We start from the raw sequence: 288,358 nt of genomic DNA, 5'->3' as shown, positions 1-288,358 counted from the left end.
AGGTCTTTGTGTCTGCCTTTATAGTTAACACCTACCCATTCTACTGCCACACTTGAACTCTAACAACTGCTAATCAGTTCTCTCTATATATGATTTTATTATGTTGAAAATGTTATGTAAATTGAATCATACTGCATATAACCTTTTGAGTGGTTTTATTCACTAATCATAAAGCCCTCAAACTACCAAGCATGCATTGATAGTTTATTCCTTTTTTTTGCTGAATAGTATTCCCTCTTAGTGATGTCAGATTTTATTTAACCTTTCATCCACTGAAGGACATTTAGGTACTTCCATTTTTTTACTAATACAACTAATATGAATATTTCACATGTAGATTTTTACATGACACATATGTTTCATTTCTCAGGGAACGCCCAAGGATATGAGCAGTCATATAATGAGTGCCTGTTTTATTTTATAAGAAATTGCCAAACAATGTTCCAAAATGGTTGTACCATTTTACATTCCTCTCCAGCAATCTGGAGAGGACCAATTTCGATTTTCATCCATGCTGAATCACCATTTATTGTTATGGAGTTTTGTTTTGTTTTGTTTTGTTTTCAAAGAAGTGCTAATGGTTGTGTAGACTGCTATACAATATTTGCATTTCTCTAATGTTAGACATCTTTTCATATACTATTTGCCATTCATCTTCCCTAATTGTGTTGTTTGCTTATTTTCTAATTGGATTGCTGATTTTTGACTATTAAGCATTTTTTAAATATTGTTTTAAAAATTTTATTATAAAATGTCCCAATTTAGCTATTTGAAAGTGTGCAGTTCAGTGGCTTTAACTACATTCACATTGTTGTGTATTCATCATCATTATCCATCTCCAGAACTTTTTTGTCATCCCAAACAGAAACTACCCAGTACATAATAAGTACTCATTAGCCTTTTCCCCCAGCTCCTAAAAATTGCTATTCTACTTTCTGTGTCTATGTATTTAACTATTAGAATGTATTTGTCCATTGTTTGTTGCTATAACAAACTACCTGAAGCAGGCCACTTTATAAAGAAAAAGATTTGTTTAGCTCAAAGTTTTGGAGGCTGAAAGTATAAGCTGAAGTATTTCTGTTGAGTTTCGCCTCTGGTGAGGACCCTCTTGGTTATATCACACCATGCCAGATAACCTCATAGTGGGAGAGATTATGTGTGGGGGAGATCTCATGACAAGAAAGAAAGCCAGAGATATAGAGGTCAGGACATTCTTATTCTTTGGAACCTAACCCCCTCTGAAAGGCATCATTGATCTTTTCCAATGGTAATGTCTCCAATGACTCAACCACCTTCATCAGGCCACACCTCTTAAAGCTTCCAGAACATCTAAATCATAGTCTGTGTACCTCATATAATTGAAATAATAATATATTTGCCCTTTGTTTCTGGCTTATTTCATTGAGCATAATTTTTTATGTTTCAACCATGTTGTATGTGTATCAGAATTCCATTCCTCTTTTTTGTTAGTTTTTTGAGGGTTTCTTTTGTGATAAAAATTTCTAAAATTAAATTTTTCATCCAACATTTTTAAAAACTAGAAATTACAACCAAAATAAGCTGGAAGAAAAGAAAAACCCTCTTAACATTTACATAGATTCTATTCCAGACTGTTTCCATGATTTTCATTAGAGAATCATTAGAGAATCTCAATGGGATAGAGGGTCTTTATGTGCCAAACAGAAATAAAGGACTTCCCCTGGCTGTTCCGCTTGTTGGTAAGTATTCTCTCCACATCCCTGGCTTCTTAATGAAGAAGGCCAACATTCTCAAACCTGAAAGGATGCCAGTCATTTTGTAGGCATCTCTATTCTGGCACCACACCGCTATGTACCAAGTTTACAGTTGAGTTCCAAGAAGGCCATACAATTTTGAGTTGCAAATCTGTGCTAAGTATATAAGACAATGACTGACAGGAAACTTTTTTTTAATTACAGACTCAATCCATGTGGTTTATTTTTCAGTGGAAGAAGTTAGAAATTAACTCCTTCCCCCGCAAAAAAACCCCAGCAAATAGCAAACAAATTTCCTTGGAAATCACAGTCACATGTAGAGGTCACCCTAAGAAAGAGAAGGGGCAAAACAGTTGCCACGCACGTTCATGAGTTTCATCAAATACTGGATCTATTCAAGGTGAAGAGAAAAGGCAACTTTGAATAAGGAGCATTATATTATATGGGTCATTTACTGTAATCCTTCCTAAGAACACCAGGTTGGAAAAACATTTTCTAAACTAGATTGAGGAAGTGGAATGTGGAATCAATCTATCCTTCTCACCTAAAACTGCCCACTGATTAATGAATTATATATATATATATATATATATATATATAATTCCATACACATTCCCTTCACTCCAACAAAAGAAGAGGAAGAAACAAACAAAAAATTAACATGTCCCAAATTATTCTCCTGGTTAGAACCAGGGAATGGCTTCAACAAACTTGTCTGTTACAAAGTCATCACAAGCATGTTTGCTTTTTTGTATGTGGTGGTGGGTGCTTACCCAGGACTGAACTCAGGGAACTTGACTACTAACTCACATCTCCAGCCCTATTTTGTATTTTATATAGAGACAGGGTCTCACTGAGTTCCTTAGTACCTTATTTTTGCTGAGGATGGCATTGAACTGGCAATCTTCCTTCCTCAGCCTCCTGAGCTGCTGGGATTACAGGCATGCACCAATGTGCCTGGCATGTTTTGCTTTTGAACAACAACAAAAATAGAGTTTAAAAAAATAGAATAAAAACCAGGACTTATCACTTTTCTGACAATACACATTACTCAAAATTAACTAGTATTGGGGAAGGCAGGCATACCTGTGGGCCTTGTCTCACACAAGTGCATGTGGGTAGGTATAGGGCATTTGTATTAAAGCAAAAACAAATTTTAAGTTTAATCTTTACTTTTATTTAAACATTGCTTTTAGTATGATGGTGACATCAGCTGTGCAGAAAGGGCTCTAGAGGGATGTCATAGCAGTACCACCTGTGGCTCTTCTTCAGTTCTGGAGGCTTCAGGGTAGTCAGTATTGTATCATCAAACATACTCTGTAGGCCTTCCTGTGTGAGTGCAGAACACTCCACATAGTTGACAGCCTTCAGATCACTGGGCAGTTTTCAGCAGTCTCTGGAGAGAGAGGCTTATTTGTTCTTGGCAAGTTTCTCAAAAATAGAAGGGTCATCTTTTGTAAGCAAAAAGTGGGTATTTGGACAATGGTGAGTATCTCAGGCAACCACTTTAATTTTACATTTTGAGACCACTGAAAAACAGACAAGAAATATATCTGTTCATGGATAATTCAGCAGTTGTAATCCGTCATAATTCTCTTGCCCTGCACTGTCAAAAAGCCAAAGAATATGTATTTCTCTGCCAATCCTAACTGACTACATAGTTGTGAAAAATAGTTGGTACATATTCAGGAGGAAATTTGTTTGTTGTGTAGGATATCAGGAGGCATGTTTTACCAATGGCACCATAGCCCACAACATCACACTTAATCATCTGTGTTGCAGAAATAGTTTTGTATTTACTTTAAATATTTCAAATTTGATGTTGCCCTCAGCTCCTCCACTGGGCCATTGACAGCACTGTAAAAGGTCTTCTAGCCTGCCAGATAGGGACATACACCTGGCTGTTTCTATGATTTTTGACCACTTTAAATATTTTATATAAATGAAATCAAATAGTATTTGTCCTTTTATGACTTATTTCACTTAGGAAGTCAAGGTAAGTTTATCCATATTATAAGTTATGACAGGATTTCTTTTCAAAGGCTGCATATTTTGTTGTGTATTTGTGTACACTTGTGTATGTGAACATAACCCCCCCATTTTCTTTATTCATTCTTCTTTTAGTAGGCCTTTGTATGAAACAAAGGCTTTTGTGAATAATGCTGCAATATACATGGGTATGCATATAGCTCTTCAAGATCTTTTTTTTTATTCTTTGGATATATACTCCAAAGTGGAGTTGGCAGATCATACACTAATTCTATTTCTAATTTTTCAAGGAGCTTAATGTTTTCCGCAGTGACCATACTATTTACATTTCCACCAACAGTGCACAGTGTTCTATTTTATCTGCATCCTCTGCAACACTAATGTTCTTTTTTTTTAACACTGGCCTTCTGAATGGATGATTTCCATCTCCCAAAGGATTAGTGATGTTGAGAATTGTTTCATGTGCTTCTTAGTCATAGTATATCTTCTTTGGAGAAGTATCTAGTCACATCCTTTGCCCATGTTTGAATTTGGTTGTTTGGGCTTCTTTTGTTTGGTTGTAGGGGTCATTGTATATTCTGTATATTATACTCTTATCAGATATGGTTTGTAAATAGTTTCTCTCATATTGTAAGTTGTCTTTTCAACTTGAAAGGTCCTGGGTTCATTTTCTAGTAAAACACACAAACACACACACACACACACACACACACACACACACATACACGCACACTAAAAATGTTATAATGTGATAAATCTATTTTAATCTTTTTTAACATGGTTTCTTAAATCTGTTCATTCCATTGTTTATAGCCAGTCTTTTAATATGACTCATAGAATTCTACATAATGTGCATCTATACATTTTATATATTGATGGATAGATGCCTAGATTACCTCCAGCTCTCAGCTACCTCAGACAAGATTTTGATGAACCTAGAGGTATCTTTATAGATATATATGATCATTTTCCTGGCAGAGATTGCATATCTGCTACATATGCCATATTCTTATGTTCTTTAACTAAATACTAACAAATTTATTTCTATAATTACTGGAAGGAATTCCAATCTATGTTCCTACTGACCATCAAAGTGGCTTATGATGTGCCCTGGGGCCTACTAACACATTATCCACTAATATCATGGATGTAAAGCAGCAACTAATTCTAATTGTAGTTTTATTACTGATGAATTTGAATACTTATTGATGTTTATTTGTCCTTTTTGGAAAGTTTTCTTTTATATAAAGTATTCATTTGCCTTTATTTTTCTTTCTATTGATAGTTCTTCATTTCCCTTGTTGATTTATAAGGTTCTTTGTATATTCTAGATATTGTCTATTGTCAGTTTTCGATATTTCACGTCTTTCCTCAGCTTGAAACCCACCTGACTTTATCTATAGTTTGTTTTTGTTTCAAAATCTTACCCCACTGCATGTCACAAAGTAAAGCTCTCAAATTATCTTTTACTAACTTTATGAATAACAAGTGCTATAAGTCTTCTAGTAGCAACATCACAAAAGTGGATATTAGTTTGCTGGAATGGCCATACACAGAACCACAAACTGGGTGGCATAAGTGACAAAAATGTATTGTCTCACAATTTGGAAGCAAGTAGTTCAAAATCAGGGTGTTAGCAAGGTTGGCTTCTCCTAAGGGCTGTGAGGGAAAATCTGTTCCAAGCCTCTCTCTTTATTTAAAATGGGATCTTCATGTTCACATGGCATTCTTCCTGTAGTTCACATCATCTTCTTTTTGGGTATGTCTGTGCCCAAATTTCCTCTTATAAAAATACCAGTCAGATTAGATCAGGGTCCACCCTAATGACCATTTTAACTTAATGGCATTTGTGAAGTTCAATTTCCAAATAAAGTCACATTCAGATACACTGGAGGCCAGGATTACAATTATAAATTTCTGGGGAGGGGATCCATTCAAACAAAATGAAAATGTTTAGTTTTGAGAAGTATCTATATGCTACTAATGGCATTCCTTTTTTTATTTTTTATTTTTTTTATTTATATGTGACAGTGGAATGCATTACAATTCTTATTACACATATAGAGCACAAATTTTCATATCTTTGGTTGTATACAATGTATATTCACACCAATTTGTGATGGCATTCTTTTTTAAAACAATTTACAGTCAGGCATGGTGAAGCATGCCTGTAATCCCATGGCTCCAGAGGCTGAGGCAAGAGGATTGCCAGTTGAAAGCCAGCCTCAGCAAATTAGTGAGGCCCAAAGCAAATTAGTGAGACCCTTTCTCAAAAAAAAAGAAAGAAAGAAAGAAAGAAAGAAAGAAAGAAAGAAAGAAAGAAAGAAAGAAAAAGAAATTAAAGAAAGAAAGAAAGTTGACAAATGTTTTTATTGAGATATAAAATATTCCTCCCATACTCCCATTCCCTATCCCACTCTAGATAGGGCAGAAAGATTGAAAGGGAAGGGAGGGGGCATGGGTTATTAGTGATGGTGGAATATGATGATCATTTTTATACAAAGTACATGTATGCAGACATTAATGGATGTGAATATACTGTGTATACAAACAGAGATATGAAAAATTGTACTGTATATATATGTAATAAGAATTATAATGCATTCTGCTGTCATATATAAATTAAAAAAGAGATAAAATATTTATATATTTTTTTATGAATTTAATCTACTCCTAGGTATCTAGCCTATGAAATTATCTAAAACACACAGAAAAGTCATATTATATGATGATATTGGTCATACCATCATTTATAATTATATAAAAGGAAGAAACAGCCTTTATAATTAACAGAAAATATTTACATTGACCAGAATGAAAAAATTATACCTATGACAATATAGTATACAAATGTGAAATCTAGTAAATAAAAAAATAGTTGGATATAAGCCATTTATGAAAATATTACTCTATAAAAATTATTAGAAGGAAATATATGTAATTTGATTTTAAAATATGATTATGGTTTTATAACTTATTATTTTAAAATATAATACTACATTTAAAATATAATATTAATATGTTAATATTAATATAATGGCACCATTTTTAACATAACATAATGAACCTTTGAGTTTTCTAGGTAACTCACCAAACTCATTGGCAAAATGTTCAAAATTACATTTTATATATTAATTTAAAATCATTAATTTATTATTTCTAGCAGTAACATCCAAATACTAACCCTGCTAACCCAAGTAATCTGCTAAAAATCACTTATAGTTCTTTAATCCTTCTTTTATCCTTCAGTAAATCAATAGAAATAGATTATATATTTAAAGAACATATTTTGTGATATCATTGAATTAATTTAGTTTTTCATAAATACAAAACATTTCAACTTACAGATGGGGTATAAATTTTACCTCAAACTTAGTACTCAAATTAAGCAGATATTAACATTTGGTTATATTTTCTTCAGATCTTTCTGGTTTTGTTTGAAAAGAAATAAAACATGTCAGGTATATCCAAAGATTCATCTCTTTTTTCTTTCTTTCCACTCTAGAATTAATGACTATCCTATAATCAGGGTTCACTATTTCCATGTATATTTTTAATGTTTTAGACTTTTGTGTGTATTCAAGTATATGCAAATTATACGTGATCTAATGTGTTGTATATATTCAGTGTACTGTAACATATACACTGTATAAATATTTGATGTATTTCAAATTATACACAAATATATTAGACATAGCCATATACACCAGATAAACATGCATAGCTTCATATATTAGTATTATCTATGTTTTAAGCTTTTACAGAAAAGGTTTTTTATTATACATCTCCTTTTATGACTTGTTTACTCAATCATTTGTCTTGGGTATTTATTTTTGTTCACATAAATCTACTTCTTTAATTTTATATGATGTAGGGTGTTTCCCCATGTATAAATAACATTTAAGGATTTCCCTAGAGTATATTTAGAAAGAAATGTAATTACTGTGCAATTTCAAATCTCTACTTTTTAAGGTATTACCAAGTTGATCTTCAGAATAGTTAACCTGGTTTATTATATTCCTATAAATTATATAAATATTTAAATAAAATATTAATGTTCATTTGCTATATATAATATGTACCAGTTATAGAACATTTGTTTTATACATGTTTTGGGTTTTTTAGGTTTTAATATAACTGCAGGGGTTGATGACAAAACAGGATTTATTTATGGAGGAAATCACTTAAATTGTGGCACAGGGATGGATAAAATGGGAGAAAGTGACAGAGCTAGAAACAGAGGAATCCTAGCCACTCCAAGGTAATGTTTATTTTAAAATGCTTTTGTAATTATGCCCTTTTTAAAAAATTTATTTTTAAAATATATATCATTTAGTTGTAGGTGGACACAATACCTTTATTTTATAGTTATGTGATGCTGAGGATTGAACCCAGTGCCTCAGGCATGCTAGGGGAGCACTCTACCACTTGAGACACAACCCCAGTCCCTATTATGCCCTTTTAATTTACCATTTTAGTTTTTAAAAACACATACTTGTACAATCTTTTACTCTATTATTGATGTATTCTTCATATTAAATCAATGAAAATTTGCCTCTCTTCCTATCTTCTATTTTCTTATTCATCCTTTCTTTCTCCTCCTTATGCAGATATGTTCCTTTTGATATACGTTATATAGCAAAGTTGTCTGTTATTTTTTTTTTTAGAAATTATCAAGGTTTTAGCCTCTGCAAGTACTTCAAAATCACATCTTATGATCTATTATCCCAATGGTTAATATTTCATTGTTCATATTTTTAAAATATGAGCAACCATCAGTTATTCTGTCTTTTATTTTCACTTCATAAAATGGGAATCTTTTTTCTTCCTAGTTCTTTAAATTTTTACCCCAGAATTTGTCTTTTAAGAGTTTTTCTTTTTTTTTATTTCAGAAGCTACCAACAAATAGCTTCTTTTACTGTATTAAGCTGAGAAGCTCTTTTCTTCAAATTTTATCTTCAGTCAGAATTATCAAAAAAGTAATCTTTAAATAGTTGCTACTGGACAAAGGGGTGTAGCTCTCTGGTAGAATACTTCCCTAACTTGGGTGAGGCCTGGTTTCAATCCCCAGCAAAATATATATTTCTTATAAAGTCAGGATTTCTTAGTAGATAGTTGCTTTTATAATGAAATGGTTACACTATTGATCAGAATTTTTTATTGAATACCTTCTTAAAATAGAGCCTAAATGAATCCTAATTAGAGAATAAAATTTACTTTTAATTTTAGAGATGGGTCTGCTGTGGAAATTGTGGGCCTGTGTAAATCTGCCATTCATTGGTTGCTGGAATTATCCAAAATAAAATATTTTTTCTTGTCCTGAAGTTAGAGTAAAAAGACATGGTAAGCTGTTGTTTTATTTACAAAAAAAACTTCCAATACTGTCTGTATTTTTAACTATGTACTCATCATTTGGTGCACTTAGCTAATATTAGAAAACCATAAATTTCAAGAAGAAAGAAAAATCATTAATCTACTCTATGGAAATTGTAGCAAATTTAGTTACTAACAATATGTTTGATAGCAGTTTAAATGGAGGTAAGAAATACAACATAGTTACTGCCTTATTGTGCTTTTATTTTATCTTAGTGTGACTGTGAACAGGTTCTATTTTCATAAACACTTTTGAAATCTTTACATCTTTTTTGAGAAAATTCTGTCCAATTGAAATATTATTTGAGCCACATAAACAATTTAAAATTTTCTAATTCATTTGATAAAAGTAAAAAGAAACAGATGAAATTAATTATGTTTCATTTAAGATAAAGTTTGTGAAATATTATTCAAATTGTAGTCAATATAAAATTATTCCTGAGCTATTTTATATTTTGGGAAGTACTAAGTTTTTGAAATCCAGTAAATGTTTTATATCACTCTCAATTTAGGCTAGCTACATTTTCAAAAAGTGGCCAATTTATTTCTCCCTAGTAAATAAAAAGTAATAAGTGTACTGAATACGACTTTTTGACTCTTATTACAGGTTTGAATTGCTTTAAATGTCTGAAACTGCCATGTCTTTTCATCATTTTCCAGGGAAAGTTGTAACAGTCTCATATGAAGAATGGAACAGAAAAATACAAGACAACTTTGAAAAACTGTTTCATGTTTCAGAAGATCCTTCTGATTCTAATGAAAAGCATCCAAATCTAGTTCACAAACGTGGCATATACAAAGACAGTTATGGAGCTTCAAGTCCTTGGTGTGACTACCAGCTCAGGCCTAATTTTACCATAGCAATGGTTATGGTAAGTGAAGTGTTTGTTACTGTCCAAATTGTAATATAATTTACTTAATGATTTTTTTTATTTTTTATTTTTTACTGTTTTCATTGAACTGCAGAAAGGATATTGCTTACTAGCTAGTTTTATATAGTCTTTTATAATTAAAAAGTCTGCTTATCACCTTTAACATTTACCAATCAGTATCAAAAAATAGAAAACAATGGAAGATGATCAATGAAGAGTTTTCCTGATGTATTTTTCACATCCTTAATACACTTAGAAAATGATATTTGTGCAAGACACTGTGCTTGAATTTTGCTGTTTATGCCAAATCCAGCTGCTTCAATGAGCCCCTGACCCACCCAGTTGTCCTGAAAGCTAAAGATGTCTATATTTCCAGTCATCTGTGCCACAACCAGTGACTCAGCATGCTAGATGGGAAGTTCTGGAGTAGTGAATTACCAGGAATAGCTTAAATTCACATGCTCTTTTCATTGTTGTATTGATAATTAATAAATTATGAATAGGCAAGGATTCTAGAGTCTCTCCTTTTTAAATTCTGCCTAAACTATGCGGGCAATAAAATAGAGGTTTGTGTTACTCCATGCCTGCCTAGCTGTTTCCATTTTGTCAAAAGCATAACTAAACAAGGTATTATAAATTACAGTAGAATGAAAAACACACAGGCACACAGGACAGCTTTGGTTCAATGTGCATTTGATTTTATTAATCATTAACATAAACTGTAGGTCAACCACCAAAATTAATGCAGATTCTCCTCTCCTTCTTCTCTGTATCACAAGTAACTTTACACTGTTCTATATTTTATTATGATCCTAGAAGCAGAAAGTGGGTTCAGATATACCTTAAAGGAAAATCTTGTAAATATTATAAAGAATCAATTACATGAGTTGAAGTGAGTTCTATATTCCTAATAACTATGGCAACTTCCTGTTGATCTAGTACATTTTTGAAAAACACCCACACATTTTCCTAACTTCTAAGGCCTAGAACAGTGCTTCCAAGTTAGCCTCATGGAATTAAATCTGGTTAGGCATCTACTCTTAAATTCTGCCCACACTGTATTTTTAAATAATATTCACTCTTTTCCAAGATGATGGTGTGTATATGTAGGTGGAAACTACTTCTTCTGTGATGTGAAAAAGATGTATATTTGTTTTTGACATTCATTAGGCCCCTGAGCTGTTTACTACAGAAAAAGCATGGAGAGCATTGGAGATCGCAGAAAAAAATTACTTGGTCCCCATGGTATGAAAACTTTACATCCAGAGTAAGTTGGAATCTAAGTATTAAGAATGTTGTTAGTATTATATTTAATCCAAATATATTAACACCAGCTATTAATTTTTCTTACCAATAACATATCCAAAATTTCATTCAGACTGAGTTTTTGAAAGCCTCATTTGTACCTACACTAAGCATCAGTACTCAGAATGCCTCTGTCTTATTCTGTATTCAATAATCAATTAGAGTTTTAGTTTATAAAACTAACGTCATGAATATTTTCTGATGTGCATTTTACTGGTGGTAAATGATTATTATAAACATTAGAAGTTACAGATATACATAAAGAAAAACATAAAATTACTTTAAACCCCTTTATCTAGAAATAAGCATCATTATCATCTGATCTATCTGTGCATTTTTGTATAATTTGGACCATATGTGCATATACCTAGGAGAATTTATGCAAAACATTACATGGGGTCAATCCCCAGCACCACAAAAAGAAAAAAAAATTCATTCCCTTGCTTCCTTTCTTCACCTCAATTCTACTCCTCAAAGGTGGTCATTATTTTCTATATTGTTCCTACTAATAGCTGTTTCCACATTTCTAAAAAAAAGTATATGCTGCTGTTTTATGATATTTTAAGTATTTGGTATTATTCACATATAGTGATGACAGGTGATGATTTAATTCTGTTCTCAATATTAGTCTTCTCCATCCTTTCTTTGTAATTACACTACTCTTTGTACTTATATTCATAAATGATTTCATTTTCATTTTACAGTTGTGTGTTTATGTCATCATGTATTTCTTGTCCTTTACAACTTTGTTTTTTTTCTTGAGTTTCTAACAACCCTTCTGTTTTTCCTTTATGATTTTTCTTTAAAAGTTGATACTTGTTATCAACTTGCTTTCTGTATGAATTGATGACAGAACCTCACCTTTGTAGAATTTTCCTACTTTACTATGTACTCATTTCCATCATGAGATGCAAAAAATTGTATGTTTTATCTTAACTACATTCTGAGATTCTCATGTTTTCAGAGTAGTTAAGAAGCACTGATCAAAACTAAAACACAAAGTTTATTTTTGTGGCCACATCTATCTTACTTAAAAAAATCCTTTGTATTTAAATTAAATCAAGTATACATAGCCCTTGTATTGTCTGTTACAATAATTTTGTAATATTGTTTGCTGAATAAGTATGTTATAAATTTTACATACTATCAGAATATATGTTGAATTGCTATTTGTAGTCTGATAATATGCCAAATATAATTTTAAAATAACTTCATGAAGAAGATTCAAAAACATTTATAATCTATAACCAGTAAAACCTTATCTATAATATTTAGTAATTCAAATTATTATATGGCCATTTCAATTATTATTCATATATTAGAGACCTTTTGAAATACTTGACTTTAAACCAATGGTTAGTGTCAAGCTAACTCCTGGAAGGCAAGATATCTGAATATTTAATATTTTTTATATTAGTCAGTATTTGTTAATCATTCCTAAACACTTTGCTAAAGTCCTCTGGACACATAATATTCTTATTTAAGATTAAATTATGTTTTAATGCTGAGCTTATTCTATGAATTGGAAGATAACATGATTCTTTCTCTTAACATTGCTATTGAAATGTTTTTAATGCTTTCTATGATATTTGAGCTTCTTTTATTTAACTAAAGTTCCAATCATTTTACAGTGATATGGTTTACTGTGGAATATATGACAATGCCTTAGACAATGACAACTTCAATGTTGCTAGAGGTTTCAATTATCACCAAGGACTTGTAATAATTTCATTTTTCTCTGAGTTTTCAGTTATTTTTCAAATAGTTTTAGATATTCACAGTTCTTTTTCTTTCCTTTACTTTTAAATTATCTTTTATCAGGAATGCCTATGGCCTGGTGGATATTTTCTTCATGCAAAGTTATATTTTTCCAAATTGATGGGTCCAGAGTGTAGTGCAAAGACAATGTATTTGGTTAAAAAGGTTCTTTCTCGATATTATGTTCATCTTGAGAGGTAAGTTGTCATGGGCATGTAATGTCTATAACTGGTGTGTCCTCAGTTCATTAGATATTAGGTAAGTTGGGTTTCCTTAGGATTCATTTCTCTGTGCTCTAGGTATCTCAATGAAGCTTGAAACATTTCTTTTTGAACATGGCAGAGTCCATCATGGAAATTTTACCTTCCCTTCTATTACTTTAGTTAGTAAGTTACTTAAAGCTAAGGATTTGATATTGTATGATTTGAACATATGGAATAGTCTTTGATTTTTCAAAACTTAGCTCATATTTTTAGAATGTAGTTAGCAAAGAATAAATACAAAAATCAGGCCTTTTGAACTAGTTGATATATATATATATATATATATATATATATATATATATATATAATTGTTTATACATATATATATAAATATATATATATATAATTGTTTATATATATATATAAACAATTTTCAAAAATGTTCCAATTATAGTTAAAATATTGGAATTGGCCTTTTGACTTATTTCAAAAACAGTTTCTCACCTCCTCTGTCCTAATTATTGGCAGATTAACAGTGTCAGAGTTACATATTTTTCTAAAATGGTATAAATTTCATCAAGTCTATCTTAATTTCTCAAATTCTATATTATGCCTTCATCTTATTGGTCAGACTAATTACGCATAATTGGCATAAATTGTATCACCTCTCTTTCAAGAACTTAAGGGACTGCAATGTATCCAGCAAACATTGCATGAAAATTGGTTTTCGTTAGCTTAAATATACTCACAGAAAGCTCAACTCTGTCATTGCCCTGTACTGTTTCTGGGGGTTTTGTATTTATTTTCTCTTTCTTCCCTTTTGTCTGTTAAAAAAAGTAAGATTATCTGGCATGCATGGGGTCATTCTACTTTTACCTGTCATCTCATCACTTCAGACCTGTTATGAGACCTTGTTCCAGTAATTAATTATCTTCTCTTGGTATTTCACTGTATCTTTCCTACTGAAGCTACAGAGATATCTGTCAGCCCATTCTAAAACAGAATCCCTTCATATAGTTTTTAACTCAAACCTGGTCCTGTCTCTCTTACCAGCCCATGTCCGATTCAGGAGTAACCTCTTTTTTCTTTCTCCATTTTGACCACCCACTTAGTCATTACCACCTTCATCTGGCTTTTGCCCTCACCGATCTGGCAAAGACACTCAACAAGATCTCTCCTAGTGTCCAGACCACATGACTTCCTTTCAGTTCTCTACTTTGAACTGGCTATTGCTTTCCTTTTTTTCATGAAAAACCTGATGGTACCAACAGTATTAGGTTTCCCTTGTTTACATGGTAGAACTAATGGTAATAACAACAAATGATATTCATTGATCACTTAACCCTGTTCTAGGCATTATTCTAAATGTATGTATGTAAAATGACTAATTTAATCCAAACAACTATATAAAATTGCTACTATTACCATCATCATCATCTCCACCACCACCACTTATTACTGTTGTTTTCCACTGTCCACTTACTCACTGTGTGACCATGAGGAAGTTGTTTAACTTCTCTAAAGCTTGGTTTTCTCATCTGTATAGATTGAGTTGTGATCTTTGGAGGTTGGATTGTTTCAAGGACTGATATATTAACATATGTTACATAGACAAGATAATAAGACAGATACGAGCTATCATTAATTATCTTCATTTTATAAACAAAGTTAAGAAGGTGAAGTAATTTGGACAAAGTCAAACAGCAAGTAATCTACTTTAGCTTTTACTAAGATCCAGGTAGTCAGGTCCTCCAGGCTGTGCTCTTAACTGCACTATTAACTCTGTTTACTTTTTCTCTGCCTTTTATTTCCAGCACCTAAATATGCTCATTCTCTAAAAATCCAAGGGATTTTGTTTGTTTGTTTATTTCTTGTTAGTGCTTTTGCTTTGCAATACTTATTTCTGAACTCGGGGCCACACACATGTCTGGCAAGCACTCTACCAGTGAACTACATCCCCTGCCCAGGCAGGCTTTGAACTTTTGATTTTCCTACCATAGCATCCTATGTACCTTGGAATACAGATGTGTATCCTGGTTGCCTCTTGTCCTTTCTAATACAGGTGTTTAGTGCTATATATTTCCCCTTAAGTATCAGTTTACTATATTCCACAAATTCTGATATGTTGTATACTTATTTTCATTTAGTTGAAGTACTTCCTTTTCTTAAAAATTTTTATTTGTTTTTTTTTAGTTTTATATATCAGTAGAATGTATTTTGACATATTATACATACATGGAGTATAACTCCCCATTCTTTTAGTTGTGTATTATGTGGAGTTACACTGGTTGTGTATTCATATATGAACATAGAAAAGGAATGTCTTCTGTCTTTCCTATTTCCACCCTCCTTGACTTGCCTTCATTCCCCTTTGTCTAATCCAATGACTTTCTATTCCCCCACCCCTTATTATGTGTTAGCTTATCAGAGAGAACATTCAGCCTTTGGTTTTTTTGGTCTTCATTTATTTCACTTAGCATAAAATCCATTCATTTATTTCACTTAGCATGAAATCAGCTCAATCAATTTACCTGGTAAATGCATTAATTTCATTCTTCTTTATGGTGAGTAATATTCCATGTGTATATATACCACCTTTTCTTGAAGGGCACCTGGGTTAGTTCCATAGCTTCACTATTGTGGATTGAGCTGCTGTAAACATTGGGGTGGCTGTATCACTGTAGTTTGCTGTTTTTCAGGTCTTTTGGGTATATACAGAGGAGTGGGATAACTGGGTCCAATGGTGGTTCTATTCCAAGTTTGGTTGAAGTACTTTGTTTTCTCCTTCAATTTCATCTTTCACTCATAGGTTATTTAGAAATTCATTATTTAGTTTTCAAATATTCATTAATTTTCCAGAGCCATTTCTATTATTGTTTTTAAAATTGTGTCCATTGTAGTGAAGGAATATACTCTGTGTGACTCAAATCCTTATAAACTTATTAGTAGTTATGATTAAGAGTTTTCTGTCTAGGTAATTCATCTGTTTTCAGTTGCAAAGAATATATATTCTGCAATCCTTAGGTGGAGTGGTCTAGAAATGTCAGTTGGTTTAAGTTGGTTGAAGTTCACATTCCTTAGGGTATTTTCATCTCTTTGTTCTATGAATTACTGACAAAGAACTATTGCAATATCCTGCTGTAATTTTTCTCTGTGCTGTTGTATATGTTTTTGCTCCAGGTGTTTTGAAACACTGTTATTAAGTGTATAAAAATTTATGAAATCACCTTCCTTATCACTGATACTTCTCTGCTACAAGGTCTACTTTGTTTAATATTAATATAGCGCTCCATATTTCTTTTATTTGTGGCAAATGTACATTTTTCCATCCTTATATTTTCAAACTATCTGTGCCTTCTCTGGCTCTGATATCCCCTGAACAGATGTCCTGAGACAAATGCCCTTCCCATATTGACTTACACTCCGTACTAGGCAAACTCTACAGGCAAGTGCCTTCCTTACATCACTTGAATTCAGATTACTCTCAACCACCGCCACACCTGTTGTGACCTCCACCTCCTTCCTTATACCTCTTGAGCACTGACATCTTGCTTTGAAGTACTTGTAATCTATCTTAGTCAGCTTTCTCACTGCTGTGACCAAAAAGACCTGACAAGAACAGCAGAGAGGAGGAAAAATTTATTTGCGGGCTCACTGTTTCAGAGGTCTTAGTCTATAGACAGCTGGCTCTATTCCTTGGGGCTCAACTCCATTCCTTAGGGTTTGAGGTGAGGCTGAATATCAGGGCAAAAGGGTGTGGTGGAGAAAACAGTTCAAGACATCACAGCAGGAAGCAGAGAAAGAGCTCTACTCCTCAAGGACAAAATATATAGCCCAAAGTCACATTCCCAGTGACCAACCTCCTCCAGGTACACCCTCCCTGCCTACAGTTACCATTTAGTCTCTGTCAGGAGATTAATTAACTGTTTGGGTTAAGGCTGTCATAACCCAACCACTTCACCTCTGAATCTTACATTTTCTCACATGAGCTTTTGGAGAACACCTAATCTAAACCATAACACTATCCTTTCCTTCTTTTCTCCTCCTCTCTCTTATTGTAGATACCCCCTTTGTTCTGCCTGCCTAATGAATTTAGGGATGAATTTTTCAGGAAAGGAGACTTCTTTATACTAGTGTGGGTATGTTTCATGTACTAGTGTCCACATTTAATTGTGAGCAGCATAGTTTTATAATATTATAATTTTAGTAAGTTTATAACCTTGTTTTGTTTCATAATATCAGTAGGATTTTGTTATGGCCAGGGCTGCCATAACAAAGCACCACAAACTGAATGACTTCACAGAAGCTGTTAAACAACAGGATATTGTCTCAATTTCTGCAGCCAATAATCTGAAATCAAGGCATGGGCATGGGCAGGGCCATTCTCTCTCTGAAGGCATTAGAGCTGTGAGAGCAAACCTTCAGTCTTCACTGGACATTCCTTTTGTGTGCATGTTGGTGTCCAAATTTCTCCTGTATAAGGATGCCAGTTAGATTAGGGCCCACCTTACCCCAGTATAACCTCATCTTTACTAATCATATCTGCTAATAACTAATCATGAATGTGGAGAATATAGTTCAACCACTTACAGATTACCCAACTATCCAACTTCAGAGATTTGGCATTTCACTCTGAAGTAACTTTAATACTTGGAGACATTTAAATAATTTTTCTATATTTTACATTTCTATTTGATAGATTTTTTTTAAGGAATATAATACCAGGCTAGGGTCATAGCTCAGTGGTAGAGTGCCTGTCTAGTACATGTGAGGCACTGGGTTCATTCCTAATCACTACATAAAAAATAAAAATTAATAAAGTTATATGTTCATATATATATACCTTTATTAACAAATAAATATAATACCTAGCTTCTTTGATAATACCTATCAAAAATATCTCATCTTCATCTCATGAAAATATTTTCCTATTTTAATTATGAAATATTTCCTATGTACAGAAGAATATTTGTAACACAGCTGAGTTCCAATGAAAAATAAGGAAATTAATATATTCTCACAACCCCACTTAAGAAGGAAACATTATGGGCTGGAGTTGTGGATTAGCTGGAAAGTTCTCACTTAGCATGTGCGAGGCCCTGGGTTCAATTCTCAGCACCACATAAAAAAACAAATAGATGTTGTCTATCTACAACTAAAAAAAAACTTAGAAAAAGAAATATTACAGATTTCGGTATTTTCATTTTTTTTGAAATTTACTTCATATTTAAGGATGTATTTTGAAACTAATAATAAATTAGATACAATAATAGTTCTGTGTTCTGCTAGTGAGGCCTAGAACACATTTTTTATGCTTTATTCATGTCTCTTAATTCTGTATAAGTAAGAAGTAATTCTAACTCCTGTATTATAGGGTTACGGTGAGCATTAAATGAGGTAATGTATACAAATTACCAAATATTAGAACATAAGCATATACTATATAAAGTTGTTATTTAGTAAAATGAAAATTGTCATTTTTTCCCAGTGACAATTCCTAGTGTTTATTATTTTATTTAGTTTTACACTTATATCAAGATGACACATGGGGATGTAACTCAAAAGTAGAGTGCTTGCCTAGCATGTATGAGGCCATGGAGTCAATTCCCAGCACCACAAAAACAATAATCACACATACTAACTACATAATTACAATTTGAGTCTTATAACTTATTCTAGAATTATGAAATTAAGCATCAAATAATATTCGTATATTGCCTGGAACGGTGAGGATTTATAATATTTCTAATGGATAAAAGGATCCTTTGTATTTGAAAGTTATAAATCCTAAGGATAGAATAGGGAAAAGGACATCTTTAGGATATTCTGGTTTATTTTGTTACAAGTGATTGTTTCTGTACTAAAAGGCAAAAAACATGAAGTATTAACTATATTGTTAAAATGTGTTAGATTATGTCTCATAAAAAATCCTTTCTCTTTTTCAGATCCCCTTGGAAAGGACTTCCAGAACTGACCAATGAGAATGGCCAGTATTGTCCTTTCAGCTGTGAGACACAAGCCTGGTCAATTGCTGTTATTCTTGAAACACTTTATAGTTTATATTTGGTTCAGATATATTTAACAAATATACAACTTCATTATGCAATGCAAGATCATAATGCAAATGCCTATGTATAAAAATTCAAGTTTTTAAAAAAATTTTCATATAATATTGATGTCCAATTAGGTAAAATTATATAAGCATTGATTTTTTCTTTTTCTTTTTTAATTTATAAAGATAACTTTCAATTTGAATAGAGAAAAATTATGATTACCAACAGAATTTTCTTTTGAGTTCATTAAGTATTCTTCAAGAATAGAAATCCAGAGTAAGAAAAAGAAAACTTATATAATCTTAAATTTCTACAAAAGTGAAAATGGAAAAGTATCTTTAAATTGTGATATATATTCAGGAACAATGCATACTGAATAGGCTGTGGATAATTAACATCCTCACCATGTACTATGACCTTCTTTTTTTTTTTTTTTTTTTTTTTTTTGGTACTGAGAATTGAACTCATGGGCACTGAACCACTGAGCCAGCCCTATGTTTTGTATTTTATTTAGAGACAGGGTCTCCCAGAGTTTCTTAGTACCTCTCTTTTGCTGAAGCTGGCTTTGAACTTGCAATCCTCCTGCCTCAGCCTCCTGAGCTGCTGGGATTACAAGCATGCACAACTGCACTCGACCTACTACTGCCTTCTTAATACTTTATTCAATATATATTTCAGAAGTACTTCATAAATGTAGAATTATCAACATTTCTACCATATATGTTCATAAATGAAGCACAGATGTTCAAACTGTGATTTTAATTTTTCACTGATATATCAATATGTTTTCAAATGTTATGAATGCCAATAGTTTATTAAAGACAACTGACTTGTGCTAATGATGCATAGACTGGGAAAAATACAGAGCATTAAGAAATTTATTTCATTAAATACAGTTTTGTAAAATTAGCCTCAAGCTCAGTTTCCTGTTAAATGAGATGACTTACATTTTCAAAATAGAAATTGTTGGATATATTTATGAGAACTTTCAAGAAGAAAAGAATGTTATATTAATTTCTAAAACTTGATAGCTCTCTCTAGTTTCTGTGCAAAATTCTATTGACAGAGCATAATAAATACTGGTTTCTGTTAATGAAAGCCTACAATGACAAATTCAGTATTGAGAACAATCAATTTTTTTTGTTATTGTTGGTACTGGGGAATCAAACCCAGGACCTCATACATACTAGACAAGCACTCTACCACTGAGCCACATCCCCAGGATGACAACAATATTAATATAATAAAACTATTCAGTAGTTATCTTGAATCCAATAAAATAATTTGAAACATTTTGTTTTAAGATACCTTAAACTTGAAAATGACATAAAAGTAAAAAGGTTTTTAACATTGATAAGAGTTTACATTTTTGCATAGTACTTATTTCCTAGATGGATTTTTTTTTACTATTTTTTCTCAAGAGTAAATGATATATTAAAATTCACTTCACCTAATTTTTAAATTTTATGTTGCTATAGAAAACTTAATGTTATATATGAGGGTGACATTGTATTTCTACAGAGGTTAGAGGCTAAATAGAGAAAAGAACCCTTAACAAGAAAAATCTATGAATATTCACAATAAAAGAGCATAATATAATCTTTTAAAAATGTTACCAAAGGAATAGAAAATCAGACTTCTTGAAAATTAAAACATGATCTCACAAATGGAGTAATTTACATTAGTCCAGAAGAAAAAGACAAGGAAATGTCTTAGACAGGTTTTGAAGGAAAAAAGAACAATACAGATAAGGTAAGGGAACTATAGAGAATATGTATGCTTTCCAAGCAAGTACAAGGCCTAAATTTTTAATTCCCAGGACTACAAAAAACAAATTTATAAATATTTATATGTGTGTTGTGTATGTGCACACACACACACACACACACTCACACACACACACAAACATCACCAAACAAGAGCTTCAAGTACAAATTACAAAGACAGAGGGTGGGTGGGGAAATGGGCAATATAAATCAAGAAAAGTTCAAAGAACTAAAGTGCTCACAACTGACAGAGCTCATGGAGTGGCCAGAATACTACATGAAAATATATCCGCATCAAAGTACATCATTATAAAATCTTATAATAATTGGGGGGCAATATTTATATGAAATATAAAATATTTTTTTCTCTTTTTATTTGACAATAGGTTCAGAATAAAAATTTAACCTGTTGAAGGTATAATTTTAACACTTCACAGATGTCATGTGAAGTAAATTGGGACAGATCTTCTAAATGCCTTCTGTCTTCCAGAGCTGGACACAGTCTTGCCATTTTTGCCTTGTTGCCACAGACTCGATAAATTCCCTTGAAGAGAAAAGAAAAACAGTATGCAAAATTTTAATTTAGTACAAAGGGCTAAATACAGACATCTAAACAGAGTTGATGGATCGACTTTAATTTTTATTAGTATTTAAAAAATAAAAGTTGAAGTCAAATAAATAAACGTTTTCCAAATAAATAGGCACATATCCATACTGCTGAGTTGTTTATCTACGAATAACAGGAGAGATCTGTGGTGCCAGGTATCCCTGACTCAGTTAGGCTAGGTGAGGACACATAGCAACCACCAATCAGCATGAGACAGGGAAAATACCTGGGATACCAGATGACCCTCCCAGTAGTTTATGGTGATTGATAATATGGTGGGAAACCATGTAGTTCAGCACATACTCCCCTCAAAGCAATCAGTTCAAAGGAATCCCCCTCTTGTACTCACCAATCACCCCTACCCAACTTGTTCCCACCAGTGAATGTGCTAATCCTGTTTTAGAGTTGTTTTATGATTTTCTCGTGGCTTGTGATGATTTGCTAAGTGATGCTATGATGTATGTGAAGTTCCTGCCTTCCCCAAAGAGTGTATAAAACCGCTCAAACCCTGGGCTCAGGGCCTCTCAGTGTCAACAATTGCTCTGTGTGCAGAGGACCCAGCTAGCTCACAATAAATGCCTCTTTGCTACTTACATCGATCTCAGTCTCTGGTGGTCTTTTGGGGGTCCAGAACTGGAGCATAACAATAATAAAAGAGCATCAAGCGAAGCCCTGTTACACATTCCCAATCCCTTCTTTTTTGGAGGAACTTGGGATTGAATGCAGGGTTGTTTGATTACTGAGCATATCCCCAGTCCTTTATGTTTTTATTATGAGACAAAGTCTCACTAACTTGCTCAAATTGTCCTTAAGCTTGCAATCCTCCTGCCTCAACTCCAAAGTTGGCGGAATTACAGGTGTGTGACACTGTGTCAACTACAACCACTTTTTTTTTTAAACACCCACCCCAAAATTTTATTCACTAAAAGAAGATAACACAAGTCACTTTTTTTTAAAGAGAGAGAGAGAGAGAATTATTTTTTTTAGAGAACAAGTTTTATTTAAAGGATAGAACAGAAACAAACTTCTCTCATCACAACATCATACATGTATTCTGTAGGAGAGAGAATTTTATATTTATTTTTTTGTTTTGTTTTTGGTGGACACAACATCTTTATTTTATTTTTATATGGTGCTGAGGATCGAACCCAGTGCCCCATGCATGCCAGGTGAGCATGCTACCGCTTGAGCCACATCCCCAGCCACAAGTCACTTTTTTCTTTTTTCTTTTTTTGGCACCAGGTGTGAACCCAGGGAGAGTTAACCAATGAACCATATTTCTAGTAGTTTTCAATTCAGTAAATACAACCTAATGGAAGAGATTGAAGTGTAAGTTAGAAGTGAAAGATGGAGACCAGGCAGAGATATATAAGGGAGTTTATTTTTCAGACTTGACAAGGAAAGGCCATCTCTCTATGGAGAGAGGGCAAAACAGGCTTGAGTTCAGGGTCTTTTATGGAGGAGGCTCAGGAATCAGAGCTAAGTGGGTCCCAATGCTGGTGGTTAAGGGTCAGGTTGGTATGAGGTGGTGGTGAGCCTTTCTCAGAAACACCCTTGGGTGGGAAAGTGAAGCTTTCTCCTGAAATGGCAGCTGTCAGTTAAGAGGGCCATCCAGGTACTCAGCAAGGACCTTATATTCCCTCTTTTATGTTTTTGTTGGGCCCCATAGGGAAGAAGAATGTAGGTCAATCTTCTCTAACTGCTTCCTGCTGGGAAGGGGCAGTGTTTGAATCATTGGGACAATGAGGGAGGTTGAGTTGTGGTGGAATGCTGTCCCAGGTGGCCCAGTTTGGGTGAGAGATTGGTATTCCTTCAGCAGAGGAGAGCTGTGTTTTCCTATGTTCAAGGTCTTGTTGGAGTTGTTTTATCTTGACCTTTACTTACCAGATTGATTGACATATTAGTAGCATTCCTTCTGTAGGTTCAGACAAATCTAACTTTCTTGGCCAAAAAAATGGTCAAGGCCCTTGTATTCTGCAGAGCCACAGCAGCTAAGGAATCAAGCTGGCATTGTATGGCTAGTATGGTTTGCACGAGTTGCTGTAAGTCTCCTGGAAATTGAAATGGTAATCCCTGGTGGTGACACCCCTGGGAGGTGAGTGCAGAGTGAGGGAGGAGGGCAAAAATGAAAAAGGGAAGGATAGCACTCATGGTTCCGCAGTGTTCTTGTGGTCCTCAGAGACAAAAGGAAGATTGGGGGTTCTGGCCTTGGAGAGACACAGAGAGGACTGTTTTAAATGGGGGTTAGAAACTCAATATTGAATGCCCTCAAGGTGGGCCACCAAACAAGTGGTAAGAATGACCTGATAGGGTCCAGTCCATTTTGCAGACAATTCAGAGGAGGAGGCAGGCTTTTTGAGGGTGGTAAAAGTACCAGGTCACCAGGAGACAGAGTAGGAGAAAGAGAAGAGGCAGAATTGACTTTGCCAGAACAACATCCCTGTGTTGCCAAAAGAGGTTCCTAATGTATGCAAGAAGGGGCCAGAAAAGATGAGGAGCAAGGGGTAGTGGAGAATCAAAGGTTTTGAACTGAGCAGGGAGGTGGGCTGTCCATATAGAAGCTCAAAGGGGAGATGTTTAGTGGCTTCTTTGGGAGGGCCTGTGACAGAGGAAGAACCAAGGAAGAAGTTTAGCCCAATGTAAGTGTAATTCAAGGGACTGTAGACAATGAGGGAGGCTCCCTTTACCAAAGTAAAGTCTTTGATGAGGGCAAGAAGTTCAGCCTGCTGATATTGGGAGTGGAGGCTCTTACACAACAGAGGCTAGAGAGAGACTATTGCCTACCCTGTTCTGTGAATTCCCTCCTGAAGGAAGGGGGAGCCATCTTTAAGCCAAGACTCAGAGTGAAGTTGCCAAGGGGAAGGGATGGGGAGGTCTAGAATCTTGGTGCTGGGCCAAGATCTAGGTTAACTTTTGTATCTCAAGAGGAGACTTGTCACTGCCATTTCTAGGGGGTAGACTTGTGAGGAGGAGGGGAGGAGAAGGGTAGAATCACTTCCCCAAGGGAACCAGTGTGTGGATAAAGAAGAAGAGTCCTAGGTGAATGGGAAAAGGTGTGTGGTCATTGTTCTGGCCCTCAGGTCAGGGTCCAAAGCAGCTTAAATCCCCAGAGTGGTGAGAAAAGTTTTTGGAAACAAGTCTGCTCTGCAAAGAGAGGGATAGCATCAGCAAGGAGGGAGAGTAGGTGTTGTGATTGGGCAGAAAATGGAGAAGGTTTTGAGACAGATGTGAACGGGCTCATAGTGTGAGGTGATAGAAAGACTGGGAATGTCCACCTCAGCAGTGGGTCATTGGAAGGCACTGGCCAACATAATAGGAGATGATCCTAAGGTAAGGGTGAGGGTCAGAGGAGCAGCAGGTGAGTCTGCATGGAAGCATCTATGAGGGGAGAAGGAGAGCATAGCCCCCAACTTTGTGAGGATGTCCCTTCCCATAAGGGGAACAGGACACTGTGGAATGACCAAAAAGGAATGAGTAAAAATTAGAGAACCACAAGCACAAACAAGGCTAGGTGACAGTAAGGGTTGGTAGTTGGCCCCCAGAACACCTTGAGAACTGAATATGTAGCCCGGTGTCTAGGAGGTAGGAGACGGGCCTACCTGACATGTGCAGTGTTACCCTGTTTTTCCATGGAGTGATGGTAGTGGTTGGGTGATGGGGACCTGGATCTTTTTAGTCCTCTGCAGCCAGTCCTAAGAGTTGGAAAGGGGAACCCAAAGGGCCAGGTGGCTGGGGAGCCCCCATGTGCTTGGGGAATGCGAACAGCCCAGTGTCCCTCTTGATGACATTTAGGACAAAAATCCAGAAATTATGAGGCTTGGGGCATATACAAGCCCAGTGACCCATCTGACCACATTTAAAACACAGTCTGAGTGGTCCTGAGGGACCATCCCATGGGCTAGTGATACCAGGGACAGATAGCTTGAGTAAGCATTTGATATCTCAGCTTTCAGTTCCTCTCATCTGTCTCACTATACACCTTAAAGGTCACTTCCAGAACCTCAGCTTTGGGATTTAGAAGCCCCTTCTCAAAGCATGTGTCACAAGGAGACAAAATTGCAATGTATGCAGTCCAGGGAGAGAAATAAAGAATGTCCACGTGCTTCTGCCCCTTTCAGTGTTGTATTCACTCAAATTATTAAATACAATTTCACTCTATAGGTTCTTTTTTAAATATTTATTTTTTAGGTGTAGATGGACACAACATCATACCTTTGTTTTTATGTGGTGCTGAGGATTGAACCTGTGTCCCTCCCGTGCTAGGTGAGCGTTCTACAACTGAGCCACAATCCCAGACCTCTATAGGTTCTTAATCAAGAAAATGACAATCCTTAATGCTAGGCACTGCAATAGACATAATAAATTCACAGCAATCAATTCTAGATTAATTTTAAGCACTGCAAACACACTTAATCATGACAGGCTAATGACAGACATTCCCTCTGCATGCTTATTCTTCTCAAGCCAGCTTGCTGAGCCAATCCCCTCAAAACACCCTTTACCTTGTAGGGGAACCAAAGAATGCTTCTCCCTCCCTGTTCTCATGGGTAGGTTTTAGGAGTCTCTGCTGTGTCTCTAACAACTCTCTTCCAATTGTTGTCTTTTCTTTTTAGTACTTATAAGGTTCTTGCTTAGCACCTGGATGGCCGTCTTAATGACAGCTGCCATTTTAAGGAAAACATTTCACTTTCCTGCCCAAGGGCATTTCTGAGAAAGGCTCACCACTCCCTCATACCAACCAAACCCTTAACCACCTGCATTAAGGCCCACCAAAGTCTGATTCCTGAGCTTCCCCCATAAAAGTCCCAGAACTCAAGCCTGTTCTGCCTCTCTCTCCTACAGAGAGATGGCCTTCACTTGTCAAGTCTGAAAAATAAACTCATGTGTATCTCTGTCTGGTCTCCGTCGTCTTTCATTTCTTGCTTATCTGTCTTTCATTCCTTGCTTTCCTTTCACCCTCATACCAGGTTTTCAGTTTATTTTGGAAAAGAATCTTTAAAGACATCAATTTTACATGCCAGTGTATAGGAATTAAAACTATAAAGTATATATACAAATTAAAGAATGCATTTCATTGTGTTCATATGGGCTCTGGTTCTCCTCACAGATAGTCAATTTTCTTCAAATTAAAACTTCCCCCTGGAGTCACATCAATATTGGATTTATTTATTCACTTATTTGTTTATGTACTTTTGTGGTTCTGGGGATGGAACCCAGGTCCTTCCACATGCTAGGCAATTGCTCTGCCACTGAGTTATATCACCAGGCCCTCAGTTAATTTTTATTTTTTTTTAATTTTTTTAAAGAGAGAGCGAGAGAGATAGAGCGATAGAGAGAGAACTTTAATATTTATTTATTTATTTATTTATTTTTTAGTTTTCGGTGGACACAACATCTTTGTTTGTATGTGGTGCTGAGGATCAAACCCGGGCCGCACACATGCCAGGCAAGCGCGCTACCCTTGAGCCACATCCCCAGCCCCTCAGTTAATTTTTATAAGTTCACTCATTTCTGTAGAAAAGCATAGGTTCTGGGTTCCTAGATTGTACAGGTGAAATTGGACAGTGTTCCAGAAGGGGATCTAGACTCTTTTGATGTGGGGACACATGCAGCTCACAGTCCTTATAACAATTCAATGAGTCTGGACACACCAGAATATCTTCAAGTCCCTTTTTGGTCATGAAAACCCTTAAAACAACCAGTGATGACACATCTCATATTGCATATCTCCCTTGCCTTTATTTGATCGTAGAATCCAGCAGCAGAGCAGAATGAATGCCATTCAGAACTTGTCCCCTGCCACACATGCAAGTTAGATGTAGAGCCAGAGGAAAGGAAGTGTCATAAAGAGGGGTGAGGCACACAGATCGCTGTGTGGGTGACAGATGGGCTGGCTGTGTAGGACCTGGACTCTTCTACCTGTTCAAGAGTGAGCTACAGTTTGCTTACACATCCAACTGGATTCTAGTTCACTGTGTATGAAGAAGCCTTCAGGCTCAAATTAGAACACATACACAGGCAACTTTAGGATAACTCAAAAGAAGATTGGGTGGACCTCCTTGGATGGGAAGCTAAGGCTAAGGTTACTGCATAACCCCACCAGCCAGAGTCTTCAGCAGGAATCGTCATTTAGGGGATCTTGGTCTAGTACCAGGCAGCACAGGCAGGGCCACCCATTTTCCCATAGCCACCTCATCCTCTGATCATCTGCTGATTAAAAACCTTGTGTCCCTGAGTAGGAAGAGGTGGGAAGTGTTAGGGGAAAATCTGTCAGTTATGAGCAGCCTTCTCCCCCACCAGAAGGTGGTAATTTATTAAGTTTAGTTTAGAAACATTTGCAAGTGTTATCTACCTATATAATTCTACTATTTTGATGAAACCCAATTTGGATGGTTTCATTGGCCATGACTACATTATTTCAGAAAAGACTTGGTAGCAGGATGACAGGCAAGGTTCTGTAAGGCCCAGAGACCCTATATTATTCTCATTGCCTCCAAAGGCCAAGACGCCAGGTTTGTAGGTCTATGTGGAGACCCACAAGGATGGGTAAGCCTTGAGGGTCTGGGTGGCACTGAGATTGCCTAAAAGGGCCTTTTTGAAATTTTACTGTCTACTTAGAATGTTCCAGGCCTCCTGTGTTCCCCTACATGGATTATGACACAGTGTAGCCACAGATAATGACCTGATTTCCATTTGATGTTTTGAGTTCCTGGTAATGAACTTCATTGATTACCAAGCACTTGGTGGTATTTCTCCATCAGCCCCTGGACTATTCCATTGTCAAAATCAGAAAAGTAGGTAAGACCATCATGGAAGATGTCAGAGGACTAATCTTGAGATTCTGATCATTTCAGACTATTTATTTATGGACCCTCCATGAAACAAAATAGTTTCTTCTTGTGCATGAAGCATATATCCCATTGTAAAAGTCCAGGTCCCTAGTTATGACTATATACAGACATATATGGCTCTATACAGAAGGTCCAACCTTCAGGGGCTTCCTTCCAATGTAGCCCCCATCATCTGATTCCTTTCCCCATCCACACTTCAGGAAGTGTCTGAAATGCTGGGCTCTGAGTTTTCTTCATGATCCCTCTACATGCTGGTTATACATCCAATTGCATAGAGGGCAGCTTTTTTTTTTTATTGTTGGTTGTTCATAACATTACATAGTTCTTATACACACCCAACTAGTCAGCTGTTGAACAGGAACAGTAAATGAGGCCCTGATTGTAGAGAAACATGCAGCCACATTGAGGACATGAGACAGTACGGAAAATAAGGACCTTTGGCTGCCTAAAGTCCTTCAGTATTGCTGTGAGCTCAGCACAGAGTTGGGAACATCTCCTGGGGTTGATGGCACCCTGGGCATCATAGCTCTCCAGAGGGGCAGGGTATAGCTCTAGGCTCAACTGGCTCAGCCTGGCAGTGTGGCACAGCAGGTCCCTGAGGACCGACATGGAGATGTGATTCTGGAAAAAGCACAAGGCCCTGAGCTGGGAGCAGTGGCTCAGGGCAGGCAGGATGGCTTGGAGCTGGGAGTCCACGATCTCACAGGCTTCCAAGTCCAGGCTCTTCAGGGTGGCTGCAACAGTCTCCAGAAGAATTTTGAGGGGCTCCAGACTAAAATTGGTCAGTTTGATGCCTTTTAGATCTAGGTGTCTGAGCTGGCTAGTGTTTGGGCATCGGGAAAGAAAATTCCAGTCTGAATCTGACAGCGGGCAGTTGGTTATTGCGAGGGCCTTCAGGGGCATCTTCAGGTGCCTAAGGAAGAACCAGGCAGTTAGTTCTGAGGAAAAAGATGAATTGGCCCAAACCCAAGGTCACTGTGGCCATATGAGCATGGTTGACATTTTGTAGAATCTGCTCATTCAGGTCACTCCATTTCATCCTGAATTTTCACCACTACTTGTGTGACCAGGTGGGTCCTCCATCTCTATGAATGTCATCCTCAATGACAAGCAGAAAGCCACATATATAGCCACAGGAAGTCAGCAAGAGTCATGTATGAAAGACAAATCCAGGAAAGATGTGGCAAAACACACTGGGGTTAACCCCTGCAGGGCTCACTCCCTGTCCCCTCAGCAAGGTCTTACTCCCTTCTCTTCACTCACAACACCTGAGTCATCAGGGGAGCTCAGACCTGCCTTCCCAGGTGGTTATTAGAAGTGAGCTCCTCTGCTCCCAGATGGAGGACACAGAGCTTCCTTGTTGGACAGGTACAGGTGTGGGGGCTTCCTCTCCTTCAAAGCCCTCACCTCTACCCTGCGTTGTACCCCTGTCGCTGGACAGGCCTCCCAGGGAAGGAACCTCACACCCACATCACTAGCTTCTGTCCCCATCAGCTGGCTTCCCAGTATGGTGGCACTTCCCAGACCATGGACCTGGTTTACCCCTTTTCTCTAACACAGGTTAGGAGATTGAGCTTCAGGATACAATAGAACAGATGATGGGTTATTCACCTTTCAGTGACTTGTTTACCATGAGAGTGTCAGTGGCTGGCACAGTAGGTGCCCTTTCATATTTACTGATACTCCTCTGTAGAGGAAGCTCACCCTCTCACCCCCATCTTACTCACCTCAGCACCTTTTCCAGGTGACCGTTGAGGAGGAGGACAGCATCCACACAGAATGTCTGCAGGCAGTTCATCCTGAGGAACTGCGAGGTGAGCTGGGCAAGTAGCCGCTCCTGCTCCTCTGGGGAGGTGTGGGCAGGTAGGAGGACCTGGGAGACAAGCAGCTTCCTCAGGTTGCTCATCTGACCCATGAAAGGAGCATAAGCAGCCAAGGTGGAGGGCGCCCAGGTGCAGTGCACTTCCACCTTCTGGACAGAGTCCAGCTGCAGCAGTCTCAGGACCTTCCTGGTATGACGGGTGGGTTTCCCAAAGATCTTCAGTGTATTGCAACACAGGTGCAGCCTGTCCCTTCTCTGTTTGACCCACAGGAACAAGTGGGTTAGGAATTCATCCTCAAACCTTTCTGTGAGGCACAAGTCTATGAATATCTTCAAGGGCAGCTTAGCTGCCATTGCTGGACCAAGTTTCAATGTTCGATTCTTCTTAATGTCCTCTGGTGAGCTGGCATCCACTGTCGCTCCAGACCACATCCTCCAGAAGTTCCGTGGAACCATCCGCAAATCCAGCACCTGCAGTTTCCACCTCCTGCAGGGACGACAGCAGAGTCTCAGCCCTGAGGCTCCTTCCTTCACCTCTCAGCTTCTGCTCCCTACTCCACCTCTTTCTTCTGTCTTGCTTTTCTTCATCCACTTCCCTCCACTCCAGCCTAGTGCCCCCACCTGTAGCAGCTGAGTTAGAGGCAGGAGCAGCCTCCTTCATGGGTCACCACAGCTGCCACAAGCACCTCCACATCTGGAAGCCTTTCCCAGATGGGACTCAGCATGGCCAAGGCCTCTCCTTGCTGGCAGCACAGGAAGCCTATGAAGCACACTTCAGCACCCACTCTCCCTGCCTATACCCATCCCTTCCCTGGCACCGAGGGTGCTCCCTTCCAGGCCACCTGGGTCTCCCTCACCTTTGGCAATGCTGCTGGGCAAGCAGCATGTCCAGCCCATCCAGGGCCACTTGAATCATCTCAAGCTGTGGCTTCTTCATCAGGGCACCCAGGGGCAGGCAGGTAAAGGGCCAGGCCTGCACCATTTTCTTCAGGACCTCAGTGTGTCCCCTGCTGAAGGCCTCCACAAAGAGTGGTGGGAAGAGCTCTATAGGCAGGTCCTCCAGATCCAGGACAGCCCTAGACTTGTCGCTCAGCAGGCTGCGCCCTGCCAGCTCCAGCAGCTTGGGTGGGGACTGAATGCTCATCCTTGGGAGTCTGAAAGAAGAAGGATCCTGGAAAATGGTCCAGAGAAAAGGTCATTATTCCATCCATTGCCAGCCACTGGGAAGGGGGTACTGGAGAATCCAAAAACTCACTCCAACCTTAATGGAGGAAAGCCTTTGATTATTATTTTGTCCTTATAAAGTGAGAATTGGTGTGTCATGTGACTTAATGCAGTAGGCTCCTCAGTTTCAATAACTACAGTGGCTCAGAAAGGAGTTGCCCTCACATGGGTGATGTTATTTTTAATTTCAAAAAAATAAATGAGCAATTATAAAGCATGTGCCCATATTATAAAACACTTGGAAATTACAAGGGTGTCTCATGGATATCTATTACACAGGTGAGATTCTGCAACCTTAGGGGGGAGTTGAAGAAAACAAACAGATCAGAACAGAATCTGTGAACTATTGCATGAGATAGTTTGAAGCTTTTTGTTTAATTTATTTAAACAAATTATAAAATTACAAAACTACATAAGCCCTAAAGTATAATTTGGGGGATGAGGTGATATTGGGGATTGAATTCAGGACACTAAATTCACTACCCCAGCCATATTTTGTATTTTAGATGGATACAGGATCTCACTGATTTGTTTAACACCTTGTGCTGCTGTGGGTGGCTTTGAACACTAATTCTCTGGCCTCCTCAAACTCTGGAGTTGTTGAGATTACAGGGGTTTGCCACCACACCCAGCAAAACAGTACAATTTTAAGGGTACACAAAATAAATATTTTTATTATCAGAAAATAGAATTTCAATCAATTAGAATGAAAAAGGATTGCAATCCACTTCCTTGGTTAAGTAATTTTACATTAGTTTCATCTGGAGCTCAGTGGAAGAGCACTTTCCTAGCACATGTGAGGCACTGGGCTTGATCCTCAGTAGCATCATTATTAAATGATGGGCTGGGTACATAACTCTGTTGATAGAGTGCTTGCCTCACATGCACAAGGCCCTGGTTCAATCACCATACCTTCATATAAATAAATGGATAAATAAATAAATTATATTGTCCATATAAACTTTAAAAAATACAATTTATAAAGAGAAAAAGTGAGGGGCATGTGTGCACAAGCCTGTAATCCCAGGGGCTCTGGAGACTGAGACAGGAGGATCATGGGATCAATGTCAGCCTCAGCAAGAGCAGGCGCTAAGCAACTCAGTGAGATCCTGTGTCTAAACAAAGCTCAAAACAGGGCTGGGGATGTGGCTCAGTGGTTGAGTGGCCCTGGGTTCAATAGCCCATATCAAAGAGAGAAAAAAGAAAATTGAAAGTGACATAAAGCAAAGTGGAAATCCTAGTGTTCAAGATAAAGGTAAAACTACACTGAAAGACAAAATCAAAGTTCTAAATTGGTTCATGAGAAAAGACAGGAATAAAATTTTTCCTGAATCTGCACAGGTGAGGTGGGAACAGGGCGGTGTTCAGAGTGGTGTTCAGGGCGATGAGGGACTTACGGAATCTGTCCAGGTATGCAGGGTTCTTGGAGCCTCAGCAGGCCAGGCTGGTTCCCCTTGGGCTCCAGGACTCTTGTGTTTCTCTTCTGGCTCCGCAGAGCCTTTTATGGACCTCTCTGACCACGCCCCTACTTCGGTCTGATTGACTGGCATCCGATCAGAAAGCAGTATCTGATCACGTTCTCCAATCTCCACCCATTTAATCCTGATTGGATTTTCTTCCTCCGGATTAATTGATTGAATCCGATGCTCATGCAGGTGCGCAGAATCAAGGAGAGTGTGAGAGTCAGGGATGCGTCCTTCCATGCACTACACACCATGGACTCAATTTTGTCCATATGTGACCCTCCTATTCCTCCCGTGACAGAGAAAAGCACTGAATCCCTAAGAAAAAACAACACCTGAAAATATTTTTCAAAGGGATCTTTGGCCATATCAAAATTATTTGAAAATTTTTTTTCCGAAAATTCCATAGTAAAAATAGCTTTTTGAAGACAGTGGTGTCATCCACGAAGACCACAGAATGGAAAACATGTTTACAACACTCACACAAGTTACCTTGCAGCAAATCTTGGGACACTCAGAAAGGAAGAGCACACAAGGAGGGTGGAATCAGTCTTCTAGACTTAGGACAAGACTTCTCCTGTTTGTCTGTACTGGGGATTGAACCCATTGGTTCTCTACCACTGAATCACATCACCTGACCTTTTTATTTTTTGCTTTTATTTGGAGATAGGATCTCATTAAATTGCTTAGGACCTCACTAAGTTGCTGAGGCTGGCCTCAAATTTGCCATCCTCCTGCCTCAGTCTCCTGAGTTGCTGTGATTACAGGCATGGGTCACTGTGCCCCATCAGACTAGGAAAAATCTGAAATCCACTGAGGGTGGAAACTGTGGGCAATTTGGGAATTGGAGAGAAAGAGACAGGGTTGGACAGCAGGTGTTCCTGACATCAGGGAGGCCACCAACTGAAGAGTCTTCCTTCAGAATCAGGGACCCCTCAGGGCACATCTCCCAGGCAACCTTTGCTCCAGACAGTTTCCAGGGCCCTTTAGGCTGTGAGAATTTCACAGGCAAAGGAAGATTTGAAGAGCCTGAGTAAAAAGTAATTCAGGAATTGAGGAAGCAGAGACAGAAAGAGATGGAGTGCTTGGATGATGAGCCATGTGAAGGGAGGACTTATAGGGAAGATGTAGAAGGAAGGGTTTGATTGGTGGCAGTTACAGAATTGCATTTCTGCTTTGTTGTTCTGTCTTTGTGTTAGTCAGCTTTTTCATGTTGTCACTAAAAGACCCAACCCCAACACCTACAGAGGAGGAAAAGTTTATCTGGGGGTTCATGGTTTCAGAGGTCTCAATGCACCCACAGCAGATTCCACTCCTTGGGCCCTCACCTCCAAGGTGAGGCTGAACATCATGGCACGAGATTGTGGCAGAGGGAAGGTGCTCACATTATCAGAGAACAGAGAGGGAGATGGCCCCTTGCCAAATACAAAATATGCACACCATATTCACACCCCCAATGATCACCTTCCTGCAGCCACACCCCACCTGCTGCCTCCGGTTATCACTCAGTTAATCCCATTGGGAATTAACTTACTGACAAGATTAAGGCTATAAACTAATCATGTCTCCTCCAAAACCATTGTCTCACAGGTGAACTGTTGGGAGACACAGCATCTAAACCGTGATGGTCTTCTTGGGTATCTTGTTGGAAAATATCCCTAGTCACATCACAGTTGGATACTTACAGTTGAAGTTATCTTTGGTTTCTGTTTAACATAATAAATTACCACAAATGACCCACATTTAATCTCCTATGTGTGCAGTGAAGTAGGGCTAAGGCTATTTCAGAGACCTCATTGCTTTTTAGGATCCACAACATTTGAATTCTAGTCTCTGACTGAATTATAAATTTCTCTGCCATTTTTGTGTGTGTAGCCACCAGAAAGGGTGACTTCATGCCACAGCCCTGCCTTCTCCTACCACCCTTGACTTGGCAGAGGAGGCAGGTAGATGTTACTGTCAACCTAAGTCACAACTGACAGTAGCTCTCCAAAGAACAAATGTAGTCATACATAATAGGGCAGGAATGCAGGATACCTAAAGAAAGATGAGTCAGTGCCCCATCCAGGAGGCAAAGGGAGACAGGGTGTCAAAGGCAGCTTTGAATCAATTATCACTGGCTCCACAGATTCAGTACCAAGGGTGGCCTCAGTTCAAGGACAATGGGTGGCGACTTGCCAGTTGGCCTATTAGAAAACGTGGGGGGTGTGAAGGTTAGGGTGGATTTTATGCACAGCTGAGGTTGGGGCTGACTGGTTTGTGATAGTCTCTGAAATCAGGCAGGGCTGCTCAGGGACCTTCCCTTTGCAGCACCCTGCTTCCACTTCATCAGGATTTGACACAGTTACTGTCTGTTGATTTGAGCACCATTTATGTTCCCTCCTTGAGATGAAGATTTTTTTCTCTGGATGCTTCACATAATGGTTAGGGTTTGATTCTATCTCAGTGCCAGGATGGACTTTTCCTGGTTGGTCCAGACCCCATTGGAGGGAATTAATAGATGACTAGGAATCAATGTTGAAACTTATTGAGCCACATTTGAACAACAAGGTGAGTTTGGAGGGAGTGGCTCTCAGTGTCCCTCCACCAAGAAGTCCCTGTTAAATTCAATTTTGCCTGTTCATTAGGCCTTGGGTATCTCATCTCCAAGCTTTCGCCTTTACTATTATATGAAGAGTTAGACTTTTGCAGAAATTTTATGAGTATAGATGTTCATTTTAAAAAAATATTTAGGTCCTAAATTCATTTGTTTTTTATTTATTTATTTTATTTTTTTGGCACTGAACATTGAACCCAGGAGAGCTTTACCACTGAGCTACATCCTCAGCTTTTTTTCATTTTTATGAATTAATTACTTAGTTAATTAAATTACTCATTTATTCAGCTTAGGTACTAAGGTTTGAATGTAGGGGAACTACACCACTGAGTTATACTCCCAGCCCATTTTTTAATTTTTTTTTTTTTTGAGGCAGGTTCTCACTAAATTTCTGAGACAGGCCTTGAATTTGAGATCCTTCTGCCTTAGCCTGCTAAGTAGATGGTGTTATGGGGAGTTCCTCCAGAAAACACTCTAAGTCTAAATTTCAAATCAAAAAAGATCTTTACTTACCTGACTAGGGACTGTCACCCACCACAGAGACTCAAGCTCTGTGAGAAGAGAGCAGCTTCCTGGTCCATCCAAAGACAATATAAGCACAAATCCACAACTCAGTGACTTGCTTATCCTCATGTAAGCTAGTCAATCATAGAAATTAAGACATTAATAAGTGGGGCCTCTGGGCTATAAGAAAGATCAGAATTTTCCAGCCAGCAAGCCAGCACATTAGCTTTGCAGTTCAGTTGACCACAGTCCTGGGTTAAATCAGGTGCTAGACAGTTGCATCCTGAATTTGGGTGGGGGTCAGCAGGGTGAAAATCTACTTCAAAGTCATGTAGACCCACAATAGAATTCAAACCCAGGATGTAGTTCTCCATGTCAACCACTGCATCTTGAGTAGGGTACAATTTGTGGGGTACAAAGTACAGAAAGGCAATTTTTTAAAATAAGAAAACAGTTTTCATTTCAGTTTCTCAGAAACAGCTCTTGTAACAGTTTTTCATAGGAGGAAGCAAGATGGAATCTCAGGCCTCCCTATGACACTTCTTGCTTTATAATTGTCTTATCTCACTTTTCAAAATTTTATATCCATAATCTATATTTTTTAACTAATCCATAACCTATAACTGACACACTTATTGATTGTATTTATCAGTTCACAGCACAGTAGATGGGATTACAATTGTTCACCACCACATGCTGTTTTGAATTACAATTTTGGAAAGATAGAGCATTTGCCTAGCATGCATGAGGCCCTTGGTTTGATCCCTAGCATCAATAAGTAAAGAAATTAATAAATAGATAGATAGATAGATAGATAGATAGATAGATAGATAGATAGACAGATGAGAGACCTGTTTTCAAGTAAACTTGTTAGAGGTTTTTTTTTTTCTTTTTAATCAATTAAGATTTTAGTTATGTTCAGAAAAAAATCCAAATGATAACTCTTGATTATAAACATTTAGAATAGTCATGGTTCAAAATCTATTGGGAAATTACCTTAAGCAACTATTAACAAGGTGATTTGATTGGCATACATTTTAATATAGTGTCCAGAATTATGTCTAAAAACATGAGTTTTTTTATGAATTTCTGCCATTTTAAAGAAAATATTAATAAAATATCCAAATAAATATAACTTGAAAAAGTTATGTCATATTTGACAGGACTTCCCATCATATCAAATTAGGCTAACTGTGTTAATGTCTCTCTTCTAGAAATCCCTTAAGAAATTATGGAGTTCTCTGGAACATCCCAATGTTAGCTCAAGGTCAAATGACAATGTAGACTTTGATCATAGAGAAGTTAGTCAATAATCTCAAAAGGTTTAAAGCACTTAATGAAACCTGAGGTCCTAGATTATTATAAAAGATAAATCATTTAACCAGTGTGATAAAAGATATTTAAAGCTAATACAGAACGTTATGTCCTATGAAATGATACCTCAACTATTTTTAAAAGAGAGAAAGAGAATTTTGTAATATTTATTTTTTTTTTTTGGTATTCGGTAGACACAACATCTTTATTTATTTTTATGTGGTGCTGAGGATCAAACCCAGCACCCCCGCGAATGCCAGGCGAGCGCATTACCGCTTGAGCCTCATCCCTAACCCATACTTTAACTTTTAACACAAATGACTCAGTTTTTGTTTTCCTAAGTAATCAGAGAACTTGATAAATCAATTTGAACTCTCAAAACTTACTCTCATCTCCTCCAGTACTGAGCATTGAACCAGGAGCACTCTACCACTAAGCTACCTGCCCATTTCTCTTTGTTTTTTTTTTTTTTTTAAACAGGCTTGCCAAAGGCCAAGTCTGGCCTAAATCTTGCCATCCTCCTGCCTCAGGCTCCTGAGAATCTGGAATTACAGGCATGGCCCACCTCACCTGGCTTTAAAGAACTTCTTAGAGTGCAGCTGTTTGAGAGATGTTCAACTGGAATATTCCACGTGGAAGCCATAACTGTTTTTAATTGTCTTCAGAATCATTGCCCACCAATTTCAAAAAGTGCTTGAGAATGAACCATAATAGACTTCTCTGCAGGGCAGAAGAAACGCTCTCCGGGAGTTTCTTTGGAATTTGCAGGTCCCATTCTGTGTTTTATTAATCTCTTGAGAGCCAATGATAAAAATCCTATGATCTTGTTTGGAAAGTTAGGAGTTTGGAAGTATTCGTGTCTGTGTGTGTGTGTGTGTGTGTGTGTGTGTGTGTGTGTGTGTAATGTTGTGGTTTTTGCAGAGTCCTCTTGAAACTCTATTATCAAATGACCAAGCTCAAGGACCTTCTCCTGCAGGGTTCCCTACCCTCCACTTTTGTGAGGTTTTCATACAAATAATTTCATTTTGATTCTGCAGTCCTTCACAATAACATCATCAGCTGGGACACTGTGGCCATAGAATATCCTCAGCCTTTACTTGGTCAGTGTTGGCTGACATGGTCAGTTGTCTGAATCTGATGACAATCACTTGGCATGCATGTGGTTGCTGGACTGTGTGTGTGTGTGTCTTTGTGTGTGTGTGTGTGTGTGTGTGTGTGTGTGTGTGTAGTACTGAAGATTATGTACCTGGGCACTTTACTACTGAGATACACCCCCAACACTTTTTATATTTTTATTTGAGACAAGGTCTGTCTATGTTGCCCAAGCTGGCTTGGAACCTCCAATCCTCTTGCCTCAGCCTCCCAAGTTACTGGGATTATAAGTGTGCACATTGGTCCTGGCCAAAGAGCATTTAAAACCCTGAAGAAATCACATTGCACCAGGGAGCAAGTACCATAAATAAAAGGAAAATAATAGCCTCAGACTGCAAAATTCCTCTGGATGAATGTTATACCGATACTGAGACCCTTAAATAACTCTCAGACCATACTTTGCCATTCCAATTAAGCCTTTATTGCTGGCCAGCAGCAGACACTCTATTCTCTAAAAATGAGATGGTCAGAGTGGTGAACCCCCTTCATTTTTGCCTCATATTTAAGCCAAAAAAAAAAAAAACACAAAGAGGGAGATTAGGGGGTCTAGCCAAGTTAAGCAAGCACACTTAATACGTAAAGAAGAGTAGTGTAGTACAATTTTATTGATGTTTTTATATTAACCAAGTTTTAGATTCTGTAAAGTGGAACAATACTCTAAAATAACAGTTGCTGTTTCAACAGAGGTGTACAAACCTTCATTTGTTGAGTTAGTTGCTCTAGAGAATAAAACTTAACAGACACAATGTAATTAATATTTTAAGAAGTGTTTGTCATTTTAATATGTAAATCAAACTTTGGTTTATATCAGCACATTAATATTTGTTCTTAGGGAATAACCTTGAATACTTTTAACTACTTGTGTTACATATATAAACAACTTATTTATAAAGAAACATTTTAATATTTATCCTTTATTTAAGATGTTTATATTACTTACTTAGAACCTATTGTTTACTGAGATGTATTATAATTAGATTCTACCACATAAAGACTTTCTTACCTGGAAACATGTTTTTTACAAAATATATTTTTATATTTAGAACCTTTAATAATTTTTAATCCATGGATCCCTCTTTTTGGTTTATACCTTAAAATAACCCTTATCAATTTCTGAATTTAAATAAATTAAATTAATCCATTTTAATAAGAGGAAATATATTTACAGTACTCTAATTGAAATGCTGTTGAAACCTCTTTTTTTTTTTTTTTTTTTTTTTTGGTACCAGGTATTGAACTCAGGAGCACTCTACCACTGAGCCATATCCCCAGCCCTGTTTTGTATGTCATTTAGAGACAGGGTCTCACTGAGTTGCCTAGCACCTGCTCTTGTTGAGGCTGGCTTTGATCCCTTGATCCTCCTGTGTCAGTCTCCAGAGCCCCTGAGATTATAGGTGTAAGTTAACAAGCCCAACTTTTATTCATTTGTTTAATTTTTGTTTTTTTAAGGTTTATATGGACAATATAATTTATTTATTTTCTATTTATTTTTTTTGGTGGTATGGTAATTGAACCCAGGGCCTTGTACACACGAGGCAAAAACTCTAATAACAGAGGTATATCCCCAGGTCACTATTTATTAATTTTTATGTGCTGCTGAGGATCAAGTTCAGTTCGAGCCCCAGCCACCTTCTTCACCAAGGAGATTGGATTCCTATTTCATTCTAATTGATTACAATTCTATTTTCTGATGATGGAAATATTTATATTGTGTGCCTATAAATTATACTTTTTTGCCGAGTGTGGTAGCACACACCAATAATCCTGCCAACTCAAGAGGTTGAGGAGGCAAGAGGACTAGAGTTCAAAGCAAGCCTCGGAGCACAAAATGCTACACAAATCAGTAAGACCCTGTCTCCATGTCAAATCCAAAATAGGGTTAGGGAAGTGGCTCAGTGGTTGAGTGTCCTAAATTCAGTTGCCAATATGGGCCCCTAAAAGAGTATACTGTATAACCTATGTGGTTTTGTATTTTATAATTTGTTTAAACAAATAGAACCAAAAGCTTCAAATGATCTCATGAAACAGTTCACAGACTCTGTTCAGATCTTTTTGTTCTCTTCAACATCCCCCTAATTTGGCAGAATCTCACATGTGTAACAGATATCCATGAGACTCTGTTGTAATTTCCAAGTGTTTTATAATATAGCCACATGCTTTATAAATACTCATTTAAAAAAATAAAACTAATGTCACCCATATGAAGACAAGTCCATTTCCATCCATATAGTTGATGAATCTAGGAGCCTATTGTTTAGGTCACATGACACTCCAATTCCCCTTTTAAAAGGACAAAATAATAATCCAAAGCTTTCCCCCATAAGGGTGAGGTGTGTTTATAGACTTCCCAGTACCAACTTCCTAGAGGCTGGCAATGGATGGGATAGTGGCCTTTTCCCTGGACCATTTTCCAGGATCCTTCTTCTTTCAGATTCCCAAGGATGAGCATCCAGTCCCCACCCACTCTGCTGGAGCTGGCAGGGTGCAGCCTGCTGAGCGACAAGTCCAGGGCTGTCCTGGATCTGGAGGACCTGCCCATAGAGCTCTTCCCACCACTCTTTGTGGAGGCCTTCAGCAGGGGACACACTGAGGTCCTGAAGAAAATGGTGAAGGTCTGCCCCTTCACCCGCCTGCCCCTGGGTGCCCTGATGAGGAAGCCACAGCTTGAGATGATTCAAGTGGCCCTGGATGGGCTGGACATGCTGCTTGCCCAGCAGCATTGCCAAAGGTGAGGGAGACCCAGGTGGCCTGGAAGGGAGCACCCTCGGTGCCAGGGAAGGGATGGGTATAGGCAGGGAGAGTGGGTGCTGAAGTGTGCTCCATAGGCTTCCTGTGCTGCCAGCACGGAGAGGCCTTGGCCATGCTGAGTCCCATCTGGGAAAGGCTTCCAGATGTGGAGGTGCTTATGGCAGCTCTGGTTACCCATGAAGGAGGCTGTACCTGCCCCTGCCTCAGTCTGTACAAGTGGGGGCACAAGGCTGGATTGGAGGAAAGTGGATGGAGAAAAGTGAGACAGAAGGAAGAGGTGGAGCAGGGAGCAGCAGCTGAGAGGTGAAGGAAGGAGCCTCAGGGCTGAGACTCTGCTGTCGTCCCTGCAGGAGGTGGAAACTGCAGGTGCTGGATTTTCAGAATATTCACCAGAACTTCTGGAGGATGTGGTCTGGAGCCACAGTGGATGCCTGCTCACCAGAAGACATTAAGAAGAATCGAACATTGAAACTTGGTCCAGCAATGGCAGCTAAGCCACCCTTCAAGGTTTTCATAGACTTGAGCCTCAGAAAAAGACCCCTGGATGAATTCCTGACCCACTTGTTCCTGTGAGTAACACAGAGAAGGGACAGGCTGCACCTGTGTTGCAATACACTGAAGATCTTTGGGAAACCCACCAGCCACACCAGGAAGGTCCTGAGACTGCTGCAGCTGGACTCTGTCCAGAAGGTGGAAGTGCATTGCGCCTGGGCGCCCTCCACCTTGGCTGCTTGTGCTCCTTTCTTGGGCCAGATGAGGAACCTGAGGAAGCTGCTTGTCTCCCAGGTCTATGTGCCTTCCTACACCTCCCAAGAGGAGAGGAGCAGCTGCTTGCCCAGCTCACCTCGCAGTTCCTCAGGATGGACTGCCTGCAGAAGTTCTGTGCAAATGTTGTCTTCCTCCTCGAGGGCCACCTGGAACAGGTGCTGAGGTGAGTAAGGGGGGGTGAGCACCCACTGCAGACCAGTTACAGGAAATTTGCACCTACCAGCCACTGACACTCTCATGGTTAATAAGACACTGGAAGGTAAATAACACATCCTTTTGGTTGCTATTGGATCCTGAAGATAGATCGCATAACGTGTGTTGGAGCATACTCCTAAATGAGGGTCCATAGTCTGGGAAGTGCCACCATGCTAGGAATCCAGTTGGGAGGGACAGGAGCTAGGAATGGGATTGATGTTCCCTCCGTGGGATGCCTGTCCAGCAAAGGTGGTGGAAAGCTGATAGAGAAGAGGGCTTTGAAGATGGAAGCCCCCACACTTACACCCATCAAAAGGGAAGCTCTGTGCTCCCCAGCTGGAGCCTCTATACCCACCTGCAGAAGGCTATTATGAACTCCAGGTAGTGATCCTGGGTGTAAGGGTTAGGAGCAGGGGTGGAAATCTTGCTGAAGATATAGGGTGTGAGCCCCTCAGAGGGTTAACCCCAGTGGATTTTGTTACATCCTGCCCAAATTTGTCCTTCATACATGACTCCCCATGACCTCCTGTGGCCAGACCTGTGACTTTCTGCTTGGCAGTGAGGAGGGGACACAGAGATGTGGACTCATCTGTTCACAGGAGATGTGGTGAAAGGCTCACCCTGACATGGGGTGATGTAAATGACCAGATTCTGCAAAAGGCAGCATCCTAAGTGTGGACCATTGTCAGATCACCAGGGTGACTTTGGGTTTGGGCCAATTTGTCTTCTCCCTCCTTGACATTGCTCCTCAGTACTAACTGTCTGGTTTTTCCTTAGGCACCTGAAGACCCCCCTGGAGACCCTCTCAATAACCAACTGCCCACTGTCAGATTCTGACTGGAATTATCTTTCCCGATATCCAAATGCCAGACAGCTCAGACACCTGGAACTGAGGGGCATCAAACTGACCGATTTCAGTCTGGAGCCCCTCCAAATCCTGCTGGACAGCACTGCAACCACCCTGAACAGCCTGGACCTGGAAGCTTGTGGGATCACTGACTCCCAGCTCCAGGCCCTCTTGCCTGCCCTGAGCCGCTGCTCCCAGCTTGTGATCTTGAGCATCCATGGGAACCGCCTCTCTATGTCAAACCTGAGGGACCTGCTGCTTCACACTGCCAGGCTGAGCCAGTTGAGTGCAGAGCTGTACTCTTCCCCTCTGGAGAGCTATGATGCCTGGGGTACCATCCACCCAGGAGATGTTCCAAACACTGTGCTGAGCTGACAGCAATAGTGAGTTACTTTAGGCAGCCAAACATCCTTGTGTTCTGTACTGTCCCCTGTTGTCGTTGTGGTACAAGTTCATGTATAACCAGAGCCTAATTCACTGCTCCTGTCCAACAGGTTCCTAGTTGGGTGTGTTTCAAAAGCGTACTTCTAGGCAATTGGAGGTATAACCAGGATGTAAGGTCACCTTAGAGGGAACACAGAGCCCACCATTTCAGACATTGCCTGAAGTGTGGATGCGGAAAGGAAAGTACAGCAGGGGCTCCATTGGAGGGAAGCCCCCTGAGGATAGGACCTTCAGGACATGTGTCTTTATAAAGACATACATAGGGACCTGGATTTCTAGAATGCGATTCAGGCTTCATGAGCACAGGAAGATGCTACTTTCTTTCATGGATGGTCCATAAGTAGTCAGCAATGTACAGAATCTCAAGGTTAGACTTCTGACTTCCTCTGCACTGGATTTACCTGGCTTTGTAATGAAACCTTGGGATTCTTTAGGTGCTGATGGAGAAAGAAGGCACTGGGTACTTGGTGAACAATGAGGTTCAGCCCCAGGAAGTCAAGGGATCAAACTGAATCTGGTCATGATGTGTGGCTACTCTGTGGCTTAACACATGCAGGTTCACAAAGGTGGATTGGAACATTCTACGTAGGCATTCAACATGAGCCATTGCAAGAAAACCTCTTCTCAGTGGACCTCAGTGCCACTCAGACATTCCTCATGTGTCTCCATGTAGACCCAGAAATCTCAGGTCCTGGCCTCTGGGTGTGCTGGGCAATGGCATCTGGCATCTGCATAAGACAGGCCCCATTGTCCCATTCCCAGTGCCTGAAGGAGGTGTCCATGCTGTACATTGATCAGAGCCTCTGGGCTTCACCAAACCTTGCCTGTCATCCACCTAGGTAGTCTGTCCACAATTAAACCTGCGGTGCCCCTTGAAGGTATCCGAATTCCCTTTCAGCAAAATAGTAGAATAATATAGGTAGATAACACTTGCAAATATTTCAAAATGAAACTGAATTAATTACAAGCTCTGGTGGGGTGGGGGTTGCACATAACTTCCAGACCTTCCCCTAATACTTCCCTCTGCTGAGGACTGGGCTGATGGGGTTGTGCAGCGACCTTAGCCTTAGTTTTCCATCCAAGGATGAGAACCAGGTCCACTCAGTCTTCATTTGATATATTCTAAAGCTGCCTGTGGATGTGTTTTAATTATGGCTTGAATAATTCTCCACACAGAGTGAACAAGAACCCATTTTAATGTGTAAGCAGACTGCAGCTCACTCGTGGAACTGGTAGCAGAGTCTGGGCCAAGCACAGCCGGCCTCTCTGTCACCCACAAAGTGATCTCTGTGCCTTGATCCCTCTTTATGGCACTTATTTTTCTCGGGATCTAAGTCTAGCTTGCACATGTGGGGCAGGCAGAAGGTCTGAACGGCATTTATTTTGTTGGATTCTAGCATCAAGTAAAGTCAAGGAAGATCTGCATAATGAGATCTGTCATCATGTGTTCTTTTAAGAGTTATCATGACTAAAAAGGGACTTGAAGATATTCTGGTGCCTCCAGACCCCTTGAACACTGGAAGGGTTGTGAGGGCACTTTGTTTTCTCAAATGCCTGGGGATAAAGCACTCACCTCACTTTGAGTTCCTCATCTTTTGACTCTAGGTTGATTTGTGCTGTGGGAGAGCACACAACTGTAGGATGTCATAACAAACAAGACTGGGTTTGTAAGGGTGGTCAGGTCAGGAAGTGGGGACTGGGTTTCACTCCTTGGCCACTGAAAGATGCAAAGTCCTTTGTGCACCTGTATCCAAAGACTCTACAGCCCCTTCTGGAACACTGGCCAACTTCACCTCCACAATCTAGAAACCCAGAACCCAAGCTATTCTAGAGAAATGAGTAACTTCCTCAAAGCTAACTCAGGGAGCTGGGGACATTTCTCAGTGGTGGAGCACTTGCTACCATGTGGAAGGGCCTGGGTTCCATCCAAGACATTACAGAAATAAGTAAACAAATAAATAAATCCAAAAACAATGTGACCACATTGGGAAGGTTTAAGTGGAATAGAGCTGTCTGTTAGAAAGATTCAAAAAGAAAAAAACAGAACCCACATGAAAACAATGGAATTCATTCTTTAATTGGTCTGGACAGGTGGGTCAAATTAATGTCCTGAAAGATTTTCTTCCAAAAACAACTGCAAAAGCAGGCTTGGTGTTGCTCAGCTGTAGTTCCAGCAGATCAGGAGGTGAGGCAGGAGGATGGTGAGTTCAAAGTCAGACTCAGCATTTTAGTGAAGTTGTAAGCAAGTTTGTGAGACCCTGTTTCAAAATCCTACCTGGGGATGGGGCTCACTGGTGTGGCATCCTTGGGTTCACTGCCTGATCCCCAAAACAATAACAATCAAGTATGAAAAGCCAGTTGCAGTGACACATGCCTGGGATCCCAGATACTCCAGAAGCTTTATGATTTTATTCCTTCTCCCAAATTTACTAACTGGGGCATGACCCATTCTTATTTTTCCCAGTCCCTTGAGATGCAATATTGGGCCATTTATTCGAGATCTATTTTCCTCATAAAGCTATTTCTTGCTGAGGACTTTCCAGTTAGAATTGCTTTTGCTGTATCCCCAGGTTTTAATATTTTGTGTGGCTCTTTTCATTGGTCTGCAGGCATTTTACACTTTCTTTTTTTATTTTTATTTATTTTTCTTATTTCTTACATACATGACAATATTTTGATTTCTTCAATGATCCATTGGTTGTTGAGAACATGCTGAAGAATTCCCATTCTTTGTAATTGTCCAGGCGTTCCCCCTGCTATGGATTCCATTCTTATAAAATTTATGGAGTTTTATTTTGAGAATAAATGGAGAATGTGTCCTGTGCTATTGGGAAAGATGTTTGCTCTGCAGTCATTGGGTGGGATGGTCTGTAAATGTCTACTGTGTGTAGAGATGATCTGTCCAGTGCTGAAAAGGGGAGTTGAAGACCCCACTGTTCTTACTGTGTTGTAGTTGACTTCTTTTTTTACATTCCAGTAATGTCTGTTTTGCACATGTGGGTGCTCGGGTGTGGGGCACATGTATGTGTACAATTGCTGTCTCATGATGCTGAATTGACCCCTTTATCATGGTGTGATCACCTTGTCTCTTTTTATTGTGTTGTAATCTGTAGTCTATTTTATCTGTCAGGAGTGTACCCATTCCAGCTCTAGGTTGGTTTTCTTTGTGTGAAATATCTTTTCCATCCCTTTACTGTCACTCTGTGTGTGTCCTGAGGTAAAGTGACTTTCTTGTAGACAGCAGGTAACTGAGTCCATTAAAAAAAGAAAATCTATTCAGTCACTTTACATCTTAAAATTGGGGAGTTTATTCCCTTTACATTTGAGGTTTTATATTAAAAGATACAGAATTATTTCTGACTGGTCTTATTTGTTTTTAGTTTCTTTTTCTGATTTTTCTTTAGATCTTTTTCTCTGTTTTCCTCCCTTACTCTCTAGTCTGTTTCTGTGGGTTGGTGTTTTCTTCTGGGATAAGTTTGGATTTCCTTCTTTGTCATTTGTGAATATGCTGTCATTTTGTTTTGTTTTTTTTTTCCCCCTTTGGGCTTCCTCTGGGATTTAGAACATTTTTACATTTACCAAAGAGCATTCTAAGCTGAACAGAACCTCCCTCTGCTCTGCTACCAGTACTCTGGATTCTGTCTTTTTCCTTGTAACTTGTGCTTTGGTTGCCTTGGTTTCCTTCTCCTGGTTTTGTGCATCCCTTAACCTCTTACTGTGGCCATGCTTAACACTCACCAGTTTGTTTTTAACTTTCCTATTAGTTATTTGAAAGTTTAAATAGCCCTGTTATGTAAGCCAGGCACACTGCTATATGCATGTAATCCCTCAGGAAACTGAGGCAGGGGGATTGCAAATTAAAAGCTATCCTCAGCAACTTAGCAAGTTCCTAAACAACTTAGTGAGACCTTGTCTCAAAATAAAATATAAAAATTGCTGACTTCCCATTAGACCCAACCCATTCAAGAGCCTATACTGTCACCTGTGGCCTACACTGGAAGATATGCTGTGTTCCCTTCCTGCAGAAAGCTGGCTGTGAGATACACCAAGAAACCACACAGCACAGAAACAATTTTGAAATGCAAGGGCAGGCCAGTTCTGAAATCTTAAGAGTGCTGCTTCCACACTGGAAGGAGAGAGTGAGTGTGTTTTTATTTTTCTATGGGGGATACACAAAGGCTTTTCCATAGAATATGATTCACCAAATAAAGCAATGGGTGGGCTGTCCCAGCCCAACAGGTAACACCCAAAGCCAGAGCTACAGAGCAGTCTCTACATCTCCATCACATTCCCCTTCTCTGAACTCTCAAGAACTCTGGTGAGGGAGGCCAACAGGACTCTTCAGGGGTAATAGAATAAGTTAGGAATGGTGCATACACACATATAGAGATAGGTAATATGTGTTAGTTTTTTTTTTATAGCTGAGGTGTAGTTTAGTTGGCCTCTGAATGAAAGCCCTTCCTGTGTCAAGGAATCCCCCCCCCCAACATGGGAGTCTCCAATAAGGCAGGGTCCACTATCAGTTGATAGGAATGAAAAAGTCAAATGTATTTTTCTGCCTCCTGATGTGGTTTGGGGTTAATGCCTAAGGTGTGACCTGTATCCACAATGTGCTATGTCACCTGGCAGCAGGTCCTAATCAGGATATCTGTGGGGGCTCCAAGCTGTGGTCCAGGCTAGCTGTAAGGATGGCCTTAACCTAAAAATGGCCTAAGCCTAAGTATTTCCAGTTGAAAATGAACCTGCAGGTCCACCAGGCACAGCCTCCAGAGCCCTCTAGTATGAATCAGGCACAGCCTGATAAAGACAAGTCTCTGTCCACAACCCAGTGGAAACTCAGAGTGAAGTCATGGTCATTTGCCTTCACCCTGATGGGAGTCAGAGGTGAGAGGTCAGGGCAGAAATTGTCAAACCGTAGGTCGTGACCCAAGAATGTAAGACATCACTAAGAAACACGGTAATAGCTGATAGGGACTGAAATGGTGAGCTGCACTCATGGCCACATGCTGGAGAGCCTGATGAGGCCCTGCACTAATATCCCAACTCTTGTCTTTATCTGCCTGATCCTCTGCATTGTCCTTACTGCTCTCAAACTCTACCGCCACATCTTGACCCTGGTGAGAATGGTGTCTTCCACTTAGTCTCCTCAACCAGTTGTCACATCCAGCCCAGGAGAAGCCTCCATCAGTTCTTGACCTGATCACTGTTTTCTGAGTGAGTGAGCATCTGCTGGACTTCAACCCTTAGACTTGAGACTCTAAACCTGGCACTTGAGCTGAGCATGCAGAGGGAATGTCTGTAATGAGTCTGGCATGATTAAGTGTTTGCTGTGCTCAGAGTTAACTTAGAACTTTTAGTTTTGAATTGATTATGTGTATTGCAGTGCCCAGCATTAAGGAATATGATTTTCTTGATTAAGAACTTATACAATGAAGTTGTATTGAGTGATTTGAGTGAATAAAGCATTGAAAAAAGCATTAGTGTGAGAATATGATTTATTTCTCCCCTCCACTGCAGATGTCACACCTTCGCCCATGCCAACACTAGCCAGGTTCCCTTGGTCCCTGCCCACTTCCACAGCATTGTCCTAACTCTGACAATAATCTTGTGGGCTTTACAACATGCTTACTGTACATTCTCTCTGCTTAAATGTACCTGGGTTAGTTTTTGATACTAGGAACCATGGTTGCCAGTCACAGTGGCACATGCCTGTAATCCCAGTGGATTAGGAGGCTGAGATAGGAAGATCACAGGTTCACAACAACCTCAGCTATGGCAAGGCACTAAGCTCATCATCCCTAAAATATATTCACAATTATGCTGGGTATGTGGCTCAGTGGTCAAGAGCCCCTGAGTTTAATCCCTGGTGCCCACCACAAAACCAATGATTGTTGATGTGTGAAAATATGTAGGGTTCAAGTGACCTAGAGAGTAACAAATAAGTTAAAATTATACTCACTAGCCCAAGGCCAAGTACAGCATTCATTCAGTACCCACAGTGGATTGATTCCAGAACCCCCCCTTTGTATACCAAACTCTGCACATGTTCAAGGGCCAGGTATAAATGATGCACTGTTTGAATATAACCTATGCACATCCTATGGTGTGCTTTAAACCATCTCGAGGTTTTTTATAACATTTAATACAATGGGAACATTATATAGCAGTTTACACTGTGCTGTTTAGAGAATAATGACAAGAAAAAAGACTCTACACATTCAGCACAGATGAACTTATTTTCAACCATGTTCAATCCAAGGTTTATTGAGTCCAAAGGTGCAGACTCTACAGCCTCAGAGCCCAGATGAGAGACTCAATAGCACAGAAGTATGAGCAGAGGCAGAAGCAAACAGAGACGTCAGTTACATAAGATGACCAAAGAATCAGGAAGAGCAGCCTTGAGAATTAGAATCACCACAGCTCTGACATCTGCTTGGTGTTGGCACAAAGAGACCTACACCCCTAGGGACAACAAGGGCATTTCTGAGAAACAAATAAGACTAGCAAAATGCACCTGGTATATTATATTCCGTGCCTAGGTTTCAATAATGAAGGGAATTGTGTCTCTATTAATTTTTCAATGAAACAGTCCAATGTTTCATCTTACCTCAAAGCAATAAGCTTCAGAAATCAGAAACTGAACTAATAGGAAAGGCATAATTGCCCAACATGTTGTATAATTAAACTATTCATTTCCTATAACTTGTATTTACTGAATTTAAAAAAAAATGCTAGACTGTGGCTCAGTGGTTTAGTGTCCTTGTGTTCTACTCCTGGTACCAAAGGGGGAAAATATGAAGATAAAAAGAAAAAGTGACTTGGGTACCTTGTTCTTTTGCTGAATAAAATTTTTGTGGGAAGTTTTAAAAAATGTGGATTGTTGTGTACACAGTTGCACATGCTCTAATTCCACCAACTCAGGAGCTGAGGCAAGAGGATTGCAAGTTCACGGACATCCTGAGTGAGTTAGTGATAACCCCTCTCATTTTAAAAAATAAAATGTACTAGGGATGTGGTTCAGAGTTAAAGTACCCCTGGGTTCTATCCCCAGCTCCTCCATAAAAGGGGGAGTTTGGTATGTGGTTCAGTGTGTAACATGGGTTTGCTTGATGCTTTCACTAAATCCCTTGTGGCTTTGAAACTTACATATTTTTTTTTTCTTTCCTCCAAGTCTTCTCCTTAACTTCCTCCTCCCTGATCTTCTTGTCCCTTATGTTCTCCTTCCTGGTTTCTTCTCTCTAATCTAATTTTCTCAGAATCTCCTCTTTAAAAACAACCTATTCAGCACTAATCTCTAGGGTATATAAAGAACTCAAAAAGCTAAGCACCAAAAATTCAAGTAATCTAATCAACAAATGGGCCAAGGACCTGAACAGACACTTCTCAGAAGAGGATATAGAAACAATCCAAAACATATGAAAAGATGTTCATCATCTCTAGCAATCAGGGAAATGCAAATCAAAACTACTCTAAGATATCATCTCACTCCAGTCAGAATGGCTCCTATTATGAAGAGAAACAACAAGAAGTGTTGGCGAGGATGTGGGGGAAAAGGCACACTCATATATTGCTGGTGGGACTGCAAATTGGTGCAGCCAATACGGAAAGCAGTATGAAGATTCCTTGGAAATCTGGGAATGCAATTACTATTTGTCAATGTTATTACTCTTCTCAGACTATACCCTTAGGTATTTATAGCAGCACAATTCACAACAGCTAAACTGTGGAGCCAACCTAGATGCCCTTCAGTGGATGAATGGATAAAAAAAATGTGGCATATATACCCAATGGAATTTTACTCAGCATTAAAAGAGAATAAAATCATGGTATTTACAGGTAAATGGATGGCATTGGAGAAGATAATGCTAAGTGATGTTAGAAAATCCCCCCAAAAAAACAAATGCCAAATATTTTCTCAGCTTTAAGGAGACTGACTCATAGTGGGGTAGGGAGGGGGACCATGGGAGGAATAGATGAATTCTAGATAAGGCAGAGGAGTAGGAGGGAAAAGAAGGGAGCAGGGGATTAGCAAGGATTGTGGAATGTGATGGACATCATTATACAAATACATGGATGAAGACAAGAATTGGTGTCAACATACTCTATATACAACCAGAGATATAAAACATTGTGCTGTATGCATTTAATAAGAATTGTAATGCATTCCGCTGTCATCTATTTTTTTTAAAAAATCAATTAAAAAAATAACGACCTATTCCTCTGATAGTCATAATGACAGCCTTTGGGACAGAAGACCACCTGTTTTTTGTTGTTGTTTTTTTCCTACCAAAATAGTAAACATTCCCTTTCCTTTTTCTTAAAACTGTGTCCTCATTATTACATTAGCATCAGGGATGAGAACAGAGCATTTGAAAACAAGTGCTTTAGTGGTATAGGGACACTGAGCTCAAAACAGAACCTTTAGAGGGTCTACACTCAGACAGTCTTCCCTAGTGACCTACAGCCAAGGAGTGGTAGCACATGCCTGCAAACCCAACAATGCCAGAGGCTGAAGCAGGAGAAGTACACATGTGAGGCCAGCTTCAGCAAGTTAGCAAGATCCTGTCTCAAAATTAAAAAATAAAATAAAAAGGAGGTGGAGATGTAGCTAGGTGGTACAGCACCACTGGGTTCAGTCCCCAGTACCAAAAAAGAAACACAAAATGGTGGCACATAGTTTGTGATGCAAAGAGAACATCACATTTCTTTCTCTTCAAATGACCAGAGGTCTGGACTTAGGGTCTCTACATGCAGTTTCCCTTCATCCCAATAGTTTTGATTTCTGCTTTGGTTTAGATCATATGAAACTTCTTTACTTCTGTTTTTCTTTTCCTTTTTCTGTTGTATTTTTTGTTTTGGTTTGGTTTTGTTTTTGGTTCTGGGGATTGAATTCAGGTACACTACACCATAGAGCTACATCTCCTTTTCATTTATATATTTTCAGTTTGAGACAGGGTCTCACTAAGTGGCTTAGGGTCTCATTAATTTGCTGAAGCAATTTAATCCTGGCTTAAGCAATTTGATCCTCCTGCCTCAGCCCCAAGTCATTGGAATTACAGATATGTGCCACCACACTGTGCTAAATTTCTTTATGTCCCCTTTACAAATATGTGTGAGTGTGTTTTACCAGGTATTGAAGCCTAGGGATGCTCTGTTACAGCTACATCCCAGGCTTTTTCATTTTGTATTTTCAGACAGTGTCTTGTTAAATTGCCAAGGGCATTGTTTGAACTCATAATCCACCTGCCTCAGCCTCCCAGAAAGCCAGGATTAAAGGTGCAGTTCACCAAACCTGAAATGACACAATATTTTTCATAGGCTGGACTATATTCTGATCTATTTCTTTCCCAGGACTCCACTCCAAAGTGGCACGCTGTCACGTGTACAAGAAAAACATGACAATGGAGCCTCATCTCAGAGTTAGCATTTTCCATCTATACTTGAAAATGTTCTCAAATACTATATGTGGCTTTTATCATTGCTTACATTTAAACGGAGGATGTTGGTACCTCTCTGTAATCCATCTATTCAAGAGGCTGCAGCAGGACGATCATGAGTTTGAGACTAGTATGGAAAACAAAGTGAGTTTCTGTCTCAGCATGACACAGGCCTGGAACCAGATGTGGGGGGCCATGATTGTAATCCTAGTGGTTTAGGAGGCTGAGGCACAAGGATCACAAGTTCAAACCCAGCCTCAGCAACTTAACAAGGCCAGGAGCAGCTTAGTGAGATCTTGCCTCAATAAAAATTGAAAAGAGCTGGGGAAGTGGCTCAGTGGCTAAGTACCCTTAGTTCAAACACCAGTACCAAAAAAAGAAGAAGATGAAGAATGGAGAGGAGAAAGGGGGTAGAAGGAGAATAAGGAAAAGGAGAAGGAGAGAAAGAAAATAAAAACAGCTAAGGGCAAATGGAAAACCCTGACTAACGACAGAGTCCACCCACAAGCTGCCCATTCCCTCTACTGGGCACAATGACATTTGGATCTAGAACCCAGCAGTAGAAAGTTACTTGATAGGAAAACTGACACAATGGGACAAGCCTGCCCCCTACTGGCTCACTTGACACTAATTTCTAGGTGGCTCTTGCTTCAGATTACACTTTTCTGTGATTGGCGCTGACTGTAGAGAGAACAGGCATGAAAATTAATTCAAAACCAATCTCCCCCACCCCCAAAAGTGATTTTCTGTTTGTATGTTTTTGTTATTGGACAGTGTAGGGGCTGGTGGTGCACCTGGGTAGAGGCAACTTGGAGGGCCCTGGGGAGATGAAACTAGAAACTGGACCCTGGTTGTTGGTGAATCTAGCTTTCCTGCTGGGTGTTGTTTCTTCCTGGACTAGAGCTCCTGTGACCCCTGGTGCAGGCAGAGCCTGGATGCATGTGACCTCTGGGAACCAAGGGCCTCAACTCCCCAACTCCCCGCAAGGCCAGTCTTACTACCCTTGCCACTACAGGTTTCTTTCCTGCCCAGGAGAAGCTTTACTCCTTTTTGTGTTGCAAAAGAGCAACCTTGGGTCAAGTTGCCCAGGGCCACCTCCAGGGTCTGCCAAACTGCTCATGGTCACTCAAGTCCAAGCCAGTCCTTTTCACCTTGGTGGCAATGATTCCTCTGATGCTGTCTCTGTTTCTTGTTAATTCCCTCTAGGGAGCATGGTCCTCTCAACAGCCTTCTGGAAATGGAAAAAGACCTCTGGCCATGTTCCAACCCTGCCCAAGCCTGCCAATTACAACTTAGCAAGCCTTGCCTGGGGCCACCTCTTCAGCCCCAGCTCCCTGCTCTCCCCTATTTCCAGGTGATGAGTGGTCTCCTATGTGCCTTCTGTGGGAACCTCCCAGCCAAACATTCTGGTCATCCCCCCACACCTTCTTTCACTCTAGTGGCTTGGGTCATAAGATTATTTTGAGAGTCCTGACAAGGTATCAGACTGAAAGACTGTAGGACAGAAAGGACAGGACTCTTTGGATTTTGAAAATGCCTTGGACAAACAAAAACTTTGGAGAAGACACAGGAAGACCCCTGAGGAAGAAAGTTGAATTGTCTTCTGATTGGGATGGCACCTACCTGGGTTATGGAAACCCTGCTAAAACCAATCATTGTCAGAGGACCTTAGCAGCCAGAGAGGGATTCTGAATCTGCATTTTGTCAATGGTTATTTAGGATTGAAAACATGCTAATTATTGTAAGGGGGGGTCTGGCGAAACGTCGGAGGGAGAGACCACCCAAGAGACTGACTCCATGCAATTGGCAAAAGGGGATTTATTGAGGATCCATTCCAGTGCGCTGGGACTCTGTGCTCACTCAAGAAGGGAGAGCAGCCCAGAGTTCAAGCAGAGCTTAAGTACACTTTTTGGAGAGGGTGGGGGGCTTTGCATACATCAGAACAAATCATCATGACGCGCGGGAAAATTGAAAAACAACCCTGAGTTAGGATTAGTGCATACATTGGCGGGAACAGATTGGACAGGGGTGATTGGTGCTCCTAAGCGGGGTACACATTCAAACTGATTGGTTTAGGTCCTGCAATGCCTACATGCCATGCTACCTAGAACCCTTAGCTATTAAACAACCAGGGAATCAATGGAGATATTTACTGGGCAATTCCAGCATTGTCCTAACAGCTACAGGGATTACAGGTTCTGGGGGTAGCAGAAGAATTGTAACAATACCTAGTCTTTACTTTTTAGCCCAGGCCTTGCCATTTAGAAGCTTTACAATGCCCGGTCTTTTACACTTTAACTCAGACTTTTGCAGCTTAGAATCAGCTTAGAAATTTTACCTTTACATTATCAGAATACACACACACACACACACACACACACACACACTCACAGAGAAATATATCCATTTGATGGATTAATACACTGATTGGATTATAGCTCTCATAATCTGATCATTTCACCTCTAGCATTAACACAGAGGCTTTGGAGGACAATTTATATCCAAACCACATCAGAGACAGTTGCCTTTGACACATATCTTCTGCTCCCCAACTTCCCAAAGAACTCACAGTTCCCACCTCAGGGGATTATGGAGACTGGACTCTTATATTTAACATACAATTGGACCCCAACCTGGGTGTTGAGGTCCTGAGGAGACCAATGGAGTTCCTCTTTCAGAAGTTCCTCAGGGAGGAATAAGGCCCTGTCATTTGTCTATGTTCCCTTAATTCTTTTCACCTTTGATGAGCAGGACCACCTCAGGAAGAAGGCCAGGAAGGTTTTTGAAAGTCTATATTTGTTAAATTCATAATTTTGATCTGATACACCTAGGTTAATATGTTTTTCTGATTACATTCTGCTTTGTTCTAAAGCCAATTTACAAGGGTTAATTCTCAGTCTAATAGGTTTTTAACAAATACCTACAAGGCTTTTGTTTGTCTGTTTTGTGTAGGGGCACCGGGGTACTGTGTGTCTCCATATATTGCCATGTCTACATATATTTTAGTACTAAAAATTGACATATGAGCTCACAAATTAAAATTTTAAAAATGGATCTAAATACGTTTGCTTCATATGATTTAAAAGGTTCAATTGAAATTAGGTGAATAAATAAAAGTCAAAATGTCTTTAAAGTTACTAATGCACAGTTTTATTTCTAGGTGGTCAAACAGAAAATAAAATGTTAATGTCTCTTAAGTGTCTAATATCCATTGTCTCTAGGATTTTTCTTCAATGGGAAAAATTACAAATGCTATTCAATGCACTTCTCTTATACCTTTAAAAAAATGTAAATTAGATTTGACCTATATAAAATTAATCATGGATGTGTTTGTTACAGACATCTGATTTGTTTACAAAATTTAAATGTTAACTGTTAAATGTAATATCAAGTAATCAAACTTCTTAAATTCCATAAGGTAAAATAGTTAAGCACTTTTGGTGTTTTCATATATTGGTAAATTTAAAAATTTTAAAATTATTTTACGTTATCACAAAAACAAGGTTACTAAAAGTTAAAAGTCCCAGCGGGTATTATTCTATATACAAATAGTCAAGAGGTTTCAACTGCATTTCAATTAGAATACTATAAATATATATCCTCTTATTAACATGGATTAATTTATCTAAATTCAGAAATTGATACGGGTTATTTGAAGGTATAAACAAAAAAGAGGGATCCATGGATTAAAAATTATTAAAAGCTTCTAAATATAAAAGTATATTTAGTAAAAAACATATTTCCAGGTAAGAGAGTCTTTGTGTGGTAAAACATAATTTTTATACATCTAATTAAACAATAGAGTCTAAGTAAGTAATATAAACATCTTAAATAAAGGATAAATATTAACATGTTTCTTTATAAGTAAGTTGTTTATATATGTAACACAAATAGTTAAAAGTATTCAAGGTTATTCTCTAAGAGCAAATATTAATGTACTGATATAAACCAAAGTTTGATTTGTAAAGGTAAAATTTCCAAGCTGATTTTAAGCCACAGAGCCTGAGTTAAAGTGTAAAAGACCAGGCATCCTAAAGTTTCCAAAGTGCAGAGATTGGGTTAAAAAGTAAAAGACTAGGTATTGTTAGAGTCCCTCTGCTACCCCCAAAACTTGCAATCCCTGTAGCTGTTAGGACAATACTGGAACTGCCCAGTAAATATTTCCACTGACCTTCTGGTTGTTTAATAGCTAAGGGTTCCGAGTTGCTTGGCATGTAGGCATTGCAGGACCTAAACCAATCAGTTTGAATGTGTACCCCACTTCGGAGCACCAGTCACCCCTGTCCAATCTGTTCCCGCCAATGTATGCACTAATCCTGACTCAGGGTTGTTGTTCAATTTTCCCGTGCCTCATGATGATTTGTTCTGATGTATGCAAAGCCCCCCACCCTCTCCAAAAAGTGTACTTAAGCTCTGCTTGAACTCTGCTCTGGGCTCTGAGCCACTCTCCCTTCTTGAGTGGGCACAGAGTCCCAGCGCGCTGGAACGGATCCCTAATAAATTTCCCCCTTGCGTTTGCATGAAGTGAGTCTCTTGTGTGGTCTCTCCCTCCGACGCTCCACTGCACCCCAACAGATTCACATATTAAAATGACAAACACTTCTTAAAATATTGATTACATTGTGTCTGTTAAGTTTTATTCTCTAGAGCAACTAACTGGACAAATGAAGGTTTGTACACCTCTGGTGAAACAGTAACTGTTATTTTAGAGTATTGTTCCACATTACAGAATCTAAAACTTGGTTAATATAAAAACATCAATAAAATTGTAGTACACTACTCTTCTTTACGTATTCAATGTGCTTGCTTACTTTGGCTATACCCCCAAATCTCCCTTCTGTGATTTTTTTGCTTAAATATGAGGCATAACTGAAGGTGGTATGCTACTCTGACCATCTCGCTTTTAGAGAGTAGAGTGTCTGCTGCTGGCCAGCAATAAAGGCTTAATTAGAATGGCAATGCGTGGTCTGAGAGTTATTTAAGAGTCTCAGTATCGGTATAACATTCATCCAGAGGAATTTTGCAGTCTGAGGCTGTAATTCTCCTTTTAGTTATGGCACTTGCTCCCAGGTGAATATAATCTCTTGAGGGTTTTAAATTCTCTATGGCCAGGTACTGAGGTGCACACTTACAATCCCAGTAACTTGGGAGGCTGAAGCAGGAGGATTGGAGGTTCCAAGCCAGCCTGGGTGATATAGTCAGACCCTGTCTCAAATAAAAATATAAAAGATGTTGGGGGGGGTGTAGCTAAGTAGTAAAGTGCCCTAGGTACATAATTCCCTGTTCTACACACACACACACACACACACACACACACACACACACACACACTCCAGCAGCGACATGCGTGCCTTAGCACTTCAAAAGAAAAAAAAAAGACACATTGACACAGAATAGGAATTAGAACACAACCAAAAGTAGCAAATGATGGCTCCAGGCTGCAGGCAAAGCACAAGGACGCTGCACCTGCCTAGCCTGCATGAGGCCTGGGCTTTATCTCCAACACTTCCCCCTCCCTACCCTCAAGGTGGTGCAGATTGATTCTAGGTATTTCTAACCATTGAAGTAAGTGGACTGAGTTTCCCCAGGCAAGGGGTGTAGCCACTAGTGATCAGCCATGAGTTCTGGTTCCTACAAGAGCACCCCAGCCTTAGGTTGCAAGGCAGCAGGGTCCCTGGGCTCAGTATTAGAAGTCCACATAGAGTGGGGATAGGGTCCTGGATTCTGCACTTGTGTCACCCATAACCCTAGGCTTCTTCAAGGAAAGTGACTACAGATGTGCCCTGGGGTCTTTCCAACCTTGGAGAGGATGGAGGATGAAGAGAGTCATGCTGATGATGACCCGGTGACCCAGTGACCCGGTGAGCTCCTAGCACAGGCCTAGTACTTTCCATAGTTTTCAAATCTCCACGTCAGGCTGGTCCTGCTTTTCCCTCATGGACACTGGTGCTCACAAGGGAAGCCATGTGCCCAGTGAGACACAGCCAGTCCAAGGGGTCTGGATGGGATGGGCAGGAAGCTTCACAGTGGTTCCCTGGCATCTGCAGGACATTGAGTTTTCTTTTTTCTTTTTTTGTAATGGGGATTGAACCCAGGGGTTCTCTACCACTGAGCCACATCTCCAGGCCTTTTAATTTTTTATTGAGATAGGGTCTCCCTAAGTTGCTTAAGGCCTTGCTAATTGCTGGGGCTGGCCTTGATCTTGAGATTCTCCTGTCTCGGCCTCCGAAGTCACTGGGATTACAGGCATGTGCAACCACACCCAGCGCTCTTTATTATTATTATTAATTTTTTTTAAGAGAGAGTGAGAGATGGAGGGAGAGAAAGAAAGAGAGAGAGAATTTTTTAATATCTACGTTTTAGTTTTCAGCGGACACAACATCTTTGTTTGTATGTGGTGCTGAGGATCGAACCCGGGCCGCACACATGCCAGGCGAGCGCGCTACCACTTGAGCCACATCCCCAGCCCAATTATTATTATTATTATTATACTTTATTTATTTATATGGGATTGAGCTTGGTATAAGGGATTGAGACTGGGGAATTTGCCAATGAGCTACTTCCTCAGCCCTGGCTCTGAAGAATAGAATATGAATATGCTGGAGTGCTGCTGAACTGGGCCCTGGAGGGGAGCCTAACACATCTGGAAGGCTGTGCTTTCTTCCCCTTGGAAGCCACTATCATGTAGGAAGCTCAGCCCTCCTGAGACCACCAGGCTGAGAAGTGCACCCAACAGGGGGAGGCCCTGGTGGGCAACAGGCCACATACAGAGAAGACCAGAGGGCACTGTGGTACATAGCTGTATTCCCAGGAACTCAGGAGGCTGAGGCCGGAGGATCACAGGTTGGAGGCCAGTCTTAGTAACTTGAGACCCTGTGTCAAAATAAAAAATAAGGACTAGGATGTAGCTCAGTCATAACACTATGTATTAAGCACCTGTGTGGCTAGGCAGGGGGGTCAGGTAGGGTCCACTTGGATGAAGATGGCAGGTGAGTCAGTCTCTGGGACTGGCCACCTATAAGAAGCAAGAATGTGCAATGTGGCCAACTGTGATCCATTCCTTCTATGGAACAACCATGAGTGGATGACGGGGTGTTCATGGAGGGCCTCTGAGGTGATGCCAACTGAGACCTGGAGAAGGAGCCAGTCTAGTATTGGGAAATAGGGGGCATATGGGGACAGCAGAGAGCCCCCCTGTCTGCCCCTTCCACAGCCAGAGCCAGTCACCACAGCAGTTGAACCCCTACTCCAGCTGCTGCTCCTGCCTGGCAAGTAGCAGATTTTCACCCCAAGAGGGAGAGAGAGCCAGTCTGCATGAAGGAGAGTGACTTTGGCAACATGCTGTAGCTACAGAAGGTGACAGCACTTTGATCTTTCTAGACACTCCTCCCAAATTGCAGCCTGGCCACAATTCTACAATTCTACATATCTGAGCCCCGTTGGAACACTTGTCCACTTGTTCTGGAAGCTGCAGGTGCTTGGAGCAAGGAGAGAGTTATTTGATTGCAAAAAGAATAGTCGAGAAATGGTTTGGTAAAATCCACAAGAATGGGGTCCAGGAGTGTCCTGCTTTATTGATCAACTGGGCAGATTTTCAGCAAATGACCAAATAAAAAAAATCCATTTTGAGCTGGTCTGTCTTTGTAGCTCAGATTTGCTTCTTTGCCCTGAACAGAGGCACACACAAAAAAGCAGGGCTTCAAACCCAGCAAGGTGGGTATGGCAGTTATGTTACATTCTTCCAAAGGATTACAAATTAGCAGTCAGGTGTGGTAGCACACACCTGTAGTCCCAGAAGCTTGGGAGACTGAGGCAGGAGGATCAAGTTCAAGGCTAGCCTCAGCAACTTAAATATGTCCTGGGCAACTTGGAACCTGTCTTAAAAAGGGTTGTGGATGTGGCCTAATTGTTGAGCACCTTATGATTCAATACCCACACACACAAAAAAAATCATCATAGCAGTGAAAATTTAGTACATTTTTATTATGGAATAATAGAGCCAAAAACCAAGTAACATAGTAAAATGAATGCCCTTATACCTATCTTCCTGAAGGCCCATTTTTCAGGGGTACTGGGGATTGAAGCCAGGGCATTTGCCCAGAGCTACATCCCCAGCCCTTATTTTGAGATGGTCTTCCTGAGTTGTCAAGACTCAAATTTGAGGCCATATGAACACATGAACCCCATTAGACATTTATAAGAAACATTTCTTGAGGTTCTGGAGATCAAACTCACGGCCTCATGCCTGCAGGGCGCACTCTACCTGAGCCTCACCCCCAGCCCAAGAAAGCTAATGTGATGTGCATGTCAATAATCCCCTGCCTACTGAATTGCCACTGGGTTTCCGGCAATAAAATCCGTATGTTTGAGGTGAAGAACACAATCGTAAGAATAAATCTGGATGTCGTGAACAGGCCTGATGTCCTTCACCAGCTGCATCAACTCCTTCGTAACCTGGTCAAATTTCATTTGGTTGATCTCAGTCCAAAAACCCCAGAGGATTTCATCAAAGCTCTCCAGAGGGGCAGGGTACTTCGCTTGTTCCAGTGGCAGGCTAGCAGTGTGGCTCAGAAGGTTCTTAAGAGCAGTTAGGGGGATTTGGTTCCCACAGAAACTGAAGGTTTTGAGCTTGGAACAGTGACCCAGGGCTGGTGAGATTGCATTTAGCTGGGACTCTGTTATCTCACAAAACTCTAAGACCAGGGTCTCAAGGGTGTGTGCCACCTTCTCCAGCAGGACCCAGAGGGGCTCAGGACTCATATCTTTCATGGAAAAAGAGCTGAGATCCAGGCACTTCAGTTGATCAGTGCTCGGACACATGGACAGATGCTTTAAATCCTTCTCCTTGAGCGGACAACCTCTCAGCGAGAGTGTTTTCAAGGGGGTCTGACTCCTGAAGAGAAAGCAAAGAGTTACTTCTGGTGAATGAAGGCACCAAGTGGATACAGTGGGAAATGGTAGAAGAGAACTGTTTAATCACAAACCCAAGGTCACCCTGTCCTTCTGATGATGGTGGACCCCCAGGACACTTCGGGTTGCAGAATCTGCTCCTACACTCACCCATTTCAGGGTGAGCCTTTCACCACCACTTGAGTGACCAGGTGGGTCCATCATCTCTAAGGCTCCTCCACTCACTGCCAAGCCGAGGGCCCCAGCTCTGGCGGCAGGAGGTCAGGGGGAGTCATGTATGAAGGACAAACCCAGGCAAGATGAAGAAAACCAACCAGGGTTATCCACCTGTGAAGCTCACACCCTGTACCCTCCATCCCTCCTCCTCACCCTCAACTCCAGAATCACCACCTGAGGCTCAGAGCAGCCTTCCCCAGGGGGGCATTGGGGGCGGCTCCTCTGCTCCCCTCTGGAGAGCACAGAGCTTCCCTGTTGCAAGGTGCAGGTGTGGGGGCTCCCCTCCTCCAACACCCTCTCCTCGCCCCGTCTCCCACCTCCTTTGCTGGCCAGGCCTCCCAGGGAAGGAACCTCACCCACCCTCACTAGCTCCTTCCCCCCCCAGCTGGTTTCCCAGCATGGTGGCACTTCCCAAACCATGCACCACGGTTTAGCCCTCTGCTTCTGTGTGGGTGGTGATGAGACCCTCCTTCAGGACTGAGCAGGGGACCAGACCCGGAGGTCACTCGGTCACTCTCCAGCATCTCCTTCCCTGACATGGCCAGTGGCCGGGGCACAAGCCCTTTTAATGCTCAGTAAGCAAAAATGGCTTTTGCAGCAATGCGCACCCCTCATGCTTACAGGAGGATTTTGTGCAGCGCTCCGTAGAGGAAGAAGACGTTGTTCACATAGAGCTCACGGAGTTTTTTCACCTTCCGCAGTTGAAGGCTGAATCTATGGGAAAACCACCTGTTTAAAGACCGGCTGGTGAAGACCTGTGGGCTCAAGTCGGAGAGATGGAGGACGCGAAGGTTTCTCATCTCAATCAGGCAAAAACAAAAATGTTCCATTGTTTCTCGAGTCCAGTGCTGAGCATTCACCTCCAGTTCCTGCACGTAGTACAATGGCAGAGTCCTCAGGAATTTAGAGAGTTTCAAGTAGAAACCCCCGATCTGCAGTTTCTCGCAGTATATACGGACCACCCCCTTTCTCTCCTCCACCCACCCCCTGAGGCTGCCAAGGAATCTTTGGAAGACTTTGTCCAGATCGAAATCTATGAAGATCTTCAAGTGTGGCTTTGCTGCTCTTTGGCTATATTTCTCTCCTTCCTTTGGAGACATGGCCTCTTGTGAGCAGGCACCCAGTGGGGCTCTGGACCACTCATTGCAGCTGTCCTGATTCACTTGCCGAAAATCGATTGCTTTCAGTTTCCATTTCCTATGGAGAAAATGGGAAGGAGGTTCGAAAAATAGACAAAGACTCACCCAACTTCCAACCTGTGCATTAGACCCCAGTGAACCCCTTGTTCTGGGTGGCTACTCCTCTGCTCCCCTATGTTTCTCCATGCCCTTTCCCCTTGAATCCAGCCAGGGACCCTTCCTGTGGAGGGGGCAGGGCAGCCTCCTCCCTGGCACCACCTGGTCCACCCTTCACCCTGTCCTACCTCCCCCAGCTGTTTCTTCCTGGGCCCCCCTCACCTGGGGTAAACATTCTGGGAAATCAGCAAGTCTAGCCCATTCAGTAGGGTTTTTAAGGCCTTCACATCTCTTGTCTTCAGCAGGTACTCCACAGGCAGACAGCCCAAGGGGCAGTACAGCACCATTTTCTTTACCATCTCCATGTGACCCCCCATTATAGCCTCCTTGTACAACTGCAGGCTGAGCACCCTGGGCAGGTACTCCAGATTGGGGATGGGCAAGGCCTCGTTGCGCAGTAAATTCTGTATCACCAGGTCCTGGAGTGTGGGTATGGTCCTGATGCTCATCCTGTTGAATCTGCAGGGAACAGAGGTACCCTTTCAGGCCAAGCCAAAAAACCTCTCCTCAACCAGTTGAGGTCCAAATCCTGGTAAGCCACAGCTCTGTGGTGGTGGGGATCAAATCCCCAGTATCCAGTTTCCACCTCTGGTCCTCCCAACTCTAATCCCACTGGTTATCAAGCAGTCTGAAGGCTCACCAATCCCATTATGGACAGGTGACTCATCCTCACTTTTGAGATCCTGGGGAGTGAACCAAGGGCTGAATGCATGCCTTATCACTGATCCCAAACCTAAACCTCACTTAGAACCCCCTTAAAGAGAATAGAAATGTCACAGGGCCAATGCCCAGCTTGGTGGCACAAGCCTGTAATTCTAGCAACTTGGGACACTGAGGAGGACTACAAGTTCAAGTCCAGCCTCAGCAACTTAACAAGACCCAAGGCCCTCATGAGAGAACCAATCAGAATAAAAAATTAAAAGGACTGGAATGTGGCTAAGTGGTAAAGCACCCTGAGTTTAATCCCCATTACCAAAAAATATTTTTTAAAAAAATGAGAACCTCAAGTTCAAGGGCAGACTGGGAAACTGAGCAAGACCTTGTTTGAAGCTCAAGATGTGGTTCAGTGGTATTGAGCTTGCCAAGCATGTGAGGCCCTGGGTTCAATTCCCTGTACCACACATACACACATAAAACCATATATATATGTGGACATGTACAGATGTAAATCTACATATAGCTATAGCTTAGCGCTGTGCTGAGGGTGGTAGCTCAGTTATATAGGAGGTTACTGAGCCCACATATAGCCTTGGGTTAGATCCCCATTGGACCACAAAAATGAAAATCAGAACTTTTTGTTGCTAAACTTAGAGGAAGTTTATTTGGGGTTCCTGGTTTCAGAGGTTCATTCCATGGACAGCCAGCTCCATTGCTCAAGAGGCAGAAGAACATGACCAAACAGAGCCTCAGAAAAGCTGATCAGTACAGGGCAGCCTGAAGTGGTAGGCATGATGCCAAGAAACTTTAACAGGGGTTCACGGGATGCTTTCACTCTATCCCTTGTGGCTTTGAAACTTACATGTTTCTCACTCCACCCCCCACATCTTCTTTTATCTAACCTTCTCTTTCATGATCTCCCTGATGTCCTTCTTGATCTCTCCTTCCTGATCCCATTTTCTTGAATCACCTCTATAAAAGCCCCCTGTTCCTGAGGATAGGCAGAAGCATAGGCTTTGGGACACTAGTCCCTGTGTTTCTTCTTTGCTAGCAAAACAATAAACCTTTTTCCTTTTTCTCAATATCTTGTCATTGCTATTGGATCGGCATGGAGGATGGGGACCAAGCCTTTTGTTGCAAAAATATAAACCCAATGACACACCTACAGGCACCTATTTCCTCTAGCCACACCTCACCTGCCTAGAGTTTATTACCCAGTATGTAGTCCTATCAAATCCATTAAATAGATGAATGTACTGATTATGGATCTTATAACCCAATCCTCTCACCTCTTACATTAACACTTGAACCTTTGGGAGAATACATCCTATCCAAACTGTGACACCAAAATCCAGTAATAAAACACTGATATAAAAATGTATACATCATATGCATGCGCACATATGCACATATTCCTTTGTTTTGTGGTGATGGGGTTTGAACCCAGGTCCTCGTACTAAGCAAGTCCTCTAACACTGAGCACACCCTCACCCTGTTTTAAGTTCTAAATATAAAATAACTTGTAAAATCACAATACCACAAATTCCATTAACTGTCATTTAAAGGAATATCGACTACATATGCAAATTGTCAAGAAAATCAAAATCAAATAGATAGCTCAAAATTTTGGACTGGGCCAGGTGCAGTGGCACATGCCTGTAATCCCAGCAGCTTGGGAGACTAAGACAGGAGGATCTTGAAAGTCAGCCTCAACAATGGTGAGTCACTAAGCAACTAAGTGAGACTCTGTCTAAACAACTTAGTGAGACCCTGTCTCTAAATAAAATACAAAAATAGGGCTGGGATGTGGCTCAAATGGTCCAGTGCCCCCTGAGTTCAATCCCTGGTGCCCAAAAACAAAAAAAAAATTATTGGGTGCAGTGGTGCATTCTGGTTATCCCAGCAATTTAGGAGGCTGAGGCAGGAGCATCAAAAGTTTAAGGCCAGCCTTAACAATTTAGGGAGATTTTAGGCAACTTACTGAGGCCCTGTGTCAAAAAAAAAAAATGTAAAAGGTGCTGGAGATATAGCTCATTTGTTAAGCAGCCCTGAGTTCAATCCCCAGTCCAAAAAAAGTCAAGTTGCAGGTCAGCCACAGAACCTTAGCAAGACATTGATCAACTTAGGTAGACCCTGATTTAAAATTTTAAAAAACAGGTCTGTGGAGATGAGGCTCAGTGGTAAAGCATCCTTGGGTTCAATCCCTAAAGAAGCAGCAGCAGCAGCAGTGGCAACCTGGGCTGCAGTCACCAGGGCAGACTGGCTGTGGGTAAACAGGGTGGCACACCCTTAGGGAGGGCTGTCACTTACCTTATCTGCACGTCTGGATGGAATGGTATGGCTCTCCAAGTGTCAACAGATCCAGGCACTGACTCTTGGTCCCCCCGGGATTCTCTGGAACCTTCTCTGGCTGGTCTGAAGCTTTTATTCCTCCTCTCCAAACCCCTCCCTTCTAATTGGAAGCTCATATCTGACTAGATTATTGAATCTCATCCAATTAATCCTGGTTGGATTTTCAGCTTATTGATTGATTTTAGCAGATCTACAGGCAGGAAGGGGAAGGGATTCTGGGTGGGGTGGAGATCCCCTCATGGATTTCTTTCACAGAGTTTCATTCACAGGGTCACCCTCAGTTCTGAGCATGAGACACCAATGGACTTAATCTGATATTGGACAAAGAGAAACACCTGAAAGCTCATTGTTCAGGGTTCTGTGGCCACACTAACATTGTGAATATGTTCTAGAATTAAAATCTCTTATGTGTGATGGCTCACTTCTTTAATCCCATCTACTATGCCAGCAGCCCCAGAGGCTAAAAGAGGTCAATTCCTAAAGTGAGGAGCTCCAGGCTAGCCTGATCAGCAAGATGAGAACCCATCTCAAAAACAAAAAAACAAAAATGCTTTATGAAGCCGGGTGTGGCAGCACACACCTCTAATCCCAGTAGCTCCAGAGGCTGAGGCAGGAGGATTGCAAGTTCAAGGCTGACCTCAGCAATTTAGCAAGGCTCTGAGCAACTCAACAAGACCCTGTCTCAAAATAAAATACAAAAAGTGGTTCAGTACAAAATAAATAGGAATAGAGTTGCTAGAGACACAACAGAGACTCCTAAAACCTCTCACTACCCTTGAGGACAAGGAGGGAGAAGCAGTCTTTTGTTCCCTTACAAGGTAAAGGATGTTTCAGGGTGATCGGCTCAGCAAACTGGCTTGAGAATATTTTCACACAAAATGAGCTGGGACTTGAGACCAGAAAGCAGATTTGACTACCAGCCCTGGGAAGGCCACTTTTCCATATCTGAAGCCACTGAGGGTGGAAGCTGTGGGTACCTCTCAGGATGTTGGGGAGCAAAAAATGTAGGTCAAAGTGTGGGTCCCTCTCATCATGGCAGCCACCACCTGGAGCCTTTCAGTGTCAGGGTTCTTCCGACAGGGACATTTCCCAGGCAATGCTGAGCCCCACACAGTGCCAGGGTCCTTTATCCTAGAAAAGCAAAATCTAAGGAACAATGACATTTTAAAGAGTGTTAGATAATAGAGAGGCATGGTAGTATAGGTCTGTAGTCCAAGAAACTGGGGAGGCTGAGGCAGGAGGATTGCAAGTTTGAGCCTGCCTCAGCACTTGAATTTAGTAAGACCATCAACAGCATATCAAGACCCTGTTTAAAAATAAAAAGGACTGGGGAAGCCAGGCACAGTGGTGCACGCCTATGATTTCAGTAGCTCAGGAGGCTGAGACAGGAGTATCTTGAGTTCAAACCAGCCTCAGCAATGGTGAGGCACTTAGCAATCAGTGGAACCATATCTCTAAATAAGATACAAAATAGGGCTGGGATGTGGCTCAGTCGTTGAGTGCCCCTGAGTTCAATCCATGGAACCCCAGCCAAAAAAAAAAAAAAAAAACTGGGGATGAAGTTCAGTGGTCAAGGGCCCCTGGTTTAAATTCTCAGTATAAGGAAAAGCATGTCAGATAAGAGTTATATGATGCGTTATATGATAATAGTTATATGGCTATTTTGAACTATTTTATGCTCTAGGCTCTAACAGACTAGACTGAAAATCAAAATGCAGTAACCCATATTAACACTCAAACAGCAATTAAGTTGATATATGACCCTTGTAAAAATCAGGAGAGAAAGAAGACAAAACCTGAATTCCCAAACAGGCCTGTGTCAATGGCACGAAAAGTTTTAATCCTTATGTCTTTTTGTGCAATCAAAAATTCAACAACAGGAACCAGACATAGTGGCACATGTGTGTAATTCCAGCAGTTTAGGAGGCTGAGGCAAGAGAATAGAAAGTTCAAAGCCAGCCTCAGCCATTTAGAGAGGCCCTAAGCAACTCAGTGAGACCCTGCCTTAAAAATAAAAAATAAATAAATAAAAAGGGCTGGGGATGTGGCTCAGTGATTATGTGCCCCTGAGTTTAATTCCCAGTACAAAAAAAAAAAAATCAATAACAGGGATAGGGAAGAAGCTCAGTGGAACAGTGTTTGCCTAGTGCATGTAAAATCCTGGGTTCAATCCCTGCTACAAAAAAAAAAAAAATTGTTAGCAAAAATACTCTTTTTTTTTTTTTTTTAATGTATCCTGGGGATTGAACCCAGGGGTGCTTTACCAATGAGCCATGTTCCTAGTTCTTTTTATTTTTTATTTTGAGACATGGTCTCAGAACATTGCTTAGGGTGTTGCTAAATTGCTGGGGCTGGCCTTGAACCTATGACCCTCCTGCCTCAGTCCCCTAAGAAGCTGGGATTATAGGTGTGTGATAACATGCTTGGCTTTGTCTCATAAGTTTTGACAAAAATCATGAAGTGTTTTGTGCTGTGGGTATAGCTCAGTGTTAGAGCATGTGCTTTGCAAGTGTGGTGTCCTGGTTTTGATCCCCCGTACCACATAACTTTATGATTTATTCTGTGATAGAATTCTGTGGATTGTGAGTGCTACTCTTAAAAACTGATGACCACTCTTGTGTTGCCCAAACTCGGAGAGCATCAGCCCTCTGGTCCTCCACACTCAGTTTGGAAACACAGCTTCCTGGGAACATTTAGTTTCCTACTTCATTAATGTACAGATTTTCTTCCTTCCTTCCTTCCTTCCTTCCTTCCTTCCTTCCTTCCTTCCATTCTTTTTTGTTGTTTGTTTGTGTGTTTTTATTTTTGGTACTGGGGATTGAATCCACCTATTGCACGGCAGAAACTGAAGAATATGGTTAAATAAATCAGTGTGTGTGTGTATGTTTTATTAGAGTTTAATCCAGGGATGCTCTACCACTGAGCTACATTCATAGCTCTTTTTATTTTTTATTTTGAGACAGAGTCTAACTTGCCCAGGCTGGCCTCAAACCTGCCATCCTCCTGCCTCAGCCTCCAAAGTCACTAGGATTATAGGTATGTGCCACTGTGCCTGATCAACAAACTACTCTTTTTACCATGTCTACCTCACTCAGAAATATTTAATGTTTATTTTAACTAGATTAGCTTGTTTCATGAAGCCCTATCAGATGGAAGAAAACTAAGTCCAGTATTTAAATTATGATTCACTTGATTCTAGATGTAAAGATATTTAAAATTAAAAAGAATTTCTGGAAACTCAGTCTGTTTATAATCACAAAAAAATGGAGCACATGTGTATGGACATATTTAAATAATTCAATTATTATTAAGTTTAATTTGTTTTGAGATAGTGGCCTCACAATGTTGCTTTTGCTGGCAGTGTTCTTGGAATCACAGGCCTCCCAGGGAAGGAACCTCCTACCCACCTCACTAGCTCCTCTCCCCACCACCTGGCTTCCCAGCAGCGTTCCACTTCCAGACCACAGACCCCTGTTTAGCCATCTACTTCTGTGTTTGTGGTGATGAGTCCATCCTTCCAGACTGAACAGGGGACCACACTCTGAGGTCACTCGGTCACTCTCCAGCATCACCTTCTCTGACATCACCAGCGGCCGGGGTACAGCAACTGCAATTTATTTGTTTATTTATGGTGCTGGGGATGGAACCCAGGGGTGCAGTACCACTGAGTCATATTCCCAGCCCTTTTTATTTTTTGTGGCAGGGTCTCCCTAAATTGTTGCAACTGGCCTTGAACTTATGATCCTCTTGCCTCAGCCTCCTGAGTTGCTGGGATTTTAGTTCTGTGCCATTGCGTCAAGCAGCTCAGGCAACTGACCCTACCTCAAAATAAAATTATTAGAAGGACTGAGGTTGTATTTCAGTGCTAGAGAGCCTCAGGATTCTATCTCAAGTACTGAAGAAAACTTTTAGAGTGAAATTTTAAAAGCTGGGTTACAATATCAGAGGATTTGGATCTTAGAGATGGAAGGGAAACCTCTTAATTATCTCAGTTCTGGGTTTAGGGAGACCTGGGATGTCTTTTCTTCTTCAGGTAAGAGGGAAATTTTCTGCATAATCAGAGCATGACCTAAGTAATAGACTTTTTCTTTCTTTTCTTTTTTTTTTTTTTTTGGGGGGGGTGTACCAGGATTTCACTCAGGGGTACTCGACCACTGAGCCACATCCCCAGCCTTATTTTGTATTTTATTTAGAGACAGGGTCTCACTGAGTTGCTTAGCACCTCACTTTTTGCTGAGACTGGCTTTGAACCTGCAATCCCTCTGCCTCAGCCTCCCGAGCTGCTGGGATTACAGGCATTTGCCACCACTCCAGGCTGTAATAGACTTCTGCAGAGAACTCAAGTTCATCCAAGTAGATCTTATGGCTCTCATTCGCCACCTGCTGTTAAAGGTGAAGAAAAACTATTTTAGAATTCTGTGCCATAGGAGACCATAAAACAAATCATTTGCAAACTGAGTGAGAGGCATTTCTAGGACATTGTATGGTTGAGAGGTCTTAGCATGATGCTGGAGAGGGGTGATATAGGGTTTCAGGGCACACTTGTAGATTCCCAGACTGGGTTTATTGCTGATTTTTCAGGAGGCAACAGTGTTGGCTCTGCTTATCACCTGGGTACCAGAGACACCAGAGTGAAGGTGTCTGCTGTGAACCATTTGGAGTCTGCAGGCCCATTAGATGACAGGTGTTGGGGTTTGGAATTGCAGGAAATCTTGCTTTTATGATTTTATCTATTGCATCTAACTCTTGGGTACATGTCCAACCTCACTTTAGGTTTCTTGACTTATGGGGTGTTAAATTTTACAAGGATTTGTAAGTCATATTCTATGAAGTTTTCTACAATAGTATGGCACCCTTGGGTTCAAAATCCCCACCACACACACACACACACACACACATTGAATTTTTTCCTGAACCTCAGTCCTTGTGGATACAGCTGTGGTCCACTATGACCTGAGTAACTCAGATAGAAGTCTCCTATTATCCCCAGATAAACTCTTTTGGAGAGCAGGTAAGTGTTCTCACTTCTGTGGGCAACCACAGGCACATTACCCCAGTGAACAGCAACATGCATCGAAAGGAAAGACACCCAGAGAGAAGTAAAGAGTGGAGGGTATACTCAGAATGGCCCTGCATTATTGTGATGCCATGAGGTCCTCGGCTCCAGTGTCACTGATCAGCACTGATAAGCCACTGGGTCAGCTTCCTGACCTTTAAGCTGAAAACCATGGAGGACAGCAGAGGCTCTGCCACAAGTTCCCCAAGTCACTCATTTGCAACCATCCATGCAGGGGTAATGCCATGTGTACCTCTCAGCACAAATCTACTTCCAGAAATTCAGATACCTGTTTCTGACTCCTAAGACACATGGCCCCATGGGTCCCAAGTCTCCCAATGGGAACCAAGCCCCTGTGGCCCAAGCCTCCTGCATCAGCTTTTTTGTTCCCATTCGTGTTAAGCAGTGCCCTGGCATCCTGTTTCTAGTTCCAGTTGGAGATACACTTGTGTCTTACCATTATTTTCAAGTGCACAGGAGAACTTTTCTGATATATGCATCCCACTAGGCAGGCAGCCAAGAGTGACACAGACTGGAGGGCAGGTTATAGATAAACCAGTTGCCACATCTATGGCAGGGTTTAGTATAGAAAAGGACACCTGTTGGCCCTCTCACATCTCTCAGTATCCCCATCAGCTCATTGATGGGTTGGAAAAGTCTCAGTGTGTGGATGGCACCCTGGGCATCATAGCTCTCCAGAGGGGCAGGGTACCTCTCTAGATTCAACCAGGTAAGCCTGGAAATGTGAAGCAGCAGGTTGCTAGGACCCACATGGAGATGTCATTCCCATTGAAGCTCAAGATTCTGAGCTGGGAGCAGCAGCTCAGGACAGGTAGGTTGGCCTGGAGCTGGGAGTTGGTGATCCCATAGTCATGCAAGGTTAGGGTCTCAAGGGTGGCTGCAGCATTGTCTAGCAGAATTATGAGGGGCTCAGGATTGAAACTCGTCAATTTGATGCCCCACAGCATCAGGTGTATTAGCTGATCAAGGTTTGGAGACCCAGACAGATCTTTCCAGTCTACATCTGAGAGCTGGGAGTTGGTTATTGAGAGGGTCTCCAGGGGGGTCTTCAGGAGCCTAAGCAAAGATCAAGCAGTTAGTTCTGAGGAGTGATGTCAAGGTGGGAGAAGACAAATTGGCCCAAGCCCAAGGTCACTCTGACCTTCAGATGATGCTCTCTAATCAGGAGTCTGCCTGCTGCAGAATCTGCTCATTCATGTCACCCTGTTTCATGCTGAGCCTTTCACCCCTACTTGAGTGACCAGGTGGGTCCATCATCTCTAAGGCGCCCCTCCTCACTACCAAGCAGAAAGCCACAGCTGTAGCCAGAGAGGGTCAGGGTGAGACATGCACAAATAACAAACCCAGGCAACATGGAGAAACACACACTGGGATTGCCCTCCTGCGGGGCTCACACCCTGTACCCTCCACCCCTGCTCCTCACCCTCCAGTCCAGAATCACCACCCAGAGCTCAGAGCAGCCTTCCCCAGGGGGGCATTGGAGGCAGCTCCTCTGCTCCATGATGGAGAGCACAGAGCTTCCCTGTTGAAAAGTGAAGTTGTGTGGGCTTCCCTTCTCCAGTGCCCTGCCCTCTACCCTGCTTCTCACCACCTTCGCTGCACAGGCGTCCCAGGGAAGGAACCTCACATCCACTCACTAGCTCTTCTCCCCCCACACCTGGCTCCTCAGCAAAGTTCTGCTCCCCAGACCATGGACCCCTGTTTAGGACTCTGCTTCTCTGTGGGGGTTTATGTGAGACCTGGCTGCAGGACAGAGTAGAAACAAACACTTCATTGATTTTCTAACATCTCCACAAATGTTAAGCCACCATGGCTGGCACAAAGCAGGTGCCTACTGAAGTTTCATGTAACAAAGAGTTTTCTCTCATCTCCTAGGAAAGTTCCCTCTGCTTCCTCACCTGAGCACCTGGCACAGATGGCCATCTAGGAGAAAGAAACCATCCAGGTACAGCCTCTGGCAGCTGTCCATCTTGGCAAACTGTGAGGTAATATCATCCATCAACTGATCTTTCTCCTCCTGGGAAGCATAGGCAGACACATAGGGGAGAAAAAGAGCTTCCTCAGGTTGCTCATCTGCCCCCAATAGGTAGCAAAAGTAGACAAAGTAGACAGTCTCCAGGAACACTGCATGTCCACTTGCTGGATAAAGTCCAGATCCAATCTCTCCAAGATCCTCTTGATGCTATAAATGGGCAAAGAGCACATCTGCAGCTTCTTACAGCACAGCTGTAAGACCCTTCCTCTCATCCACCCACTGAAAGAGGAAGGAGAGGAATGCATTCAGGGGTCTTTGCTGAAAGCACAGGTTTACTTACACCTTCAAGGGCAGAGTGGGCCCTGTGTCTAGAGAGGCCATCACTGTTTGCCTCTCCTTCATGACTCCTGGTGACCAGGCATCGACCACAGCTCCAGACCACATTCTCCAGAAGTTCCCATGAACCTTCCGCACACCCAGCAGCTGCAGTTTTCACCTCCTGCGGGGACCACAGCAGTCTCAGCCCTGAGGCCCCTTCCTTCACCTCTCAGCTGCTGACCCCTGCTCCACATCTTCCTTCTGTCTCACTTTTTTCTACCCCTTGCCCCTCCAATCCAGCCTGGTGCCCCAACCTGTACCAGCTGAGGGAGGGACAGGCGCAATCTCCTTAAGGGGTCATGGCAGCTGCCACAAGCACCCTCCACATTGGGAGGCCCCTCCCAGGTGGGGCTCAGCATGGCCAAGGCCTCTCCAACCCTCCTTGCTGGCAGCACAGGAAGCCTGTTGGGCACACTTCAGCACCTACTCTCCCTGCCCACAGCCATCACTTCCCTGGCCACCCAGGGCACTCCCTTCCAGGGTCCCCCTCACCTGGGGCGATCCCGCTGGGAAGCCAGCATATCCAGCCCGTCCAGTGCCACTCAGATCATATCCAGCTGTGGCTTCTCATCAGGGACCCCAAGGGCAAGCAGGTGAAGGGCCAGACCTGCACCATTTTCTTCAGGACCTCAGTGTGTCCCCCGCTGAAGGCCTCCATAAAGAGTGGGGGGAAGAGCTCTATGGGCAGGTCCTCCAGAGCTAGGATGGCCCTGGACTTGTCCTTCAGGAGGCTGCACCCTGCCCACTCCTGGAGCGTAGGTGTGGCCAGGTGCTCATCCTCTGGAGTCTGCATGAAAAGGATCCTGGGGGAATGCCCTGCCCAAACACTTCATTCACAGCCAAGCTCTGCAGCTCTACCTTATACCCATCCAGAGGAAACAACTCAGCCGAAGTGGCTGCTTTGGCAAACGATTGATCCAAATTCACTCATTGGGTGCCAAACAAGGCCTGGTGGTTCAGGCCTGTAACCCCATGGTTTGGCAGACTGAGGCAGGAGGATCACAAATACCAGGCCAGACTAGAACTTAGTGAGATCATGTATCAAAATGAAAAATAAAATAGGATTGGGCATGTAGCTCAGTAGTAGAGTGCCCCTGAGTTCAATCCCTAGCTTCAGTAAATAAATAACTAAAGTGGGTATCATCGGTTTTCATTTTTAAAATGAGCAATTTTTAAAGTAATTTACTTACTTATACTTTTCTTTTTTGGGTGATACTAGGGATTGAAGCAAAGGGTAGCTTACCACTGAGCTACACCCTTACCCCTTTTGGTTTGTATTTATCTACTTATTTATTCACCTTGTGGCACAAGATTAAACTCAGGGTACTTTACCTTTGAGCTACATCCTCAGCCCTGTTTGTTTTTGATGACCAAAGATTAAACTCAGGGTACATAACCACTGAACCACATCCTCAACTCTTTTTATTTTTTTTTTATATTGAGGCTGCTTAGGGCCTTGCTAATTTGCTGTGGCTGGCTTTGAACTTGTGATCCTTCTGCCTTAGCCTCCCAAGCCACTGGGATTACAGACACCCTTCACTCACCACACCCGGCTCCCAACCCTGTTTTATTTTGAGACAGGATCTCACTAAGTTGACCAGATAAGTCTCAAACTCATGATCTTCCTGCCTCAGCTTCATGAATAGCTGGATTACAGACAGGTACCACCATGAAGAGTTTAAATGTAAGCAATGCTAAAAGCCACATATAGTATTTGAGAGCATTTGGAAGTAAGAGATGGAAAATGCAAACTCTGAGATGAGGCTTAATTGTCATGTATATCTTATACATGCAACAGCGTGCCATGTTGGAGTGCAGTCCAAGGAAAGAAATAGATCAGAATAGAGTGCAGCCTATGAAAAATATTGTGTATGGTGACCTGCAGTTGTAATCCCAGCTACCTGGGAGGCTGAGGCAGGAGGATTACAAGTTCAAGGCCAGGTTCAGCAATCTAGTGAGAGCCTAAGCAATTTAGTGAGACCCTGTTTTAAAATAAAAATATATAAATAAAAAGGGTTGGAGATGTAGCTCAGGGGTATAGTGCCCCTGGATTCAACCCCCAGAGACAAAATAAAAACAAACAAAACAAAAAATAGAAAAAGAAAAAAAAATTCTAAGTTGTTGAGAGCCACAGTCGAAGGGGCCCCAGCAAACTTCCAGCTGCCAGCAAACTTCCATCTGCCAGCTGATGATAGGCTCACAGCGGCCCCAGTAAACTTCTAGCTGCCAACTGATTGGCTCCTCTGTGGTGATGCTCATTGGGTTGTTTCCTTGCCCTTTCAGACCACGGAGCTGCTCATTGGGGGACTTTTTTTTGGCTCCACCCACATGGCCCAGCCAATCGGCCTCAAGATCAGGAGGGGTGGGGGAGGTTGAGAGGCTTGTGGGAAGCCGGTGGTGGCAGTTGGGCTCTGAGGGAATTCCTGAAGAGCTGTGTGGTGCAGTGTGTGTGTTCTAAAAATAAAGTTTGTTTCTTTTGACAAGTGGCTCCTGAACTGTGCCCAGCCAGACTGTGTCACTAAGTGAAGACAACTAAGCCCAAGCATGAGAGTGTTAAGAAACTTTGAGGTACTGAGTGGCTGAATGTTAAATAAGAACATCAATGCTTTGTTCTGAATAAGGGTTTCCTTACTCTTCATTCATTCAACAGATATTTACTGAAATGCCTGCTCCAGTCCAGCAACCATTAAAGATTTGTCAAATTATTTAAGAAGAGACTTGTCTTAAGAGTATAAGACCCAGAGAGAAGGAAGGACAATTATGTTTGGAAAACTGCAGTAGCCATTTCTCTGAGTCCCACCTACTTTTTTTGAGTCTGTTTCTCTAACTGGAATCAAAGTTACCATGAAGATGCAAAGGGAGAAGTATTTTGAAATTAAAATTGATAAACATCTGGAAATTCATTAAAAAAAAAAAGAAAAACAGAAGGAAAGAAATTTAATATGACCTAAACCAAAGCAGAAATCAAAATTATTGGGATGAAGGCAAAACTGCATTTAGAGACACAAAATGCAGACATCTGATCCTTTGGAGAGACAGAATATGATATCCTCTTTGCCATCACAAACTACGTGTCACCATTTTTTTGTTTCTTTTTTGGTACTGGGGGCTGAACCCATTGGTACTCTAACACCAAGCTACATCTCCAGCTCCTTTTATTTTTTATTTTGAGAGAGGATCTTGCTTAATTGCTGAGGCTGACCTTCAACTTGTGCTTCTCCTGCCTCAGCCTCCAGAGTTGCTGGGTTTACAGACATGTGCTACCTCTCCTAGGCTGTAGGTCACTGGGTAAGACTGGCTGAGAGTAGACCCCATAGAGGTTCTGTTTTGAGTTTAGTTGTCCAAGCTCATCTTGAACTTGTGGGCTCAAGCAATCCTTCTGTCTCAGCCTCCTGAGTAGCTGCAATGAAAAGTGTATGCCACCAGGCAGCCTGAATGGGGTCTCTGTGGGGTTTGGTGACTTACCAGAGCTGGATGATTGGCAGGGAGTTCTGAATCCTAGCAGTGCCAGACAGTGACACAGGGCTCCAGGCTTCTGTGCTTCTATGGCTCCTTGAAGCTTTTATGAGGTCTTTCTAATCCCACCTCCTCTTTTCAACTCCTAGCTCCAATCAGTTGTTATCTGGTTAAATACTTGAATCTCCACCCACTTAATCTCACTAAACTTCTTTTTTTTCCCAAATTAACTGATTTAATCAAATGTCCATACCTGAAAGGGAATAACTGAAGAGTAGGAACACATTAATTGTTCACTCTATATTATTGTTTGATTTTTATTAGTATTTGACTTTTAAGTCCTGAGTGTGAGACAGGAAAGGGTTAAATCTGTTTTGAGTCTTAGGGAAAAACAACTGAATGCATAATTCTTGGGATTTCTTTGGCTATGCCCCTCTCTCTCTTTCTCTCTCTCTCTCTCTCTCTCTCTCTCTATATATATATATATATATATATATATATATATATATAGATATATAGATATAGATATAGATAGATATAGATATAGTTTTAGATATAGATATAGATAGATAGATAGATATAGATATAGACATACAAATGATTTTTTTTCTGTACTGGGGATTAAACCTTGGGACACTTTCACACTGATCTTCATCTCCGGCTCCTTGTATTTTTTTCCAGAGACAGAATTTCACTCAATTGCCAAGGCTGGCTTTGAACCTGGCATCCTCTTGCCTCAGTCTCCTGAGTTGTCGGGATTATAGGCATGCACCAGCATGCCCAGCTGACCACACTGAATTTACACACATATGTTAGAGTTACTCAGTGTATTAACTCTCACTTGGGTTTTATTTTTCCTAACATATCAGCTTATGTGCCCACTCAGGGAGGGAGAGAGAAACCCCTAAGGACATGGCTGATCTTCTAAAACTTGGGTCCAGAGGATTAGGCTGCAGCTATAATGGGAGCAGAGCTGGGGACTGGGCCACCAAGGCTGCATGTAGACACTGGAACTCTGGATCACCAAGGCAGTGGGAAGTACATGCAGCTGTTTTTGGTGCCTGCCTGGGCCTTTGTTTTGGTGGGGTGCAGTTCTCTTGGGTGGAGGGCATGGAAAGATTAAAATATCTGTTTTAGAAAGAGTTTAGAGGTCAGAAGGGAAGTAGCTATAAGAGGACAACAGAGACCCTTCCATCTCAGTGCTGTCTTTGAGATCAAGGAGGGAAATGCCTTTTTTGATTCCCCAAGAAAGAAAAGGGAGTCTTTATCTGGGATTAGCACTGTAAACCTGCTGGACAAGATTACCTCCAAAAAAGTGAATTGACACAGAAAGCCAGAGATCAGTTTCACTGTCAGAACCAGGGGAAGAGAATCTAGACAAAAAACTACCAAGAGCCAGGCATAGTGACCCACACCTGTAATTCAAACAACTCAGGCAATTGAGATTGGAGAATTGTGAGTTTGAGGTCAGCATGGGCAGCTTAGCAAGTCCATACCTCAACATAAAAAATGAAAAGGGCTGGGCATGGAGCTCAGTGGTGGAGCACTCGCCTAGTGATCATGGGTTCCATTCCCTGTACTGAGACAGGAAGGAAGGAAGGAAAGAAAGATAGACCTGAGTGAACACCAGGAGTGAATGATGGGCTCTTAGGAATGCAAGATAGAAACAGGGCCAAAGGCATCTGTCCCTGTCTCCATGGTAGCTGTCACCTGGAGCCTTTTGGTTCTTCCCAAAGTGGGGTATTTCCCAGGCTGCATCAACCCTAATCAATTTCTATGTCTCTTGAGCCCATAAGGGGATTCTCTGTAGCATAATGAAAGGTGAGAGTTTGAGTAAAAGCCAATCAGGAATTGGGGAGCATCAGGGTTAAAAAGTTGAGCACATTCATGCAACCTGTCAGACGCAAGTGCCTATGGGAAAATGCAAAAGAGATCTTTGTTGGTGTGTGTTGGTGTTGCAGCTCCAGGAATTGAATCCAGGGGTGCTTGTCCACTGAGCTCCACCCCAAGCCATATTTACTTATTTATTTATCCGACTTATTTATTTATTTATTTATTTATTTATTTATTTATTTTACCTTCAGTGAAATTCTATTCTAATTCTTTGAAAATTGACAAACCATATCATATTGTAAAACTCTAATCACCAAAACATTCTTTCCTGTTCCCCATATCTCCACTCTCTGTTGTCTCAATTAAATGACAGTCTCTATAACGAACCTCAACTAACTACAACTTTCTTTCTTTAAGTATCTACCTATTTATTTACTTATTCTTATTAGTCATATATGACAGGAGAATTCATTTTGATTCATTGTACACAATTGCAGCACAACTTTTTATTTCTCTGGTTGTACAAATGTATGTTGCAGTCATATATGTCTACAGTCCTTTTTAAAATTTCAGATAGCCCTGGATAAGTTGCCAAGGCTGGCCTGGAAATTGTGATCCTCCTGCCTCAGCCTTCTGCGTTGCTGGGATTACAAGTGTGCACCACCAAACACAGATAGTTGCTTTTTTTTGTTGTTTTTGTTGGTTTGGGCTGGCCTTTTTCTTAAGTGTTTAGCAGAAATTACCCATGTTCATTTCACTTATGTTTGCAGTTGAAGCATGCTTAGGATTATTTTTAAGACATAAATGAGGGTTTTTGATGAGAAATGTTTGAAGCCCAGCCTTCAAATTTGATGTGTCTTTACCTCTTTCTTGCTTTGGGGCATCTCTTGAGGCAGCTGAGCAAGAGGGTTGAAATGGCAAGGTGTCACTCTCGCCTGCCACCCTTGACTTGGTGCTTGGGACTAGAGAGAGGTAGATGTTTCTGCCACCCAAATAACAATAGAGTGGCTCTCCAAAAACTGACTTTAGAAGGGACAGAAAATGCACAACCCCAAGTAAAGTCAGGCCCATCCAGGAGGCAAAGGAAGACAGGGTTTCAGAGGCTGCATAAGGTGCTTTGAAACCATTATCATTGGCTGCAAGGATTTAGTAACAAGGGTGGCCTTGGTCCAGGATGCCAGGGACCTGCTGCGTGGATATCTTCTCAGAAAAAAATAATTGTGAGCAGGACGCAGTGGGAGACAGAGGCAGGAGGATTTGAAGTTCAAAGTCAGCCTGAGGAACTTATTGAGGCCCTAAGATTTTGCATAAGGCTGTGGTTCTGTGAGTCTTTTGTGATGGCTCCTGTTAGCAGGCAGTTGTGGTCCAGGATGCCTACTTCCTAGCACCCTGCCAGCCCTGTTGTGTTGGAGTGGTGTCATTTTGTTGGAAAACTTTCACCATTAGCTTCACCTGTAAGTACACAGGAGTTCCCAGCTGATAGACATCCTTAGCAAGGATACAACCAGTGTTAGTTTCCTTGAGTTGTCTGAAACTGATGGCAGTAGTTTGGAGTGCATGTGGTTGTAGGAAAGTTAAAACTCTTTAAAACCAGAAAGAAGCATGGGGACTATAAAAGGACCACTGGCCACTGGCCTAGGGATAAGTATGCTCATCCTGCTTTCTTGCTTATTTATTTATTTTTTGTATCAAAGATTGAACCAGGGGCATTATACCACTGGATGTCAAAAGCTCTGTCCTTCACCCTGATGACAATTCAATAACAAGGACACAGTTTTGAGAAAAAGAAAAAAGAATGTTTATTACTTTGCTCACAAAGAGGAACACAGGGGACTCCTGTCCCAAAGATTGTGATTCTGCCCATCAGCAGGAACAGGTTGTTTTTAAAGAGGTGATTAGAGAGAAACCAGGAAGGAGATCATAGAAAAAAAGATCATGTTGAGAAACCATGTAGTTTAGCACGTATACCCCTCATGGTCTAAACCTATCAGTTCAAACAAATCCCCCTTTTGTACTAACCAATCACCCCTACCGAACTTGTTCCCGCCATTGAATGTGCTAATCAATGTTAAGAGTTGTTATTTGATGTTCCCGTGGTATAAAATAATTTGCTGTGTGATGTTGTGATGCATACAGTATCCCCCCAAAACCTATAAAATTTCACTGAACAAAGGATGAGGACTCACTCCCTGGGACCACTGCGTTGGGAATGGTTGTGAGTCCAGGCTTGAGCTTGCAATAAAGACTCTTGTGTGATTGCATTGGATTTGGCTCCTGGAGGTCTATTGGGGTCCCATGAATCTGGCATAACATTAGCAGTTTTAAGATCTCTTAGCTCATTCAAGGGCTCAGAATGACACTCTTGTCCTGCTTCTTTCCAACCCAAATGGCTGTGCAATCTTAGGTAAAAGGCAACTTCTTTTCTGTTTTCCTAACCTCCTAAGTCAGTTTGCCTTGGGGCTCAATTCTTGAGCTCCCTGTGTAGATCTTTCCTTGAGACATTGTTCAGTCTCCTGACCTTGGATGCCACATCTAAAACAATAACTCTACCCCCAGGTTCTTTTTCTAGCCCTATTTTTCCTCTCAGTCTTTCTTTTATGGAGTATTTTCCATCCTCCGATCATGACAGAAAATCTTCAATAGGAAATATCACAATTGCCTTATTTTGTAGATGAGGAAACCGAGGCACAGAGAGTAAGAAAGCTGAGTGTAAAGTCAAGTGAGAGCCCCAGGTCTGTATTCTTAACTAATGTACCAATCCACCCAATATGGCCAGTGAATGTCTTAGGAGAGGCAGTGATTAATTCTTTTTAGTTGCTGGGTGTTGAGGGCCACAGCCCAGTTGGGATGAAGCACGGCATTTTTGCCAGAATGGAGTGGTTGAGAGGTGACGCTAGCAAGCCATTGAGAGGATGATGGATATGTTAAGCTGTGTATTCAATTGCATATTAGACCCTGCTGTCCGCCTAGGGGATTCCTGGGTAGTTTGCATTGGTTGGGGAAGTGCCGGAGGAGGGATTTCTGGAGGAGGGATTTTCTGGTTGGTGTGCTGTGTCCCGGAGAAGGCTGCATGCATGGCGTTCCTGGGAGTTCAGAAATAAAGTTTGTTCCTGCTTCACTGGCTCATGATTTGTGCTCAGTCAGACTGCAGCAGCTGGGAAGTGATTTTTCTCTCCTCTGCACCACCACCCATTTGTTGGCTTTGTCCATTCAGGAAATAATTAATCAATGTTCACATGTGTTTTGTGGAGCTTGCATTTGGACTGCACTTTTTAGTCTCCAGGATAATCTTTATTTTTTTTCAGGGAAATTATTATAATTATTTTTTATTTTATTTTATTATTATTAATCTATTTTTTTAGCTTCTCATTTTTTAAAATTTATTTTTATTGACTTTTAAAAAAATAAATGACAGCGGAATGCATTACAATTCTTATTATATGTATACAACATAATTTTTCATATCTGGTTGTATATAAAGCATGTTGACACCAATCCATGTCTTCATACATGTTATTTGGATAATGATGTCCATCACATTCTACCATCCTTGCTAATCCCTTGCCCCCCTTTTCCCTCCCATCCCTCTGCCCTATCTAGAATTCATCTATTTTCAGAATGATCTTACTGCATTTTTCCAACAGATCCTAGGGTAGGTAGGGCAGGAATTGTGAGTTTTTCTGTCATTTCCATTCTAGGAGGTGTCTGAACCAGCTTGGTATGCCTCGACCCTCTCAGGAGCTGCAGGTATCTAAGGAGAGGCCTGGGAACTCTGCTTCCCTAGGAAGGCCTCACACTTCTCCGTTTCTCATCATGGTCCACCCCTCTGTCCTGTAAACCCTCACCAAAGACCCTCAGATCACCTCTTGTTTTGCATTCTCCATGCCAGCCCCAGGACAACCAGAACTTTGGAAGGTCCCATTCCAGCTCATGGGCAGATCTCTTCCTGAGAAGCTGCCTCCATCAACCTCTCTCACTCTGATATGTGTCCTCTCTGCCTCAAAGAAACAAAATCTAACAGCAAATGATGCACACATCACCCCTGACAGGCAGAGTTGGGGCTAGAAGCTGGGTCAATTGAGAGTCCTTGGGGGCCTTTCCAGGAAGATCTCCTGGAGCATGGTCCCTGATCTGTGCCAATGGCAGATGTTGCTTTACCATGCAAGACATGGCTTGCAGCCTTCTTGCTTAGGTAGCTGGATTTTTATTCCATTTTTATTTTTAGAGCCAGAGTAGACATGATCAATGTAATTTCAATGCTCTGATCATAAACCTCCATGTTAATATTTCCCCTTTAAATTGAGTATTTATGAGTCCTTTAAGAACCACCTGGATATTCTATCTTAAGGTCCCAAAGTCATTTAGCTATAAATTATCGAAATTCTTTTTGACTTTTTTCCTTGTTCTGGACTTTATTATTTCTAATGATCATGCCCCTCTAACATTCCAGACATGCACTGTTATAGTCACGCCATCAGCCAGAATTGAAGCAGGGTACCGAGTCACCCATGTGTCCCCAGCCCAGTGCTGAGAGGTGTAATGACCTTCACACCTTTTATTGTACAGGAGAGAGGGTGAGGAGGATGCTGTGTGAGGGGTCAGATCTCATTGGGTATCTCTGTCTTACCTTCTGGAAACATGTGCTGGCCTCTCACCGAACTCCGTGAGCAGTACCTGGTGATAACTCTGAAGCCAGTTCTTTATAAACATATTTAAAAGTGGTATGCAGCATGGTCCCCAAAACAATGTGAGCTCATCCTTACCTTCAGAGGTCAGGACAGTTGAATTTTGCCAGGCTGCCATGCAGCCGTCACTACAACCTGGTGCGGCTCAGACTCGCTCCTGTGCTGGAGCCAAGCCCAGGCTCTCATCCCTACTACTCCTGACACCTCCTGACATGCCTGTCTTCACACAGCTCTTCTGGCAGACTGAGCAGCTGCAGGTACTGGCGCTGAGTCCATCAGAGGGTGCAGGCTGCCAAAGCACAGTTACAGGGAGGCGAGAGGCAGGCAACCTCTGACTGGGCTCTGACCTTTTCTGTTCTGAGCTCTATTCCAGAGCCAGTGACCTGACAGAGCAGCGGCCCAGGCAACCATCTTCTCCTCATGTGATCTCACAAACCAGAGATGCTTTTCCTCTACTCCCAACTCCCTTAAAAAATCCTGACGTATTTCTGAGCTTAATTTGGCAAATATTTGTGCCTGGGGCTGTGCCCCCCCCCCCGACCCAGCACTTGCAGCTCTTCACCTGGGTACCTGTCCATGTGCTGTCTAGTCAAGCTGCAGCTCTTGAAGGTTGTTTCCCACCCCCTGGATTATTCCTCCTTCATGCTAAGAATCTTAAATAAATCATCAGCCAGGAGGAGATGGGAAGTCCATAATAAGAAAGCAGAAAAGAGTGAAATGAAGTCTTTAAGCCTTACCCTGCCTCCAGAAAAGGAGGAGGAATTGGAAGATTTGAACTGCAAGTTAGATTTAGAAACTTTTGCTCTTCAGTTTCTTTCCAAATAAAATGTGATAATCTCTAAAAGACCTTTTATTGAAGTCATAATAACTAGGCTTTCTATAACTATGTCATGAATTAATGAAAGATTAAATTTTTAATTTGACTTTAAATCATCATTAGGTTTATTAATATTAAAATTCCTCTGCTCATGAATACCTTTTAGATGGTTTGCTGTGACACTGTGAACTAAGGGGAAAAATGTTATTTGCTAATTACTTTAGGTGACAATTCAACAGATCCTCTCTTTTTGTTTAAAAACAGATAAAATAAAACCAAGAAGATGTTCATGGGACTACACCAGCATTTTGGAAACCTGAAGACAGAGGTGAGTGCAACTGGCCCCATGGAACAACTCATGAGAAGTCTGTGGGTTTCATAGTAACCATCAATCCTGCTCTCTAGAAAAGCTGTGCCACCAACAGACATGGCACAAGGAACCAGAGAATGAGAAGCAAAGTTCCCTGAACAGCCCTCTGGGAGGAAATGCACAGATCACCCATTGCTTTTATTTAAAAAAAAAATTTTTTTTGAAGTAAGGGTACCAGGGATTGAACTCAGGGTCACTCAACCACTGAGCCACATCCCAGCCCTTTTTTGTATTTTATTTAGAGACAGGGTCTCACTGAGTTGCTTAGCATCTCACTTTTGCTGAGGCTGGCTTTGAACTCAGGATCCTTCTGCCATCTGAGCCAATGGGATTACAGAAATATGTCACCATGCCCATCATCACTAATTGCTTTTAACCTTCTCTCAAGCCATCCAATGATTAACAAATATTTTTCTGCAGCAAAGAGTTCCCAGGCGCTGCAAAGCTGGCACATCAAAGGTCCAGGGGTTCCAATCTGCTCACCATCACTAATTATCACAAGCTACCTAATCGCCAGCTTGAAATCCTGGGTTCCACCAGACACCCCTGAGCATCTTTCCCTCTTGGCCTCCACACCCCACAGTCAGCACATTTGCTTCCAAATGCCTCACCTTTCTCCAAAGCCACCAAGAAGGGAGTCCAACTGCCTTGCAACTGCCAGCCTGTCTTCTTGATCATCTCTCCTCTACCCTCTGCCCTGTACTCTTTGTACAAAGCAGATCTGGTTGTGCTCTTCACTTGCTTTAAACTAACTTTAAATCAGGGCTCAGACACCTGCAGCCTGAGAGCATCCTGTCCCGCAGGGAGTCCCAGACGTGCACTGAGAACCCCTTGGTGAGCCTTCATATATGTCCTTTCCTAAACTCATTCTAAGGCCAATAAATGGGGATGTCTGGGGGTGAGATCCAGGCACTAAGACCTCCAGGTGAGTCCAGGGACAGCCAAGATTCCACAGTTCTGTTCTCTGGTCAGATGACTGAAAAATGAGCACAGGTGTGGGAAGGTGCCTCTCCTCAGCATGTGGCCTTTGTTTTCCTCTTCCATCCCCATCCACTGCCACCAGAAATCCATGCACATCATTGAAACATTGATTACTAATTTTCTCATGTTTCAAAAGATATCAGATGCCAAAGATTCAATTGCCCATAACTCACATTGATAACACACTTACATTGTCCATACTGGCCTGCTTTTATTAAGTTTTTAGTTATTTCTCATAAACCTACCTTGAAAATTTAAGTGTAACAACTTTCATGGAAGTATACACTTTCCCCTGCCTCCTTTCACCTTTAGGAGTCCTTATTCTCTCACTTTCTTTGAAGTTTTATTGCAGCTGTTAGTATTCCTAACATTATATGTGTATGTGTATGTGTTTGTGTGTGTGTACAAATGCATATAAATGTATAACATTTAATTTAACAAAAATATTCTGTTGAATGTATCTGCATTCCGTGTAGTCTGGGAAGAGATAAGGAGAGAGAGAATGGGAGAGAGATTAGTTTTGATGTGTTGTTTCATATTATGGGAGCAGACCATCTGAAATCCATGGCACTTGTCAGCAGGCTGGAAATTTAGGAAAAAGTAGATGCTGCAATCTTGAGTCAATTCCACAAGTTAGCAGGTTGGAAATTCAGATGAGTCTTCTATGTTGCAGCCTTGAGAAGAATCCTTTCTGCTTTAGGAACCTCAGTTCTTGCTGTTAAGGTTGTCAACTGATTAGATGAGGCCCATCTACACTATGAAGGGTGGCCTATGTTACTCAAAGTCAGTGTTACTCAAAGTCAATGTTACTCACAGCTGAGAAGTATTTTTCCACGTCCACACTGATGCTTAACCAAACAACTGGGACCATAACCTTGCCAGCTGGACACATAAAAATAGCCATCAAAGAGTGGTGGTCCTTAAACTCACCCACTGTGCTCACTGGTTTTGACTGGAGTCAGCCTGTAGATGTACCTGGTTTCCTTGCTCACTCTCCTGCTTATGCACTTTTGAGAGGTCTTCAGGTTTTTGCTGCTCTAAACCTCATTGCTACGAGCTTTAGGCACAGGCCTCCCTTGTGTGGAACTGTCCCTGGTATATGTGCTGGGAATGTGGCTGCTGGTCACAGGGCATATGAGAGGTCAGTCCAGGGGTCACACCCAGCTCTCTTCCTAGAAGCAGCATCAGTTGCCACAAGTGTCAATCACATGTGAGATGCCCTTGGTCTAGTCTCCTTGGAGGTGTCCAGGCACTTTCTCATGGTCTCTTAGCTGTTGGCAATAAAACCTTCAGAAGCTATTTCATTATGAGGTCTGTATTTATTGTAATTGATAATGTTACATTCCTTTTCTGTGTTTGATAGTCATTTGTATTCCTTTGTAAAATTTCTGGACATATATTTTGGTCATTTTTAACTAGATTAATTATATTTTTCTTACCAATTTGTAGGTTATCTTTACATATTTTTAATTTTCAAGTGTGTTGGTTATATTGAAACTCTATCAGTTATGTTGAAAATATATTCTTAAATTTCTAAACATTTTTAGTTTAAGACATCTTTTTCCCCCAGATAATCAAGCATTGATTACATTATTCTTGTATCCATTATTTGTAAATGTAAATGACAGTGTGTCTCTTAGTTGCTTTGGGTATATTGGAAAAATTAATCCTTGTGAAAATATTATTAACAATCACACAAAATTGAGTACTACTTAAGTCAATGAACCATAAGTCAAATTTCAGCAATATGGTAAAAACTATTTATCTTTACATCCAAAGAAAAATGTATGAACTTCCTATAACAATATGGGCATATAATTTAAAAAACTCATACTCACTTTACATTATTCTGTAGCTAGTAACATCATGAGATTCTTTTAAAAGTCAGAAATATTGTACTATTTATAAATACTCTGAATAGGAAAGGAATTAGCTGTAATTTTATTCTCAAAATTGATCAATAAGGAGGAAAATACTAGTTAAGCAGACAAAAATGTACCAAAAACAGGGTATTGCTCATATATACAGAAGATATGAACAGTATAGATTCATTTCTAGTTTATTCAATCCTATTTACACATTTAAAATACAAAATTACATTTCAATCTGTCAAGAAGCTGACCACATTTTGCACCAGAAAAGGAACTTGACTTTAGCTTCTGATCATAACCTCAATATCCTGGAAAAGGAAAAGGAATTTCATGGAATCTAGATGCATTTATCAACACCAATTAATAAAAATTAATTCTGAAAAGTAATTCCTGAATGTCATCCATTCACAAATGAGTCAAAGGCATTAGGACCTTAACACTTGGTACTACTTGAAGTTGTGAGCTACTCTCCTACAGTGATTTGTTTTTATCTCCTCCAAGGATTGTTACAGTTGCTGAACTAAATGAAGTAGGGTGGCTGAGTCTGTCTGCAGAACTTTGGTGTTGTGGTCTCCTTTCTGATTTAGGTGTAGTTTTATAGTCACTGCTGGCTGAATCTATTGCCTGAGACTTCTGCTTGCAAGCTGTACATCTAGTCGTCACTCAAGGCTGTGGTAACTGGGAAGGCTGGGTGCCAATTCACGGAGAATAGTCCTGATCTCTTTTCTGTTGTCCAGGCAAATCTGAAGCAATAATGTGTTCAGTTCTTCAGAGAATCCCAGAACAAAAACAGAGTCTTGGAAATCCACTTCAGAAATCATGAGCTTGGAGCTCTCGGTGAGCAGGTAGGTCAACCCTTCCACACCATGCTGGACAATGTTGCTGCTCACGTTGAGCTTCCTGGCAGCATCCTCATAGACCTTGGGGATGGTCCCGCACCTCAGAAACTCCACCCAATCCACCAAAACTCCACCACCACTTTGGCAGGAAGGCCAGGTGCTCCTTATGCTCTTCCGACAGGTCCAGCAGCATCTTCGCTGGGCACGCTTTTTAACCCAGCAGCACCCGGGTCTTCCTGTTTAAGACATCTTTGGACATACAAGATGTCTTTAATTTTTAAAAAAATTTTTTTAGTTATAATTGGACACAACACTTTTATTTAATTTATTTATTTTTATGTGGTGCTGAGAATCAAACCCAGCACCTTGCACATGGTAGGCAAGCACTCCACCACTGAGCTCCATCCCCAGCCCTAGATGTTTTTAATTTTATGTGCTCAAATTACTAATTTTGAAAGACCCTAGCCCAGTTAGCCCAGTTACCTAAGGCCAAGATATGAAATCAAGATACCGGGCTTGTCATAAACAGGCTCAGGCGCCGGATGTGCTTTCCATATAACCGGTTGAGAAAGGACAGAGCACCCACATCCTGAGGCATGAATGAATAAACAGGAACAGATAAGCAGGAACAGAAAGAATAGAATGCAGACCTGTGGTTTTTGGAATGCAGACCTGTACCCCCTAGGTGGCCTATATGCTAGATTTAAACAAACCAATAAGAAACCTGTTGCTTCCCGCGCGTGCGAAACCTGTCCCAAACCCTATAAAAATCTCTGTATCCCCAAGCCCGGTGTGCCAGTTCACCAAAGCTCCGGCTGAGGTTCTGCTGGACACCCGCAAGTGCCTGTGTCCCAATAAACCTAAACCTCTTGCTTTTGCAGCCAGTGTTTCGTGTGATTCTCCTTGGACAGGGAAACGGGGGTCTTTCAAAAACGGGGTGTCTTTCATTGGAGGTCCCACCGAGATATCCCTCCCCCACCCCGTCCGGATCCCTGCCCGAGGACCACCAGCATCACTGGGAGGTAAGCTGGCCAGCTCATGTCGTGCTTGTCGTGTTGTCTGGTGTCACTTCTATGTCTGTAATGTTTGTAACTCTTGGCTGATACTTTGTTTCTATGTGCTGCATCTGTACGATTACACATAGTCGCTCTGTATTCTGGGCAGCTTGAGAAGGAGTTGACGAACTCAGACTTCTCCCCTGCCACCCCGGGAGACGTCCCAGGGATTTTTGTAGGCAATGGTGGGGCTTCTGCTCCACCTAAGCCATCTGTATGTGTAGGCAACGGTGGGGCAGCACCGAAGCCATCTGTATTTGTAGGCAATGGTGGGGCTTCTGCTCCACCTAAGCCATCTGTATTTGTAGGCAACGGTGGGGCAGCACCGAAGCCATCTGATCTGGCAGCGCTCTTTCTATTCGGTCTGATTGTAGTGTTATTGTGATTGTTGTGTTATTGTTTCTGTCTCTGTATTCTATCTCCTCATCTAAAACTAGCATGGGGCAATCAATCACGACCCCTTTGAGTCTCACCCTCGATCATTGACGAGATGTCCGGAATCGGGCAGATAACCTTTCAGTAGAAGTCAAGAAGAAAAAAATGGGTAACGCTTTGTACTGCAGAATGGCCAACACTCAATGTGGGTTGGCCAAAGGAAGGTACATTTAAACTGATCTTATATTACAGGTGAAGTCCCAGGTTTTCATCCAAGGTCCTCAGGGACACTCTGACCCTACATCGTTACCTGGGAAAATTTGGCCTCTGACCCGCCCTTTGGGTCGCCCCTTTCTCTCGGCCTAAGCCTGCTCCACGATCTCCTTCCAAAACCCCACCCCTACCCTATCAGCCCAAACCCATACCGGCTCCTGATTCCATCCAGGTTTCCTCGGAGGAAGAAGAAGAAGAACAAGTAGATCCAGCCACCAATAACCCTCCGGGTCCATCCCCCATGGTCGGGAGATGTCCCCAGCCCCTTTCTGGGTTCTGAGTGGATTGCCTGTAGTAAAGTATTTGGTGAAGTATTTGGTAAAGTATTTTGTAGCTGACGGATCCGCGATCCGCCTGAGCCTTTAGTAGCAATCCACGATGCACTGCGAATTCTGTGGCCGCGCTGCGAATTCTGTGTTTTATGTTTTTGTTTCTGTTGTCCTGTCTGTCTCCACCCCTTCCCCCTTTAAGACCTAAGGCAAATTAAAAACTGACTTTACTGGAAGGTTAAGAGATATGCCTAGTGCCTAAGGTCAAACCAAACTAGAGAAGCTAATCAATCCTGTAAGTGCAAGGGAAAACTGAGGAATTCCCAGCAGCTGCCAGAGCGTTTTTCCGCTTTGGGGAAATTTCCTCATTTTTTCTCTTCACTGTAAGGATTACCCCACCTAAATGCAGTAAAGTCAGTCACACTGAGACCCTATGTGAGAACATCTGGTCCACTCATGGGAAATCTAAGGTGCCACTGATAGGAGTCATAATTAAATGGAAGTTCAAAACCTGGAGAGATTTTTCTTATCTGGTCTGTTTTAAAGTTTATTATAGATTGTTTCTTGGGGATAATCTAGGCTAAATGTGTGTCTAAAAGATGTTTCATCTGGTATCTAAATGAGTTTGAAGCATTGCATAATCTTGCAGTTAAAAGTTAGGGTTAAGTAATTGTTTAGTTTGTGATTTCAGATAATTCATGCCGGAGAACTTAAATACTTAGGATAGAAAATTAAAAGAACTCTACTTCCAAGTTGGCAAGTAACTCCAAATCATTCAGTTTTATTTTTTTATCAATCTTTGAACTGGGTAGCCTAAGGAGATTTCACTAGGTATACAGTGCATTGATTTGGGCAAGGATAGTAAATTATGATTTGATATCTGTTTCTCTCAGTGTATAAGATTTAGGAAAAAGTGTTGAATTAAAACGTTGGTCTGGCTCATTGAAATGACATTAACTAGCAACAGTCTTGGGAATTTGCAAAGCTTAATTTTAGATATACATGGTAGTGTGGATTTTTTTCCAGGTGATTTAATGTAACTTAATACTACTTTAGGAACTTCAGAACAAAGAAAGTAGCTTAATGATCCTGAAGGAACTTCTTCTGATGGTGGCTTTTATATTATCAAGAAAGATCCTATTTTCAGTTTTGTGTGAGTAAATTTTTCTAGTGTAGGAATATAAATTGTGACTTATGGTTAAAATGCCTTAGGCATAAAGTTTCTGCTCAAGAATTCTGGTTTTCCCAGTCCCTTCCAGACCTCAGCCAGGGCTTTAAGCTGATATGCAAACAGAAGCAGATTGGAGCTCAGGCCCAAGGGGGAAAAAAAAAAGAGTAAAGGTGTCTTTTACCTGAACTCAAACTAGATTAAACCAAAGAGTAAATTGTATGGCATTTACTAATTACTGGCCGGTCAACTTTTTAGGACTTTTGCTTTTTTTAGATTCTGTAATTTTTTCTTTGAGCTCATGATTTTGTTCCTACAGACAAGTTAATGTTTTTCTGATAAGTTCTATTTTTGATCAACTGGAGGGTTTTTTTTTTTTTTTTAACATTGCAATGAGATTTCACCTGAGGAAGCTGCAAGGCCTTCACCATTGTGTTATGTGTTACACTTGTGTTACCTGTTGTATGTCGGTATGTCTGTATGTGTATATGTCCATATATCCTGCAGTGATATGACAATTGACAGATGAGGAGCGCTCATGAAAAATTTAAAAATGGATCCAAATATCTTTGATTCATGTGATTCAAATGGTTCAATTTAAATTGGGTAAACAGATGAAAGTAAAGATGTCTTTAAAATTAAGCTTATAAGCTTTTCTAGGTGTTCAAAAAGGCCCTAATAAAATGTTGATGTCTATGAAATAATCTGCTTAGATTCAAAGGTTTACAGGTATTGTTTCAAAATGTGAACAGAAGGAGGTTAACAGATAAAAAAGAGAAACTAGAAGGTTCTAGGTATGGATTTAATAGAGGGAAAGCGTATTTCTGGATAAGAGTCTATATGATTAAGTTATTAAGAGGGTTTAAGGAAGTGATAAAGAAGGTCTGTGTAAGTTTTTGAGCAAGTAATCTTAAAGAAATTAAACAGCTGGTTAAACAAGTGCTGTTGTTTTAGAGAATTGTGCTATGTTGTTTCTTTAAAAGCTAAACTTGGTTAATATAAAAACATCAATGTAATTGGTGCAATTAAGGTGTTCATATCTTCCAGGTATACAAGTCTATAAGGTAGAAGCTTTAGAAAGAGCATTATATCAAGCTGGTATTCTAAAAGTGTATGGTAATTTAGGCTTAAAAGAAAAACATGTTGGAAATTTATTTATATCATTTGTGTTCTATAACTGTACTTATTATCGATAAATTATGTAAAGTTCCATGTTACTTTTTACACTGAGATACAATTTAAATGTATTTTTAAGTCAATAAGAGCCTGATCTGGGTAAAGGTTTTATTGTAAAACACAAAAGTACTTTGCTACTTTTCTACAAAAGGTTAAAAGTTTTCAGCCTTTCTTTAATTCATGTTTTAGATGTGATATTATATTATGTTATCTAATATTCATATAAATTTGAGCAACAATTTATGTAGATGTCTAAAAAGCAAAGATCAGCTTCAGAACTATAGTATTTAAGACTTATGATGAGCCCCGCCTTACTTGAGATAAGGCTCTATGTCCCATCTCATGTGAAAGTGACTATGGAAGAAGTAGGCCAGATTTCAGTGCATTTAAGGTTGTGGCCAAAAGTTGGTTTTTGTCACGATTGCCAGGACCTCAAACAGGGGATTATAATGTATAACTCTGCCAGAATTCAAGGTAGCTATTACATAAACTAAATATGTTTTTATCCTAGTTAGTTTTGTTTTGTAGTTTGCTTTTAGATGGTCTAAAGATTGCCTGTTAATGTTTTAAAGAGGTACTGCTTTAAGAACTCACAACCTGGGTTAACTTAAGGAGTTATCACCTACAGGATAGAGAGATAGGTACTAAAGCCCAGTACTTAGTATAAGGCTGTTTAAGTTTATTTGCTAGATGTTTAAGTTTTAAAATTAAAGTTAAATTAAAGGGCCAAGAAAACCAATATTTGGCTCTTGCCCTCTGAGTCAGTCTGAATCAGGGATAGGGAACTTCTCCAAAGGGCTTTGCAACTCTAGGCCACATAACCTCCTGATCAGGGAGATTAATGAGACCAGTGGAGGACAGAAAGCCAATCAGTGCATTTGCTGTGAAGAGGAGGGTCATCAAAGAAGGGAGACATCCCTAATGCTTCTGAGGGAAGCCGTATGGTCAAGCAAGGCCTGGACCCATCCTAGCGCAAATGGCACTAGCAGAACTGAGAAGCTGATGTGAAGTTCCCGAGGACTCCCACCAGAGTAATTCAGCTGACTGGTAACAATAGATGGAAACAAAGTCAGTTTGACTTGCTTCATCTTAAACACTTAGCAAAGACAGTCAAAGCCAAAGCACAGCTGTTCCTGGACATCTTAAATTATAATAATAGTTAAATGTAACTTCCATAAATAAGTAGACTGGAGGCTGCAAAAGAGACTCTTAGGTAGGAATGCCTGATAACTATCAAAAGGGACTGCTAGAGTAGTTTTAGTCTAAGGCCTTTATTTCTAACCAATGCAGGTAGGCTTAATGTTTGCAGAATTAAAGATTTCTCTATTAGACACAGGTCATACTAGTAAAAGGATTTTGCAAGATCAGATGATATTAAATTACTAAACTATATCTTAAGGGAAGGACAACTGTAACCCTAAAAGTTAAATGTTGTGTTTACATCCCTGACAATTCTGGCAATGTGACAAATATCCTTAAAGATTTACATGCTCAGATAGAAGCCATGTCCTCAGCAACTTTATCATGGAAACAATATCTTAGCTTCTGGTTCTTGGTACTTCCTGGTGGAAAACATTGTTAGTCTTTGTCTTTGCCATCATACTCATTGGCATATTTCTGTGCTGTGGCATTTCTTGCTGCATCAATCTGGTTCCAGTACTAATGAATTCTTGTTTCTCTTATAGACCACCTATCACTCGAATGGCCCTCCAGCCTATTACTTCTCAATTGGACTTTTAGCATGGACCACTCGATAGACCCAATATTTTTAAGGGGGACTCCAAACTGCTTGCCCCACACCGTCCCTTTTCAGCCTGAAGAAGCCAGAGAGATCATCTTCGTCCCCCTTCCTCACGGCAGTAAGGAGTTCCCAAATTAGAGGGGGGAATGAAGCCAGATTCAAAGTTAGGTAGTCAGTGTAGTTAGATAAATTGGGGTCTAATATTGAGTGAAATCTAAAATGGAGGCCATGCTGGGAATGACTCAGGGAAAACACAGGACAATGGATATAAGATTCTATCCATGATAAAGAAAAAGGGGGGAATGAAAGACCCTAGCCCAGTTAGCCCAGTTACCTAAGGCCAAGATATGAAATCAAGATACCGGGCTTGTCATAAACAGGCTCAGGCGCCGGATGTGCTTTCCATATAACCGGTTGAGAAAGGACAGAGCACCCACATCCTGAGGCATGAATGAATAAACAGGAACAGATAAGCAGGAACAGAAAGAATAGAATGCAGACCTGTGGTTTTTGGAATGCAGACCTGTACCCCCTAGGTGGCCTATATGCTAGATTTAAACAAACCAATAAGAAACCTGTTGCTTCCCGCGCGTGCGAAACCTGTCCCAAACCCTATAAAAATCTCTGTATCCCCAAGCCCGGTGTGCCAGTTCACCAAAGCTCCGGCTGAGGTTCTGCTGGACACCCGCAGGCGCCTGTGTCCCAATAAACCTAAACCTCTTGCTTTTGCAGCCAGTGTTTCGTGTGATTCTCCTTGGACAGGGAAACGGGGGATCTTTCAAAAACGGGGTGTCTTTCAATTTTTTCTCATGTGATCATGTGTTTTCATGCGTGCATTCTTAGGAAATATTTTGTAAGATCAAGTTTTAAAAGCTATCCACAATATTTTCCACTAATCATTTTAAAATTTCCTTTAAAATATTAACATGGTTAATATATCTAGAGTTGACAATGCATATGGAATGATGTAGAAATGCAAGTGTGTATTTTATTTGTGGAATGTCAATTCTCCAGTCCCATTTGTTAAATAATTCTCTCTTTTCCTACTTCTCTATGATGCCATCTCCATCATGAATCCAAGTTGTCCATGTGGACAGTTCTGTTTCTGGGATTCTTAAGAATGTGTTGATAAACTTGTGTTTTAATTCTATTGATAAATGATTCTTGCTACATCGGATGGGAATGTTTCCTTCCACTACAGAGTAAAAAGAAAAAATATGATAATAAGACATCCACTTGTATATAAGGGTAATAATAGTAACCTGTGTGATAGAGCTTTCCTTGGGAAGAATATATGTTGGACATATTTTTTTTTAATGTGGGAGTATCAGAACACTGCTTATAGAACCCACTCAACACAAAGTAGCAATGAAGCAGAGACCTGTCCCCTACCGATGGACAGCTCTTTCTTTCATGACATCTATTCTGACCCTATGAAAAATCTACCCAAGTAAAATAATTGCCACTTACGCAGTATTGTAAGGAGAGTTGTGAGAGACTCTGCATCTAATAGAAGAAAAAATAGGCCTTAATCTTCATCATGTGGGATTAGGCTCCAACTTCCTTAATAAGACTCTTACTGTACAAGAATTAAAACCAAGAATCAATAAATGGGATGGAATCAAACTAAAAAAGTTTCTTTTCAGCAACAGAAACAATCTGTGAGGTGAACAGAGAGCCTACATCCTGGGAGCAAATCTTTACACCTCACATATCGGATAGTGCACTAATCTCTAGGGTACATAAAAAACTCAAAAAGCTAAACACCAAAAAAACAAATAACCCAATCAACAAATGGGCTAAGGACCTGAACAGACACTTCTCAGAAGAGGATATACAATCAATAAATAAATTTAAGAAAAAATGCTCATCATCTCTAGCAATCAGAGAAATGCAAATTAAAACCACTCTAAGATATCATCTCACTCCAGTCAGAATGGCAGCTATTATGAAGACAAACAACAATAAGTGTTGGTGAGGATGTGGGGAAAAATGTACACTCATACATTGCTGGTGGGACTGCAAATTGGTGCAGCCAATATAGAATACAGTATGGAGGTACGGAACCACCATTTGACCCAGCTATTCCCCTCCTTGGACTATATCCAAAGGACTTAAAAACAGCATACTACAGGACACAGCCACATCAATGTTTATAGCAGCACAATTCACAATAGCTAAAGGAGGAGAAGGCAGGGATGTGGGGATAAGAAAGAGTACAATGAAAGAGACATGAGCCAACCTAGATGTCCTTCAGTGGATGAATGGATAAAAAAAAAATGTGGCATATATACACAATGGAATTTTACTCAGCATTAAAAAAGAACAAAACCATGGCATTTGCATGTAAATGAATGGCACTGGAGAAGATAATGCTAAGTGAAGTTAGTCAATCCCCCCAAAACAAATACTGAATGTTTTCTCTGATATAAGAAGGTTGACTCATGGTGTGGTTGGGAGGGAGAGCATGGGAGAAATAGGGTAGAGGGATGGGAGAGAAAGGGAGGGGGCAGGGGATTAGCAAGGATGGTGAAATGTGATGTGTGAAGACTTGAATTGGGTATCAACATACTTTATATACAAACAGAAATACAAAAATTGTGGTATATATGTGTATTAAGAATTGTAATGCAAAAAAAAAAATAGCATTACCTTAGGTAGAAGGAAGTGAAAGGAAGGGAAAACAGGGGATATGCAGATAAGAAAGATAGTAGAATGAAACAGACATTATTACTTTATATATATGTGACTGTATAACCAATGTGATTCTACAATATGTACACTCAGAAAAAGAGAAATTATATCCCATCTACGTATAATATATCAAAGTATATAAGTACATTCCACTGTCATGTATAACTAATTAAAACAAATTAAAAATTAAAAAAAAATAAGAGAGAGAGAGAGAATTGTGGCTTTGACCAATAGCGTTGCCCCTGCATCTACCAAAAGAGCAAGAGTGCATGGCTCTTGGAAAACTCCCTCTGCTGAGAAGTCTCGCTTACCTTCAGTCTGGTCCTCACAACTAACCTCTTACACTGTTACCGAGAAAGCCTAATGTGTGCATGTGCATGGGTATGTCATGAGGAATAGAACATTCAGACATTTAGATTGTATATTGCTTCCATTCTGCATTCTTCTTGCACACTACCCTAGTGTGTAATTTTGGAATGAATTTCCTCTTGCATTTTACTGAATATTTTTAAATTCTTCAAAAACTCTGTGATTCTAGAATGCTGAGTTGTTTTGTGAGCCTCTGTGTTTTCATGCAAAATGGAATGTCTAATTGATAGGGGTTGCTGTTACATCAAAGTAGTTTTGTACTTAATGTAATTTCTACATCTGCACCAGCATTATACTATTTTAATCAGAACAACTTTATAATGACAATAGCTTAATTTATAATAATAATAGCTTAATAGTTAATTGATAGGCCAGACCCACTCCAGGTTCCTCTTTAGATTTCATGGTGTTTTAGCCTTCAAAATACTTTTTGGTTTTTTTGGGGGGGAGGATGTGCTGGGGATTGAATTTAGGGGCACTCTACCTTGAAGCCACATCCCCAGCCCTATTTTGTATTTTATTTCAGAGACACTGTCTCACTGAATTGTTTAGTGCCTGCTTTTGCTGAGGCTAGCTTTGAACTCATGATCCTCCTGTCTCTGCCTCCTGAGCTGCTGGCATTACATGTGTGCACCACCACACCTGGCTACCTTAAAAATACTTTTAAAAATTATCTAGACAAAGTCTTATATTGACAAATGTAGCATATGCCTTTATGTGTTTATGTTCTTTTGAACATCCCCTAATAAAATTTTATAATTTGTCTACAGAAGTCTTAAGTCTATTATTTGATTATTTAGGCAATTTCAGTCTCTGATACTATTGTAAATAGTATATCCTGTTCAATCACAATTTCTAATCATTTGCCACTAGAATATAAAACTTTAATTTTACTTTTATACCTCAAGCTTTTATTCAGGAACCTTGACAATTTCTATAGGTATTTCCAATAATCTTTCTGGAGATTACATTTTTTTTTCAAAATAAAAATATTTTGGGCTGGGGATGCGGCTCAAGTGGTGGTGCGCTCGCCTGGCATGCTGGAGGCACTGGGTTTGATCCTCAGCACCACATTAAAAAAATAAAATAAAGATATTGGGTCCATCTAAAATTGAAAAAATAAAAAAAAATTTAAAAGTAGTCATCATTTGAAAATAATGCAAGTTTAAGTTTTCTATATTTTAGTATTCCTTTCTTCTACATTCTTTTATTCTCATTATATTTTACTCATGAGGATCTCCAATACAAATTTAATTAAACATGGTGATATCGGGCATGATTATTCTGATTTTAAAGTAAACATTTCTAGGGAGGAGCTATGCTAGCAAGAAGTCTGACTAGAAGCCCTACAATCCTTCCTCCCACAAAGATAACTCCCAAAATATGTAATGCATTTTGATGAGGGTAAGTGAAGCGAGCCTTAGAGCACATCTAAGGATCAGCAGAATCCAGATAGAGCATGGGAACCTGGGATGATTACACAGAGTATAGGACACACTTAGAGTCCTATACTCTGTCCCCCCATTCCTGGAACTGGGTGACCCCCAAGCTGCTGAGCTGCTGAGCCACTCCGCTCCCTAGAGAGGAGTTATTATATTTGTTTCCCTTCCCTTGGAAGTACAGCACTGTGGGAGTCCATCCTTGAACTGACTGAGTTTACTCCCTGGCTAGGTATGAGGTGCTCAGACACTTTTAATGTGGCAGAGCTCTCCGCACCCTTCTTGGGTTTGAGAGCTTTTCCTTGTGGAGGCGCGTCTCACCACTGCCCCCAAAGATCCAATCATCGAACCTGACCTTGCCACATTGCCCCCCCTTGACCTTCATTGGATAAAATTTTCCCCAGAATTTTTTGTTCCCCAATAAAAGCCCTATCCATAGCGTTCTCTCTCTCTCTCTCTGTCTCTCTCTCTCTCCTCTTCAGTAAAACCTCACTGCCCCCCTGGGGAGCTGGAGGCTGAGGGTTCAAGGAGCCATCCCAGAGCTGGTTTAAAGGTAAAATGGTGTCTGTGTCTTTAATTTAAACTCCCTGAGGATTTCCCCACATGACCAAACTGTTCACACCATCTGCACTGGCCTTGGACTAAATAGCACCACAAACTCTTCTTGCAATCACAGAATGAGAAAGGACCAACTCTTATGCAGATCAACTAGGAGTTCCTTTGAGTTTGTTGAGATGAAAAGTGCTTAGAACAGAACCTGACCTATTAAATTCTCAGTACACTTCACCATCACCTGGTTAAGATCAACATTTCTTATTGTGTACTATATATCCTGAGATAGTGGAACTGTGTGCCTTGCCAATGGTCTGATGGCTTTCCAATGGCCCTATTGATAGCCCATGGTCCTCATCCCTGTCACCTGCTCCTTCTCCCACATCCTTGGGCAGTGGTTTGCAGAAAGGTGCACACCAGCATCACTTGAGGTCATCATTTAATCTGACCTCCTTCTTCACCTGAGGCTGCTGGCCTCTCTTCCCTGGTTCCCAGGGAGTGCTTATGTGATTTGCTCTCCTGGACCCTTTCCCACATTGATAGAAGGGAGCTGAGCCACTGTGGTTGGACGGTAAACACCAGAACGTATTTACAGTCCTGCAGAACTTCTAGCAACATGAGGAGTGCAGGCTCTGCAGCCAGCTGCCTGGGTGCTGGCTCAGCTCCTGCTCCACTTCTGCCCTGGGCAAGTCCACTGCACTAGCCCTACCTGCCTTCCTCTGTCAAGACTGACTCCTATGTGGAGATATGTTGGCATGTGTTCTTAATGATCTACTAAGGAACAGGCTTAGAATTACTTGGTATGTAATAAGCAGTCAAAATGAAAAATTTTAATTTATCTTTTCTTAATATTCCTCATTAGGAGCTCTAGATCTTGGGATAGTAAAATTAATGGAAGCTAGCTGGGTTCAAATTCTGACTGAAGGACTCATTGGGAGCACAATTTGGAGCACGTTATTAAACTAAGATCAGCCTGTTAAGCTATAGGATTAATACTACCTACTTCATAACACACAGTTGTTACAGAAGTAAATGAAATAAATGGAATTACGCAAGTTGTATAATGCCTAGCATGGAATAAATAGGAATTACTAAACTTCAGTGCAGTGGTTTTTAGACTTTATGATTACTGACACCAGATTTAAGATCAAAGATATCATATAGGACCCTATTTTCATATATCAATTGGAATTTAGCTCTACTAGTATCTAGAACTTCAGTAGCTAGAAGTAGTTTTTTAAATCAGTGTTTATGAACTCTTACAACAAAAATATATTAGAAAAAATTGAGTGAAATATAGTTAAAAAAGTATATTCACATATGTATATTCAATAAAGGCAGACCACAGTCAAAAAAAGTTAGAAAATTCCTTATGAATTTCAAAAGTCTAGTTTGACCCCTGTTGAACAGTTAGTCAAGAAAGAACTTTCACTGTGTTAACACACACCTCACTTGGCTTTGTTTCATGGAAGAATTTCCAGTCTGATATTTTAGTGCTGTGCTATTATGCATTAGATGAACTAGTTTTCCTGGTTGGTTTTCTATTTGTAACATTCAATTGATAATCAACCCAGATTTGTATACAAGATTTGGGACTTTTAAACTCATTACGATGCCTGTTTGCATATACACAGCAAAGAGGCTATTTTCCAAATGATGTTATTTTGCCAACATCATGAATGAGATGCTGCTGATTTGACTGCCTTGTTAAGAAGGTCCTTTTTTTTTTTTTTTTTTTTTTTTGGTTTCAGGATGTCCTCTTGTAGGTCACAATTTGCTAAGTGTTTTTTTTTTTTTTTTTTAACATGTATGGTGTTTAATTTTATTGAATATTCTTTAACACATCCATAATACCAGTATCTTGATGTGATGCTTCCTTTTTATCAGTGTTGTCCAATAGACCTTTCTGCCATGACAGAAATGTACAGTATCTGCACTGTACTGTCAGGTATGATAGCCACCAGCCCATGAGCCCATGTGGTTACTGAGTTCTTGAAATAAGTGGTGGGACTGAGATACTGAAATTTGATTTTGTAGAATTTTAATTAATTTAAATAGTCATACAAGGGCTTTGGTTCCTGTATTGAATAACTAATATGTAGGTTAGCAGAAGACCTTTTAATTGGTGTTCATTATAATTTTCTCTTCCTGATCTTTTTCCTTGCCTGCCTTCCTTTCTTTGTTCCTTCCTTCCTTCCATTCCTTTTTCCTCCCTCTCTCCATCACTTTTCCCTTTCTCTTTCTCCCTTTCTCTTCTTCCCCGATTCCTTCCTTCCTTCCTCCCTCCCTCCCTCCCTTCCTTCCTTCCTTCCTTCCTTCCTTCCTTCCTTCCTTCCTTCCTTCCTTCCTCCTCTCTAGCACTGGAGCTCAATCCCAGGGCCTCAGCATGCAAGGAGAGTTCTCTACCACTGAAACACATCCCAGCCTTCAGGAGAGTTTTCAATTAAAGTCTTCTGAAAGAAAGCTGGGTGCACAAATATAATAATTACAATTTTAGAAATGGGAGGTCCATGCCTTTAATCCCAGTGGCTTGGGAGTGTGAGGCAGGAGGATCATAAGCTCAAAGCCAGTCTCAATAAATTAGTGAGATCCTGTCTCAAAAAATAAGATCTCTGAATGTGACTCAGCAGTTAAGCTCCCCAGGGTTCACTCTGCAGTTCCAAGGGGAAGATAAGAATTTTACAAATGGAAAATAACATTTTTGAAATAATACAAGTTATATAATTTTAGCTTCAATTTAAAAGTTTACTCAGACTTTACTTACAGGACTTTCTGCTATCTTTTCTTGAAAACATGGTACTTAAACAAATCTGACTTTGTCAAATGTGAAAATAGAATCCACTGAGAGTTAGCTGCCAATTCCTGATAGTATTGAGTTGTAAGTTCCACAAATACAGAAAGGTTTTTTGTTTGTTTTTAGTACAGGAAATTGAACGCAGAGCCTCGCACATGTTAGGCAAGCACTTAACTGTGAGCTTTATCCCAGCCCAGAAAGTGTTTTTAAAGATTGTCTTGTCTCTGTTATCTAGCATGGTGATAGTATATAATAAATTGTCATTAAATGTTTGTTTAATTATTGTAATTATATATCAACAACCTAAAGCTTTAAACTACACAAAAGTCCTTAAATCCTACAATCCAATAGTGAAATCAGTTCATGTTAGTAGCAAGATGGAGATGGGAACCAGGGCCACAGTGCAGTGATCCCTGGCTGGTAGTTGAAATCTCAGGATGCAAGCTGCATCAGCACAGGGCACTGCCATGTGTATGTACACATATTTGGAAACAGCCCACTAGACTCAAGGTCTATTTACCCTACAGTCTTAGGTTCAGAGTTAGAAAGGACTTTCCACATGATTTAAACCAACATTATTTCCCCAGAAGGATTTCTCTTTACAGTGTATTAAACATGGTTGCTATGGTCTGAATATGTTCTTCCCAAATGTATATGTTGTGACAATCACTATTGTGACAGCAGCAAAAGGGACAATGAGACTTACTATACTCTCAAAATCAACTTAAATAAATTATTTCTCAATTTTAATGATATATACGTTTTCACTGGTTGATAGTACAGGTAGAAAAAGTATGTAATGTGATTTGTAAGTCAAAACATGTGATTAGGTCATGGGGCTCTATATTTTTTAACAGAATGAATGCCCTTATATAAGAGGCTTCACACATCATTCACATCCCTTTCCCCTCCTCTGCTTTCTGTCAACTGATGACACAGCAAATGCACGCCACCTTGGACAATGTGAATATACTTAGTGTTACTTAACTGTACACTTCAAAATGGTCTAAATGGCAAAATGTAAGTGTATTTTACAATAAAAACATCGAAAGATGCATTTTCTATTGTTTAGTGTTTCCTGCTATTATATAGTAATCACATTCATTAAGAGCACTAACCAGCCAGGCACAGTGGCTCATGCCTGTAATCCCACTGGGAGGCTGAGGCAGGAGAATTGCAAGTTCAAAGCCAGCCTCAGCAAAAGCAAGGTGCTAATAAATTCAGAGAGACCCTACTCTAAATAAAAAACAAAATAGGGTTGTGGATGTGGCTCTCTGGTACCCCCCCCAAAAAAAGAAGCACTAATCAAAATTTCACAACCCTATATTTGAGATTCAATTCTGCTTGCTGCATCTCTGAAAACTAAAAGCATGTCACTTAGCTAAGCCTCAGTTTCCTCATCTGTAACACAGGAATTATAAAATGCTTACTTACCCATTAGAGGTTGCTGTGAAATTTCAACTTGGTAAGGTCTAAATACACAAAGCTCAATAAATGTTAGCTCTGATTTTATTTTTAAGTTTTCAAACCAATATGATTCTTGTACTTTGTATAAGGAAGGCTAAAAAATGGCTTTTTTTAGCATTAAAAAGGCCATTTGTTCATTTCTCCTTAGTCCTTCATGTTATGGAGAACTATAAGACAACATGCCCTAAAACCCATTTCATATTATAGTCAAGTGGTGAGCCCATGTGTTGACCACTGAGTCAATAGTTAATAATCTTAAAGTATCATATTCCAAGAGGCAACAATTTCAGAGAAGCCACAATAACTAATTGTACTTGAAATAATTTACATATAATAATGTGTGTATAAACCTGTACATATAATTTTTATCAAGTATAATATGATCATACAAAAACATTGACTCACAATATAGTCACACATACCAAAGAAGGCTATTTTATTTTTGTCCCTTTTACATCATATTTTAGGCAAGATGATGAAACCCAGAAAATAACAGGAATGGACTAGTTAATAAAAACTGGGTATTTTATAAGTGAAACACATTCAGTCATCTACATCTCTCAAATTGCAAACAATGTGACTTACTATACTCTCAAAATGAACTTAAATAAATTATTGCTCAATTCTAATGACATATACGTTTTCACTGGTTGATAGTCCAGGTAGAAAAAGTATGTAAAGTGATTTATAAGTCAAAACATTTCATACAAAAGGATTTTTTGGGGGGTTACTGGAAACTGAAACTAAGGGACACTCAACCATTGAGCCGCATCCCCTGTCTTATTCTGAATTTTATTTAAAGACAGGGTTGCTAAGAGTTTTGCCACTGCTAAGGCTGACTTTCTGCTTGAGATCCACCTGTCTCAGCCTCCCAAGCTACTGGGATTAAAGGCATACATCCAAAGGAATGGTTTTAACCAAACCCTCATAATGTCAAGAGAAAATGCATTGAAATTAAAAATATCTGAAGCAAGCATTTTTAAAGACCATTATAAAAAATACAAAAAAGATTAAAAATGTCATAAAATAAAATTTTATACAGATAAAGGTAAGAGGTTAAAAACTATCAAATGTATTAAAATCATCTAAAGTCAAATAAGACATAATTTATCTATATAATTTAAATTATAATATTATATAAATATATTGCATATTATATAATACATATATAATATAAATTAAATACAATATATTTATATAACATTCTAATTTATATTATATAATACATTTATTTTATAATATATACATATAATAAAAATAAATAAATTATATATATAAATTGTATGTATATTAATATATAAATATATTATATATTCATATTATATATTCAGAATATATTATATATAATTTATATAATATATTTACATAACAAGCTTATATATTTATATATAAATTATATATATTAATATATAAATATATAAGTATATATATTGTATAAATTATATATATTACATATCAAAATGTTTATGATTTATATGTATTTAATATAAATTATATATAATATATGAAATACATATATTATATACATATAATAAAATAATATATAAATTAAATATATAAATATTATTTTATTATATATAACATATTTATTATATATCATATAATATATTTAGATTTATATTAATTTACATTATATTGCATATCATTGTAATGTAATTATATAATAATACAATTTCTATTATTAATAAGATAATAATACAATTATTATATTAGTATAATTAATATTAATATAATATATAAAACATGGATTATATTATAATTATATATAAACAACTTATATCATATAGATATATGTAAATCTATAATATGTAGTATATAATATATAATACATAATATATAATATATAAATATATTATAATTTAAATTATATAGTTTAGTTATTTGGCTTTAGATGGTTTTAATGCTTCTGATAGTGTTTTATCCCTTAGCTTTATCTGTACAAATTTTTATTTTATGACAGTTCCAAACTTTTAGTATTTTTTTTTAAATAACAAACATTTTTTGGTGTCACTTATAGTAGAAAAAAGTTCCTACACCAGGTGTGCATGACCCAATCGTTAAATAGAACATTTCTGAGGTGAACACACATCCTGACCCACATTTTTATATCCAGTTTTTAAGATAGCCAATTCCTCCTCTTTCTCTCTCTTCCCCAAAACATGTGAGCAACTTCTAATGGAAAGCAGTAAACAGCCACTTGGACTATAGCATTTTCAACTCCACTCTGAGGTGAAGATTCCAATTACATTCAAGACTTAAGTTCTCTCAGTTTTCTCCTAATGAAAGTTCCAAGTCCAGTATTTACAATATTGCAGCACTACCAGATCAGTGTCTTCAACTCCTCTCTTTCTGCTGTATCCTCTTCACCAGTTGGGGGAGGGCCTACACTTTCATTGAGTTTGCTGATAATTGGCTGAACAATTTCTTCTAGTTCCTTCTTTTTAGTTTTGAAGTCTTCAATGTCAGCTTCTTGGTGGCTTTCCAGCCATTCAATCTTTTCCTCTACAGCTTTTTCCATGGTCTCCTTATCTTCAGAGGAAAGCTTGCCTCCCAACTTTTCTTTATCTCCAATCTGATACTTTAGAGAGTAGGCGTAGCTTTCCAACTCATTCCTAGTATCAATGCACTCCTTGAGTCTTTTGTCTTCCTCAGCAAACTTCTCAACATCGTTAACCATCTTTTCAATTTCTTCAGGTGTCAGGCAATTTTGGTCATTGGTAATTGTAATCTTATTTTTGTTCTCTTTACCTTTGTCTTCAGCTGTTGCCCAAAGAATAACATTCACATCTATCTCAAAAGTGACTTCAATCTGGGGGACCCCACAGGAGGAATTCCAGTGAGATCAAATGTACCTGGAAGGTGGTTGTCTTTTTTCAGGGGTTCTTTATCTTCATAGACCTTGATTGGAATAGTAGGTTGATTATCAGGAGCTGTAGAAAAGATCTGAGACTTCTTGGTGGGTACCACAGTGTTCCTTGGTATCAGTTTGGTCAAGACACCTCCCACAGTTTCTATACCAAGTGTCAGGGGACATACATCAAGCAGTACTAGGTCACCTGTATCTTGATCATCAGAGAGTACACCAGCCTGGACAGTGTCACCATATGCAACAGCCTCATCTGGGTTTATGCCACAGGATGGATCCTTGCCATTGAAGAACTTTTTAACAAGTTGCTGAATCTTTGGAATTTGAGTAGAGCCACCAACAAGAACAATCTCATCAATATCAGACTTCTTCAAGTCAGAATCCTCCAGTACTTTCTGAATAGGCTTCATGGTAGACCAGAACAGGTCCATGTTTTCTCTTCAAATTTTGCCTGAGTCAGGGTTTCAGAAAAGTCTTCTCCTTCATAGAAGGACTCAATTTTAATTCTTGTTTAATGTTGAGCAGACAGGGCCCACTTGGCCTTTTCTACTTCATGCTGGAGTTTCTGCACAGCTCTGTTTTCTTTCCTAACATCTTTGCCTGTCTTCTTTTTGTACAGCCTGATGAAATGTTCCATAACACACTGGTCAAAGTCTTCTCCACCCGGATGAGTATCTCTATTGTTGGCCATGACTTCGAAGACATCAAATTGTCAATGGGGAGAAGAGACACATAGAAGGTTCCACCACCCAGATCAAACACCAGGATGTTCTTCTCTCCCTCCATCTTATCCAGGCCATAAGCAATAGCAGCTGCTGTAGGCTCATTGATGATTCTCATAATATTCAGGCCAGCAATAGTTCCAGCATTTTTGGTTGCTTGCCAGTGGCATCATTAAAATAGGCTGATACAGTAACAACTGCATAGGTAACCTTCTTTCCCAAATAAGCCTCAGCAGTCTCTTTCATTTTAGTGAGAATCATAGCAGAGATTTCTTCTGGAGCAAATTTCTTAGTTTGCCCAGCTCCAATATCAACCTAAATGTATGGTTTATGTTTACGTTTCTCTTCAAACATTTTGAAAGGCAAGAACTTGATGTCTTGCTGCACAGAAGGGTCATTCCCAGTGCTGCCAATGAGCCGCTGGTCATCAAAGACCGTGTTCTCAGGATTGGAGGTGAGCTGATTCTTGACTGTATCACGGATCAGACATTCTTCTTTAGGGGTGAAGGCCACATAATATGGCCTGATGCACTTGCCCTAATCTTTGGAGATGATCTCCAGTGCCCATTATTGAACACCCTGATGCAGGAGTAAGTGGTCCCCAGGTCGATGCCGACCACAGTACCCATGTCCTTTTCTTGTCATCCTCCTCAGCCGTGTTGCACAGAGCAGCAGCAGAACCGCGGCCACCAGAGAGAGCTTCATCTTGCCGTAGCTGTTGGTCACTTGCTCTCCTCATCAGACAGCCAGAAGTCGCAGGCAATCCAGGAACAGGCCGCAGCTGAGAGCAGTGAGGTTACAGGTCTCTTACACTTGAGATGCCTCAACTCTGTCCGTCTGTGTTGTCTCTGCCAATGTCTCAAACTTTTTAGTATTGAAGTGCCTTTTCTTTCTACAATTGTATTAATTACCGTATGTAAAAATTGACAAGTAGAATGCTAGTAAACACAGATTCACAAGCTTTTAGGCCACTATGTAAATATTTAAAAAGTTAAGTGAATTGCCAATGCTTCCATACATGCTATAACAACACAAGTGGTCAAAGATGCACTAGAACATGTGGGAAAAAACATATCCATACCTAATCAAGATTTTTTAGGCACTTGCATTCAGAAGCATTTTATGAATCAGCACCAGGTTTGCTCCAAAATAAAGCTCATTTTCCCCTACTGACCCTGTTTGTTGAGAACAATATTATACATTAAAGATGCATTTACATGAATCATTTTATAGAGAAAATTATTTTAAATTTAAAATTATAATACTTATTTTATGCATAACTTCAAAAACACAGAATTTAAAGGCAATGCCAGTGAGCACTATCATTCTATATGACTAAAACACTATCATTCTATATGACTAGCAAACACAATACAAGGCCAAAAGGCAAAATATACACTTTAGCAATCCTATACAAATGGGGTTCTGTTACAACATTCTTCCATAAAATAAACACAATACATAAAAACGAAACAAGAAAATGAAAAACTGAATTTTGACAACCTACACAAAATGCGGCATTTCAAATTCAAGGTCTTGTAACTCTTCCATTTGTTTGAGCCTGAGTCCCTGGCATATTGGATTCATGTCAGGCAGGCAGAGCTCCTCAGAGTTCTCTTTAGGCTCAGCAGCTGGTTTCAAAGCATAAGCTGATGTGCTGTCTGCCTCTGGAACAGATTTCTCCACATGATTCAGGGGAGTAAGAGCTGTGCTAGGAGGCACTGCTGCTGAAGGTGAAGCTGGTCTCTCCTCAGTCCCCCTGACTTTGCTGGTCGGGGTAGGTGGTTTGTAAAATGTCCCGAGATGGGGCTGCAGTATTCTGGGTGCTCTTGCAGGAGCAAGACGGTGAGAATGAGAGGACAGTCTCACTGGTGCCTCTCTTGCTGAACTGGCTGGCATGTTGGGCTGTGTGGCACTGTTGGAATGGTCACCACTAACCTTGATGCTCATTGTCACTTTTTCCTGGAGTACACTTGGCACAATCACTGCACTCATGCCAGTTAAGTTCTTTAGTTCACATTGTTGTTCCTGAGTTTTTTGTGGAATCTGCTGATCAAAACCATTAATTTGGGAGCCAACAGTAGTAGAGGTATCTTTTCTATTAAGTCCTTCAAAGGGAAGATTCTGGCAAAACTTGTGTGAATTGACATTTCCCACATTTCTGCTGTTTTTCTCATTAGGAGAGCTTGCAAGATGGAACCTATCTATAGGCAAACAGAAACATCTGATCTTGGGGCTTGGCATAGGCCTCTGTATATCATTCATTGTCACGTCAGATTTCAGACTAAGTGGTTTCATGGTTTTACACATATTGTCCATCTTTTGTGATGATGATTCAAGTTCTTTGTGATCTGAAAAAGAAGAGATTTTTTTTAACTTCATGAAGCTTGGTTAATAAGGAAGTGTGGTTATTTATGAATGAGCATTCTCTCAAACAACAGAGTCTTACATATCTTTTCCAACATTATTTTCTCAGTCATCTATGCAGAAGAATTAAAAATCCATACAATATTAAAGGCACATTTTTAATTAAAGCATTACTTTTTAAAATTTATCTTAATAGAACAAATAGTCACAAAGCACATAAAATTTAAAAAACTTCCTATAGTAACTTGTTTTAATATGCTACCCATGAATGAATATTTTCTGTGTAAAGACTTTCCTGATTTCAACAGGCAGACAATGGTAACTCTAGAACAGTAACACTATTCTGTACACCAACAAATGCCATGTCCTGAATCCCAAGGACTTTGCCTGTCACTTAATCTTCTTTCCAGCTACATTCTGTCCATACTGAGGACAACACACCAGAGAGTGCTTGGATGCTGTCCCAGCTGATCCACTAATACATGGCAACATCCTCTGGACAAAGTAAGGTTGAAGAGCTGTCAAAATTGCCATTGTGCTACTGGTCCTGGAGACTCCAGAATTACCTCCTTCTCTTTATCCCCTAGGCTGGTCCCAAGGTCCCTGTTTTCTCACCTAGAACCCTAGCATCTCCCACTCTGTCTTTGCTGCATGTACCCCAGAAGCTCCTTTTGCTAGAAAAGTGCAGCCATCTGGCCATGATCCTTGTCTCCCTGCTGAGAAACATCAGACAACTGTGTGCCTTGCCACTGGTCTGATGGCTTTCCAACAGCCCTGTTCATAGCCCACAGTACTTATCCCTGCCACCTGATCCTTCTCCCATATCCTTGGGCAGTGGTTTGCAGACAGGTGCACAGCAGCATCACTTGATGATGATCGCGGATCATCATCTCATCTGACCTCCTTCTTCACCTGAGGCTGCTGGCCTCTCTTCTCTGGTTCCCAGGCAGTGCTCATGTGATTTGCTGTCCTGGACCCGTCTCCACATTGATAGAAGGGAACTGAGCCATTGTGGTTGGATGGCAACCACCAGAACATATTTACAGTCCTGCAGAACTTCTAGCACGATGAGGAGTGCAGGCTCTTGTTAGGAGCCACAGCAAAAATATTGATACAGGCACCTTTGGATTTTATGACTGCCAGCCAGCAATTCACATTCATATGGTAATTGGACTCATGCTGTCTAGCTGGGCCCATTTTCAGGACTCAGGTTACTCATGTCACTCTTGTAATGGGAGAGTTCCCATTGGTTGGGAAAGGATGGTAGGAGGGTGTTCCGGGGGAAGGGGAAACCCCCCGGCTCAGGTAGAACACACACGTGGCGGACCCACCTGTTAGGGGACGCACACGGCCTCTCTCTAAATAAAACTTTGTCTCAGTTTGACTGGCTTGTGTTTTTGTGCCCAACCGGGTTGCAAGATTGCAAGCCCGCGTGCACTGACAGCTCAGCAGGGAGTCGCTCAGCAGGGGTGCCGCAGGCAGTGCTCGGCAGCAGGAGCGGGACTCAGCCGGCCCGGGGCCGGGCAGTTTGCGGCATTTTGGTGGCCCTGTACCGGGAACGCCCAAAATTTAAAGGTGAGTAATATCGCTCGCCCCTAAGGAAAGGCGACAGAATGGGTATTTCTGTTTTGATTTATTCTGCTCTTATTTCAGGCTCTCTAGCCTTACAATTTTTTCAGACGAGTTGGGATAAATGGTTAACTCAAGGTTTGAAGTTATTCGGCCCTGAGAGAGAGAAAATTGACATAATCATTTTCCTCCTCTCCGTTTCTGTTTCATTCTGTTTTGGCTTTCTTCTATCCTATCTTATTGGGTTACGTTACCTTTATAGTAGATTAGAATCTAGTAAAAAACAAACCGAAAAACTGTTAAGTAAATTGTTAGAGGTCCAGGCCATGGCAGAAAACATATTAAGTCAAGCAAAACAAAAGGTCTCTCAAGCTAGTCAGATAGAAGAAAATTTGAACAAGGCAAGCTCAGGGAAAAAACGGTCGTCAGATAGGGAGGCTGCTACTAACTCCGTTCCACCACCAGAGGGCATAATTCAACCAACAGCTTTACCTGCCTCCATAGATGATGAACGGAATCCTGAGGCGGGACCCCAAAAACTAGCATGCCCTGTAGTTGAGCAGGGAGAAGAAAGAGAACGAGTTTACCGTGCCTTAGATTTCAAAATAATAAAGCAATTAAAGGAAGCTGTAGCAGCCTACGGCCCGGCCGCTCCCTTCACAGTCAGTATGGTCGAATCTATTACCGGCTGGAATTTAACACCAGCAGATTGGGCTAACGTGTGTAATTCTGTGCTAAATAGAGGACAGTATTTATTATGGAAAATTGCCAATGAGGAATTTTGCAAGGAGACAGCTAGGCGAAATGCAGAAGCAGGTTACCCTGAACGAGACCTGAAAATGTTACTGGGAAAAGAGGAATTTCAAGGGCAGATGCAACAGCTCAGATATGATCCTGGCGTATACGCTCAGGTCGCTATAAATGCAATTAAGGCATGGAAAACTTTAAAGGGACAAGGGGATTTTCAAGGTCAACTATCTAAGATAATACAAGGAGTTAATGAGCCCTACGCTGACTTTGTAGCTAGACTTATTGAAGCAGCCTCTGAGACATTTGAAAATACAGAACAGGCAATGCCATTTATAAAACAGCTGGCTTACGATCAAGCAAATCGTTGCTGCAAAGAGGTCATTAGACCGTGGAAACAGGAAGATTTAAACACATATATTAAATTATGTAGAGACATTAATGAACAAGGACAAGTCATGGCAGCTGATGTAAAACAGGCTTTAAGTACCAAGCCAAAAACATGCTATAATTGCAATCAAGAAGGGCATTTTAAAAGAAATTGCCCCATAGGAGGAGAGTTTAACAAAGCTAGATATCAAAAGAGTAGAATCCCGGGTATTTGCCCACGATGCCATAGAGGGAGACATTGGGCTAATGAATGCCATTCTCAAACCACCATAGAGGGTATTCCGTTATCAAAAAATGGACAAAGACCAAGTGTCTACCCACGATATCGTGGAGAAAGGCATCAGGCCCCTTTGTCAAAAAACGAATTGGAGGGCCCAATGCCCCGGGGCCCAAAACCACAAATATACGGGGCAATGGAGGAACCCAGCAGCACCATCAAGGTGGTGCCCAGGACGCATTATCCATCAGATCCCTCATCAGACAGACTAGAGGGAGCGCAGGGTTGGACATCTGTGCCTCTGCCAGAGCAGTATTAACTCCAGAGATGGGAGTTCAAATCATTCCCACAGGAGTAAAAGGACCTCTTCCCCAGGGAACAGTAGGCTTATTATTAGGACGCAGTTCTTCTACACTTAAAGGACTTATGATAAGTCCTGGGGTAATTGATCCCGATTATGAGGGTGAAATAAAAATCATAGCTAGTTCTCCAAGAGGTATATCAGTAATTTCATCAGGAGATAGAATAGCACAGTTATTAATAATACCAAGCCTACATGATAAATTTTCCAGTTGTAATGTAGAAAGAGGTTCCAAGGGATTAGGCTCCACAGGTGTAGATTGGGCTATGCTATCTTTAAATTTAGATTCTCGCCCTATGCTAAAATTAAATATTCAAGGACATGATTTTAATGGACTGCTGGACACAGGCGCTGACCTCAGCATCATATCTCGCCAGGAATGGCCTAAACATTGGCCATTACAGCAAGTGACCCAAACGCTTAGAGGCCTAGGAGTGGCAACTAATCCCCATAGAAGTGCAATGGTATTAGATTGGAGGGATCCTGAAGGATGTGAAGGAACTATACAGCCCTATGTATTGGACCATCTCCCCATAAATTTATGGGGACGAGACGTCCTAGATCAATTAGGATTGACATTAACAAATAACGTCAATCCTAACGCGCCCACTACTAGGGCAAAACAAGGCTTTAGAAAAGAAAAGAGATTAAGAGATCAAGAACAAGATATAACAGCACCAATTCAAGTAGATCAAGAGATAGATAAACATGGATTCGGTTTTCAAAAAGGGCCACTGAGACAATCAAAATTACTTGGAAATCAGAAAGACCAGTGTGGGTTCCTCAGTGGCCCCTAACTAAAGAAAAGATACAAGTAGCCCATGATCTGGTCAAACAGCAATTAGCGGAAGGACATATACAACCTTCCGTATCTCCCCATAATACTCCCATTTTTGTTATTAAAAAGAAATCTGGTAAATGGAGATTATTACAAGATTTAAGAGCCATCAATAATGAGATGGTTATTATGGGACCTGCTCAATCAGGGATTCCCCAATTGTCTGCTCTACCAAAAACCTGGCATGTTCTAGCTATAGATATTAAAGATTGTTTCTTCTCAATTCCAATTCATCCCGAGGATAGTCCGCATTTTGCATTTACTATCCCTGCACTGAATCATGAAGGTCCTGATCAGAGATATGAATGGAAAGTACTCCCTCAAGGGATGGCTAACAGCCCAACTTTGTGCCAAATTTATGTTGATAAAGCAATCCAGCCACTTAGAAATCAAAACCCTGAACTACAGATATTTCACTATATGGATGATGTGTTAATGGCACATAAAGATAAAAACACATTGCTAGAATGTTATGCCATGCTTACAAACTTATTAAAAAATTATAATCTAGAGATAGCAATAGATAAAGTACAATTAAATCTTCCAATTAATTATTTAGGAGTTCTATTATCCTCAACCATGGTCCGTCCACCAAAAATTCAAATACGAGTAGATCAACTCAAATCACTTAATGACTTTCAAAAGTTATTGGGAGATATAAATTGGATAAGGCCTTATCTAGGCATACCAACAGGAGAATTAGGACCTTTATTTGATATTCTAAAGGGTCCATCAGATCCAAATTCACCCCGCATGTTAACGCCTGAAGCTAGAAAGGCATTAAAAATCATTGAAACATATATGGAAAATATGCATTTGGATAGAATTGATATAAGTTTGCCTTTATTATTTATTGTACTACCGACAAAGAATATTCCTACAGGGGTATTTTGGCAAGAAGGTCCATTATTATGGATACATTTATCTTATTCTCCTAATACTATTCTTACTAGATATCCTGAGGCTGTAGGGCAATTAATACTCAAAGGAATAAAAACAGCAAAAGGAGTGTTTGGGATTTCTCCCAATAAAATTATTACTCCATATACTATGGATCAAATTGATGAGTTAGCTAATGAGTTAAATACTTGGGCAATAATCATGTGTAAATCTAGTGTTGCATTTGATAATCACTTGCCATCTAATCCTTTGTTGTCTTTTTGGTCTAAGCATCCTGTAGTTTTTCCAAAAATGACAAGAAAAACCCCTATCATAAATGCTCCAAATATATTCACTGATGGGTCAAACAATGGTACAGCAGCAGTAGTTACTCCTGATCAAACTTTTACATTTTTAGTACCCAAACAATCAGCTCAAAAGGTAGAGCTCAATGCAGTATTGCAAGCTTTTATGATGTTCAAAGATTCTACATTTAATTTATTTTCTGATAGTCAGTATGTAGTTAATGCTATCGTATCTCTTGAAGATGCTGGTAGGATTTCTCCTTCCTCTACTGTTTTCTCTTTGTTTTCTGCTATACAAAGTCTAATCTGGGATAGAAAGGATCCATTCTTTATAGGACATATCAGAGCACATACAGGATTGCCTGGAGCCCTTAGTTTGGGTAATGAACTAGCAGATAAATCTACACATGACATACATATTTTCTCCACAATAGAAGAAGCTATAAATTTTCATAAAAGGTTCCATGTCAATGCTAATACTTTACAAAAACGTTTTAAAATAACTAAAGAACAAGCCAGACATATAATAAAACAATGTCAAAATTGTGTGACATTTTTGCCACAAGTTAATCTTGGAGTCAATCCTAGAGGACGGATACCTAACCATATTTGGCAGATGGACGTCACACACTTGCCAGAATTTGGAAAATTAAAATATTTACATGTTACAGTTGATACTTCTTCTGGATTTTTGATGGGCTCCCTTCATCCCGGAGAAAAAACTAAAGATGTTATAGCTCATTGCTTACAAAATTTTGCCACTGTGGGTGTTCCTAAACAGTTAAAAACTGATAATGGCCCTGGTTACACTTCCAAGTCTTTTAAACAATTTTGCTCATCATTTGGCATTACTCATATAACAGGAATCCCATACAACCCACAGGGACAAGGCATAGTTGAAAGAGCTCATCAAACTATAAAAATGTACTTATTAAAGCAAAGGGAGGGAATTAGTAAGGGGTATATATCCCCCAAAGATAAACTTAAAATAACCCTTTTTACTCTAAACTTTCTAAATTTGGATTCATCAGGACTTAGTGCTGCAGAAAGACATATGTATCCGAAAAATGTACATAAGCCTAAGGTACTTTGGAAAGATATTCTAACAGGACAATGGAAAGGTCCGGACCCAGTCTGGAGTCGGGGCTCCGTCTGTGTTTTTCCACAGGAGGAACAGCAACCAATTTGGATTCCAGAGAGATTAACTAAAACAATTTCTACAGAAAAAGAAGATGATTTGACTCAAATTCATAACAGCTGATATCCAGAGTTCCAGCCTGGCTATTCTTACATCTGCGACAGTGATTTACCACGGTGCCTTTTTCAATATCTATTTTATTATTTGCATTTTTCCCACATCATAAAGTTTTATTTTATTTTATTTTATTTTATTCTATTTTACCTTATTTTTTAAGCTCATATAAACCTAGGTTAATGTTTTTCTGATCAGTTTTATTTTTTTGACTGTGTTTTATTTATTTATTTATTTATTTATTTTTAACTGTAAAGTTTTTAAACATTGCAATGGAGATTTCACCTAGCTATAGCTACAAGGCCTTTATTTACTATTGTCTTATATGTTCTATGTTATGTATGCTGTGTTGTGTTGTATGTCTGTATGTGTGTATGTCCATATTTCATTTACAAGGAGCGCTCATATATAAATAGATACTAGTATTCAAAAAAAAAAAATTTAGTCACGTGACTTATATGGTTTAATTTACTTTAGGTAAACAGCTGTTATTAAATTTTGTTTTTAAAGGTGGTTAACAGATATGTTTGTTTACTTTCACCTTTCCTTTTCATTATATTTCATAATTCTGTTCAGGATAATGTCTCTTTAGCAACATGGCCATAATTCCCATCTCCATCCCAGTGCCGGTGAAGACTAAGACCAAACTACAACTTTTATGATAGCTATCACTATAAACTGTATAAATTGATACATCAATCAAAATAACTCAATAAGACTGCTCAATCAAGGACTTAATTTACTTTGGGAGGAAATGGACATATTGATAGACTCCTCCAATTTGAACTGCTCAATCAAGGACTTAATTTACCTTGGGAGGAAATGGACATATTGATAGACTCCTCCACTTTGAACTGCTTACACAACTTGCCTGGACTATGTATCACCTGTATGCATTGTGCTCTATTTGTTGATACAGCGAACTGGTAGTGCTATATCTTAGCCGATGTGTCACCAGTGTTTCCAAAGGAGCCGTCAATTGGCTTGGTGTCGTGGCAATTCTGCGTCTTTCTCCCTTCTGCTAGTGATGGTCTGATTTTGGGGGCCAACAGAGGTGAGGCAAGAACCTCACCCCCCCACTGGCACCAAGGTTAAATTTGGGGGCCAACAGAGGTGAGGCAAGAACCTCACCCCCCCACTGGTGCATAGGCCTATTACACAGGTATGGCTATATACTGGACCGGTAGTCAGTGACGGGTATGATTCGGTTACAGTGGTATCAACCTAAGCCAGGAGACTGACGCAATAAGGTCAGTTTTCCCATGACGGGTAAGAACCATATGTGAATTGGACATACCTAACAGGCACGGTCCCTAGCCACATTTGCCTGTTGTTTATTTAAACAGAAGGGGGCAGATGTTAGGAGCCACAGCAAAAATATTGATACAGGCACCTTTGGATTTTATGACTGCCAGCCAGCAATTCACATTCATATGGTAATTGGACTCATGCTGTCTAGCTGGGCCCATTTTCAGGACTCAGGTTACTCATGTCACTCTTGTAATGGGAGAGTTCCCATTGGTTGGGAAAGGATGGTAGGAGGGTGTTCCGGGGGAAGGGGAAACCCCCCGGCTCAGGTAGAACACACACGTGGCGGACCCACCTGTTAGGGGACGCACACGGCCTCTCTCTAAATAAAACTTTGTCTCAGTTTGACTGGCTTGTGTTTTTGTGCCCAACCGGGTTGCAAGATTGCAAGCCCGCGTGCACTGACAGCTCAGCAGGGAATCGCTCAGCAGGGGTGCCGCAGGCAGTGCTCGGCAGCAGGAGCGGGACTCAGCCGGCCCGGGGCCTGGCAGTTTGCGGCAGGCTCTGTAGCCAGATGCCTGAGTGCTGTCTCAGCTCCTGCTCCAGTTCTGCCCTGGGCAAGCCTAGTGCACTAGCCCTACCTGCCTTCTTCTGTCAAGACAAACTCCTATGTGGAGCTATGATGGCATGTGGTGTTAATGATCTTATAAAGAAAAGGCTCAGAATTACCTGGTATGTAATGAAAATTTCAAATATTTTTAAATTATTTATTGTTATTACTATACCTACCTGGGAATCCAATTTCATTGGACAGTGAAACAAGGTTACATTTAGGAATGAGACAGGATGAGGTTCAAATCCTGAATCAACAATAATTTAGGGACATGACCCTTGGCATTATTTACCTCCCTCAGACTGTTAGCTATGGCTTAAATGAGGCCAAGTTTTAAGGCACAGAAGTGCTAATAAGATCAAATCAGATAAATGGAATCAGTGAGTCCAGTGCTTTTCTTTGCAGAGAGATAATGGACTGTCTTTGTTTTCAGACTTTCTCTGGCTACACTCATTGATATTTCATTAATTTTATATATCAAATTTAACATTTATGACTATATATTGAAAAATTTGGATTTAGCTCTACTAAAGCAGTAACAAATGAAAGGTTTTCAACCCCCTTACCAGAAACCATTCACTGAAATAAAACGATCAAAAAACAGTGAACAAAAAGACTGGAGCCAAGAAAATGGAAGACATGTGTGCTTAATGTGCTAAAGTTAGGCCACAGGTAAAGGGACATCAAAAAACTTTAGGAGTATATATATATTTTTTTTTTGAGTTTCAGGAGTCCAGCTTTTTTCTGTTTTGACTTTAATTGATGACAAAGAAGTAAAAGTGAAAACAAATCTCAGCAAGAGAACAAAAATAATTTATGAATTTCAAGATATCTTTTTACAAGAAAGAAACAAAGCATGATATTCATTTAAATGACATTCATTAAACTTTCTCAATGGCTAGAAAAGTTAACTAATAAAACCTTGAAGTTTGAACTTACCTCAACTTAATACACCTTGTTTTTTTTTAAAGGATGAGTATTGTAGATGGACACAATATTTTTATCTTTATTTATTTGTTTTATATGGTTCTGAGGATCCAACTCATGGCCTCACACATGCCGAGGCAAGCGTTTTACCACTGAGCTACAAGCCCAGCCCTCACCTTGGTTTTTAATCACGACTTCTTGGCAAGGTTTGAAATATGCAAAGATATATGTTACATGACCACTCACCAATGAGACATGCATCCCATTTTTCCAATGCATTTTGCTTGCATTCTTATTCCTCAAATGATGTAGCCAATTCATAATTTTTAATTTCAATATCTGCAGTGTGAATATCCTATTGATACAAGAAAAGTTTTAAACTAAAAGCAAAACACATCTCAAAACAAACAGTTCAAAGACTATTAACTTGTTAACATAAACATCACAAATTTAATCCAATTCTGTAATGGTCAAAACTCACTTGCTTTGTAGAAAAATATTGTGACTTTGTGGAATGTTCTGTTGATATTACGGGTTTGGAAGGAGGGCTTTTATCCTCCCGAGGTGCAACAACGTCAGTACTAGATGAAACATTTTGTGGCTCTAGGGACCCATCGAAGATCATCTGTGCATGGTAATGAGGAACTCTACCAACAGAGCCTGATTGGCATATGCAACAAGGGAGGAGGAGATGGTACGAGGAGTGGTTGTAGGCCTGGGCCTCATCATACAGGGTCCAAATACCACCCCCAAGTTTTTTGAGTTCATCAGGTTTTCTTCAGAATGCTCTACAACCCTGAAAAGAACAACACATAAAGTGTATGAGATTTGACTAATAGATGTCCTTAATGGTAATTTACTATGACTTGAGAAAACTTGGGCTATAGAAGACTACAAAACGTTTGTCAAGGGTCAAGTTTGGTGGGTCTAGGGAAAGAATCCTTTGTTTCATTACGATATTTACCACACACCAATCTGAGTTTCAGAGTACTATATTAGGATAAAATGCATGTAAGTAGAAGGAACTACTGAACTCAGTAGCAGAAGGAAGAAAAACACCTCTAAAAATAGCTCTATCCTTGTATGTGGGATATACTCCCCGTTTCTTATACTGGAAACTGAAATAGCACTGTCAGTTTCTCTCTCACTGCCCAGTTAGTTTTCTTTTTTAAAAAAATAATTTTTACCTAGAGATGGACACAATACCTTTATTTTATTTATTTATTTTTATGCAGTGCTGAATGTCAAACCCAGGGTCTCACATGTGCTAGGCAAGTGTTCTATCACTAGCCACACTCCCAGCTGCCCACAGTTAGTTTTCTAGCCTAGATGATTCTCTCTCCTGATAATCTCTCTGTTCTATTGCCACTATCAATGTTCTGGTTTTACTCTCAGCTTGTTATTTCTATGATTATCCAAAGAAATCTGTCTCTGCCTGGTTTAGCTATCAGGATGATACTAGATTCATCAATGGGTAAAAAAGCTGTGATATATATAGTGAATGGGGTAGTTTTGCTATTTGTCTTTCAGAGGATTCATCACTGATGCATAGAAATGCATTTGATTTATGGGTATTAATTTTATATCCTGCTACTTTGCCAAATTCATTTATTATTCTAGAAGTTTTCTGGTGGAGTTTTTTGGATCCTCCAAGTATAAAATTATGTCATTGGCAAAGAATGGTAATTTAAGTTCTTCTTTTCCTATTTGTATTCCCTTGAATTTCTTTCATCTAATTGCTCTGGCTAGAGTGGCAAGGATTATGTTGAACAATTTTTAGATGGAATGCTTCCAATTTTTCTTCATTTAGAATGATGTTAGCCTTAGGTTTAGCATAGAGAGCTTTTACTATGTTGAGGTGTATTCCTACTACCCCTAGTTTTTCTAATATTTTTAACATGAAAAGGTACTGTATTTTGTCAAATGCTTTCTCTGCATCAATTGATACAATCATAGGTTTCTTCTCTTTAAGTTTATTGATGTGATGAATTACATTTATTGATTTCTGTATGTCGAACCAACCTTGCATCCCTGGAATACACAACATGATCATGGTGCATTGTTTTTTTTCATATGTTTCTGTATGTGATTTGCCAGAATTTTATTGAGAATTTTTGCATCTATGTTCATCAGGTAGATATGGGTCTGAAATTTTCTTTCCTTGATGTGTCTCTGGCTGGTTTGGGTATCAGGGTAATACTAGCTTCACAGAATGAGTTTGGAAGGGTTTCCTCCTTTTCTATTTCATGAAATAATTTGAAGCCCTTCAAGATATAAATAGTTAAAAAACTGTGGTATATATATACAATGGACTACTACTCAACATTACAAGAGAATAAAATAATGGAATTTATAGGTAAATGGATGGAGTTGGTGAATATCATGAAGTAAGCCAATCCTCCAAAATCAAAGGCCAAAATTCTCTCTGATAAATAAATGTTGATACATAATTGGGTCTCTGGGGATGGAGGAACATTGATTGGGCTCAGGAGAGGGAAGGAAGAGGAGGGGTATGGGGTAAGAAGATGGTGGAACGAGACAAACATCATTACCCTAAACATGTATGACGGCACATGTGGTATGACTCTACATCATGTACAGAGAAATGAAAATTTGTGCTCCATTTGTGTACAATGGATTGAAAAGCATTCTGCTGTCATGTATAACTGATTTGAACTAATAATTTTTTTAATTTTTATTTTATTTATTTATTTGTATGTGGGGCTGAGGTTCAAACCCAGGGCCTTGCACATGCTCTTCTGCTGAGCCACAATTCCAACCACAAAAAATAAATTAAAAAAAATTAAAAAGGAGATCTTAATTGTCATAAAGGTCTAGCAGGCAAATCTGAATATATGAAATTCCTGATTCCAAGTTCTTTAGTGGGTATAGAAACAACATGGTCAACTAATCTGCCAGGTACATAAGATTTTTATCAAGTCTCTAGGAAGGGTAGCACAGTTCCTGCTACTGCTTGCTATATTGTAGCCTAATGAAATCAAATTTTCTAAATGCAAAATGCCTTCTTGTGTCTCCATGTCTGTTTCTCTCTGCCTTGTATGCTCTTCTGCACATTCACTACCAAATCATCACTCAGTTCTTAAAATCAGACACAAGGCCTTTTGTCTCTTCTGCTCTATTCCTACCCCCAAAAACTTCCTCTGCATGCTTACAAGCTGTGCACAGCTACTAGAAAAATGATGATGGTGAACTGTGGTTATATATCGATCGGTACCCCAAGAGGATAAGCCCACAAATAGCAGAAACCTTATATTTCCATCCTAGTTTCCCCAGCCAGAGCCTGGCACACAGGAAGCATCTGAGGGAACCATGTTTGCTGCATGAACATGTATTCAATGTCTCCCTCTCCCAATACATAATAAAAATATCCTAAAAATCATATTGAAAATCATAACACAACAATATAAATGTGCTGAATACTATTGCCCTGTTCAATTAAAAATGGCTAAGATGGTATAAAAATTCTTACCTCTTAAGATGGATGATAAGGTAATGTAGAGTGTTAAAATTGGACAGTGGCAATTGTCTTAGAAGGTCCTTGGTTTTGAGAAGAGTTTGGTTGATTTCCGTACACATATTTGGAGATGTGTTGTCTTCAGAGTTGTCCCTTTTGGTGTCCTGTTCTTGGTTAATATGTTGGATGACATTTGCAAGCTCCATAAATTCCTGGTACCACTGGAATAAAATCAATGGTTCTGGTAGCTAAAAAAACAAAATTATATTAAAAATACATTTGGGCTGAGGTTGTGGCTCAGAGGTAGTATGTTTGCCTATCACATGCGGGGACCTGGGTTTGATTCTCAGCACCACATAAAAATTAATAAATAAAATAAAGATATTGCATCCTGCTACAACCAAAAAATAAATATCTTGAAAAAATCTTCTGCCTGTTTTCTTTGTTAAAGTCAACTATAAGTGAGAATTACTCAAATAATTTAGCATGTCCCTTTAGATTAACAAAATTTTCTAAAGTCAATCTGTATTTATTGATATATTTTTCAGTACTGGAGATTGGACCTAGGACCTCAAGCATGCTCTGCAAGCACTCTAGTACTGAGCTTCATCCCTGCCCATAAAATAAAATATAGGTGTTTGGTAGAGAAGTGACTTAGAAAGCAAATCAAAATCTTGACTATAAATTATATTTATGTTAATAACAAATTAATAGATAATGAGTTAAATTCTAAACTTTAAATGAAGTTTAAGCTTTAAGCTTCATTATGGGATTTTAAAACTCTTCTTCTCTATCCTAAACACATTATATTCACATCTGCCCCCCAAATAGCATAATCTTCAGCTGTTTTACAGGAACAAACATAGAATAGTGAACAAAATCTATAAAATGAATCAGAAACCCATGGACTTTATGAGTAAGGGGTAAAAATATCAAAGTCCTAAAGGGCACAGATTTTACTTGGGCAAGAATGAAGATCAGCACAAGATAATATGACCTACAAAAACATACTGTCAACATCTCATGAAACTTTAAAATAGGCTGATTTGCCATGAATAGATCAAAAGAAGTAGTTCTTACAACAAATATCCACTGCCATAATGAATTTCAATGTGTCTACTGATCTACAATAGAAAATTCAGTGAACTGTTAGCTACCTGATGTCCTATAATATCTGTGGGAAGTTAAGGTGTTGCCCTGTGATCAGTTTCTATCTTCACCACTCTGGGATCTGAAGCAAGTCACATCACCTCTTGGAGCTTTAGGTCAATGAGTCAGATAAAGGCTACTCTCTAACACTATTGCAAGAATTGAGCACACTTTCCCAAATGAAAGTCTTACACATACAAAATTTCTCAACAGAATGCAAGTTGATTGTATTGGACCCAATTCATCTCCTCTCCCTGACTGACTAAACAATGTTAAGGATGACACATTATGAGACTTCCAGTAATTCAAAGGTATCAACCTCCATTTCTCAGATGGGGGTCTGTAGAATGTGATTAAAGGGTTATCAATGCTTTCCTGGGCTAACATTGTAGATCCAGCAATTTATACTTAATTTCTTTCCCTCCTGCAATTCCACTAAAATACAGTAGGCTCATAAGGACTAGGAAAATAGAGAAAACAAAAAGCAACAATTCACAAGTAGAAGAGCAGATGAATAAGTCCTGATGCAGCATTTCCAAGAGAACTGACCCTTTGTCACTCAACATGATTTTCAGAATCCTAAAGGGATGTGGACAATCACTACTAGGTCCTCTGATCTTGGCTTAGGTTGCAGGTGGGCCAGCTGAGAAAGCTTAGCTCTCTATAAAATCCTGTCTCCACTCCATGTACTAGGACAATATCCTTTCTAAAACTCTGGAAATTTTTTCTCTGGGCAATGGGAAACAGAGGCTCTCTGAATAGAGGCAATGCCAAACATAAGGTACAGAGAGGTAACTGTTTTAAAATGGGGATATGTTGGCTACATGCACACTGAAAGCACAGATCCTACAGTCTTAGTAACCCTGGCTCCCACAGTATTGGTACTGTATCTCTAGGCAAGGAAAAAAAAAAAACCTTTCCTGGGGGACTGGGGTTGCTCATGGTAGTGCACTCATCTGACATGTGTGAGGCACTAGGTTTGATCCTCAGCACCACATAAAAATAAATTAATTAATTAAAAATATTGTGTCCATCTACAATTAAAAAAAATGCTTTTCCAGGAGGATCACACCAGTGCCAGAACAGGGAACTAGAGACATGTAGTTAGGCTTATAGCAAACAGTCCACCTAGACCACTTTATAGTAAAGTTCAAAGTTTTTAAAAAGCCTTGATGTGTTCAAGTGCTTCCAAAGTGATTTGAAGTCCAAACTTTAACATAACTAGACACCATGAAAGACAAAAATCAAAATGGGTGGAAGAAGAACAAAATGAAGGTCGAAAATGATGCTGTCAATATGCTGGCAACAAGTCAGATATGGTGAAAAAGTACTGGAAATGCAACTGATCTAAATTGAGATGTGCTCTAAATGAGAAATAGATACCAGATTTCAAAGAAGAAGAGCTGCAATACAAATAAATAAATAAACAAAATACCTCATAATTTGAAAAACTAGATATTCAAAATGTTAAATGATATATTAAAATTCGCTTCACTTTATTTTTAATTTTTATGTTGCCATAGAAAATTTAATGTTATATATAAGGGTCACATTGTATTTCTACAGAGGTTAGAGGCCAAATAGAGAAAAGAACCCTTAATGAGAAAAATCTATGAATACCCACAATAAAAGAGCATCATATAATCATTTAAAAAATGTTATCAAAGAATAGAAAATCAGACTTCTTGAATATTAAAACATGATCTCACAAATGGAGTAATTTACTTATTCAAGAAGAAAAAGACAAGAAAATGTCTTAGAAAGTTTTTGAAGAAAAAAGAACAATAAAGAAAAAGTAAGGGAACTGGAGAACAAGTATGCTTGCCAAGCAAGTGCAAGACCCTGAATTTTTAATCCCCATGAGTACAAATAACAAATTTATAAATATTTATATGTGTGTTTGTGTATGTGCACATACACACACACACATCTCCAAACAAGAGCTTCAAGTACAAGGGTGGGAGAATGGCAATAAAAATCAAGAAAAGTTCCAAGAACTAAACCTGATGGAGCTCATGGAGTGGGCAGAATACTGGATGGAAACATATCCACATCAAAGTACATCATTATAAAATCTTAGAATAATGAGGGGGGTGATGACATAGTCTATACCAATGAAAAATATGAAATATAAAATATTTGTGGTCTTTGAATTTGATGGTAGGTTTAGAATAAAACTTTAACCTGCTGAAGGTAAAATTTTAACACTTCACAGATATCGTGTGAAGAAAATTCGGACAGATCTACTAAATGCCTTCCGTTTTCCAGAGCTTGACACAGTATTGCGATTTTTGCCTTGTTGCCACTGACTCGATAAATTCCCTGGAAGAGAAAAGAAAAACAGAATGCAATATTTTACTTTAGTACAAAGGGCTAAATGCAGACATCTAGACAGAGTTGCTATATCTACTTCAATTTTTATTAGTATTTAAAAAAATACAAGTTGAAGTCAAATAAATTAACATTTTCCAAATAAATGTGAATAAATTTAGTTATTACAAATAGAGAGTGCTGATTTTCTTAAAATCTCCTTTTCATTAAAACAAATCACAAAGGCATTTATGTTTTTAGAGTTTTAAGAGTATACAACATACTTGTAAACACAAGGCAGTCTTTTCAATTTCTAAAGTACACATTTTGATTATGAAAGGAATGCCATCTGGCTCCTTTTTGGCAACACAGGACAATTCTGCTCCAAATAAGTGTATTTTCCCCCGAAGTTTCCGATGTCCGCAAAGGATGGTTAGGTTTGCCATGCATTTTTTATGGCAGACAAGAAGACACTATAAGAAAATGATATTTGAAAACTGATTGACTCACCTTAAAATTATTCACAACTAAGAAAAGTACAGGCCGACTAATAACGACAAAAATAAGTTAAAAAGTACTATTTGTGGTTTGTGAATTATATTTAACAAGAAAACTACAGAAATAAACTGTGGGACTTTATTAAACATGTACTGGCAAGGCAGGTGTGATGGCATATGCCCATGATTCCAGCTACTTGAGGGGTTGAAACAGGAATTTCACAAATTGAAGGTCAGACCAATCTAGCAAGAACCCATTTCAAAACACAGTTTTAAGAAAGAGTAGATGGGCTGGGGATGTGACTCAAGCTGTAATGTGCTCGCCTGGTGTGCGTGGGGCGCTGGGTTCGATCCTCAGCACTACATAAAAATAAAATTTAAAAAAAGATATTGTGTCCAGCAAAAACTGAAAAATAAATATTTTAAAAATCTCTGTTCCTCTCTCTCTCTCTCTCTCTCTCTCTCTCTCTCTCTCTCTCTCTCTCCCTCCCTCCCTCCCTCGCTCTCTCTTTCCCTTCTCTCTCTCTCTAAAAATATGGCATGTGCAAGACCCTGAATTTAGTTCCCAGGAGTACAAACAACAAATTTATATATATTTAAATGTGTGTTTGTGTGTGCACACAAACATCTCTAAATAAGTAAAATCATAACCAAAAAAAGTATATAGCAAAAGAAAAAATTGTGATTACAAAAAGATCTTACCTCTTCGCATTTAAGACCTCCAAATATGACAATGTGTTCACAGTATCTACATCTTGCTGCAAATCTCCATTTTCTGAACTTATGGGTGGCAGCTGCTTTTGCCATTAATGATTGCTGAAATGTTCCAAGGGAGCTGGGTCCTTACAACAGAAATGTTAGTATGTAAGAAGGGTAAAATGACAAAAACATATACCACATGATATTGTACTTGGAATAATTTTTAGACTTTGAGATTACTTATATACTACAAAAAGCTATTATTTTGCATTTCTAACATTAAAAAGCATCTCATTTATTGATCTCTTATAAAACACACATTTTTTTCTTTTTTTATTTACTTATGACAGTGGAATGCATTACAATACATATTACACATATAGGGCACAATAGTTCACATCTCTGGTCATATACAAAGTATATTCATACCAATTCGTGTCTTCATACATGTATTTGGCATAATGATGACCTTCTCATTCCACAATCATTTCTAACCCCATGTTCTCTCCCTTCCCCTCCCACCCCTCTGCTCCAGAGTCCTCCCTTGTTGCCCCTCCCTACCCCACTATGAATCAGCCTCCTTTTATCAGAGAGAACATTTGACATTTGTTTCTTTGGGCTTGCCTAGTTTCACTGAGCATTATCTTCTCCAACACCATCCATTTATCTGCAAATGCCATGATTTTATTCTCTTTTATTGCTGAGTATATAGGATTTTGGAAGAACCCTGCACATTTTTATGCAGAAATTAACAAGTTGATTCTAAAGTTTATATGAAAATGTTAGAGATATGGAAGAGCCAAAGAAATTTTAGAGAATCTAGACTGCTTGACTTTACAATTCACTGTAGAGCTACAGGATTCAAGCCAGTGTGCTTTTGGCCTAGGAAGAGACATGCAAATCAACAGAATAAAATAGAATTCAAAGAAGACTCTCTTGTATTTAGTGAAGCTATCTCTTTTTTAAAAAATCCATTTAATTTTTTTGTAAATACATGTCAGCACTGGAATGCATTTCAACTCTTATTACACATACAGAGCAATTTTTTTGTATCTCTGGATATAAAGTATGTTCACGTCAGTTTATGCCATTATATATGTTCTATTTTTTGCATTACAATTCTTAATACATATATATATACCACAATTTCATATCTCTGTTTGTATATAAGGTATGTTGACACCCATTTCAAGTCTTCATATATGTACTTTGTATAATGATGTCCATCACATTCCACCATCCTTGCTAATCCCTTTCCCCCTCTTTCCCTCCCACCCCTCCCTAGAATTAATCTCATCCTCCCATGCTGTTCCTCCCAACTCAACTATAAGTCACCCCACTTATAGCAGAGAAAACATTTGGCATTGTTTTTTTGGAATTGGCTGACTTCATTTATTTTTTATTTTTTTATTGGTTGTTGAAAACATTACAAAGCTCTTGACATATCATATTTCATACATTAGATTCAAGTGGGTTATGAACTCCCATTTTTACCCCAAATACAGATTGCAGAATCACATCAGTTACACATCCACATTTTTACATAATGCCATATTAGTAACTGTTGTATTCTGCTACCTTTCCTATCCTCTACTATCCCCCTCCCATCTTCTCTCTCTACCCCATCTACTGTAATTCATTTCTCTACTTGTTTTTATTCCTATTCCCCTCACAACCTCTTATATGTAATTTTGTATAACAATGAGGGTCTCCTTCCATTTCCATGCAATTTCCCTTTTCTCTCCCTTTCCCTCCCACCTCATGTCTCTGTTTAATGTTAATCTTTTCCTCCTGCTCTTCCTCCCTGCTCTGTTCTTAGTTGCTCTCATTATATCAAAGAAGACATTTGGCTTTTGTTTTTTAGGGATTGGCTAGCTTCACTTAGCATAATCTGCTCTAGTGCCATCCATTTCCCTGCAAATTCCATGATTTTGTCATTTTTTAGTGCTGCATAATACTCCATTGTGTATAAATGGCACATTTTTAATCCATTCATCTTTTGAAGGGCATCTGGGTTGGTTCCACAGTCTAGCTATTGTGAATTGTGCTGCTATGAACATCGATGTGGCAGTATCCCTGTAGTACGCTCTTTTAAGGTCTTCAGGGAATAGTCCAAGAAGGGCAATGGCTGGGTCAAATGGTGGTTCCATTCCCAGCTTTCCCAGGAATCTCCATACTGCTTTCCAAATTGGCCACAACAATTTGCAGCCCCACCAGCAATGTACAAGAGTACCCTTTTCCCCACATCCTCGCCAGCACTTGTTGTTGTTTGACTTCATAATGGCTGCCAATCTTACTAGAGTGAGATGGTATCTTAGGGTGGTTTTGATTTGCATTTCTCTGACTGCTAGAGATGGTGAGCATTTTTTCATGTACTTGTTGATTGATTGTATGTCCTCCTCTGAGAAGTGTCTGTTCAGGTCCTTGGCCCATTTGTTGATTGGGTTATTTGTTATCTTATTTTTTATTTTATTTTTTTGAGTTCTTTGTATACTCTGGATATTAGGGCTCTATCTGAAGTGTGAGGAGTAAAAATTTGTTCCCATGATGTAGGCTCCCTATTTACCTCTCTTATTGTTTCTCTTGCTGAGAAAAATCTTTTTAGTTTAAGTAAGTCCCATTTGTTGATTCTTGTTATTAACTCTTGGGCTATGGGTGTCCTATTAAGGAATTTGGAGCCTGACCCCACAATATGTAGATCGGAGCCAACTTTTTCTTCTATCAGATGCAGAGTCTTTGATTTGATATCAAGCTCCTTGATCCATTTTGATTTAACTTTTGTGCATGGCAAGAGGAGGGGATTCAGTTTCATTTTGTTGCATATGGATTTCCAGTTTTCCCAGCACCATTTGTTGAAGATGCTATCCTTCCTCCATTGCATGCTTTTAGCCCCTTTATCAAATATAAGATAGTTGTAACTTTGTGGATTAGTCTCTGTGTCCTCTATTCTGTACCATTGGTCCACTCGCCTGTTTTGGTACCAGTACCATGCTGCTTTTGTTACTATTGCTCTGTAGTATAGTTTGAAATCTGATATCGCTATACCTCCTGATTCACACTTTCTGCTTAGAGTTGCTTTTGCTATTCTGGGTCTTTTATTTTTTCATATGAATTTCATGATTGCTTTATCTATTTCTAAAAGAAATGCTGTTGGGATTTTGATTGGCATTGCATTAAACCTATAGAGAACTTTTGATAATATCGCCATTTTGATGATGTTAGTTCTGCCTACCCATGAACAGGGTAAATTTTTCCATCTTCTAAGATCTTCTTCTATTTCCCTCTTTAGGGTTCTGTAGTTTTCATTGTATAAATCTTTCACCTCTTTTGTTAGGTTGATTTCCAAGTATTTTTTTTTTGAGGATATTGTGAATGGGGTGTTTTTCCTCATTTCCGTTTCAGAAGTTTTGTCGCTGATATACAGAAATGCCTTTGATTTATGCATGTTGAATTTATATCCTGCCACTTTGCTGAATTCGTTTATTAGCTGTCATAGTTTCTTTGTAGACCCTTTGGGTCTTCTAGGTATAGGATCATATCATCCGCAAATAGTGATAATTTAAGTTCTTCTTTTCCTATTTTTATGCCTTTAATTTTTTTCGTCTGTCTAATTGCTCTGGCCAGTGTTTCGAGAACTATATTGAATAGAAGTGGTGATAGAGGGCATCCCTGTCTTGTTCCAGATTTTAGAGGGAATGCCTTCAATTTAAAGAAGAATTAATACCAATACTTTTCAAGTTATTTCAGGAAATAGAAAAAGAGGGAGCTCTTCCAAATTTATTCTATGAGGCCAACATCACCCTGATTACGAAACCAGACAAACACACCTCAAAGAAAGAAAACTACAGACCAATATCTCTAATGAACCTAGATGCAAAAATCCTCAATAAAATTCTGGTGAATCGGATACAAAAACACATCAAAAAAATTGTGCACCAGGATCAAGTAGGATTCATCCCTGGGATGCAAGGATGTTTCAATATATGGAAATCAATAAATGTTATTCACCACATCAATAGACTTAAAGATAAGAACCATATGATCATCTCGATAGACACAGAAAAAGCATTCGACAAAGTACAGCATCCCTTTATGTTCAAAACTTTAGAAAAACTAGGGATAACAAGAACTTACCTCAACATTGTAAAAGCTATCTATGCTAAGCCTCAGGCTAGCATCATTCTGAATGGAGAAAAATTGAAGGCATTCCCTCTAAAATCTAGAAGGCTGACTTCATTTAGCATTATCTTCTCCAACACCATCCATTTCCCTGTAAATGCCATGATTTTGTTCTTTTATCATGCTGAGTAGTATTCAATTGTGTATAATTGCCACATTTTTTTATCCATTCATCCACTGAAGGACATCTAGGTTGGCTCCACAGTTTAGCTATTGTGAATTGTGCTGCTATAAACATTGATGTGGTTGTGTCCCTGTAGTATGCTGTTTTTAAGTCCTTTGGGTAAAGTGAGAGAAGAGGAATAGCTGGATCAAATGGTGGTTCCTTTCCCAGATTTCCAAGGAATCTCCATACTGCTTTCCCAACTGGCTCCACCAATTTGCAGTCCTACCAGCAATGTATGAGTGTACCTTTTTCCCCACATCCTCGCCAACACTTGTTTTTGTTTGTATTCATAATAGCTGCCATTCTGAATAGAGTAAGATGATATCTTAGAGTAGTTTTGATTTGCATTTCTCTGCTTGCTAGAGGTGATGAGCATGTTTTCATATATTTGTTGATTGATTTTATATTCTCTTCTGAGAAGTGTCAGGTCAGGTCCTTGGCCCATTTATTATTTGTTTGTTTTTTTTTTTTTTTTTTTTTTGGTGCTTAGGTTCTTGAGTTGTTTATATGCCCTAGAGATTTGTGCTCTATCTGATGTGTGAGAGGGAAAAATTTGCTCCCAGGATGTAGGCTCTCTGTTCACCTCACAGATTGTTTCTTTTGCTGAGAATAAAATTTTTAGTTTGAATCCATCCCATTTATTGATTCTTGTTTTTAATTCTTGTGCTATAGGGATCTTATTAAGAAAGTTGGGGCCTAATCCCACATGATGAAGATTAGAGCCTTCTTTTTCATCTATTAGATGCAGAGTTTCTGGTTTAATTCCTAGGTCCTTGATCTATTTTGAGTTAAACTTTGTGCATGGTGAGAGATAGGGGTTCAATTTTATTTTGTTGCATATGTATTTCCAGTTTTCTTAGCACCATTTGTTAAAGATGCTCTCTTGTCTCCAGGGCATGCTTTTGGCTACTTTGTCTACTATAAGGTAATTGAAATTTTGTGGGTTAGTCACTGTGTCCTCTATTCTGTACCATTGCTTTACCAGCCTGGTTTGGTGCCAATACCATGCTGTTTTTGTTACTATTGCTCTATAGTATAGTTTAAGGTCTGGTATAGTGATATCACCTGCTTTGTTCTTCCTGCTTAGAATTGCTTTAGCTATTCTGGATCCCTTATTTTTCCAGATGAATTTCATGATTGCTTTTTTCTATTTCAATGAGGAATGCCATTGGGATTTTGATTGGAATTGTGTTAAACCTGTATTATGCTTTTAGTAATATGGTCATTTGGTGATATTAAGTCTGCCTATGCATAAGGAAGGTAGATGTTTCCATCTTCTAAGGTCTTCTTTTCATTTCTCTCTTTAGGGTTCTGTTGATTTCATTGTATAGTTATTTCACCTCTTTTGTTGATTCTCAAGTATCTTATTTTTTTTTCAGGATATTGTGAATGGGGAGTTTTCCTCATTTCCTGCTAAGAGGATTTGTCACTGATATACAGAAATGCTTTTGATTTATGGGTGTTGTCTTTATATTGTGCTACTTTGTTGAATTCATATACTATTTCTTGAAGTTTTCTGGTGGAGTTTTTTGGGTCTTCCAATTATAGAATCATATCATCAACAAATAGTGCTAGTTCAAGTTTTTCTTTTCCTATATTTATTCCTGTAATTTTTCATCTGTCTAATTGATCTGGCCAGTGTTTCAAGAACTATGTTGAATAGAAGTGGTCAGAGAGGGCATCCCTGACTTGTTTCAGATTTTAGAGGGAATGCTTTCAATTGTTCTCCCTTTAGAAAGATATTGGCCTGAGGCTTAGCATAGATAGCCTTTATAATGTTGAGAGATGTTCCTGTTATCCCTGGGTTTTTTAAAACAGGGATAACGGGAACATATCTCAACATTATAAAGGGGTGCTGTCTTTTGTCAAATGCTTTTCTGTATGTATCAAGATGATCATATGATTCTTATCTGTAAGTCGATTGATGATGAATTACATTTATTGATTTCTGTTTGATGAAACAACCTTACATCCCTGGGATCAATCCCACTTGGTGCACAATCTTTAGGATATGTTTTTGCATTGGATTTGCCAGAATTTTATTGAAGATTTTTGCATCTATGTTCATTAGAGATATTTGTCTGAAGGTTTCTTTCTTTGAAGTGTCTTTGTCCGGTTTTGGAATCAGGGTGATATTGGCCCCACAGAATGAGTTTGGAAGTACTCTCTCTTTTTTCTATTTCCTGAAATACATTGAAGAGTGTTGGTATTAGTTCTTCTTTAAAGATCCTGTAGAATTCAGCTGTGTAGCCATCCAGTCATGGGATTTTCTTGATTAGTAGTCTTTCGATGGTTTCTTCTATTTCCTCACTGGATATTGGTCTGTTTAAGTTGTGTCTATCTTCCTGAGTCAATCTGGGCAGATCATATAACTGAAGGAATTTTTCAATGCCTTCACTGTCTTCTATTTTATTAGAGGATAAGGTTTCAAAATAATGTCTAATTATCTTCATTATTTCTGAAGGGTCTGTTGTGTTATTGCCTTTTTCATCACATATGCTAGTAATTTGAGTTCTCTCTCTCTCCTTCTCTTGGTTAGCATGGCTAAGGGTGTGTCAATTTTATTTTATTTTTTCAAAGAACCAACTTTTAGTTTTGTCAGTTGTTTCAATTGTTTCTTTTGTTTTGATTTCATTGATTTCAGCTCTGATTTTAATTATTTGTTGCCTTCTACTGCTTTTGGTGCTGATTTGTTCTTCTTTTTCAAGGGCTTTGAGGTGTAGTGTGAGGTCATTTATTTGTTGACTTTTTCTTATTTTAAGGAATGAATTCCATGCAATGAATTTTCCTCTTAGTACTACTTTCATAGTGTCCCAGAGATTTTGATATGTTGTGTCTGTGTTAAGTCTAAGAAATTGTGTTATTGAACTCTATAGTTTCTTTATTTAACTTTTGTTTGGAAGATCTGTCTAGTGGTGAGAGAGGTGGGTTAAAGTCACCCAAGATTATTGTGCTGGGAGGTCAATTTAACTCTTGAACTTGAGAAGAATTTGATGAATATACCTGCACCATTGTTTGTGGCATATATATTTATGGTTGTTATGTATTGTTGGTGTATGGTTCCCTTGAACAGTATGTAATGTCCAACTTTATCCCTTTTGATTAGCTTTGGTTGAAGTCTACTTTATTTGAAATGAGTTTGGAGACCCCTGCTTGCTTCCTCACTCTATGTGAGTGGTATGATTTTCCCAACCTTTCACCTTCAGTCTGTGTATATCTTTTCCTATCAAATGAGTATCCTGTAGGCATTATATTCTTGGATCTTTTTTAAAAATCCAATCTGCTAGCCTATGTCTTTTGATTGGTGAGTTTCAGCCATTAACATTTAGGGTGCCTATTGAGATATGGTTTGTATTTCCAGTCATTTTTGTTTATTTTTGTTACTTAACATAACTTGGTTTCCTCTTTGATTAGTTTTTCTTTCAGTGTACTACCTCCTTCTGCCGGTTATCATTGTTTTTCATTTCCTCTTCTAGAAATATTTTGCCAAGGATGTGTTTTAGTGTTGGTTTTCTAGCTGTAAATTCTTTTAACTTTTCTTTATCATGGAAAGTTTTATTTCATCTTAAAATCTGGAGCTTAGTTTAGCTGGATACAAGATTCTTGGTTGGAACCCATTATCTTTCCGGTTTGAAATATGTTGTTCCATGATCTTCTAGCTCTCAGGGAATGTGTTGAAAAATCTGCTGTAATTCTAATTGATTTACCCCTATAAGTAATCTGATTCTGTTCGCTTGCGGCTTTTAAAATTCTCCTATTTCTGTATATTGAGCATTTTCATTATAATGTGTCTTGGTGTGGGTCTGTTGTGATTTTGCACATTCATTGTCTTGTAGGCTTCTTGGATTTCGATTTCCATTTCATCCTTCATTTCTGGAAGTATTTCTGATATTATTTCATTGAATAGATTTCTCATTCCTTTGGTTTGAACCTCTGTGCCTTCCTCTATCCCAATGACTCTTAAATTTGGTCTTTTTATGCTATACCATATTTCTTGGCTTTCCTGCTTGTGGTTTCTTATCATTTTTGTTGTGCTGCCTACATTCTTTTCAAAATGATATACTTTGTCTTTGTGGTCGGATGTCCTATCTTCTAAGTTGTATACGCTGCTGGTGATGCTCTCATTTTTGTTTTTAATTTGGTTCATTATTTCTTTCATTTCAAGGATTTCTGTTATATATATCCTCAATCTCCCTGTAGAGGTCATCTTTTGCTTCTTGGTTTTGTTTATGTAGCTCATTGTTAAAGTGATCTTTCACTGTCTGTATTTGTTTTCTAATGTCTTTTTCGAGATTCCAAAACATCTGAATAATGTAAATCCTGAAATCTTTCTCTGTCATTTTTTTCTGCTGTTTCTGATAATTCTTCTAATGATGCATTGTCTTCAATTGTTTGTGGTATTTTCTTCCCTTGCCTTTACATGTTGCTGGTATTTCTTTCCTGCTCTGTGGGACTGGAGTGTTATTCTTTTTACCCTATAGATTTGTAGTGCTCTTGTACATTCCAAGATCCCTTCTTTGTGGGGAAGGACAATGTTGACAGTTCCCAATATCAACAATACATCACCTATGTGTAAATTACTGCTATTAAGACATTTATACTCTCCATGTCTAGTAATATTAGATTCAATTATAATTTAAAATATAATCAGTAGTTTCATAGAAGATGTACACTTTCTTCTGGTGGTGGACAGAGAACTGGAGGTCAGGTATCTGACGTTATGTTAAGGGCGAAAGATGTGAGGGCAATGGATTAATATAACTTAGGAAATTTGGAGAAGAACTCTAATCAAGAGGGTTAGTAGCAGGGAATAGACAGGAGGTAATTTAGGGGAGACAAGTATGTGGGAGGATAGAATGCATAAAAACAAACACATATATGTGTTTAGAAAATTACAAGAAGTAAAAATAGTAAAAATTAGGAGGTTGAAAGAGAAAGAGAGGGAGGAAGAAAAACAAAAAGGAAGCAAAAAAGAGAAAAAAGAGAGAGAGAGAAATTTAAAAAAGAGGGGTGGCTTATGCAATTCCTTTTTATTATATTATTCTGGCCACTCAGTTCTATTTCATGAAAAGTTCTTGGTTTCACATATGTTGGGGTTGTGAGGACCAGAGGAGGATGGGTAGAGGAGAAAGAAAGAGGATAAAATGGAAGAGAAGAAAACAAAAAACAAAACAAACAACAAAATACTCTCAGAGTTCCCTTTTCTTCTCTTCTTTTTCAGTAGGTAGAGTTGTCTATTCCAAGCTTGGTTCTCTGCCCTCAGGGTGGTGTAGGTAACCAGTGTGAGAAGACTAAAGCTCTTCCTCTCTTATCTGGGCTTCCCTAATCTTGGTCTCTCTGAGTTGTTCCTGGGTTTTAGCCCCCTCCCCTCTCTTGCTTATCAGGTCTCAGCTGGGGGACCTCACACCCTCCACCTTAGGATTGCACCAGGTGGGCAGCGTCCTGGTGTCACTGCGCTCCTGTTCAACTGAGAGCTGATTTTGTGCTGATAGTTTCTATACTGAGTTATCACAGCTGGGGGAGGGGATTTGGAACCCAGGTACCTGTTCAGTCACAGATCTGGCTGGTAACCACACTCACCAAAGATGGTGAGAAAGGTGGAGAGATTCCTTTTCCCAGTCGGGGTGTCTGGTAAGGTGGGGAGAGCTGGGATGTCCTCGTGCTGTGCCTAGAATGCGGTCTGGGGACCTGCGTGGGAGCAGAGCTTCCTCTGGAGTTCTGCCACTCCGCTGAGGCGCTGAGTTGGTGTCTCTGCTTCCCCCTTGAGAGTCGCGCCTGTGCTCAAACTGTAGGCTTTTGTACGGAAGCCTGGAGTCTCACCTGAACACAGAGGCTCTGAGTTCTGCTTGGTGTTCGCAGCTCTGGTGGATTCTGCGAAAATCCGCTGGATGGTGTCCTGTCACATGTGCTGAGATGTTGTGTTCCCTCAAGGCAAGACCCTGAGCAGGAGAAGCCACCTGATAGCTTTCTCTGATTCAGGCACAGAGCAGCTTGAAGCAGGATCTCCTCTACTCTGCCACCTTGGATCCCAGAAAACTGATTTCTGACAGAGATGCCAAAGTAATTCCGTGGACTTTCAATAAATGGTGCTGAAATAACAGATATCCATAATGTGAGGGATGAACCTCAAACCTTATTTCAGCCAACTCTAAAATGAACAGGAACCACACACCTAAACATACAACCTAACACTATCCGTCTTTGAATTCAGGGTTATGAAGGGCAGCTGCCTATTTTTATAAATAATGGATGTTTTAGGAACACAGCTATGTTGATGTATTGTGTATAATTGCTTTTAAGGATTATTAATTATAATGGTAGTAGAGATAAAAGACTATTCAGGTGTTGATAATTTTTGAAACTGAGGTTGTATACACAGAGTTCAAATACTGTTTGGACTACTTTGATGCCTGTTTGAAATTTCCCAGAATAAAAACTTGTTTTTGTTTTTTTAGTCTACCTTCAGATCTACTCTGGGCTATCTCAAGATCATCCCCATAAGCTCCGTCACTCTCCTTCCCATTTCTCTCCAGCAAGGCTCAACCAACCCTAGAGTCCCCTGAATGTCCTATGGAAGCCAGCCATCCATTCTAACATGCTAAGCACAAATGTGACATCATGGTGGTACTCAATTAATATTAGAGAAATATATTATAAGTAAAATTATGGACGGTTCTGTCTGCATACACCCTGAAGTTGAAACTGAACTTACCCTTCCCTAACACTTCTATAAACATGTTAATTAGCTCCTACCTCTTCCTTTCAAAGGAAGACTATGGGGCTAGAGTGTAGTTCAGTGGTAGAGTGCTTGCCTAGCATGCCTGAAGCCCTGGTTCAATATGTAACACCACAACAAATAAAATAAAAATGAAGACTGTGACATTTGAAAACTTTCTCAGCAATACATCCTGAAACTTACTTCAAGACAAATAAAACTCTTATCAAGGGAGGCATTATTGCTGAATATCTGCTCTATGAACAAGGTGGCTCATTTCCTTATCACATAATAATAAAGACAATTAATAAAACACATACCACTTTCCACAGAAAAGACCAGAATGTGCTCCCAACCTTTATCAATGCCCTGGATTCTTTACACACATGAATTATCTTTATGTGTGTGGCTCATCAACATGATGAAAGTGAATGGGAAATTAAAAAGAAACAGCAAACCAACTACTCTTCAAAGCTTCAAAGCACAGCTATTGTCTGTGACTTGTTGTCTCAAATCAAGTGGTTCTGGCTTGATTTGAGACACCTGCACATTCTGGCCACCTACAGAGCTCTCTTTCAGATTCCTCAGTGACTCTGAGCACATGGCTACACTGTCAAAGCAGTGAGATCCTGGTAGACATTAGAGATAATCAGCAATTCTGTGCAGGAAGCCCCCCCCCCATTTCTGTGCTTATTAAAGTTACCCTTTACTTTCAAGCTCACACAAAATTATCACTTCATTCCCTCCATTGAAAATAATCATTCCTTTGGCTCTAGTTTTTGGTTATTGTATTCTGCCACTCATTAAATGGAAAGGTTCTACAGGGACTCTGGCTAGCATAGATTAAGATCCTGCTAAATTTTCAGAGTGAATGCTGAATAAATTATAATAGATAGGAATCAAAATCCTTCCAGAATCCCTTCTGAGAATCATCTTTGTTCAATGGTAGTACTAACCCCCTGGGACAAAGAGCAGTTGTAAACGCCCACATTCCTAGGTCAAGGGCTTTTACAGGTGGGAGGTGAAGGCAATGATAATCGAGAGGTTGTTCTATTTTCGGGAGGTGGAGTGGGCTAGTGTTACCCTACATTCACTGAATAGTGATTCTTCAACTCAGCCAAACTTCAATATCCTGCCAACTTGGGGGCTGAAACTTTTCTACCTGGGCCCATTGGGATTTCTTCAAATTCAGTCTGAAAGGTTTTATCAAAATCATGAGACCAGAGCTATAGGTATTGTCAACCTAAGGAGACTTAAGTGTCACTGTTCCTCACTTGCACAATTCTTCCAAAAAGGTAGCATTTCTAAGTAGGTATTTCTGGCAAACTGCTTAAAGAACTCACTGCAGAGAAAAGGATCTAAATTTCAAAGACACACATATATATGTATAATGTGCTGTGATTTATTTACTCATCCTAAATACTCACCTTCACATTTAATTTTGAATTCTTTTTCATGAAGAGGGAGACCCCTACATCCAAACGCAATAAGGAGGTGAAGTGAACCCAAAGAGGAAAAGAACAAAGCTTATATAGAACAAAAAGCTGCCTGCAGTTTAGAAATGGTCTTGGAATATTCACAAAACACCTAACACTCCTCCCTTCCCCCAAAAGATCCAAAGAACTCAGGGGATGTCAAAGATCCAAATGACTCAGTGTGGAACCCTATCCTTGGTCTCTAAGGCAGGGACAGTAGTGAAAAAGTGAAATAAACCAGCACCTGTCTGACTCAAAGGAAAGGACAGTCCTGGTCCACTTGGTTTTCACAGAAGGGGGGCGACTTCTGGAACACCAGATTTTTATCATCGACAGAGTCTTGGGGCATCCTGACGATACTCACAGGGACATACTCTCCTTGTAGCAGTTGGGATCTCCCAGCTTATCAATTCCAATTTAGACCCTAACTTTCTGTGCTAAGGTCATGGTTGGAAAAAGGTGAATGGAAACAGAAGGGACAATAATAAGGGAAGGACAGAGAAGAGGTAGGATAGAGATGCAACAGAGGGGGCACTCAGAAATAAAGGCAAGGAGGGTGTCCCTGCACCTTTAGGCCCCCCTCCCCTCCCCAAAGTAGTCATCAACCAAGGCCTAGATGAGGTGAAGTGTGTAAAGAAAAAGTAAAAAGGGAACAGCACTTGTTAGTTTCTTTACCTAGGTACTCATCAGAATGAAATTTCAGGAAATGTTAGCACACTTACAAAAAGATCCCAGTGGGAAAGACGATTGTGAACCGAAAAGCAAGAAGGAAAAGTCAAGTTAACCCGTGAGTATGGCGAGTATCGCTCTGGACCAGAGCTGCCGCAGCGACGTCGTCCTGCTCCAACTGCTCACTGATCACCAAGGACCACAGTGTTCCAGTTCCCATAGTGCCCGCTCCTGACGTCTACCGCTCCTGAGCGCCCATCCCAAGGTTCCATCCTCCAGGAAGACCCCGCCCCACCCACAGCCGCCTCCCCTTCCCGACCACCGCATGACCCTGTGGCCGCCCTGACCCTGGATGGCAATTGGTCAGCAGCCATCTCTGCAGTCCCCAGCCCAGTGCAGCGCCAGAGCGACCACCTCCATCCCACACTCATCCCCGCGCTTCCTCCAGTGTCCAGGACTCAGATTCCCGCCAAATGCATGGCAAGAGAGGGCCAGAGCTCGCTGCCTCCATCCCCCACGCATTGCCCTTGGGTGCCCTATCAAGCCACCTCCAAGACCACCCTGGCCACAGAAGCCCCTCCCCGTCATCCACTGCCAAATCCCCCAGAGACCAGCCACTGCCCAGCGCTCGTGGGGGGGTGGAACCAGGGCCAGCGGCAGATGAGGGTGGTTGTAGATCGCAGGCTGTCAGCTGTGAAGCGCACTGATCCAGTCCCCCAGAGGCAGGTGGATGCCCTAGAGAATAAGCCTGACAGCTTTTTCTTGGAGCCCCTGCTGCCAGCAGTGCTGAGGCCAGCAAAAAGAAGCAGACCATTACCAAGGAGGATGAGCGAGGGGAAAGGAGACCTTGGAGCACTGTGCCCAGGAGGCCCAGCGAGGGCACTCAACCTGCTGCCCGGAAGAAGACTTGAAGAATGTGACTTGAATAGCACTTTCACAGAATTCCGTCCTCAGAGCTTGCTGCCAGCACTGACCTTGCAGAGTGGGGACTGCAGTCTGCAGAAGCTACAGAAGTGCATGGGGTGGGGGGGCTCTGGCCATTGGCGGACTGGATCTCTTGTCTCAGTGACAGTCTGCCGATGGGATGGCTTTTTCCTTCACCTAGGCAGGGCTGATGGAAACACAGAGTGGAGGTTATGTGTTGGCACAAGAAGCTCTGGCACCCCCCCCCCATTAGGAGCCCTGGGCTGTCCTGAGGCCATATTCTGACTGACGTGGGAGACATAGAAGAAGTGGAACAGGATTTCATTGGCGAGGACCCTGCTGTCATAATTGCCAGGTATGCTGGTGAAGAGGTGTCAGCCAAGTTGCAGGAGGACATGAAGGTGAAGGAGCATGAGGACAAAGGTGATGCTAGTGGCCGCTCGAGCCCGCATCTGAGCACTGCCTCTCAGCTCAGCAGCCTGTCCATGGCCAGCAGAAGTGTGAAGGTGACCAGGTTTGCTGAGAGGAAGCTCCAAAGGCTCAACGGCTGTGAAACCAAGTCCAATACCAGCAGCTCCCAGAAGACCACACCAGATGCATCGGAAAGCTGCCTAGCCCCTCTGACAACGTGGAAGCAGAAGAGAGCGCAGAGCCCAAGCAGGCACAGCCGGGATCCTGCCAGCCTCCTGGCATCTGAGCTGGCGCAGCTGCACCTGCCGCTGGAGGAGAAGCCCAGGGCCATACAGACCCAGAAGAAGAGGATGGAGGCCATGTCTGCATGGCAGCGCCTGAAGCTGGGCAAGGCCACCTTCCTGCATGTGAAGAAGGGGAAGGCTGATGGTGCCCCACACCCACTGAGGCCCAAGCATTTTGCAAAGGAGTATGCTCAGCATAATGGCACGGACATTGACAGTGGCATTTCTAAGTTAGAAGCCTTTCTCGCCAAGGAAGAGCAGAGGGAAGATGTCAGTGAGTTTCAGGTCATGGATAGAGAAAGCGGAGCTTTTGTCCAGCTTCATAACACCAAAGACCTGACTGCTGTGCACAATGGGGAGAAGGGCAGAGCACTTTCTGCTGCTCTCCTGGAGGATGGCATTGGCAAAGTGGGAGACCTGAGCAAATGTGACATTTCCATCAAGAAGCTGAACGAGACCATCAGCACACTGCAGCAGGCCATACTGAAGATCTCCCACAGCAGGAGCAGCTCCTCATGAAGTCCCCCAGGGAACCAATGCCAGGCCCTAAAAATAACTCTCAGGACCAAAATGTAAAGACCTCAATCCACTTCATTGAGCGCTTTCTCCCACTGGGGTGGCTGGTCACTGCAAACCACCACCACCACCACCACTCACCCACCCCGACCCCATCTGGGGCAGGGCCTAAGCTCCCATTCAGGAAGACCAGCTAAGCTGAAGGTTCCAAAGGATAGGCAGTAGGGCTCTTCTTGAAGCAAGACCCCAACACCCTGCCTGGAGACCCTCCCGCATTTGCAACCTTTCCCCTCTGGTGATCACCCATGAACACCTCCCTGCCCAGGTGTGGACAGTGCTGCAGCCTCTTGCAGCAACCCTCCTGAGAAGTGTCTGTTGGACAGTTACAGGCTTCATGATGATAGCAACCAGCGACACTGGCTCTGTCCTCCTGTAAAGAGGCAAATATTCTGTGACAAAAGATGAACTTCACAGAAGCCATGGACAGGAGCAGGAAAGAGGCAGGGCTGCGCTCCTCCGATCCCGAGGGAGCAACCACATTCCTGGGGAAGAGCCACTGATGAGCAAGTCCAGCCTCATCGAGGTGGACCTGTCCCACCTACAGGCCCGAGATGAGGACGGAGAGGGCCTGGGGGTTGGCCACATGGGCTCTGTGGACCTCCTCAGCGATGGTGACCAGAAGCTTGGGCTTGGCTTCTTCTTTAAGGATGAACAGAAAGCAGAAGATGAATTGCCAAGAATTGGGTGGCCTTCCTCTTAAAACAGCAGCGCAAGGCTGAAGAGGCTCCAGTATGGAAGCAGCAGCTGGAGGCAGAAATGGAGCTCCAGCGGGATGAAGCCCTGTGTAAAGCTGAGGAAGACCGCATCCAGAAGGAGGAGGAGAAGTCAGGGCGAGAGTTCATTAAGCAGGAGTACTTTCTGAGGAAGCAGCAGCAGATCCTAGAGGAGCAAGGGCTCTGCAAACCCAGGTGGAAGCCGAAAAAGCTGCCCCCAAAGTCCGTGCACCGGAAAGAGTCTGGCAGGGACTCTGGGACCAAGTGCTCCTCCACCACGATCACCTGAGCCAGACTCATTTGGCTCCAGCCTGTCCTTGGCCTATGCAGCGACCACGGAGCCCGAGAGCATTCTTTCGGGGAGCACACCTTCTCAGCCAGTGGAATCCTTGGAAGCCTTGCCCATATGGAGCTGCAACCCAAGCAGGAGCACAGACAGGGACTGGGAAATGGCGTTAGCAGCTTCCTCCCTGGCCTCAGTGGCGGAGTACACAGGTCCAAAGCTCTTCAAGGAGCCCAGTAGAAAGTCCAACAAGCCCATCATCCACAACGCCATCCCCCACTGCTGTCTGGCCGTGAAGGTGAAGGAGCCTCACAAGAGCTCCATATTGGAGGAGCTGGAGAAGTGTGACGCCAACCACTACTTCATCCTGTTCCGTGACGCCGGCTGCCAGTTGGGGGCGCTGTACTTCTACTACCCCGACACGGAGGAGATCTGCAAGCTCACTAGCACCAGGCCCAGGAGAATCACCAAGAAGATGATCCGCAAGCTGTACAAATACAGCTCGGGCTGAAACAGTTCAACCTGATCCAGCCAAGACCATGTCTGTCAGCGTGGACGCCCTCTCCATCCATAACCACTGTGGCAGCCCAAGTGCGCCACAGTGCCAAAGAAGAACCAGACTGGTAAGTGACCTCAGTGAAGCCTGAGGTCTGAGGACGCCGTCGGGATCCATAGTTACTGTTTCCTCTACTGGGGTACGAAGCAGGCAGAGACACTGACCTTTTTCAGAGGCATTTAGACCACAACACAAGCCCTCTCTCACCTCCTTGCATGCACAGGGCATGCCAGGAGGGCCAGAGGGGGGCGCATGTGCCCTGTTTTCAGTAGCAGCTGCGGTGGTGCCTGGTGACCACCGCGGCCCTCAGATCCGGACGTCCTGCAGAGAGGTCTCCAGCGCGTGTCTCCCTTGCTTGCCCCTCTAAAGGCTGCCTGCCCACCCTCCTGTTGGCCAGAGGCAGGTGTGCTCTGCAGTCAGGTGTGTGAATGTCTTCCTGAGAGGAGCTCATGTGGAGTCTTTTTATTTGAGAAGTTGTCTATTTATTGATTGTGTCTACTGCTAACCTCTACATTCAGTTCTGGGATGTCTGAACAAGTCCTTGTTCCTTGCTGCTCAGAGAAGTTTACTGAGATTTCCAGTCCACTAAAGGCACTGAAGGCAGCAGTCAGTCTCTGCGGCATCCCTTTACAGGCATGGAGATGGTGACTTCAACAGGCGGCCATGAGGATGGCAGGGGTACTACTGGCTGGTGATGGCCTGCTGTGAGGTGGCAGCTGGGCCAGCAGTGGCTGTGCAGGTAAAGCTGGGTAGGGGCTGGTGGTCTGTTCACTTAATAAAGGCAGATTTTGGTAAAAACAAACAAACACAAATTTAAATTGAAACCAGCCCACTACTCTGCCCACAGTAGAGGGCAGCATTTTCCATGCAGGTCTATCTTACTTTCTCCATCTGCACTCTCAAAATTCATCTCAGAATGAGAGAAAATGACTATGGAATGGGTATATAAACTAATCCCCCCCCCCCCAAGAGCTCCTGGCCTGCACTACTCACTGGAACAAGTAATGCCATTTATCTCAGGACAGGAACTGTCAGAAAAATAAAACAAAACAAAAAACAGAAACACAGGTAGTGTGTCTGGGATCAACAAGCTAGGGCACAGAAAAATGACCTTATAGGGAGAAACTGAAAGGCCCAGGGGAGTGTAAGAAGTGGACAGAAAATGCGGGTGTACATAGGGAGAGAGATGAAATGATGGAAGGCAGTAACAGGTGAAGGCAAAAAGAAACAAAAGGAGAAAGAGACTAACCACTTAGAAAAAGAAGGCCAGCATGATAAACCAATAAGTTGGGGTGGTGAGATAGGAAAAACCACTCACTGACAGAGAACAGGACACTTCTTAAATAATAGAAACATTACAGGAAAAACAGTGTTGAGGAAATAAAACAAATTTGGTCCCTTGAGTACTACTTAGAAAAGATAGAAATGAGGCTCTTTGGTTACTATGTGAGTTCCGTGCTGAATTTTTCACATTCACAACTTGTCCCTTCACACCCAAACACAATAATACCAAGGTTGAGCCACAAAAATTCAGGAAACCTCCAAACCAAACATCCTTTTAACTACTGGAAAATAAAGACACCAAACACTCTCTATATGGAAACTCATGATGCTTGAATTGAAGCAAACTAATAAGAAGAAAGGAATTATCAGAGGCTGGAATGGAGCAGCCACAGTTAAATCATAAATAAGGTTTTGGGGAGGAAATGTGGAGAAGTTCCTTAACCCCAAACACCCTCTGAAGTCTATTTTAAAATGCATTAATTACTTATGCATTTATCCACCATTCCCTTTAATAAAGATGATGGTGTTCCTGATTAAAATGGAACTGGCTATGTCATTAACAATATCATGAACAAGTTCCTGATGAAGAGAAATGGTGGGTGGAATGGGGAGCAATGGTATTTGGGAGACAAAAGCAAATAGAGACAGAGGTATGGAAAGGAGAGGAAATTATGAAAGGAGAAGAAAGAGAAGAGAATAAAGTAGACCAAATGAGACAGGGGAAGATATAGGGAAAAGTAGAGTCAGGGAAAGAGAAAATAAGATGAAGATAGAGATAAGGAAGATAGAAAACAGGTGATAAAGAAAGAGAGACACCATTCACTGATAGAAAAAGAAGGAGAAACACTTCTCATATGCAAAAAGTTCTGGTGGAAATGAGGCCAATTCGTCCTTAAATTACCTGGAAATGATAAATAGAATCTGGATCCACAATTGTTTTTCAGATTTGACTTTTAAAAATGTACCCATAAGGCTTAAACATACCTGTTCCCAAATCAATAGCACTAATAGTACTGAAGACACTCCAAACAAACATTCCTTCAAAAACTCTAGAGGAATGATGCACCATGTACAACTCATGAAACCCCTGATGACTCAAAACTGAAGGATCCAACAGAAGGGTTTAGGATTCTGAAAGTCAATCACCAGGTAGAGGGCAACTCTCAAGAGTTCAAGGAAGCAAAGTTTGCCACCCTATCTGCTCCAGGTTATTCTCAACACCCTCCACAACAGATGTGCTTTTAAAGCATCCTCAAACAGCCAAGTATTACATGTCAAATCTGATACAGAGAAGGTTTTTGAAGAATTAATATTCACTGGTTAAATTATAAGTAGGATTTTCTTTCAATCTGAATCCTCCTCCCAAATCCTTTAAATATATTATCTGTCATCCTGCATCCAGATAATGAGGTCACTTGCAAAGACAAACAAAAATGGTAGTTCATTTTTAAATTATTTTTTTATTTTATTTATTTATTTATTCATTTTGGTACTAGGAAATGGACCCAGAGATGATGTACCACTGAGCCATCCTCAGATCTTTTGGTTTTCTATTTTGAGACAGGGTCTCACTAAGTTGGTCAGGGCCTCACTGAGTTGCTGAGGCTGGCCTTGAACTTAGGCTCCCCCCCCCCACTCGTTTGGGATTACAGGTGTGCAGCACAGCTTCCAGCTCTCTTTTAAATTAAAAGCATAATTTTATTAATCTCCCCTGACTTGTGTTGTGTTTAAAGTAATTTTATAGCACACAAATCAATTTTGAGCATGAAAACTGCATTACTAAAATAATACTTTTCTGCAAGACCAAAATGCTTGGTTTATAATAAAAGTATAAAGTGCCTCTCCAAAAGAAAAACCATCATTATATCTATTGTGTAAGTCCAACATCTTAAGTTGTTCAACAAGTCTTAGAAAAACACTTCTGGAAAAAGAAGTTTCCAATAATGGAAAAGAATTTTCCATCATGGAAAAGAAATTACTTGCGTTTTTACTACTTTATTTTATTATTGTCTCTAATATTTTTCCTTCTCAAAAGGAAATTCACATTCTCTATATGTTGCTTTTGAGTCAGCCATTCTGTGCAGGCTTAAATTAAATATTCCTAAAATCGTGTTCAGGTGTTCTCTTCAAAGTATCTGTGGTTCCAGACCTAATGACATTTTAATCTGCAGTGGTGACATCAACCATATTGTTAATTTTGTAGTACAAGTAACCTACTTTTCACAGCAGAACATAGGTCTGCTATGAAAACATTTGACAAGATCTTGAGACCTGGGTTTTTGTTTGTGTTTTTTTTGGGGGGATGGTGGGGATGGAGGATTGTGATAGCTAAGGGGGCTCTACTGACATCTAGTGAGTAGAGGCCAAGGATGCTACTAAACAGCCTACATGCACAGGAAGCCCCCATCCTCAACAAGGAATTATCAGCCCCAAATGGTTAATAGTGCCAAAAGGTTCTAGATCCAACTACCGCTTTGTAAGCTTTAGGACAGAGAAAAATATTAAATTATGCCACACGATACATCCAACAAAACTTGGACTGTGGGCCATTCTATTGGACAAACAACACAATTTCTTCAACAAATTAAGTTGCAAGAAAACAAGTAGAACAACAAATCTCTAAAATTTAAAAAAATCCTTAAAAGATATATCAAGTGGGAGAATTAATTAATTAATTAATTATTTCATAATTATTTAATATATTAAAATTTATATTTATTAATTTATATATTATTAAATATATATTTAAGTATATATATTTAGTTGTACATGGACACAATACCTTTATTATTTTTTTTAATGTGGTGCTGAGGATTGAACCCAGTGCCTCAGTGCCTCACATGTGCAAGGTAAGCACTCTACAGGTGAGCCCCAGCCCCAACCCTTAAATGTGTTACTTTTATTTAGCTTTTCTTTTTTTTTTTTTTTACTTTTAATTGGCTCCTAAAATCAACAGATTATTTATTTCTATTCTTTAAAAGTTGAGAGTCATTTTGTTATAAATGAGCTAGAAATTTACAACATGAGTTCAAAGGAGGCATGAGTTAGCAATTCTTGTACACTTTCTGGTAAATATGGAGTTTTAAGCTTCTAGTGTAAGATTCACCATCCAATGTTTTGTTTACATGGATCCTAAAATATTTGTGGGTTAAGTGACATATCTGGTGATGATAAGCTTTCTGGGAGGTAAAGTTTCTCCCATTTTATAAAAAAATATTCAAGTAAAATAGGATTGTTAAAAACCAATCTCAGGTTTATAAGGCAAAGACAAGGAAATCATACTTGGTATAGTTTGCACTACGGGAAGGAAGGAGAAAATAAATAATCAAGCAAAATCAAAGTAGGAGGAGACCACTATTAATGAAAAGAAGAGAAATCCTATGAATTTCACAAAACTTGCATAAGAATGATATGCTTCATACATATCCATTATATATAATGGTGTATATATATATATATATATATATATATATATATATATATATATATATATATATATACAATAACCCTTATATAGGTATCATGTAGGTATTGATATTAGTCTGAACAAAGATGTTGTATAGGAATACAGGAGAGATGATATATAATTATTATCACAGTCATGTGAAAATCGAAAATCTTTAGAAATATGAGAAGAATGAGAGAGAGATGTCATGAAAAGCAGAAACCCTATTTGATAACAATAAGAAATTAGTGTGAAGGTATGTGGGACTAAACAGAGGTTTCAAACTATCCTTACAAAATCTTGACTGGAGCTGGTTTCATGCTCTGGTATCTGTGGGAGTTGTGCAGGGGACCAAAAACTGAGCCATGGGATGAGTCTTGACAGAGATTGTGGGAACCCATGGAGAAGTAGAAGGCCAGTGGGAAGAAATGGTGTTCACCAGTATATGTTATCATATGTGTGTCAAGAACAATGCAAGGCAGGTGCTCCTGATCTGGCATGACCCTTGCCTCCTTCTGCACTGAGGGTCTAATATCTCAGATGAGGGCGCCACCTGAAGTGAACACCAGAGAGTAAGATGATCCTGACCCAGATGAAGTGGACTTGCAGGGCTGAAAGCTCAGTCTTCACACCTGAGCAAAGTAGACCTTGGTTGAGAAGGACACTGAGGACATGGCCATGGAGACAGATAAAGAGTATGGACTGAGTGTGGAATCATCAGGGAGACCAATCTGTGCACTTTCTTTTTGAGGTTGTACTTTATTTCAAAGAGAGTGGGAAAGGAGAAAAAGGAGCTGGATATGTCATGGCACAGAGTTGTGGACCTAGGATTTATACACTGTTACTGAAAAAATGCTCTATATCAGATGAAAAAAATTCCTAGACATCATTTTGTTTTATATTGTCAGAAAGACCTATTGACTTGATATTACATAGTGAATGCTTTAACTGGACAATTTGTTTACTGAATTATCACTATGAAAATTATTTAATTAATGATACCACACATGTATAAATGTAGATATTATTTATCAGGTCTCTGAAATAAGGTGATTGAGATGTAAATACTTACAAAATCCACGTGGCCAAGGACAGTCCAGGACCTGAGAGCAGTTCTGATACTAATCCCAATCCTGCTCACTTCATCATATTGGAGAATCTCAGATTTCAGTCTCACCCTAAGAGAACATGGAGAGGCCTCAACACCCTGACAACCAACACTTGGATTTGGGCTTCCTCTTCCCCTTTCCTTCCCTACCTTGGAAGAGCATCCATTATTTTGAAGAATTAGTATTTATCATAAAGCTCTAGTTGGTGCAGGAAAGGCTCAGGCTGACTTTGCTATCACCATCAAAGTGTGGATCCAGTTGCATTCCAAGACAAGTTTTCCTTTGGGCTCTTGACTCCATGTGTGCATGTGAGGCTTGCACCTCTGGCATGTTGGGGCTCACCTCTCAAGAGTCCATGGGGACAGGCCTCCTGGGTGGGGAACTGAAAGAGAAAGAGGGTCCAGTACTGATCCCAGTTCTCCCTCTTCTAAGCACTTTGAGAACATCCATTTTGATATCCCCACCTGTCAGTGAAACTATCTAGTGACCAGGCACAAAGACAGACATCAGCTATCAGAAATCTGAGATTTCAACTTTCCTGTGTATGTCTGGAATGTTTAGATGGCAAGTGCTGAGATGAAAATGTTTCCTGAAGCCATCCTCTTGAGTACAGGAGTTGGGGGGGGCATCGAAAAGGCAAACTATTAATATTAGCTCTATATTGTTAAGTGTAGTTGACATCCCTAGAGAGAACATGCTCTAGAGGCTCCAGACATGGAAAGAACAAAAAAGTTATTGGTGTCTATTCACAGGGATCAATAAATAGAACCTCCAGGTTTGGGGATACCATGAGATGGGGAGTTAAGTAACTGCATAATACATTCTATGTTAGGGGAACTTTACATGATTTTGAAAGTCTGTGAATTCCCTGTTGTCCATGGGGCACCCATACCTACACATATAGAGTCTATTGACATCTGGAGGGTGTTATCTTCTTCTAAGCAAGGTAGAAGGGGCTATCCCTTATTGTAACTACAGGGGTCAGATGTGCTACACATTCTCAATGTATAGGTCCTTAGAGATTTAACAGGTGCATAATCCTTCTATTATCACCATCTGTTTAGAAGGGTCTTCTCAGTTCTCCCTAATAAAATTATTCGGGCAGATTCAAGATGGCAGAATAGAGGTGGTCCCGTTTCTGGCTGCTCTGTAGCATGAAACCAAGAAAGCAGACAGGCAGCTTCTCCACAAGGTCTTACCTAAATGGAGGCAGCTTCTCCACAAGGTCTTACCTAAATGGAGGCAGCTTCTCCACAAGGTCTTACCTAGACGGAATACAACATCTCAGAGAGTATGAGAAGACTCCCATACAGTGGATTTTTACAGTGTATTCATAAGCATCACATAAAACAATTTCCTATTTCAAAACATGTTTATATAAGATTTGATACATATTTTCAAGCATACTTTCTTATGAATATTGATGTTTCTCAATATACAGATTCGTTCCCCAACCCTCTACCTAAACTCAACCCAAACTTTAGTACTAAATCTTACCACTATACCTAAACCTAATTGTACATGTCAGCATATATAATCATATGAATATTCAGTATATTTGAGTTCTATGTTCAATTACCAATGTATATACCAAAGGTATATACATCATTATATATTCCTAGATACAATTTATCCTAAACCTAAACTTCATTTTACATAAAAGCATATATTGTAATATAAATATTATGTGTATTTTCTCATAACAATTATCAATGGTATATTTGCATATATTATTATATATTCCTATATATATATTCATCACCAAATTTAATAAGTGTATTCATATGACTCACATTAAAACTTTCCCTAGTTCAATATATATATATATATATATATATATATATATATATACACACATATATATGTATTTATATGTGTGTGTATGTGTGTGTGTGTATATACACGTATTCTCATACATAATTTCACATGTACCTTTTCAGCCTTGTATTTGAATTTCTTATTTTGACTAATAGGCTATCAGTTGAACTAAAATAGCTTTGAACAACCAAAACATAAAAATTAGGAAGAATTGCAGCAAGCAAAAGCAAACAAACAAAAAACTAGATCAAACAAAAAAATCCCAAACATTCTATGTTCTTACATAAAATTAAATATTGTAATTATGTTAGTTTTTATTAAATGTACTTAGTGAAAAAGACTAATAGTTTTTGGATTTGAAAAATACATAAGAATGCCAAGTTGGGAGTATATAAGAAAATTCTGAAAAATGAAGAGTAGGGAATTGGTTAGAAAGTAAGGTGATAAGAAAAAAACTAATAAATATTAAAACAAAAACTAAAGTAGTTAAGTGAATGTGTAGGCAGATAACTTCAACAATAATCCCTAAATGCAGGTCCCACTATTAAAAAAAATTCAATGACTGAAAAAAGGCATTACCATAAACATACTCAACTTGAATTTAGAGTGCAACAATTTTTAAAAAACCTAAGTGGTTTTTACCTCATATCAGATATAACTGTTAAAAAACCCATAAGCCCAAAGGAAAATACAAGGAATGTTTATTAAATTGTGTGTGTCTGATTAAAATTTGAAGGGAGAGAAGAGATAAGTAAAAATTAAAGATTTGATTAAAGAAAACTTAAAAGCCTTTGTGAGTTAAACAAAAAATTCTCCTAGCCAAAATAACAAAACCAAATATATTAGGAAAAAAGTTGGGGCTGGTGGGGATGTGACTTAAGCGGTAGTGCGCTCACCTAGCATGCATGTGGCCCGAGTTCGATCCTCAGCACCACATACAAAGAAAGATGTTGTGTCTGCTGAAAACTAAAAAATAAATATTGAAATTCCCTTTCTCTCTCTCTCTCTCTCTTAAAAAAAAAAAAAAAAAAAAAGTTGAAGCCGAAATGACAAGATTTCAATACTGCTTTATAATTTTATAATTCAAGGCCCATACAAACAGAAAAAACAAAAATAAACCACTAAGCAAATTCCTTGAGTTCATTATATCAACACATTGAGGATTTAAATAAGTAAAGTTAGCAAGTTTGATAAGTTAACCTAAAACCATTTGATAGTTACAGGTTTAGATTTTTAGGTTAAGACCTTTTATCTGAAGATAAAGGTATATATCTGTATTAAAAAAATGAAGCAATAGTACTTAAGACAAAAGTTAAATATATCAATTTAGGTTATACATATACACACATATATATTATTCAGTAAAATAATATAAAAGTAACAAAATCATTATTGGTTACTTCAGTAGAAACTATGTATGTATGTCTATTTGGCATGTAGTATTTGCATTTAATAAGTGGAAAGGAAAATAAAAAGTTCATGGTATTGAAGACATACAAAAGGAGTGCATAGTTGCTAATAGATCTATTTATACATCAAGAGTTTAATTTGCTCCAAATTTTGACATGACTAATTAAATTATCAAATATCTTAAAATTCTTCTTTCTCTGTCCCCACACATCCTATCAAAAAGGTAAGCACCCAAATAAGTAAGTACTTAATAAATGTCAAGTTAATTGGAAAATGATATAATGAAATCAAAACACAGTCCTTTAGAAAACATTTTATTTTCTTGGCACACAGAGGTATAAATGACATTTGCCCACTAGATTCAGCAGCATAAGACTGATATCAGAATGGATTACAATTCATATTACAATATTGATACATATGATAAGTTTCATGTTTCCTTAATTACCTTTGAAAAGTTACTAAAATATCACAGCACACTGGTAAAAGTGGCAAGTTTCATTCTCATTTTGAAGGGTTCAGATTGATTTGGATTAATGAAAAACCAAGGATCAGACCATTGTCAAAATGTAATATAATAACAGCTTATCCAGTGTTGCACAGGAATGAAGCATTCTACATAAATGTCCTTCAGTCAAATGGCATTTATCCTTCTAAAGTCTAAAAGTGTTACTTTAACTACCATGGATGGAATAATGCAGAACATGCCTTCTTCTTCCTCTTCTTCTTTGTCTTTTCCCCAATGTGTGTGTGTGTGTGTGTGTGTGTGTGTGTGTGTGAGAGAGAGAGAGAGAGAGAGAGAGAGAGAGAGAGAGAGAGAGAGAGAGAGAGAGAGATGCGGGGGATCTAACCAAGGGGCCTTGCAAATTCTAAGCAAGCACTCTACTAGTGAGATACATCCCTAGCTCACAACATGCCTTTTTAAACTTTAAAGCAGACCATGCATAATATGACAATGTTCTTTCATTAATACTCCTAATTAAGAATGCAATATCCGAAAGATTTACCAAGATGGGTATTTCCTCTACAGTAGATAAACTAGCATATCTATTTCTTAAAAACCATCAACTTGTTATTTATTTGTTTATTTAGTCACATTTAACTGTCAGCTGTCAGTTCTTGCTTTAGTTACCTATGCAGGTTTTCTGTTACCTTTCTTATTTCCTGTATTGTTAGGGTAGAGCAGCATAGCTACATAAACCTTGGATGAACTAATAGTTCCCTCAAGGAAGGTCAGTCTCCCCCGCCCCCAGTACTGGGGATTGAACCCAGTGGTGCTCTATCACTAAGCTACATCACTAGTCCTTTTCATTTTTTATTTTGAGACAGGGTCTCACTAAGTTGTCTAGGCTGGACTTGAACTTGTGATCCTCCTGCCTCAGACTCCTGAGTTGCTGGGATAACAGGTATGGGTTTCTAGGCCTGGCTAAGGTCATTCCATTTATCTCCAAAGTTTAGAGGAGGTTATATACTGAGTAAGGGAGGGAATAAAGAAAAAAGGAAAATCTGGAAATTCTTGTTTATAAATAGTGGTCAGATAACTATCACAAGCTTCCTTGAATTTATAGGACTTAATCTGCTCTAGGTTAGGTACCAGAAAACTAAGCTAGTGAAAACTATTTCTAAAGCAGGGTCAGCTTTGCAGAAGGGTGGGTAGGTAATCCTGCAGTAAACTGCATAAGCCTTTCAACATGGGCATTTGACATTTGATGCATTTATAGATTTTGGTACTAGAAGTTGTGCCTTGAATGCCTATCTTTATTTTCATTTCTTAGGTTTTTATGTATATAATCTCTTGAGAAAAGTTCTACTGTATCATTACTTTATATATAAACATACATATCCCTGAATAATATTAAATAGTAATGAGAGGATTTTTACAACTACTTTCTCCCAAACAAAAGTATAATAATTAATATACTCTTGAGAAAAAAATAGTAAAAAAAAATTCCATCTAGGAAATAAGTACTATTCAAAAACATAAATTCTTATAAATGTTAAAAACCTTTTCATTTTTATGTCATTTTCAAGTTTAAGGTATCTTAAAACAAAATATGTTTCAAATTATTTTATTGGATTCAAGATAACTACTGAATTTGTATCTATACTTTTATTATATTAAGATTGTTGTCAGCCTGGGAATGTGGCTCAGTGGTAGACTGCTTGCCTAGTATGTATGAGGTCCTGGGTTTGATTCCCTAGTGCCAAAAAAAAAAAAAAAAATAGATTGTTCTGAATATTGAACTTGTCAATGTAGGCTTTCATTAACAGAAACCAGTATTTATTATGCTCTGTCAATAGACTTTTGCACAGAAACTAGAGAGAGCTATCAAGTTTTAAAAATTAATATAACATTCTTTTCTTCTTGAAAGTTCTCATAAATATGTCCAACAATTTCTATTTTGAAAATGTAAGTCATCTCATATAACAGGAAACTGGAACTTGAGGCTAATTTTACAAAACTGTTTTTAATGAAATCAATTTCTTAATGCTCTGCTTTTTTCCCAGTCTATGCATCATTAGCACAGTCAGTTGTCTTTAATATATTGACATTCATAACTTTTGAAAACATATTGATACATCAGTAAAAAAATAATATCACAGTTTGAACATCTGTGCTTCATTTATGAACATATATGTAGAAATGTTGATAATTCTACATTTATGAAGCACTTCTGAAATATATATTGAATAAGGTATTAAGAAGGCAGTCATAGGTCGGGTGCAGTTGTGCACACCTGTAATCCCAGCAGCTCGGGATGCTGCGACAGGAGGATTGCAAGTTCAAAGCCAGCTTCAGCAAAAGAGAGGTGCTAAGCAACTCCAGGAAACCCTGTCTCTAAATAAAATACAAAACATAGGGCTGGCTCAGTGGTTGAGTGCCCCTTGAGTTCAATCCCCAGTACCAAAAAAAAGAAAGTCAGAGTACATAGTGAGAATGTTAATTATCCACAGCCTGTTCAGTATGTATTGTTCCTGAATATATACCACAATTTAAAGATACTTTTCCATTTTCACTTTTGTAGAAAATTAAGATTATATAAGTTTTCTTTTCCTAACTCTGGATTTCAAGGAATACTTAATGAACTCAAAAGAAAATTCTGTTAGTAATCATATTTTTCTCTTATTCAAACTGAAAGCTATCTTCATACATTAAAAAGAAAAAGATAAATCAATGCTTTTATAATCTTACCTAATTGGGCATCAATATTATATGAAAGATTTTTTTAAAAACTTGAGTTTGTATACATAGGCATTTGTATTATGATCTTGCATTGCATAATGGAGTTGTATATTTATTAAATATATCTGAACCAACTATAAATCATAAAGTGTTTCAAGAATAACAGCAATTGACCAGGCTTGTGTCTCACAGCTGAAAGGACAATACTGGCCATTCTCATTGGTCAGTTCTGGAAGTCCTTTCCAAGGGGATCTGAAAAAGAGAAAGGATTTTTTATGAGACGTAATCTAACACATTTTAACAATATAGTTAATAGTTCATGTTTTTTGCCTTTTAGTACAGAAACAATCACTTGTAACAAAATAAACCAGAATATCCTAAAGATGTCCTTTTTCCTATTCCATCCTTGGGATTTATAACTTTCCAATACAAAGGATCCTTTGATCTATTAGAAACATAGTAAACCATCACCATTCCAGGCAATATAGGCATATTCTTTGAGGCTTAATTTCATTATTTTAGAATAAATTATAAGACTCAAGTTGTACTTATGTAGATAGTATGTGTGATTTGTGTGTGTGTGGTGCTGGGAATTGACTCCATGGCCTCATACATGCTAGGCAAGCACTCTATTTTTGAGGTACATCCCCATGTGTGATCTTGATATAACTGTAAAACTAAATAAAATAATAAACACTAGGAATTGTCACTGAGAAAAACTGACCATTTTCATTTTACTAAATAACAAATTTATATAGTATACACTTATGTTCTAATATTTAGTAATTTATATACATTACCTCATTTAATGCTCATCGTAACTGTATGATACATGAGCTAGAATTACTCCTTACTACTACAGAATTAAGAGGCATTAATAAAGCTTAAAAAATGTGTTCTAGAACACAGAATTATTATTGTATCTAATTTATTCTTAGTTTCAAACTACATCCTTAAATATGAAGCAAATTTCAAAAAATTAAAAATACAAAAATTTGTAATATTTCTTTTTTTAATTTTTTTTTTTTTTAGTTGTAGATAGACAACATCTATTTGTTTTTTTATGTGGTGCTGAGAATTGAACCCAGGGCCTCACACATGCTAAGTGAGCACTTTCCAGCTAATCCACAACCCAAGCCCATAATGTTTCTTTCTTAAGTGGGGTTGTGAGAATCTATTAATTTCCTTATTTTTCATTGGAACTCAGTGTGTTACAAATATTCTTCTGTACATAGAAATATTTCATAATTAAAATAGGAAAATAATTCCATGAGATGAATATGAGTTATTTTTGATAGGTATTATCAAAGAAGCTAGGTATTATATTCATTTTTTAATAAAGGTATATGTACATGAACATATACCTTTATTTATTTTTATGTAGTGCTTAGGAATGAACCCAGTGCCTCACATGTGCTAGACAAGCACTCTACCACTGAGCTATGACCCTAGCCTGGTATTATATTCCTTAAAAAAATCTATCAAATAGAAATGTAAAATATAGAAAAAATATTTAAATATCTACAAGTATTAAAGTTACTTCAGAGCGAAATGCCAAATCTCTGAAGTTGGATAGTTGGGTAATCTGTAAGTGGTTGAACTATATTCCCCATTCATGATTAGTTATTAGCAGATATGATTAGTTAAGATGAGGTTATACTGGGGTAAGGTGGGCCCTAATCCAATATGACTGGCATCCTTATACAGGAGAAATTTGGACACCAACATGCACACAAAAGGAATGTCCAGTGAAGACTGAAGGTTTGCTGTCACAGCCCTAATGCCTTCAGAGAGAGAAGGACCCTGCCCATGCCTTGATTTCAGATTATTGGCTGCAGAAATTGAGACAATATCCTGTTGTTTAACAGCTTCTGTGAAGTCACTCAGTTTGTGGTGCTTTGTTATGGCAGCCCTGGCCATAACAAAGTCCTACTGACATTATGAAACAAAACAAGGTTATAAAATTACTAAAATTATAATATTATAAAACTATGCTGCTCACAATTAAATGTGGACACTAGTACATGAAACATACCCACACTAGTATAAAGAAGTCTCCTTTCCTGAAAAATTCATCCCTAAATTCATTAGGCAGGCAGAACAAAGGGGGTATCTACAATAAGAGAGAGGAGGAGAAAAGAAGGAAAGGATAGTGTTATGGTTTAGATTAGGTGTTCTCCAAAAGCTCATGTGAGAAAATGTAAGATTCAGAGGTGAAGTGGTTGGGTTATGACAGCCTTAACCCAAACAGTTAATTAATCTCCTGACAGGGACTAACTGGTAACTGTAGGCAGGGAGGGTGTACCTGGAGGAGGTTGGTCACTGGGAATGTGACTTTGGGATATATATTTTGTCCTTGAGGAGTAGAGCTCTTTCTCTGCTTCCTGCTGTGATGTCTTGAACTGTTTTCTCCACCACACCCTTTTGCCCTGATATTCAGTCTCACCTCAAACCCTAAGGAATGGAGTTGAGCCCCAAGGAATAGAGCCAGCTGTCTATGGACTAAGACCTCTGAAACAGTGAGCCCACAAATAAACTTTTCCTCCTCTCTGCTGTTCTTGTCAGGTCTTTTTGGTCACAGCAGTGAGAAAGCTGACTAAGATAGATTACAAGTACTTCAAAGCAAGATGTCAGTGCTCAAGAGGTATAAGGAAGGAGGTGGAGGTCACAACAGGTGTGGCGGTGGTTGAGAGTAATTTGAATTCAAGTGATGTAAGGAAGGCACTTTCATGTAGAGGTTGCCTAGTGTGGAGTGTAAGACAATATGGGAACGGCATTTATGTCTCAGGACATCTGTTCAGGGGATGTCAGAGCCAGAGAAGGCACAGATAGTTTGAAAATATAAGGATGGAAAAATATATGTTGGTAACAAATAAAAGAAATCTGGAGTGCTATATTAATATTAAAGAAAGTAGACCTTGGAGCAGAGAAGTATCAGTGATAAGGAAGGTGATTTCATAAATGTTTATATACTTAATAATAGTGTTTCAAAACACCTGGAGCAAAAACATACACAACAGCACACAGAAACAAGTACAGCAGAAGATTGCAATATTCCTTTGTAAGCAATTTATAGAACAAGGAGATGGAAATCCCTTAAGGAATTTGAACATCAACCAACTTGAAAAAAACCATTTCTAGAACACGCCACCTAAGGATCGAAGAACATATATTCTTTTTTTTTTTTTTTCGAGAGAGAATTTTTATTAATATTTATTTTTTAGTTTTCAGCGGACACAACATCTTTGTTTGTATGTGGTGCTGAGGATCGAACCCAGGACTCACGCATGCCAGGTGAGCGCGCTACCATTTGAGCCACATCCCCAACCCCAGAATATATATTCTTTGCAACTGAAAACAGATGAATTACCTAGACAGAAAATTCTGAATCATAACTATTATAAGTTTATAAGGATTTGAGTCACACAGAGTATATTCCTTGACTACAATAGACTCAATTTTAAAAACAATAATAGAAATAGCTCTGGAAAATTCATGAACATTTGAAAACTAAATAATAAATTTCTAAATAACCTATGAGTGAAAGATGAATTCAAAGGAGAAAACAGAAAGTACTTCAACCAAATTTAGAATAAAACCATGATTGGACCCAGTTATCCCACTCCTCTGTATATACCCAAAGGATATGAAAAACAGCATACTACAGTGATATAGCCACCTCAATGTTTACAGCAGCTCAATTCACAATAGTGAAGCTATGGAACTAACCCAGGTGCCCTTCAACAGATGAACAGATAAAGAAAAGGTGGTATATACACACATGGAATATTACTCACCACAAAGAAGAATGAAATTATGGCATTTGCCAGGTAAATGGATTGAGCTAGAGACTTATCATTGCTAAGTGAAATAAATGAATCCCCAAAAATCAAAGGCCGAATGTTCTCTCTGATAAGCTAACACACAATAAGGGGTGGGGGAATAGAAAGTCATTGGATTAGACAAAGGGGAATGAAGGCAAGGCAAGGAGGGTAGAAAGACAGAAGACATTCCTTTTCTATGTTCATATATGAATACACAACCAGTGTAACTCAACATCATACACAACTATAAGAATGGGAAGTTATAATCCATGTATGTATAATATGTCAAAATATATTCTACTGTTAAGTAAAACTAAAAAGAACAAATAAAAAATTTTAAGAAAAGGAAGTAATTCAATAAATGAAAATAAGTATACAACTTATCAGAATTTGTGTAATATGATAAACTGATACTTAAGGGGAAATGTATATCACTAAACACCTGTATTAGAAAGGACAAGAGGCAACCAGGGTACACATCTGTATTCCAAGCTACTTAGGATGCTATTGTAGGAAAATCACAAGTTCAAAGCTTGCCTGGGCAGGGGATATAGTTCATTGGTAGAGTGCTTGCCAGACATGTGTGTGGCCCTGAGTTCAGAAATCAGTATTGCAAAGCAAAAACACTAACAAGAAATAAGCAAACAAACAAAATCCCTTGGACTTTTAGAGAATGAGCACATTTAGGTGCTGGAAATAAAAGCCAGAGAAAGTGTAAACAGAGTTAATAGTGCAGTTAAGAGCACAGTCTGGAGGACCTGACTGCCTGGATCTTAGTAAAAGCTAAAGTAGATTACTTGCTGTTTGACTTTGTCCAAGTTACTTCACCTTCTTAACTTTGTTTATAAAATGAAGATAATTAATGATAGCTCATATCTATCTTATTATCTTGTCTATGTAACATATGTTAATATACCAGTCCTTGAAACAATCCAACCTCCAAAGATCCCATCTCACTCTATACAGATGAGAAAACCAAGCTTTAGAGAAGTTAAACAACTTCCTCATGGTCACACAGTGAGTAAGTGGACAAGTGGATAACAACAGTAATATGTGGTGGTGGTGGAGATGATGATGATGGTAATAGTAGCAATTTTACATAGTTGTTTGCCTTAAATGAGTCATTTTACATACATACATTTAGAATAATGCCTACAACATGGTTAAGTGATCAATGAATATCATTTGTTGTTATTACCATTAGTTCTACCCTGTAAACAAGGGAAACCTAATACTGTTGGTACCATAAGATTTTTTATGAAAAAAGGAAAGCAATAGCCAGCTCAAAGTAGAGAACTTAAAGGAAGTCACGGGGTCTGGAAAGGAGGAGAGATCTTATTGAGTGGCTTTGCCAGAGTGGTGAGGGCGAAAGCCAGATGAAGGTGGTAATAGACTAAGTGGGAGGTCAAAATGGAGAAAGAAAAAAGAGGTTACTCCCGAAGGGGACATGGGCTGGTAAGAGAGACAGGACCAGGTTTGAGTTAATAACTATATGAAGGGATTTTGTTTTAGAATGGGCTGACAGATATCTCTGTAGCTTCAGTAGAAAAGATACAGTGGAATACCAAGAGAAGATAATTAATTACTGGAACAAGGTCTCATAACAGGTCTGAAGTGATGAGATGACAGGTAAAAGTAGAATGACCCCATGCATGCCAGATAGTCTTACTTTTAACAGATAAAAGGGAACAAAGAGAAAATAAATGCAAAACCCCCAGAAACAGTACAGGGCAACGACAGAGTTGGGCTTTCTGTGAGTATATTTAAGCTAATGAAAACCAATTTTCATGCAATATTTGCCCTGATAGTTTGAAGTCCCTTATGTTCTTGAAAGAGAGGTGATACAATTTATACCAATTATGCATAATTAGTCTGAGCAATAAAATGAAGGCATAATCTAGAATTTGAGGAATTAAGATAGACTTGATGAAATTTGTACCATTTTAGAAAAATATGTAACCCTGACACTGTTAATCTGCTAATAATTAGGACAGAGGAGGTGAGAAACTGTTTTTGAAATAACAATCAAAAGGCCAATTCCAATATTTTAACTATAATTAGAACATTTTTGAAAATTGTTATATATATAAACTAGTTCAAAAGGCCTGATTCAAATATTTTTGGCTTTTGTATTTATTCTTTGCTAACCACATTCTAAAAATACAAACTAAATTTTGAAAATCAAAGACTGTTCTATATGTTCAAATCATACAATATCAAATCCTTAGCTTTAAATAACTTACTACCTAAAGTAATGAAGGGAAGGTAAAATTTCCACGATGGACTCTCCCATGTTAAAGAAGAAAGGTTTCAAGCTTAACTGGGATACCTAGAGCACAGAGAAATGAATCCTAAGAAAACCTAGCTTACCTAATATCTAATGAACTGAGGACACACCAGTTATAGACATTACATGCCCATGACAACTTACCTCTCAAGATGAACATAATGTCGAGAAAGAACGTTTTTAACCAAAAACATTGTCTTTGCACTACACTCCGGACCCATCAATTTGGAAAAATATAACTTTGCACGAAGAAAATATCCAACAGGCCATAGCCATTCCTGAAAAAAAAAAAGATAATTTAAAAGTAAAGGAAAGAAAAAGAACTGTGAATATCTAAAACTATTTGAAAAATAACTGAAAACTCAGAGAAAAATGAAATTCTTACAGGTCCTTGGTGATAATTGAAACCTCTAGCAAGATTGTAGTTGTCATTGTCTAAGGCATTGTCATATATTCCACAGTAAACCATATCACTGCAAAATGATTGGAACTTAAGTTAAATAAAAGAAGCTCAGATATCATAGAAAGCATTAAAAACATTTCAATAGCAATGTTAAGAGAAATAATCATGTTATCTTCCAGTTCATAGAATAAGCTCAGCATTAAAACATAATTTAACCTTAAATAAGAATATAATGAGTCCAGAGGACTTTAGCGATGTGTTCAGAAATGATTAACAAATACTGACTAATATGAAAAATATTAAATATTCAGGTATCTTGCCTTCCAGGAGTTAGCTTGACACTAACCATTGGCTTAAAGTCAAGTATTTCAAAAGGTCTCTAATATATGAATAATAATTGAAATGGCCATATAATAAATTGAATTACTAAGTATTATAGATAAGGTTTTACTGGTTATAGATTATAAAGGTTGTTTTTGAAACTTCTCCATGAAGTTATTTTAAAATCATATTTGGCATATCATCAGACTACAAATAGCAATTCAACATACATTCTGATAGTATGTAGAATTTATAACATATTTATACAGCAAACAATATTACAAAATTATTGCAACAGATAATACAAGGGCTATGTATACTTGATTTAATTTAAATACAAAGGTTTTTTTTTTAAGTAAGATAGATGTGGCCATAAAAATAAACTTTGTGTTTTAGTTTTGATCAGTGCTTCTTAACTACTCTGAAAATATGAGAGTCTCAGAATGTAGTTAAGAAAAAACATATAAAATTTTGCATCTTGTGATGGAAATGAGTACATAGTAAAGTAGGAAAGTTCTACAAAGGTGAGGTTCTGCCATCAATTCATACAGAAAGCAAGTTGATAACAACTATTAAGTTTTAAAGAAAAATCATAAAGGAAAAAGAGCAGGGTTATTAGAAACTCAAGGAAAAAAAACAAAGTTGGAAATGACAAGAAACACATGATAGCATAAACCCACAACTGTAAAATAAAAATGAAATCATTTATGGTTATAAGTAAAAAGAGTAGTATAATTACAAAGAAAGGATGGAGAAGACTAATATTGAGAACAGAATTAAGTCCTCACCTGTCATCACTATATGTGAATAATAGCTCATACTTAAAATATCATAAAACAGCAGCATATACTTTTTTTTTAGAAATGTAGAAATAGCTATTAGTAGAAACAATATAAAAAATAATGACCACCTTTCAGGAATAGAATTGAGGTGAAGAAAGGAAGCAAGGGAATGAATTTTTTTTTTCTTTTTGTGGTGCTGGGGATTGATCCCGTGTAATGTTTTGCATAAATTCTCTTAGGTATATGCCCATATGGTCCAAATTGTACAAAAATGCACAGATAGATCAGATGATAATGATGCTTACTTCTAGATAAAGGGGTTTAAAGTAATTTCATGTTTTTCTTTATATATCTGTAACTTCTAATGTTTATAATAATCATTTACCACCTTTATGATAAGAAAAATGCACATCAGAAAATACTCATGGCATTAGTTTAAAAACTAAAACTCTAATTGATTATTGAATACAGAATAAGACAGAGGCATTCTGAATATTGATGCTTAATGAAAGTACAGATGATGCTTTTAAAAACTCAGTCTGAATGAAATTTTGGAGATGTTATCGATAAGAAAAATTAATAGCTGGTGTTAATATATTTGGATTAAATACAATACTAACAACATTCTTAATATTAGATTCCCACTTACTCTGGATCTAAAGTTTTCATGCCAAGGGGACCAAGTAATTTTTTTTCTGCGATCTCCAATGCTCTCCATGCTTTTTCTGTAGTAAACAACTCAGGGGCCTAATGAATGTCAAAAACAAACATACAACTTTTTCACATCACAGAAGAATTACTTTCCACCTACATATACAAATCATCATCTTGAAAAAGAATGAATATATTTAAAAATACAGTGTGGGCAGAATTTAAGAGTAGATGCCTAACCAGATTTATTTCCATGAGGCTAACTTGGAAGCATTGTTCTAGGCCTTAGAAGTTAGGAAAATGTGTGGGTATTCTTCAAAAATGTACTAGATCAATAGGAAGTTGCCATAGTTATTAGGAATATAGAACTCACTTCAACTCACGTAATTGATTCTTTATAATATTTACAAGAGTTTCCTTTAAGGTATATCTGAACCCACTTTCTGCTTCTAGGATCATAATAAAATGTAGAACAGTGTAAAGTTACTTGTGATACAGAGAAGAAGGAGAGGAGGATCTGCATTAATTTTGGTGGTTGACCTACAGTTAATGTTAATGATTAATAAAATCAAATGCACATTGAACCAAAGCTTTCTTGTGTTCCTGTGTGTTTTTCATTCTACTGTAATTTATAATACCATATTTAGTTATGTTTTTGACAAAATGGAAACAGGTAGGCAGGCATGGACAAAAACAAACCACTATTTTATTGCCCTCATAGTTTAGGCAGAATTTAAAAAGGAGAGACTCTAGAATCCTTGGCTATACATAATTTATTAATTAAGCTATTTCTGGTAATTCACTACTCCAGAACTTCCCATCTAGCATGCTGAGGCACTGGTTGTGGCACAGATGACTGGAAATACAGACATTTTTAGCTTTCAGGACAAGTGGGTGGGTGAGGGGCTCATTGAAGCAGCTGGATTTGGCATAAACAGCAAAATCCAAGCACAGTGTCTTGCACAAATAGCAATTTCTAAATGTGTTCAGGATGTGAAAAATACATCAAGAAAACACTTCATTGATCATCTTCCATTGTTTTCTATTTTTTGATACTGATTGGTAAATGTTAAAGGTGATAAGCAGACCTTTTTAATTATAAAAGACTATATAAAACTAGTAAGCAATATCCTTTTCTGCAGTTCAATGAAAACAGTAAAAAATAAAAAATAAATTAAGTAAATTCTATTACAATTTGGACAGTAACAAACACTTCACTTACCACAACCATTGCTATGGTAAAATTAGGCCTGAGCTGGTAGTCACACCAAGGACTTGAAGCTCCATAACTGTCTTTGTATATGCCACGTTTGTGAACTAGATTTGGATGCTTCTCATTAGAATCAGAAGGATCTTCTGAAACATGAAACAGTTTTTCAAAGTTGTCTTGTATTTTTCTGTTCCATTCTTCATATGAGACTGTTACAACTTTCCCTGGAAAATGATGAAAAGACATGGCAGTTTCAGACATTTAAAGCAATTCAAACCTCTAATAAGAGCCAAAAAGTCGTATTTAGTACACTTATTAATTTTTATCTACTAGGGAGAAATAAATTGTATACTTTTTGAAAATGTAGCTAGCCTAAATTGAGATGTGATATAAAACATTTACTGGATTTCAAAAACTTAGTACTTCCCAAAATATAAAATAGCTCAGGAATAATTTTATATTGACTACAATTTGAATAATATTTCACAAACATTATCTTAAATGAAACATAATTAATTTCATCCATTTCTTTTTACTTTTAACAAATGAATTAGAAAATTTTAAATTATTTATGTGGCTCAAATAATATTTCAATGGGACAGAATTTTCTCAAAAAAGATGTAAAGATTTCAAAATTGTTCATGAAAATAGAACCTGTTCACAGTCACACTAAGATAAAAGAAAAGCACAATAAGGCAGTAACTATGTTGTTTTTCTTACCTCAGTTTAAACCGCTATCAAAAATATGGTTAGTGACTAGATTTGCTACAATTTCCATAGAGTAGATTAATAATTTTTCTTTCTTCTTGAAATTTATGGTTTTCTAATATTAGCTAACTGCATCAAATGATGAGTACATAGTTAAAAATACAGACAGTATTAGAAGTTTCTTTGTAAATAAAAGGAACAGCTTACCATGTCTTTTTACTCTAAGTTCATGATAAGGAAAAATATTTTTTTTGGATAATTCCAGCAACCAACGAACGGCAGATTTACACAAGCCCACAATTTCCACAGCAGACCCATCTCTAAAATTAAAAATAAATTTTATTCTCTAAGTAGGATTTGTTTAGGCACTATTTTAAGAAGGTATTTGATAAACAATTCTGATAAATAGTATAAGCATTTCATTATAAAAGCAACTATCTACTAAGAAATCCTAACTTTATAAGGAATATATAATTTTGCTGGGGACTGAAACCAGGCCTCACCCAAAAAGTGTTCTACCTGGAAGCTACACCCCTCCGTCCAGTAGCAACTATTTAAAAATTATTTTTTAGATAATTCTGACTGAAGATAAAATTTGAAGAAAAGAGCTTCTCAGCTTAATATAGTACAAGAAGCTATTTGTTGATAGCTTCTGAAATAAAAAAAGAAAAATGACAAATTCTGGGACAAAAGTTTAAAGAATTAGGAAGAAAAAAGATTCCCTTTTTATGAAGTGAAAAGACTTCATAAAATACAGAACAACTGATGGTTGCTCATATTTAAAAAAGATATGCACAATGAAATATTAACCATTGGGATGATAGATCATAAGACTTGATTTTGAAGTACTTGCAGAGGCTAAAACCTTGATAATTTCTAAAAAATAAAAAAAAAGAACAGAGAGCTTTGTTATATAACATGTATCAAAAGGAACATATCTGCATGACAAGGAGAAAGAAAGGATGAGTCAGAAAATAGAAGAGAGGAAGAGAGGCAGATTTTTATTGATTTACTATGAAGAATACATCATTAATAGAGTAAAGATTGTACAAGTATGTGTTTTTAAAAACTAAAATGGTAAATTAAAAGGGCATAATTAGGGGTTGGGGTTGTAGCTCAAGTGGTAGAGCACTCCCCTAGCATGCCTGAGGCGCTGGGTTCGATCCTCTGCATGACATAAAAATTTAAAAAAAGGTATTGTATCCACCTACAACTAAAATACATATATTTAAAAATATTTTTTTTAAAAAAAGGGCATAATTACAAAAGCACTTTAAAATAAACACTACCTTGGAGTGGCTGGGATTCCTCTGTTTCTAGCTCTGTCACTTTCTCCCATTTTATCCATCCATGTGCCACAATTTAAGCGATTTCCTCCATAAATAAATCCTGTTTTGTCATCAACCCCTGCAGTTATATTAAAACCTAAAAAACCCAAAACATGTATAAAACAAATGTTCTATAACTGGTACATATTATATATAGCAAATACAAATTAATATTTTATTTAAAATATTTATACAATTTATAGGAATATAATAAACCAGGACAACTATTCTGAAGATCAACTTGGTAATATCTTAAAAATTAGAGACGTAAAATTGAACAGTAATTACATTTCTTTCTAAATATACTCTAGGGAAATCCTTACTTCTGTGTACATGGAGATGCTTATAAGAATATTCATCATTACATTGCTTTTATCAGCAAAAAAAATAAGCCACTCAGTAGAGGAATGATTAAATGCTGTTTATATATGGGGAAACACTCTATATCATATAAAATTAAAGAAGTAGATTTATGTGAACAAAAATACCCAAGACAAAATAATTGAGTAAACAAGTCATAAAAGGAGATGTATAATAAAAACTTTTTCTGTAAAAGCTTAAAACAGATAATACTAATGTATACAACTATTCATGTCTATCTGGTCTATATGAAACTCATGAAATTATACATGTATTTGTGTATAATTTTAAAATACATCAAATATTTACACAGTGTATATGTTATAGTACACTGAATATATACAACACAACATAGATCACATGTAATTTGCATATACTTGAATACACACAAAAGTCTAAAGCATTAAAAATATACATGGAAATAGTGAACCCTGATTATAAGATAGTCATTAATTCTAGAGAGGAAAGGAAGAAAAGGAGAAATGAAGCTTTGGATATACCTGATATGGTTTATTTCTTTTCAAACAAAAACAGAAAGATCTGAAGAAAATATAACCAAATGTTAATATCTGCTTAATTTGAGTACTAAGTTTGAGGTAGAATTTATACCACTAACTGTAAGTTGAAATGAAAAATGAAATTAATTCAAAGATATAACAAAATATGTTCTTTAAATATAAAATCTATTTCTATTGATTTACTGAAGGAATAAAGAAGGATTAAAGAACTATAAGTGATTGTTAGCAGCTAACTTGGGTTAGCAGGGTTAGTATTTGAATGTTACTGCTAGAAATAATAAATTAATGATTTTAAATTAATATATAAAATGTAATTTTGAACGTACAATATTTGCCAATGAGTTTAGTGAGTTACCTAGAAACTCAAAGGTTCATTACGTTATATTAAAAATGGTGCCATTATATTAACATATTAATATATTTTAAATGTAATATTATATTTTAAAATCATAAATTATAAAACCATAATCATATTTTAAAATCAAAATACATATATTTCCTTCTAATATTTTTATACAGTAATATTTTTATAAATGGCTTATATCCAAATATTTTTTATTTACTAGATTTCACATTTGTGTGTCATAGGTATAATTTTGTAATTTTTCATTCTGGTCAATGTAAATATTTTATGTTAATTGTAAAGGCTCTTTCTTCCTTTTATATAATTATAAATGATGGTATGATCAATATCACCATAAAATATGACTTTTTTATGTGTTTTAAATTATTTCATAGGCTAGATACCTAGGATCAGATTAAATTAATAAAAACATAAATATTTTATATCTCTTTTTTATTTATATATGACAGCAGAATGCATTACAATTCTTATTACATATATACAGCACAATTTTTCATATCTCTGGTTGTATACACAGTATATTCACACCAATTCATATCTTCATACATGTACTTTGTATAATAATGATCATCCCGTTCCACCATCATTAATAACCTATGCCCCCTCCCTTCTCTTCCAACCCTCTGCCCTATCTAGAGTGGGATAGGGAGAGGGAGCATGGGAAGAATATTTTATATCTCAATAAATACATTTGTAAATTTTCTTTCTTTTTTTTTGGAGAAAGGGTCACACTAAGTTACTTAGGGCCTTACTAATTTGCTGAGGCTGGCTTTCAACTGGCAATCCTCCTGCTTTAGTCTCTCAAGCCATAGGATTATAGGCATGCGTCACCATGCCTGACTGTAAATTATTTTAAAAAAGGAATGCCATCACAAATTGGTGTGAATATACTTAGTATACAACCAGAGATATGAAAAATTGTGCTCTATATGTTTAATAAGAATTGTAGTGCATTCCACTGCCATATATAAATAAAAAAATAAAATAAAAATGGAATGCCATCAGTAGTATACAAATACTTCTCAAAACTAAACATTTTTGTTTTTGTTTGAATGGATCCCTCCCCACAAATTTAAAAATTGTAATCCTGGCCTCCAGTGTATCTGAGTGTGACTTTATTTAGAAACTGAACTTCACAAAGGTAATCAAGTTACAATGGTCATTAGGGTGGACCCTAATCCAATCTAACTGGTATTTTTATAAGAGGAGATTTGGGCACAGATATACCCAAAGGGAAGATGATGTGAACTATAGGAAGAATGCCATGTGAACATGAAGATCCCATACTAAATAAAGAGAGAGGCTTGGAACAGATTTTCCCTCACAGCCTTTTTGAAAGTTGCCTTTTCTCTTCACCCTTGAATAGATCCAGTATTTGATGAAACTCATGAAAGTGGGAGGCAACTGTTTTGCCCCTTCTCTTTTCTAGGGTGCACTCTACATGTGACTATGATTTCCAAGGAAATTTGTTTGCTATTTGCTGGGGTTTTTTGGGGGGAGGGGGAGAAGGGAATTAATTTCTAACTTCTTTCACTGATAAATAAACCACATGGATTGAGTTTGTAATTAAACAACATTTTTTTCCTGTCAGTCATTGTCTTATATACTTAGCACAGATTTGCAATTCAAAAATGTATGGCCTTCTTGGAACTCAGCTGTAGACTTGGCACATAACGGTGTGGTGCCAGAAGACAGATGCCTACAGAATGACTGGCAACCTTTCAGGTTTGAGAATGTAGGCCTGCTTCATTAAGAAGCCACGGATGTGGAAAGAATACTTACCAACAAGGGGAACAGCCAGGGTAAGTCCTTTATTTCTGTTTGGCATATAAAGACCCTCTATCCCATTGAGATTCTCTAATGAAAATCATGGAAACAGTCTGGAAGAGAATCTCTGTAAGTTTTAAGAGGGTTTTTTTTTTCTTCCAGCTTATTTTGGTTGTAATTTCTAGTTTTGAAAAATGTTAGATGGAAAATTTCATTTTAGAATTTTGGAATTCTGATACACATACAACATGGCTGAACCGTAAAAAAATTATGCTCAATGAAATAAGCCAGAAACAAAGGGCAAATATATTATTATTTCAATTATATGAGGTACGCAGATTATGATTTAGATGTGCTGGAAGCTTTAAGAGGTGTGGCCTGATGAAGGTGGTTGAGTCACTGGAGACATTACATTGGAAAAGATCAACGATGCCTTTCAGAAGGGGTTAGGTTCCAAAGAATAAGAATGATCATGACCCCTAAATCTCTGCCTTTCTTTCTTGTCATGAGATCTCCCCCACACATAATCTCTCCCACTATGAGGTTATCTGGCATGATGTGATATAACCAAGAGGGTCCTCACCAGAGGCCAAACTCAACAGGGATGCTTCAGCTTATACTTTCAGCCTCCAAACCTTTGAGCTAAACAAATCTTTTTCTTTATAAAGTGGCCTGCCTCAGGTATTTTGTTATAGCAACAGACACTGGAAAAATACATTCAAATAGTTAAATACATAGACACAGAAATTAGAATGGCAATTTTTAGGAGCTGGGGAATGAGTACTTATTGTTTACTGGGTAGTTTCTGTTTAGGATGACAAAAAAGTTCTGGAGATGGATAGTAATGATGGCTACACAACAATGTGAATGTAGTTAAAGCCACTGAACTGCACACTTACAAATGGCTAAACTGGGACATTTTATAATAAAAATTTTGAAACAATATTTTTAAAATGCTTAACAGTCAAAAAACCAGTAATCCAATTAGAAAATAAGCGAAAAACACAATTAGGGAAGATCAATGGCAAATAAGTACATGAAAAGATGTTTAACATTAGAGAAATGCAAATATTGTATAGCAGTCTACACAACCATTAGCACTTCTTTGAAAACAAAACAAAACAAAACTCCATAACAACAAATGGTGATTCAGTGTAGATGAAAATCAACCAGAATGGTACCATTCTGGAACATTGTTTGGCAATTTCTTATAAAATAAAACAGGCACTCATTATATGACTGATTCATATCCTTGGGCATTCCCTGAGAAATGAAATATATGTGTCATGTAAAAATCTACATATGAAATATTCACATTAGTTGTATTAGTAAAAGAATGGAAGAACCTAAATGTCCTTCAGTGGATGAATGGTTAAATAAATTCTGACATCCCCAAGAGGGAATACTATTCAGCAACAAAAAGGAATAAACTACCAATGCATGCAACCGCTTAGATGGATCTCGGGGGCATTAGGATTAATGAATAAAACCACTCAAAAGGTTATATGCAGTATAATTCAATTTACATAACATTCCCAACATAATAAAATCATATATAGAGAGAACTGATTAGCAGTTGTTACAGTTCAAGTGTGGCAGTAGAGTGGGTAGGTGTTAACTATAAAGGCGAACAGACACAAAGACTTTTGTGGTGATGGATTAGTTCTGTATCTTGATTGTGGTAGTGGTTACATGAAGTTATACATGGAGTCACATTTCACAGAACTACATGCACACATATATGCAAGTGTGATCATATATGCACAAACACACAGACACACAGATGAGAAAATGTAAAAACTAGAAACCAAATCAGGTTTAGTTAACAGTTAATAGGCTAGTTAACAGTATCACACTAATGTCAATTTCCTAAAGATACTTCAGTTATATAAGACATCCCCATTGGGAAAAGCTGAGGGAAACTGGGAGAATGGTTCATGGTTCTCCATGTATTACTTTTTTGCAAACTTTTATGAATCTCAAATTCTCTCTAAACTATAAAGTTAAAAAATTGATACGCATGGCATTTGCTATTAGATGGATAGAACTGGAGAACAGCATCTAAGTGAAATAAGACAGATCCAGAAAGTAAAGGGTATACTGTTTTCTTTCATATGCAGAAGCCAGAAACAAGGAAAAAAGAAAAGGGTACAGATCCCATGAAAATTGAAGGGAGATCAGTGGAGCAGAGGGGGAGGGAGACAGGATGGGAGAGGAACAGTAGAATGCAATTGACCAAATTATGATTTTCACCTTTATGTACATCTATAAATCACCAATTAAAACTATATAAATAAATAAAAAACCAGTAGAGTAGAGGAAAGGGAATATGGCAGCATGAACATGGGTGGAGGGAATAGGGGAAGAAAAGAAGAAATACTAGGGACTGAAATGGAACAAATGGTTGTGTGACTATCTCAAAATGAACCCAAAATTATATATAACTATAATGCACTAACAAAATATTAAAATGACATATAAATAAAATAATACATGTTTTATAAAAATAAATATACAATAAATGCATTAGAATGATTCTCTAAGAGAAATAGGGGAAAAATGAAACAATTAGCCTTGCATTGGCTAGTAATGATTGTGTACTATAAAATAAGGAAGAAGAAGTTAAAAGTTTATCAATTTTAACTTGATATACATATATCCTTTTTGTAAAAACTGTTTTATAGGAGACTAAGCCAAAGAGAGAGACCAGGGAAAAAATCGTAGTTTGCCACTTAGTAGCTCTGTGGTTCTGGGCAGGCTACTCTTCAGTTTTCTCATTTAGTAAAAATGAAAACAAAATAACTTGTTCCAAATGTTCTTGGGAGTATTAAATTGGAACAACATAGGTTAAGTAGTTAGCACAATGCCTACCAGATAATGATTCAATTCATGGCAATTAATATTGATATTATTGGGGCTGAGGATGTGGCTCAAGGGGAGGCACACTCGCCTGGCATGCACGGGGCGCTGGGTTCGATCCTCAGCACCACATAAAAATAAAAATAAAGATGTTATGTCCACCAAAAACTAAAAAATAAATATTAAAAAATTCTCTCTTTAAAAAAATATTGATGTTATCATTATAAATTGTAACCATCAATATTACTGTTAATATTGGCTGACTAGAATGATATGAAATTTCATATTTCCTCTAGAAACTAAAAACTAGGTGAGATCAGAAACAGTGTTATCTGTCTCATTGTTATATCCTAAGGTTTTTCACCCATTACTGCAAAGTGAGAGAATGATTACAAGGTTTAATTTCTCTGCATCAGTGAATATTCACTATGGAGTTAAAATTCCATACCTTCGTCCTTCATGTTTCGATCTATCTGTGGTCCAGCATTCCTTTCTCGGAACTGTATGCCTTGCATGTGTCTTTGCATGACTTCCTGTATTACTTCAAACAATGGCTGATCCTGTTTAAGACAGAATGGATGTGACCTCTATTAGAAACTACATACTTATCGTCTCCTAAATCCCACAACTTAAGTAATATGAAAACACATACTTTTCTTTGGAGGGAGAAATAAGGATTGGAGTAGGCCCAGGGAAAGGCAGCAGCTCCCACTACACAAAATAATACAATCTGTCATATGAATATTTAACATTAGTAGTTTTTACTATTCAGGCCTGTGACAAAATAATTTGTAATTTTGCAGATAGGTGAAATGATGAGCTTGAATAGTTTCTATCAGAACAATAAATAATAATGAGTTTAGCTTGTCATTTATCACCTAAATATTCTTACTCCTCTGCACACATAGGTAATAGTGATTAAATTATGTGCAAAAGTGGTACTCTCAAACATGGGAATCTATGATGACTTCAGAAAATATCCCAGTGAATGTAAAGAGTCCACAGATAATTTTTTTTGTCCATATTAATAATAAAGTAATACTTAGGATGACATATAGGGAGATATATAATTGTATTTTTAAAAAATAAGGTGAAGCATATAAACTAAAAATGAAATTTAGAGTCCTTGTATATTTGATTATACTTTATACTTTATTTTTTAAAAAAAACCTGTAAATAAATCTGAATCTATCATATAAAAATTCTTGATATAGTTATAAAATGTATGAAGCACATAAAAATACTGTGCAACTTTTACCAAATTGTGAGAAAATAAATAGATCTAAAATAAATACTTACTTGATAACATTAACCCATGTAGGACAATGGAACATAGATAAAGAATTATTTTTTGACATATGTTTTTTGAGTATTTCGTGATAAATATAAACATCATGGGGACACAAACATGCAAGCCCTGAAGCAGTTTTCACCACCCCTGAAGTCTTATACTGAACACATGATAACAAAAGCAGATCAGAAGTGACAAAAACGTAGTATTATTGTACATTCCCTATTGGGGAAAAACACTTGAAAATGTTTATCAGTTCAACATCATTCATAAGATAGACTCTGAACTACCTAGATTGGTTGACAAAACCCTCTACACCTGATTCACCCTTTCCATATTCTCTCACTACCCTCAGGTGTTTTACACAGAAATTGAAACTAGGCTGAGCAGTATGTCCTAAACTGTCCTTCAACTCAATATGCTTCACTGTTCCTTTCATCTTTCAAGTCTTCCCATACTCTCCCACAAACTCTCCTATAATCCTACTCACATTTTAAGAATCCGTTTAGGTGAAATTTTAGCTACTTTATAAGTCCTCCTCCCTGAGTCCCACCTACTACTCCTCTCTCCCTTATATGAGACTGCATAGTACTACTTGTCCATATTTGCAATGACCATGTTTATGTGGACACATCATCTCTTCTACCATGTAACAAGCTCTTTAGGCAAGGAGCAGTTTTATGTTCACTGTGTATTAGGAAATAAGTCATATTTCAAGAAAAATGTTTTAATAAATTCTCTTTACCAGTGTCCCAGCAGGCAAAGGAGCAGAATCATCTGTTGGATACATTCTGGAAACTGGGCACTTGAGAATGTCTACACCATTTGGAACCATTTTACAGTAATCCTGAATACACTGGAGCCACCACCACACAGCATCCCGGCAATTGTATCTGGCATAAGTTCCTTCACCGAGGAGATTAGGAATGAGACCATGCCTCAGGGTACCAGCAAACGCTAAAATAATATTCCTAAACAACAGAATTGAATGGATCATTTGAAATGAAAACATACTATTAAAAACTGAACACAAACATGTTCACTTTTGGTGATTGTGTCATGGAAGTATTTTCTCACTTGTCCTTATTTCTTTTTGTATATATTTTTAGAAAGCGGTCATAATATGATAAACAAGCACTGAATTGAAAGTAAGAGATTTTGGTTGCAGCCCTGGCTTTTTCTCTAACAATTTGTGACTTTCCCTCTTTGGAACAGTTTTTTCATCTGTGTAGTCAGGGATTGGGCTGGGTGATTTTAAAGTTCCTTATAGCTCTAGATTCTACTTTTGAAACCCATAGTATTTCAAAATCCAAGTAATTATTAGGCACAAACTTTTATTTTATAACATACCAAAAGCAAAGCAAATATATAAGAAAACCGATGGCTAGAAGCTGACTTTAAAAAAACCACTCAATTTTAAAAATTGGTATTTAAAATTTAAAAATAGTATTCTACTATCATACACCAAATGAGATGTAAGATTTGGTGTACCTCATTTGTAAGATGGAGTTGTGTTCTGGAAAGATCATAAAATTAAGAAATAATATGGCTGAGGTCTAAATCCTAGCTTTGCCAACCTGTATGATCTTGGAAAAAGTTATTTGAAAACATCTAGTCTCTTTAACTAAAACATTCAGAAATTTTATTAATTCTATATCTCAGTTTAATGTTTGTCCAGTAATAGTACAATAGGAAAGTTTTGTTTTCTAAAATACAAAAGGGTCCGTATGCACATGACATTCCCAATTAATAAAAGATGAGAGTTCTAGCAATCTTGACCATCCAGATAAATGTCATACACATGAAAACTGAATAAAAAGATTTCTGATCCATGAATACCTCTACAAAGGGAGGAAGGAAAACCACCCCTGTAGTATAGATAGTCAAAATAGTTGTTCCATTTCGCATTTCCTAACCAGACTTCCAGTTGGTGATTGCTACCTAGATGATGTCAATACAGTTTCTCCTACCAACCTTGCCCTCTCCATCCCCAGGTTAAGATTCAGGGGGTCTGCCATAGGCACAAAGAATAGGCATTTCTAACAAGTTCTCAGATGATGGTGTTAGTACTGGTTTGTGGAACATTCTGAATCACACTGCTGCAGAACTTTTTTTTCAACTTCCAATAAATTCATTTATATTATTGTGTGACATAAGAAAAGATCATTTGAATCTGGAAACTGGAGCTTATAAGCTTGCAACAAACAAAAGGAAAGCTGCTATCTTTTTTTTTTTCTGTAAGACTCAACAAGCCAGCAGTAACTTCATTATAAAAGACATAAAATGATCAAAAATTTTCTTATAAAAATAAACTTACAAATTCTGAACATAACCTAACCTATAATATGAATGAGTAGAACTTGGTAAATTCAAAGAGTTTTCCCTCCTTTAAATTGTTCTTATATTTTTCAATGAACATTTATAAAAATACCATTGAAAAATTTATGGAAAACATACCTCTCAAATGTTGAGATTAGATGGATCAGAAGAAAGGTTTGAAGAACACATAGAAAACATTAAGACATAAACTTACATTGCAACTTTTTAGATGATCTCTTACCTGGCTTCTAAATATCGTCCAGTAACCAGCAGTAAACCTTTAAGTGCAATAAAAGTATCCCTTCCCCAGCAGCGGAAAAGACCAGAAGAAAAATGAGGTAAGCCTAACAGAAAAGATAAATATATGTAAATATAAATATAATAAACTGTATTATCACACAATAGTTACTCTAAACATGGGGTAGAAGAGTAAGTTACAATGTGTCTGCAAACTCTCTAAACTTATCTGCAAAAATGTATGCCTGGTATGTCAACTTTTATGGAATGAAATTTATATATATATATAACCACTGAGCCAAATTTCCAGGCTTTTTTATTAATTTTGAGACAGGGTCTCACTACATTCCGTAGGGTCAGCATGCCTTAATTCCTGAGGCTAGCTTTAAACTCATGATCCTCCTGCCTCCAACTCCTGAGTCAATAGGATTATAGGCATGTGCCACCACCCCCAGAGCAATTCTTCTTCTTTTTAAAAAATATTTAGTTTTTAGTTGTAGTTGGACACATACCTTTATTTTATTTATTTATATGTGTTGCTGAGGATCAAACCCAGGGCCCCACACATGCCAGGCAAGTGCTCTACTGCTGAGCCACAACCCCAGCCCCAATTCTATATTCTTATCAGGATATTTTTTGCTTGTTTGTTGGAGATAGGCTCTTTCTATGTTGCGCAGGCATTCTCCAGTTTCAGCTTCTGATGCTGGGAATATAGTGTGTACCACCACATCTGATTTACCAGATTTTAAAAGTCCCAAAGGAGATTAGAAAACAGTGCTAGATTTTTTTTTTTTTTTGAGGTTCTGGGGATAGTACCCAGGGACTCCTGTATGCTATGCCAGCACTTTACCACTGAGTTACATCCTCTGCCCCAAGAACAAGTGCTAGACAATTGATTTTAAGATTGCTAGACAACTGATTTCAAGATATCTTTAAAAAGACAAAAACCTTTATTTTAATAAATTAAAAGCCAGAAATCAAATATTTAACATATAAAGTAATATAATATGATACTAAGTACATGCTTTAAAGATTCTACCGTGCCTTTAAGGATAATAAATAAATCTAAATATGAAATGATTACCTGAATGATAACCAACTAAATACATATATTACTCTATATTCTGGAGCCAAAGATATTACCAAATTTCCTATTAATTTAAAATAAATTAATACTGTTACACTTTGTATATAATAAATAAATATAATGTTTGTCAACTGAAAATAAATATATTTTGGCTGGGTGTGGTGGCACAAGCCTGTAATCCCAACAATCTGGAATGCTGAAGCATGAAGTTCACGAGTTTGAGGCCAGTCTCAACAATTTAGCAAAGCCCTAAGCAACTTAATGAGATCCTGGCTCAAAATTTAAAAAATAAAATAAAAAAGGGCTAGGATGAAGCTCAGTTATAAAGCACCCCTAGTTTCAACCTTCAGTACCTTCCCCCTCAAAAAAGGAAAAGTAAAAATAAATGAATTTTTAAAAAGTGTTATACTTTCATAAAAATTTTTTGCAGATGAAAACGGGATTTTGTATGCTAAACAATGAACATTCCTGGTAATTACAACTTTTATGTGTAAGATAAAAATAGAATATGTAATAGGAAAAATTCTAAAATTTTACTTTTAAACTGATTTGAGTTTCTTTATTTTTTTTTTCCCCTGTGATTCAGGAGATTGAAGAAAGGTCCTTGTACATGTTAGGCAAGTGCTCTACCACTGATTTACATTCCCATTCGAGTTGGATTTTATAAAACATTTGAAGAAATATGATTGTTAACTGTTATTTGTACTAAAAAAAAAAGTCAAAAAATGGTGAAGCAGCCAGGTACAGTGGCACAGGCCTATAATTCCAGAAATTCAGGAGATAGAGGCAGAAGGATCACAAGTTCAAAGCCACCCTCAGCAACTTAGTGAGACCCTAAGCAATTTAGTGAGACCTGGTCTCAAAGTAAAAATTAAAAAAGGGTGGAGATGTGGCTCAGTGGTTAAGCACCCTAGGTTCAATCCCCAGTGCCAAAGGGAACCCCCCCCAAAAAAAAAGAGAGAAAGAAAAAGAGAAAGAATAAAAAGAGAAATATTGGAACAAAGGGCAACATTAGACATTTTTTTCTATGCTATCTCCAAAATGATAGTACAGAGTTTCCCTAAACACACTGTGTTTTTTTTAATATGTTTTTTAGTTGTCAATGGACTTTGTTTATTTATATGCAGAACTGAGAATTGAACCCAGTTCCTCACTCTTACTAGGCACAATCCCAGCCCACACTGTGTATTTTTAAATAATGGTTGATATACATGATTGATGGCTACAAACTTTGATGATGATGACAATGACAGGAGCTAACATATAGGTAGCAGTCTGTGTCAGATAGCATTCCTATAGTTTAACCCATTCAACATTTTGTATGAAACATAGATAGAGAGATTCAAAGGTGACTTTAAATTTGTATATCCTAAAATACATACAGTCTGTCTTTGTTAAAAAGGAAAGGCTATAAAATCTGTATCACTGATATGTGGAAATATTTATATTAACTTTTTTAATTTGTTCTTTTTAGATATACATGAGAGTAGAGTATATTTGGACATATTATATATACAGGGAATATACTTCCCATTTTTGTGGTTGTACATGATGTGGAGTTACACTGGTCATGTGTTCATAATGTACACAGGAAAGTTACTGCCCAATTCATTCTACGGGCTTCCTATTACCATCTTTGCTTCTGTTCACTCCCCTTTGACTAATCCAACAAACAAACAACTATTTTTCCCTCCCCACACACCCATATTAACCTTTTCATCTCTGAGAGTATACAACTTATAGATCATATATCTTTGGAATAATTTCTGCTTTGTCAATTATTATAAAAGTTTATAATTATAACATGTTTTGCAATACTGTCACCAAAGAAATAAATTCCCAGCCATTTTAAAATGAACCTCCAAAAAACCTACCTGCAAATCTGAGTTTATTCTATTTTTGCCAGTAAGCACTAGGCAAAACATTCCATGCTAGAAAAAAATACCAGAATTTCTATTTACTTACTATACTACACTTGGAAGTAAGCATTATCAGGTACCATTAACATATATTGGTATACAATTTATAAATAAATGCATGTATTAGGGGTATTTAACAGCAACAGCATACAATCAAAAGACTGAGATTACTATTTGATGTAATAGGCTTCTATAAAATAGGCTAAAACCTAAAATTCTTCATATCAGCATGTTTTTTTCCCCACAATGGCTCAGTTCAGTTTCATGAGTATTTGCATGGATTCATTGGGAAATGACAGGTACTAGAAGATCAAACAGTCAAGTGAAAATATGAAACAATTATAAAACTAAACCAGAGTTTTAATTTCATTCTTTAATAAAAAAATTTTTTTTGTGTGGTGATAGGGATTGATCCTAGGGCCTCACACATACTTGGCAAGTACTCTACCCCTGAGCTACATCTCCACTCCCAAAAAAGAGTTTTATGATTTTTTTATGATCATTCTAAATGAAAAGGTAATTTTTATTGTAGTTGTTGGGTACTATGAAGCCTTTTCATTTGATCTGAGCAGATACAAATTTAAAGAAATTTAAATTTAACAGAGGGAGCCATGAATATATATTACTTTCTACAATTTCACATATTTCAGGTTAGTTTTGAGAATTCTCAATTTCAGTGACCTCAAGTATTAAATATTTTCCAGGAATATGATGGAAATTTGTTTTTTAAAAAAGCCTGTTCTTTATCCTATTTTGCTTACTCATATTTGTTATTTGATTGAATTTTTTAATGTACTTTCAGGAACAGATGCCAATAAACATGGCTGGAAGTATTTTATGTCCAATTGACAGCATCTGGATGCATAATAATATTAATTTCTTAAAACTTTTATTACTTTTGGCTGGGGCTATGGCTCAGGGTTAGTGCACTTGCCTGGCATGTGTGAGGCACTGGGTTAGATTCTCAGCACCACATATAAATAAATAAAATAAAGGTCTATCAACAACTTAAAAAATATTAAAAAAAATTATTAGATGTTGATAGACCTTAAATTTATTCATTTATTTATATGCAGTGCTGATAATTGAATCCAGTGGCTCACAGATGTTAGGCAAGCATTCCACCACTGAACCACAACCCTAATCCCCATATAATAGTTATGTAAAATCAGTTTTGTGTTTTGTAACTTATAGGACACCTTTAAATGATCTTTAGATAAGTTTATTTTAAAAAATGGGAAGAGATATAGGAAAATGGATAGTAAAATAATGATTTAAAACATATATTTTAAATATTATTTAAAATAATACCATGAGTTGGAAGAAAAGGATTAACCAGATACAATAAAAACACACATAAATGCCTATACACAGTTATAGTTAAATAATAACATGGTTAGTATTTTAGGAGTATCTATGAAATTTTACTAAGCAATAATATACAGTCTTGGATAACTTCATTAATTTTTTTTAAAAAGTCTTTTTCTTGTAAGTTTTCCTTTTGAATACTATTGACTTATACATTTCAACCTTCTACAAAATTTCTTACCTGCAGCTAAAGAAGCACAACACTGCTGCTTTTCCTTTGTGATCTCATTCAACCTATATGGTACATCCAGAAGGGAAGGTGAAAGAAGTGGCAGAGAAGGGAATTTTCCTACTCCACACATTTGGACTGAACCCAGTGAAAGGTGTTTCACAAAGGTTGAACCATTCTGAACAAAGCTGTAATGAAAGTGATATGATCTGTAAAAATACAAAACTTTTTAGCAGTTTTATTCTGTTTTTCCCCTTCAAATGATTTCTCCACACAAATGTATAAAGATAGTAATATTGTAGGAAAAAAATGTTCAATTTTATTAGATTTCAGAACTGCTTTCATGGCATCCATTATTTTAGCCGGCTTTAGTCCAGGCCTTGTTGTAACACAAATGGCAGAACTGAAGTGCTTTTTCTTTCTGAAAAATCTGAAAATATGCCCAAATCAACTTGCTGGCTCTCATAATTCATTTCCATTTGTAGTTTTATTTTAGAAAATTTCATTGTAAAAGGCAGATTTCATTCATAATAATACCAGAATATATATTTTTTAATTGATGAAAGTTAGAGAAAGAACTCTATGTACATATTCTAAACATTATATCAATTAACTTTAACAAATCAATGAATAAATAAATAGAAACAAATAACATAAAACAAGTTAATTTTTCCCAAACATATTTTATATAGAACAGATTTTACATGGGTTTGTTTTTGTATGTTTCAGACTAAAGGATGTTAATAAGTTTACTCTCTACTTAAAAACTTTTCCATTTCTGAGTCTCCAAAATTCATGCTTTGGTCTTTTAAGAGCATGTGTAAAGTGACTCTATGTATAGTTTCTATGCAAACACACCTATTTACATAAGATTTGTTGGATATACCTTGACATCTGCTTCCATGCTGCATCCAGAAGAGTGGTGTATGCACCAATTAATATAGCATCAAAGTAACATGGGATAAGGTATCGTGGGATCTGCTTCAAGTAGAAGAACATAGCCTGCAACCATTTACCAACCTGTTGTAAAAATAATTTAAAAAGTTAATTTGGTGTGTTCACAGGCTATGCATATTTTAAGAGATAAATCATAACATGAAACTGTGCTATCCAATAATTCATGAATCAAATTTCCATGTATTAAAACTAGAAACACAAAGAAGGGAGGAAAACAGGTAAATATTTTATATATATATATATATATATATATATATATATATATATATATATACGTATATATATATATATATAATGTATATATCTATATATAATAATTCTTATGGTGCCTTTGCTTATTTTAGACTAGAACACAGCTTACTTATTTAATACTTACTTCAGCAATATTTCCTGAACGTGAAATAAGCCGGCCACTGACATAATCGATCATCCAATCTCCAGATCTCAAATTTTCACAGAAAGGATGCCCCAAGTCATTCTTTGGTCTTATTTCTGCCAATACGGACATTAGCCCTGAAAATTCAGATATGCCATGCTGCATTACTGGTAAAGTCAAAATGTCCCATAGTTGAGTTATGGCTAGTCCTGATGATTTGATGTGAACAGAGAAGCAGACAAAATAGCCACTTAGTCCACAATGGCACTCAGCATAGTAGGAGGAAAGTGTGGCGGTATGGACTGGAACCAGGATGCAAAGGGGTGTTGATGGAGACTACTGCCACAATTCATACAAAGCTTCCCAAAAGTTATAACTTGTGGCACTGGTCTACTTTTTTTTTTACTTTTATAATATTCAAAGTCAATTGGCATTTTTATTTTTGCCTTAAGGCATAAAGGAGAAAAAATTTATAATCCTGTATCTTTCCATGTTAAAAAGTGGTAAATTCATTATTATTCATGCAAGATTTAAGAAAATCACAGAACTGGTCTCGGAGAAAGCAAGAATACCTATGGTGATAAGAAGAATAAAGCTTGCTTTAGAGGAACTCTGAGGAGGCACTTCAAAGTAAGCAAATTAACAAGGTGAGATATTAGGCAAATTCTCATTTAGGCAAAATTATTAATTATTAGGCAAAATTCTCAAATAGATGCATTAGAATGTCTATGTGTACATAGCAGAGTCTGCTATTCAATGAAAGAACAATTGCATTTCTTTTATCATTCAACAAGATAATCCATAGCTTAGCTACTGTGAATTATGCTGCTATAATGCCTGCATGACTGTAGTATGTGATTTTAAATTGTTTGGATGTATGCTAAGGAGTGGGTCAAATGGTGGCTCCATTCCTAGTTTTCTAAGTAATCTCCCTCCATACTGTATTCCATAGTGACTGCACCAATTTGTAGTCCCACCAACAATGTATAAGTGTACCTTTTTCCCCATATCCTTCCCAACATTTATTATTGTTACTTGGATTCTTGATAATTGCCATTCTCACTGGAGTGAAATGAAATCTCAGCGTGCATCAAAAGATGAATGGATTAAAAAATGTGGTATATATACACAATGGAGTATTACTCAGCCTTTAAGACATGTGCCAGTAAATGATGGACTTGGAGACTATCATGCTAAGGGAAATAAACCAATCCTCAAAAACCAAAAGTTTTCACTGATATATGAAAGCTAACCCACAATAAGGCGGGGTGGTGAGAAAACAGAAGTTCAGATTAGACAAAGGGGAATGGAGGGAAGGGAGGGGGAATAGAAAAAAAAAAGGTAATGGAATTAATCTTACATAATTTTGCTATGTACATGTATGAATACCCCACTGTGAATCCCACCCAGGTGTACATCCATAAGAATGATGTCCTTAATAGAATAAAATACATTCCCTGCTTATATAGTTATATCAAAATACACTCTACTGTCATGTATAACTAAAAAGAACCAATAAAAATTAAAATTAAAAATTAATCATTCCTACCTTATTAAAAATGTTATTTTGGTTTCAGTGATATCAACTAAATTTAGTTAGAATTCAATGAATCCATGAACTGTGTATATGGTATATTCTGAGAAATAAATAAATTTAAGATAAAGTTTTTCCTTCAAGGGAAGGAAAATTTGGGAAATAAAGCCTAAATACAAAAAATCTGGAAAGCAAGACAGTATAAAATAACATTCTACATATGTCCTAAAACTTTTGTAAAAGGTGAATGTTGCTCAGTAAATATTGGTACCACTGTTGAACAATGAAATATGATGGGAACAGTGTTTCAGGAAACAGATCTGACAGTGTCCAAAGGGATGGAATTAAGTGTGGAGGAAGGAACAACAGCTAGAGTGAAAATGGAGTAGGGTAACTGCTTAAAACAACTAACAGATACATTTACTTACTACTCATAGAACAAAATACTTTGTTTTGCCAATAAATACAACAGGTCTCAGAAAAATTTACTAGAACTTATGTGCTTGCTTTAGTAGGAGGTATAAAAGCTGAAGACAAGAACCACAAAAAAAATTAAAAGCTACATTCTTCTTTCTCAAGTTATAATCTTAGTAGAATTTTAGAGTAAATACTTCCTAAGTGCTTATTATGAACTCAGTATTGTCTAAGTGTATTAAATGTATTAACTCCCTTCATTCTATCAACAATCCCTTGTGATACTATTATTAGCAACATTTTTCAATGAGAAAACTGAACCATAGAGAGTTTAACTACTCTAAGTGCCAGGAGCCACAGCAAAAGTATTATGATACATGGCACCTTTGGTTAAGGTGACTGCCAGCTAGCCATTGAGATGATATGATTATGTTAAGATTTACATTCATATGGAAATTGGACTCCTGCTGTTCACCTCGGCCTGCTACTCATGTTACGGGACTCCCGGAGAGTTCCCATTGGTTGGGGAAGGATAGTAGGAGGGAATTTCCGGGGGAGGTCCGGGCCCCCGGTTCCGGTAGACACACACACGTGTGTGGACCAGCTTGCTAGCCAGGCGTGCACGGGGTATTTGGCGGCCTTTTTAAAAATAAAGTTTTTGTTCCTACTTGAGTGGCTTGTGATTCTGTGCTCAGCCAGGTTGCGGCATCTAAGGTTATGCAGCTACTCAGTGGAACCTAGGTCTAGTTTTAGAACCTGCTTCTTAAATACAATGATAAAAATTCATAAAAAATTATAAGTACCAAAATAAGGTAATATATTCCAGAAAGTATAGTAAATAAAGGTAATGGGTGTCTGTCTGTAGAACAAAGAAATTACTGAAGAAAGCGATAGTTTGTAAAAGTTCAGCTGGGCATGACGGTACACACCTGTAATCCCAGCAATTTGGGAGGCTGAGTTTGGAGGATTGCAAGTTCAAGGCCAGCCTGGGCAACTTAGTGCAACTCTGTCTCAAGATTAAACAATAAAAAAAGGCAGGGGATGCAGCTCAGTGGAAGAGCATCCCTGGGTTTAATCCCTGGTACTGCAATGAAAACAAAACGTTAAAAAAATAAAAATACAAGGAAAGGCTTTATGGAAGGTGTAAAAATGAAACTGGTCCTTAAAGAAGGGTTAAGTGACAAAGAAATAAAGGTCAAAAAAGAGGCATGACAAATGGGAAAATATATGAACCAGAAATATGGGTTTGATAAAACAAATTTCTTATACAAAAATCTGGGAAAATATTACCAACCAGACAGATTAATATTAAACTCACAGTTAAATATTTGGTTTCTATAACCCATCTTATAAATACACTAACTACATAATATACTAATATAAGTTTGTTCCCCACTCTCTCTCTTAGATGCTGGGAATCAAACCCAGGGCCTTCAGCATGCTAGACAAGAACTCTACCACTGAGCCATGTCCCTAGCCCTGTAAGTTCCTTTATAGGAGGAAACAAATATGCAATAAGAACAAAAATCCAATTAGTCCAATTAGATGAAGAAGGAAGAAGAATGTGTTATATTTATAACTCAGTTTCTTTTGGAGACTAAACAAACATATTCTGCTTTTTGAACATAATAAACCAAGTCAAAAAATATTAATTAAGTTTAAAGTATATTTAAGAATTCTAGATGATTTGAACAAATGACACAGGACCAGTAATTCTAGGTAGCATTTACTGAGTGAATACCTTGTGCTACACCCTGGTTATAGTGTTTTACTTGAATAATTTTATTTACTCCTCATGAAGCCTTCTGAATTAGTCAATTTATTCACATCTTACTGAGGCAAGAACTGGGGTACAGAGAGATTATGTTACTTGCCAAAGGTCAATGAGTATGGAGCAGAGTCATAGTTTGAACCCAGGCAGTTTGCACTCTCAGCCCATACTTCTATTTATTTAAAGAAGACATTTTATGTCTGTAAAAGAAAAATGAAAAGTTTGTCTATTCTTATACTTGCTTACCTTGAAGACCTGCATATTTAAGGGAAGACCAGTTTGGTATGTCATAGCAACCTCCACCATCTTCCTGTTCTTCTGATTCACATCGGTAAAGTATCTGATTTAGCTCAGTCAAAGTTAATTTAGAGGCAATACTAAGAATTGAAAAACAAAGATAAGTGGTTAAATATACTGAATTTTACTTGCTTTTAATAAAAGCAAAAGAATAAAACCTGCATTATAAAGTATCTTAGTAATGTACATTTTTGGAACTCAGTATTAAAATAAACATCATATATATGTTATAAATAGTAATCAAGATGCTAGAAATTAAATTACAACTAATATACTCCAAAACCAAGTACATGATTAAAGTACCAAATTTTATTGATTAAAGCATGATGGAGGACTTAAAATCAGCATACTACAATGACTCAACCACATCAATGTTTATAGCAGTTCAATTCACAATAGCTAAACTATGAAACAAACCTAGATGCCCTTCAACAGAGGAAAGGATGAAGAAAATGTGACACATACACACAATGGAATATTACTTAGCCTTAAAGAAAACTGAAATTATGACATAGGCAGGTAAATGGATGGAACTAGAGACTATCATGGTAAGTGAAATAAGCCAATCCCAAAAAAACAAAAGCTGAATGTTTTTTCTGATAAGTGAATGCTGATCCATAGTGGGGTGGGGAATAGGGGAAAATGAAGGGACACTGGTTTGTGTACAGGGAAGTCAAAGAAGTCAGGGGAAAGGTGTGGTTGTGGGGAAGGGAAGGACAGTAGAAAGAGACAGACATTATTATCCTATATATATGTATGATTACACTACTGGAGTGACTCTGAACCATGGACAGCCAGAGGAATGAGACACTATGCTCCATTTGTGTACTATACGTCAAAATGTATATTCTTCTGTAAAATAAATTAATTAACTATTTTTTTTAAAAAAAGGCATGATGGAGCCAGCTGTGGTGGTGCACACCTGCAATCCCAGTGGCTGAGAAAGCCAATACAAGAGGATCTCAAATTTAAGGCCAGACTCAGAAATTTAGCAAGGCCCTAAGCAACTTAATGAGACCCTGTCTCAAAATAAAAAAAAATAAACAGGCCTGGGGATGTGATTCAGTGGTAAAGCATCCCTGGATTCAATCTCTAGTACTGGGGGTGGGGTGGTAGAATACAAGGATCTTTTGGTTTTTTATATACTTTATATTATAAGTCTATTTTTAGTTCTTTCAGTTAGACTTAGTTTCTTCCCTGATAAGTGTGACATAAAGAACTTTTTATGCTGTTTATCTTAAAAACTTGGAATACCTATCAAAGGATCAATAAAGGGATAATCAAAAGTCAAAGTTAACCACCTAAGAAACAATAGTCTCTGCCTTTGTATTTCTTTCCTGGCACCATCTTTCGTATCAGGTTGCACTGCCCCTCAGTTCCATCATTCAAGAAACCAGCATCTTCTCAGAAAAAAAGATGCTTCTTGATAATGGTCAGAGGAAAGTCTAAGTGTCTCAGCCTCTCTCCTCACAGCTATATTTCATGAATCAAGACTGACCATTTGCAGACTTAATACCAACTTTACTTTAGGGCATTATTTTCCAACATGTAGCCAGTGGACTCCTTCCACAAGAATATCCTTGAAAGCTGTTTAGAAGGTAGATTTCTTGCCCTTGCCCTGAAATAATCAGAGTAGGTTCAAGGGGGAATGTGCTTTTATAAGCATTCTACAGAAACATACATCTATTGCAGATTGTTTTTTTAGCAGCTACTTTGCTAAGAACGGTTTGAATTTCTTAATTCTTTAATTCTTTAATGTCATTTCACCATATAAATACAAACAGACAAAAAACTTAATTAATATGTTGAGATGTTATTTTAAAGTACTTTATACTTCATATTTACCAATTTAATTAGTAATAACTAACATTTATGATCATTTACTGTGTGTTAAACACGATGTGTTTTATATGAATAATTCTCACAACTCTCCATTAACAGGCACTCATTCTTATTTCTTATACCTAATAAGAATCCAAAAAAAATAATTCTTACCTAGTCTGGGTCTATACTCAGCTTTAACGTACTGCATTACAATAATATATATTCAGTATTGGTAAGGATGGACACTCTAACACTGAGCTGAATATTCTCATTAGTACAATCTTCCTGGAGAAGACTTGGCAGTATAGACTGAAAGACACAATCTTATAATACAATCTAACCCCAAAATTTAATTTCTGGAAAATTATCCTAGTAAGAATGAGAGCAAACACATCAAGCCATCTATGTGCTAGTCATTCTATTATAAGTGGTTTGTATTTGCCCTATTTAATCCTTACAAAACCTAAGAGGTAGATACTATTTATTATAAGCCCTTTTTCCCAGATGAGGATTGAGCTGAAGAAAGTTATTAATAACTTGTCTAAAATCATATTGATGGTGATGAAACTATAATTGAACCTACATCTAAGCTTCAAAACCCATATTATTCAGTATTAGTGGAACACATAGAAAGTGAATAATTAAAGATTTATTCCAAGAAGAATGTACAAAGACATAAATAATAGGGAATAATTAGAAGCATTCTAGATGTCCAAAATGGAAAATGATTGAATAAATCATGGTGTAGCCATATAATAGAATAATGTTAAAATTTTTAAAAAATGATGTAGTAAGGAGTGTGATATATAGAACCTAATCCCAATTCAATAAAATTGTGTGTGTCTCTGTTTATGTAGACATGTATGTATATCTATATCTGAAGAAAGACTTCACAAGAATGAGAAAGCACCCCTGTGAATATCCACATGAATGATAATATAATAGGATAACAACAGCTGATGCTGACACTGTTGGTTCCTGCACCACACTTTGAGTAGTATGGACAGAGAGGACCCTTAACGTGTTTAAATCAAGACAGCAACAACACACCAGTTATTAAAATGTTAAATCTCTATAAAATAAGACATACTTACGAAGCAAAGGGGATTTTTAATATAGGATCTGCATTGTCAACAACACGGCTCCCAGATTTAAAGTGAGGACTGAACTGTGTCAGATGATTTCGAAGAATTCCAACAGCAACTTGTGCATGTGGATCAAGACTAACTCTGAATAATGTTAATAAAAAATGGTTGATTTTTAGGAGTGATTTATTCAAAGTTTACAGTTAAACTGTTTTAAATATAAGTAAAGTCAATAATTTGAACTCTAATTAACATACCTGAATATTATAACACTTCCTGGAGACAAGTTTTCAAATTCTATTTCTTGAATATATTCATTGGGCCCTTTTGTGGCAACTCCAGCTTGTTTAACAATTTTACTTTCATTAAGCTTGAAAAAAATTATGAAAATCCATTCAACAAATAATTCTCATGACCTTAAAATATTCAACATAATAGAAAGAGATGAATCCCAAATACCTGAATATGTTCTCTAATTTCTACTGTGATATTTGGTAACCCATTGATTGAATTCTCATCCTTCTTATAAGGTTTTGTATTTCTCTCAATAGTTCTAGCTTCAAGAACTACTTCTTCAATTTTGCCTACAAATATATTAAAAAATTAACAAAAAATTGTTCCTAATGTACATTCAAAATTTAAATAAGAATATTACCAAACATAGTACATTTTATTAAAAACTGAATGACAAAATACAAAATACACTTAAAATCACAATTTGTAGACTTAACAGATGGAAATGTTTTAAGAATCATTACTGATCAAAACAAAACCTGAGATAATACTGTACAGTGATGGAGTTCTATAAAAGTAACTATGAAGGGATGGGGCTGGGAGCACGGGTCAGTAGTAGAGCATGTGCTAAGCATGCAGGAGACCCTGGGTTCAATCCCCAGCATCAAAAATAGAAAATAGGGCTGAGGTTGTGGCTCAAAGGTAGAGTGCTCACCTAGCACATGTGAGGCACTGGGTTCAATCCTCAGCACCACATAAAAATAAATAAATAAATAAATAAAATCATTGTATCCATTGACAACTAAAAAAATAGAAAATAAACACAAAAATCTATGAATATTAGTAAAGATTCAATGAGATTACTGAATATAAATTTAACAGTTAAGGAAAGTAAGGAATATTTAACACTAAAACTATTCAGGTTGGTAATATTTAAAGATTGGAATTATACATATTTATCAACCAGCAATGAACACCTATAGAATATGATTATTTTTATGAGACTCTCCAAAGTCGTACTGTTGCTGCTTACACAGAATCATGCTATGCTATCATATACTATCTGTAATAACAAGAAAATAAAATATACTTATCTAGAAAAAAGTCTAGAAATAATAACATATCTCAGGGGTTTAGTTTATAATTAAGTATCGAAAGAGAGACATAGAATATGATTGTTATATGTTTAGAAAGAAAAATCACTGAGTATGTATAGGTTTTTCAAAGAGGTGGAACTTTAGTCCTTGAAGGATATAAATCATATACAGATAGAAATAAGACTTCTTGGGAAACAGTGAAAACATCTATTTGGCTGAAACAGTAGAGTAATGCAGGGCTAGGATAGTAGATGAGGATGGATTGTAAGGAATCTTAAGTATCATGTCAGACTATTTTCCATTTTTGTTTATATATGTGTATGTGTGCAAATGCAATACATACTTATACACACATATATAAATGTATGTCACACATATAAAAAGAAATATTTATCTATGTCAGAATATAAGACAAATACATGTTCATTATATACATATTAAGGAAAAACAGAATGTATTAAAATGTAAACAAAACATTTTAAAATTCAAAAAAAGGTTAATATTTGAGTGTATTTCTGTCCAGATTTTGTTCCATGCAATAAAAATGTAAGTTATCCAAAATTTGTAATTCCTCTTTTTAACTACATTCACACTTGCATTTGTTATATAGAACATATAATGATGATGTATATGGCATTATAGTATAATTTAATATAATGATATAATTACAATAACAATTTTTAGATTACATTACCGGGGATACACATTTGAGGCACTTCCTTGCTGTAAAATGAAGTTTTGGGATTCCTGAAAGCAGTTCTAGATACAGCCACAACAGACTGATGGATACTGGGTGAATGTCTAGTTACGGCCACTATATCTTCATCAACCTGATCCACATACACCTGAGAAGTGAAAAAAAGCACTTAATTAGCACTCAAATTGGAAATGAGTGCTCAAACTGATAAGTCTTCCCCTGTAAACTTTCAGAAAGACATTTAGGAAACTTGGTCTCTTGCCTGAATAAAGCCCTTGGCTCCAAGCTCTTGATGAAGTTTATTGATAGCACGCCTGGCTGCAATAATTCCACTTTGGAAATTGACATCACTGGTATTTGATGGGGATGCTCCAGGATTCCACTTAGTATAAAACCGTTCTTCAGAAACCACTGATATCTGGAGAACGGTAAAACTTGGCCATGTATACATTTTAATTACAATGAGAGTTTTTTGATAAAAATGCTAATTATATGAACTTTAAAAAACAACACATAAACAAACCTGATGAGGTACTAGTTCATCATAGCCTCGTGTACTTCCACTAGCACAACATGCCATAGAAACAATTGTGGCACTTGGGAGAGCATCATAGGCTGATCTATGCTAGGAAACAATTAAAAAGCAAAATATACTTTCTTTCAAAGGAAAAACACTGTATCATAATAAAATAAATAAGTAAAATTCTGTATCATAATGAAATAAAAAATAATTACACAAATACATTCTATAAGATAACATTAATTTGTTCTACAACAAAAGAACATCTTTAAAACCATAAGCTATAATTGCTTTTAAATCTAAGATACTATTTTGAAGTATGTGGATATTCATGCCACAAAATATCAGATAAGAAAATATCTAACAAAATAAGTAAATACAAGAAATGGAATGATGCTTACCACAATAGGACACTCGTTATCATGGGTAATATCCATAAACAGAGCATGTGCAATAGCCGGCATTAAGGGTCTCAAACAGGGCTGAACAAAAGATCCGACAGGTTCGCCTCCATATCGGTAAACTAACCTGCCCTCTTCATGACTATTATATGCACTCATTGCCTCTGTGGAGCATTACAGAACATTTTAACAATCTCTATTACTTATGTCCAAGAAAAGGTTAAATTTCACAATTGACTTTTAAAATAAAGAACACATCAGTATAATCAAAAATACAACTTTTTTAAGCAATTTCCTAAGTAATTAATGATAATTACTAAATGTCTACTAGTTTAAGTGACCAAAGCAGTCTTTTATAACTTAGGGGGAGAGATGGCTCAGATAGAAAAAAGGAAACCTCAGGTGTTTATTGAGATGTTAGCTATACAAAAATCTATAGGAAAAAATCTAAAGATTATATCATATACCCAGGTAGAAAATGAAGAATAGATTTATATATTTTTAACAACAAAAAATGGTTTTGATTGTGAGCCATTAGATCATCCTGCCAACCTTGTGATTTGAAATGAGATCTTTTACCCCAAAGTAGAAATATTTACTGATAAAAATAGATTTAGATTGGAAACTCTCCATAGGCTATCCAAAAGAATATTAATTGTATTGAAAATTATTAATAATTACATTAAAAAACTACTAAATGTCTTTTAGTACACTTAAACAAAAGCTGAAGTTTTAAATGGGAAAGACACTTCAACAAGCCTACCTCTTATTAAGGAACTAATGCCCAGTCTAGTAACAAAGATATTGTCCAGTTCTTCGTTTCCCGTGAACAGTTCAGCTACTACATATAAATTGGGTTGTAATTTCCTAGCAGCATCCAACATGTACTGAAAAAAGCACAGTCACACATGTAAAAGAGAGAAAAGTGAGACAGGTAGGAAGGGAGGAGACAAGACTAGGCATGGGTTTAACACAAGAAGATACATATGGTAAGACAAAATGAAAATTCAGAAAGAATTCCAAATGAAGTTTGATGTACAAATGTGACAAAACAACAAACAGAACCAACGAACATAGGGAATATGAGAATATGTAAAGTAAAGCAGTTAAAAAGAAGTTTAGATTTTGCAGAGATAGGGACACAAGGGAGAAAAGAAGAAGAAAAATGTTAGTGCTTTTAAAAAATGTAACCTGTATCACTGCAATTCTGCTAGTATTTCTCCCTGCTTCTTGTGTATATATTTTTTAGTTTGTAGTTGGACACAATACCTTTATTTTATTTACTTGTATGTGGTGCTGAGGATGGAACCCAGGACCTTGCACATGGTAGGTGAGTGCTCTACGGCTGAGTCACAACCCCAGCCCTTGTTTGTTTGTTTTTAATATCTAGTCAGACTGTTAATTTCCAGGTGGTTTCCTAAGTAATTAATGATAAATTCCTTCCTGGTGAATTATTGTAAAATTTAGGTCTGACTGACCAAATTGAAGCCTGCATATAACAAACTCTTAAACCACTGAGTCCCATTTTCAATTCTGTAAATATCCCAATGAAATTGACATAGGTACATTAAAACAGGTAAAAAAATCATAATCTAGATTATGATTACATATATTAATCAAATTTATATTATTATATAATTAATAATATTATATAATATGTATTCTATGTTGTATACTCTATTTAAGTTTTTATATGCATTCCATATCTGGGATTATAGGACAAAATAGATTAAACTCATTACAATTTCTATCTCTGAGATTTATGATCTACATTGATGCTACACAGAATCAGAAAACATTAGCTTATAATAAAAAAATTAGATTGGTTCCAAAAATGTTTTAACATATCCTTACATAAAAGATAACAAAATACCTGGAATCCTAACAAGCACAATCCTAGAGGATTTTATACCTTAAAAAATTAAGTGAATTAAGTTAGCTTTAACATTTAGTTGTGCCATAATGTTATAAGTATATATATATGTGCGTGTACATATATGTATATATTTTTTTGCTATTGTTACAGCACAATATGAAGACAAAGAGCTGCCATTTGGGGAGGTAAATAATGTTCTATCAGCCAATATTCTTATTTCATGTTTACTTAATTAATGTTTACTAAATCCCTCAAAAGAATATAATATTATAAATATTGGTAGAATATAATATTATAAATATTGGCATTATTCAAAAGTTGCTTTAAAAAGAACAAAAGAGGAATAGACAATAGTTATATTTACACTTTTGTTTTCATAAATAATTGATAAAAATGGAATTACTGACAAACATGATCGCTCTTCCTGAATTCTTCCTGAATTAAAATTTAAAAATTAACTTGCTAAACATTTTATAACCCAGTATTCCTTAACAATTGCATTTAAAGATTTTTAGAATTATTCAAATTATACAAAAATATAATTCAATGCCAAATCAATGCTCTTGTTCAACTAGCCGAGTGAAACGCCTATCTATACAGTCTACTTGAGGAAAGCTGGGAAGAAATCTTGAATATCTTTGCTTAATGTGGATGAATTGTTTTTCTATACCTCAGCTACATGAAGAGGTGTTGAGTGGCAGTTATCAAGACGCACTCCCTGGAAATAAGTTGCAGTTATTTCGGTATATTTTTTCATATGTGCCCAGAGATAAGGGCAGTCCTCTGGTTTATTTCCATAGCGTAATTTAACACTGTCTCCCCAACAAATCAGTTCTCTTCTTAAATAAACATCTGAACCTGTTAAAAAAGAAGTTTGTTTTCAATGGCTTAAGAAATAGAATAAAAACATTTACTTCAAGGAACTATACCATTTTAAAACTGCATTATTTCTACCATAAATGATATATTGGCTAAAATCATATCTAAAATGATATAGGACAAAGTTTTCTATCTTATATATATGTGGCAAAAATTACATCTTATAGTCTCTTCTAAAAGTTTGAGCTCAATTGCAAAATTCCAAGTTATTTCCTGAGGAAAAATAGTGATAGTATTATCATAGACTCTTATAACTATAGTTCTACCAAAACATTTTAAGGCTCCGTCTCCAACTTGCTACTCAATTTTGGCAAGAGGTTATATTAAATTCATGGCATACAGAAGAATTTCTTTTTTTCGTTTAGAATGGTTAGAAAAGAAAGGGCAGAAATACTTAAGCCCAAGGTCATATTCTTAAATAACAGCATATAAGATTTCTGAATCAATTCTAAGGTCACAATAATAAACTACTAATTCTAAACTGTTGAAAAAAATACATATCAAGGTGTTTCCTATAAAATGCTTCCTGGCAATAACATGGTTGTTGAAAACAAGATGCTAGAGTAAGTGAGGGGAACCTAAAAAAAAAAAAAATTAGTTTCTGGTATAACTGCCTTTCAAATACCTTAATACCTCTCTGGTCAGTGGTTGAAAATCTCTCTTATGTAGATGTAATTATAACACCATTAGTTTCAAAGTTCTACCTCCTTTTCTTCTCTCTCAAACTGGTGAAACAGTTTAAAAACCTCTAGCCTAATGGGGAAACAAATCAAAAAAACAGATCATACTGAACATTCTATGAAATTTTTTCCCTATCCATTGAGAAGTCAAAAGTGATGTACCTGGTTCAGCAAAGTTTCGAAGAGGATCATCTCCCATCACCCATCCATTATGTGCCATGAAAAAACAAGCTTTATTTGGAAGGTGAATCATAGATTCTTCTGCAGATAAGGCCATTTCTTCAAATGGGAAAGTAAAATACCTATAGAGATAAAATTAAATATTAAATCCACACAGAGAAACTGCTTGAAGAGAAGCCGAATTAGCAACATTAAAAATTAAACTTTCCTTATGAGTATAATAAATAAAATTAGTGTGACACCATTTACAGGAAAAAAAACTTCAATATAGGTAAAAAATCAATAAACATTATTTACCTCCCCAAATGGCAGTAAATCTAATAGGATCTGACGAATGGAGTTAATATTGTAGCATATATAATGCTAACATTTTAAGGAATTTTTAAAACCTCTCTTAAAATCACAAGAAAACAATTGAGATATTGATGCTACTTCTCAAAGGCTTTTACTATCTTCTAGTTGCCCAATTTATGTTACGTTTTATCTATAAAGTAAAGAACTATGGAGTTGGGGTAAAGAACTATGGAGTTGGGGTAAAGAACTATGGAGTTGGGGTATAGCTCAATGGTAGATGGCTTGTGGAGCCCCTGAGCCCAATCCCCAGCACTGTCAAAAATTAAAAAAAAAAAAAGAGGAGGAGGAGAAAATAAGGATCTAAATGCTTGCTCAATTTGATTAACACTGTATTTATCACTAACTGCTATGGTTTGAGTGTGTCTCCCAAAAGTTCATGTGCTGGAATCTTAATTTCTTAATGTGAGAGTGTTAGAAGATGGGCATTATTTTTAGTACTTGGTCATATGAGTGGAGCCCTCATGAATGAATTAATGCCTTTCTTGTGGGAGGAACTCACACAAGGGACTGGATTAGTTATCAAGAGAGTGGGTTGTTAGAAAGTAAGACTGCCCCTCCTGCTTTGTCTTTTCATATGTGTCTCTTTCATATGTGTTCACTTGCCTATCATGAGTTGAGGCAGCTGGAGGCCCTTACCAGAAACTGAGTAAATGCTGGTGTCACACTTTTAGACTTCTCAAGTCTCCAAAACCTTGAACAAAACTAAATCTTGCTTTTTTTTAATATTTATTTTTTAGTTGTAGTTGGACAAAACTACACAACTATTTTATTTATTTATTTTTATGTGGTGTTAAGGATTGAATCCAGGGTCTCACACATGCTAGACTCTACCACTGAGCCACAACGCCAGCCCTTAAACCTTGTTTCTTATGAATTACCCAACATCAAGTATTTTGTTACGACAACAGAAAACAGACAAAGACACTAAGTATGCAAACCTCCAGAAACATTAATGTAAATAACAACAACTATAAATTTGTTCATATGGATGATCATTTTTCTAACTAAAGATTTGCCTAACACAATTAAGCCTAATTCCAAATCAAAACTCTAGTAGTTTAAGAAATGTACTGAAGTTGTGCTTTAAAGGAAACATTTAGGTTAATTCACAGTTAAAAACAAATTTTAGTTTTTAATCATTCACAAAAAGAAAAGAAAATGGAATACCTGGTAACTAAAGGATATCTTCTAGTGACAGGTCCTAGTTTAGGACCATGGCCAGCCAGTCGTTCATAAAACACATTTCCCAAAAGGCAATTAACTGCCTGGAAAACATTAAATTATATTGCATCATCATCAACAATAAAAAAAATAGTTTAAAGACTCAAAGAAAAGCAATAAATATAGGTAAAACCTGTTCCTGATGATAATTCATGAGTTGATGCTTCTCTGAATTCAATTCATCAATTCTATTACGGAACCAATTACAGCATTCTTCAATCGCAGCTGGCCCGTTGCTAGAGCAGATAAGGCAATACAAACCTATTTAACATTTTTTACAAAACTTACATATAAAATTTTTCTAACAAGGGTCATAGAAATCTTAATCATCAGAATCTTATTATGACTGAAAAACTTTTACAACAGTAAAGACTATTACATACATGCACAGGAATATGACCTGGCACATATAAAAAACATGAATATGTCATGTGCTGAAGTAGAATTATGGTGCCTATTTCATTTCATATGAAGGATTTCAATAAGCTTTTTGAAAATTATAGTAGCCATAATGGTTTATAAGTAGTAGCAGTATTTATTTCACAAAGAAAACAAATAACATACTCATGTGGTATAAAAGTCGCTAGTGCAATGTTCATATCCACAGTGCAGCCAAGCCGTCTGTATTCAGGATCCTGAATAATCTTCAGATGCTGCTTCGGATCAGACTTGGTTACTCTCCTGTTTCCTGAAAGAAGAAAAGATGAGTGCTTAAATGCAAATATTCACAGGGAGATTATAACTGTCACTGATTTTAAATTTTTTTAAATATTTATTTTTTAGTTATAGTTGTACACAATACCTTCATTTTATCTATTTTTATGTGGTGCTGAGGATCAAACCCAGGGCCTCGAATGTGCTAGGTGAATGCTCTACCGCTGAGCCATAACCCCAGCCCCTGATTTCAAATTTTAAATGTACAATTATTTCATAGAAAATAAAACGAATATTAATTTCATAACATCTTCCTACCCCTCCATCCTCCTGCTTATCATCTCCATACCACATACCATACACATACACACAGTGGGTGGGGATAACACACAGAGACAAAAATATCATTATAAAACAAAAAACAAACAAACATAGGGATTGTTCAACTCAAGCCCCACTTTTTTGCTCTCAGTCAATGTCCACTACTACTATTGCTTCTTCTTTTTTTAACACTGCTGGGAATCAAATTCAAGGCTTTATGAGTGCCAGGAAATACTCAACTCCTTCAGCCCTACTTATTAAACTTTATGACATCTGGACTTTGGTAGAAGCATTTTCTTCTCAAGTGCTACCAAATAGTCTAACCTCAGGAGTTGTGTTTCCTCAAAGATTGCTTCCAATTCTAAAGTAAATCTTATTAAAAACCTGACTTTCTTTGCTTTCTCTGAAAGAAGTACTTGTGATGGAAGGTGGGAATGAACGGTGGGCACATCTGAGCCAACTCTAAACGGAGGTAGGCCCTTTGGAGAACAATTGGTGCAATTTCACTGATCTGAGACCACGCCATTGCTTTTGCGGATGTCTGACTCAGAGAGAATTCTGTTACAGGCCCAGGTTCAAACACAACTCCCGGGAGATGGAGAGAGATACCAGTGCCCCAACTAGTCTTGAGGTGCCAGCTGCCTCCAGGAGGAAGAATTACTGGGCAAGTGGTAAGTCACCTATTAGGCTAACTTCCCCACAGCCTCCTGCTTCTTGTTTTCCTTTGAAGAACCCTTCCTCACAATAAATTCCTTTGGCCTGTTTCTTTAAAATAAAGCAATTTGTGGGCTTTTTCCTTTGTTATATACTAGGCTTAATTTTCCATGAATTAATTAATTTGTCCTTGTTTTATTCTAAAGAGACCTTGAAATGGCTTACAAAAACACAAGCAATAAAATAAAACAGATTCTTAAAACCCAGTTTCTAAGGTTCATCTGGAAGAGTAAAACTGCTAAAAAATGCTTGAGAAAGAAAAAAACAAATCTATACCAGTAGTATCAATAAATAATTTTCAGTATTGGTAGAACTGAAGGCAGATAAATGGAAAACACAGATAAAAGCCTAAAATATATTTAGGATATGGCTATACACTAAGAAGCATTATGGTTGTATTTCAAATCAGTGTAAATTATGGATTATCAATTTAACAACATTTTAAAAATAAAGCTAAATACCTTTTTCATGTGATACACATAAATTGTAGCTTCATAAAATATTTTATTGGAAAATATGAATAATATTATTAGAAAAAACAGTATGTTTATGAAAAGCCTTTTCTAAACATGATGTGAAAAGCCATAAAAGAAACGACTACATTGAAAATAAACAGCACCATAAGCAATTGTTAAAAGATCAACAGCATACTAAGAGAATATATTTAACATATATATATAATAAGGAACCATCAATAATAATGAATCAATTTGAAAAGGACAAACAGTCCAATAAAAAATGGGAAGAAATACTAACACACAATTAATGCAAGAAATGTAAGTGGCTAATTAACATGTGAAAAGATACTTCATTAACATAAAAAGAAATATCAACTAAGACAAGATATTTAACCATACATACCAAGATGATTTGCCTGATTGAAAAAAGATTTTAAAGATTATTGGTATCACATGTTGGTGAGAGTTTTTCAAAACATGTGAGTAGGTATAATTTTAAAAAAGCAATTTGATGATATCTATTGTATTTGAAATTTGCATATCCTTTGACCTACTTGTTTCACATATAACAATTTATCCTGTAGATCTACTTATATAGCAAATAAACATACATATACAGGGTATATTTTAGATAGTACTGCTTATAAGAATATAAGTTCCACTAGGGCAAGGTTCTTGCTATGTTTGCCACTGAATTCTCATGCCTGAGTGTCCAGCACACAGTAGGTGGATCAATAAAAATGCATTGAATGAAAGAATTACAATAAAATTGGAAAAAAAAGCTAGTTAAAGGTACTCTTTTTATTTTTAAACATTTGTTTGTCTGTCTGTTTGTTTATTTATCTATCTATCTATTTTTTATGTGATGCTGAGAATGGAACCCAGTGCCTCACACGTGCTAGGCAAGCACTCTACCACTGAGTAACAATCCCAACCAGTTAAAGTACGTTAAAACAGTGTATTGCTACTTGGGAGTTAAGAGAAATAACTATAATAAATTCATATTGTCAGCTAATGAACAAATTAAATAGTCCATGCTTTAGTTTAATGTATGTAACATATATACAAATATAAAACGAGTGTAAATATAGTTTACAGAGAGAATTATGTAAAACCACATGTAAAATCTGAATTTCTTTCAAAAATAATCTGAAAGGAAACACAGAAACTATTACTTGGTAGTTCCCTCAAAGTATGTTTTGTAGAAGGGGAAATTGCACATTGTATTTTATTATATTTTGAACTATTTGGGGCTTTTTCTCTTTACAATGAGCACACATATTACATATAAATGATACTACTTATAAATATTAAAGGAGAGAGAAATTTTTGGTGAATGAAATATGAAGCAAAATCAGGACTAAAAGTTCCTGTATTAAGGTGATACATACTTGTAAAAGTTGATGCCTGAATCCAACTGAGTTCTTAAATGTAAAGGCAAACTCATTTCTACTTCAAAGGCAGTATATTTGGGTCCTATTCTAGTTTTGGTCTCTGGACAAGGAAGAAAATTTCCTATTTTAAAAGAACCCCTCCCGAGTCCCCAAACATCCTCCCTGCGGGGCTGTCCCATACTACTTGCAGATACTTTCTTCATAATCCTTTCTAATTTGTCTCCTAAAAACCTCAAGTTCTCTTTGAGTATGTTTTTTCCTCTTATTTTGTTAAGGGAACACTGATTAACTAGCTTAGTTACATCCTTAACTGAATATTTATTTCTTTACCTTTTATTATTAGCTAATATCTAACTTCAGTCTCACTAGTTGTAAGGAGGGTGTTTGTGGTGAGCACCATCAGTTGGAAGTCCCTCTTGCATAGTTAAGATTCTTACCTTAGACAGCAGAAGATTCACATTTCTCGATTTCAAAGCCTTGTACAAGCCTTTCTCAGCTGAAGTAACCTGCTCTACCTAATTCCCATTCATGCTTTTAACAAATATATGCTGAGTTTGACTATATTCTGAGCATTCTGCCAACAATAAAATAAAAATTGGTTTTATTATTAGAGCATGCCCTTTAGATGTTTCAGCTTCCACAATCAGTTTTCAAATACCAAAAATAACAAAAATATTGTATCAAAACAACAGATTTAAGGAATATTAACTAAGAAAAAAAAGGAGTTATCCTTTTAAAAGTAATATTAAATTTCTTAAAATTGATAGGAACAATCTACTGCATCTATGTACCTTGTGTTAGAAGTCTTCTAAATTGTTCAACTGCTTTGTGAACATCTACTTGGAAAAATTCCCAGAGTTGGATCTTTGGAAAAATATCCTCCCAAATTATTTTTCGAATACACTGAAAAATTTAACAGTTAAAACATATTTTTAAATATTTCACCAAATATTGTTTAACATATTAAAACACTGATTATAAATAATTTTCAGCTATATATTTAATTTGTACTTAAGAAATTTTGTTATTTTGATTTAGTGTGGTATTACTGTATAAATACTTACATTCATGTGTTGATCATTTTCAATCAAAGCAGGTATTCCTTTTTCTTTGTATTTCCCTTCGGCAACATCACAGGAAAAATGCCAGAGTGCTCTGTCTAAGACCCAGGCAGGTTTTAAGTGTGGAGAATTCACAAGATTATATGCAGATTCTGGATGTTCCTGGATCCATTTACTATTAGCAGCTTAAAAAAAATAAAAACAAATAAATTTGAACAAAAGAAAACTTATATCTTATAATTAAATTGAAAATGGTATCTATGTTAAGTTTAAAGATGAAATATCAACATCTACCACCCACTTCCTTCTATATTTAGATATCGATATTTTATACTTATTCTGTTTTATGGAAAAAAAAAACTTTGATTTTGGTATCTTCTCATACACTTGTTTTTTAACTTAAATATTGCTTAGGAAAATATGAAGGAAGAAAAATTAGTTCTTTCACAAGTAACATCTTTGCACAGCTAATCCTAAAGAGTAAAATATGTTGTTTTTATGAGACTGAGAAATTGCTAATTTAATTTTTTAAATAGACAAAAGTTAGACCCAATTTTTTTTATGTTTACAATGGACTAATGCCCCCTGAATTCATACTGAGGAATACAAGTGGTTAGAAAAATGGAAAGTAATACCTACTGCACACCCAGAATTGTTCTATGCAGTTAAATACACTTTGTTATTCTTCATTTCCTCTCACACAATACAGAACATACTGTTTTGTTCCTCTCACAGAGGAGGAACTAAGGCTCAAGGGTTGAGTAACTTGGCCAGAAGAATTAATGTAAGTCTCTCTTCAGAATCTGCAATTGTGACCACTTTGCTGTGCTGATGAGATGACCATGTTTGTGTCTTATTTACTCAGTGAGCACTCTTACAGAATTTTAGAATCAGTATCATTTTTAGTTTCTGTCATTTATTTAGTAAGCAATTTAGTTACTATTTATTTATACCCACAATAAATAAACACTTAGGTGAAGTCAGGATATATAAGGAGCAGAGATCATATAATAAAAGTGAAATTAAAGCCCAGTTTGGTGTGCACATCTGTAATCTTAGCTATGTGAGAGGCTGAGACAGGAGGATCAAGAGGTGATAAGCCAACATGGGCAACTTAGTGAGACCCTGTCTCAAAATAAAATAAAAAGGGGTGGGGATATAGCTCAGTGGCAGAATAACTTACTTAGAATGCACAAGGCCCAAGTACTGCCAAAAAAAAAAAAAAATAGTTAAACTGATAGTTCTCCAAATTGGTACCAAGATACTGCCCCCTAGATTTATCATCACATTCACTTAAATTCAAGTTAAAAAGACAAAATGTAGTCATATTTGTATCCCATTAGGATTTTCACTTACTGGTGATGTAACCTAGTGGTAGAGTCTCATGAGCAAGGCCCTGGGTTTGATTCTGAGGACTGTGCACGTGTGCGTGGGCACAGGCGCACACGGGCGCACACACACACACACACACACACACACATACACACACACAGATATGTATGTTAAGGATAAATGCCAAGGATATCCTGATTTTTTTTCTTTTGATATGTTGCCCTAACTGGTCTTGAATTAGTAGGCTCAAACAATCTTTCTGCCTCAGATTCCTAAGAGGCTGGCCATCTTCATGTCTGACTCTACCCAATTGTTTTTAAGGGTAAAATCTTAAAACTCTATTTCTTTTCTCAATATTTTGATACAAAATCAAGTGGTAAGTGAAAGAATTCTAAACATTAGGTAGTGTAAGTATTTTTCTAATTTTACATGAAAGAGAAATCCACTCTATAGACTTCTGGAGTGCAGTAGTATAGAACTCAGCAAATACTATCCCCAGCAAAACAATTGGTGAGAATTATAAAATACAATCATCTAAAGTCTCTGAAAATTATCCTGTGAACATTTAGCATACGGAGAGCATTTATCTAATGTAAGAACAGTAATTGTCTCGCTATATGATCAATAGTAACACATATACTAGACCATGCACTTAGAAGGCATAGCTTCCCTTTACCATCTTCTCTGGGTGGGATATGACACAGGAATTGGAGCAGCCATGTTTGATTAAAAGCTGTAAGCAAAGCAATGGAGACAGCAGAGCTACAAGAGAAACAACCTCCTTTCCCTGCACCATTGAGCTAGTACTCTAGTCCTGAAATGCCTACCTAATCTTTTGTAAAATCTACATACAATCTCAATGTTAAGTCACTTTTTCTGTCTCTCTGTTACAGCTACCTAAGCCATATTCTAACTTTTACCATTTGTAACTAATACAATGCCTTCACATGATTTGATGAATTTGACATAAATAATATTATAGATGCCTAAGTAATTACCAATACTGTCAATTTTATAAGTAATGAATACTTAGTTGTTAGATTACAATGGCTTCACTGTAGACTTTGAAACCTGGTTTCCAGGCACACAAAGAAACATCGAATGTTAGAATATATCTATTTTTTCAACCTAATTTTGCTGCTGTTGTTGGAGATTATCATCTATATTGATGAAATAGATCAATAAATTTAAGTATCTTCATAATTCCTATGATTACTTGGAAAATACCTCATGAAATTTCTTGAATTTTTGAACCACCCAGAATTCCTGTTCTATACATATGCAAATTAGTGGTTTCCACACTCTTCAACATTGTGGCCCACACAATATTTTATAAGATATACTGGGTTAAACTGAATACATGCCCAGAGGCATCATCAGTCCAGACTCAGTTGCTATGACAGGTAAGAGGAATAATTATCTCCTTGAAGATCATCAGTTGAAAAAATTTGGTACATTTTATAGAACTCTATATAGCTAAGGTATCTTGGGAACAAAAATAGTCTTTTTTGGTGCTGGAGATGATCTAAAGCTCTTTTAATATGTGAAGGATATAACTTCTGAGAGTTTACTGATAATTTTCATCCCAGTAGTAGAAATCATGTACTTCTTTTCATATGTGCTATAGTACCAGATATTTTGCTATACAGAATATGTTTGTTAGTCTGGAAAGTATTAATACTCTATGTTGAAATATGATTATTAGGTTCTTTCTATCATGACTCTTTTTATAAACATCACATACAAATTATATATTGACTATATCCTCAACTAGCACTGTTTTCTTGGAACAAAAAAAGTGATACTATATACAGTGATATTTGAAGTTGAAAGACATTATGTATGTCTATAAAATTTACATTACATAAGGAATGAGGATGTGGCTTGATAGTGAAATGCTTGCCTAACAGTTTTGAAGCCCTGAGTTCAGTTCCCATCACTGAAACAAACTGTTATATAAAATATTGAGGAATGAAATAATCAGAATTTAATATTCTCATCAAAATTAATGAAGTTCATACCAGTATGATTGTAGACAACATCTGTAATACAAAGAATATTCCATTCTTTTTTCAGTTTTTCCACGACCTGTCCAACATCATGCCATGTATACTTTTTATTAGGTCTTGAGAAATCAGGATTTAATTCTAACTGATCAGCAAGGGAGTAGCACGACCTAGATAGTCCGAGTGTCTGCAGTGGGGTGAAATGAATCATGTTGTAACCTGAAAAGCAAGACAACAAAGACCACTGTAAGAAAAAACAAACAAAACCAACCTAAAACTAAGAAAAATATCAATGTAAACTTTCTTAAGTAAAATAAAAAGGCTACCATGCTATTGGAAATGGAGTCAACGACTTAGGTTCAAATTCTAGCTGTACCAAAAGAGACTTTAAGCAAGTCCACTTATATCTTTCAGAATATCAGTGTCCTCATCTACAAGACCAAGGTAATAAAATAGTGTACTAGAAAAAAATCACAAAACAGTGCTTAGTTATTATTAGGGATTCAATTTCTATTTGTTGAATAGATATATTTATACACAAAAATATCAGTATATACTCATCTCATAATTTTAATGTTTCACAGTACTTATAGTACATAGTTATGCCAGAGAACTTTTCATTCCTTTCTTCATCCTACATTTAACTTGAAAATAGAAAATTAATGTTACTCCTATTTTATGTAAGAGTAAAATAAGTTTTATCTTACTGTAAGTATTGTTGGCAGCTCATGCCTTCCATGTGGAAAGTCAATATTTATTAATTAAAATTATATAATACAAATCATTCACATTTGTAGATTCATTTATTCTTTTTGGTTTCAATGTTGTTACTGAGTTACTTAGGCTATTTCTAAAACATGTGCTAAATATCACATGGAACTCTGTCATCAAAATTTACTTAAAATTTTTTATTATACAGTAAATAAATAAATAATAAAATTATATAATAATATATTTCCTCTACATTTTAATAGTTTGCTACTGGTTTTATATGTCAAAGCAAAAATCTCAGAAATAACAATGATGACATTTTATCATAGATGTCCTTAAGTTGAACCACATAACTTGACATTTTTATGGATTAAAAAGGGTCAACTTTAAAAATTTTCATATGGTTCTATTTTCATATGGTTCATATAATTACTAAATATATTAGGAGGTGAAATTAGAAGTAGGAGCAAAGCCTCTGAAATCTGTATTTCAGAAGATAATTACATTTATTTTAAAAAAGAAAAGGAAAAGAAACCAAGCTGACATCACCTGACTCTTTTGCAACCCTCAGTCTGTCTTCCCATTCATCCAAAGGTCCTAAACACTTGGCTAAGAATGTCTGGAGAGTAACACAGTCCAAGGGTAACACGTGATCATCACTGCCAACACGTAAAACAGGGTCCACAACTATGTAACCTCCACCACTTTTCTCATTTCTAACGAAAAAAAGCAAAATTAAAACTTTCCGTTTAATGAGAGGGAAAAAGTGAGATTTTTCTAGTATCTGAATAACTGGAAGGAACTATCCTATTTAAAATTATATTATTTCTAACACATACAATAATTTACAAAGTTGCAACAAAACTTAATGGAAAGCAATTTTTTACCCATTCTGCATTATTACACAGTTAATACTACATTGCACAATTACTATATAATTATACCACATACAATATACATAATATCTAATAATGTTGTTTTAATGAAAAACAAATGTACTAGAATTTATCAGAAATAGCCAGCACACTTAAATAAATATCATCCTATAATCAGGTTATAGGAAAAGACTAGATAATCTCATAGAAATTGAAGAGCCATATTCTATTTGTATCTCAAAAAGCAATGTAAAAATTATACTGCCATGGTTGATAACTTTTTATAAATTACATAACTTCAAGTTTTACAATGAATTAACTTTTTTTCCCCATATACAGAACACCTAACTTCACTTACCCTTGAAGGAAGTAATACTGAAATGATCCCGATTGTTGCAGATTAAGTTTACAATATTTATCAGAATCATCTTCTCTTTCTGTCGGATTTTCCCAATCCAAGGAACGGAATTTTTCTCTATTAAATGTTTCTCCAGGAAATGGGTAGTTTGTATACACAGTAACTGCTTTACCCTGCAAAGTTGGGCCTAATCGGAACTGTAGTTCAAATCCTAAATAAAAACCATATTTAAAAAAATTATGTTAAAAATACTGTTTTATTTAAAGAATTATAAAAACTAAGATTCTGATTTAGCTGCATTTTGTTTTACCAAGTATAGTAAACATTGTGGAACCATCTGCTTCACAATGTCCTGTTTCTTTCCCTGTCAACTGATTCCTATTCACGTAGTTACTTTAAGATGTGAAAATTCTTACATCTTTATTTATATTGATCTTTCAATCCCTCACAGTACCCTACCCTCACCCCTAAATTGACTTGTGCAGAGGTGGGCATCTGAGTGAAGATGTTCTCCAGTATTTTTCAAACTGCAGCAGAGAAAGTGAGTTTCTCTATGTTGCCGAGTATGGGATTGTATATAAAACTTGGGAGGTATACTGGGACAACTATCCTACTCTACAAAGAAAACAAGTCTTCAGTGAAAGAAGTCAAACTCAAAAGAGGCAGAGTTTGAACTTTTCACAATTCTGAAGGCATGTGAGCCCCATATTTATATCTGCTGAAATACAGTGTTATGCTAACAAAGATGTACCAAATGGCTGGGGTGGTGGGAAACACTAACTTGTAGTACTTGTTGACTTCTTGATAAGAACAATTCCACCATGGATAATCTAAAGCTATTGAAGTCACATCATTGAATGTGGAATCAGAAGGGAAGTACACATTGGTTCTTCAGAGTGAGTACATGAACCTCCACATGAACTGCTATCCCTACTCATCATGATTTAGTTATTAAAATCTTTGTTGGAATCCTGACACCCAAGATATTCCCATTCTTTCCCAAGTCATACTATTTCTATTAAACTATACCTGAGACTTGTATTACAAGTACTTATCATTAGAGGCAACAACAACAAAACCCCATTATAGATAAAACTTTACTGTTGAAGAGTTTTGGTTGATTTAAGGAAGACTTTGAATTTTTGTTACAATTGTTAGAATGTGAAAGTTTTGACTACACTCCAGTCTGTTAGGAATATAAAGCTTCTAAATACGATGTATCTCAATTAATGATAGGCAAAAAAACTGAAGGCAGCAGGAAATTCAGTTAAGTATAATTTTTAACACTTAAGGAATATTTTTGAGAAGATAGTAAATACTAATAGTTATAATGACTGATTTATTAAATAGCCAATAAAATAATAAAACATTAAAGACTGAGCACCTATAGGGAACAAAATAGAAAATTATTCTACCTTTGCAGTGCTGGAGTTCTAGAGAGGAAAGAGCATATTAAACAATGAACTTCACAAATAAATAAGTAAAGGAGGGGACATATATTGAGAAAAAAAGGGGAAATAAGCATTTTAAGAACAATGGAGGAGAGGAAAGATGTTAATGTGGTGGCAGAAATTTTAAATAGGATGGTAATTGAGAAGCTAAAGGGTTTGAGAGAAGCAAGGTAATTGGTCACATCTCTATTATGGCCATCTAGGGAAAGCACTGACTATGCGAAGAAAACAGGACAATAAAACTAGTATTTAAGTATGTGCTGGTTTCAGAAATGACAATCAGCTTAGTATAGCTGGGTTGGAATAAGGTGAGGGAAAGGAAAAAGAAAGGAAACAGGTAATTAGATCATACAGACCTTCTAGGCCACTGTAAGTATTTTGGCTTCTCTTATCAGAATGAGAACATAAAGAAAAAGTTCTTGAAGGAAATTATGAGTGTTGCTTCCATGAATATGTGAATAAAGGAGGAAAATAGCCTTAATGCTGAATATGGAAAAAAGATTTAATGGTTTGAATAGAAGATTAAATGAGCCACAATATTCCCTTCAGCAAAAGCCTAGTCCAGAGCAAGACCCTAACTCTTTTCAATTCTATGAAAGCTAAGGGATGTAAGAAAAGGTTGAAGTTAGCACAGGTGGGCTCATGAGGTTTAAGGAAAGAAGATATCTTCCTAATATAAAAATCAAAGCAGATTCCAAGGTGGCAGCTGCAGTATGAAGATCTAACTAAGATTATTGATGAAGATGAAGGTGGCTACATTAAACAGATTTTACATGTAGATGATACAGTCTTATAGTGACATCTAGGAGTTTTTCATAGCTACAGAGAAGTCAATGCATGGATTCAGAGGCAGGCTGACACTCGTTAGGGCTTATGCAACTGGTGAATTTATGTCGAAGTCAGTACTCACCATTCTGAGAATCCTAGGGACCCTAGGAATTACACTATATCTACTTTGACTGTATTCTATAAGTAGAACAGCAAAGCCTGGATGATAGCACATCTGTTTACAACATGGTTTACCGAATATTTTTAAACCCACTGTTGAGACCTACTGCTCAGAAAAAAAAAAAAAAAGTTTCTGCTGCTCATTGACAATACACCTGGTCATATCAGAGTTCTGATGCAGATGTACAATGAGATTAATGTTTGCATGCCTGTTTAAAAAAGCATTCATTCTGTAGCCCATGGATCAAGGAATAATTCTGACTGTTAAGTACAAATATATGTATGTATTGAGTGGTACTAGGGATTGAACCCAGGGAAGTTCTCTTAGTGATATCCCCAGCCCTTGCTTTTAAATTTCTGTTTTGTTTTGAGGCAGGTTCTCACTAAGTTGCTCAAACTGGCCTCAAACTTGTGATCTACCTCTTGCTTCAGCCAGCTGAGTTTCTGAAATTAAAGATGTGTACCACTGTGCCCTGATAAGTCTTTATTATTTAAGAAATACATTTTGTAAGACTAAAGTTGGCATCAATAGTGATGGATCTGGGTAAAGTAAACTGAAAACTTCTCAAAAGGATTTGCCATTTTAGGTGCTTCTAAGAACATTCACGATTCACGGAAAGAGGTCAAAATATCAAGTTTAAAAGGCATTTGAAAAAAGTGTAGTTCAATCCTCATGGAAGACTCTGAGGGCTTAAGACTTTAGTGATGTAAGTGATTGCAGATGTGATGAAAACAGCAAGATAACTAGAATTATAAGTGGAGCCTGAAGATATGGCAGAATTGCTGTAATTTATTGAAAACTTTAATGGATGAATAGTTATTTTGTATGATGAGCAAAGACAGTAGTTTCTTGAAATGAAAACTACTGGTAGATGCTGTGTACACTGTTGAAATGACACAAAGGATTTAGAATATTCACAAATTTGGTTGATAAAGCAATGGCAGGGTTTGAGAAGACTCACTTCAGTTTTGAAAGAAGGTCTTTTGTAGGTAAAATGCTAGGAGTGTCCCATGCTATAGAAAATTTTTGTGAAAGTCGATTGAGATGGCAAAATTCAATATGACCTTATTTTAAGAAATAGCTATAGCTACTCCAACCTCCAGCAACCACTGTGCTGATCAGTCAGTAGGAATCAACATTGAGAATTGTCATTAAGGCTCAGATGATCATAAGCATATTTTAGTGATAAAATATTTCTTTCCTTTCCCTCCCTTCCTTTCTTTTCCCAATGCTAGAGATCAAATCCAGGGTCCTACACAAGTGAAGCAAGGACTGTATCACTGAGCTATACCTGTAGCTCTAATAAATTATTTCTTAATGAAGGTATGTACATTGTTTTTTTTAAGACAGAATGCTATTTTACACTCAGTAGACTACAGTATAAGGTACACATAACTTTTATACACACTGGGAAACAAAAATACCATGTGACTTGCTTTATTGTCTTGGTCTGGAATGGAGACTGCAATATCTCTGATGTATGCCTTTATTGTTAGCTTAGAATTCTATACCTGGTAAAAATACCTTTCAAAAACAAAGATTATGAGAATCAGGTTTTTCACTGTCAGAGAGGGTTGTTACAAATAAACAAGGGGGGAAAGTTATAGTGAATATTATATTGGATATGATTCAGAGGTAACAGTATAAATTGCTGTTTACAGTCAGCTTGGGCCAGGGGTGATGGGAGGATTAGCAACTTGGGAGGCTAAGACAGGAGCGTTGCAAGTTTGAGGCTAGGCTCAGCAACCTAGTAGGGCCCTAAGCAATCTAGTAAAAACCTGTCTCAAAATTTTAAAATTGATGGGTTGGGGATATAGCTCAGTTGGTAAAGTGCTTGCCTTGCATGCACAAAGCCCTGGGTTCAATCCCTAGCACTACACACACACACACACAAAAAAAATAGTTAATAGTAATAATAGGGTTGGTGATGTAGTTCAGTAGCAGAGGGCTTATCTACCATGCTGGAAGCCCTGGGTTCCATTGCCAGCCCGGAAGGAAGGAAGGAAGGAAGGAAGGAAGGAAGGAAGGAAGGGAGGAAAGAAGGAAAATTAGTATGGTTCAAGGCAAATCCTGACACTAAGAACATGTTGGTATGTTCCTCTCAAGTCTAAAATTATTCTTTTGTAGCAATAAATTGCCCACATTGATGTTCAACAGGTGGTAAATTTTTCTACAATACTAAATAATGGGAAAGATATTTTCTGTAAAGATTTCAGTAAAACACGATAGAATACTAGACTCTTCGAATTTATTCTAATCCAATCAAATTCTGACTGCCAAGAGAAATATAGCCTGCTTTCATACTGTAGTATGAATAATGTGAGTAAATAGAAGTTCTAACCATTTCTGAAAAAAGTTAGTGATAAGAACTGTTAATTACATTCCTGAATTGAAATAAAATATGGATATAAATTTATTCATAGTAAATGGTGTTAGTAAATCAAAACCAAATTATCCAAACAGTGTTATTAAGTAACTAAACATCCAGAGACTCACTTTTCACATTGTACCATAAAACCAAGAATTTTTTCCCCAAGGAACTATGGAACTACATACACAATTTTTTTCTACAAATTAATATAGCATTGATATATTAAGAATTTATATACATTATATATGTGTGTATACAAATATATGTGTGTATGTGTATATATGTACATATATATGTATATATATATTTTTTTTAGTTGTAAGTGGACACAATGCCTTTATTTTTATGTGATGCTGAGGATGGAACCCAGTGCCTCACCCATGCTAGGCCACAACCCCAGCCCCAAGAATTTTTATTGTTTTGACCTAATAATTTAATGTAGGTATATATCTTTTTGAGGAAATAGTGATGCAAACATAGGTCATGTATTAGGATATTTATCATAATCTCATTTACTATGATTAAATAAACTGACAAAAACCTAAATATCTAATAATTGGAAATAATGAAATAATTTATGATATATCTATAAGATGGAATATCACAAAGCCATTTTAAATCATGGTATCAAAAGGTATTTAAAAAGCATTTAATACTTTGTTAAATTTTATGTATCTGAAATCCTTTCTAGGAAAAAGTATGGCTGAAACAAGGTAGTAAGGAAGGTAATATACACTCAATAACATTTTAAGCAGTAGGGGGGAAAGCAGTTACAAAATTGTTTAAACAGTATGATCTCAATATTTTTAAACAAAAAGCACAGGAAAAAAATGTCTTTTTTATACATTCTTATAATTGGTGAAAGTCATTAGAGCTACAATATAAAAGAATAGATTAAGAAATAGTTGCATGTAGAATTAAAACATGAAATAAAATACTTAGTGTCTATGAGAATCATCTATATACCTTTACAAGAATGATTACATTTATCATCAGGGAAAATGGTGACATTTTAAGCATGTGCAAATATCAGAGACTAGCCAATTGGACATATTTAAACAAACTGCCACCCATTACATTTATACAAATATTGTTTTTCTAATTACACAAAGACTCAGAGAACTTGCAGTACAAAGGTTAAAACTCATCTAACATCTTTAAAACAGTATTTGAATAAATAGTCTAACTTCAGAAAAAAAGACAAGCATTCCCAAAATGAGTATTTATATAATGTACATGTAAATTCAATAAACTATGTAAATTGTGTAACACCAGAGAAAAATTAAAAGAATAAGATATAAATGAAATAAACACTTTTTAATAACTAATTTTATTTATTAATAAGTGGAAGTCTTTCAACTCTCAGTAAAAACTAATATTGATATTGTCAGTGAAAACGATGTGATTAAATAAATTTCATTATTTTTAAAGGCCTTTAATATTCTGTGATAAAGTGATTCAAAGTTCAAAGTTCTATATTTTGATAAGTGGTTTTAATGGCCTCAAAGGTGGAAAAAATATTGTACAATGGTATCCAAATACAAATAAAAGACAATCTTAGTGCTGTGTTCATTAAACCATATATTAATCTTTTTTCTCAACTGTAGATGGACACAATACCATTATTTTATTTATTTATGTGGCACTCAGAAGCCAAAACCCTGGCCCCATGATATTAATCTTTAATCACATTCACCAACTGTATAAAGATTTTTGCTGAAATGCTAGTGAATTTATATTTTCTCTGACATCAGCAATTGGTTTTATAAGCTAATCACACAAAATTCTGAGGCATGACTATAATAAACTAATGATGTGAAAACCAATTGAAAACTTTTATGTGGAAGATTTTAAACACAAAGGAAAATTGATTATCAATTTTTTAAAGTGGGCATGTGTTCCTTCGCATGGGTAAAAATCACACAATGATGGAAGCATTTCTAAAATATATATTCAAACACTTTTGCTACAGAAAGGAAAGTATGTCTAGATACTGAACTGGACATACTGTAAATTGTTTCTATAAATCAAGTTTCATTGAACACAGTGATACCTATTCATTGCCTATGTCTGCTTTCGGGTTACAATGGCATAGTTCATTAGCTCCAACGGTGCATAACCTACAAAGCTGAAAAGATTTGCTATCTGAAAGTTTATGGGGAAAAAGTGTGCCAAACTCTGCTCCACAGTATCAATTTCCTTCAGTAAAGCAATTAACTTTATCCTTTGTGTATCTGAAAAAGATAAATGCTTTTTATTTTTTTCTGACATTTTCTAAGTTTCATATTAGAAGGCTACTTGTCATTCCTGAAAACACAGAATCTCAAAGGGCAAGTCTCAAACACTTAAACAGTTTGTAACTCATCTTTCCCAACTTCAGTAGAGTAAAAGAGTCATTTCTGGTTATTCTTTCTCTTGTTTCAGAGTTTTGGAAAGATTGTTTTGTTTTGTGTTTGTTGTGTTGGGCATTGAACCTGGAGCTTCACATATGCTAGGCAAGCTCCCAACCACTGAATTACATTCCTAACCCCTATTATTTAACATAATATAACTTGTTTATCTACTTAACTTGACTTAAGTATGTATGTAATCCATGGCAACATACTGAAAAAAACAAGGGTTTGATTGGAAGTGCCCCCAGACCTATGACCTCAATTCTTTCCTCATAATGTTTTTTGTTTGTTTATTTTTTAACTTATCTGACAGAAACTGGGAGTGTTAATATTAGTTCATATATTAGCAAAATTAAACACTTTTATTTTGGTACTGGGGATTGGACCCAGGAGTACTTTACCACTAAGTCACATCCCCAGTGCTTTTAATTTTTATTTTTATTTTGAGACAGGTTCTCTCTAAGTTGCTGAGGGTCTTGTTAAGTTGCTGATGCTGACCACAAACCTGAAATTCTCCTGCCTCAGCCTCTCAAATCACTGGGATTACAGGTGTGTGCCACTGCACCCAGCTTGGGTTACTTTTAAAGAATTAAAACAGAAAGAAAAGCAAGCACGCAAGCAAGAAAGAAAGAAGAAAAAGTAATAGTCTATGTTGTCTTTCTGTGTCCCAATACATAGATCAGTGTATACAAGACACTCTAAACCTCTAATCCAAGTCATAGAAACTAAAATTTTTATGTACAGTAAATGAAACACTAGAATACCTGGCCTATGCCAGATTCCATAATTAATCATCATCATGCTAAAATTGACTTAGATCACTGCAGGACATAGCGTGGCTATCTTATTTCTCATGCTAAAACTAGGAATACTTTATTCAGATTTGCAATACATATTACAGATTTGCAGACATAGGCAATACATATCCCTCCTGGAGACAGCTAGCAAGATGAGTGATAAAGTATTATTGTAAATGGAAATTTTTCCCTCCACATGATTTATAGAAACTGAAGCTCCTAAACAAAGAATGTTTATATATAAAATATAAAATGTTTATATTTTCTTAAAGAAGAAAAATGATAAATTTGACCAACCTATATAATAGATGGAAGAATTCCAAATATGGAGAATACTTATTATGTTCATTATTCTGCTACTAAGTGAGATAAATAAAATAGAAAGACTCATGCTTTGGCTAGAAAATAATTATTCAGTCTTCTACTTGTTGAATTAAAAGAATCTACAGAGATGTCAGTCTTGAAAATGAAGATAAATTCTTTTAGGGAAAAAAGAAAAGAAAAATGAAGAAGGGTTTGGTTGTGTGTCAATTAACTATGAAAAAACTAAAAATTCCCAGTTTTTTCACTCTAACTGGTTACTAAGTCCTATGCATTTTAAAATGTCTCATTCTTTCCCCCTTTGCAACTCTGACATTGTTGAATCCTTATCTTTAACCAGATACCATTTTTAAGCTTTTTTTTTAATTGTAGATGGACACAATACTTTTATACTGAGTATCAAACCCAATGCCTCACATGGGCTAGGCAAGCACTCTACCATTGACCTACAACCCCAACCCCCAGACAGGTTTTTTAAAAGAGCCTTCTGGATTATTTCTAGTCCCAGTGTTCCCTCTCTTTAATTCATCCTTCACATTACAAATTGTCTTCTAAAATAATATGATCACTACAAAAAAAGTGACATATTCCCATTCATAGCATTTGGACGAAATTACTGTTTTTTAACTAGAGTTACAAAGTCAACCACATCATTCTTATTTCATAAGAACTTCACAGTTCCCTCTTCAAACAGGTTAGCTGAATTTGCCAAGTTTTGGTACATTTAATCAGAGTTGTAGTGATCGATCAGCAAGTATTTATTAACTGCCCTTCTGTAGAAGGGCAGAATATCTTTATTTCACAAATAGAGGAATTAATGCTAAAAATGTAACTTGAAGAAAACCACATAATTTTGTTAGCAGCAGAGCCAGGAAAATGCTGATTCCTTACACTTGTCATTACACTGTACTCAAAAGCTTCCATGAAGAAAGCAAAGCTCAAGGACCTCTTTTAAGGAGTTCTTGGCACAGAGGAAACAGCTGAGGCAGTAAGAATGCATAATTCTTTGAGGCTAGGGGAACAGAAAAAAAGGATTCCTAGCAGATACTTGCAATTATTTAAAATGTAGAAGGGAGTCCAGTGAGACACATTAAGTTGACAGGAATATTAAGAGGGTAAAGAGGAAAAAATAGTCAAAACCAGAAAAGTGCAGAGTCAGGAAAGCCAAAAATGGAGTAAGTACTTGGTGATCTTAAGTGCCACACCAAGTTGGAAGAAGAGGAGGGTTGGCATTGGAGGTAACACATGAGATGGCTGAAATTCAAAGAAAAATAAAATTTAATTCTTCAAATATTATAGATATAACAAAATTTCTTCAAAATGATTATCATTGTCCATTTGGTACACCAGTAAGGGGGAGCTGTATTTATTTTTCATATATTCAATTTCTATTTCACAAATTATATTACATAAAATCACTGTGGAAAGTTTTTCAATGTTGAAAAATTACAAAACCTAAGAAAATACGGCATCTATGAATCTGTTTTATAGAAACACAATTTGATCTTTTAAATCACAGCTTAACTATATCAGCATAATTTCATTGGCTATTTTTTTATTTGGCAAGAAACTATTTTCAGATTTTATCTTCCCCAAATTTGAGAGCATTTTGATTAATATAAAAAATAGTTTATTATATTTTTGCTGTACTCTACTAATTCAGAGGTTCAGTAAAGGAAAAGAGTGAGCTATAAAAAACCAAAGTTACAGATATACTCAGCAAAAATATATATAAAGTATTTTCACTAAGTTTTAATAAGAAATGCTATCAGAAATAATGTGGTCATTAATGTGGGAGTTTGCACAGAAGGAAAATTGACCTATTTTATCCTTGTTCTTACATAACAGATATAAAACACTTTTAACTAAAATCAATTATAATTAGTTTAATCTGAAGAATAAAGATCCTAGAAAACTGTATCTAACTCAAAGTTTTATTGTTTGGAGCTGGGGATTGAACCTAAGGCGTTACTCATGTCAAGCTCAAGCTCTACTACTTTAGACATCATCCCAGTCCCTAACATAAAGTTTTAAAAATTTTAAATTGTATAACTAAGAAGAACCAATAAAATTTTTAATTGCCCTTTAATGAGTTAAAATTTAAAAGACACAAAGGAGCTATTCAAACAACTTGCTACTGACCTTGTTCAAGTCTGAAGAGGGTCTTTTCCAGCTTTTCCATTTCGTTTAGTAGTAAAATTCTAATCTGTTTACCGTGTCCCATTTTGGATTCTGGAGGCTTTGAAATCTTTCAGAAGAATTAAAGGAACTCCAAAATCAAATGAGTTACCCCTGTGACACACAAAAAAAGGAATTACAAAAAAGAAAATAACTATTACCTTAAACTCTCCAGGGCTGACAGCTAGCTGCACTTACATGTTCCAAATGTGGTTTAACTCTAGCAGAGCAATGAGAAAGAAGGAATTTTATAAAGAAGATCCGAGAAGGCAAATTGTTTTCTCTTCCCTTAAAGCACAATGAGGAAGACTGAAGCAAATATACTGTATTGTCAATTCTTACAAATAAAACATAACAAAACCAAACAAGCTTAAAGCATTCTCAGAGAAAAGCGATACTATTTAAGAAAGCCTGGAGTTCAAGGGGAAAAATTCCCCGGTCTCAGGCCAAAAGGCTGTCAAGTCTCCAAATGGCACTTCTGCTTACAGGAGATTAGTCTGCTCAAAGATAACAGGTGGGAGATCGCCCCATTCCCAAATTCGGGTCAGAAGCCACCAATGGGGAGATGAGAACAGAGGAAAGCAGTTGTCGCCCCTGGAATAGCTGTAATAGACATAGGATGGACAGAGAGAGCTATAGATAGAAAGAATGCATTTCTCCGGGAGGCCAGCAGCATTCCTAGCACTTACGGTGAGCAAGTTATACAGGCGGCATCTGGGAAACCCCGGGTCTGGCGCTATTCGGGGGAGGGCACGGGAACGCAAGCTAAAGGGGACAGGCCGGCTGCCCAGCCGTGGACAAACGCCGCAGCCCAGGGAGGGCAGGGCGCGGTGAAGGGCAAAGGGAGGGGAGGTGGCGCCAGCACCCGGAGACCAGCGGGGAGCGTCTCCGAGACTCCGCCTCGCGCGGATCCCCCGGAGGCCCAGATTCGACCCGGTGAGGCGTGCACTGGCTTAGGTGGGAGTGGACCTGCCTCTCGTCCACTTCCGGGAACCTCCAGGCCCACTAGCCCAGACCGCTAGTCTCGCGAGAATGTGTTCACTGCGGAGTTTCAGGCTGCGAGAAGCCGGCTTCCCAAGCGGCTGCAGCGGGCCCAAGCTGGGAACCGCTATTTCTGCCGCCTTTAGCGGAGGTGTGGCGGCGTGGGTGCCACAGCCTGTGAACTTAAAATTCTGTGGTTCCAGGCTACGAATTAGATTGAACTGTCCAGTAGGATGTTTTCGTGGAAAGGGATGAATGCTGGGGGCCAAGCAATGTGGCTTCCCATGCCTTTTCTACCACTGTGTGTTTCCTGTTTTTTTTTTTTTCCCCAAAAAAACATGCCTAAGTTCTCGTAGCCTTGATTTCCCTGGGTCTAAAATAAGGAACCTGGCTACAGTCTCTGACATACCATCCAACAGGTGCCCATCCTTACTGGGCTCCATCTGTGTAACCCATCTATTCAGGAAGCTCAGGCAGGAGAATTGCAAGTTTGAGGCCAGGATCAGCAACTCAGTGAGACCAGCTCAAAACAAAACAAGACCCCACAACAACAAAAACAACAAACAAAAAATCATATCCTAGCAGGGAACATCTTCCTGAATGCAAACACTGGACTAGGTGGGTGAAGTGTGGCCAGTCTACAATAGAGAGGATGAATACTGCTTGTATTTACAACATCCGGTTGTACCAGATGATCATCTTGAGATTAAGCTGCACATATTTTACACCAGAATTTCTGGACTCTGTGTAGATGCCTAAGAAGATTTTATGCCTGAGGAAAAAGGAAAATCCATCTTTCAGAGTTTTTCAAGAACACCTAATGGTCATGAGAAAATGGACAAAAGGTTGGGATTAAGTTAACCAGGTATGATAAGAATCTTATTTTACTGTGAAATTACAGTTTTGTAGGTCCAAAAAGGATGCTGAGGTGTTTTTGTTAATCAACTTTGTGTGTGTGTGTGTGGTGCTGGGGATTGAATCCAGGACCTTGTGCATCCCCTTCAAGCATATGCCCCCATATAACTGGGAGATTTCCAATTAGACTTGCCTCTTAGAGGTCCCACCTAATAGTGTTGCAGGCTGGGGGCCCAGTAATCAACACATGAGCATTTGGAGGACATTCAACCAAATCATAGAAGATGGGGTGGGGTAGGTCATCAAATCTTGTAAGGCTTTGCAGGCCATTCTAAGGACTTAGGCTTTTACTCTGGGAAAAAGAGCCACTGAAGGATTCTGAATAGAGGAGTGACCCTTTAAAAGTATCACTCTGAGGCCTGGGGATATAGCTCAGATGGTAGAGTGCTTGCATTACACACACAAGACCTGGGTTCAATTCCCAGCAGCACACACACAATTTGTAAAAATATCACTCTGCAACTTTGTGGGGAACAGCTGAATAAACTGAAGAGGGTAGCAAAGAAGGACTGTAAGGAGAACAGTTACAACATATTTCAATTATCCAAGAAAGAGAAAGTGGTGTACACATGTTTAAGTTTTGGGATAAAGGTGTAGCTGTGAGAAGTTGTTGAATTCTACTTTCTATTTTGGAGGGCAGGATTTACTCGAGAGAAAGGTGTCAACTATGATTCCAAGGTTTATAATCTATGAAAACAACCATAACAAGCACTGTTCAACAGAAATCTTGAGTGTAATTGAAAATTTTCAAGTTGTCACTTTAAAAAATGGGTGAAATTTTCGTATTAGTAACATATATTAACACTATGTCTAAGTCATTATTTCAACAAATAATCAATATAAAAAGTTACTGATGAGATGTTTTATGTTCTTTTTTCATATTAAGTCTTCACAGTCGTGTTTGCACCTTATACTTCTAGCATGTCTCAGTTCCAACAGCCACATATCATGGGCTCAATAGCTTCATGTGGCTAGTTGCTACCATGTGGACAGTACAGAAGTTGCCATTTTTTTAGAGAGGAAGAATAAAGGGAAGGGGTAAGAGTAGTTAATGAAATCAGGAGTTTGTAGACAGTAAACTTGAGAGCATGATTAAACATCCTAGAAGAGATATCAATTTAACATTTGTATCCCTGGCCTCCAAATTATTGTTTTTCAAATTCGTTGGAGACTTGTAAAAACAATTTATTAGCTGTAATCAGCAATTTTTAGAATGAAATAAAGAATATATTAATGAATTAGATCTGGTAAAAGTATTATTTCATAAAACATCACTTTCTATTTCTTAATTTTGATGTATTGAGTTATGATTCCTACTGGATATCATGGTTAAAAAATGTTTGAAAGTGATTGCCCTGGAATGCCTGCTGTGCAAAACTGTAATTTATTATTGAGAAATAGTGCCTGGGTTTTATTTCCAGCTTTGCCACTGAGAAGCTTTGAAAGGTACTCAATCTCTTTTTAATTAATTTTTTCAACTATAAAATGGGAATAAAAATAGTACCTACTACAGATCCAATGCAATACAGATTTTGCTCTGAACTTTCTCACAGAAAACCCTTTGATGATAAAATCCCCATCAAAATACCAGTGATATTGGAGCTGGGATTATGGCTCATGGTAGGGTGCTTGCCTAACATGTGTGGGGCACTGGGTTTGATTCTCAGCACTGCATATAAATAAACAAAATAAAGTTCATTGACAACTAAAACAATATTTTAAAAATACCAGTGACATTATTCATAGAACTAAAAAAATAATACTAAAATGTATATGGAAGACCAAGCCAGGCATGGTGGTACATGCCTATAATCCCAACGACTCAGGAGGCTGAAGCAGGAAGAACACAAGTTCAAGGTCAGCTCAGCAACTTAGTGAGGCTCTAAGCAACTTAGACAGAATCTGTCTCCAAATTAAAAAAATAAAAAGAACTGGGGATGTTGCTCAGTGGTTAAGCACCCCTAGGTTCAATCCCTGGTACCAAGAAAAAAAAAGAAAAGAAAAAAAAAAGTATGCAAGAACAAAAGACCCAGAATAGCCAAAGCAATTCTGAGCAAAAAATAGTAAAGCTGGAGGCATCATACTACCCAAATTCAAATTGTACTACAAAGCAATATTAAAAAAAAAAAAACTTTGTATAGACATACAGTATAATGGAACAAAAGAGAAGCACTGAAACAAACCCACACAGCTAGTAATCTTATTCTTGACAAAGATGCCAAAAATTTACAGTGGAAAAAAAACAGCTTTTTAGTTTTATGCCATCCCATTTCTTGATTCTTGGTAGTACTTCCTGAACTATAAGAGTCCTACTGAGGAAGTTGCTGCCTAAGCCTACATATTGGACCATTTTCCCTATGTTCTTTTCTAGTAGTTGCAAAGTTTCTAGTCTTATTTCTTGGTCTCTGGTTCATTATGAGTTGACTTTTGTGCAGGTGAGGTACAAGAAGAAATGTTATATAGTATTTCCAGGATTCTCCTTAAAGGAAGGAAGTTCAACCATTTCTCAGATGGATATCCAGTTTTTTAGGTTTTTACATATGGATATCCAGTTTTCTTAGCACCATTTGTTAATGACTTAAATAAAAGATATGTTTATTTTTATCCCACTTGTAAGTCCAGAGATAAGTGTTTCAAAATTGGTAAGGCAGATTTGAAGCTATCAGGGTCTACCTTGCTGTGACCTGAACCGCTGTTGACTCAGAAATCAGCAATGGACGATGGGGGATTAGAAAAGACAAACAGACACACATACACAAAGAAAACTGGGACCAGGTGGGACATCATCCTCTGATAGAGGAACAATGGCCCAGAGCTAGTTTATCTCTGCGTTACATTTATTATATGGATTTTATCATCAAAGGGTTTTCTGTAAGAAAGTTTCTTTAGAGCAGGCAGACTAAAGGACAAAGCCAATTATAATTATCTACTTGTGCTAATAATTCTCTACCCCTGACAGCTGGTATCTGAACTCAGGGTCAATACTAATAGTCCTGTGCCTTTCACAGAACCTCTTTTAAGCAGGGAGTCACTATAGCAACTGGGCATTCTCGACCTGCACTTTACACAGGAAGTTCCCAGTGCATGTCCATATGCTGCTGTGGGACAGTCAGAAACCATGATTCAAATCACTGCTTCCTGCAATACCTCATACTTTTCTCTCTTTCATTGTGGGGACCTCATCTTAATTGTATAATATGGCTGCCTGAGCTCCCACTATCATAGCTATGTTCAGGCAGCAGGATGGAGGATGAGAAATGGGTGAACTTCCTTCCTTTAAGGAGAATCCTGGAAATACTTTATAACATTTCTTCTTGTATCTCATTAACCAAACTTACATACAATGTACACTCAAGTGTAGTCTTTATCTAGGCAGTAATGAGACTAGCTGAAGCCTGGGTTTTGTTGTTATGGAAAGAGAAAATTGATTTTGGCAGACAACTAATAGTCTCTGCCACAGTTTGCACGCATTTTTCTTCATTTTAAAATTTGAATTGTCATCAAAGTGATACAGTTTTCAGGAGGAGGATGGAAGTCTCTGTGAGAAATGTCTCCAAGAAAAATAGAAAAAAAAGAAAAGTGATTCTTTGATGTGTGTGGCCACATGCAGAGGTGTTTTAAAAACAACTCATATTGTTTTCTGTTGGAAAATTTCATGGTTAATCAATTTTGGACTCAGAGAAAAGAAAATACACACACACACACACACACACACACACAGTCCTGTTGTAGAATGCTGCTTTGCATCTGTCAGCCAAATGTGTTCGCTAAAACTGAACCCTTGAACTGGGCCAACTTTGTCTCACAGTCACAGAAGGACTGGGGGAATCATGCTTGCTGCATGCTCACTCCCAAGAACAAGGAGGGAGGGGAGCCAATCTCACATAGTTTTCTTCCTAAATTTAACAACCAGATAAATCACACTGCTTCCCCAGTAATGGAGGAAGTTAAAAAGTAGAGAATCCAGGATATGGTTAGGGAATCTCTCCATTCAAAGAAAATAAGAAATAGGGAAAGGTATCTTCCTCTGTTATCATGTAAGTCTTTTAAACTTCTTTTGTGCATTAGTTCTTAATATATATATATATATATATTATTGATCAATATATATTATTGATCTTCTCAGGATTGGAAAAAAAAGTATGAAATGTTTTGGAAATCAATATGTGTCCTACAAGTACTGAATAACAGCTAATTTTGAATGAGCATTGAAGAGGTGACAAGAACTATTCTAAGCTCTTTAGATGAATGAACTTAGTACCCCAAACAAACACTATTATTACCCATAATTTAAAGAGAAGGAAACTGAGTTCCAAGGTACAAGTAACTTGTTGACAGACACATAGTGAGCAAGTGGATGGATGAATGTGACTTTGCATTCTCAATGATTCTGTTCCATAAACTTTACATCTGGGGGCACAGATGTTATTCCTATGGCCAGGTAGCAATAAAGGCCTTATAAACTGGATTGGAATGTCACTGACTTTCTTTGTGGGTGGGTCAAGAGTGAATATCCCTTGCTTCTGGGGACATTCTGGCTCTGCTTCAATTCAATGCCTCAGAACATCACTGGCAGGAGCTCTTCGCCTACCTTGCCTGCTATCTGATGAGTTTGGTGCTCTTTTAAGCTTCTTTGGTGTAGGATATGTGATATAATATTGTATTAGAATTATCTTTTAATTTTCTCCTTTTTCCAGCACAGTCTCTGAGACAGGGACAATGTTTTCTATCTCTGGATGGCAGAGTTACAAAATTATTTACACTGCTTAGATATACTAAGATAAGTATATTTTTTCTTAAAAATTTCCCTGATCACCATTATCATTCCCCCACTTGCTAGGCAAGCATAGAAAACAAATTTCAGTCTAATCTGTTTTAAAATTAATTTTGATCATGTTGTTAAAATAATCTTATTAACCCCATTTGAAATAACTGTTCTATCCTTTTGATACCCCTTCCCCTCCTTGCTTCTTCTAAGGTGGTGCCTGCAACTCAGAGCCGTCTCACTTGAACACCAATGAACTGGTCATTGTTCAGGGGTGAGCACCACCAGAAGTACATCCTGCTCATGGTTAAGCTACTCATGTCCGATAATGATAATTTCCCAATCATTTCTTCTTGGCTTCATCAGGGTCTAAATCCACCCCTGCCAATGCTTCTTGGCCTTCCTTGAATTCCTACTTTCACTGCAGACCCTTCTGAGTATCTGACCAGTTCTTTACCTGGTTCAAGGCCCAAGACATCCACTTCATAAACTTTGGCTGGAATCACTTCACCTCTGCTATGGTGGATCCATGAAATGTGCACTGGAGATGAAAATCAGATCCTGTCTGAAACTAACCTCCTTAATTTACCCTTTTAATTATGCTGATACCCCTCTTTTTGGACCTACCTACACACCCTAGCATAACACTTTACATCCAGAATTTAGAACAAAGAGCACACAGACACACACACACACACACACACACACACACACACACACAAGACCTCCATGTATCCAATAAACTGTCCTGACTGTGTGTTGATCACTGTTTTATACATTGAGGATACAGTAATGAATAAAAAAAGACAAAAAATTCTTGCCCTCATGGGGCAAGTTGAAAAGGCAAATAAGAAAGGTGTATCAACGCTGTTGAAATATTAACCTTAGGTCTGAGGGTGTAGCTCAGTGGCAGAGTACATGCCTGCATGCTCAATTCCTAGCACTGCAAAAGAAAAAGGAAAAAGAAAAAAAACTTCATATCATTATCTCAGGGTCTCTATAGTATACTATTATAAATTGTTTTATTAATGACTTTACTAGAATATCTATACTTTTGTTTATAGTTTAATGAATAATTTACTTAAACTATTTTGACATTTTGAATATTTTTACGTGTTTCTTTTTTCTCTCTAGTGAGAGTTTTTTATTATCTCTTGGAAAAAGACTTCCAGAACAAACACACTGCGCTTATTTCTTTTTTTCCCAATTTTAAAAAATCATGGTAAAAATATACATAACATAGAATTTACCAACTTAACCATTATTAGTTGCACATTTTTAATTTATATTTTTGTGCACCTATTTGTACTATCTCTCCAGAACTTTTCTTTTTCTTTAGTGGTGCTGGAGATCGAATCCAGTGCCTCATACATGCTAGAAAAATGCCCTATCACTGACTACATTTCCAGTCCCAGGAGTCTCTTTCATCTTAATTGAAACTTTATACTTATTAAAAAATAACTCCTCATTTCCACTCTTTCAAACTCCTGGTATGTTTATGTCTAGGATGGTGCTCACTTTGCTGCATTTGCCATTTTTTTCAAAAGGAACGCCCTTCTTCTCATTTGTGTTGGTTAGTTTGGTATTTTTGTTTGTTTGTTTTGTTTTGGTTTTTTTTGTAGTTGTAGATGGACAGAATGCTTTATTTTGTTAATTTTTATGTGGTGCTGAGGATCGAACCCAGTACCTCAGCATGCTAGGCAAGCGCTTTTCCACGGAGTTCCAGCTCCAGCCCTGGGTTGGTTAGTTTTTAAACTTTATTTTCACAGCTATGAATAAAATATTGCTTGAGATTGTTTTTATTGGTTCCTTTCCTAATCAAGGATGGTAAACAAGCAAATTTCTCAAGACCAAGCTTCTTGCAATGGAAGAATTTGTAAGAATGCATCAGATTTCCTGCCATAGCAGTACAACATGTCTTCCCTAACAAAGAGTGAGCTCCTTGTGAGGAGAAGGGATCTTTTCTCCTGAATCTCCAGTAGGCATAAGTTGGTCTGTGGTATAGCAATCACTTAACATCTTGGTAGTGAATCAAATAACAATAGTGTATGTCTTGCCTTATCCTTGCTTCTTTTCCCAAGAGAGAATACATCAAACTCAGTAACTTCCGTGGAGTTAATTTACTGTAAAGTATAAATATGAAAGTATTTGACTTCTGCAAATACTGCAAAGGTAAGCAGTTATGGCATAGGACTTGTGATTATTGAACTGAAACACTTAGTATTTTGTATTAAGAGAGGACTGTGCTGTTTTTTTACTATGTCATTATTGATTGCTTTATCTTTTCAAAACCTTATAGATTCATATATTATTCAATTCTCAATAGTTTAGTTAATAGACTGTCAGATGGTAGGTGGCCAAACTGCAATCTACAGCCAGAATTGGAAAATAAATTTACTTTGACTAAGCTATTTTTACAGAACAATATCAACATATAGTACATTGTGTGAAAATAAAATTAGACAATATATAATCTATGAATGATACTTGCTATATAGGTTTTAAGTTTGATGACCAGCACAACCAGAGTACTTGGAAGAAATATTTCACTGCCAATTGAGTAGACTCAGAGAAAAGGTCAATGGTATAACTGCAAAGGCCAATCTATTTTAATTGCCTGAGGTTTAAAAAAAGCCTCCTTCTCAATTTACTGAGACTGTGAGAGTCATTTTCCTGCTTACACAGTGGTAAAAGACTTGTACATCTGGAGTGCAACATAATAGAAAATTAGAAAAGCACCAGATGAAGTTAACCAGCACTTTGGAAAGTTTATTACATCAACATAACCTACATGTCCTATCTGTACAAATGATTGCTCATTTAGTCACATAGAAAAATATCAATAAGTTTTCATTTTTAAAAGTGTTTTACTACAGAGAATTTATGTGGAGATTCAAACACAATAGTTATATCTTCAAAATCTCTAAGACTGGGGCTCCAAGATGGTGGAGTATAGGAAGGAGGCACTTTCCACTTGCTTTGCTGTTTGGAATTGAAATCACAGAAATACTGCTTCATAACAAGATGTCTGAATAAAATTATTATATATCAATATTTGTGTGTCAGAGATTTGGAGAAGTCCATTCTTGTGTTGTGAACAGAGAATAGAAAGGAATACTCCCGAGCGGGGAGCAGCGGTGGTTCTGTGTCTCTGCAAGGAGGTGGAGGGCAACACAAAGGGAAACAGAAGCATAGCGGGCAAATTTGGCAAATAACCACCTGTAGAAGTTACTCTGAACTTGCACATGAATCTGGGGTTCAAAATGTGCTCCGTGTTTCTCAACTTGTAAGTGAAGAACTGAAGTGGAGATCTAGCTCTAAGAGTTTATGCTGAATCTTCTTCCTTCAAAACCAAAAGTCCTAAGCAAATACTTCCATAGTTTCTCAGCCCGTGCTTACTGCATGACCTAAAGTACACCTGGCAAATCACAGTAACGAAACCGTTATAGAGAATAATGAATCCAGAGGGATTCAAGACAGAGATACAGAGGAGAATGCAAGCCGTTCTCTCTTTGAGCTCTGTGGTGCAAATGACTATATGATAAGGAGTAGAGAAATTGAATAGGTGGGTGTGATTATATTCAGGGACAGAGACTTAGAAGTTCATATTTTGTAGCAGGGGGGCACAGGAAATCTGCTGTGCACCATCCACCCACAGTAGTGGGTTACCTCACCATATCAGTAGAACTCTGAGAAGACTCTAGAAACCCAGATGGCCCCAAGATAGGCATCTAGTCAGCCCTAGATTTAATTGCTCCAGAGTAGATACCCCAAACAAAAGTTCAAAGTTCCCTTTAGAGCTCAAATCAAGCAGTCAAAACTTCCCTAATAGATCTCTCCACTGTTTCCAACCAGTAATCTAAGATGTCTGCACAAAACCCCAACAGAAGATACTTTCAGTACCATTCCCCTGGTACTGGTGAGTAGAGAAGCTGAGAGCAATTTCAGACAGCTACACCTCTATGCCACTCCAACATGAAGAGTATTGAAAATCACAAAGGGAGGATGGGTTTAATAACATCCTGTCCTTGCTGTCTCTAAGGGGCATTTAGCACAAGAAGTAGGTGACAGAAGGACAGTTTGGGATAAGATGAAAATATTCACAACTTCAACCACCTCAATGAAAAAATCCTAGCATTTTTAGTTAAGAATTTTTCTTTTTCTTGTTTTATATATATGAGAAAGAATAGAGTTCATTAACAGTAAAAAAAAAAAAAAGCTGGTGTATAAAGGCAAAAGGAAAGTTGGGACATTCAAAAAAGTAAGAGGAAAAAAAGTGGAATAAAGGTAGTACATGAAGACCCTAGAGAGGGAGAAAGTGAAGAGGTTGAGAAAAGAAAACTAGATCTGGTTCTAGTTATATTTGATAAATGATTTAATAAAATTATAAATTATTTGATAAAAAATTTAATAAATCATTTAATAAAATGATCAAGAGGAAACCACATTATTATAATAGCAGCTCCCCAAGAGTGATTTAAAGCAGTAGTTTAGCACTAGAAAATTGAGTCAACAAAGCTATGGTTCTGGTTATATTTGCTGATTTGTTATACACATATGCACATACACACACACACACACACACACACACACTTCTGTTTCCCTCCTATTTTATCATTTCTTTTCCTTTTATTAGTATTTTACTGTTTGATTACATTTTTCTAAAAGGTAGTAATTGCTTTTTTGTATTTTTAGTGTTTTTGTTTGGTTTGGGGAGGTTGTTGTGGTTTTGCTCTATTTGTTCACTTGCTTTATTACACTTTTTCTCCTCACCTCTCCCTCTGATAGCAAAATATCCAGTTCTCTTTCCTCTACTTCTTCAGTTTCTCCCTCTTCAGGACCTTTATGTACTACCTTTATTCCACTTTCTCTCCTCTTAACTTTTGAATATCACAACTGTCCTTTTGCCTTTATACCCCAGCCTTTTTACTCTTAATGAACTATATTCTTCCATATATTTTTTTTCATTAACTTTTATTTTATTCATTTGTATATGATGCTGAGAATTGAACCCAATGCCTCATACATGCTAGGCAAGCACTCTACCACTGAGCTACAACCCCAGTCCCATGAACTATATTCTTAATATTCTTGTAATCCATGTAGTTTATCCTTTGGAGAATGGAATAAAATGATTCAGAGGAAGCCACATTATTATAATAGAAGCTCCCAAAGAGTGATATAAAACAGAACTTAAGCACCAGAAAATTGAGTTGACAAAGCTAAGAAGAATGAAGGACTCTTTCACTTGAAACAGGTGATCTAAGCTCTGGGCTAAGAAGCCTGGCTGATACCAGGGGTGTGGGGACCGAGACTAATTAAATGTAAACCAAATTTGATGATCCATGAGTCATCTCTTTAGAGACTATAAAGGACTGGAGGATAGACTGAAGCATTCCACTCTCCTCACCCCAGAACAGGGTCTGGGACTCCTAGAAGGAGGGGGCATCAGAGCTATCCAGCCAAGACGGGAATGAAACTCTGCATAGAGAATCCCATAAGAAGTTTGACCACTTTGGAGCAGAGTGGAGAATAAATGACCTGCAAAATAACTGAAACCCCAGAAAGAAAGTAATATACTTAAAAAACCTCCAGCAAGATGAATAAATGCATAAATGAATAAATAAACAAATTCCCAGAAAATGATGGAGGAGAAATAAATAGTCCTGATTCCTCCACAACCCATAATTGAAGCTGTGTGAGAAGAGCTGACCAGAAAGCAAATGTAGTTTAAGTGCAATTTTACTTTCTTTATCTAATTTCTCAACCAAGAAAAAAAAATCCCATTTACCACCAAATTAGTGAACCTCTGGATAACATTTTTAATATATTTTAAAAAATGATTTATTACTCTGAAGCATTGTTCTGAAGTTGCTGTAATCACTGGGGATTAGTATCACCTTTCAATGTGCTGTTAGAGACTGAATATACTATCAAGTTCAAATTGAGTGAAAATAGCAACACCAAGACATTTGTTCAATCCAGGACTCATAGTAAAGAAAAAGCAGCTCACTAAAAAAGCCCTTATATAAAAGTAGGAGGGTTAATTATCCCAGAAGGTAGGTAAAAATACTAATAATACAAAAAAAAAAACCCCAAGGGACAAGCCACACCAAATAACTCACAACACAATTGATGCCATTGACACCACAGTAGAGGAAATGCCAGAAAAAATAATTTAGAAAGTTGATAATTAAAATGTTCAGTGAACTAAAAGAAGATCTAAGAAACAAACAAAATAAAAATTCTGGAAATGACAGACTCAATAAATCAAATTAAAAATTCAATTGAAAGCATCACTTATAGATTAGATCACATAGAAGATAGATTTCTCGAGCCTTGAAGATAAATTATGTAGTCTTGCAAACAAAGTCAACAATAGCAAAAAGATAAGAGATCATGACTAGAATATATAAGAAATCTGGGATAATATGAAGAGACCTATAAACTAAATTAATGCATCTTTTCAGTGAAATTATGTTAGAAAATCTTAGGAATGACAATCTCAAAAATACCAGAGGCCTTTAGAACCCCAAATAGACAATACCAAAAGCAATCTTTACCAAGACACATTAAAGTTAAAATGTCTAATACACAGAACAAATATAGAATTTTAAAAGCTTCAAGGAAAAATGGCATGTCACCTTTAAAGATAAACCTGTCACCTTTAAAGAATTTCCACAGATATCTCAATCCAGACACTAAAAGCCAGGAAGATTTGCAATAATATATGTAAAGACCTGAAAGATAAGAAGTGCCAGCCAAGTTGCTATATCCATTAAAGCTATCCTTCAGAATTGAAGATGAAGTAAAAATCTTCCACAAAAAGCAGAAACTAAGATAATTCATAACCACTAAACCACTATAAAACATACTTTATGAAATATTTCACATAAAAGAAATAAAAAGTAAACATCAAAACCAGTGACTGATTGGATCTCACTAGAGCAATAATCAATTAAAGGAGAGTCTGAATTTTAGATTTAATAAAAGTGGCAAAGATAAAAAAAAATCATCTCTCTGTAATAACATTGAACGTAAATGGTCTCAATTCTCTAATCAAAAGACATAGATTGGGAGAGTGGATGAAAAAACAAGACCCAACCATTTATGTCTTTTACAAGAGACTCACCTTACATGCAAAGATATACACTAGCTGAAGGTAAAAGGATGGATAAAGATATACCATGCAAATTGAGACAGAAAGCAAGCAGACAAAGTAGACTTCAAGTCAAAATTAATTGGAAGAGACAAAAAAAAAGTCATTTCATACAGGTTAAGGGAATCATCCAACAAAAAGATATAATAATTGGAAATATTTATGCCTCAAATGTTAGTATATAAATCAAATCCTACTTTATATAAAGATTAAAATAGAGCCCGTTACAATAATATGCTGTAATTTTAACACACCTTCTCTCACCAAAATATAGGTCATCCAGACATAAACTAAGAAGACTCTTCAGAACTAAAAAGTACTATTTGACAAATGAACTTAACAAACATCTATTTCCATCAACAACTAAATTAACTTTCTTCTCAGATGCATGCAGAACCTTCTCTAAAATAGACCATGCTTTAGTACACAAAACAAGTCCTAGCAAATACAAAATGAATATAGAAAATTCCTTGGATTCTAGCAGAAAATAATGGAATTAAATTAGGAATCAAAAATAAGATAAAAACCAAGATAATATTTGACACGTGGAGATTCAATAATACACTTTTGAATGAGTAATAGATTATAGAAGAAATAAGGGGAGAAATGAAAAAAATTAAAACAAATGAGAACTGAGATACAATATATCAAAATCTCTGCAGTACAGAAAGACAGTTCTAAAAATAAAGTTTATAGCATAGACTGCTTGCAAGAAACAAAGAACCAGAAAGATCCCAAATAACTGATAGAAATGTTACCCCTCAAAGTCCTAGAATAGCAAAACAAACTAATTCCCTAATCAGTGGAAGACAGGAAATAATTAAGATCAGAGCTGAAATTATGAAATTGAGAAAAATACAAAGGATAAATGCTTTGGTTCTTTGAAAAGATAAACAAGATTGATAAGAACTTAGCCAAAATAATCAAAAGAAAGAGAAGTCCCAAATCAATAAAATTAGAGATCAGAAAGGAGATATTGCTGGACACAGTGGTACATACGTAATCCCTTAAAACAAAAACCCAACAAAGATACATCAAGGGGAAAAAAAGCAAACCTTAGTTTATATAAATACTAAATAGAGCCAATTTTACAGATGCAAAAAAACTCATTAAAATGTAAGGAAACTGCATTCAAAAACACATTAAAAAGATTGTACATCACAATCAAGTTGGTTTCATCCCAGGAATGCAAGGCTGTGTCAATAAATCAATAAATATAACTCACAACATAAAGTAGAATTAAGGATAAGAACCACATAATCATCTCAATAGATGCAGAAAGAGCCTTCAACAAAATCCAGTACCCATTCATGTTAAAAATCCTAAAGAAACTAGGGATTGAGGGAACTTACCTCAACATAATAAAGGCTATATATGGCAAACACCAAACCAAAATCACTGAATGGAAAAAAAACTGAAAGCATTCCTCTAAAATCAGGAACAAAACAAGGATGTGCACTCTCACCATTTCTTTTCAATACAGTTCTTAAAACTCTAGCCCGAGCAACAAGGCAAAGAAGGAAACTTAAGGGACACAAATAGGAAAAGAAGTCAACTAATCTCTGTTTACTGATCACAGAATCCTATATGTAGAAGACTCAAAAAACTCCACCAGAAGACTTCTAGAGCAAAAAAATTAATTTAGCAAAATTTCAGGATGCAAGATCAGCATACAAAAATCTATAGTTTTCCTATCCTCCAACAATGAATCTGCTAAGAAGGAAGTCAGGAAAACCATTCTGTTCATAATAACTTCAAACAAAATAAAACAAAAATTGGGAATAAATCTAACCAAGGAGGTGAAAGATCTCTACAATAAAAATTATAAAACACTGAAGAAAGAAATTGAAGACCTTAGAAGTTGGAAAGACCTCCCATGTTCTTAGATAGGCAAAATTAATATTGCCAAATGGTCATATTACCAAAAGCATTATATAAACCCAATGCAATCCCCATCAAGATACCAATGATACAGAAGTAGCAAAAAAAAAAGTGCTAAAATTCGTGTAAAAGAATAAACAACCCAGATTAGCCAAAAGAAAATGTTTAGCAAGAAGAATGAGGCATCAGATACCAGATCTCCAATTATACCACAGAGCTACAGTAACAAAAATGCCATGGTATTGGCATCAAATAGATGTGAAAATCAATGTCTTCTCCCCTAATTAGAAGCTCAGCCACAGGGACTCTGTGTTCTGGCATTCCACATGTCTTATGTCCATCTCTTCACTTGAGATACTGTGAGCATAGATCCCATGGAGATTTCTCAGTAACTCTGAGAAATACTTGGTGAAATAATATGATTTTTTTGTGTGCATGAATATTGTACAAAATATTGGAAACAAAACTTTTTATTTTTATGTTTCAAATTTTCTGCAGTTAAACAATTTATTCATGTGGTCACATTTACTATAAGTTATGTTATCGCTGGGTTTCCAAAATTCCTTGACACTGAATATCTTGTATATTTACTGGGAACTTCATGTAAGATAATCTAATTATCTCATATCTTATAATGATCTTATTGGCTTATAATACCAAACATAGGAAAATTCTAAATCATGAAGTACAGCTTTAATTTTCTTTCAAGGAACTAGTGAACAACGTGGTGGTGTGGTATCTTGCTAGCAATGCCTATGAGAGTGCTTGAACTTGTGCAAGTCAGTTGCATTTTATTCAACCACATTACTACAGATCAAGTTGTCCCTTTAGTCCCATTACTTCATCACGCCACCTGTAGAGAAGTTGCTATTTAAAGTAGTTTATTCATATCCTAAATTAAACTTCAATGTCAGTGATATCATTTGATACTTAAGCAGTCCTTTACAGATTTTTTAAGTATTGCAATATTTAGAATTCCCTTTAATCCTTGCCACAGTTTTGTGAAGAAAAGAGGAAAATGAAGTCATAGGTAAACACAGCAGCCTCTGTTTCCCCATGCCAACCATTCGCTTATCTTGTGAGGGCTGTGTGTTTGGATGGCTGAATATACATGTTGGAGAGTTTCTGTTCGGGTTCCCTGGATGCTCTCGGTACTTTGCTTTGCTTTGGTTAATCCAAAGACTAGCAACATCTGTATCACTTGGAAGCTTGTTAGAAATGCAGACTCTCAGGCCTAAAACTGGACCTGCTGAGTCAGAGTCTGCATTTCAACAAAATCTCCAGATTACTTGTGAACACATTTGAACTTGAGAAGCACTAATCATGCCTTTGTGTCCCAAGTTGTTGATTTCTTAAACTTCCATGTTTAGGGATCCTCTACTTCCTACATTGATGAGATCTATAGAGAATCACAGCCAATTCAGTCGGATGACTTTTTTTTTTTTTAATTCTAAGACCTATCACTAAGTGTGCCCTAAGCTATCCCTCTTTTATTTTGTCAAAGAAGAGAGACTTTTTTTTTCTTTTAAGTTCTCCTTATTTTCACCTCTTTCTTCTTAGTGCTTTTTGTTTTCTGGAAGTAGAGTATTTTCTGTAGCTTTCAGAGGCTGTGTCCACTCTCTGATCAACCTGAAGGTGCCTTTTCTCCTAGGACATCTCCCTCAATAGCACTCATGTGCTGAGGTCCTGTTTGCTGTCCAATTCTCAGCAAAGGTGAGTTGCCATTAATTTTAATATTAATAAAATTTTAATTTTAATTAAAAAATGCTTTAGGTAGATTTAGAGTAACTTTTAATTTTTTTATTTGTTCTTCCTAGTTGTATACAACTGTAGAATGTACTTTGATATATTATCTATACATGGAGTATAACTACACATTCTTGTGGTTGTACAGAATGTGTAGTTATACTAGTCATGCATTCATATATAAACATGTACATTTATATATATTCATTCTATTGTCTTTCCTATTCTCATCCCCCGTCCCTTCCTTTCATTCCCCTTTGTCTAATCCTGTGAACTTCTATTCTTCCCTACTCTTACTTATTGTGAGTTAGCATCTATATCAGGGAGAACATGAAGCCTTGAGTTTTTTGGGATTGGCTTATTTCACTTAGTATTATAGTCTCCAGTTCCATCCATTTACTGCAAATGCCATAATTTCACTTTTCTTTATGGCTGAGTAGTATTCCATTGTGTATATGTACCACATTTCCTTTTTACATTAACCTGTTGAAGGGCACTTAGGTTGGTTCTATAGCTCAGCTATTGTGAATTAAGCTGTTATAAACATTGATGTGGTTCCATCACTGTAGTATGCTGATTTTAAGTCCTTTGGGTATATGCTGAGAAGTGGGATAACTGGGTCAATTGGTGGTTCCATTCCAAGTTTTCTGAGGAATCTCCATACTGCTTTACATATTGGCTGCACCAATTTGCAGTCCCACCAACAATGTATGCATGTACCTTTTTCCCCATCCTCACCAACATTTATTGTTATTACATTCTTGATATTTGCCATTCTGACTAGAGTAACTTTTGAATGAAATACTCTACAGACTAAGAGTAGGTTGCAGCTTTCTCTGTCAAATTCAAATTTTTAAAAATTTATTTGTTCTTTTTGGTTATCCATGACAGTAGAATTTAATTTTATATGTTTATATAAGCATGTAATATATTTTATTCTAAATGAGGATCTCAGTCTTGTGGATATACATGATGTTGTCAAGCTCTACTTTTTATTTTATTTTATTTTTACAACATTATAGAAAACTTGAATCTCAGAAGTATATTTTATATATTTTTTATTTTCTTTCTTTTTGGGGGAGGGTGGATGGGTACTGGGGATTGAACTGGGGATTGAGGTGTTTTACCACTGAGCTACATCCTCAACCTTCCTTTTTTAATTATTTTTTTTTTAATTTTTAAGACAGGGTCTCTTAAAGTTGCATTAGGACCTCACTAAATTGCTGAGACTGGCTTCGAACTTGCAATCCTCCTGCCTCAGTCTCCCAGCCTCCCAAATCGCTGAGATTACAAGTGTGCACCACCACACCTGGCTATATTTTGTATCTTAGTCATAAATCTTATATTATTTTATTTTTAAAAAAAATAGTTTTTAGTTGTAGATGGACACAATGCTTTTATTTATTTTTCTATATGTGGTGTTAAGGATTGAACCCAGGACCTCACACATGCTAGGCAAGCACCCTACCACTGAGCCACAACCCCAGCCCTTATGTTATTTTTTTTAAAACAATTTTTTAAATTTGTTCTACTTAGTTAAAGAGTCTTAGGTTATTTTGATCCTACAACTCTGAACCAATTAAGGAAAAAAAATATTTGAGACAGAACTTTGATATGTTGCCCAGGCTGGTGGCAAACTCTGGGCTCCTGTTTGTCTCCCAAATGCTGGAATTATAAGCACATACAGGCATGGGGAAAAAATATTGGACATGTTCTCTTCTCTGTTTTATAGTTTTGTTTTCCATCTTTGTTATAAAAGGGAAAACCTCATGGAACATGCTGCCATGTACAAACTCAGGTATTTATGTACATACTGTTTTTGCTTATGTCTCTAAGTCATATTTAGAAATACTCACTGTAAGATAAGCTTAAAGCATTTTGGTTTTTAAGTGTCAACAACATTATGGTTTGTTTCTAAGAGCCCTCTTCATTTTGAAACCATATCCTCTGTTTCTTCATTTTCTCTAAAAACCACACAGATGATGAAATAAAGAGAAGTCTGCTAGGAGATGCTTATAATGAGCTAGTCTAAATGCTATTTATTGAATGATAAATACAAAGCAGTGGCATTGTCTGCAAGTAACTCTGTCAGCTAATTCTTGTCTACCGGAACTGATGGGCCATGTGGGAACAGGAATCATTCTCCAACCAGTGGGAGGAGCCCCAGCTGAACTGTTATAGTTTGGATCTGGAATGTCTACCAAAGTCTATTGTTCAGAGGTGGGGCTTTTTTGGAAATGATTGGATCATGGGGGTTCTGGCCTCAATAGTTGATTAATCCATCAATTCAATGACTCCTGGGAGGTAGGACCTAGTTGGAGGGAGCAGGTCACTGGAATCATGCCCTGCAAGGATATATCTTCTCCCTAGCCCCTTCCTCTAATTATTCCTCTCTCATGTGGAACTACAATTTTCTATGGTTCCCACTATCTTCAGGTGCTAAACATCTAGCTTTCAGTCACCTTCTCTAGCTAGCACAAAATTTCAACCTAATGTTAATGTTCAAGTTGTCTGAATATCTCTTCTGATGATGTTGCTATCATGCTTATCCACCAACACTATATGTTTGTGGGGTTCTTTCCTTGAATACTAGACTGAGTGTCCGTCGGATGGTCCTGGCCTCTACATATCTTTTTATGAGTAAAAAGAATCAAAGGACTTGTTATATTTGTTGTTGCTGATACATTAAAAGTTACCTATTTCTTAAGCCTTACAATGTACTATTGTGAAACTTATCCAGAGCATTGGTGAACCTCAGATGACCACCATAGAGACTCATCTTGCACAACACACCTATTGATGATAATCAAAACTTTGTGTACCTGGAGAACCCTGTCATTAATTAGCTTTGAGACATTTCATATAAGTGCTCTATCTCAGTGTGTATTACTTGTAACTTGGTTTGACATTCATATTCTGTGTTGGATAAAATATCCTCCATGTATGTCTGTTAACTTGTGCATTTTCCTCCCAATCCATCTATTACTCTATTCACATCACTTCTTGTCTGGCTAAAATTCCATGATATATTTTTCTTTTCTTTTTATTATTTGGTACCAAGGACCAAACCCAGGAGTGATTAACCACTGAGCCACAGCCCTGGTCCTTTTTTTAATTTTGAGACAAGATCTTGCTAAATTGCTGAGGGTCTCGCTAAGTTGCTGAAGCTGGCCTTGAACTTGTGATCCTCCTGCCTTAGCCTCCTGAGTCACTAGGATTATAGACATGTGCTGCTGTGTCCAGCCTGTCTGATGTATTTTTCAAAAATGCTTTTGCCAGGACCCTAAACTCCCTTCCAATTCTGTCCATTTTATGTGGCATCTTCTAAGGACTGCAACTGTAAATAATAAACTGTGCCATGAGCAAACAAGCACTTCTGGAAAGAGAGCCTCCATGGGGCATATCGATTTCACAAAACAATACTTAAAACAATAGATCTCAATAGCATGTAGGAATCCTGTAATGATTTTCAGTCAATAATATTTATTTCAAGCCTCCTCAAATTTTCCTCTTGTTCCCTGTGATTCTCAGAAGATGGTCTTGACTGTTCCAGAGGAAAGTGGAAGCCATTAAATGGGAACTCAATCACCAGTCCTGTTTGCACAAAAAGATGGGGACAAACACAAACTTCACAAATCAGCTCAGTGCTTTATTCAGGAACAAAGTTTCACACAGGAGAAGGGGGTGCAGAGAAGAAAGGAGGCATGGTGGGACCCACTTTCCTGGTGGAAAATGAGCCCCCTACCAAAGAAAGGGCTTGGGCTTATATAGGTTATTCTGAGAGGTAGTCTAGTGAACATATCAATTTTCTTTAGGCACCCAGGAATTTCGAGTTTGTTCTATCAATCAGTGAAGGGGTCAGTTTTAGTGCTTAGGAATTTGGGGTCTGTTTTACGCAGTGAAATGGAAGGGAGTCTAGGGTCAGTGATCAGTTTCTGGGATTTATCTTATTGGACCTGATGGAGGGCCTGGGGTCAGTGGTTGGTATCTGGAAAGGATTTGTTTACAGAAGGATTAATGCTTTGGCCTCTTCCCAGAGACTACCTTTCCAGGTTTGATGGACACTTCTTCCCCAGGGTTTGTTTTATCATTGAAAAAGAATGTATTGGGAAAGGATCAATGCTCTCAATGTTTGGCTTTCCTTCTCACTCCCCCTTTCCCCAGGACTCACTACTTTTGGGGTTTGTCATTTTCCATATCTAATAAGTCCCATTTCCAAAACACAGCCTTAACTGCATCTCTATCCACTGTTCTATTTTCCTTCTTTTACCCTAGAGGTGTAACTATTTCTCTTAAGGCCAAATATTCCTCTCTTATGTTTTCTGCTTCCGCCTTCTCAGCAATCTTAAATTATAGATGGTCTTTTCTCTAATCTGAATGCTCAAACTCTTTTTCAATTAGAGCTTTTAAAAACAGGCTCAAATTTTCCACAATTAAGACAAAGAACTGGAAAGAGAAAGAAAATTCTCATTTGAGTCCCTCATTCCTTTCTAGCTACTGTCGTCCTACTTCTTCCTCTTTTCAGAGAAAAAAAATTCAAAGGTATGTCTATATATCTACTGTTTCTATTTCTCCCCCTAGTCATTTCTTTTTTTAAAAAAAATGATTTAAAATTTTTATTTTTTGACTCCTGATCCAACATGGTGGCAGGCATGGAGAGATCAAGTCTCTGACCTCTTCAGCTGCGCGGGCATAGGGAGTCATAAACCATCTAAAAGCTGTTTGCTCTGGATCACTAGGCAATACTGAGCTGACATGGATCGGGGGCAAACAGTCTGGGCCTCTCAGAACACACACAGAGCCCGGATCGGCTGAATTCAAGCTACAGTTCGCCTGCGTCTCGCAAACAAACCGAAGTGACTCAGCACTAAATGAACCCACTGAAACAACTGGTCGGCCCTTCTGAACCTGCGGAGGTTAATACCAACCGAGCCTTCATAGGTAGTGGCCACAGAATTGAGACGGGGCTTGGGAGAGCCAGTCAGGACCCACCCATTGCATTGGTCACCCGGAAAAGGGAATGAACTGTCGCCATTTGCATGGGATACCACCATGGCAGAGAACTGATGTCACCAGAATGCGGTGGAGGAGATAATTTCATTGAAACCGGTGGCGACAGGTGTGTAACCCCCTAGCCCTCCCTCTCCACACAGCGGGGAAACCTTAAGGGCCCCTCCCAGCTCTCCCGTGCGCGCGATAGCCAGTCCGAGGGAATCAGGAGTGGTGCGGGACCCGCGGCGCAAAATCCCCGGCTACCACTCCCACCAGTGCTGACAACTGAGGTGTCTTGCACCAGCTACCGGGGGCATGGCTACTGGAGGGCAAGCAAAATTCGCTGGGGGTTCTCAGCCCCAAGCTCCACAAACTTAGGGTCTGAGGGAATGGCAAACAGGGAGAGTGTGCCCAGTCGTTCAAGAAAATAGGGCTCCTGGGAGCAACAGACCTGGCGTGTAGCCAGTATTGTGGTGAGTGTCACTGGTGAGTGGGGCCTGGCTTGAGGAAAAGTGGGGAAGTGACTAGACACAATAAAAGGCCCTAGGCACTCAGGATTGGAGACCCACCCAGTCTGGGAGGAGGAGCTACTGCACAGTGATTGGTTCCCGCATATTGAGAGGAGAAGCTTGGCCAGGTGGCCACAGCTAAACCTACTGGAAGAGAAGTTAATCAAACTCTAAGACTGCATTTATTTATTATATTTTTAATTATTATTTGGGATTTTTCATTTTCATATTTTATTTTTTAAAATTTTTAAAATATTTTTTAATTATTTTTTTAATTTTAATTTTGATTTTTTTGATTTTCTAAATTTTTTTTCGTTTTTTATTTTCTATTTTTTTCTTTTGTCTTTTCATTTCTTTTCAATTTCATTATTCCCCCTTCCTTGAATTCTACCTGCTTACTCTCATTCTCCTTAGTCACTTCTTCCCTTCCCTTCTAATACCTTTCCTCCCAAGCATCAAATAAATTTATAGGAGTAAACAGTAACTCAGCAGTCAAACAGAACAAGAAGTAACATGAGCAGCATGAAAAAGCAAGGAAGAAAAGGAGTACAAACAATGCAGGACAGCCTAATTATTCAGGAGGACCTAGAGGCATCAGAAAAATGGTCAAATAAAGAACTCAAGGAATACCATTCCATAATGGAACCTTAAACAGGATATGAGATAGCAAATTCAAACAGTGAAAGAACACATTGAAAATGAATTACATGAACAGATAAAAGAAGCAAATAAGCATCTTTATCAGGAGATAGAGATTATAAAAAAACAAACAATAATTCTAGAAATGAAGGAAACTATAAACCAAATTAAAAACTCAAATGAGAGTATCACTAACAGAATGGAGCAAGTAGAAGCCAGAACGTCAGATAATGAAGACAAAATATATATCTTGAAAAGAGTCTAGCCAACTCAGAAAGGCTGGTAAAAAATCATGAGAAAAACATCCAAGAGATATGGGATAACATAAAAAAAACAAACTTAAGAGTCATCGGGATAGAGGAAGGTATAGAGGTTCAAATGAAGGGAATAAGCAACCTGCTGAATGAAATAATTATAGAAAACTTTCCAGAAATAAAAAAGGAAATGGATATACAAATTGTAGATGCATACAGGACACCGAGCATACAAAATCACAGTAGACCAACGCCAAGACACATTGTTATGAAGATATCCAATATACAGAACACAGAGAAAGTATTAAAAGCTGCAAGATAAAGGAGGTAGATTACATTCAGGGGTAAACCAATAAGGTTAACAACAGATTTTTTATCACAGACGCAATGTATTTCAAACACTGAAAGACAATGGATGCCAACCAAGAATTTTGTATCCAGCAAAATTAAGCTTCGCGTATGACAACAAAATAAAAATCTCTCATGATAAACAAAAGTTAAAAGAATTTGCAGCCAGAAAACCAGCTTTGCAAAGCATCTTGAGCAAAACACTACACGAGGAAGAAATGAAAAACAATAACCAAAACCAACATTGGGAAGTACCTCAGTAAAATCAGAGGGCAGGGGGGAAGCTAATCATGGAAAAACAAACTAAATTAAAAAAAAAAAAGATAAATAATCAAACATGGCTGGAAGTACAAGCCATATATCAATAGTAACTCTAAACATTAATGGCTTAAACTCTCCAATAAAGCGACATAGGCTGGTAACATGGATTAAAAAGAAAAATCCAACAATATGCTGCCTCCAGGAGACACATATGATTGGAAAAGACATACACAGGCTGAAGGTGAAAGGTTGGGAAAAAATAAACCATGCACACGGTCCTTGTAAGCAAGCAGGGGTGGCCATCCTCATATCGAATAAAATCGACTTCAAGACTAAGTTAATCAAAAGGGATAAGGAAGGACATTATATACTGTTAAAAGGAACCATTCACCAACAAGACATAACAATTATCAATATTTATGCACCAAATAATGGTGATGCGATGTTCATAAAACAAACTCTCCTCAAGTTGAAGAATCAATTAGACCACAACACAATAATTACGGGTGACTTCAGCACACCTCCCTCACCATTGGACAGATCCTCCAAACAAAAGTTGAATAAAGAAACTATAGAACTCAATATAACAATCAATAAGTTAGATTTAACTAACATATATAGAATATATCAACCATCATCAAGTGGATATAATTTTTTCTCAGCAGCACATGGATCCTTCTAAAAATAGACCATATAATATGCCATAGGGCAACCCTCAGTAAATATAAAGGTGTGGAGATAATACCATGCATTTTATGTGATCATAATGGAAAGAAACTGGAAATCAATGATAAAAGAAGGAAGGAAAAATCCTACATCACATTGAAAATGAACAATATGTTACTGAATGATCAATGGGTTACAGAAGACATAAAGGAGGAAATCAAAAAATTCTTAGAGATAAATGAAAATACAGACACAACATATTGGAATCTATGGGACACAATGAAAGCAGTTTTAAGAGGGAAATTCATTGCCTGGAGGTCATTCCTCAAAAAAAAAGAAAAAAACAACACATAAATGAGCTCACACTTCATCTCAAAGCCCTAGAAAAGGAAGAGCAAAACAACAGCAAATGTAGCAGAAGGCAAAAATAATTAAAATCAGAGCAGAAATCAACGAAATTGAAACAAAAGAAACTATTGAAAAAGTTGACAAAACTAAAAGTTGGTTCTTCGAAAAAATAAATAAGATCGACAGACCCTTAGCCATGCTAACAAAGAGAAGAAGAGAGAGAACTCAAATTACTAACATATGGGATGAAAAAGGCAATATCACAACAGATAATACAGAAATACAGAAGATAATTCGGGATTATTTTGAAAACCTATATTCCAATAAAATAGAAGATAGTGAAGACATCGATAAATTTCTTAAGTCTTATGATTTGCCCAGACTGAGTCAGGAGGATACACACAATTTGAACAGACCAATATCAATGGATGAAATTGAAGAAGCCATCAAAAGACTACCAACCAAGAAAAGCCCAGGACTGGATGGGTATACAGCGGAGTTTTACAAAACCTTTAAAGAAGAATTAATACCAATACTTTTCAAGTTATTTCAGGAAATAGAAAAAGAGGTAGCTCTTCCAAATTCATTCTATGAGGCCAACATCACCCTGCTTCCGAAACCAGACAAAGACACCTCAAAGAAAGAAAACTACAGACCAATATCTCTAATGAACCTAGATGCAGAAATCCTCAATAAAATTCTGGCGAATCGGATACAAAAACACATCAAAAAAATTGTGCACCATGATCAAGTAGGATTCATCCCTGGGATGCAAGGATGGTTCAATATATGGAAATCAATAAATGTTATTCACCACATCAATAGACTTAAAGATAAGAACCATATGATCATCTTGATAGACGCAGAAAAAGCATTCGACAAAGTACAGCATCCCTTTGTTCAAAATATTAGAAAAACTAGGGATAACAGGAACATACCTCAATATTGTAAGAACTATCTATGCTAAGCCTCAGGCTAGTATCATTTTGAATGGAGAAAAATTGAAGGCATTCCCTCTAAAATCTGGAACAAGACAGGGATGCCCTCTATCACCACTTCTATTCAATATAGTTCTCGAAACACTGGTCAGAGCAATTAGACAGACGAAAGAAATTAAAGGCATAAAAATAGGAAAAGAAGAACTTAAATTATCACTATTTGCAGATGACATGATTCTATACCTAGAAGACCCAAAAGGGTCTACAAAGAAACTACTAGAGTTAATAAATGAATTCAGCAAAATGGCAGGATATAAAATCAACACGCATAAATCAAAGGCATTTCTGTATATCAGCAACAAAACTTCTGAAACGGAAATGAGGAAAAACACCCCATTCACAATATCCTTAAAAAAAAAATACTTGGGAACCAACCTAACAAAAGAGGTGAAAGATTTATACAATAAACACTACAGAATGCTAAAGAGAGAAAGAGAAGAAGACCTTAGAAGATGGAAAAATATACCCTGTTCATGGATAGGCAGAACGAAGGCAATATTACCAAAAGTTCTCTATAGGTTTAATGCAATGCCAATAGAAATCCCAAAGGTATTTCTTGTAGAAATAAATAAAGCAATCATGAAATTCATATGGAAAAATAAAAGACCCAGAATAGCAAAAGCAGCTCTAAGCAGGAAGTGTGAATCAGGCAGCATAGTGATACCAGATTTCATACTATACTACAGAGCAATAGTAACAAAAGCAGCATAGTACTGGTACCAAAACAGGTGGGTGGACCAATGGTACAGAACAGAGGACACAGAGACTAATCCACAAAATTACAACTATCTTATATTTGATAAAGGGGCTAAAGGCATGCAATGGAGGAAGGATAGCATCTTCAACAAATGGTGCTGGGAAAACTGGAAATCCATATGCAATAAAATGAAACTGAATTCCCTTCTCTCGCCATGCACAAAAGTTAACTCAAAATGGATCAAGGAGCTTGATATCAAATCAGAGACTCTGCATCTGATAGAAGAAAAAGTTGGCTCCCATCTACATACTGTGGGGTCGGGCTCCAAATTCCTTAATAGGACGCCCATAGCCCAAGAGTTAATAACAAGAATCAACAAATGGGACTTACTTAAACTAAAAAGTTTTTTCTCAGCAAGAGAAACAATAAGAGAGGTAAATAGGGAGCCTACATCATGGGAACAAATTTTTACTCCTCACACTTCAAATAGAGCCCTAATATCCAGAGTATACAAAGAACTCAAAAAATTAAACAATAAAATAACAAATAACCCAATCAACAAATGGGCCAAGGACCTGAACAGACACTTCTCAGAGGAGGACATACAATCAATCAACAAGTACATGAAAAAATGCTCACCATCTCTAGCAGTCAGAGAAATGCAAATCAAAACCACCCTAAGATACCATCTCACTCCAGTAAGATTGGCAGCCATTATGAAGTCAAACAACAACAAGTGCTGGCGAGGATGTGGGGAAAAGGGTACTCTTGCACATTGCTGGTGGGACTGCAAATTGGTGCGGCCAATTTGGAAAGCAGTTTGGAGATTCCTGGGAAAGCTGGGAATGGAACCACCATTTGACCCAGCCATTGCCCTTCTTGGACTATTCCCTGAAGACCTTAAAAGAGCGTACTACAGGGATACTGCCACATCGATGTTCAGAGCAGTACAATTCACAATAGCTAGACTGTGGAACCAACCCAGATGCCCTTCAATGGATGAATGGATAAAAAAATGTGGCATTTATACACAATGGAGTATTATGCAGCACTAAAAAATGATAAAACCATGGAATTTGCAGGGAAATGGATGGCATTAGAGCAGATTATGCTAAGTGAAGCTAGCCAATCTCTAAAAAACAAATGCCAAATGTCTTATTTGATATAATGAGAGCAACTAAGAACAGAGAAGGGAGGAAGAGCAGGAGGAAAAGATTAACATTAAATAGAGACATGAGGTGGGAGGGAAAGGGAGAGAAAAGGGAAATTGCATGGAAATGGAAGGAGACCCTCATTGTTATACAAAATTACATATAAGAGGATGTGACGGGAAAGGGAAAAAAACAAGGGAGAGAAATGAATTACAGTAGATGGAGTAGAGAGAGAAGATGGGAAGGGAGGGGAGGGGGGATATTAGAGGATAGGAAAGGTAGCAGAATACAACAGTTACTAATAGGGCATTATGTAAAATTGTGGATGTGTAACCGACGTGATTCTGCAATCTGCATTTGGGGTAAAATTGGGAGTTCATAACCCACTTCAATCTAATGTATGAAATATGATATGTCAAGAGCTTTGTAATGTTGTGAACAACCAATAAAAAATAAATAAATAAATAAATAAAAATATGGCATTATGTAAAAATGTGGATGTGTAACTGATGTGATTCTGCAATCTGTATTTGGGGTAAAAATGGGAGTTCATAACGCACTTGAATCTAATGAATGAAATATGATATGTCAAGAGCTTTGTAATGTTTTGAACAACCAATAAAAATAAATAAATAAATAAAAGAAAAAATAAATAAATAAAAATAAATAAATAAATAAAATTTTTATTTTTAAATTTTTTTCCTTTTTAACTCTTCCCCCCACATCTTTTTTTGGTGTATTATAGTTATACATAATGGAGGGATTTGTCCCCCTACGAGTTTCTGAATCCTCTCTAATTTAACCTCTGCCTTCATGGCTCTGTCTCTACCTTTGAGTTTTTTACCTGCTGCACTATTGGCATTTTAGGTTAGCTAAATAAATTAGTTAACTTAGAATGCCAACAGTGCAATGTAAGCACTATGTGAGTAGCTAGTATAATACACACGTGTGTGTGTGTGTGTGTGTGTGTGTATTTTTTTTCTTTTTGAGTGAGGACTATATTGTGCTTTAGGATCCTTAGATGCCAGTAGATGTCTACTGCTCCAGTAGACTATCCCTGCCCTTCTGACATTGCCAAGTGATCACTGTGGGGCAAAATCTCCCCCAACTGAAAACCACTGCTCTGTCTCCTCAGCTTCCGCTGAGGTCACTGGTGATTTCCACAGTGTTAAATCCCATTTTCCATCTTACTTTGTGCCTCCTGTCATCTGACATTGCTAGCCTCTCCCTTCTTGTCTCCAATTGACTTAATGTTCCCTTAGGTTTCCTCTTCTTGGATAGTTTTCTTTCTCTCTTAAAAATCTCCTTTGCAGGTTCATCCTCTGCCAATTGACATTGAAATATTGGAATTCTCTTCTAATTATTCTTTTCCTGGTAAGGCTTTAGCTTTCATCTTGATACTTCTGCTTCCAATCATGATGAACTGGCTCCAAAATGGTGAACAGACAAACTCTTCCCAACAATAGCAACAACAACAACAACAACAACAAAAAAAAAAACAATAGTTTATACATATCTTGTGAGCCTTTATATCCATTTCATAACCTTACTCTTCTCTCTCTCTCTCTCTCTCTCTCTCTCTCTCTCTCTCTCTCTCTCGGTAGTGGTGGTGGTGCTGAGGATGTAACCCAGGGCCTCATTCATGCTAGGCAAGTGCTGTACTATTGAACTACTAAGCTATAACACCAACTCAACCTTCTCTTGTAGAAAGAGCGAGAAAAAAAAATGTGTGGCTAATCTACATTTTAAAGTGGAAAATTAATTATTAATCAGAAAAATACAGATTAAAACAATATTTCTTAAACTGTCTTTAGAAGGGAGGACCTGCATGATCTGCCTCAGCCCTCCTCTGCCTACCCTCCAGAGGCTCACTCATCAACTCTACCATCCTCCTGCTCCTGGCAGCTAGCATTGGTCCAGGCTTTAGTCCACCATGCTCCACCACAAACCTTCTCTACCTATCGGCCCCTCCTAAGAATGCTCCTCTCACCATTGCCTACCTAACTCATCCTTCAGCTACCCATTCAGGGAAGATTTCTTTGACCTTTTCCTATTGTGGAGGTGTTTCAAGGCTTGGTACAGCTCCTTAATGCTATGTGGCGCAGTAGTGGTTTTATTTGTGTGAATCATGAGGTGGTGAAGCAGAGTGGATTGATTAAGTTCAGGGATTTGGAGCCAAGGTTGCTTGGCTTAGACTCCTGGCTCTTCACTTCTTGATGCTTCAATTTCCTCATCTTTAAAATGGGACTTGTATTTTCTCTGATATAAGATGACTGACTCATAGAGGGGTAGGGAGGGGGGAGCATGGGAGGAATAGAGGAACTCTAGATAGGGCAGATGGGTGGGAGGGGAAGGGAGGGGGTTAGCAATGATGGTGGAATGTGATGGACATCATTATCCAAAGTACATGTATGCAAACATGAATTGGTGTGAACATACTTTATATACAAAGATATGAAAAATTGTGCTTTATATGTGTAAAAAGAATTGTAGTGCATTCTGCTATCATGTATCTAAAAAATAAAATCAATTTAAAAAATAAAATGGGGGTTGTAGTAGGACAGTCTACCTTAAAGGGCTGTTTGTTGGGTTTGTTGCAAGTCTTACATGAGTGAGTATGTATGCAATGCTTAGAACAGTGCCTGGAGCATGGTAAGCACTGTTTAAGTGCCAGATATATTTTAAGAGCAAGCACAGTAAGCACTATGTGAGTAACTCACTCAGGTGGGTGAGAAAGTGGGGCAGAAAGAACCTGGCAGAACTAGCTGAGGTGTTATGGTAGAAGTCTTGCCAATCAAAGGGCTGGAGGTGCCAAGTGCTTACCCCAGCAAGAGTCATTTCCTAAGTGCTAAGAAACTGGGAAAATCTGTAGTTAATTAAGCTGACTGATTGGATTCCTTTACTAATGGTAACCCACTGTGTAAGGCTGCAAACAGCAGTATCTTTAGGTATATATGTGGCCTGTTGCTTGAATGGGTTGCCCTAAGGGACCTTGGAGACAGTGCTTTCCAGTGGGATGTTTGGTCTCATGCTGTCCCCAATCTAGGCTCCATACAGGTGTGTGGGGTGCCTTTGGGGAATCCCAGGGCATGGTGGCCAGGGTTCACATTAGCTAAGTCATCATGTACATCCACACCAAGTTGTAGAAGAAGGAACATGTGAATGAGACCCTATGGGGCCAAGTTTAAGTTCCACAGCCACCAGAAGATCCACATTCTCAAAGAAGTGGGACTTTACCAAATTTAATGCTGATGAATTTGAAGGCATGGTGGCTGAGAAGTGGCTTGTTCCTGATGGCTGTGGGGTCAAATATATACCCATTTGTGGTACCATCAACAAGTGGTAGACCCTGCAGTTATGAGTGCTTCCACGGTATTGTCCCCTCCTTAACCACACTCACCAATAAATCCTGTATTTTATCCAAACAAATAAGACAGACACACACATACACACACACACACACACACACACACACACACACACACTGAAGAAATGACATATCCGACTTAGCCAGTAATTACCAATAATAATGAAAAAACAGAAAGCTTTTCTAAATGAGCAATAGTAAAAAGAAAATGTATCATCCCTGCTGAAGAAAAATTCCTATCTTTTTAAATTTTTCTAATAGAGAATTATGTAAAAAGACATTGTCATTTGAAGAGATGATTTAAAATACCAAGACAAAAACTGTAGAAAAAGTATTATAGAAATTTTTATAATATTGCTTCATCATATTTTTTGAGTTATATGATGTTTGAGGAAATTATTATCCTTTTAAAACTGAAGTTGAGATTTTTGTGCTCATATTAAATATTTACTTTCATGTCTATAATTTTTTATTCATAATGTTGTATTCATTTTAAAAAGTTTTATCTCAAGTTACACATGCTTCAGGTTGAACAAAACTTGAATAAATCCCTGGGCTTAGTATTTTCTCCTTGTTTCTCTTTGTTTTTCTGCTTTTATCATAATTTCTTTTCATGGGCTGGTGTTGTAGCTCAGAGGCAAAGCACTTGCCTTGCACATGTAAGGCACTGGGTTTGATCCTCAGCACCACATAAAAATAAATAAACAAAATAAAGATAGTGTGTCCATCTATAACTAAGAAATTTTTTAAAAAAATAATTTTTTTCATGATCTTAAAAATGGGACATACACTAATATGCCTGGGACATAAAGCAAAATATTTAACAAATATATGATTCAGTGTCTTAAACTTTAGAAAACAGCCTTATTAGGATTAATCCCTCCCTCCAGAAGTTAATATGCTGTTTTAGTTAGCAGATGCAACATATATTATCATTTTAAATCATAGTAAGAAAATTGGAGTCTACCCATATCATTCTCAGTTGCTGGTACTATTCACATTGCCCATGATTCTTTTTAAAAACACTTCATTATGACCTAAAATTAGAATTTCTCCAAAACATGCAGTCCATTTTTGGTCAAGAGAAAACTACAAAAATCTACAATTTCTAATTCAGTAGATTATTTTTGTACTAATTTCACCTATTTTATGCTACCATGAGATTTTTCTAAAAGAGAAACAATCAAATCAACAGACATTTGGTTAGTATAAATAAAACCTTTCTAGTATATTTCACAGAAACTCTGAAAATGAGAGGTTTGAGTGATGGAGTAATAAACACTTGTAAGTCAAGTGGTTTCTAATTCATTGCTTTTATTGAAATTTAAGTTGGAGCTAAGTAGTTTATTATCCAAGTGGATCATTAAAAATAATTTTTTAATTGATTAATATGTGATCATTGACATTTAATTTAGGGGGTTGAAAGAAATCTATGATATTCTGACAAAAATTCTCTTCTGTGTATATACATACAAGCAAGAACAAAGATTTTTAGTATTAAAAATGTAAATGGGAAAGTAGGAATAGCTAAATCCTAATTCATTCTAAAAATAAAGTAATATTAACCCATGGACAATCTTTTCTACCATCTGAAGCTATTTTAAAAATTAAAAGGCTGGCTTTGAAAGTTTATAAAGGATACAAGCAAGAATATTTGGAGACAACTAATCTAGACAAGTAACTGTGGAAGGCTTTATAAATCAATTATGTAAACCCTTAGAGGAGAGTGGCCATCTATTTTTAACTGTCCTGTTGGCCGACTTAGGGAGACAGCTGTGTCAGAAGGATGGACGCTGCCTGTGGGGTGTGGAAGAACACTGTGTTGGCTCAGTTATTTTTAGTGGTAAAATTTTTTTTTCAATCCCTAATATTTACAAAAACATACCTTGGGTGAAGCCTGGGGTTTAATCCCCAGCACCAAAAATAGAATAAAATAAAATTAAAAGTTTATGGCTTGGGGTAGAAGTAGCTCCCATGAGTGTTCCAGAATACAGAACATATATATTGAAAGCAAGTCCAGTCTGTTTCCCTCAAAGCTGTCTTTTTGTTTGTTCAGGAATCTTTGTGCATTTATCGTCAGTAATTTGGAACCAAGGAGAGTGACGGTGTTGGATCCAGATTGCCTTGATATTGCCTTATGGAAAAGTCATCCTGCTAAGGGTGCAGGCCCACCAGCAGGAACTGAACTTGAGGATGGATCGCCAATCTCACCTCCCAGGTAGCTCCTGGTGAAAAGGTGTCTGTACAAGCTCCAGCCTCATTGTTTCATTTCCAGTCCCCAATCACTTTCCCAGGGTTTGAATCTACTGGATCTCTCCAGAGGAGCAGGTTCTGTTTAGATTTTGGGGTCCAGTACTTTCTATTACAGGAGTTCTGGATCCCTAAAGAGTACTCTTCAGTAACGAAATCTCTGAATTAATATGCAGCAACTTCTCCAGAATGGGTGTTTGCCTCCCAGGTGGGCTGGAATGGGGGTAGATCCCATCAAACACTGCCTTCTAGATACAAAAAATATCAGTTTTCTTCCTCTCTGCCCAGTTTTGGGGCTCAGTGCTGGACTTATGATTTTGAGATGAATTTATTTCAGCAAGTTCATTGACTTTCATTGTGACTCCTTAAATTCATACAATCTAAGCTTTCTAACTCCAAATCTCAGAACATTTCCTTCACAGTTCTCAAGTTTCCTTAAGCAAAATTTCCTTTCCTAAGAGGCTGACTTTGTTAAGATAATGATGAATTCTCAAAAAAGTCAAGGCTGTGTTAATCTTATCAAAGCATAACCAAGAAGTGCTTTTCTATTGAATTTGCACAGAAAAAAACTAAGACTATATTTTATTTTCTTTTACTTGGAGAACACAGGAAAACCAAAATAATGCTAACCGGAATAAAATTAAACTGTGTCAGGGCACTGCTTTATCCAAGTAAAACTAGAGCCACTGTGAGATAGGACTAAGGGACCTGAGTTCTGTCTGTGTATATCTCCCCTTCCCCACACCATCATGTCCAACTTATGGCAAAGTTCCTTTTGAAATATCTGTAGCGTCATTTAAAAATATATCGTATTTCCCAGCCCTCTTCCTGAAACAATCTTCATTGTATTCAGCAAACAACCTTGTGTGTGTGTGTGTATGTGTGTGTGTGTGTGTGTGTGTGTGTGTGTGGGTGTGTGTTACTGGTGATTGACCTCAGGGTGTCATACACACTAGGCCCCAGACCTTTTTGCAAATCTTATTTTGAGACCCTGTCTTGCTATGTTTCTCAGGCTGACCTCAAATTTGTGCCCTCCTGCCTCAACTTCCTAAGTCACATGTACCACTGTACCTGGCTCAAACTTATCCGTAAGTAATTATAGCATCTTTCCTGTCACCAGTTTGTTCCCAGAGACCGCTCTTCTAGAACCCTCTTTCTGCTGCTATACCGAGAACTGATTACTCTCTGGGCTGCTCCAGGGTTGGTATGGGAATTTCAACCTGGTTGGTTCCCCTGGGATAAATTCATGGAACCCAGATTGCAGGTGTAATAGGATGGTAAATGAGATTTTCCCTCTAGCTCCAGAATTAGGAGATAAAGTACACGTGTGAGGTTCAGGGACACTTGGTTCTCCATATTCTAAAGACAGCCACTAACTAGGCCTCATACCTATTTCCAGCAGTTGAGGGAGACTAGAAGTGTGGGATTTTTTTTTTTCCAGAGACAAAATTAGTGAGGAGTGGAAGCTGCCTTGGGAAGAGTGCAGAACTGTCTTAAGCATGTTCACGTGTGTGTGGTTATGCATGCACTTACAACTATAAGGATGTCCTTGCTCCAAGAGAGCTGCTAGAAGGGACCCTCAAGCCTGCAAGGAGGAGAGGACATCATATTTCTCAGATGGAGGTCCATTCTGCAGGTATGGTGATGGAAGTTTGTGAAGATTTATCTTGTGCTAAACATGAGTATAGAAACTAGGGCCTATTTATAGTCCAGAGACTTCTGAGAGAGTCCCTCTGGTTTAGCCCAAGCCTATGGGGTTTATGGAGACCCACATGGCAATGCATTTTTAACATCTACTGAAAGGTACTTTCCCTCAAGAAGCCACCATGAGCTACTCCATCCCACCCTGTCCTTGCTCTTCAAAGTGCTCTACTTCAACTTGTAGTAAATACTTCCAGCTTTGTTTTCTAATTGTCTCCTATTATTTTTGGCCTCTTACTTTAATATCATAGAAGGTAGAAACCATTTCTTTTTGTCATTCTCCCACAAGAATGAGTGACAGGCTTGTCGTAATTGATCACTGAATAGTTATTATACCCAATATACACTTAGAACTCAGGGTGAATATGGGATACCCATGGTGGTGAGAAGGGGTGGGGACTGGGGGGTGCTGGGTGGGAGGAGACAGGTAGTCAGCATAGATATTCAATGTTAGGGTCGGGAAGATGGGAGCTGATTATCAAAGAAAAGGAAATGGATTGCTAACACCTCAGATCCCACTTCCAACACAAGTGATTACCCACTGGGCTGCTCCTTCCTGCCCTTAAGCATGCAGTGAAGAAAGAGAGGTGGGAAAGGAGAGGAAACCCGGGATCTATAAGAGAGACAAGACCACCCCTCCCGAAGGTACCCAGCTCTGGGTCCTGACTTCTCTCCGGAGAAGTCTGCTACCTCTGTTCTCTTTCTTAAATAAAACATGGTTTCTATGTTTGCCTCATCATTTCTCAGGTGTTTAATCTTCAAAACTGGGGGAATGAGGACCTGATCCCAGTTTTCAAGACCAGTATCCGTGGCAGTGATTTTAGTATATTCATTTATAACTACATAACCTGAAGGGAATTATGACTACCACTTGAAAACAAAACAAAACAAACAAAAAACAAAAACAAAACTCCCCCAAGGAATATTTTTTTACTTAGTTAAATAAATTATGACCAGATGCCTTTACTCAATATATTATAATTATTATAGGAAAATACTCTGAATTTTTTATTTTATAAGGCAGAAATTCTAACCTTATTCATATTAGTTATAATCAGTTAGAGGAAACTGGATGGTATTAGAATTATCATATAAAAGCCAAACACAGCAAGCTCAAGAAACACTTGACTGAATATTGTTTCTCTGTGCTTCTTCTTTAACAACTCCAATTCAACAAGTCATCAAGTTCTGCTGATTCTATGTCTAAAATGACTTGCAACAGTCTGGGCATCTCACGTTTGACTTGTCTGAAACCAAACCTTGACACCGCTCCCTAACATGATCTACTCCCCCCACATCTCCTTTGTCTCAGTCTGATCAGGCTATTAAAACAAAATGCCATAAACTAGGTGGCTTATAAACAACAGAAACTTACTTCTTATAGTTCTGGAAGCTGGGAAGTTGGAGATCAAGGGGCCAGCAGATTTAGTGTCTGGTGAAGGCTCATTCCTGGTTCATAGATGGTGGATTTTCTCTGAGTCCTTATGTGGTGAAAAGGACAAAGCAGTTCTCTGGGGCTTCTTTTGTAGGCACTTATCCTCTTTGGGAAGTGATTATTTCCCCTCGAGTTTTCCTCAGTGGTGTCAACTCTGAATCCGACTGGCTTTATACCAGAACAAATATGACATTGTTTTAGTTAGCGTAGCTCTGAAATGTTTGTCAGTTAGTACTTGATAGAGGAAGTCTTCCTAAGTACCTATTTCATAAGGCCTTGTTCCCTCCCCTTCCCAGGACCCTTAGTTATATTGTAGGAATGTGGGAGGAGTACAGGACTATTGTGGGTAATACTTCAGAGGCAATAGGTAGGTGGAAACACACTAGATACCTCCCTCTCCTTCCAAGGATCTAAGGAAAACATGGGTTGCCATGTAAGGAAGTAAACTTTCTCTTCCTTATCTTCAGTTGTGCAAAACAATTGGAATTTCCTTGTGTCTGCTGCCACCACGTGGACATTTACAATTATTGAATTCAAATTTGTTTTTTCCTTATAATTTTGGTCCAAAGCCAAAATACAAAGAAGTTAAAGTTTGTTTCTGTGTCCTTCAGCCTCATGCTCCTTCCTTGGACAGGCTTTTCCCTGAGGAAGAGGCTGGTTTTTCAGGGCCAGCAGAAAACAGTCCATCAGCTGTTCACCCTGAGAGATGACAGTCAGGAGTGACTGGCTCTGAAGCAATGGTCCCAAGCACCCAGGTAACTGTTGTGATCCTTCTCAGTTCTACTCTTGACTGATAGGAGGTAAGAACCTGGAGCAAGGGTGTCAGATAAGTGATGAAAGAAGAAGAGAAAAGACTGGGCCCAGAACAGAGCATGGGAGGAAAGGGCCACAGATTCTGGCATGCAGAAACCAAACGAGATTTGGCAAAGTAGAATGTAGATTTGCTGTGAAATAGGAAAATCAGATCATTAGGAGTCCAAGACAAAACCAGGCAAAGTAAAACAGCAAGTACAAACTGTGAGGCTCCTATGGAAACATTCTGCCCTTAAGTTACGTGAGTCATGTGTGCTCATGTGGTTGGGCACTGTGTCATAGTCTTGTGACACTCAGTGATTCTGTTAGGAGTATACCATCCGTCTTCAGGCAGACTGGCAGATCTGATTCCTGTGAAGTCACTCCCTTTTCTGCTTCCTCTTTTCCCTCATCCAAGTGCTCTTCATCATGCTTCCAAAGTTGGAGGTGGGAAACATGCAGTTCACAGGGGTCAAGTGCAATTCCTCCATCCTGTGTGTGTGTATGTGTGTGTATGTGTGTGTTCGGGGTGTGGGAGGGTTGGTAAAGAATATATTTCTGTTTTATCATTCATTCATTCATACATACATACCTGCAACAGGTATTAAAATGCCTATTATGTCCTGAATGTTGCTGTCAATACAAAAAGTAAATGAAGGCCATATAAAATCACATAAAACCTTCTAACTTTTAGAGAATAATTGGAAAATAGAGCTAAAACAGTAAGTGCAGTAAAGAGTCACAGATAATAGGAGAGAGGGTGCACAGGATGTAGTTGGAGACGATAGAAGGTAGGGCTGATTCTACTGGGAGTGTCATGAAAGGCTTCACAGAAGAGCTAACTTTTGAATTGGATCCTGACTCATGGGATCAGTGGCATTCATTGTAGGGAGGCCACTGCAAGAGTTTGTACATATGGGGAGCTATAAGCAGTATAATGCAACTGGTGTTTAGGTTACCCAAGGGTGGAGAGAGAAGTGGACCAAACCACTACAGATCATGGCAAGACACATGCAAAAGTTGACCTTGGACTGAAGTTGGGACGCTCTTTCTTTTGGAACTAGATGTAGATTTAAGTAACTTTGTAGGTGTGGAGGTAGATGGTTGAAGGAGATAACCCCTAATGACATTAGTTTTATGTAATTTGCTGAGAGGAGATCAGGTGTGAGTCTATGAATATGGATGTGTGTCATGGGGGGGGTGTGGTTAGGGTGGATGGAGTAAGGGCCATGGATTCATAAAGACTTCTCTACATTTGCCTCCAGTTTCCTTCCTTTCTTTCTTTCTTTCTTTCTTTCTTTCTTTCTTTCTTTCTTTCTTTCTTTCTTTCTTTCTTTCATTTCTGATAAGTTTGATCACCTCTGATCTCAGAATCTTTTTGCTTTGGAGCCTCCTAGAGGATGCCATAAGATCTGACAGAGTAAAAGAAAAAACAAGAAAGGAGTTCAGCTCTACTGCCAAAAATGCAAAGGAGATGGGGAAAAAATGAGTAATGAATGGGTGAAGAGAAGAAGAAAGTGTGAACCTGAAAACCTGGCTGAAATTAGTCCCTTTTATGTGAATGGAGTTGAGTAGAATCATGAGCATCTCAAATCCTGAAGCTGAGAGAAGAGGGAAGCAGATGGGTTCAATGATTCATACACATCTTGGTTGTGCCAGGGAGACCGCTTATAAAACTATGAGTTAAAAACACAAGAATATAGTTGGCCTTGATGCTAAAGCAATGAGTGAGCACTCAGATAGATTTTGATGAGACAACAGATATATAATTCCATGTTGGAAAGTGTTGAAGGCATCACTGTTAAAAAGAAAACAATATTGGTAGTGGCCATTGTTGAGTATTGCAGAGAGGGTGGAGAGTGCTTTTTCTTTCCTGTATAGGGTTCCTCAGATGGGCATCTTTGGGTTCTCACTCTCTCTGGTCTCCTCTCCTCATTTTCTTCTGCTTCTCTCTACTTCCTTCCCTAGCCCTAGACCCATGCTTCCCCTCTGGGTGCTGACGACACCCTGGTGATGCTCTACAGGATGATCTTGAGAACACTGTCCTTGACATTGGATCCTTCCAGTTCTCCTAGCCATGACTGAGGTTTTCCTGATTACTCAAATATTAATAGACTTTCATAGAAAAACATCTTTGCCTTACTATGAGTGAAGATTCCCACCATGGAAAGGGAGTGGAAAGAACAGAAGGAGTGAGGGACCAGGAGCTCTGTATAGTCATATGGAGATTTCTGGAAAGAAATTAGCAAAGGTAGGTCACTATTTTACAATTCATTTGGGCTCTTTCACTGCCAGTGATGGATGAGCCAAGGTTTGTGAAATCCAGGCAAAGGGGATGGTGCTAGAGAGGCTTGTATTTAAGAGGGTTAATGGGGCATGAAGTGTTAGGCAGAGGTTGGGAAAAGATGAGGTTGCAGAGGTGGACGAGGCCAGTCCTTGGAGGACTTGGTCATTTTAATAAATTTGAATTTGTGTAGTCAGTCATCAGGAACACTAAAAAATTTTAAGCTAAGGAATAGCATGGTCCTATCTGACTTTCTAAATAAATCTGACAGGTGGGTAAAATATAGACTTGAAAAGAAAAAAATCTTGGGCAGAAAAGTTAACTAGGGACATTATTATTATTATTATTTTTAGGTAAAAGATAATGAAAGCCTAACTAAGAAAAGATTGAAGAAATATTTAGGAGTAAAATAGGTATGTGGACATTTTAGCTAATGGGGCTGCTTTAGTGAGTTGGGTTGCTATAACAAAATATCATAACTGGGTGGCCTAAGTAAAATGTTTATTTCTCACAATTCTGGAGACCGAGAATTCTAAAATCAAGATACTGGCAAATTCAGTGTCTTGTAAGGACTTGTTCCCTGGCTGTTTTCTGGTTATTGTCAGATCAGGCGGGGGAGGCTTTATTGAGATATCACTCCAGGGCGGAACCATATAGGGGACAGGGGAAAGGTCTGAGGAGCAACCGCATGGAAGCTCGACCGGACTGGACTTTTATGGGGCTTACAGCAGGAAGGGAAGGGCTTGGGACAGGAAAAGGTGTTCTTAGAGTCCCTTGCCCCCTTGGAGTTGGTCAGGGGAGTTGGCTGAACTCCAGGATTGGCCAGGGGGTCCTGCTGATTGGCAGGCGTTAGTCAGGAGATCTGGCTGATTGACAGGCGTTTCCGCAAGCATTTGATTGATGTTCTTTTCCAGTTCGGGCTGCTTGGTGGCCACTAAGTCGCCACCAATTGGCTGCCACCGACCTAACAGTTATGTTATCACCTGGCCAAGAGAAAGAAAGCTCTAGTAGCTTAAAAAGAATCTATTCCCATCATGGGGGCTCTACCCTGAACATCCCATCCAAACACAAGAAGCCATGATGGACAGAGTGGAGCGAGGAATCACGGATTGCCTCATGCTTTCTGATCTTGGTGGTTAGGGTGTTAGGGGGTTTGGAGAAATTCTGACCTGAGTTATGGTGCAGAAGTGGCTGTCAGAGTGTGTGGTCAATAGAAGGGCAGAGACAGGGTATGTGGTCAATGGAAGGACACAGCAGCCATTGCACGGAAATAGCTGCTTCTTTCTGTGTGCTCCACAAGGACATGGAAGGTTTTCTGGAGCATCCACAAACTATTGGAAATTGATTTCTGCATTGACCTCAGCCACCCTGCTCAATGTCTGACTGTCCAGACCAGCCTCTTAGCTAGCTGCTAGTGAAGTCATTTACCAAAAAAAGGTTCACTAGTCCCAGACTGGTTAGAGTTGTATTTTTCTCTCCCCTTTCCTTATATGTTCTGTTTTTATCCCTTGATAGTCTGATGTCTACCTACTTCCTGTAATTAAAACAACAAGCAACATTACTAAATAAAGATCGTTGAGATGTTTTTGACAACACTATGTCACTACATGATAAAAATTGAGAATATGCAGAGAATGATACTACTTATGTTATAGAGTCCAAATCATATATTTTTGTAAATTCATCAAACTATATAAAAATGTAGAAGGATGGGCTGGGGATGTGGTTCAAGTGGTAGCGCGCTCGCTTGGCATGCGTGTGGCTGGCGTTAGATCCTCAGCACCACATACAAACAAAGATGTTGTGTCCGCTGAAAAACTAAAAAATAAATATTAAAATTCTCTCTCTCTCTCTCTCAAAAAAAAAAAAAAAAAGAGGAGATATCCACAGTGCTAAGAAAGCCACTGAAGGAAAGACTGTAAAAAAAAATGTAGAAGGAAACATGATAAAATAATAACATAAATTGCTTTTTTGAAAGAAAGTGGGGTTAGATAGCATTAAGTTGAATTTTAATTCTATAGTTTCAATTTTTTACAATGAAAATGAGATAAAGTACCTGCAATTAAAAATAATTAAGAGGAAACTAGAAGCTTGGAGTGGTGAAGCACACCTGTAATCCCAGAGACTTAGGAGTGTGAGGAATGAAGATTTGCATTCATGGCCAGCTTGGGCATCTTAGTGAGACCCTGTGTCGAAAAAAGAAAAATGAAAAGTGGTTGGGGTGTAGCTTGATGGTAAAGTGCCCCTGGGTTTAATCCCCTGTACTATAAAAAGAAAAAGACAAAAAAGAAAGAAAGAAGAGACAAAAGGAAGAATCAAAGGAAAGAAGGAAGGAAGGAAGGAAGGAAGGAAGGAAGGAAGGAAGGAAGGAAAGCAACTATTGAACATTTTGAGTCATTAACTAGAGAATCTGAAAGACCTAGGGAACCTATAGCAGAGGAGACAGGAACGTGCCTACCCTATCATGCCCCAAAGTTGAATGCAAAAGAAAAAGGCTTTACCTGAAAGCTTTTGGTTGTGTGAAACCTAACAGCAAACACCAAATGTGATATCCTGACAGGGCAACAATATTAAAACAAGGAAAGCAAATATATGCACATTCATTAATCAAAGCAACTAGCCAGGAAGTGTGTGCAGAAATAAGAGGCCAGACTAAGGAAGCCTGAGAACCTAGAATAGCAGGAGTGAGGGTGATGGAAGGGTCAGAAGGGGTGATCCGGGTACCTGAAATGCCATAGAAGCCTTCAGTGATTCTTTATGCAGTGGTGGCTGACATAAACCAGTCAGGGCCTTCTCATGGAAGAGAATGGAATGGATACCACCATGAGAGGAAATGGTAGTGTAGTGGCACCCCCTTTCTCCACAGAAAATCTTAACTGGGTTTCTCCAGAAATCTTCACCATGGCTGATTTTAGGACTGTCAGCAAAAGAGTCTCTACAAAAGAGTTCAATATAGTCAAACTTCCTATTTTTGTGTTGCCCTATTTGACTTGGCCACTAGCCTGAAAGAAATTAGCACTCCAGGTGCTGGACACCCCCTTACTAGTTTTTCATGAACATTTATCCAGTATAGTAGTTTGTAGAAATGTGTAAACAAGGCCTCTGGCCTTGAGCTGGGCTTTGAAGAGATGTCTACATTTCTAAGAGAAGTTACCAATTGTGCTCCATGGTAACAGCTGGCAGGGGGAGGAAAGAAAGGGGAGAAGAAGCTCTCCCCTTCTCAAGTGTTGTCCTTGAAGTGTTAACTTGCCAAGAACAGTGAAAGAAAAAGCTGATTTTATGCGAACTTATGCAGACTGTGAACTTCTGAGCCCCTCCCCTTACATGCTGGGTATAAAACTCTAAAACTACCTGAACTTGGGGTTCAGGGGATTGATTGATTACAGCAAAAGCTGTGCCCGCTGAACCCAGCTGCAGCCAAATAAAATTATTTCCTGTTATCTTTGGTGCCTTGCCTCATCTGTCCCTAAAACAGTAGAAGTCTTTGATCATGACCACCAAGATTTTTGCCTCTATTTTTATCTCTATAGGTCATCAACAAAGATGTTATTGTCTATTTGGTAGAGTTAAATCAACCCTTGAATATTTTCTTTTGATCAGTGGTGGCATCTCTGTGGTATGTAATTACAAAGCATGAATAATATTTTGCACTGAATTAAAAGGTCTCAAAAGAAAATTATGTAATTTAAGAGGATAAAACATGTTTTCCATCCTTTCATTATAGCAATAAATCTTGCCTTAAAAGGAACTGAAATTCAAATCTAACTTAAAGAGGGGTAAAAAAAAAAAAGAGAGGGCTTTATTGGGAGCGATAGCCAATGTCTCATTGGGGGGTTCTTCTTCTTGCCCAGGAGAATGTAAGTCACCCTCAAATTTAAAGTCTCAAAAATTAGTGAATAACGAAACACAAATACTCAGAAATATATTTCCAAATGCAAAGCCCCTGATAGATCTAGTCCACATGGGCTCTGGAACTAGACAAAGAAAAGATGGCTCTGGTGGTTTATTTAAGGGGGTATATCAAAGGCAGGGTAAGGTTTCCAGGGCAGAGTCTTGCTTCCTAATGTCAGCAGGTTGATTGACATCTTGGCAGGCCACACCCATCTCAGATGCTGTGTGGGATCTTTGGCAGAGCTTGAGGGGGAAGTTCACCTGTATCAGGTGATCAATCCCTGTGGGGGTACCATGGGAGGTTCCCAATGCCAGACTTATCCCTTCAGTAGGCTACTATGTGCAACATAGTTTCCACGGATGGCTCTTGACAGGGCTTTCTGTCTTTGTACTACTTAGTTAAGGCAGAACCTTATTTTTTAATTTTTTAATTTATTTTTTTTAGTTGTGTGTGACAGTAGAAAGCATTTTGACATATTATACATGCATGGAGTTTAACTTGCCATTTTTGTGGTTGTACATGATGCAGAGGTACACTGGTCTGGTAGTGTATTCATATATGAATATAGGGAAGTTATTTTCAATTCATTCTATCGTCTTTCCTGTTCCCATCCCCCTCCCTTACCCCTACTCCACCCTGTTCATTCCAGTGAACCTCCACTTCCCCCACATCTATTGTGAGTCAGCATCTGCATATCAAAGAGAACATTCAGTTATTTTTTTTCGGGGGGTGGGAGGCTGGCTTATTTCACTTAGCATTATAGTCTTCACTTCCATGTATTTACTGGCAAATGCCATAATTTCATTCTTCTTTAGGGCTGAATAATATTCCATTGTGTGTAAGTACCACATTTTCTTTAAACCATTCATCTGTTGAAGGGCATCTATGTTGGTTCTATACATAGCTATTGTGAATTGATCTCCTATGAACATTGATGTGGTTGTGTTACTATTATTGTGATTTTAAGTCCTTTGGGTATGCTGACAAGTGAGATAACTGGATGGAATAGTGGTTCCAGTCCAAGTGTTCTGAGAAAACCTCATACTTCTTTCCAGAGTGGTTGCACCAATTTCCAATCCAACCAGCAACATATGAGTGAACCTTTCTCCCCACATCCTCGCTACTTTATTCCCAGGAGCTGGGTGCCTGAGATCAAGGTCAAGGCTGAAAAGACTAGCCTAGAGCCTCATGCAGGGCATTCCTATAGCAGCCAGGCATTCTGTGTCTGTGCAGAAGTTTTCCTAGCAGCCAGGAATTCTGTGCCGTTGCAAAGAAACTACCTAGCCACCAAGCATGCCACAGTTATGAAGTCATCCACGAACCCAAACCAAGCACAGAACCCTTATTCTTGCCAACATTTATTGCTACTTGTATTTTTGATAATTGCCATTGTGAATAGAGTGAGATGAAATCTCAGTATAGTTTTAATTTGCATTTCTCTATTTGCTAGTGATGTTGAACATTTTTTCATTTTATTTATTGACTGATCATATTCCTTCTTCTGGGAAATGTCCGTTCAGTTCCTTTTTCTATTTATCGTTTGGGTTATTTGTTTTTTTTTTGTTTGTTTGTTTTTGTTTTTTTTTTTTTTTGGTTTTAATATTTTTGAGTTCTTCCTGGAGATTAAAGATTAAAGATTTTCTCCTATTCTGTAGGCTCTCTCTTCACATTCTTGATTGTTTCCTTTGCTGTGAAGAAGCTTTTTGGTTTGATACCATCCCATTTATTGATTCTTGATTTTACTTCTTATGCTTTAGGAATCTCGTTGAGAAATTTGATTCCTAAGCAATATGATGGAGAATTGGGCCTACGTTTTCTTCTAATAGACGTGGGGTCTCTGGTCTAATTCCTAGGTCCTTGATCCACTTTGAGTTGAGTTTTATGCTAGATGAGAGACAGGGATTTAATTTCACTTTGTTACAAATGGATTTCTGGTTTTTCCAGAACCATTTGTTGAAGAAGCTCTCTTTTCTCCGATGTATATTTATGGCGCCTTTGTCTAGTATGAGATAACCATTTATGTGGATTTGTGTCTGTGAAAGACCTTATATTTAACATCTTTTTTTTTTAACTTTTTTTTTTTTAATTCTTAAGGGAAATCAAAAGAAATGCCATAGTCCCTACCTCAGGGGTTGCTGACAGTAGGTCTAAGTTTTGACCCATGGGTATTGACTTCTTGTATAATATACTGAGAAGAGTTCTGGGGCTATGTCTGGGTTTACTTATACAGAGCAGGGCAAGTAATTGATGATGACTGTGTGACAGTTTATATAATGTATGTTTTCTCACTCAGTGGGAATGACTTCAGAGTTCATGATCTTTTCACTTGGCCATGATATCATTTTTTTTTTGTACTATTGGGGTTTGACCAAGGGGTGTTTTCCCCCTGAATGATCTCCCCCCTTTCCCTTTGTTGTTTTTTATGTCAAGTTGTCAAAGCTGGCCTTGAACTTGCCAAGCCTGGCCTTAAACTGGATATCCTCCTGCCCCAGTGTGCTGAGTAGCTAGGATTTCAGGCATGCACCACTGTGCTTGGCTATGAAATCTTCTTTTAATGGAGGAACTAATATTACTTTCAGTTGCCAGGAAACATTTATGGGCAGATGGGGAATCTTCCTAACCTTAAAGGATGTCCAGTGTTTAATAGGTGGAAAGAAAGAAGGTCAGCATGAGCAAATGTAGGAAGACGGGACTCAGTCTTTGGGTAATGAACTAGTCAGCAGTACTAGTTGGGAGAGCAATGTGAACACCACAGTGTAGCTTGTTGTCCGGGTGCCTTAAGTCCCAGGAAGAACAAGGATTTAACTCTATAAGAACCAGTAGATCAGAGCAAATTATTGGTACATACAATATTGTAGGAAAATTAAGCTGATGTTCAGAAATTGTGCACAACAGGATTGACGGGGGATGAGGGATGAAGTCAGACTAGTCAGGCTACTGCTACAGTCCAAAGTTTTGGAACACAGTTAATTATGACAAATACCTTCTCATGGGCACCTTTTACATTCAGGCATTGAACTATGCATTCGACATCAGTAATCCATTAATCCTAAAAACAATATGATAAAGATAGTATTACTATCCTCCTTTTTATGATGAAGAAACAGGTCATGAAGTTAGTGATGGTGCTGATCTTCAAGGCATAGGTGATCTGACACCAAAGTGCCACTTTCTCTTGCTTAAAAAAAGTAAGTGGGCGGAAAAAAATCTGTGAGTATTGAGAAAGGGGGACTGGTAATTGATTTGGTAAGATATTGAAAGCAGTTTGTTTTAAGATTTTGAACAGATTTTCTATAGTCTGTTTCAAAAACTATTCACACAAGCAATTAGAATAAACTAGTGAAACTATTTACTTTTACTACAGATATTGTACTCTTCTTGGTTTATTTTTCATTCGTTGAAATTTTTTGATAGTGACTCATTCAATTCTTATTTCTTATTTCTTATTATTATTTGCAGTGCTGGACATCCAACCCAGTCATCACACATGCTAGGCAAGTACTCTACCACTATAGCTTAGTTTTTTTTTTTAATTGAGGTAAAATACACATGACATAAAATTCACTTCCGTAACCATTTTTGAGTGTACAATTCAACGGTATCAAACACATTCATAAAGTTGTGCAACCATCACCACCATCCATCTCTACAACTCTTTCTGTTTTGTAAAACCCAATCTGTTGTCATTAAATAAATCCCTGTTTCCTCATCCTCTCAGCCCCTGGCAATCACCATTCTACGTTCTCTTGCTCTGGTTTTGACCACTCTGCTTGATGTAAATAGAATCATACAGTATCTGTCTTTTTACAACTGGCTTATTTCACTTTTTAATCCATGATATAGCATGTACCAGAATTTTCTTCCTTTTTAAAGCTGAATAATATTCCATTGCCTGTGTAGACCACATCTTGTTTATCCACTTATCTCTTAATGGACTTTGGATTGCTTCCTTGCTTTAGTTATTGTGAAGAATGCTGTTAGGAACATGGGTATATGCACATTTCTTCGAGACTCTGCTTTCAATTGTTTTGTGGAAGTCTACTGCAGATTTTATGATCCATTCATATAAATGGGTTGTGACACCAACCTCAAAAACTCTGAGCTACAAGATATGAACCAGACAAAAAGTAAACATCATCTCTGGTTTTTGGCTGGAGGATGGGTACCACTGATGGATAGAGAAGAAGACCTTAAAAGGGGCTATCCTAACAAATTACTACAAACACCATGGTTAAGACAACAATAATTAAATTCTCACAGTTTTGGAGACCACAAGTTCAGAGTCAGTATTACTGGGTGAAAGTCAAGGTGTCAGCAGTGCCACATTCCCCCAGGGACTCATGGCAGAATGTGTTTCTCACTTCTTCCAGTTTCTGTTGGCTGCTGGCATTCCCTGGTTTGTGGCCAGTCTCTGCATTCATAGTCACTCACGTTTACCTTCTTCTCTTGTGTGTAATCTTCCTCTTTTAAGGACACTTGTGACCTTATTTAGAGGCTTTCTGGATAATCCAGAATTTCCCCATCTCAAGATCCTTAATTGAGGAACATCTGCAAAGATTTTTTTTTTTTTTTGGTTACTTAACATAGGTTCTAGGAATTAGGATTTGGATCTCTCTCCCTCCCCCCCCCTCCCCGGGGTGGGGAGTGTCATTATTCTACCTACTAGACGTGTTGGCAGAGGATGGAATTGAGTGAATTCAGATCTTGAACTGTCAGATATTCGGTTATCTTGAAAGCAATTAGGAAAACAGTGCTTGGATTTATTAATATATAAAAGATAAATGTTGTAATTATATATTGTGTTTCATTAACATCAAGGTAACAGTTGTAGGTGTGAGCAGATACATGCTCATGCAAGCACAGACTGGACTCATTTTCATAAAACGTCCAGGGCTGGGTACTGGGCAAAGAGTACACTCTTGTCAGATGTTTGGAAAGCAATAAGGATCACATTTCTATAAGCATACAGGTGTATCAGATAACATGCATCTCTCCATCTACTGTCACCCACCTAAGGAATCACAGTATATTAGTGCAGGTGTAGACCCACTTTGTTCAAGTATGATTAAATACCTCGCACAGGATCTGCCTTATATAGGTGCTTAACAAAATATTTGTTAAATGATTATATAATTTTATATTTAAAGTGATCTCTCATTATAAAAATCTGGTATTTTTCTGCCTTATTATCTCTTTTCTTGTCTACCAGAAACCTGCATTCAGAAATCAACATTTAAAGAAAAGAAAAAAAAAACAAAAACAGAAACAAAAAAATTAAAAATAAATGGAGGGATGGGGCTGTGGAGATGGCAAGGATGGTAGAATGAGACAGACATTATTTCCCTATATACATGCACTCCTGGAGTGACTCTGCACCATGTACAGCCAGAGGAATGAGAATTTGTGCTCCATTTGTGTACAATATGTCAAAATGCATTCTACCTGAAATAAATTTAATTAAAAAATGGAATTTAGTACCAAGACTTAGAGAATATATTGTTCTGGTTGCAATTCTTCATCTTTACTCTTGAGATAAAAAATCAAAGAGGTAGGTGATTTGCCCAGGATGGTCTCTCATTACACTTCTCTGCCTTTTATATTCATTTTGAGCCAAGCATCTCTTGAGTTTATCTCTCCACCTGAAGAAGCAGTACTATTCTTTGTAGTAAGAGGTTGTTCTCTAAATACTTCCCCTTTTGTTTGTATTTATTTTCTTCTAAAGCAAAATGCTTTGTTTCACTATCTAATCAAAGACTTACAGGATGGATCAAGGCATTATTCATGCTTCTTGATGTACCTTTAAAAATGTGTGCTGGTTTTTTTTTTTTTGTAAAATTATCATTATGGGGGAGAGGAGGGCTTTTGGTATTTCACAGTGGGGGCAGGAATGTTTGTATGTTCTGCCATGCATAGGACAGTCATTTGAAAAAAAAATTAGTAGAAGGCAATATCCATTATCTTCTATGACACTGGAGTGGACTTGTCTGACTTCAGATCCTCTCCAAGTGGTTTTACAATAAAAAAAATCATAGTGAAAATAAAGTATTTTGAAGAGATTAATTTTTTTCTAAATAATTAAAGCTGGGGGGCTGGGGATGTGGCTCAAGCGGTAGCACGCTTGCCTGGCATGTGTGCAGCCCGGGTTCGATCCTCAGCACCACATACAAACAAAGATGTTGTGTCTGCCGATAACTAAAAAATAAAATATTAAAAAAAATTCTCTCTCTCTCTCTCTCTCTCTCTCTCTCTCTCTCTCTCTCTCTCTCCCTCCCTCTCTCTTTAAAAAAAAATAATAATTAAAGCTGGGTTTCAATAAATAATGTTAACCACCTTTCCAAAGATATAGCTTTAGCCAGGATAGGGAGACACAGTTGTAGATATTTTTTAGGTTCTGTTACTACAGGTAAGTCACATTATTCTGAGTAAGGATTAGGCTGTGTTCAGAAGCACAAAAAGTGAAGTGACCTTGAACTGATAGGTAAGAAAAATATGAGGAAGAATGTTGCAAGACATTTCCTCCTACCCCAGGGGAGAGAGAGAGAGAGAGAGAGAGAGAGAGAGAGAGAGATTGAGAGAGAGAGATCCAAATCCTAATTTCTAGAACCTATGTTAAGTAACCCCCCAAAAAATGTTGCAAGACAGTAGAATGAATCCGATATAACTTTTCTATGTTCACACATGAATACACAACCAGAGTAAGTCCACATCATATACAACCACAAGAATGGTAAAATATAGTCCCTGTATGTATGACAAGTCAAAATACATTCTACTGTCATGTATAACTAAAAAGAACAAATAAAAAAAGAAGAATGTTGCTATCAGTGATCTAATGCTGAAAATGACTTCATGTCATCAGAGAACATGTAAAATACAAATTTAATGAGCAAAATGTGGCCAAAAATTCATGGATAATTTTGGAACAATTTTTTTTATAGTACTGGGAAGCACTTATAAAATCACCCACAAAACTTAAAAAAAAATTTACAATTTACTTTTTACTACAATTACTGCAACTTACCAATCACTGTGTTTTACAGAGATTATTTCATTTGATCATCTGCTTATGGAATTTGGACATTTATTCATTTGTTAATAAGTCATAGGTAAGTAGAGATTTTTTGAGCAGTAGAATATATGTATGAGTTATGCTTTAAAAGAGTATGAGGGTCCGTTAATAGGTTAATGAGGAAATGGAGGCACTTAGTAGATAAAAAAAATGGAAAAATATACCCTGCTCATGGATAGGCAGAACTAACATCATCAAAATGGCGATATTACCAAAAGTCCTATATAAGTTCAATGCAATGCCAATCAAAATCCCAACAGCATATCTTGTAGAAATAGATAAAAGAATCATGAAATTCATATGGAATAATAAAAGACCCAGAATAGCAAAAACAATACTAAGCAGGAAGTGTGAATCAGGCGGTATAGCGATACCAGACTTCAAACTATACTACAGAGCAATAGTAACAAAAACAGCATGGTACTGGTACCAAAACAGGCGGGTGGACCAATGGTACAGAATAGAGGACTCAGTAACCAATCCACAAAACTACAACTATCTTATTTTTGATAAAGGGGCTAAAAGCATGCAATGGAGGAAGGATAGCATCTTCAACAAATGGTGCTGGGAAAACTGGAAATCCATTTGCACCAAAATGAATCTGAATCCCTATCTCTCGCCGCGCACAAAAGTTAACTCAAAATGGATCAAGGAGCTTGATATTAAATCAGAGACATGGCATCTGATAGAAGAAAAAGTTGGTTATGATCTACACGCTGTGAGATCGGGCTCCAAATTCCTCAATAGGACACCCATAGCGCTAGAGTTAACAAATAGAATCAACAAATGGGACTTACTCAAACTAAAAAGTTTTTTCTCAGCAAAAGAAACAATAAGAGAGATAAACAGGGAACCTACATCCTGGGAACAAATCTTTACTCCACACACTTCAGATAGAGCCCTAATAACCAGAATATACAAAGAACTCAAAAAATTAGACAATAAGATAACAAATAACCCAATCAATAAATGGGCCAAGGACCTGAACAGACACTTCTCAGAGGAGGACATACAATCAATCAACAAGTACATGAAAAAATGCTCACCATCGCTAGCAGTCAGAGAAATGCAAATCAAAACTACCCTAAGATACCATCTCACTCCAGTAAGACTGGCAGCCATTAGGAAGTCAAACAACAATAAGTGCTGGAGAGGATGCGGGGAAAAGGGCACTCTTGTTCATTGCTGGTGGGACTGCAAATTAGTGCAGCCAATTTGGAAAGCAGTATGGAGATTTCTCGGAAAGCTGGGAATGGAACCACCATTCGACCCAGCTATTCCCCTTCTCGGTCTATTCCCTAAAGCCCTAACAAGAGCATGCTACAGGGACACTGCAACATCGATGTTCATAGCAGCTCAATTCACGATAGCAAGACTGTGGAACCAGCCTAGATGCCCTTCAATAGATGAATGGATAAAAAAAAATGTGGCATTTATATACTATGGAGTATTATTCTGCATTAAAAAATGACAAAATCATAGAATTTGGAGGGAAATGGATGGCATTAGAGCAGATTATGCTAAGTGAAGCTAGTCAATCTTTAAAAAACAAATACCAAATGACTCCTTTGATATAAGGGGAGTAAACAAGGACAGGGTAGGGACGAAGAGCTTGAGAAGAAGATTTACATTAAACAGGGATGAGAGGTGGGAGGGAAAGGGAGTGAGAAGGGAAATCGCATGGTAATGGAAGGCGATCCTCAGGGTTATACAAAAATGACATATAAGAGGAAAGGAGGGGTAAGACAAGATAATACAAATGGAAGAAATGATTTACAGTAGAAGGGGTAGAGAGAGAAAAGGGGAAGGGAGGGGAGGGGAGGGGAGGGGAGGGGAGGGGGGATAGTAGAGAATAGGACAGACAGCAGAATACATCAGACAAGAGAAAGGCAATATGTCAATCAATGGAAGGGTAACTGATGTGATACAGCAATCTGTATACGGGGTAAAATTGGGAGTTCATAACCCACTTGAATCAAACTGTGAAATATGATGTATTAAGAACTATGTAATGTTTTGAATGACCAACAATAAAAAAAAAATAAGAAAAAAAAAATTGAAAAACAGAATAATGGCATTCGAAATGGAAATGAGAGGATGAATTTGGCTATTTCAATGAAGTGGACATGATTAAAGGTCAAGTGAGAATTAGTTCATTTTAGATGGTGGAGTTTGAATTTTTTGAATTGTGGCAGGGTCTAATCAGTTGGAAACATTCTAATTAAACATGATCTTTTATGGAATGCTAAGCATAACATGAAAGGAAGTTTGTAAGTTTGGTCCATTCGTCCTCACTTAAACTTGGCATTGGGGCCCAATAGAGTTAGTTATCATAAGAATCCTGATTGCCACTTTTCTCTGTCTAATCTTGAGCAATTTACTTAGCTACACAGATCCTTAGCATTCTTGGCTTACTGTACAATGTCCATAATAACACCTTTAACATGGAATCATTGTGCATTTTATATAGGGTAAATTGTGTGCCTTGGTAAAAAAGAGTGCTCAATATATGGTAATTATTGATCTTGCCATACTTTATTTGCCTTATTCAACCTCATTCTCTCAGAACATACACTGGAATTTTCCAGTGGCTATCTGATGATATGATATCACAACAGATTGAATGAAGAATCAGGCATGAGAATCCTGCCTTCTGTTAAGTCAGGAATTAAAGAGATTTGTAAAAATTTAAACAATAATACTGTTAGATTAAAAACTACAAGGGCTGTTATTTTGGGATAGGTTCCTCCACAGACCAGGCTAAAAATCAAAATGGAGTCATTCATGCTAAAGTTCCATGTCACCAAACTGTAACTAAACTGTTTATCTGATCTTCAGAGAAATCAGGATTAGAGAAGATAGTAGCCAAATTTCTCAACAGGGCAGTTTCAATTGGCATGATGAGGAAATTCCCTCTGTTTTAATACTTACACAAAAAGGTAACCTGAAGTAACATGATGTTAACCTATCAGGTTTGTCTTCCTGCCCTAGGATCATAAGGAAAATAACTGAAATGAACTATCCTTTTTTTCAACTTTATCTATAAAAAGAATCATCATGCTTTGCTGTGATCATTGGAACACTTATTCTATTTTATAGAATGAAGTGTTGCCCAATTCTAGAAACAAGAATAAAGTCAATGAAGATCTCTAAGTGAATTAGCCAATCCCAAAAAAACAAATTCCCAGTGTGTCGGAGACCAGCTCCAACAGGGGGTCTCAGGAGACGAATGGATGGTGAGGAGTCGGCGAAAGAGGGGGTGGAGAAACAACACAGACACCAAAGTGAAGGTGTTGATCCCAATCTTTACTTGTGAAGTTGATCATATATACTTTTCATTTTGGCAGGCTTACAGTACTTTGTGGTTACAAAACAGTAATCATTATTCAAAGAAACAAAATATTACGTAGTTACAATTAGAATAGAAGAATGTATTTTGACTTATGCATAAGCAAGCATTTGTACTTTCAGTTCGCGTTTTGTTTTGAGCCGTTTCTGCTGAGTTAACTTTTAATAATAGTTTACAAATGTCCCAAACTATTGCCTATACCTTGACTATTGTTTCTTGACTTACTGACTGGAACCGGTGCCGTGGTTACAGCAAGTGGTTGATTTGTTATTACTTTTAATCAAACAAAAGTAAGAGCACAAACCATTGTGCACAGGAACAAGAACAAGTTGCCCAGTACTAAGCACTAATAATCTTCTTAACATTAATTTTTCTTCTCTAGATTTTAATTTAATTTCTCAAAAACTTCCTTGACAGGAATACAGGGAGTTTTTCATTAGACATTAACAATTTACACTCCACAGCTGAATCATTGCATTTAGAGCAAACAGATCTATGCTTTAGAAGTAGTTGCATTAATTGGGAAAGTCATGATTTTTCCTTCATACTTAATGGTCATATGAGAAATCACAACTATACTTATTAAAGGAATACAAAAACAAATCAGCCCATTCCCAGAAACATACTGCGCTCCTCCAGAGGATGGACGCCTTGCGCCATCCACCTCAGTAGGGCCTTGCCATTGCCTGAGTCAGGGGAGGGGCGCAGCACCAGTGATTTCTCTGGTTTAAGAATGCTGATTCATAATATATGCTGGGGTGGATGGGAGGATTAAATGAACTATCTAGAGATAGGGCAAAGGGGAAAGGGGAGGAGTAGGGAGGGGGAATAGGGGTAGGAAAGACAGTGGAATGTGATGATCATCATTACCCTAAGTACATGTATGAAGAAACAAATGGTGTGACTCTACTTTGTATACAACTAGAGACATGAAAATTGTGCTTCATATGTGTAATATGAATTGTAATTCATTCTGTTGTCATATATAACAAATTAAAATTTAAAAAAATTTTAAAAGAATAAAATACTACGTAAATGATTCTGCATCTTTTCCAAGGTTATGTCATAAAAAGTGATGCAATGTCTGCCTGTCTCTTCCTTGAAACCCATACACAGTGCTTCGAGAAAGATAAGCAGTCACTTGGAAAGGTCCATGTGTGCATGTTCTGCCCATCACTCAGCCAACATGTAGACCATTATGAACTGCATAAGAGACTAGATCATCAGATAATTCCAATTCCCCTGCTTCTGAGCTGCCCCATCCAGTACTGAAGAGACAAGTTTCCCACACCTCTTTCCAGATTATAACTGCATGAAAAAAATAAATGTCAATATTTTATACCAAAAAAAAAAATCTCTAAGCTAAATTGTCATTTTGTTCTTTAACCATGCTCTTTTCACTAAATTTTTATTTTTAAAAAAGTCGTAAAAGTAATAGTAAATGTATTACATTAACATGTAATACATTTATTATTGTCAGTTAAACATAAATATCTAAATATTTGCATTGACAGATACCCACAGAAACAAAAATCTCTTTGGGGCCTACAAATTCCGAGTTGTGAAGAGGTTCTGACAGCTGATTGAGAGCTGTGGCAAGTGGGATTCCGTAGGACAGCTTCCACAGTCTAGAGCATATCTCTGAACGTTTTAATAGATTTGGTTTCCTTTGTGACAACTGAGAAGTAGCTGATGAGGAAAGCCTTGGAGACGTGAACTTCTGGTAGAGAGTGATAAGAGGAAATGACAGCTGAGGACTCAGAGGGAAATGATAGGCCTGGAAGGGTGGTTTTCAAGAGAGCTAGTCTCCCCATTTAGTTCACTCCCCAAGGGTGCTTTAGGATGTGAGATGATGACCATGCATTCTAAGAATTATTTGTTTTATTGATTTATAACATACTTTTGGCATGTAAAGAGTACAGTGGGGACTATTTCTGGAAAGGGTCTAATTATTACTTCAGAAAGCCATGTCAGCACCTGAGGCTTTGAATTGAAGGACTGAAGATCCCTTGACTGGTTAAAACCATTCGTATCCCAAGCAGTTTCTGAATAGAAAACCATCTCTGGGTCATCCTTACTTAAAACCACTTTTTAAAAATCTATATAGAGGGGCTTTGTTAATTGTGATTAGTTTTTAATAAAGAAAGACTGAACCCATGATCAATGTTCTTTCAACTCTTTCCTCTCTTTAAAGAATGAGTTAAGTGATTTTACTAGATTAATAACAAGTGATCACAGGTCATGGTGTGTGTCATAATCTATTTTTCCAGTCTGCACATGTTAGTCATGGTCTGAGGTGGAGTGTTTCATGTTTTCAGATACCTTGTCTTTTCCTAGTCCCGAAAGTTCTCTTTTGCAAAAGAATACTGTGAAACATCAAAAAGGAAAAGCAAGTAAAACTTCTAGATTTCAAGGTATGCCTTGCAAAATAAAAGAACTCTTTTGCATAATATCATTCATGCATCCTGATCCTTGTAAGCCTTTTGTAGTTAGCTGAATTAGTTTGTGGAGATAGTGTTGGTAGATAAAATAAACACAAGACTATTCCTGTAAAATTTCCAGGGTAAATTTAAGATTTAGATAAACTTTTTTTTTGTAGTGTAAGTATGTCTCAAATATCTCAAATATCGTGTAGGATAATTTAGACTGCAAAATTATATTTCAGTTTTACTGGGTACCCTATTAATTTACCTCACCTAGCAGAATGCCTGTGATATATATTTACTTAAACAATTTAGGCCATTGCATATAAAATGTAGGGATTTTTTAAAATACTTTTTAATACGAATACAAAAATATAATTTTGCCAGTTGAAACAATTACTAGTTAGCAAAAAAATATATATATTTATATATATAAATATATAATATAATATATAATATAATATATAATTTTTATATAAATATATATTTTATATATAAATTTTATATATATATAAAATTGTGTGTGTGTGTGTGTGTGTGTGTGTGTGTGTGTGTAAAACAAAAGTCTTGATTTTCAGAAATGGAATCCTAAAACTAGTACCGTGCTGATCTTGCAAATCAAGTTCTGCAGCTTCCCTTGGCAGATGTTCCCTCTAGTTAAGGGTAAACTAGCTCCACCCAGCTGCTGAAACATGATACAAGTTGTAACAAGACCGGAAGTTGGTTAGGCTGTCTTCTCTGCTCAAGGTAAGTGTCTCCTGTTTTCTCTGTCAAAGCTCTTTGCAAAGTGCTTAAAAATTGAAGCTAGCTGGGCGAGAGAAGTGAGAGCAGGCATCGTTGCTGGTGCGGGCTGTCCGGTGGCAGGATGGATGCTTTACTTGCAAACTTGGTTCTGGAGTTTGTATTGGGTGTTCGCGACGGAGTTAGGTTAATAATATGCCCCGTGACTTTGCCTAAGGAGTTTTAATCCCAAGAAAAAGATAGTTATTTGTTAAGATGTGTCTGGGATTCTGAAAAGTATCACTTTATTCCTGCACCAGTTTTTTTTTTAATTCGAACCGTGGGAACTCTAATATTTAAATCGAATAACATGATTACCCATGCGAAGGTTACTTAGAGCCTTGCAGTCCCCGCTTCGCAATGCCCCATTATGCTGTCTAAGGTCAAAGGGGAATTATCAACTAGTAAATGTGTTATCTGGAGTGTTTCTTAACAAAACTAAACTTTCCAGTTCAGCTATTTTCTTTTTCCTCTGAATAACAAACAAACAAAACCTGTAAACATTCTAGCCTTGTACTTGGATAGTGCAGGGGGGTGGGATGCTTAGAGAAGATAATGCTAAGTGAAGTTAGCCAGTACTAAAAAACCAAATGCCAAATATTTTCTTTGATATAAGGAGGCTGATTCATAGTCCGATGGGGAGGGACAGCATGGGAGGAATAGAGGAACTCTAGATAGGGCAGAGGGGTGGGAGGGGAAAGGAGGGGGCATGGGGGTAGAAATGATGGTGGAATGTGGTGGACATTATTATCCAAAGTACCGGTATGAGGACACGAATTGGTGTGAATATACTGTGTATGCAACCAGAAATATGAAAAATTGTGCTGCATATGTGTAATAAGATTTGTAGGGCTGGGGATGTGGCTCAAGCGGTAGCGCGCTCGCCTGGCATGCGTGGGGCCTGGGTTCCATCCTCAGCACCACATACAAACAAAAATGTTGTGTCGCCGAAAACTAAAAAATAAATGTTAAAAATTCTCTCACTCTCTCTTAAAAAAAAAAAAAAAAAAAAAAAAAAAGATTTGTAATGGATTCTGCTGTCATAAGATTTGGTTCCTGTTGGTGTATTGATATAAAGCTGGGATTTTTAAAGAAAGGAGTTCTAATTAGTCATTTAAGCTAATGTGTTGATTTCTTTGGAGGACTGCACCTTCTTTTCTGCACCTCTCTATTTATTTAATGCCAGTTTCTTTTGAAATTCAATTTATACAAGCATTGTAGGAGTAGTTTTCAAAGTTATTTGCTAGTGAGAATCAAAGGAGATTTATGAGTAGGATACCTTTGCTGCCACCCAGAAGTGTACCATAAGACAAATCGCCAATTGTGGTAGAAAAAAAAAAGTGATAAAATTTTTATGAACTGTTACCAAATCTTATGGAGTTTCCAAGAAAAGAGCAGATACCTCAGGTTGGCAGAATTAGGCAAGATTCCAAGGAAGGAAAATGATTTTATTGGAAGAACTTATTAAGTGGGCATTGTCCTAATATTTCATATGTTATTTTATATAACCCTCACAAAAGCCCTTGTTATTGGTGTCATTGTCCCTAACAAGTGGGAAGACTCACTGAGTTTAAATAATTTGCTCAGGGTCATTACAGTGGTGACAGCTGGATGACATTCAGTAAATGAATGGATTCAAACCTGAGTTTATGAGAGTTCAAAGTCCACAGTGTTACTGTGTCATAGGATATAGTAGTTGATGGCATTGTAAATGAAGGTTCAAGGGAGCAGGGTAGATAGAGGTTTCCTTTATTAAAACAAAAGCAAAAAAAAAAAAAAAGTAACATAGGATGTTTGAAATGGAAAAAAAAGAAATAAAAATCTAACTAAAATTGGTTTAATGTCTTTTCATACATTCTTTATGTAATGTATAATTTTAGCATTTTTTTAAAATTCTAGAATACTACATGCTTTAAAGTGTATTTTATATTTTATATAAAGGGTATTAAAGAGGAAGTTCTTTCACTTCCCATTCTGAAATATCCTAAGGGGTAACCACTGTGGAGAACAGTTAGAAGCATGTTGAAAAGTTTGTGTTTTTTGTTTTTTGTTTTTTTTTTTTGTTTTTTTGCTTTTCTTCTTCTAAGTAATATACATTTTATGTGCTTCATATCATTTTGCAATTTGCTGGCTTTCATTTCTCGGTGTGGCATGAACTTGCTTCCACGTAAATACATGCAGAATCATGTTTTAGGTTTTTTGTGAAATTAGTTAATACTTGCCAAACACTTAAAAAATATGTTTAGCTCCTAGAAATAAGTCAATAATTATCAGCTATTATTTTGTCATTGTCTACTCTATTTCATTCTTTTTAATAGTAAAAGGATTCTATACTTTAGATACAGAACAGTACTATTATTTTTATAATTTAAATTATATTAATTTTTTGGTATTATAAATAATCTTTGATATTTTATGGGTTTTTTCTGAAGGATAAATTTCTAGAATTGAAATTCCTTGATCTGAAGTTAAACATATTTTTAGTTTAATAGGATACTATCAATTTTCCTCCAAAAATATTGTGGTAATTTACCTTCTTCATTATATAAAGGAGTGCTCATTACTTCGTTTTCTTGCTTATGTTGAATTTTATCCCTCTTGCCTTTTACATGAAATGATGGGCAGTGTACATTTTAAAATATAGTTTAAGTATAGTGTACAGAGATTTTTGTCTTATTTTTTCCACTGAAACTATTATGCAAGGATTATTTGTAAAAAAAAAAAAATTAAGACAATTTCAGTGATCACAAAAATAAAATATTCCATATCCAAACTATAGAATACTGTGTATTAATAAAAAGAATAAAATAGTGTCAAAGATGACGGCTAATAATTATTAACTGCTTTCTAGTAACTAGGAATATTTTTCCTTGCAAAAATATATGTACATACATGTTTACATGAGTAGGAGTTTGATAGATGGAAAAATGGAGGTCTCTGAAGGCAGAGCATGAGTAGAAAAAAAACAGTTTAATGTGGACATGTTGGTGCATGCTCATAATCCCAGTGACACTGGAGAGTTGAGGAAGGAGGATTGAAAGTTTGAGTCCAGCCTCAGCAATTTAGGCCATATATAATTTAGCGATACCCTGTCTCAAAATAAAAAATAAAAAGGGCTGAGGATGTGGACCAGTGCTAAGTGCACTTGGGTTTCAATCCCCGGTATCAAAAAAAAAAAAAAAAAAAAAAACCTCCAAACACCCCCCCACACACACACACACTATTCTAGAATAACACATGGTGTATTGTTGTTATAGCATAACAAAATCCTCAAAATTTGAGATAGACTGAGGGATACAAAATATTAAATATCTAATACTTTGTTCTTGAATTTGATAATTCCTGGAAAGCTGTTGGATGATTTGGGAGGAGATGAGAGACTGATGGGAACTGTGCTTCAGGAAAATGATTTGGTTGTGTTAAGTAAGATTAGAATGGAGATACAGAAATAGGGTGCCCTAGAGTGTTTCATTAATCTGTGTGACAGTTGGGGAGGACTTTGTGCTTGGAGGTGCTGACAGAATGGACAACAGTGGCCCTATGTAATGGAGGAAGGAAATGCAAAAGAGAAGAAAGGTGGAAGGAGTAGGTAGGGGCACAGAAGGGTGGAGGTGGAATCTGTAGAGCTTGTGTGGAAAGATGGATCCAAAAGAATCTTTGGAATCAAATCTTGAGATTGTAGGATTTTGAATGTTGCTGATTAGAAATAATATTAACAGGCCACTGTCACATTGGACGCTCAGATACAAGAACTAGACTAGAGGAAAAGATGATGAATTACATTTCAGAAAAATTGAACACAGTTTCCAAAAAGAAACACATGCCTGCACACACACACACACATACACACACACACACACACACACACACACACGCAGAAATTTATACAAAGTTGGACACTTGAGTCACAGCCTTGTGGATATGGAGCAGGGGCAACTGGGAGATTTTTGAAAGGTTATCCTAGAGGAGGTAATAAAGGCCATGGAAATGAGGAGCCTGCAGGGATGGGAAGGGGCAAGATGAGGACAAGGGAAAAGTCTTGGGGATGGATAGCGTCGTGTAAAAGGCAGAAAGAAAAACTACACTTTTTTTTTTCCCCCAGTGGATGTTTTTCTCTTTCTTTTATTAAAATATTTTTTTAGTTGTAGATGGACACAATATCTTTATTTATTTCTATGTGGTGCTGAGGATCAAACCCAGCATCTCACATGTATGAGGCAAGTGCTGAGGATTAAGCACTGAGTTCCAGCCCCAGCCCCTCCAGTAGCTGTTTCTAACATTTGACCTTGTTTCTAGTTAGATTGTCCTTCACTGTCCCTAAAAATCCATTTTCACTTTTGTGCCCATTCAAGTCCTGCTCATTCTGAATCCTCTTTCCTCCATATGCTTTATTTACTGTCCATGTCCACATTAATGGTCTGATCTGAACTGAGGGTAGATTTAGTGGTTAAAAACTCAGAAACTAGCCAGAGACCATACATTTCACCTCACAATTGCTGTGACTTTGGCAAGTACTTAAATCAGTGCCTTATTTTCATATTGGGGACAATAAGACCTCTCCAGCCTCTTTGGTTATTGGGAAGAATGCATACTTAGTCCTTGACATAGTGTCTAATTATTATTATTATTTTATGCAATACTAGGGATTGATACCAGCACCTCAAAAAAAATTAGGCAAGTATTCTACTACCCAGTCCTTAGCCTTTAGTAATTGTTAGCATAGCTACTCTTTTCTCCTATACATCTAAATTAATACAATACAATGCAATTTTTCCCATTCTGTTTCTTTGTAATTTTATGCAGTTTTTTAAAATGACCTCTGTGAGCTTCTATATCCTTAATAATAATAATAATAATAATAATAAAAGCTTTGTATGTTTCTTCCAATGATTAGAATTCTTACATGTAAAGCACTAACTGGGATGACTGGAATAGAACTGGCATTTGATAAATAGTTATATCATTACATTACAGATTAATAGTGTTTATTTTGTTTCATTTCTTAGTTTTGTGTCTTTAGAGAAGGGGCCATTTCACTTGGCACCTAATTTTGCTTTGAGGACAGGATTATTTTTTATTTTTTTCAAAGAGAGAGAGAGAGAGAATTTTTTAATATTTAATTTTTTTAGTTTTTGGTGGACACAACATCTTTGTTTGTATGTGGTACTGAGGATCGAACCTGGGCCGCATGCATGCCAGGCGAGTGTGCTACCGCTTGAGCCACATCCCCAGCCCGAGGACAGGATTATTAAGAAATAATATGGAATGATCCAAACAAAACTTTCTATTGCATATAAATAAGATATTTGCTTCCAATAATTTTTCCATACAATGAGTAAAGAAAACAAGAAAATTCCTCATTGATGATGCTGAGGTTACCAAAACCAGATTGGGTTGTAGAGTTTCAAGTTGCTTTTTTTCCATTGTTTTTTCCTACTTTCCCCTTACTTTGTCTTACTTCCACTTGAACTCTGAAATCTTTTTCAAAAGTCCTTCCAATCATCTTAAATTATTAGATCTGATAGATCTCAAAGAGGTATGCAATGTGGCATTTTTATGCTCTTTGTTTTTTTATGCTTTTTGTTTTTTCTGAAAATGTCATAATTCTAATTGTTAATCTAAAAAAATCATTTTTATCTGTGCTTTCTGCTGTGAAAATGGAGTCTAAAACATTTTTGTCTGGGCAAGTGAAAATACTTGACCTATTTTTCAATTTCCCTATAACTTGAGATTCAGCTATCAAAGTCAATTTAATTCTTGATGTGGAAATTTTCTATAAAGCTGAGGTTACCAGAAAGAAGAGAAGTAAATTTGCTAAAATATTTTAGAAGATTTGAACAAATTAAATGCAGATCCAATAAATATGTGAAATCTTAGTTGTCTGTTCTCAGTAGTGTTCAGAAGTTAGCACATACTGGTAATATAGTGAATATTGTGGTTTTTTTTTTTTTTTTTTTTTTTTGGTACCAGGGATTGATCTCAAGGGCATTCAACCACTGGGCCACATCCCTAGCTCTATTTTATATTTTATTTAGAGACAGGGTCTTACTGAGTTGTTTAGTGTCTCCACCTTTGCTGAGGCTGGCTTTGAACTCCTGATCCTCCTGTCTCAGCCTCCTGAGCTGCTGGGATTTCAGGCATGCACCACCATGCCCAGCTACATACTGGTGATATGGAATGTTAATAGTGATAACAAATAATGGCAGTTACCATTTGTTAGAATTCTTCTTATTATTATTGTTTTTTTACACATTGAACTAATCATTTTTATATCCATTCTTTCTGAAGCTTTAGTTCTGTGAAAGAAATCTCTACATTACTACTCAGATTATAAAGTAGACTCAACATTCTGAATTAGGTAGGACTATTTAGATTTCATCATTTATATTACAATATGCCCACTATTCACATTGTTCATTGTGAAATTTGGGTTCCTGATTACTTTCCTTCTTCTCTCTCCAAGTAGGGAACAATGATACAGACATTAAACAATGATATTAGTTTGTTTAGTTACCAATTCTAAAAGTTGGGTGACTTGAGGTATAGTTTCCTCATCTTTATTATGAAGATAAGATCTGCTTGTTGTAAAGATTGCATCAGGTTTAACTGCCAGATTCTCACCAGAATTTGTTTCTTTTCCTCTTTCTGTATGTACTCTTCCCTTTTTTCAAGGGTAAAACTATAATCTAATTTTAAAAATTTGTTCTTTTTAGATAAACATAACAGTTGAGTGTATTTTGACATTTTATACATACATGAACTGTAAACTTATTCTAATTAGGATTTCATCCTTGAGGTTGTACTGAGAAACTGATGTGACTCCATTCTTGAGAAACCAGCCTCTACCTGTCCAAGGGCGGGGGTGGGGTGGATGGCCCTTGTCCTTGGACAGCCTGTCCAAGGGTGGGGGTGGGGTGGGGGGCGTGGCCCTTGTCCTTGGAAAAACCCACAGAGTGCTCCTAGGCACATAACCACTCTGCTGAGTTGTTTGTGAATAATAGGAGAGATCTGCAGGGCCAGGTGTCCCTGACTCAGTTGTGCTAGTTCCAGAAAAGGCCAAAGAATGTTTGTGGCCTAAAGACTGACCCTGAAGATCCATAGCAACCCCCTAGCAACCACCAATCAGCATGAGACAGGGAAAATTCCTGGAATACCAGGTGACCCTCCCAGGAGTGATTGATAACTTTTTAGGAAACCATGTAGTTTAGCACGTACACCCCTCACAGCTTAAATCATTCAGTTCAAATGTATCCACCTCTTGAACTCACCAACTTTTCCCACCAGTGAAAGTGCTAATCAATGTTAAGAGTTGTTTAATTTTCCCAAAGTATGAAATGATTTACTGTGTGATGTTGTGACACATAGAATATCCCCCCAAACCTATAAAATCTCACTGAACAAAGGACTGGGACTTACTCCTCAGTACCGCTGTGTCAGAAATGGTTGTGAGTCCAGCCTTGAGCTTGCAATACAGACTCTTGTGTGATTGCATTGGATTCGGCTCCTGGAGGTGTATTGGGGTCCCACGAATCTGGCATAACAATACATTATGTAGAGTTTCACTGATTGTGTATTCATATATGAACATAGGAAATTTATGTCCAATTCATTCTACTTTCTTTCCTGTTGAAGCCAGATTTAAAGTTAGGTAGTCAGTGTAGTTAGGTAAATCGGGTCTAATATCGAGTAAGATCCAGAATGGAAGCCATGTTGAGAATGAATTCCAGGAAAAGCAGAACAACTCTTGGAATGTTAATGAAGTCCAGGAAAAGCCCATGGCCCAGAGCCCATCCCAAAGGAGTGTTAATGAAACAGCTCCCAGCAAACTTGTAGATGCTGACTCAAAAGTCCTTCCTGCCCAGATTACTTCTTTGGCCCTTCTGTGCCCCACCCTTTGGGCCTTCCCACCTACATTCCATCCCTGAAAGATAACAGGACAGGAATGGGGGTGGGGGGAAACCAGATGAAGGCCTTAACTATAAAATGGGAAGACAACCGCACTTTCATGGATTCCATCTTTTGGGTTCCCTTCTTCCTCTGGGAGAAGTCTTTTCTGCTGTCCTTTAATAAACTTCTACTTTCCACTCTGACCTTGCCTCGGCATGCTTCAACATTGGGGAAGCAAGGACTCGTCACCGGTCAACAGCGGTAACACTGTTCCCATTCTTTTTCCCTACCTTTCATTCTCCTTTTCCCTACTGAACTTCTATTCTCCCCTCCCTCCCTATTGTGTGTTCCAAGAGTACAGTCAGCCTTTGGTTTTTTGAGACTGTCTTATTTCACTTAGCATGATATTCTCCAGTTCCAGGCATTTACTGGCAAATGCCATAATTTCATTATTTTTATGGCTGGATAATAGTCCATTGTGTATATATACCATATTTTTTTTTTATCCATTCATCTGTTGAAGGGCACCTAGGTTTGTTTCCACAGCTTAGCTATTGCGAATTGAGCTGCTATAAACATTGATGTGGCTGCATCTTTGTAGTATACTGATATTAAGTTTTTTGTATATACTGAGGAGTGGGATAATTGGGTCCAATGGTGGTTCCATTCCTAGATTTCTGAGGAATCTCCATATTGCTTTCAAGAGTGGTTGCACCAATTTGCAGTCCCACCAACAATTATAAGTGTACCTTTTCCCCCAGCGTTTCCGCCAATGTTTATTGTTGCTTTTATTCTTAGTAATTGCCATTCTGACTGGAGTGAGATGAAATCTCAGTGTAGGTTTAATTTGCATTTCTCTAATGGCTAGAGAAATTGAACATTTTTTCATATATTTTTTGACTATTCATATTTCATCTTCTATGAAGTGCCTGTTCAATTCTTTTGCCCATTTATTGATCAGGGTTTTTTTTATGTTAAGTTTTTTGAGATTTTTTTATATATTCTGGAGTTAATGCTCTATCTGAGGTACAAGTGGCAGAGATTTTCTTCCATCTGTTGGCTCTCTCCACATTCTTGATTGTTTTCTTTGCTGTGAAGTAGGTTTTAGGTTTGATTCCATCCCATTTATCAATTCTTGATTTTACTTCTTGCATCTTAGGATTCTGGTTGAGGATCCTATTCATTTTCTGTCTTAAAAAAATTTGATTGCTTTACTAATAATCTTGTACTTAGTCTTAGCTTTTCATCTCCTTATCCTTCTACCTGTTTTTCCAAAACTATTTCCACCATTGCCCTTCTGACTGGTTTAAGATGGAGTCTCTGTGTAGTTTTAAATTGCATTTCTCTAATTGCTGCTCAACAGGTGAACACATATTCCCATCTCTGTTCTTGTTATGCTCAAATTCAGGACCCTAAAAGACCACCAGAGACCAAGATCGATGTAAGCAGCAAAGAGGTGTTTATTGCTAGCTAGCTCGGTCCTCCATGCGCACATAGCAACTGGTGACAATGAGAGGCCCGAGCCCAGGGTTTGCAGCAGTTTTATATACTCTTTGGGGAAGGCAGGGACTTCACATACATCATAGCATCTCTTAGAAAATCATCACACACCGCAGGAAAATCATAAAACAACTCTAAAACATGATTAGCACATTCACTGGTGGGAACAAGTTGGGTAAGGGTGATTGGTTAGTACAAGAGGGGGATACATTTGAACTGATTGGTTTAAACCTCAAGATGTGTATGTGCTGAAATCCATGGTTTCCCAACATGTTATCAACCACCATAAACTACTGGGAGGATCATCTGGCATCCCAGGTATTTTCCCTGTCTCACGCTGATTGGTGGTTGCTAAAGGGTTGCTATGGGTCCTCACCTAGCCTGACTGAGTCAGGGACACCTGGCACAGCAGATCTCTCCTGTTATTTGTAGATAAAACAACTCAGCAGGGTGGGTATGTGCCTAGTAGTGCTTTGTGGGTCTTTCCAAGAACAAGGGTCACGCCCCCTTCCTTGGACAGGCTTTGCTCTGAGGTAGAGGCTGGTTTCTCATTCTCATCCCCCTAGGGTTTGGTCACAGTGCAAAGCCTACCAAGTTTGCCCCAGATCTTAGATGAAATGCCCATCTTACAAGTGTGTTTGTCCCTAAGTTATTTTCTAATTCAACTTGGAATTTCAATTCCATTTTCTAATGAAAGGGACATTATAAATGGTGGTTCTGTTTTTAGGCCAAAAGCCCAGGAAAAAAGCATATTCAACTGTTAAATTAATTGTAACACTTTGTACTTATGTAACAAGGAATTAGATTCTTCACTTTTCAGCAAATGTCCAATGGAATAAAGTCATCTTTGTCTCTATTTTACATCCATCATCTTTACTCTGAGTCACCTTGGATTCCAGGAATAGTCTGACAGTAAACATCTTGTGATGAATGGAAACTGCCCTCCGGTGGAGTAGCCCCTTTCTTATCACTCAGAGGCCCAGCCTGACCAATTCTGAGATAATGTGGAAGGACTACCTCTGACCAAGATCACTTGGTATGGCAGTGTGGGAAAAGCCTCTGTCTTTCTCCCTCATTCCCCTTTCTATAAAACCTCAGGGTCATCTTTAGCCCTTCCAAGACGGAGCTAAGGACTTGGGTCCCCTGTCTTCCCAGTGTAACAATACTGATTTAAGCTCTTTTCATGTATCTTCCCATTACCTTTTCTGTTTGGGTTTTGGCACCAAGTAACTGGACCTGATTGGTTGGATCCCCAGAGTCAGGCCTCTGGCATAAGACTCAGGTAACACTTGTACCAAAATAATAATAGTAATAATAATAATAACAATGTCACTGTAAGTTTTGTAACATGCTAAAATAAAAGCACGTGGTAGGAAGTAACTATTTACTTGAACATTATAGAATGTAGATGGAAATTTTGAAAGGAGCTTTCACATACTTTAAGAACAATTATTTTATTTTATTTTTTTATATTTTAAATGTGTTTTATTAGTTTTGATCATGTTCTGAGATTCAAACTAGTTCAATAGTTTTACTAGTTCAAAAGGTTTGATTTAAGAAATAGAGAAGGGGGCTGGGGATGTGGCTCAAGCGGTAGCGCGCTCGCCTGGCATGCGTGTGGCCCAGGTTCGATCCTCCAGCACCACATACAAACAAAGATGTTGTGTCCACCAATAACAAATAAATAAATAAATAAATAAATAAATAAATAAAAAGAAATAGAGAAGGCACCCTTAATTAACATGTACTGTTGTGGAATTGATTTCATCTCTGTTATTTGAACACATTCCATTTTCTTTTTATTGATTTTTCAAAAAATAAATTACAATTCTTGTTACACTTAGAGCACATTTTTTCATATCTCTGGTGCAACTTATTTTTAAAATGGACTTGTTTCTTTCTCTTCCTCCCTCCCTACTCCTCCCTAATCTCTCCCCCTCCCTAATCTCAGGGGAAACAGGATTACCTTTCTTCCTCATCCTGGGTGAGTTACCTGTCCCTGAGCGAGCACACAACCACTTTGGGAATGAAGTAATTCCGACTGTGGGGACGGTACTAGAAGATCT

At 37.8% G+C, this 288,358-nt stretch overlaps 4 protein-coding genes, 1 long non-coding RNA gene, 1 other non-coding gene and 4 pseudogenes across 11 annotated transcripts; 4 read left to right on the top strand and 6 right to left on the bottom strand.

Annotated features, from left to right (window-relative positions):
• Positions 1-2,942: 2,942 nt before the first annotated feature.
• On the bottom strand, positions 2,943-3,504 carry LOC113178339 (cell division control protein 42 homolog pseudogene; annotated as a pseudogene).
• Positions 3,505-28,849: 25,345 nt separating this feature from the next.
• On the bottom strand, positions 28,850-31,476 carry LOC113178706 (PRAME family member 12-like). The gene is given in 4 exon segments (XM_077791559.1): positions 28,850-29,423; positions 30,238-30,479; positions 30,597-30,819; positions 31,175-31,476. Coding segments are annotated over 4 exon segments (1,341 nt in total).
• Positions 31,477-41,188: 9,712 nt separating this feature from the next.
• LOC144249267 (PRAME family member 12-like) lies at positions 41,189-43,518 on the top strand. Its single transcript, XM_077791558.1, has 4 exons — positions 41,189-41,313; positions 41,684-41,902; positions 42,148-42,264; positions 43,074-43,518. Exons 1-4 carry the CDS (start codon positions 41,189-41,191, stop codon positions 43,516-43,518), a joined length of 906 nt encoding a protein of 301 aa, XP_077647684.1.
• A 44,825-nt stretch (positions 43,519-88,343) lies between these two features.
• Positions 88,344-88,929, bottom strand: LOC144249070 (COMM domain-containing protein 2 pseudogene; annotated as a pseudogene).
• Positions 88,930-106,425: 17,496 nt separating this feature from the next.
• On the bottom strand, positions 106,426-108,401 carry LOC113178088 (endoplasmic reticulum chaperone BiP pseudogene; annotated as a pseudogene).
• A 729-nt stretch (positions 108,402-109,130) lies between these two features.
• Positions 109,131-140,423, bottom strand: LOC144249266 (rho GTPase-activating protein 29-like). The gene is given in 11 exon segments (XM_077791557.1): positions 109,131-110,047; positions 119,656-119,764; positions 119,891-120,042; positions 120,045-120,205; positions 122,900-123,132; positions 126,218-126,355; positions 126,628-126,816; positions 127,543-127,675; positions 137,465-137,670; positions 137,705-137,973; positions 140,342-140,423. Coding segments are annotated over 11 exon segments (2,520 nt in total). The 3' UTR covers positions 109,131-109,199.
• Positions 140,424-140,867: 444 nt separating this feature from the next.
• LOC113191611 (calmodulin-regulated spectrin-associated protein 1 pseudogene) lies at positions 140,868-144,565 on the top strand (annotated as a pseudogene).
• A 9,289-nt stretch (positions 144,566-153,854) lies between these two features.
• Agl (amylo-alpha-1,6-glucosidase and 4-alpha-glucanotransferase) lies at positions 153,855-220,206 on the bottom strand. 5 transcript variants are annotated; one of them, XM_077803633.1, is made up of 34 exons: positions 219,943-220,204; positions 219,218-219,367; positions 208,794-209,004; positions 208,110-208,276; positions 206,865-207,068; positions 203,515-203,696; positions 203,242-203,353; positions 199,474-199,597; positions 199,043-199,145; positions 198,856-198,953; positions 197,317-197,456; positions 196,266-196,453; positions 194,483-194,606; positions 193,720-193,883; positions 193,322-193,423; positions 193,061-193,216; positions 192,796-192,946; positions 191,230-191,354; positions 191,028-191,140; positions 190,780-190,914; positions 187,811-187,941; positions 183,846-183,982; positions 183,399-183,532; positions 182,525-182,700; positions 177,974-178,076; positions 176,159-176,384; positions 174,571-174,682; positions 168,216-168,351; positions 167,134-167,246; positions 166,231-166,442; positions 165,007-165,104; positions 163,237-163,324; positions 162,996-163,129; positions 153,855-156,992 (listed from the first exon to the last, which is right to left on the bottom strand). In XM_077803633.1, exons 2-34 carry the CDS (start codon positions 219,297-219,299, stop codon positions 156,875-156,877), a joined length of 4,599 nt encoding a protein of 1,532 aa, XP_077659759.1. In that variant the 5' UTR covers positions 219,300-219,367; positions 219,943-220,204; the 3' UTR covers positions 153,855-156,874. The 5 variants fall into 5 exon arrangements, with proteins under 5 accessions (XP_077659759.1, XP_077659761.1, XP_077659760.1 ...); XM_077803635.1 differs by lacking the exon at positions 219,943-220,204 and adding an exon at positions 219,740-219,823; XM_077803634.1 differs by lacking the exon at positions 219,943-220,204 and adding an exon at positions 219,452-219,733.
• Positions 219,859-254,696, top strand: LOC113191616 (uncharacterized). Of its 2 annotated transcripts, XR_013344448.1 has the most exons (4): positions 219,924-219,943; positions 252,987-253,148; positions 254,193-254,268; positions 254,622-254,696. It is a non-coding gene; the product is annotated as an uncharacterized LOC113191616 (long non-coding RNA). The 2 variants fall into 2 exon arrangements; XR_003301914.2 differs by lacking the exons at positions 252,987-253,148; positions 254,193-254,268; positions 254,622-254,696 and adding exons at positions 220,986-221,099; positions 226,128-226,750 and having other exon boundaries at positions 219,859-219,943.
• LOC113191624 (small nucleolar RNA SNORA70) lies at positions 250,430-250,567 on the top strand. Its single transcript, XR_003301916.1, has one exon. It is a non-coding gene; the product is annotated as a small nucleolar RNA SNORA70 (small nucleolar RNA).
• Positions 254,697-288,358: the final 33,662 nt, after the last annotated feature.

Source organism: Urocitellus parryii, chromosome 11 (genome assembly GCF_045843805.1).
Source record: "Urocitellus parryii isolate mUroPar1 chromosome 11, mUroPar1.hap1, whole genome shotgun sequence".
NCBI classification, from domain to species: Eukaryota; Metazoa; Chordata; class Mammalia; order Rodentia; family Sciuridae; genus Urocitellus; species Urocitellus parryii.
This window is presented reverse-complemented; position numbering and strand designations above follow the sequence as displayed.

Bases quoted from the DNA above. Each gene is read 5' to 3' on its own strand.
- LOC144249267 (XM_077791558.1), top strand. From the start codon at position 41,189: ATGGTGAAGGTCTGCCCCTTCACCCGCCTGCCCCTGGGTGCCCTGATG. The intron at 41,314-41,683 runs GTGAGGGAGACC...TCGTCCCTGCAG, and splicing joins GCCCAGCAGCATTGCCAAAG to GAGGTGGAAACTGCAGGTGC. The intron at 41,903-42,147 runs GTGAGTAACACA...ACACCTCCCAAG, and splicing joins TTCCTGACCCACTTGTTCCT to AGGAGAGGAGCAGCTGCTTG.
- Agl (XM_077803633.1), bottom strand. From the start codon at position 219,299: ATGGGACACGGTAAACAGATTAGAATTTTACTACTAAACGAAATGGAA. The intron at 198,954-199,042 runs GTTTTACCTATA...AATGTTTTCCAG, and splicing joins TGAATTATCATCAGGAACAG to GCAGTTAATTGCCTTTTGGG. The intron at 176,385-177,973 runs GTAAGAGATCAT...TCTGTTGTTTAG, and splicing joins GGACGATATTTAGAAGCCAG to GAATATTATTTTAGCGTTTG.